The sequence below is a fragment of the Anarhichas minor genome, unplaced genomic scaffold, assembly GCF_050575085.1.
Source record: "Anarhichas minor isolate MPS153535 unplaced genomic scaffold, ASM5057508v1 ptg000017l, whole genome shotgun sequence".
NCBI classification, from domain to species: domain Eukaryota; kingdom Metazoa; phylum Chordata; class Actinopteri; order Perciformes; family Anarhichadidae; genus Anarhichas; species Anarhichas minor.
The window spans coordinates 16011114-16253274 of NW_027466463.1; the positions used below are offsets into that span (position 1 = coordinate 16011114).

General features: G+C 43.1%; 4 protein-coding genes across 4 annotated transcripts; 2 read left to right on the plus strand and 2 right to left on the minus strand.

Annotated features, from left to right (window-relative positions):
- Window positions 1–19646: 19646 nt before the first annotated feature.
- Window positions 19647–169530, plus strand: dock1 (dedicator of cytokinesis 1). Its single transcript, XM_076093943.1, has 52 exons — window positions 19647–19825; window positions 33490–33573; window positions 33891–33931; window positions 34067–34122; window positions 34329–34425; window positions 35082–35230; window positions 35751–35886; window positions 36706–36863; window positions 38145–38226; window positions 38772–38907; window positions 40204–40276; window positions 41984–42063; window positions 44578–44703; window positions 45058–45182; window positions 48837–48935; window positions 49800–49872; window positions 52713–52816; window positions 53164–53347; window positions 58510–58607; window positions 60403–60492; window positions 61527–61627; window positions 61737–61865; window positions 64324–64432; window positions 67283–67353; window positions 70111–70217; window positions 75664–75791; window positions 77950–78045; window positions 118540–118641; window positions 120146–120240; window positions 132056–132134; window positions 132877–132977; window positions 137973–138031; window positions 138623–138771; window positions 139855–139940; window positions 140250–140406; window positions 141105–141145; window positions 141539–141629; window positions 143699–143818; window positions 145167–145256; window positions 145989–146093; window positions 150854–150995; window positions 151360–151441; window positions 153305–153389; window positions 154638–154724; window positions 156392–156568; window positions 157908–157991; window positions 163286–163423; window positions 164847–164989; window positions 165364–165562; window positions 167278–167458; window positions 167713–167864; window positions 168668–169530. Exons 1-52 carry the CDS (start codon window positions 19783–19785, stop codon window positions 168761–168763), a joined length of 5616 nt encoding a protein of 1871 aa, XP_075950058.1. The 5' UTR covers window positions 19647–19782; the 3' UTR covers window positions 168764–169530.
- On the minus strand, window positions 84727–99198 carry insyn2a (inhibitory synaptic factor 2A). The gene is made up of 3 exons (XM_076093493.1): window positions 97970–99198; window positions 92393–92464; window positions 84727–84927 (listed from the first exon to the last, which is right to left on the minus strand). The coding sequence occupies exons 1-3, from the start codon at window positions 99196–99198 to the stop codon at window positions 84744–84746; spliced, it is 1485 nt and encodes a 494-aa protein (XP_075949608.1). The 3' UTR covers window positions 84727–84743.
- An 11584-nt stretch (window positions 169531–181114) lies between the features above and the next one.
- On the plus strand, window positions 181115–182549 carry foxi1 (forkhead box i1). Its single transcript, XM_076093731.1, has 2 exons — window positions 181115–181712; window positions 182017–182549. The coding sequence occupies exons 1-2, from the start codon at window positions 181115–181117 to the stop codon at window positions 182547–182549; spliced, it is 1131 nt and encodes a 376-aa protein (XP_075949846.1).
- Window positions 182550–203574: 21025 nt separating this feature from the next.
- clrn3 (clarin 3) lies at window positions 203575–205153 on the minus strand. The gene is made up of 3 exons (XM_076092730.1): window positions 204922–205153; window positions 203999–204184; window positions 203575–203852 (listed from the first exon to the last, which is right to left on the minus strand). Exons 1-3 carry the CDS (start codon window positions 205151–205153, stop codon window positions 203575–203577), a joined length of 696 nt encoding a protein of 231 aa, XP_075948845.1.
- Window positions 205154–242161: the final 37008 nt, after the last annotated feature.

Here is a 242161-nt window from a genome sequence, read left to right on the forward strand (position 1 = left end):
CCACAAGTGGACATCCCGAAGAAGCTATTATTTAGACCTTGACATAAGATTATTGATGTCAAATTACAGAAGTTCTGTACAAAGCAGAGACATGTAAACCATATGACACAAAAAACAAACAATTCCTGGAAGGTGCAGGACGCAGAGCGCGAATCTAGCGTTTTATTTTGAAGGCAAACTTCTCCATTTCCGGCCTTCCTCTTATCCGTTTCTCAACTTGACTCAAAGGGGTTCGGTAGGCGCACACATACCGTATATTTGAATATTTCAGCCTACGCGGCCCTCACTCAGATGTTATTATGCATGCAAGGTGTTATTCAGTCAGAGCAAGCTGAAAGCATTTGTGTGTGGGAAAAAATGCCGACTTGCAAATTTAGGTGAATATGTCAATTTAAAAGAATATTTTTCAAATTTCTCTTCTTAATGCATACAGATATGCAATGTTGATTGCTGGGTAATATGTGTTTTGATATTGTCCAATGTCAAATCTGTGTGTGTGTGTGTGTGTGTGTGTGTGTGTGCGTGTGTGTGTGTGTGTGTGTGTGTGTGTGTGTGTGTGCTTCTGGTATCTAGCACAGGGGCTCATCGTGATGGTGGATAGTCTGTTGTCTGTGTACAGAACAGGGTGGCATGAGTTTGAAACCATGAATATTTCAAGATATCTGAATCAATATATGAGACTCACAAGCAGCTATACTCAACTTGTCATTGAAGCACCGGTGAGATGCACTAAATAATGACTGTGCATGGACCCATATGTGGACATGGCCCATTCCAACACTGTGGCTCAGCTCAATAATGCTCTTCAGCGTGTGCCCTCTGCACTGCACCACATGGCTATCCACTTTAGGAGGGAATGCAGGCAGACAGCAGGTAGGTGTCCTGTTTTCTGAAAGCTGTTTCTCCCCTGACAGGAGAAAATGAAAGAGCAGCGTTAAAGGTGTAGTGTGCTCGCAGCATGAAGACTTCGGGTAAAGTCACAGCAGCACATCCAATTGTTGCCTAACGCCGTTTGAAATAGGAACTATAGGGTGTCATAAAACCCCATTTCCTCAAAAGTCTTCTTTCAAGTTCAAATATGAAAGGAAATAAAAGACTACCGAGGAGTATTGCTCTGCATGCTGATTTCAGTGGAACCAAACATTCAGCTATAGGACGTTGCAAAGAGCTGATCTTTTGCTCTTTCTAAGAACCAGGATGCTTGAAGGAAGATAAGGTGCAGAGAAGAGCAGGCAGTAAAATAGGAATTTGTGTTGGTGTGCTCGGACAGATAACACTCAATAATAAATCCCAACTTCTGGGAAATTATTCCATCCAACCTCTGTTATTATGTCAATGCAGTTAGGGGGAAAAAACACAACTTTTCACCAGTGTCTGAAGACAAACATTTTACTGTCACATTTGGAAGAAACCAGAACAAAATATGTTTAAACAAGTCAAATATAAAATACACATGATTCAATTTAAATACAAAATAAAGTTGAAGAATTGTATTGATAGTGAAACAACACACACAGTAAATAACCTTCTTCAAGCAGCAGACATGGTTCCCAGTTGTCTTTAAGTTACTCATTTTAGAAAGACAGACACAATTATGATCCATTATTTATGATCTCCTGTCGTCCAAAAACACCCACACGTGCATTGTGCTCTGTCAAGAAATAAGGTTTACAAAAACAGTCAGGCGTAATCATCTGGCGTAATCTTCTCCAAGACATCGGGGCAAATTTAGATGGATGAAACAGCTGGACTATGAAGAAACTTCAACTTAAAAGGCTAATGAGTAAAATAACAATTAAGAATAATGAAGAGCGTCTGCTCTGTTGCCTGTTATTTCAAAAATAAATATTCACTTTTGATTTATGTCCCGCTCCATCGTGTCGTGGAGAGCCACTCTGAGCACGCTCACTTTGGAGCCCACACATCTAAATCTGCAATGGCAGGCCACCGTCCATCATGAGACAAAGACGGGGACAAAGACTCCATTCAAATGGGCACTGTCCATTGACGTGGGCATTCCCAGTGAGAAGAGGTCACATTCCTCCATTTTACAGCTAATCTCTGGCCCTGAATGGTGGCAGAGCCCACTTCAGTTATAATGAGGAAGACGACGGTTGAAGACTGTCCCGGAAGGGACTGTGAAGCATAATGAATGATTCTGTCTGACATCACATGAGATCATGTGAAAGTGGCTGCGTGAGAGGAGCTCACTCTGCATCCCATTACACCAAGCATTCTGGAAACAAAGGCAATTTGCAATCAAGTGAGAAGAAGATAACACAGATTTTTAAAAAGCATACGTTACTGGTTTATATCGTATACATCAAAAGGGTATCAGTCATGCGATATCTGGTTTGTGACCAAAACAGAATTTTGAGACATGATTTCATCCGTTCATTTTGGTCCATCTTGCATTTGTAATTGCATAGCACAAGGGCAGCTGGGACAGCTGCGCCACGGAGACAAGCATCTGTTTTTCTCAAAAGACAAATCTGTGGCAATCTTTCAAAAAAAAACAGCAGAAGGTCATTTAACAAAACCAAGAGCTGTTTTGAAGGTATTTCATCAAATATGTTCTGTCCTCCAAGTCCACCAATCAGTCCTAAACTGATCATCTGTTTCTTTATCCACACAAAGATGGACACATCGTTACAATTAAACTGTTTTATCAGCAGGTCATTGGTGAACCAGGTTAAAGGTGTTTTTTTTATTTTATAATTCTGCATCAAAATATTGTATTTTTTATCCAGATGGGCAGAAGAGTCTTTGATGGTTCTGAAAAAACTTCCGAAACAGAAGGTACAGTAAGCGATGTTATTAAATGACCTTGTGGGCTTTTGAAAGATTACCACAGATTTATCTCTCAGGAAAACAGATGTTAAGCTCGGTAACTTGGATAATAAGTAATGGAAATACACGAGACAAACAAGACACTGGCTGAAGGACCGGTAGAGCCGTGCCGTGGCCTACACTGATAGTTTAACTCATATTCAGCACAGCCAGAGGGTCACAGGTCACTTCATCAGTCTGTTATACAATGCGACAGGCCTTGTCACGTCATCGTCTTCATCTGTCATCGGCCGTTCAGCTGTTGCTCCTTTGGAGAATCTGATCCAACAGTTTCTGCAATAAGAGAGCAAAACACTCAGATTACTAAAACACTTGGCAGCTGTAGATCATCAGTCTGGTCCTCACAAAACCCACGAGGCCTTTTTTTCCAATCCAGGCGAACGCACAAAAAACGTCACATGGAAATCAAGCAGTCCTGCACAGACGGAGGAGCGAAACCTCGTCCCTTCCGTCCTCTCACCCACACGTTCAGGTTTCCAGCTCCTCTTTCCAGGATCCTGCTTGATCAACTGGCATCGCATCCTCTTCCCTGTGTTATCTGCCACAGCAGCAGTGTGGCTGGAGCAGCCGTGTGTGTTTTGCACCCACACTGTCTGCAGCTCGGCTGAATGGTGGCACTGCACTGTGGCTCTCTCTGCCACTGAAGGGCATTTTGTTTCACCGGGAACACAGGCCTCACACACTCTGAGCACAATGAGACCGTTCACGGTTTCGCTCCATTATGAGAGCGCAGCGGAGAAGAGAACGAACATAGGATTCCTCCAGCAAATCAAACTCTGTCCTGGGTAATAATTATTGATCATGCAGTAAAAAAAAAAAAAAAAAAAGTAATAACCACTTCATGTGCAGAAAATGCATCTTTAAGATCAGCTTTTCTAGTCAAACTCCTGGGAGACGTGCAAGAAAATAGCAAAAGTTTGGCAGCAGCGACATCTAGTGGAACAATAAGCTCATTGCTCTTAAAGAGAAGGCAAGCTCAATAAATCCTTTCACAGATTTCCTGTGAATCCTATTCAACAATCAGCATAAATCACATTTACATCCATTTTTCTTTTCATTGCTGCATCTCATTCCTTTGATGTTTCTTTACAGAGTTACTTACGATCAGTTCAGCAGAACTAAATCAAAGTTCACCTCAATGACAAGTTACCAAAGGTAAAAGTGCTTCATTGGAGCACAATATGAAAGGGAATAAATCACTGTCAGACTACCATGTACAGTATATTATTTATTGTAATATGTTATCCAGCCCGTAACTTGTCTACCTCAACAGGAGAGTACCCAGAAATACACTGTGCGTCCCATCCACCCCCTTGTTATTGTCTTCCTAAGGTCGGTTTATAGATATCCTTCATCCTTCGCGTGTTCCACTCAAAGTCGTCTCAGTGAACCGTGATGGACTTGGTGGGCGATTTAAAGACTTTACTTTTCCACAGTTGCACTGCCGTGAAGAGAGAAGAAGCCATTGTTGGCCATTACTGAAAAACGTTTCACCGTTTGCGAGGTTTAATTGAGCCTATCGAGGAAGGTTGTGTTATCACTTGCTTAATTGCCTGTGGGTCATATACACGATTAATGTTCTGTTCAATGTCTCAGGCAAGTTGTTAACACTGTGGCGGGCTGGTTGGAGGTTATTTGCTTTGTTCCATATTTTCAGGGATTTGATGATTCAGCTCATCATTTCTGAATATATATCTATATAACTTCCGGGAGATCAAAATAGGCAGGTGTGGTGCTTAAACAACACAAGGACCAGTTTGTTTGCGCTAAGGTTCATCTTATCCTATTCAGCACCTTAATATCAATATTTTTCTCCCTTACGTATGAAAGAAGGAAATCATGTTATTCCACGCTCCCTGTCAGTATCATGTGCTGTATGTGTAACAGGTTGCTTTAGATCTTCTCTCACTCTTTATGCTCTGCACCACTCCCTTAAAAGGAAAAGAAATTCGAAATGTCTTTTGCATCGTTCTAAACCCAAATTCAGCCTGGTTCTATTCATCTGTGTTTTGGCAAATAAAGATTTAGAGATTACCTTTTTGAAAAGTTCCACTCGCTGCCTGTTGCTCAAACACACCTCCCTCTTCTTCTCCTCCTCTTTCTTCCTCTTCACCTCTGCATGCGGCCTGTAACAATATGATCAGTTTGTGCCTATTGTGAGTTGCTGGTAAAGAAAAAAATGGCAGTTTAGGGTTGATTTTGCACCACTACTCAACTACATGGAACACTATATTCTGTATAAATCCACAGTCTAACACCTTGTGAGGCCAGGACGTGAAAGAAAGAAAATTAGATTAGAGCAAAAGTCTTGGCAGAGGAACAAAAGCAGCATCATTTGTTTGGAGATATCACTGATACAGACTCTGCCTTCACACATGAAAGCAATACAAGAGATAAGGATGCATCTGATTGCAAAGAAAAGGCATCTGACAGTGGGCCAAGGTAGAGATTGAGATGTAACTCACCGCTTAGATCTCGACTGCATCTCTTTCCCAGTAATGGCTCTATCTCTGGGTTTGAAAAAGTTATCTGGAAACACACACACACACACACACACACATATATATATATACATAATTGCTGATTGAGTTGAAGGCTCTAAAGCATGGCAGTGGATCACTCGAGCTTTTCCAGGTGTTTGAGGAAACTGAAAGACTCCGCTCTTACAGAAAAGAAAGGATCGTGTTGCAATCTCCCGAAAGAACAGACAAGATCATTTTCAACAAGAGCACGAAATTCCACCGCCTCCACTCGCTTCTAAGATATTAAATCTCTCCCTTTCCAGGCTGTCATTGACTCGCTGGTGTATGTTTTGTTGTTGTTGCAGCCAGCAGAGGGCAGAGAGAGCTACGAATTTACTGTCACAAATCTTTAAATTCTTTATTGTTTACTGTGAAGCCTGGCACTGAAAGGAAATCTCATCAGACAGAACATTGTGTCGAGAGCTTAATGCCATTTGAAGGTGACAGAAATATCTTTGCTGTAATCCAATGCTTGCAATCATTCTGAAACCCTATCATTCAATAGAGGAGCACTTGCATACATATATAAAGTATAAGCAATAAAGCCATTTGTTTCATACTTCAAGTGGCTTTTATTGTATTTAGTCACAGCTTAGCCTCTCTCTCTCCTCTGTGCTTCTTTCCCCTCACAGTTGGCCTGAAGATAGTTAAGATGAAAATGTATTTTTATTACATTTCAGATTCCGGCCTGTTATGTAATCCATCCTAAATATAATTTTTCTCTGTACATTTTAGTTATGTTACATTTATTCCTTTAGCTTTTCTATGCAATATCTGTAGCTTCATGGAAGTATAGAATCTGAATGATGTGTCATAGTTTGTCTAAAACTACTGCTAACTGAGAATATTGGGTTTCAGCAGAGGCTTTTAGTGGATTAGCATGCCTTCGAGCTAAAAAAATAAATGTGAATATTATGTATAATTGAACAAAATGTTACCTATCAGTAGCTTAGATCCAGAAATATTGGTCTGAGCATTGAAAAACAACACGCACTGGCTGAAAACGACCCCCCTCGCTCTTTGTTCTGTGTCTGTATGTGTGTGATTATGATGTGGCAAACGGCCACTGCAGCTGCAACAGAACAATGGGCAGTACGAGAGAGGTGAGGGTGGCTGCTGGCACCGTACCGTTCAGAGAGGTTCCCCGTCCACTGCGGGCTCTTCTCTGCCTAACAGCGGCATCCGACCGCGGGCCTACCCAATCCGCCTGATCCCTCCTCTCCTGTGCCCTTCGCTCCAGCTCTCGCAGCCTGCCCTGGGAACGACTGATGAAGTCTGGCCTGGACCTCTGCAGTGCGTCCTGCCAAAACCAGAAAAAACAGAAACATATTGCTCTTCTTGACAAAACACTTAAGCCCAACGTCCCATTTCCAACTCCCACCGCTCTAGAATATAGCTCTGGAAAACTCAAAAGCAAGTCAAAATGTGTCATTCCCTTTTGCTTGACGTTGTAGTGTACTTTAACGGTTGCAAACCTGGGGGTGAAAATCTCCACAAGGGGTTAAGATGAACCTGAGTTGTTAGATAATTAACAACATAGGGATTTAAAAAAGAATTTCGGCTGCAAAAGAAAGGAATACACTGGCTGCAATACACAAAAAATGTGCAACAAATAGACATTTGGAGAATCAGATCCTAATTGTTTCATTGTTATATTGGCAAAAAGAAAATACCTCTGAACTCACCTGTAAAGAAATAGTTTTAGGTGAGCTTTCAGTTTCAAGAGTGCCATTAGGTTGGTTGTGGTGCTGGATTGTTCTTTCATCCGGATGTGAGTTCACACGTTTCCCCTCATCTGTCACAACCACGGCAGAAAAAAGAAATTTTTTTTTGCATCTCATTTTCGCCTGCCCTGGCTTCACGTGCCCGGGCACAATGCAACATAGCCCTCTGGGCTTGCTATGATGACATATAACTTCTTGGCATGAATCAAAACAGGCACAGTATGTAAGAGCTGTGGAATTTCACTGGATCTGTATTGATCCAATCAAAGATGTAGCTCCGGAAACAAAGTGTTGAGCTCGCAACACTGTCAGTTAAAGATCAATGTTTTAGAAGGTGAGAAATTATGATTACATGGGAGGGGACGCGAGAAGTAATAATACCAGTATTTCCCTCAGGTGATGCAGCGGAGTCCTTCTCAGATTTGCCATTTGGTGTTTTCTTCTTGCTAAGTTGCCTTTGGAGTTTGATATTTGCGATGATGGCAGCTGCATTGAGGGCGAGCACTTCCTCTTGAGACTGATGTGAGTTGGGATCTGAAAGGCAAGAGGGCTTTGATGTGAGTGAGAAGTGAGTGAAACAGTGACACCGGCTGTTGCCGAGCTGCCATTCGGCGGTCGAGGGGTTTAAAATCATTTTATAATGTCCCGCCTAATTCGCAGGTTGACTGTATCAAACGTAGAATTTAAATTAGGCCGCCTCGGGCCTCCTAATTAATTGATGACGGTCTTAATGAAAGCGATTAAGGAATAATGAATAATTTCACACGGAGAAAAGACATCACGAACGAAGAACAACTCGCTCAGCAGAAAACTCCCTCTCAATGTTACAATAAGTAACATTGAGTGACAGGATGGCTCTACAGCGGGTGATTAAAACCACCTAGAACATCATTGGCATATACTGAGCATCAGTGATATTAGTGAGAAAAGGAGCCTGCGAAGAGCTGAGGGGATATTAAAAGAAAACCCACCCCCGCCACAACCTGTTCACCCTGCTGCCGTCTGGAAAGAGATGCAGTGTCAGCTGCCGAAGCACCGGACTAGTTTTTTGTTGTTGTTGTTGTTTGTTTTCTTTCCTACGTGGTAAGTTGGGCCTACACTCTAAATTTCGTTGTGCAACCCTGCCGTACAAGGACAAATAAAAGCCCTTGTAACCTAATATTCAGCATTACTAAACAACAGCTTCAAACTGACTGTTTCAGCCCTTTTACATAATCACATGGCATTTTTGTCACATGTGAGGACGTTGCAAAAACGTCCATTCAGAACTGTGGACGGACTTGAAACTTTGACCAAATGAGTGCTTGAGACTTGGAAGACGAAAGACTATGTATCCAAAGCATTGAAAGAACTTGCATCTTGATGTGCAATTTACTTATGACGACACGAGATAGGACTTGAACTTGCCCTCAAAACACTTAAAAACTGCTCTGCATTCAAATCATGGAGGCTAACCTCAACAGTAAAGAAATAAGATTCGACATTTTGGGTAATATGTCCCTTCACTTTCTTGCCAAAAGTTAGATCGATACCACTTTTGGATATGAGAGTATTGATCCTCTAATCTAATTCTCGATAAGAAAGCAACATAAGTCCATTTACCAAAATGTTGAACACAATTTATTAACCTTTACCTCACTTTCCTGAGTTAAACCACAGCCAGAAACCAAGCCTCGATCCCAATAGGTAGTAGGAGTCGACCTATTACTCGGAGGACGTTATCGGTGGACATCTAATCGGTAGATCTGGATTTTGGGCCTCAGGTAATCAATGAGTCCCCACAGTGAGACTGTGTGAACAGATATTTGTCCCCATAAGATGATTACAACGAAAGAAAGAAACAATATAACAGCTACATTGCAGGATCTGGATGCCAAAATGGATTCTAACACATCCCAATGCTTTATTTTCACCATGTTTAGCAGCTTGTGATTTCTCTTCCTCCCCTGTGCTGTTGGTGAGAAGGGGGACTAGAATAGCTCATAAATGCAAAGAGAGGCGTAGCAAAATGAAGGAAGGGGAAGGCAATAAAGCGCCTGTAGGTACCAACGGGGCCTCTAAATCCGGGTAGTGCTATTTGACATTGGCACAGACAAGCATGAGTGTCAGTTGCACTCAAGGCAACAGATAATGGAGTCATCTGAATACAATCTCATAACGCCTATCAATAAGACATCTAAGTTGAAGGACAGTATCAAACCGGAGAGTTTGGCTCCAGAGTGCTGCGGTGTGTGTAATAACTTCAAGCTAGGACACGCAAATGGCACAAAGGAGGTGTATATTTAGACATCGCCATCCTTTGAAAACGGAGATCAGAGACAAATGGAGCCTGCGTGCTGACAGGAAGACAGTCAGAGTGGGACAGAGAAGACCTACCCGGGGCCTTGATGAGAGTTAGACATGAGGACGCTCTCCTCAACGCATTCTCTGGCGGCAACCTTTCTTGCTGGCCTCCGTTTGGCTTAGGGGTGTCTGCCACTAGGTGACCCGCTTCTTCCACTGCTGTTTGACGGCTGACAAAACTACTGCTGGAGTTCGCCGGGTTGATATTGGCCCCCTGTGGGAGCCCAAAGCTCCATTTCCTGGCCGCTGGTTGTGTCACATTCTCCCTGCTTGGCTCTGTGTGTCCAAACATATTGCCATAGCAGCTCAGCGGTCTGTGCGGCCTGTCTGATCTCTGTCCAACCGCCTTTGGAGAAACCTCCGAGGGTTTGGGCGCTGCTATAGCGGGGGGGCTGCTCACAGAAAGACTCAGCGTGGATCGGTGCAGTGTACCATCGTTTTTTCCAGGATCCAAAGTGGGTGTGTGTGGTGCTACAGCAGAGTTTGGCCTCTTTGTGGAATCCAGATGGAGATGTGAAGGTGCTGCACTGTGTTGTGAATGTTTTCCCTCACTCCACGTGCTGTTTTCGTTGTACACCCCCTCTGTGTAGCTGTGTCTGTACTCTGGGTGCCTCGTCCCAGACCTTTCCTTGGCTGGGCTGTAGCTCTCCCTGTGCTCTGTCACTTTGATGATGGTAGCCTTTCTTCTGTGGACCACTGTGTCCAAAGCATGGCTGGCCGGCGGGGTCCCCGCGTTTTTTGTGCTCTTGAAAGGGCTGGACAATGTCCTTTGCTCTGTCACTTTGAGGATAGTGGCCTTCCTCTGCACCGTCACCTGCCTGGAGTTTGGGTCCATGGACGGAGAACGGGATTCACCGGAGTGGTTGCAGGCGCCGGAGCCAGGCAAACTGGCCGATCTGCTCACTTTCCTGGAGGAGATGGTGATGGAGGAGAAGCCGGCTTTGTTCTGAGGGATGAGCGTAGTCACGGCAGAGTTTGTCTGTATGTGTGAAGGCTGTGAGCCGCTGTTTGTTCTACACAGCGGGACTGTTGCCCTTATAGGCTGAACACCGCCTGTCCTGTGCAAAGGCATTTGTGACTTGTTCGTATCTGTGCTGTTTGTCAGGCACAGCAGAGCGTGCGGTTTGCAGGGATCAGCACAAGTTGTTTGATGAGCAGGAGCTTGCTTGAGGGGGACCGTGCTGGTTGTTTTCATCAGAGAGGACCTGTTGGGGACTGAGCTGGTCCCGGTGGGGAGCACATTGGATTGACTGCCTCCAGGGAAAACTGGCACCCTGTTGGTATTCCAGCGTCTCCTCAGAGCTTGAAAGCCTCCAGGTCGGTCCTCTTCGTTAGCAGGAAAGCTCCGTTTTTCTGGCACCTACAGCATGTGGATGAAAGAGATTCTCTGTGATAAAGATCCTTAATTACACATCGAAACCCCATCCCACCCTTCTGTTGTTGCTAATGTCTCCTGCTAAATGTTTTGTCATTAATCAACACAATAAAACATATGCTGTGGGTTCATCTGGCCAATTTGAGCCCCCGTGTTCAAGTGGCAAATACAGAAAATGAAGCATAACACATATATCAACAATACGACATCTCTCTAATATTACATTTCAACAGCGGGATCAGCTGTCTTGTATTCCTTCAGGGCTTTGCTGTTTGTTCTTTAGTCAGATGACTCTCCCCATGCTTGACACAGCCCCAGCAGCAATGGAAGCAGCAGCAGGAAGAGGCAGCACACAGCGTGACTTATCCCTCACACATTCACAATGAGACTCTATCCTCAATAGGAACTGAGAGGCAAGAAAAAGCAAAGATTCTGGTCCTTGGCCCAGAGGAGTCTGGTGGTTTTTTATGGAGCATGGAGAAATGCTGATATGACCCTGTTGTTGTACTCCCCAGCAGGGTTCATGAGGTGACATACCGCCCTGATCCCTCGTTTATTAATGCTGCATAAACCTAATTTCTAAACAAAGTATGCGATTTAGCCATTTGCACTTCTGTAACACCTTGTGGCTGTCGACAATATACTTTTCATCAAAGAGAGTTAAACTGTGACGAAGAAAGTAGTACAGTAGTGAATAATTATATAGATACCTACTGTATAGTCATTCCTCATATGATGATAAAATGCACATTAAATAACTTATGGCAATTAGACAGGGTTGATTATGGCTGCAGACAATCTGGTCCACTTAAATCTTGTAAAAAGACATTTTTTGTCTAATGATGTCTAATATGTCTAATGTCTAATTTGGCAATGCTTTGGATAAATGCTGCAGCACACAGACAGCACACAGACACTGACATCTGTGCTGATAATGGTCCATAAAGCAAAGATGTCATCAGCAAGTTGCCTTTGTGTTGATCATAAGTCATTTATTTTTTAGTTTTTTCTATTTCAGTGACTGTCCTGCATTCTGATGAGGCACCGAAGCTTTGAGCTGCTATATTGTTCTCTAAATTGTTGAGCCACTTTTTCAAGTTCCATGGAGGATCTTTAATTTTGTTTTCTAAAGTTAAATTCCACCAGTACGTTTTTAATCTTTGATCCCATGAACTGCGTATGAACTGTCGCGAATGAGTGTCGGTTCCCTCATCTTTTAAAGGGATGGATTGCAGCTCTACATTTATCATATTTAGAAATAAGCGACGGTGGCCTAAGCATCAGAAAGCACAACAGTAGCATAACACTAGGATTAGAAGACCCCAGGCAGACATAGAATTCACTCCCAGACACAAAGGCCCACTGACATCCAACATCTCCTGAGCTCAAGTGAAAAACAATCCTACGAGAGGTGTTATCAGTTACCTGATTAATATGGGTAGAGTCTTGATCAGGTGTCTGCCACGTCTTCACACCCAAAGCATTCGGACTGGTGTGACTTTTCTCCACCTCTCCATCTATGTGTAAAGGCAAAACAAATGATCCACTGTCACACTCGTCACAAGACTTTCTCTTCTACACACACACACACACACACACACACAACTCAGGCGTTCCTTTGAGTGTGTGGCAATGTTGACACTGTCAATAATTGACGTTGGCACAGTAAAGTGAATCTAGCACCACCCCAGAGCCACTTCTCTGCTTCCTCAGGGAGGCGTATAGCAGCTCGACTGGTCTGCCTCTCAGCCCTGACTGATACTCTATATTGCCATCCTGACTGCCTGCCTGGCTGCATTTCCACCTGCTGCTGTTACCATGGCGACCGGCTCTCACATTGGGATAACCCCTTGAATGCTGTGTGGATAATCCGCCGGTGTTTTCTATTTTTTTCCCTCTCACTTTGACGGAGAAAGCGAGGGACAGGGTGAAAATTGCACCACTTTGCAAATGTGATTACGCCTGAAAAAACAAAGAATTGCCTTCAGAGGTGCCACAACGGCTGTTTCTGACACCTGCTGCCATCACTATATGTGTCATTTCTTTCTCTTTAAAGGGCCCCAACACCAACTTGTGACCCCCCCCCCCCCCCCCCCCCCCCCCCCCCCCCCACACCCCACACCCCACCCCCCTGGAAGAGCTTCTCTCATTACCTCCACTACCTCAGCTCAAATGACCATTTTGTTCCGAATCGACAGCAGCTTAATATCCAGGAGGAAAATAAAGAAGCATGGCCATATGGCAAATACCCCCCACCCCCCCAATTCATTCCTCATCCTCATGAGTTTTATCTAGTAGTTGTGTGAGCCGGGTGGAAAGTGGCCAGTCTGTCTCAACACGAAGGCCCTTGGAGCACAAGATCCAATTTTATTATCATTTTCTCATTAACATCAGGCCGTTTCATGTTTGCTCAATGTGACGTGTGTGGTGGGAGAGGGCACTAAGTGTCTGCAATAAGACCATCGGGTCGGATTAAAAGTACTTCTGCAAGGGTTGTCAGCAACAACCAGAAGGAGAAAGAGAGAGAGAAAAAGAATGAGGAAGAGGTGGGATGATTTGCCAGCCGGAGTGTAAACGAGTCAGTTCTTGTTGGAATAATTGCAGATGGAATATCTGATAGTTTCATTTGGTTTTGGATGTGGACTCGTGGATTTAAATGTTGTGACAGCTGAGCAAAAGCAACCGGCATCGAAAAACAAGACACATTTGGATGCAGTCCCGCATAACGATTCTTGTTTCTTGTTCTTCATCTTCACCTCGTTGCTGGGATTGCAGCCGTGGCCAATTTGTTGTGTGCATGCACCTGCATATAATTATTATTCACTGTGAAGTAACTAAAAATATGAATATTTATGGCTATATTTGATTGACTACTAACCCATTTATGATCTAAGAGCATTCACTGGAGAAATATTCATTGTGTCAACACAGCCTGTGCATGTGGCTTTTAACTAACTAGTGTGTATGACGTTAATAAGGTTTACGGTGCTTAAAACACCTGCACTTTCTGCCAAAGTTCCCTGCTGCCATGGATGGATTGCTTTGATTTCTGCGAGCAGCCCGAGCCTTGCCAATGTAATCTATGCATAAACAAGGACGGGGCTGAAAGATCAAACCTCAGATCAAACCCAGTGAGTGTGGGGCTGCCATGTTCAAAGATTAACAGGGCTGCTTCTCCAATCATTCTGCCTCCTCCTCATCTTCTCTTTTCAACACCTTTTTTTTTAAACAGTGCCTGTTTCCTTAACCTCCAATCCTGCCAGGACACTGTGGCACAACAGCCGGGACCAGCTGTACATGAACTTGACTTTGTTTCGGGGGGGGGGGGGGGTCTAAAGTGTTCGTACAGTCAGTCAGTGTGGAGCGTTTGAAAGAGGACAGGAGCAGCACTGCTGCAAGGAGCTGATTAGAGGCAGGTAAACTGTGTGGCAACTCAGCCCTGAAATAAGCTTTTGTTCTCTCTCCGGCTAACCCGGCCCCTGCAGTTACCCCGTGGCCATATTTGTTCTGGCAGTGATCAGGCACTAAACATCACTTGAAACGGAACCTTTGTGTGTTTTCGGGGAATTTTCTGTTGTGCAAGAGAGTTACTTCGTGTTTTAAAATTTGGTTTGGTCTCGCTTTTAAGGTGCAACTCTCGGATATTTTGAAGTTAGTGACGTTTGTGGCGGGTTTTCCAGTTATTTTGAGCCCAATCACAATGTTACTCCTCAACTTAAGTGGTTTTGTTGCCTAAACCTCGGCCCGTGTTTCTGTTTGAATTCACAGCGATGTTAACAGTGCTGTGCTAACCATTGCGTTAGACAGGGCTCTGACAAAGAGCATGTGACCGGTTGAAATGAGAACGTGTTGAAGACTACATACCCTGGTGCCTGTTGGCTGTTGCTCGATTCTTCTGAAATGTTGGAGTGATGGCTTGTTTCAGTTTCACCTGTAAACAAAAAAGAGCCCATTATAGATTACACAAAAAGTACCTTTGGCATCAGCACAATCCTGGCATCTGATACATTTAAAAGAACAGTTTCACATTTTGGGAAAAGGCTTATTTGTTTTCTTGCTTACAGTAAGATGAGATAACACTCTCATGTTTGTGTGGTAAGTATGAAGCTAACGCTGCCTCCAGCTGCCGGTTAGCTTAGCCTCTCACAAAGACCGAAAACGAGGAAAAGGCTTGCCTGGCTCTGTCCAATGGTAACAAAACGCATGTTTAAAAATCAAAATGATGCATTGTCTTATCAAAGAGGTGCTTATTTGCATGCATTTCCAAAACAGGAATCTGAACATTGGATAATGCCAGGTTCAAAATGTTTCATTTCAGTTCATTCTGTAGACATATGAGAGTCAACGGTTTTTACGGAGGGAAGTTTGGATATCTGTTTGTAACACTCCGTTAGTAAGAAAATACTATCAACATGTTTTTAGGAATAAAATATTCTATCAGAAAGGCTATGAAAGAAATATGAACCATCCTCCAGAATATAAATAGGAATGAAAGCGGAAAAAGTTTGATGTATGTAAGTGCTACTGAAGTGGAGATTTCTGGCTCAGGGTTTGAGAAAAAGCTCATTTTCTTTCCACTCGTCTAAAAGAACACAAATTATGGAAGCTAATGCTAGCCCAAAATTGACCAATGCATGAACTGTGTCTCCCCTTAAACCCTTATGAAACTAGCTAACTAGCCATTTCCCTTGTTTACAGTGTTCGTGCTAAGCTAAGCTAGCCTAGCGTAGAGCCATGCGTGGTTTCTATCACCTACCTCTCGGCACAGAAAGCGATAGCCTATCCCCAGAATTTCAAAATATTCCTTTCGGCATAATCCCTCAGAAAGGTCTCATTAAATATCCTTTTTGTATTTAAGTTACTGTGGTGAAAATACACCAAAAATCTCAACACTGACTTCACATAATATTCTTTTTTCACTGATTCATTTTGCATCAGTTCAGTCTGATGCACAAAGCACATCAGTCAGACCAGAATCTCTGGTACAGCACAGCAACTTATCGATTTTTGAAGTCAAATCATCAGTTCAGTTGACAATACTCCCATTGAATTGTCTCTGTACATTGACTTGCATCCTCTCAGGGCACAATGCTCAATCTCTGCCGTCACAGCTCCAAATGAGTCGTAAACCTTTCGAGAATGCGTGGAGTTCCTGCCGAGTAAGCTGTTTTCAAAGGATGCCGGAGCTCTGCCTTCTCCCTGGGTAACTGAGACTCGACTGCAAATGACTCTCTGTGGCCCTATGCGTTTCAGTCTGCCTTGCCTTGCCTGGCACTACGCACCATCGCCTCCATTACACAGCACTTTACCTTCAGACTTGCGGGGCTTACACTGTCTCACTAACATCTCAGAATAGCAGCCTGAGAGACAGCCAGTGCCAAATCCAGGGTAAATCAGTGCAGCATCTTTCCAAAGGTTGATACCCTAAATACAAAATGTTTTTCTATGGGGTTTCTGTGAGAGAAGAATTATCACTGCTCCAAAGTAAATCTCCTCTAAGTGTACGGAGGCCTGCCAAAATGAACTGGGTAGCTTTGTTTCAGCAGGTAAAGAATGTAACCGTTTCTCTAAGTTCTTGAAATATTGCTCATCTAAATGTAGAGAAATCCAGAAACGTCTTTAGCATCAGAAAAAAACTTTCTGATATGCTTGAGGCTTTTTGAGGTGTTATGTGTTTTACCTGGCCAGCAGAGTGGTCCGAAGACTGGTTTTGGTTACAAGCATCGCCCACCATCATGACTCTTCTTTGGATTGGCAGCCAGCCGATTTTGACTGGAGGCATACTACTGAGTTGAGCCTGCTCCTTCCTTGGGGCCTGCATTATTTGAACTCTCTCCCAGCTTCCTCTACGCTCTGGAGGAGAAAAAAATCCCGTTTGGAGGGACTCCTGGCTGCCCAGCGAGCTCTCACACAGGCTGGGACTCCCACACGAAGACGAGGCCTTGCTGTAGGAGGGGACCTCCGGCTGTCTCCAGACAGGTCCGCTTGGCTCTTTGTCGAGAGCAGGCATGGACGTTGTCCAATCACTGAAAGCCGGAGCCTGACCGTGAACCGGGGCTCTGAGAAGTTCGCTCTCTATCCTCTGCAGGTGCTCAAGCCATCCGTCCAGCTGGCGTCCTCCTTCGATGGCACTCTGGGGCCGAGGTGCACGTTGGGGGCCAGAAACGCGGGGCAAAACCTCCCCTTCTGGTATCAAGCTCTTCCAGTAGGACTCATCTCCCGATGTCCTCCAGCTCGGGGCTCTCCGTAGGTGGGCAGCTGGCCTGCGGAGAGTCATCCCTCTGGAGCTCAGGTAAACACTCACTGCTCTCGGGTTTCAGGCCACAATAGAAGCCCTTTACAGAGGAGGTATCAATGAGACTCCCCTGGCTCGACTGGACTTCTTACCATGAGGCATGCCAGAGATGCACTGCAAGGAATTAGTAGCTACAAGAATGCTGGAGGCTGTGGATATCACAGATCTGTCACGAGAAGGTATCAGAATACAGATGAGAATTAGAAATAGGTGCAAATGATTCCAGATTATAAGTACATTACTTCAATTTCCATGCTTTTATTACACCACTGTTACTTACTGAAACACCCCTTTTCACTTGCATCCAACTCCTCACTCCTTGGAAGTAAACCCTGTGTTGATATGAACTAGGTCCTGGTGAGTACCGTCTCCAGTGAGGCCTGTAGCAATGTGAAGGATGCTTTGCCCAACAAAAGAGTTACTGAGGGCTGAACATCCAATGCAGAGAGGGAGATGGAAAGAGACAGAGGGGTGGGCGGGCCGAAAGAAAAACAAACAAACACTTGTTGATGCAATGCTTGACGTAACAGGATCTCCATTTAAACAAAGAGCACCATTAACATTCAGCATCGTAATCAACAAACTGTCTAATTCAGGGTTTATGCGTGTCAGACACACCACCCGATGTTTAAAATTGCGAATCAAACTTCTTGACATTCAGGCGTCCTCACAAATGATAGAGCATCACTAATGAGCAGATTATCCACGTTATTCCACGAGTCACTTACTGCTTCAGAAATCCTCCTCGGTGAATTCCCCCCTGTCTCTGCTCTTCCTTGTGATCTCGTGGTTAACGGCTGATGATGAGGCGCTGCTGTCCTCAAGCCTCTAACCGAGCCATGTGACATCTGCAAGACTGTCTTCAAAATGGACCAGTGTCCTCTTGGATAAGTAGCCGTGACCCACGTGATGTCCCACAATGCATGAGTGAAGGGTGTTTCTAAAGACAAGGCAGGATTCTGTTTTTAGCTTTTATTTAGAGGCAGTTGAACACAGATGTTCAAAGATACAACTTCTTCCAAAAAAAAAAGAATTGCCAGCTGCTTGGATGTTTAATGAATTTCTCAGTGGATTAGCAGTCCCCAGATGTCCTTCAAAGCAGCTTAACGTCCCTCTCGGTGGTATAACATTTTCCAATCGTCTTTCAAAGACAGAGATAACACAGAGATATCATAAATTACTGTGACCTGCTCCAACACACCTTTTCAAGCTGATAAGCTACACGCAGAAGGAATATGCAATGGTGTAAAGCTGTTTGTAATTTTTTGTCTGATAACCCAATTGAGTTAGGACCGATTTAAAGAAGGTTCAAAAGATGTAGGTTATTGGCTGTGAGAATAAGTGTGAAAGCGGCCTTGCCCTCTGCTGGGGACACTCCAACATGACAAGTGGAGAGCAAAGGAGAGAGAGGTCATGGGTTTTGAGAGACTTCTCTAAAATATGTGATGCAACCATAGAAAGGATGCAACATTTGTGCAAACATGAGGAATTAAGATGAGCGGATTGAAATGCGTGCACCAGGTGCATCCCCCCTGATGTCTTTCATTTAGCACCTGCAGCTCTGAGGAACAGCTCTTATTAGTTCAACACATCACAGCTCAGGATAACAGGCTGGCTTTGGCTCCTGTAGCTTCACCATTAAGCACAGAGAAGGAAGGACATGGACAAAGACCGAATACATTCTCATTCTGTGGTTGAACCAATCAGAGGAACAATCTCTGTGTGTTTTATCACCATATCAAAGATCACAGTAGGAATACTGTAATATGCTTTTATTATTGATAGGATTGAAGTTAAAACTGTGTGAGGGGTTAGTTACTGTGTATTTATTTCAAGCTGAGTAAAGCAGGGACATTATACTTTTGACAACCACAACAGTTATATTATGCATGTGAATACATAAAAAGTAATTTTGTCCGAATGATAACTAATTGTAGGCGAAGTTAATGCACCACATTCAAACACCAACTTACTTTTTACTTATTTTACTTATTCATGTGCTGTCTCTTCTTTGTGTGTGTTTACCATTGCTATAGTAGTATTAGTGTGTATATATATTTATTTTTAATCGTCATATATATTAATCCCACACACTATTGAATCTGTGTTCTTTGTTTTGGATCTGTGTTTTGTGTATTGTTTATATACCAACTCATTTTTAAGTTTTTTTCAACTGAACAGTACCCTAAAACGTTTCGTAAGCTTATTCTAAAAGTGATGTAACTATATGAATTAAAAAAAACATATAAGAGCATAAATAATTCTCTGGGAAACATATGTCTTAGTGGATAATGACCGGTCGAAGGTCTCAAAGTGTATCCACCGTTTTATTTCCCCCCATGTCATTTTTACAATAATACGCTCCTGCAGATTAAAAACCAACAACTCATTCTAAACTTTTCCTCAGCCATGTGGCAGTTTGCGTCTCAGCACAACACAGCAGTGAAAGTTTAGCGGGACTCCTGCAGCATGAACGCCTACAGGCTGAAAAAGTTGTGTTCCCTTCCTCCCCCTTGCGGAGCGTCCTGTCACTGGTGGAAAATGGCTGCTCGGAGTGGCTCCCCAAAGCTCAGAGAAAACTGAAAAAAAAAAAAGAAAGTCTCGGTTCACTACAAGAGGCCACACCTGGACCGTTTTCTACGCGGCAACTGCGGGGAAGCCTCGACGCGGAGAATGTCTCGCTGGGTGCCCACCAAAAGGGAAAAGTACGGCGTTGGTACGTAAAACAAAAAATAAACTTGCACGCTCCATCGCTAGCTCGTCCTAGCTCTCTGCTCTCTGGCTGCACAAGTTTGGAAAAGGGTTGTGAGTAGAAGGGAAAAAAAAAAAGAAGCTACCCCGGCTGTGTTTCTCGTGCAACATTTGTTTTGCTACAAAGTTGCCTGTTGCTGTGTGAAATCTCACGTGTCGGGGGGGAGAAATTGGTTTGCTGGGATTTGCATGAGACGCCAAAACAAGGAATGTCTGTCTATTGTGTGTGTGTGTGTGTGGATTGGGAATTGATAGAGGCGCGCCTAGTTGTAGCGCTGTTTCCTGTGTTACGGGGGCCTCCGCTGCTCGCTACTTTACGGACTTCTCCGCATAACTTGTATCTTTTTAGTTTGCTGGTTGTTCGTGTTAACTCCTCCCGTCTTCTACGCGGGGAAAGCCTTTCGTCCTTTGTGGTTGTTGTATTTTGTCACTTCCTCAACTGCTCCGAAACCAGGAACCCTGTCCTGAGACCACTGTTTCCGTTTAGCTTCCAGTATCTCCTGTAGCTCTCCGAATAAACCATCACACACAAGTATCTGCAGCTTTCATTGTGGCTTCAATTAGAACAACACCACAGGGCCAACATTTAATCTGTCTGCCACTGCAAAACAGACATGAATATTTATTGTGTTTTAATCACTCACTTTACTGACAGCTGGTTAAATAGGCTACAGTTATAGCATACAGTGTAGCACTTTCCTGCTGATGAACCATTTCATCTCAAGGACTGGATGTAAATTGACAAATCAAACCGCAGGGTTTGATTTGCCTAGATTGTGGTCTGTTAGTTCACTTGGAGCGTTATATGTAATGTTTTGAATACATTTCCATAACTGTTTACACAGCAGATAATACAGATGTTGGTGATTGAGAGAGTTGAGAGTTGATGGATCGTCCATAAAGGAGCTGGAGTCTGCCTCATAAACCACTCTGATGGAGGCGAGATAGCCAGAAACCGTTTTAAAGCATGGTGTATTGGAGAGGATTTGCATGATTTGTTTACCTTATAGACGGACTTGTGAATGGGTAGTGTGAAATACGAGAGTAACACGGTTAAGCATGCACTGTGCTTGAGTAGGCCCCTACCTGAAATAATGATGGGATGGATATTACCCTGATTTCTTTTTAATTTTTTCCCCCCGGGGATCCCCTACAACATCCTGGTCCCGCACTTTAGCTAATCACAGGTTTTATTTATTTTTTTACCACAATGGATTGTTATTTTTAAACGTGTGCAAATGTACCCTGCCGCATGCATGCTGCTACCATTCGCGGCAGTGAGACGGATGCTGATGCTGATTGCTGGACGAGTTCAGCAGGTTACACCAAAGCCCCGATTGTCATCTCGGACTACATCTTCCAAATGAGCGCTGTTGTTTGCGGTCCACTCCGCTGTATGAGCCAGTGGTGTCTTGAGCAGGTGTGTGTGTGTGTGTGTGTGTGTGTGTGTGTGTGTGTGTGTGTGTGTGTGTGTGTGTGTGTGTGTGTGTGTGTGTGTGTGTGTGAGTGTGAGAGAACAGTATGCCACTCTGATGCTAATGATTGCCTGGGTATATTCTCAAATATCCATGAGGTTTTTGAAAGTGGAAGGTCTTCAAGAATTCTCACCGAATGCAAGACTGGACGAGTCATTAGTAGAAAGAAGAGCTGCTGCAGAGGACTGATGGGGTGCACGGCCATTGCACTTTTAATACTGTATGTTTTGACCAAGTAGCACTAATGAGCGCTCTGTGAGACCTCTTATGCTCACTGTGGACCTATTCCTCTTCCAGCAAAACTTTTGTCATACCATTTACTGCTCTCATAATGGCCCCATGGCTTTATTAGTGTATGTAGGAAAACCGTCTCCTTTTAGTCTTTTCACAGCAGTATTAATAATAAATGTCTTCTGACATAGAGCAAAGCAGTGATAATAAAGGGCTTTGTTATCATCCCGGCAGATCCACACGACAGTGGATGAGTGTGGAAGCAAGGCTTTGCCCAGCATTGCTCGCTCCCAACAACCAATATTGGAAATTGAACCTTATTAGATTTGTGTCGCAGTATCCATGAAACACAAATCCATGAAATATTCATGGTTTTGGTTGTCTCCTCTTTTTTGCTGCATTTTGTAGCTCTGCTGGTCATTATTATCATATATAATGTTATCATCTTTGATTTTATCGTAACCTCTTGATTATGGCTGTCCTTCTACTTACACTAAATTATACTCTCAGATGGTTTCATTGTTATTTTCTGAATGATTCTTCCATCACTGGTATGCAAACATCTGTGAAAGACTGAACAAGGTTTGCTATGTGAGCGAGCACCTTGACTTGAGGCTCCACTCTTTATTGCTTTATTACATTGTTTCTCCGGATCATTGTAACCCCTGAGGCTGTAGCTCAGGGTCCCTTCTCCAAACAATGTCTTCACTTCCACCGGCATGTTCAGAATGCTGCCCAATCAGCCCAGATTTAAATCAGCTGATCTGGTGAATTGGCGTTCATCGTCATTCGTGAGGCACAGAAAGGATTATCGACCAACTTTGAATGGAAGTCGAAGGTTTTGGGATCAGGGCCCAACTTCGGTCTTTGACGCGTCGCGTGAAAGAGGAGTAAGGCGATCCATTCCTCAAACACTAAATATTAAAATCATCTCTCTCTCTTGACCTTAAGTTAATTTCACAACACAGTTCTTTTCTTGTCAAATGCCAGCCAGCTCGGCGTTCTTTTAAAGCCTAGTTATTCTTGTGGCGTCTCGAAAGGGATTTAACAGGCCCTCTGGGAAATGTTTCCTGGCTGTCTCTCGGTTGAGTGATGACTTAACCAGAAATACGTTTTGATGCGAATTTCAAGTGTTTGTCTCATTAATGCTGTTTCATCAGGATGTTGCTGTTCCTTAAGAGAGACTTCAGAGGGGTTGTGGCTCTGGAAAGAAACGCAGGGAACACTAAGCAACATGACTGTTTACTGTATCTACACGCCGCTGTGTTGAGACTCAAACAGTGAGCGCTGGCCGTCAGAAGATATGTCTTCCGCCTCTCAATGCGTTTCCCTTTTGTAATCTAAATTTTTTTTCAGTAATCTAGCATAGCTCAGAACATAGATAAAGCTATGATTGTACAAAATACATGCAGTTGCAGATTTGGACAGTATGGAAATACAGCTTCCTGTGGGTCAGATCACAGACTGGCAGCTTATCGAAGAGGACAATTGGACACCCACATGTACACACTGAGCCCCTAACATTACACGCTCCGCTGTGGCTATGATTTATATCTTTAAACTGGTGTGTGTGTGTGTGTGTGTGTGTGTGGCAGACCCCAGACAGCTCTCATTTGGAACAGGTTAGCGGTGAGTGACACATTGGGAGCAGAAAATAGAGACGCAGTGACTTCGTCTCTTGACTGAGGCCGTCAGTAATTTGTGAAAGCGCCCGCCCTGCACCCCAAAAAAAAAAAAAAAAGCCATCTCCCACCTACAAGTGCAGCAAGCTCACAAACGTGGTTGCAATTAAAACGCCGTCTCGGTTACTACATAAACCATGCGTGTTTAACTCCCTGCCTCATATTTAACGCTTCTCTCTCGGCCTGGGCTGAAGCTATTTGCTGTAAAATATGGGAGAGGGACATTTGTGTCAGTCCCTTTCTTATCAGTTTACTTCTTGGTTTTATATGCAGGGAGTTATTTTCATTACTTTTTAATCAGAAAAAGCTTTTTATATATGAACAGCGGTTTAAAAAAAAAATGCGGCTTTTGTCACCGCTGCCAAATATCACAGCTATTAATTCTGACACAACAAGCCATTCAACAATATTAACTACACAGTTGGAGAAGAAGCCGCCTGATTTCTCTCTCCCGACACTTAGACTTTGTCCAAGAAAAAAAGCCGAGCTGACAAAAATCGGAGACGGAGTGAAATAAAGCAGCTGATTAATAGGAAGGCGCCAGGAGATGCCGTGGAGACAATCAGAACAGGGGTGATTTTCGTCTTGTCGGGAGGGATAACAAACAGTTTCATCTTTGTTTGGTGTGTGTTGCAGCCAGCTGGTGTTTATGATCAGCCACCTTTGCTCATAAATAAAACCGCACAAAACAGAAATTGCTTGTCCTTTGCAGCAGAGGGAGGTGATAAAATTACAGGATGCACCGAGCCACAGTGTGCTATTTCTTTTGTCTCGCACACACCAATATGCTGTGGTTGTGTGTGTGTGTGTGTGTGTGTGTGTGGCCATGTTTGACAACGAAAACGTGTTTTTATTAAGCGCCGACCGTGAGAAGTGTGTGTGCGACCCTCCTGAGCGATCTCCCACAGCCTTAAAGCTAAGCTAACAACATTAACTTCCAACTCTATGCGTTTGTGCATCATGGCGTGGGATTCTTTGTGTACGCCCTCCACCTGGGAACTCATCCTGCTCTAGTTTTCCTCCCCCAGTGAACACAACCGTGCTGCACTTAATCGAGCTGATCTGTAAACAAAACATCTTCCTCTTTCTGTTTGCCAACTCTGCATAAACATCTGTAAAATCTGACTTATTTCATGTGCACAGTTACATGTCTGGTGCCAATTAGGTCACAATTTGAGCTAGCTGTGCGCTAAACCGTATGATTCATACCCAGTTTGGGGTGAAATTTCCCCTCATGGGTTACGTTTGGTATTTGATATGTTCTGAGTATTTAGGCGACTAAGCTGTCTCAGCCAACACATCGGCCACCATCCTCCTCTTCTCTCTTTGGAGGTCAGTATGACTTTACTATTATTCATTCTGAAAGGGAATCGTATATTAGCTATGGGCCGCGCTGCTTGGTGAGGCAGTTCTAATAGTGCAGCTCCCAATGGCTTGCTGTGAGATGGCGGCGAAGACAAATGACAGCTGGCCTATTTAATCGGCGCATAGCTAAGTGGTCCCACACTTTTCCTCTTTGTGCTCACCACTCGGGCAAAGCCGGAACACTTCTACATCTTGTTTTTAAGCGTCTGTGTTGAGGTGAGAGGGGAGAGGGGGGGGGGGGAGAGAGAGAATGAATCGATCGTGAACGAGTTGACCTCGGACATATTTGATTTTTCAACCAGTATTTGTAACATTGTTTAACCGGTTCACAACATGTGCAGCTGCTTTGGTGACGAAGAAGAATTAAATCTGAATAGTGCTGAAAATTCAATGTCATGAATTTAGAAGTGAGTCGACATCCTGTGAAATCACAGTCTGTGTCCTTTTTTTAAGGACATCTAGTCCTCGTTGGTGATCTCAACTGTTTTTTGTTTTTTTACTGTAACTTCTGGAGAGGCCGGTTGGTGCGGAGAAATGTCATCAGTATGCAGCCCACATGTTTTTTTACAAGATGTTAGTCGACAGAAATATGTTGTAGAGATGCCGATCATCGCTCGAGTTTAGACCCGTAGTTCTCTTAACAGCAAACCTCTCCTTACTTTCAGTAAATATCTGCCGCCTCATTGAGAGGATACCAAGAAAACCGATTTCCCCTCGTTAAGCTGAACTATTAAAAGACTCCTAGTTGGTTGATTGGTTGCCTTAAAAGAGCAAACTGACTTCGTAGTGAAAGGTGACACATCGAGGGGCGACGGAACCTCCGTGACAGCTACGATGTACCGCGACGGTCCTTCTTGGCAGTTTGTCAAAGGCAGCGAGTCACGAAGGAGAGAGAGGACACACACACACACAAACACATCTGGGTTGATCGTGAAGGATGACGCCGTATGAGCGAGTGACTGGTGTGTGGGTCCTTCCTACTGCTCGGCTACACTAGGCGGGAGGTCTCCAGTACCCCCGAGTATTGATTGTGGACACTCCAAGCAGCTTGAGCATTGTCTGAGAAGAGTCCTGCTGCGCTGCTTTTTGCTCGCCTGACAGATGGCTAATGGTGTGCAACACGTCAATGTGAAACAAAGGTCACCGATGTAGACTTTTGTTGTTGCATAATTTATATTCAGCTGGATGAAGATAATCTATAGGAACTGCCAACTGCCGTATTGTATCAGGCAGCCACTTAGCAGGGTTGCATGAAGTCGATGGTTCATATTCATGAACTTCAGCTTAGTTTAGCGTCTGAAGACTTTCCTCTACAATAATAGTCTCCAGAAATCCCTGCGCAATCCCTTAATGGAAAGAAAGTTGAATGTCTTGGGATATAAAGCGAGAGGAAAGAGTTGGCAGTGAATACAAGGCTGTGAACTCCATGTTTAGTATTCCTAACAACATCTAGCTGATCGCTCTGGCCGAGGCTTTATTCTACCGGAGTGATGAGCTCGCAGCTGAGCCGAGGTTGTGCCAGGCTGCCGGTTGGGTGTGCTGACACCGGGCGACCTGTCTCTTTCTGTGGGTCAAGCGTGAGCCAAAAGGACCGGCTCCCTGGGAAAACTCACTTCCCAAGTACCTCAGAAGACGGAGTGGAGGCGACTCGGTGTGCATGCGTACAGCTTAAAAGACGAGTGCAGACGGCATCGACGTGCAAGCCGTTATTAAAGTCCCTTAAGCTGGGAGACAGTCTCAGTTGAACGTATTTGTTTTGCCCTAAGTAAACGTCCCCAGAGTTAAGTTTTCCAGGCATTATACTAGATCGGGTTTTGAGTCTTGTAATCCCACATGCTGAGACTGAAATTCATGAACAGCAGAAATCATAGGGCTCAGCAACCATGAGGCTATTCAGGTTATACAAAATGTCAACATTAATATCAGCCGCAGCCCATATTAATGTTGCATCTGTCACCTTTTTAAAATGTCCCCTGGGTTGTTTTTGGGGACTTGTAATGGAGATGTCAGTCATTGATTCTGGCTGCAGACGGGCCTGGGATTGCCACGTGCAGCTAGAGTCAGCCTTTCAGTGTGGCTGGCATTTGATGAAATGCCCTTTTGTGTGTGTGTGTGTGTGTGTGTGTGTGTGTGTGTGTGTGTGTGTGTGTGTGTGTGTGTGTGTGTGTGTGTGTGTGTGTGTGTGTGTGTGTGTGTGTGTGTGTGTGTGTGTGTGTGTGTGTGTGTGTGTGTGTGTTGGCGCTTGTGTCTGGCTAAATACTTGATAAAGTCAGAGCGCTGCAGCTCAGATGTTGGTGGGCTCATGGAGGCAGTTTTATATTTTTTTGAGTGGCAGCTCTATTCTGTGATCAACCTTTCGGGATTTAGATGAAGCCTTCTCACCGCGGTAGCTGACACCTCGGTCTACCTTTTTGTTTAAAAAAAAAAAAAAAAAGACGAGACGAGATTCTGCAGACATGAAATGAATTTTCATGTGGCCATCACATTGTCTACCTGAACTGTAAAACTTAAACCCTGTTCTGTATATTTGCATACAGCTAGGTCAATTAAAGTAATACACATATCCAGCTATGTTTATTCTTATTATCGGTTAGTCAATTACTTTCTTTATTCATTTCGATCTGTAAAACGTCTGAAAATAGTGCAAAATGGCCACAACACCTTCCTAAAGCCATGACTTAAATGATAAATCAATTAGCTAAATAGTTTCGGCTCTACTGAACAGGCATACAATTCAACATAGGTTGAAATCATCTGTCAACACCAGCCTGTGCACATTGAAGTGTACAGTTCAGCTGATGAAGACCAATAAGTGTTTGCTGCAGTAGTAATATTTGTGACTATTTGCAGACTTACTTTGCGCTTCATGCAAATTGATAATTCTCAGAACAGTATAGTCATGCTGTGCACATTTCAGAACAGTCATTTGTGAAACCACAACTGCTACATTGCCGTGTAACCTCTGAGGTACTGAAAGTAAACAAATGACTAAGGCTCCGCAAACACGAGCCTATAAATACACCATCAGATGCATACTGGCTGCTTTTTCTGCAGGATGCAAATTGTTTTCGAGAGCGCACGTCTGGCACGGGTGCGACTCCAATTAAGTTAGACTATTAAATGAAACAAGTGATGGGGTGTAGTACTTTAAAACAAACAAAAAATTAATTAGGAAATTATTATCCTACAAATGCAGTTTTATCTTTTTTATGTCTGTGCTTCTGCCATCTGAACCGAGGAAACTGTTGCTTTGTTTGCAAAAGGTTTTGCAGTTGATATTCAGAAAGGGCTCACGCTGTCGTAAGCCAGAGTCCGGTCGTCGTCAATGTATTTCTTAGAAAACGGTATTAACCGGATAAAGGGGAACCCTGGGTACAGTATGCAGGCAACTTTTTCATTATCACTGATTTTTCCGACATTCTTATTTCTTTCTTCTGTAGGCCATTTGAAAGAAGTGGTGTAATGCTGCTCTCTCATCACTGCCGCTGTGTCTTCTGCTTCAGTAGAAGACACAGCCTCAGCCTTTACGACTATAAATAACAGCATGAAGAACAGGTCCGGGGCATTTCCTGTTGCACACGGCTGCTTTTTGCTCGACTTGCACTACTAGATGCATCTGATGAAGGTCAAGCACCGTGTCGTACGCTTGTCGGTCAGCGAAGACAAATATTTTTAGGCAAAGTGCCAGCAGAGATGTTTCAAAGTGAACTTGCTGAGTCAATCGCAGAGTTTTCTTCAAATATTTGAAGGTAATTATGCTCTCATTAGGATGCGCATCACAAGAGATGTAACACAGGGCAGGAAATAATTAGCTACTTCTTGCTGCGCAAAAAGGCTAATCTGTGTGGATTCTGCCAAATGACTTCTCCATGCTGTGTGTCGAGAGTATGAGGAATAAATAAGACCTCGTGATCTGTTCCCATTGTTTAACAAAAGTTGCATAACCGTGCAAAGAGCCAGTGCAGATAGTCTGGTACCACCGCAAATATCACCAGCGTGTGAGCATTTTTGGATGGAAAGCCTTGCTCAGCGCACCGTAACGAGCTACGTTCTGCTCTCTCTCTCCCTGTTGTATTGGGGAGAGGATTTTATTTAATTTTTTTTCAATTAAAGCCTCTGCAGAAGCAAGGGAAGCGGAGTTATCGGCCCTGCGTTAGATTGCGTCCCGGGGCCTGTGTTGGAGCTGGGCGCATGCCGGGAAGTTCTTGCCAAATGGTATTACTGCAGTTGGAATCCAGATCTGGCACATAGTTTTCTCCACCTGCTCCTCCCTTTACCTCTTTCTCTCTCTGTATGCCGTTATATTTTTACACCCTTCCGTTTACCATATCCGTTTCTTTAAATGAGGTATTGTTAATCTTCCTGTGGCCATAAAAAGCATCAGTGTTTCCTTCTGGCCTACTGGAAAGGCCCCATCTATTGTGATACAGTAACAATCTCAGAGTGGCATTTCCTGCTTGTTTCCAGTCAGAGGGAGAGGGGGAGAGAGAGGGAGGGAGAGAGACCTGGGGCTTTCCTCTCTTCCAGTTCGGCTGCTGTCGTATTAATTTCAGGTTAATTACAGTAGCATTATCTCCACTTTACGACTGAAGATAACGCTAAAAGGCTGTTGTGTATAATGGGTTTAAGAGGCAACGTGGTGATTTTGTTGGTATTTCACAGCCCCGGGGTTCACTGTCTGCATTTGCCACACAATTGGAACCATCAGGCTTCCGTCTGAACGCCTAAACCTCTCATTAAACCCTATTAGAGGGGGGCTTGAAATTAATTATCATGCGTTCCCTGCCTCGTACGTCACTGAGAAAGCTCTTTCTCCAGAATGTACCTCGGCCGAACCCCAGCGCACTACGTCGTCGTGTATTTTAACAGCGTACTTGGAGGCTTTCATTTCCTGTACTGTGTTTTGAAATGATCTCCTTAAGAGTTGAAAATAATTAAGATAATTAGGAAAATAATTCACCAGTCCTTGGAATATCCTTAGACTCCCTTCGATGATTAGATTAGTACGAGTTCCCACAGAAACACATACAGTACAAGCCTGTGTGTGCAGGTATCACAGGGCTCAACTCTTTTAAAAACATCTGGCCTGTAAATGTTCTGACACACCAGAACAAAATCCAGCCCCGTACAGGAAGTCATAGCTTCTAAAATCTAGATAATTGTGACACAGAAAAAAAAGGTGGCTTCTTCACCATTGCAGCGCACGTCTCAAAAGACATAAATTAGGGAACATTTTTTAACATTGAGTCCTACATAATGTGCCGTCTGTATGCTACCATATTCCTGTTGAATTGCATCCACTGTGTCCTGCAGTGAGGTGATGCTTTAAAATGAAGAGGCTCTCTGTTGAATCCATAAAGAGAGATGCATTAGAGTTCTATGGTCAGATGTATAATATAATCATGTAATCTCATTCTCTTAAGAGGTATGTCACTTTAGATCTCTTCAGCCAGTCATCTACAGTCAGATAGGGCCTTTAGAGAATACTAGAGATCATCCTCTGTTTAGTCCTGCTGCCAGGAAAAGGGCCTTCTCAGTCCGCTGTGTGCTGATCAAACTCCTCCTCGTTCAGGTTGAGCACTGTATTACATTCATATTGAACTGTTTGCTGTGATTTAAAAAAAGAAAATGGGGATTGTTTTGTAGCTGTTATGGAGACAACACATGCGAGTGGGGCCCATACAGTGTGTCACTCACTACAACTCTATTGTGGCCTACTGTCCACACTAAACCGGCTTTTTTTTTTTTTTTTTTTTTTTTTTGTCTCTTGTTGATGCTCGTCATGTAGCGATCCTCGATTCCTCTCCGGCAGCAAGGCAACGGGGATGCTGCACAAAAGACTCTCCATGCTTCGAATACTGATCGCGTAGTTCCCAGTGATGATGATCAAATAGTGTTTGCTTCAGATGTCCACCCCGAGTCGTCACTGCACAACCTCACTGAGCCTGCGACTCGCCGTTAGTCGGTTCACTGAAGTTACATAAAAATGGCTGCCGCTCTGACCATCCTGCCTCCTTTATCTGAATGGGAATGTCCTTTCTGCTGCTATTCTATTTCAAATGTATTTATTTGCACATGGTGTCAAGGAACTAATCCACAAAATGTGAATCTTGGAGTATATTGTGGAGTCACTGCAGAGATGTGACGTCGTGGCCACACGGGGGCCCCTTTGGCGTCATCTTGACGTGGCAGAATCTTCTGCCCGTTTGGATCTTCAAAAGGCCCAACCAGACTGAGAGTTGCCTTTTGCTCCGCTCTGCCTTTTTCCTCCCGGAGAATCCTCCTTGTCTGGGATTTCCTGGCTGGCTCTCTCTGTGGGCTCACAGCCCAAGGGGACTTCATACAAAACATCAAGAGGCTCAGTCTCTTTTCCGATGAGCCCTTCTCTATGCACTTCTCTTTCCTCTCCCTTTTCCCCACCCCTCCTTCATCAGAACTGTATTTTCTGCCGAGTGTAATGATATGTTATACTCTGCGTGGATTAGTGCAGGTTATTAGCGAGCACAAAGTGTAGAATTACAATCAGTCCGGTGTTTATATGAGTCTGCTTATAATTGTGGAGAGGGCGTAGACGTGTGCCGGCTAAGTGGATCGGTCTGTAATCTGATTCCTCACTCGTTTCCTCTGATGATAATTCTTTCTGAGTTTGCACGGCCTCATGCGAGGGGTTATGTATGGTAATGAGTCCCCGGCAAATTATGCCGCTGTTTATCACGTTTCCAAAAAAAAAAAAAAAAAAATTGCATGCCGTACACCGGGGAGAATATGGTCCACTTCCTCATCCTTTTCGTCTTTTCTCTCTGATGGATTTTTCTCTTCTTCACTGCCTCCAAATTGACATCAGTTTACTCTCGGGTATGCAAATACAGGTTTATGAGTAATCAGAGCTGTCATTCAACCCCCACGCGACAATAATCACTCCGGTGCCCTGCGTTAAAATGCACCATCATTGCCTCGCACGTCAGGATTGTGTTTGATGGTTGTCATTTACTCAGCATCTTCCCAGGGTGTCATTTGTGTTCATTTTGTGATTGCACCTCACGCCCGCTGAGGATCTCCAGAGTTCCCTGAGCTCCCATTTGTTTGATATGAGACCTCGTCTCATTTGCGGTGGTCACAGCGGCGCCTTTTCATTTTCTGATGAATTATGATGCCTCGCGTCTCCGTATCGGAGCCGTTCGTTTCGGCTGCTCCCTCTCGGCACCTGCCGATCGGATAACGTGCCGCGTCAGCCGGACCCGTGACCCAGTTCGTGCAGCAGTTGATGGCTTTACAGGCTTTTCTGGCCGCTCTTAATAACGGTTTAATTGAGCGCACCCCGCTGCACGGTGACTAGGCTGCTCTCTGATGGCTGCTCACAGATTAATCCCACCTCTCTTTTGATTGTTTTGTTGCTCCACCTCCCCCCTGGAGGTACCTTTTTGTATCAAAGCGTGGTACCACTGAATTCATTTCCCGGGGTCTTTGTTCCCTTGTCAGCCCGTGGCTCGTGTTCTGGTGGATTCGCTGGGCTCGTTGGATTGTTCTGGGGATTGCAAAGTGCATTGCAGACATGCACATGCACTTTGATAACAAAACAACACAGCCAGGGCCGAATGAAACGGGCTTCACATGCCATTTTATGGCCTCCACTTAACGGTGAAGCGGTTGGCTGCCTGACTGATGCTTACATACATGCTGAGCATCAGATACAGGCTGTCAGAGGTATTATGTAACTGTCATTTTTGAGGCTGTGCTTTATGATGCTGTTGAGTAGCTTTTTCCTTCCCGATACCGATACCTGAGCTTTGGGTATCGGCCATATACGGAGTACTGATCCCGGGGGTTGATTAATAAGCTGTATGCCTCACTGTGTGGAAGAGACTGGGTTCTTTAATGTGTAGGCAACATCAGGCCTGACTTAAACATTGATTTCCTAAAAATAAATTTAACAGGAATTACAATTCAAGTGTAAACCTTTTTAATACAAACTGCCAAAAAATTAAAAAGGAATTAAAATTCCAGTATACAAGGTATATAAAACCAGCTATTTGGGTCAGTATCATAGGATCAGTATATATATCTGTGCATCCCTAGTGTTGAGCATTTTCCTCTTGAAAAAAAAAAAAAGAGCAAAATATCCGTCCCATGTGTCACATTTATCTCTAGGTATTAACATATTCCCATTTATATGACATGCTATATATATATAAATCTTTTCAGATGGGGCTCTGGTCTTTACGTGAAGTCCAAAACGGTTGGTCTGTAGCTGCTGAGTTGTATTCAATCATTACACTTCCTTTAATTGCTATTCTGTAGATGTCGACACACTTTCCCTTTTGGCTACTTCGCTTAACTTCGCCAGAACATGCCGGCGGTTTACCAACCAAACTTTAGGGAGCAGCCTGTGATGTGCTCTAGTGATTCCTCTTCATTTAGCAAACAAAACAACACCGAGACAAACAAAATATGCGTTTGTCGTGTTGACTAGAGAACCAGAGAAGTGTCTTCATGTCCCCCGTTTGTTTTGTCTATGAACACCTCAGAAAATCATGAACACCGCAGTATTTTATTATCCTCCTGTAATCCTCAGCAAAATCTGTTTTCCACCGGCATTATTGTTGTTTTGGCGCTCTCCATCGTTATTGGTTTCTCTGCAGTGGGCGGTAGTAGTTTGTTGATATTGCAGCATCGACGGTGCCAGACCCGGCCACCACTGTGTCAGAATGTGTGGGTGGACATCCTGTGGACGTGTGATGCCTCTACGACACATTGCAATGGCACACAATTAGCGCCACAAGGGAGCCAAACGCTTTATTGCCTTTTTTTTTTTTTTTTCTCCCCTCCTCCTGTAATATCTGCTCCTCTTATATTGTCCTCTCCCATCTTTTCTCCAGCAATCTATAACTACGATGCCCGGGGAGAGGAGGAGCTGTCGCTGCAGATTGGAGACACAGTGCACATACTTGAGACACATGAAGGTGAGCGCAGGGGTGACACGCGTGATCAGAGCTGACGCGCCAATGTCGGACATTATTTCCATCACTAGTTCCTCTTTTGTTTTGTCGAGATTTTTCTACTTGTGTTCAATAGGATGATATAGATATATATCTATATATAATATAGATATATATCAAGAACGGTTATGATGGTGTGATCCTGTAAATTAAACCTCTCAGTATATTCAGTGTTGTTTTTAACTGTAATGTCATTGTTTATTGTGGATTGATTAATTGTAGTTTACTTTAGCTTTATGGAGAAAGCAGCTTACATGTAACATAACTCTGTTCTCCATTAGACTGGTACAGAGGGCATAGGCTGAGGAGAAAATCCAAAAAGGTGAGTGGCCAGCAAACACCGTTTTCACACACACACTCATGTCCGTTTGCTCTTTACGGCTTCAGTTTTTAGTGTTCAACTTCTGTCCCGGTTCTGCTATAATGCCGTTTGCGTTGTGATCTCTTCCTCTTCTAGGGCGTATTTCCTGCTTGTTATATCCACCTGAAAGAGGCCACAGTCGAGGGCAGTGGGTTAGTACTTCTCCACTTTCACTTCTCAGATTTATTTTTCAACTTCAAAGTCCTTGATTCAGCTGATAACCTTGAGGAACACATATTTGTTGATAACTAAACCAGTTACAACTAAAGGATTTCAACAAACAGGCAACACGTTTGATACAGACGGTGTCTCCATGTGGAGAGGAAAAGTGTTTGAAATGTATTCACCGTCACCGCAGGCAAAAGGAGACGGTCATTCCCACTGAGCTGCCCCTGGTTCAGGAGGTTACCACCACGCTGCGGGAGTGGGCGACAATATGGAGGGACTTATATGTGGTAAGCATGGCTGTCCAAACCCAAGTGGAAACACACACACACACACGCACACACACACACACACACACACACACACACTCTCATGTGAAAAGATGAGTGTGTGTGATAAGGCATCGTATACAGAAATATACTGTTTATTAAAAATAAAGTTATATATTCATGTTTATAGGCTTAAATGCTATGTATTTGACTCCTGTTTTCTTAATTTGAGTTAATTAATACATTTTATTTAAAGTGGTTATTTGTAATGATTCATTTTATTTAAAGTAGTTTTTTATCGAGATTGAATTATTAGTATTTAAAAAAAATACTTTATAAATTGAAACAAATGTGTTATGCATATCTTAACACAACAACACTAAAAATGATTTATAAGTGTTTTCACACATTTTACAGTCAAAAGTATTGGCCTTAAAAATTGCAGTATTGGTCAGGCTCTGACCGGCAAATTATTTTGGTTGAATCTTTCCCGAGGTAATTCCACCGGCTCTTAATAATTAAGAGCTTTGTTCACCTACATTGGCCTGTACCTGCTGCTGATGAGATGCCTGACCTACCGGCGTCAACATGTCCTCTTGCCAGTCAACAGTTCAGACACACGAGCACATGGATGTTCAAAGCTGCGCACATGTTCACCCGTCTGTCTCCGCTTTCAGGGGGACAAACGTGAGATGTTCAACTCTGTCCGTGACATGATCTACAGCCTCATCGAATGGCGTTCCCAGATCCTGTCCGGCACCCTACCGCAGGACGAGCTCGCCGAGCTCAAACAGAAAGTCACCTCCAAGATAGACTACGGCAACAAGTGAGGATCTAGTCTTCAGAGGCTTTGAGCCGTGTCCTCGCCTCCCCACAGCTTATATCCCTTTATCACCAGATCTATCCGGGAAAATGACTCTTGTTGGAATAGGTCAGCAGTGTCAGTCAATAGAAAATGACAGCTCATCACTTAGCTTGAGGACAACCTGGAGGGGTTTTGCTTCAGCAAACCGAACTGTATTCCATCATGAAATGACAGCTCTTGCTGTGACTGCAGTGTGCCTAGAAAATCTGTTGGAGATGAAAATCGTGAAGCTCCATTCTCCTCCTGTGATGAAACTTTAAACCTTTGGCCAGGTAGAGAAATGGGATTGCCTCTGCAGAAGCAGGAAGTCATGAGTTGATGAAATATATTGACTAGATCTTGGCAGCATGCTGTTGTCTGCGTTTACACCCTCCATAGAAGAAAGAGTTGCGCAAAGTAGGGGAACTTTTCTTTAGGTATTCTGCCGTATGTTTTCATATTGGTTCTGGTGCTCGTTAACCCTCCGCCATTTCTATGCTAGGTACTTGGATCTCGATCTGGTGGTCAGAGACAAAGATGGAAACATACTGGACCCAGAGCTCACCAGCACCGTCAGCCTGTTCAGAGCACACGAGGCGGCCTCCAAACAAATCGAGGACCGGATTGAAGAAGAGAAGGTAGAGATAGAAAGGACCTGGTCCTGCTTCTTGCACGCCATCTTTACACCTGCAACTAAACGCCGGTCTTTATCTAAGCTATCCAGTGTAACAAAAATAAGTAAAAGCACATTAGCACACAGTGTGAATGGACATGATGGAGTTTTGACCCAACTTCAGTTTAACAGTGGGGGAAATGGGGCCACTGCTGCTACAAAACGACGCTTGACTGCTTCATCAGAAAGTCAGGAACTCCGCCAAACTCCCCGTCTATTTTACTTGGCGTATCGGTGGCATCCCTCGCCTGAATGTCAGTTGGCAGTATGTGGGAGTGTCAGACGCCAAGTGGCCTGCAGTTATGTGGTCTCATCTTATGTGACCTTGTCATCCAGAGGTCCTTATTGCATATGCATGGCCAATAAGAGAGTGTCCAGGTCAACGTGATAAATATTAATGACGTGGCCCCAGCTTATTTCTGAAGGGCGTCCAAGGAGTCCCACCGTTTACTGCAGATGCATTTCTGGAGATCAAGCGGATTTTTATGAACAGGTTTTATTTTTTTTTTTTTTTTTTTTTTTTAAAGAGTTAAATTTAGCTTTTTGAAATTTCATTAAAGCACAGAGGCAGTGGCTGACATTCAATTATTCGGTGTGCAGTTGCTCACCCCACCTGCACACAGAATCTCCTTCTTTATACGCTGATGTTGTCCCAGGGATCCTTGGGTCTTTCCCCCCGGGCTCATTGTTTAAACTCCACAGGCCCAAAGTCTACCCGCATGTGACAGAAAGCTGTGGAAGAGTGCCAGATATTGAATGCAATATTTCTGTTTCCCTCCGACAGTCTCAGAAGCAGAATATCGATCTGACCAGGCAAGCAAAGTTTGCCTCCACACCATCGTTTGCCCTCTTCGTGACTCTGAAGAATGTGGTGTGTAAGATCGGCGAGGACGCGGAGGTGCTCATGTCACTCTACGACCCGGTGGAGTCCAAGTTCATCAGGTGAACCCATGTGTGCTTATTCACTCACCGCTCTCTCTTCCCCCCCCCCCTTTTTTCACTCAATTACATTCACATACAAAGTTCCGACTAAGCATCGGGTTTTTATGGCCTGTGCTATATTTCGGTTTTAACCTTTTACCTCTGTTATTGCACTGACAATTGAATTCCAAGTTTCTGTGTTGCCAGGGGAACATTTGAAAGATGATGCACGTTGTGACTTGAACCACGGTCTGAACTATGCACCCGTGTTCTGTATTTGACGTCGCTCACGCAGTCGAGATTCTATTCATAGCAATCGTGACACAAACTCGAACACAGCTGGTATTTTTACATTGAGGGATGGTTTAGATGTTCCCTTCATGTACACAAGACTGAAACGAATGCCCCGTATGGACCAGATGATGTCGAGATTGTTTTTGATGTACTTACTCAGTACAGACCAGGGCTGTGTCGAATGTCATTTTTTTCTTACATTCAAAGCTTCTATTGAGTTTTGCTTCCAATATCTGTTATTTTATGATCTCCTCATCCTAAAAACAAATAAAAATAGATTTTTTGTTATTGTTGTATAAATGTAATTCATGGTGCCATTGGATTGCTGTCAGCCCTCCTCGTTAATACTGGTGTGTGTGGAGGAGCAAACGGTTTTAGAAAGGCTAAACGCCAACAAATATGGATTGAAGCAGAATATTTTCCTCAGATAAATACATGCTGGGAATTTTGAAAATGATTACATTCATCATCCTTTTTCTTTGAAGTTGTTGGAAATATTTGGATCATACCCAGCCACCACTGGAATGTAATCATACAGTAGTATCCTACTTATAATAGTGATAATATTAGTTTAACCTAATCTTTAACTGCAACTGTGCAGAAATACTGGGTTTAAACTGAATGAATAGACATGCAAAAAAATAAATAAAAGAATCGGCAAAGGATTCGATACAGCCCCAGTACAAACACTGACAGACACTTGGAAACTCACTCACACACACACACACACACACACACACACACACACACACACACACACACACACGACCAGAACAAGTGCAGTCTGCTTCCCAGGGATTTGCTATTGTTTATAGGATTGTGTCAGCAAATTATCACAAGTAGAGCAGCTCGGCTGCGGAATGTTTCTCTTCGTCTGGATTCAAATTCAAGCTTCCTTAGCTTTTGAAGGAAGATGTAGTTGTTAATTCACCGCATCATAGGTGTTTCAACGCTGGGACAGATTGTAATGACAATCCATGCTTCGTTTCTGTGATCTCTCCCTCACAGTGAAAACTACCTGGTGAAATGGTCAAGTTCAGGTCTGGTGAAAGACATAGACCAGCTTCATAACCTGCGGGCCGTCTTCACGGTGAGTGCGTTTGCTTGTATGTGTGTCATCTCTGTGTGTGTGTGTATGTGCACGCTCGCATGTGGTAGCCCACTGTTTATTCAGCCATGTCATGAGGCATGTGGGAGCCTGTTTGCAGAGCCTGTATTTGTTAAGCTCTCTCAGAAAGAGCTTGGCTCGCCATATGTATTTACCAAGGCAGTCACCTCTGTCTAATGGAAGCCCAAGGGCGGAAGGGTCAGCGTGCACCCACTGGGAGCACTTTGCTAGTTTTGGAATGTATCGCCCACAGGAAATGAATCTGTGGACACAATCCCAGATGTTTCTGAAGCAATTTGTGATGAAAAGTTTCCCCTTTTATACAAACTCATCTCCACCCAAGAAGGTGCCATTAATCGATCAGTTGTGCACCCTAGCGTTGCTGTAGCCTGAACAAAAGGGCAAATATACAACCGGGTTGTAATAGTTTTTGATTCGTCTGCCTAAAGTAGGAGTCCATGTTATTGACTCTAAAGGCAACCGCATCAGCAGTATTGTCCTAACTTTTCTTCTTTTCCCCGCCTCAGGACTTGGGCAGTGAAGACCTGAAGAGAGAGAAGATCAGCTTTGTGTGTCAGATTGTCAGAGTGGGGCGCATGGAGCTAAAAGACAACAACACCAAGAAGCTGACGGCAGGACTCAGAAGACCCTTCGGAGTGGCAGGTAAAGCGGTCGACACAGAGTCACAGCGATGACCTGTTCTTCCAAAAAGAGCTGCAAAGTACGAGTTGTGTTGCTGTTGTCGGAGGTCACCTTTTTAAAAACACTGATAATCTTAAAACTTCGTAGTTGTGACTCTGCACAAATATGCCTTTGTGCATGAGATCGGATAAGAGAGGTACTAGGATACTTCAAAGTATTGTAAGTCTTTGCCCAGATGAGTAAATGTATTTGGGCAAAAATTCACCGATATCTAGCTAAAGTGGAAAAAATAATTAGTTTGATTTATCTCCTGTTGGCAAGCTGCCAGACGTAAACTAATTAAATTGGCGTTTTGCCCACAGTTGTCCAGCAGAGAACACGATACCCCTCTTTCAGTGTCTTTTTCCCACTGCCACTAGAGAGAAGGTAAACGACAGCCTGATTTATGACGGCTTATCTTTAGGCATCATCATCATTGCCACAGTACACAGCATGACGGAAAGCCTGATTTTTGAGATTTACTCTTTTTAAGACACCGTTATCACGGGCTTTATATGGCTGACATCTGGCCTGTAGGGTAATAGAGTGAAGGTGCTGTCAAATCAGCTCCAGTCACTGTGAGTATTTGCTCCGCCTCTCAGCCAATTCAGTTGGAGCCGATTCAAGAATGCGTTTCCTGTTTTGGTGTCCGGCTTCGCTGGTCAAAGTTCATTTTTGGGTAAATTCAATCCCTGAATTTGCATGCCTGGCAAATATCAAAAGTGTTTATGCATCTTGTGTTCGGTGTAACATCACCCCACTTCAATGGGAATAGCTGGTCCACTCTGGGCCGAAGTTGTTGCTACCTTTGGGGCTAAACTTCTTTACCAGAACTTTAAGACACGGCGACTTGGCTTGGGTCTTGAGAAGTAGAAGCATTTCGTCCACAGACAAATAAACTGTACACACACTGTACTGCTACATTCAGCGCTATAACGTAACCCGTAACTTCATACTCACCGTCGCACACGAGGCGGGTCGCCAGGCTTGCGTTAGACCAGCGTACCAGTACACACGTACTGCAGCAAGGTCAGAAGTTCAAACACCGGAGGTCAACAAAACAAGGTTGTCTGGGCATGTTAAGTTACTCTTTAAACTGTTCTTCACAATTGCACATTAAATGTGTCTCGTAGCCTTGCATCTGCCTTAATTAGTGCTCGTGAAGAAGAGCCAACATTGGCTGCTTTCACCCCCTGATGCGTCTCTATCTCTTTCACAGCCATGCTACGCTCTACATGCCTCAGAATGTTTTAACCCTCTCTCCTTGTTCTTCCACAGTAATGGATGTCACTGACATCATAACGGGCAAAATGGACGATGAAGACAAGCAGCACTTTATCCCATTTCAGCCGTAAGTGGATTATTCAGCAGCAAAAAATAAATCATTCACACATAGAGTTCCTTTAAGCTTGGGATGATGTTGCATAAAAGCGGAAATAGTTCTGCTTTTACACTTATTTACATTATTATGAGTATGTACAGTATGTCAGAGACGTAGTTGTTAACTCATTTTTTTTATGTCTTAAATTCTTGACACCTGATTAGCAAACGTTTTAAGACGGTGCACGCTCGCCTATTCTCTGCTGACTCAATTAAGGCAATCTCATTAACTGCTGCCATTCTCGTAGGACTGCGCACAGAGCCAGAGTAACCTTTTCCTTAACGTGATTTCCTGCATAATTGGAAAGGCTTCAGATTCAGGCAGTTTAGCTGGCAGATCACCTCGCTTAACAGTTTTATCTGTGAGCATAAATCATGGGAATTAGAGCCTTCCAGCGTGAGGAGAAGAACAGGTTCTACAAGTGTGAATATATATACCACTACATTTTGACTGATGGAGTTTTGAAATGGCAGTTCCACCGCCCATTACAGTGTGTGTTTTCAAGGCCAGCAGAGGCAGGAAGTGTTGGAGCCATTTAGCAGCGGTATGACGCAGTGATGTCATTTGGATAGACTCCTGGCATCCAAACAGAAATGGAAATGGCTGTCAGTATTGGACTAGATGGGTCGAAATCTTGCTGAAATAGTTTGTTGTTCTCGTTTGTCCCGGACACTCCATCTTAAGTCTGAGTTGAGCTCTTCTCCGGCATGTTGTCTGGAATCAAACCAACTTTCATTTAGATAATGCATTTGTAGCAAAAGTTCCCATTGTGCTGAAATGATCAATTAGCTGATTGACAGAAATCAATTGGCTAACAATTGACTAATGATTTCAACCATTCAATGCAAACATCCTCTGATTGAAGCTTCTCGAATGTGAGGATTTTGTACAAACCTCTCCTGTCCGTCAGTCTACTTCCGTGCTTGGATCGGTTTTGGATTCGAGTTTGGAGGCACTGAAGACAGCCTGATTGACAGAGATCCTTTACGGCTTCCTCCATGCTGCCATCACCGCTGTCTTCTCCTCCATCCTCTACTTCTTCTGCTTGTTTAGAGTCCTCCTCTCTACTGCAGATGGCGTCCCCGCCCACTGCACACAGTCCTCTCACAGCTGCCACACACGTGTTCCCAGATCACACCTGCTACTTCCTTATGCTCTGTACTTCACTCTGCTCAATCAGTTTGGTGTTATCTACACCTGAAGCCCCCTGGAGGACAAAACATGATGTCATATTTTACATTTGCTCTCTCACTGAAGCAGCGTGGGAATGTTAGTTTCGGATGGGGTACAGCTCAAGCTTCCCACCGCTCCAGTGGCACTATAAACGCTGACAGGGCATCATTTCCTAAATGATGATTTCTCTGTGTGTTTCTTCCATCACCCATCCTGCCTCCCTGCTAACTGTTAAGAAGCGGCTTTGTGTCTGTCACGGTATTCGCATCACTCTTCGTTGTGTCTCTCTCTCTCTCTGTCTCCCCGTATATCTTTCATCCCACTCTCCCTCCTCAACTCCATCACTTTGTGGCTCTTTTGCCCCGCTCTTCCTCCTTGTCGTCCTCCTCTCTCTCTCTCTCTCCTTCTTCTCTGCGTTGTTTGCCTGTCGTGTGCATACTGCAGGCTAGCGTTGGATGACGCCATTCGCCACAAGCAGCTGAACATCTCCCGTTTTTCACCCAGGGTGGCGGGGGAGAACGACTTCCTCCAGACGGTCATCAACAAAGTTATCACCGCCAAAGAAGTCAATCACAAGGGCCAAGGTACAGTGTAAGGTTCAGACACGAGAACCAGGGCCAAGGAGGAAACTGTTACTACGATCAGACTTTTAGCAATAAAATGTGTGTCCTACTCAGGCCACAACAGATCACAACAGCCAACCGGGCTGCAGTGTAATCGCTGGGAGCAACTTCTCACCGTCGGTGTACGTCCACTAAAGCGCTTGTTTCTGCCACTGACCGGCTCAGATTGTTATATTAAGTGTCTGACAACATTACGGGAATAACCCTAAAGAGAAATGAGAATTTGTTTTTACCTTTCCTCGTTTGTTATTGTGTCCAAACAAGTCTCGCTCGGAGACGTCTTGCATCCACATTGTCGAAATCAGCTAAATATCAGTCACACCCTTAAAGATCTTTTTAGATAAACTTAGCTACGCTTTCTGTACCGACACTCCTCCCCCACCCCCCAACTCTCACTCACTTTTCCACCGTTGTCTTCTGGCAACAAGTCACATGACACGATAATAACCAAGAGACCGGATCAAGCGAAAGGTAAAGAAAAATGTTTTATTTCTCTGAAGGGTCCTTGTCGTAATCTTGTAATAACAATCGGAGCTCGTCGGAGGCAAAAACAAGCACTTTTATTGGATGTAAATTGATGATGAGAAGTTGCCCCGAGTACTCGACCAATATTATTAATTGTTGTCCCCGTCTCTTAGGGTCCAAGTTGAAAAATACCAAAGATTCCCTTTAAGAAGGGGGAAGCCACACACTCATAACGATGATGCAAGCTCCCTGTTTTTAATTCTATAAATCTGTGTTTTGGCATATTTCTTTTTTAGAAAACACGTTTGTAATTGTGAGTGCGCTCTTTCCTCCGGCTTTTCTCTGGTTACTCTCGACATTGACATTCATTTTAACAGCATTGCACCTATTATCTATGTAGAAAAAAAAGTTGTCATCTCTTCAAAATATTTCCCAATCCTTACAAGGAGGGATTCTAATTAAGCTTAGAGGTTAATTTTATATTTAACCTACATGACCATCGTACTGTACTGCTCATTATCTGTAATGCTTCATTTTAGACATGTCCATACAACGTACCATTAACCCCAATTTACTGGCAGGGAGTTGAAAGTGTTCATTGTGCTAATAAGAACATAATTCTTCGTTGAGAGCTCACACCATACATAACTGCTCGTACTATAAATAGTTGCCCCCATCACCATGACTACAAGATGTAAGTAATCCAGCTGTTAATTAAGCCGGTGAGTCTTCTGCAAAGACTGGATCTTAAGTTATCCGTGGTTAGAAGAAGAACAACATTTAGCCAGCTAAGGGATTTGTGCTGTGGGGGGGGGGGGGGGGGCAACAACATCACAGCCTCCACAGTATTGTCATGCCCCATGAAGATGTACTTGGATAAATGTCAGATCTGCTCCGACCCCCACTGGGAAGAGCAGCCGAGCAGCTGTTTCGGCCGCGCTCGCGTATCAAAAGGCTTCCAGCTCGGCTAGTGAGGGATGTGTCACTCATAACAATGTGGGTCCTGTAAAGCGAAAGTGAATAAAGCCTCAGGGTTCACAGACACCACTCACTTTGGTGGCCTGTGAAGGGGCACACTACAGGATGACTTCTTTAATTGGACCCCCCACCCCCCCACACACCCTACGCTGCCTACGCTGCTTTGTTTATCCTGAGAGAATATTAAGAGTGAGTGTGGTTACAGAGCTGAAGCTGGCACACCGTGCAGTGTCTGCAGAAAAGAAGCTTTACTCTCAACCGGGAGAAAAGCGGGGCTGCCACTGGTGTTAAATTGTTAGGAAATATGACCCATGAAAGCTCCCCGAAGGCCCTTTGTTTCAGAATTATTCAGAGCCAAAGAGGTTTCTTCTCAAGCTTTGCACTGTCAGGTCTTTCCAAGACCAATTATATAAGTCTGGGAATAACTGCACGATTTATATATTCTACAATAAGTGTCATTTAATCTCATATTAAAATAGAAAAGGGCCGAAAGACGAAGTCTGAGGCATTGCAGACATTATTATAAATTTGGCAGTAGAAAAAGAAAATTTATTTATTTATTTAAATTTGGGCACAAAGGGTCTGTTTGTTTTGGGAAAAACATGTACTTGTTTTTCCCCTTCCAGTGTTGGTGCTCAGAATTTGCACTTTTATTTGATCCAAGGTCTGTGTGGCTGTCTGATCAGAACAAAAAGAGTCGTCCACAAAGGAGATACAATGTGCTCGTATATACAGGTGGTATTGTAGATGTCAAACCAGCATCAAGGCTCAACACATGAATTAAATATTTTGTTGTGATTTTTTCATAACTCCTTGATGTCCCCAGGTATGGATTTTGTAGATGTGGTCATGCTTTCCTAATCACATCCCCGAAGGTAGCTGTTATTTAGTGTCTTGCCCTCGAGCCGTTAGATGTCACTCTGACGGAGGATAAATCTCTTTTCAGTATTTTCCCGGGGCGGTTTGCTCTCACATTGTCTTCTCCTGACGTTATCTCGGCCCCTCACCTCTTTACGTTGAATTCATCACCAGGCCTGTGGGTGACTCTGAAGCTGCTTCCTGGAGACATCCATCAGATAAGGAAGGACTTCCCTCACCTGGTGGACCGATCAACGGCTGTGGCTCGCAAGATGGGCTTTCCTGAGATCATCATGCCAGGTGCTTTTAAAAAGCTCTACCATTGCTGCCTGTCTCTGAACGTTTTGTATTACTTATTTGATTTGCTGAATCATTCATTCAGAAAGTGAATTAGAATTAATAGCTGCTATTTTAGAAAATGTGAGTTGGAGAGAAAAGGACATATACTTCATCAAGGTTTGATGAAGACATTAGTTATTTAATGGACTGAACTCACCCAAGAAGTATATGGTGCCAGACATCCCACCTACGATGTAATGAGTTATGCAGCAATATTATTATATGTATTCAGAAGGGTGTGAACCATGAGCGCTGGAAAACCTTTAAAAGTGAGGATTTCCTCCCATCTGACCTGCTTGTCTCTGTTTCTTAAAGGTGATGTGCGAAACGACATCTACGTGACTCTGGCTCTCGGGGATTTTGACAAGGGGAGCAAGACCAAGCCCAAAAATATCGAGGTGATCATGTCCGTTTACGACGAGGACGGCAAGAAACTGGAGGTACGGCTGAGGAATGTTAACTTATACCCATTTGGTATTTCACCTGGGGTTCAGCTCATTCTCTACATTCTGGACACAGAAGTGCTCTAGCCGATCGCTCTCTCAGACAGTCTGTGATTTAACGGGCTTTCTTTAATCTCACACAGCTCAGCACGCTGCTTAACTGACCAGGACTCCTATAAAGCAGTGTGATACACAGGCCAGACTGTACCCCTTTGCCACCCGTCAAAAATGACAGAATGCAATATTGGTGCTTTGTGGTTGATTGACTGGCATTACATTCGGCTCACCACCGCAGGAATCTACTTAATTCACTGTCGGAGTCGGTTCCAGACCCAAGCATGCGGACAGGAAATATAGGCAGCATAGTTTAAAAGCTTAAAGTGATGAGAGAGAAATCAGCTTTTCCCTTCTGGTGAAATAATGACTTTTGGAAGGATCATTGTCTCCCCTGTCTATTCGTTTGTTAAATATTTATGTGGATGAAAGTTTAAGCAGCACAGCAATCATTTAATTATGTTTATTTTTGTGGTCAGCAATTAATTATTCAAATTTCAGTCATACCTTGTAGGCATTGATAGGAAAGTCTGGCGTCTAGGTTTGCAGCTTAATACCATTAATTGCATTGAACGTCTCTAGAAAATCAACAAAAGATTTGAACATTAATCATTGTGGCGACTGCCAATTTGCAACTTGGGGCATGTTTCATGGACCTTTTAACTCCGAGTACGGTTTCCTTTTGAATCTTGTGCCAGCCCATCAGTGTCATAATGTACTGATAAAGCCTTTGTCTTATCTAGAGTCTCGAACCAGTGACCCCCTTTCTCTGATGCTTAATTATAATCACCCCCTGCTGGACTTGAGCTCGTGTTCTGCTGAGGGCATCAGTTAATGGGGGATATGAGAGCTTTAGAGGAGTCGGACATGAGGAGTTTGTAGGAGGGAGTGAGTGTGTGCTCACGTGTCTGTGAATGTACCGTTTTTGATTTTGAGACTTTTGATTCAACTCTTGTCTTGATTTTGGGGCCACAGTTTGTAGAGATCTTGTAATAGTTTGCATTAAGTTAAAATTAATGCAAATGGAACTTTGAACTGGTTATGAAACCGTCTCAATTTCAAACTGATGCCTCTATATGACCAACATAAGCAAACGAGTATTGGCTATTTCCATGTAGTTATTCTAAATGCCTTACATCAAGTCTGAAACGATTTACGTCGTGCTGGTTCCCCAGAAACTCCTTCAGCTCAAACTCCAGTTGGGCCTCCGGCAGCGACCAGCTAACCGCCGACAGACCCAAATCTTTGCTGCCTCTTTAGCCCTGTATAGGTGGAGCTCCGGTGGGAGGAGGAGAGCACCACACCCGGCAGCTGGGAGCCAACACAGACACCACGCTGCTGGAGGCCCAGGCCGTATTGCTGGACTTAATGGATGGAAGGGGGGCACGGGGAAACCAGAACAAGGACTGCATAGGGTAGACTGTCAGACCCTGCTGCAGTAAAATGAGAGGTTTTCTCAAGGGAGTCTGGCATCTTTGAAACACTACTGCTTTTGTCCACAGGGACTGACAAAATTGACACAACATGAAAGTTCCTCGTTGTAGCTTTACGGTATACCTGATATTTTCTTGCAAGGCTCGCTAAGGGTCCTATTGCTGTTATGGCACTCAGCAGGCCTGTGTACTTGGAGTGAGAGGGTAAGTTACAAGGACTGATGATGGAGAAGTGAATTGAGATGAGACATCGGTGGTTATGGGGAGGCCTCCCGCAAATAGCCAATCAGAGGAGAGCGCTATTACCCCGTAGCTGCCTCAATTATACACATTAGTCTTAAATTGAGAGGCTGCGTGTGTGATTTGGCCCGGCAGGCATGGGAAGTGTAAGGATCAGTGGTGATTATAATGTAAATATAGTTCTGAAGTAGCAAATAGCAGTGATGACCCGGGCTTCTGTCAGATGGTACAGGAAATATATGACAATAGAGACACAGCTTGGTTTTGTCATTGCTAGATAAGTAGTCTCATTGTGATTATTTTTGGATGTTTAGTTTGTGCTATCATTTTTACTACATTACATGGACAAATCTTTTAGAAATGTTTCACAAACGCAGATAAAAAACACTTTTCAGTCGGTGTCAATGGAACATATTGACTGTGTATTTAAAGACTGTCGGGGCCTTTGCGAAGCAACGATTTGAGTTAGTGACAGCCGTCAACAGTGATGACGGGACATTGATCACATCTACTGGTATCATGGCCATGTGTCCCTGCAGCTCCCGTCAGTCAACATCTTGTCTTGCAGCTTCTCACAGAGATGCTCAGTGTCATCTGTTTGGTTCTCCGGGGATCAGGGCTAATTGGTCTAATTCTTCCTCTTCCTTCCTGGAGTTTAATTGGCATGCAGGAAATTCTGTTTCTGAGATGAGAGACAACTTTCACATTTTAACGTCTGAAGCTCTTTCAGTGCGATCTTTGATAAGAGAAACTTTCTCTTGAATTCACCTTAAACTTAGGTCGGTTTTGTTTTCATCCAGCCTCTTAAAGACGCCTCCATACACGAGGCACTTGTTAATAGCAAAATGAAATTCCTCTCATTGAGGCAAGGTTTACCCTTTTGTGTCTTTCTCTCTGGATGTTTCCGTCTCGGTCTCAGCCCTCTTATCTCAACCATTCTTCTCTGGTCTCTTTCTGCCTCTGAATTTAGTCATCCTTCCTCTGTCTCGAAAAGGATTTGTGATGCTGTGTAAAGAGAGGCTGGACAGTGACTTATCACCCCGACATATTAGCACCCACCTCCACGAAAACCCCGCTCACCTGCGGCTAGACCTCGACCACTTTCCCCTCTTCGTCTCTCCAAAATCTGAGGCTGTCATGAATCCTGGCCTTTTAGTTAAGGGGAAGTGTTACAAGAGCTAGCACCTGCCCCCCCCCCCCCCCCCCCCCCCTAGATCTGCTCGGCGTGACTGGGGGAGACGGGGCCTGTTATTCCTCATAATTGCTGGTTGTCAGAAGCGATTAGTGTTGGAGTATTTTAGCAGCACCATGGCCAGGGAGTCAGCTGGAGTAGTGGGAGGAAAGAGGTAGGCTGGCTGAGTGCGGATTGATAGAAAACGAGGCATGCGTGCCCTCTGCTGTCACTCCAGCCCTCGTGCCAAATCCCCCATGGGACGCGTAGTATTTTACATACGCACCCTGACCCGTTGTAGAAACTCAGGGGAGACCCACTAGGAAGACCAATTTACATGGCTGGTTCCATCCGCACCAGCTGGTCTGCTTCCCTTCGCCTGGCTTCCCTCCACTTCTCACCGCATGAGAGCCACAGCGCCTCCTTAAATAATTTATTTCTAATTTATTTCTTATTTCCACAATGCTGTCATGAGATTGGCAGCCAACAGGCAGGTTGTGCATGCATTAACTACATCCAGACTTTTAAAGGCCACTACTAGATAAGCTCTGTGCCCCAGGGACTATATTTTATGAAATAAGTGCTTGCCATTCTTCCACATGCTGCAGGTGTGCTAATGGTTTGACAGTTCTAATAACTCAACCATCATGATTTTGCCACTTAGAACAAACTTACAGCCATGCCAGTATAACCGTATAAATCAGTGGTATTGTTTGATAACTTGCTTTGTGTCTTTTCTTTCTCGCTATCTAGAGTGTGATCTTCCCTGGAGCTGGAGATGAGGGCATCAATGAGTACAAGTCTGTCATCTACTACCAAGTGAAGCAGTCACGCTGGTTTGAAACAATAAAGGTGTGTCACTCTCTGCAGTGGTGAATATTAATCCAAACAATAGATTAGATGGTTAATGTGGTGGCAAAATAAATGTATAGAACAAAAAGTTATTGATTCATGTGTTTTATATTTTTAGCTCATTTACTACAAATCACATGTACTTTACATCACAAGTAACCATTTTGCAAACCAGTTCTCCAGAACCGTCCTGAAAAACAATGTTAGCCGTCCCGCGAAAACCATCCCAAATCAAAATGTTGTTTCTTTACTTTGTTGCTATCACCTATAGTTGCTGGTGGCATAATAAGAACATTAAAATGTTGAGGAAATAAATAAATATATTAGTTTTGCTAGCGCTATAGAGAAAAGTCACGCTGAAAGATACAGGATTACCAGGATGGGTTTAAAAATAGTCATATCTGAGTGAACTGCTGTGTCTTATTGTTGTATATTTAGTTTATGTAAATCACTTATAAACATTTTGTTATCAAAGTGCAAATGACCTCCGCAGTGTATTTCATTACAGAACAGGAGTAAATGCTGCAGTTCACTGCTTAACGCCTCGTGTTCCCCCGAACAGAAACTCTCAGTCCTGCTGTGTGTTTCGCTCCATTAGCTGTTAGCTCCTTTTTGTCCCAGAGGCGGGAAGATCTGTTTGTCCCAATATGCATTTTCTATCGACAACGGGACGACGTTAGTCTCACTCTGTTGCAAACCATCCTACTTTCCATTGGTTCTAAATAGTTTCTATATAGTATGAAAGTCTAGAATTTGAGGCGCATTCTGCTCCCGTGTCCCGGCGTGTCCTGAAACATCTGCTTTGTGAGTGCGGCTTCATGGGTGTAGATGTCTCACACGGTCCCTTTCTGTCCTTCAACTCAGGTTGCTATCCCTATAGAGGACGTGAACCGGAGCCACTTGCGGTTCACCTTTCGCCACCGCTCATCGCAGGACTGTGAGTACAAATGTCAGCGTCTGAGTAATCAGTTTTGCCGATGAACAGCTGCACAATTGGCTGCTAATTGGCTGCAAAAAATAGTGGAAGATATCCAATCCGAGCAGATGTGTTACCCGGTGATAAATACTCCGAAGCTCACCCTTTGTCACATTCATCAGAGGTATTAGCTTGCCCCTGCACAAAGCAGCATCATGAAGCGGCTTGTCAGAGGCTACAGCTGGGATGTGAAAAATGCCCGAGGGGACCCGGTTGTTTGTTGGGACCAGTGTCGGGCTGAACGCAGCCAGTGTTGTATCTCCTTCTGTTTTTGAACACCCTTTCTAATCCTGGGGGTGTGGAGGGCAGGGAAGCCTGGTACTGGCAGCCCTGCCGTCCCATCTGCCGGCTACATGGCGAGGCCATCCCTCCAGCAGCAGGAGCGTGTGCAGGGAAAAGGATTTCAGTGGGGTAAAGGGAGCCATGACAGGTGTATTAAACAATCGGCTCATAGCGCACGGAAGGCAAAGCAGAACTGGGAGGATGTCAGCATGCGAAGGTATACCTTTCCCTTAGTAAAGCAATCTGCAGCTGCCGTCATCCTCCAGTTCCAAAATCCTTCAGCTCTGTTTGCCTCTCGCCGACATGCAGGTGGTTTGGAGGAAATGGCCAGGTCTCAGAGCTCAGTGCTGGCTTATAATCCACTTGGAGAGCCTTCTTGTCATGCTTGGCACCTTGCTTCTACGGGGACTAATGCTGTTACGAGGCATGCCTTTGAAACTCTGTGACTTGCTGTTATCCTGCTGTAATGGTTGCTTTAGAAACTGGCTCACCTCAAGTGACTCTGGGACTGGGGGGGGGGGGGGCATGCTCATGCTGCCGAACTTTAACTTGTCCCTGACAATTGACAAGAAGAGGGATGAGTTGGAAACGTGTATTGGCTGGATTAGATATATTTGAACATGGTGTATGCCTTTTATTTCCCTGTCGGTGAGAGTGTTGACACTTGTATCCCATCATAGGACATGGAACACCTGGTCATTCATATCCCTGTACACATGAATCTAGCTTCCAAGTTTCTGATTGGCTGCATCTGTGCAGGCATCAAGCCACTTGGTTTTTCCTGCACAGAGTTGCCTTTTGGATTTCTGCTCTAGAATCTGTTGCATATACCACTCCGCTGGATTTTAGCTTCTCCTCTCCATCACCACGTGTCAGACTTTCATATCGATGTGTAAAATGAATGTTACCAAAACCGGAGAATTAAGTCAAATGTAGGTTCCTGAAGCTAGGATGTTTACATGTGCAAACCCTGACCCATTACCTATTGTGTAATTACATCCTCCGTGATATTAATCTTTGAATGCAGATTTCACAGTACCTTAAAATATATTGCCTGCATACTCCCGGCAAAGTACTTTTCCAGGAAATAGGGGGGTATTAATCTCTCTCCATATGAAGAGCGTTTGCAGCAGAGCAGAGATGGTCTGTTAAAGAAGTCCTTTCAGTTGTCCGCCTCTGCCGCCATCTGCTTGTGTCCTTCCTGCTTCCTCCGCAGCTACTAGCTTTGCACTGGACTTCGTAGAGTGACAGAGCTGCTCATCGAGGCCACAACTAGAGCCTGTGTGCTCGGTACCCCTCAAACCCCCCCTGGTTCAAAATCAGGCCGGTGTTTATCAGACTACCACTCAAGCATTGTCATGGCCTCATCAGGCTGATGACTGATATCACAGATGCCGCCGTGGCTGGAAGAGATCACCGCCGTCTTTTCACTTCTGTTTCATCCGTCATTGTGTGCTAAACTGCCTGGTGAGCGGGGTAGAGGGGAGTCTTTAAAATGTGGCACAGTACACACACACAACATAAATCTGAACTGACAGGCCACCTTAGAGGTGTTCTTCACCGGCGAGGCTGCAGGCAGCAAACCAATGAGGGGATTTATGCAGATAGAATGCGTGAGATACTTCGATGAGTCACGTCTCCCTGCACGTAAATCTGAGCTGGTTGATCCACAATGATGATATATGTTGGCCTCTCCAGACGCTTGGTTACAGGACAAAGTCATAACTCTCGAGGCTCGTTTATGCAGCGCTTCCCCTCAACAGTTCCAAACACCGTCGTACACGTGTGTGTGCAAGCACACGTGAGCAATGAGCATCTTTTTCTTCGCCCTAGATGGATTACACAAACAGCCCTGAGATCAGGTGCAAGTGTTTATTCATATGCAAAGAGGAAGTGGACACACAGGGAATCTTAATCCAAACCTTGTGGCTTCAATGTCAGCAAAGAGCTGTCTAGAGAGAAGTGTTCCTTTCTTTTACAAATCACATGTTTATGATCGAATCAATCGTTGTTATGATCGCTCAGATGCTGCATTTATCGCCTTGTAATTTAATAATTTCTATCATTGCACCTCCCACTTGCTCTCTTCGCCTTGCACAATTCATTCGCACCCAGTGCTCTTAAGGCAGTCAAAATAGATAACTTATGTACAGATACAGTCGCAGCGTTAACACAGAGATCAGAAGGGGACAGTATGTTGTTGGGCTCGGGAGCCCTCTCAGGAGCTGACTCAGAGCCTGTTATCCTGAGATTTACATTTGGGATTATCTGTTTTTTATTTGTCTGCTAGCTTCTTAATGATTTGTTGTAAAGTCCACCTCGCAGCACGGTTCACTGCAATAGACTCTAAGAGGCACACTTTTGATGTGAACACATGACATGATTTGGAGTATTTGCAAATATTTACAAAAAGCAAAAGTACACTTTTTTTAAATAAACAGGAAAGGAATGTATCATCTCCTCCAAAACGGCTGTTTTTTTTAGTCTTCCTCATGCGTTTTCTTTTCTTCCTCCCGCAGCCAAAGACAAATCGGAGAAGATATTCGCTCTGTCTTTCGTGAAGTTGATGAGGTATGATGGGACGACTCTGAGGGACGGCGAGCATGATCTCATCGTGTACAAGGTAAATGTGAAGTAGCCCATAACAACACCGTTAGATGTCCGCCTGTGGTGTTCTGGTATGTTTGTTACTGGCTGCCTACTGTGTCTGTCGAGCCGGCCCTCGTGACCACAGATATGAGTCCGAGTTGAAAAAGTCTCATTAGTAGTTGCCGTAATAATAGCTTCTTTGCCTTCGATGGAGAATTGTGTGGTTGGTACGCATCCACCCCCGCAAATTAACAACTTTCCAATTAAAATTCCTTGTATAACGATACCTTTAGCAGTAAAACATCCTTTAAAGTATAGAAAAAAACATAAAAGAGATGGGGGATAGATATGGATTTCACTTGTCTTTTCCTGGAAAACCAGGCAGAAGCAAAGAAGTTGGAGGACTCCTCTCTGTACTTGAGCCTTCCCGCCACAAAGATGGAGATGGAGGAGAAGGGCTACTCCACCACGGGGAAAAACTCCCAGAACCTGGGCAACTGTTCCATCAGCAAGGACTCCTTCCAGATCTCCACGCTGGTCTGCTCCACCAAGCTCACACAGAACGGTAACAGCTTCTATGCTTCACACTTTGCATTTGCCTAGTTTTCTCTTTCTTTTGTCTTTTCTTTTTGTCTCTACAAAGTGCCTTTCTGAAGACACACTCCTAATCTGTACAGGTGTACAAGAAACACAACGCTAACTTGTCCTAACACCTGTAAACGTATGCTTATTGGCAGACAGAGAAACTAGTATTCCAGCAGTTATCATTTTCAATTGTACTTAAGAAAAACATATTTTTTCAATGTATTTTAGCCGAGTAGACCCTGGATATTTGAAACCAGCTCTGGGCCACAGCTTCTGACTTTGAAGGATGGATTATCTGTGCGCACTAACCATATATCACTTAAAGTAGGACTCGGGACCCCTGCTGTCCGAAGCTCCTTCCACCCTGTCTTTACGCGTGTGCACATGTTGGACGTTTGCCCTCGCCCAAGGGTTGTCTCTATCTTCTTCTCCTCCTGACCTACTTTCTCTTACATAACTCCCTTCTATGAGTCAGTGCCAGTCAGTCCATCTCTGCTCTGTTTACTGTTTTGTCAGTCTGGCAGAGTAATTTCCCAGGGTGCTGCGAAGATCGACACTTATTAAGCTAAGGAAATACCCATCTCTGCCCTGTGGTAAATGGATTAAGGATTTTGGCCTCTTTTGTTCCCCCAGCCTTTATACATGTTTACAAATCCCAACAGACATTACTGTAAACCCTCTTGGACGTGTTGGTATTTGCACACTGTGTTAACATTGCGGTTGTCTCGGTGCGCATTGTGTGTAAAGCTGCGTGTGAGCGGTCAAATGCTCCTAGCTGTGATTTCACAGTTACTCTAAACAGAGCCATCCTAAATGTCTGCGTGGCTTTCCTCTGCGCTTGCTTCTTTGTTCTTTTTTGGTACGCAGGACTGAGTCAACATTTTAATTGGAGCGTAAATGAAAGCTTCCTCTTTCCTCTCTGTGCTTTTTAGCCACAGCCTGAGAGAGGGCGAGAACGAAGAAGGGACAGATTCACCGCAGGCCAACTTTGACTGGAAATTAATTGTTTTGCTTTGGGCAAGCAAAACAATTAATTTCCAGTCAAAGTTGGCCTGCGGTTGGCCTGTTGACCTGTTTGAATACAAAGTTCCTCGTGCCCTTATGCTTTTGTTCGTGGTAACACAAAGATCATTTTAATTAGTCTGACAAGGGCACCATGAAAGGATACGCTTGAACTTTGAAGCAAATTGATGTTTTGTGTGGCCGAGGTCTTTGCGGTCCGTTTGTAGTATCAGAGCGCTCTCTGAATAATCCTTGTATATCCCTGTAAAAAGAAGCACTACAAACCTGTTCACTTTATTCATGTGCAAAATATGATATAATCCTTTTGAATATTTAGATTTTCCCTTCAGGAACAGGTGGTATTGCAAAGTAAAGTAAGGCCAGAGAAGATCGGCAACTTGTGGTCTGTTAAATACACTAAAGTCCTCTTAAAGTTTTAAATTGTACTAAAGGATAATTACATCTTATTACAACTTGACACCAAAATGAACTAGCAACATGAAAACATCGCTTTAACGTTCAGCCAGACTATCCAAACCACTCTATCTGAAAGCAAGCACACTCTCTCACTGCACGGAAAACTATGCATCCACATTACAGCAAATACAATAGGTCAAAGTTAATCCAGTAGTTTTAATGTGTTAACCACAATTCATGTTTACAACAGGGGTTCCAGAAAGGTTTGGCCCACCTGGAGGTTTGTTTAAAAGCTCTGTGATCGTGTGTGTCAGCTTGTGTTTGTTGCTCCCTTTTACTTTGTTTTATCAATGTGTTTTCTGCTTTCCTAGATCTAAGCAAATAACTGTACAAGCGAGTACATCCGTTAACAGAGGCGAGCCATTGTTGCTTTTCTAATGTGAATATGAGAGACAAAGTATATGAGGTTATAAACTCCATAATCGGGAGTTGCAAAAAACGTGCCTCTTGCATTTATGGAACCATCTCAGCACCTCTTGTAATATTGAAATACATACACGGTTGTTGATCTTGATGCGCCGCAGATATTCTAGAAACGCTGGATTTTCATCGGTGGCTTTGAGCAAAGAGGGAACAGCTGTCTGCATCAATCTTCTTCCGTAACAAATCTTCTCTCTACCAGCCACATACTCATGTGACCTCGTGGAAAATCGTTGCTGTCCAATAGAGACTTGAATTCGGAGGAAAAAGTAGATTTTTCATTGTTTCATTCCTAGATGTGGCCCAGATAACGTGCACGATAAACGCTCATAAAGCCACAGAAATGAGGTCACTGCAGAACCCCGAACAGGCCTTGGTTAGATCGATTCGAGGGGAGACTTTTGTTGCAGCGTATATTACATTCTACTGCGTGAAAGAGGAGGACGTTGTGTGTTGTTACCGTTTTTGTGATTAAGTTTAGTCTGCGGTGTAAATTGTCATTTAAATGGAGTCGTGTGTGGCCTCCTACTCGGCTCAGTGGGTGGTGATGTCGGCAGCTTCAGTTACAGAAGCAGAACCCGCCCAATCCGATTACAGTAGATGGGGAAGTCGTGTCAGTAGCTCAAACCCTTGTCTCAACTGTAGATGTACAGTATTTAACATCAACAAGACAATCAATCACCATTTCCTCTCCCCATTGTCCACTTCGCATATCCTTTCTACACTTTCCCTTTTTCCCTGCGTGCGAGCGACTGGCAGCAGCGTGTGTCCTGGTGAGAAGATTCAGTCCGGTAGAGCGGCTCCTCTGCTGATATTTACCTGGCACTATGCGGTGCTAATTTGCAAGGCCCCAGTAGGCGCTTGGGGATCAGGACGCTTCGTCGGCACTGCACACTGAGTTTGATTAAACAGTGAGGTGCGTGCATGCGTGCATGTATGTCTCCCATGGGTTGTCATCCCACGCCAAAGCTCTAGGAAAAGGTTTGAGTTCTTTTAATTAATCAATGCAGAGCCAATCTCTCTCTCCGACTGTGTCTGCCTGCGTTATTAAAACCTGGAGGCTCTTTTAAAACCTTCACTCACTCACTCACTCACTTCCTTTTTCCTTCTATTCTGATTCATCGTCTTCAATTTTAGACGCCCCTTCTCGGCGATTGGAGCATATATCGACGACCGAAGGGATGATTGACGATCGGTTTTTATTACGCGGATATAAAGGCGATTTTGAATCACTTTAACAGACTTAGGAATCCTTAATTACAAACCAGTTTGATCTTTGTTCTCCATAAGCCTGCTCACCATAAGCCTGTGCTGGTAAAGAGTAGTTCATGTTATTATGGCTTTGATTTGGATTGTGATATTAAAGATAATATAACAATACCAAACTGAACATGAGGCTGTGATAGTCTGTAAATGAACCAGGTTGTTTTTGGGGTGTTGATCAGACAATGGTAAATGGACTGTTAAGTTATAGAGGCCTGACCATTGAGACCATTGCTACCCTAACCCCTAACCCTTTAGTCCAAAGCACCCAGCTATTAGTTTGACAGCCCTGTCTTTCTCCTGAGCCACTGCCACCTCAAAATTAGCTTTTTGGGTTCTGTGGAATTTCAGATGTTTTGCTGTTTATAGAACAAATAATGGATTGATTCATTGTAAAAAAAATAATCAACATATTCATCAATAATAAACATTAATTGCAGCCCTTACGTTTGTCTATAACTAAATTCATGTTCACCTCAGGCTAACTGGTTGCCCACATGACATTTCACAAGACTTACTCAGGCAGGACGTTTTGGGGGTGGGGGGGAGAGAACAGTACTTTGAATGCCCCTTGCAACAGACTGCTTGCTTCGTACACATGACACCTCATCCCTGATCCCCACATCTGAGATGAGACACTCTTCTTTTTTTATTAATTAAGATAGATTTATGCATGCGGTCTCCCAGCGCTGGGAGCTCGTGTGAAGTGGCTGCTGGCTCGTCCCTGGGTATTTGCAGTGTGCTTCACTAAACGAATGCTGGAGGAGCAGCACAGATCTAATGGCAGCAAAGCTGGGAAAATATTTTAATAAAAGATAGTTTTAGGATAGAGAAGTAATGTTTATACTGTGTAAAATCGCTGTGTTTAAAAACCCTGCACTTTTAAACTTGTAACCAAATACAAGGCTGTAACTGTTAAAGAAAAAAAGAACACGCTATTATGACCACTTAGTGGTTGTGTTTGCTTGTTAAAAATGAGCAAAAATGCTCTTGTCAGGCAGTTGCACCGAAAACAAACATTTGAATGCTAATACTAAGGTTTTTTTGCATTATGATGTAACCTACTTTCCCGGAATTGATTATTCCACCACTCTCCATCTGCCAGTTTTGTAGCTTTTGAATTCGGCCTACGAAGACATCCATCCGTTCCCAAGCAAGATATTGTTTGTCGCAGGCACTTCCACGCAAACCACATCTCGCGCACACCCTGCCTCACTGTCCCACGTGTTGCAGACGGCGTGACCTCTAACAGCATTGATGATTTATTCTCATTTCATTACATTTGTCTCTCTGAGCGGCTACGCCTACAGTTTTCAAACGCGTATATCCTTGGGGAGGGGGATCCCTGCTTATTTTAGACGGGGTCTTGTGACTGAGCCCTCAGGTTTGCAGGTGATAGACGTACATCACTGTCTCGCCATGCTTGATCGGCGAGCAGAAAGAGGGAGACGTTCAGCTGCTTTTTCTACGTAGGCTTGGCTAATAAACACCATGAATCCGCTATATCTGCACTGGTCTATAGCTGGGTCGATTAGTTGATTCATTCATTATTAATCCAATGTGTTTTAACTTTAGAAAAGATCTGACTTGGTTTAGCGCGCTGGCGCTAACCATCCCTTAACAAATGGACATTTTGAGACTCCCAATTTGATAATCTGCCAAAGGTGGTCTGATCGAGCGCTCCCTTGAGCGTGATTAATCGCGCCATGACTCATCCTCTCATGACTAAATTAATTTTCCATGATTAAAGTAAGAGATCTGATAGAATGACTTACGCCACGTTTAGGAAATTCACTAACTGACTTGTGACATCTCAAACAAATGGCCCCACAACACTCATTAAATTCAAATGTTCAACCTTAATTGTCATTTCTCGCTGCCTCTCAATCTCTCTTCACGCTGTATTACCATTGGCAGGATGAGCATCGCGCTGCGCTTTGTGGTAATGGCTTTTTTTGTTTGCTTGTTTGTTTGTTTCAGTGGACTTACTTGGCCTGCTGAAGTGGCGCTCCAACACCAGCCTGCTGCAGCAGAACCTTCGTCAGCTGATGAAGGTGGAAGGCGGCGAGGTCGTCAAGGTCAGAGGGCGAAAGTCATCCTGCAATGCGCCGACTACGCTGTCGTCTTTGTTTTAACGTTGAGTCAGTGCCTTCAAAGCAGGAGCCAAAAAAACTAACTATCTTAACTCACAATCTGTTTTTAACTGTTGTATCCTTGGAAATGGACTTCCTCCCACCAGGTCAACAAAACAAATACAAAATATATACCTCAACAGCTGGCGACATTAAAACAAAGGCAGTCACAATCCTCAGTGTTTCCTGAAGGTTACAGCTTCTTGGCAGCAGTTTCACAAATGATTTCACTGTCGGAGGGAACAGGTTTGCTAAGGAGGGAGGCACAGAGCACCACACACGGTGTAGTGAAGGGCAGGAGATGACCTGCTGTCACACGTGTACGCAGGCCCTTGAAGTGCTCAGCGTGGGGCAGACGAATAAATCAAGTCTCCAGATAAAGTTTAGCATGGGCTGGTAGGGGGGGGGCCCTGTCAGATTGCAGCGTATATATCTTAGGAAGTCCTTCACCCAAACAGTTTTGATCAGGCCAGATAGATGCGTCAACCACAGCTGGAGCAGTTCATTAAACCACAGGGCTGTGATTATTATTACCAGCACATTAGCACTCAATCGCTCCGAAGCTCTCCGAGGCTGCAATTACATAACTCTTTCAGCGTGGCAGTTAAGAGACAATTTATCAACAGGGTATACACATTGCTATGGGCGTATGCTGTTTACTAGATATTATGCATACAGATTACATCATAGATAAATGATGGGCGGTTTAGATGGCTATCAGTTGTGTTTTTTTATCACCATGATGTGTACTGTTATTGAGTGAACAGGTCACTCCTCCATGTCTCTGTCACTCAGTCTGGCCTTCGTGAGATTGCTTCGTGCTTTAACCTCCTGACAACGCGTTCTATGTTTGTCTCTCGTTGAGAGCGCCATGAATCTCACCCACATCCAGATGACGGACCGTTCACAGTATACAGTGAAGGCTCCGTGTCTGACACTTTTGCGTCTGTTTTCACATTGCCTCACAATTGGCTGTGTAAATGGAGCATGCTTCCCCAGAGAAGGACGGCGTGTATAGTTGGTGTTTCTGGAGGCACTGCCGACAGGGAAATGATTACTGTCTTCATAACGCTATAGTGGCTCATGTTAGCAGCTGTAAAGGGCAGCGAATAGCCCTGTCGGAGCAGGAGTTCACCTGCCATCTAGTTATAGTTAGCTTTTATGGGCTCACATTAAACATGTTCATGATAAAGAATAATAAATTACTTGGTTAAGATTAACAATTTATTGCACTGAACATCTGTTTTGTTCTAACTTGATGTGATTTTGCATATTTTTTGCCATGTACAGTGTATCAGCATTGGAGCAATATTATTAGCAATAGTAGGATGAGGATTTGAACCGAATCGCCCAGCTCTAGAAGGATGTATTTGTTCACCAAGTGTTAGTGTTAAAGCCCCTGCTGCAGATTTTCTGCTTCCACTCTCTGCCCAAAATAGTGCACACCTTCCGCAGAGGTCCTTGGTTTGACTGTTCTCATGTATTTCCGTGTCTCTTACTCTGTTGTTAGGGGTTTTATGTCTTGTTCCTCTTGACACGACAGGTAATTTACTGGGCCTAAGGTCGTTTATCACTTTAAATGTACTCCCTGAAAGAGGGAAGAGATTTCCAAATTGACTCAGTCTGATCTGAAAGAGCAGTGAAAGCTCTTCTGGCATTTTGCCAGTGAGACTGCGACTTCCATGTCCGTGTTTTATCGTTGTGCCTGCCGTAACATGCTTTGTGCCTCTTGTCATTCTAGTTTCTGCAAGACACTCTGGATGCTCTCTTCAACATCATGATGGAGAACTCTGACAGTGACACTTTTGATACTTTGGTGTTCGATGCCTTGGTAAGCAAAGAAGCAGACAGAAACAGCGGAGCGGAATTCATACCGGGAGAGCTTCTTGTCAGTGGGAATAAACACTTCGACCCATTCGCAGCTCAGATGCAAATATAATATGTTGTCAAATCTTTCATATGCTAAACACCTCTCTTGACAGGCGCCTTTGCTCTGTGTTGTTGGCCCTTTTTGATTTACCAACAAAACCTCTTTGTGCGCTACTGTCTGTTTCCTGTTTTAAGCTGTAGCTCCAAACCACCAGGGTAAAGAATCCATTTGTTTTTGTTTTCGGGAGAGAGCAGAAAAACAAAGTATGATAGGAGCAATGTAATAGCCTTTTCTATATGCTGTGTGTTTGAGCATGATTTACCTGTGCCACGGCACATGGCAGTGCAGTCCACAAGTATTTGTACATTCACATACTTTTGTTGTTCTGGCTCTGTACCTCAATATATAGTCAATATAGTTGCAGTTCCTACAGTTTTGTCTTATTTTACATCCCATGTGCTACGTTACAGAGCTAAAACAATAGAACGTGTGTATATTGTAGCTCACAAATTATTCCCTCATCAGCTACAGACACATTGCATCTTATGTGGTTTCACTGCTGCATTAATCTGCATGAATTTGTAGGGCCAGGGTAGCATTTTGTTCATGTTGCTTGTTAAAAACAGGTCTCATTTTACTGCAGAATCGAGCACGAAGAACGACAAAATATATGAGAGTATGAGCCACAAGTGTTTGTGGTCAAATAGTTGACACGGTATCTGGCAGAATCCTCTCTACAATGCTATCGCCTTAACGTCGTGGGGTACATCTCAAAGGAACAGTTTTGATTGTCCGAGAAAGCATGTCGAGATTGTGTTGTCTGTGGTCCCAGATTATCTGCAGGCTCATGAATAGAGAGAAAATGTCTTTCTGCTCGAATGCAATCTGGTTTAACTTCCCAATCTCTGCATATTGAGTAAGACGGGCAGTTTCCTGCTCTTTATTATAAGCAATGTGCTTTACCTTCTAACGGATATGTCTCTGTTCTCTGACAGGTGTTCATAATTGGGCTTATAGCTGACAGAAAGTTCCAACACTTTAACCCTGTCCTGGAGACCTACATTCGAAAGCATTTCAGTGCCACGCTGGCATACACGTGAGTTATTTACCCTCCGCACAAATAGACCAAAGACATTTCCAGTAATAACTTCTATCCCATTTTGTGAATAGCAGATTTAACAGACTCTATATCGTTGTGTTTGAAGGAAGCTGACCAAAGTTCTGAAGAACTATGTGGACAACGCTGAAAAGCTGACGGAGCAGCTCCTGAAGGCCATGAAGGCTCTGGAGTACATCTTCAAGTTTATCGTCCGCTCCAGAGTCCTCTTTAACCAGTAGGTCCTCTTTAACCAGTAGCTCCTCTTTAACCAGTAGGTCCTCTTTAACCAGTAGCTCCTCTTTAACCAGTAGCTCCTCTTTAACCAGTAGCTCCTCTTTAACCAGTAGGTCCTCTTTAACCAGTAGCTCCTCTTTAACCAGTAGGTCCTCTTTAACCAGTAGCTCCTCTTTAACCAGTAGGTCCTCTTTAACCAGTAGGTCCTCTTTAACCAGTAGGTCCTCTTTAACCAGTAGGTCCTCTTTAACCAGTAGCTCCTCTTTAACCAGTAGCTCCTCTTTAACCAGCAGGTCCTCTTTAACCAGCAGGTCCTCTTTAACCAGCAGGTCCTCTTTAACCAGCAGGTCCTCTTTAACCAGCAGGTCCTCTTTAACCAGCAGGTCCTCTTTAACCAGTAGGTCCTCTTTAACCAGTAGGTCTTCTTTAACCAGTAGGTCCTCTTTAACCAGCAGGTCCTCTTTAACCAGTAGGTCTTCTTTAACCAGCAGGTCCTCTTTAACCAGCAGGTCCTGATGCACTCACTAACACTCGAAGAGAATGAAATGAACTAGAAAGCCCAAAACGAAACGCACAGAGAGTAAAACGAAATAAAATGTCATAAAAAAATAAATAGAATCACAGAAAAGCGGGTTTTTAAAAAGTGATTTTTAATAAGAAACGAGGTTTGCAGCCCCGATCTCCTCAGACAGGTTGTTCCAGAGTCTAGAGAGGGATTTCATGCCAGACAGCAAGAATATACATTCACGTTATTGCCAAGTGATGAAGACGTGGGTAATGGTCTCCACGTTTTGTAGGGGACGAAATAGTCTAAAGAATATTTATACTTATCGCTGGTTGGCTTATTGCTAATAGTTTTCATTTCTATATTGCTGTAGTTGTACCACAAAATCAGCATTGTGTGCAGCGTTGATTGTGCTCTCCACAGTGTGCCACTGCTGTGGAATGAAGTTGCAACAGGTGAAAATGAATGGTGTTAATGGCGAGGTGGTGATTTATAATGGATGTGTTTATAATTGGCTGCGGAGATGTTAAACGGATGATAGTGTTGTCGAGCCGCTGAATGAGACGGAGGGGCTGATGTATGATCCTGGTCTAATTGAGTGTGCAGAGTTTGATTGGTTTTTCTGTCTGATGTCTAGAGGACGCCTCGTCCTTTGCCTCACGGATCAGACTCCAGCAACGCCGCTCTCTTGTAGGGCCGTCCGTGTTCACGCAACCTTAAAGAGGACCTCCTGTCTGTGCTTTGTCGTTGTCGAAGCGCCTCCTTTGGTTGGGTGCCAGTGTCGGCTCTGTCGGGACTTTGTTATCAAGTTAGAAATTCTTCTCAAGTCTGAAGCTGTGTTTGTTGAAGCCCGTCATGCAGCTCTGTCAAGAAGGTGCCGAGGCTACATCGGCACGTGTTTGGCTTTTCATCGCGGGCCCCGCAGAGGAGATACTCTAATCACACACTTCCCCCCCCTGTGACTTGTGAGTGGTGTGGCTGTCAGGAGCTCAACTCTGCTCCTCTGTGCTGCAGGTGAGAGGCAGCTTTAAGTAATTGTTGTTGTAGGACCCCAGGACGGATGCCTCTAATCCCATGATTTCTGTAAGCCCTCAACAGTGACTATCATGGGCCATGTAATACCTGCAGCCCCATGAGAGATTGTGGCAACACAAAAACCCACCTCTCTGGAAGCAGGCCAGTGAAATCTGGTGCAGTGGAGCAATCCAAACACTTCACACCTCTCTACCCTGCCTCCCTCTCTGCTTCAGTGTGTGTTTTTGAAAACAATTTCAATTTGTCTCTCAAAGTTTTTAATTTATTTAATCTGAGCGGTTGATGCACTAAATTGCCTTGCAATGAGCACCACGTGGCTCATTTACAGTTAATACCCAGTTTGGGGAGATTTATGGGCTCTGCAAGTGGGATGAAATGCATTTGCATTTTTTGGTGGATTATAGAGGAAGCCCTGCTTTGTGTTCCCGTGCACTATTTTCCAGCCATTGTTCTGTGATCATTGGCTTTTGGTGGCTGCAGTCTCTGGGCAGCATTTGCTCCACATAACCAAACTCGCAGGAGATTTGCTACGCATGTTTAGAAAGTAAGCTCACATGACATTTGCTTTCTGTTCCTCGCATAGTATTCGGGGAGAGTCATTAGCATAGGTCATTAATTTTTTTTCAGATTTTTGTTTCCACAACAACAACAGCAGCAGGCAGGTGCTTCAGGGTCTTGTCGTGTTGTTTTAAATGCTAATCCGGCCGGAAGAAAGAGTGACGTCTGTGGCTCCGATCCAAACTTATTAGCACTGATAATAAACACCGGCCATTCTGCTGGCTGCTTTTAATGATTTAACAGGGAAGCATCAAACTCTTGTTGTTTTCCACTGCGGGTGGGGCTGTTTACACAGGGATGAAACAAACAACAGCCTTGTGATCATCTGCCAATGTAATTCTCTACTTTTATCTCCTCCCAGGCTCTATGAGAACAAAGGAGAGGCCGACTTCATGGAGTCCTTGAGGAACCTGTTCACATCCTTCAATGACATGATGAACAGTAATTCAGAGAACACTGGCATGGTGAAGGTAGGCCGACTATCGCGCAAGTCCAACTGCATGCTGTCGCTCCAACTCTTTGCCAAGAAATAGCTGCTGCTGCGTGAATAGTAAACAACTGCTGCGGAGTGAATAATACTAATACATCTGCTGTGATTTGCTTTGGATGGCATGCTCTGTAGTTGTAGACGCATCTGTCTTGTTAGATATAAACTAATATACAGCAGCTTATGAAACATTGATGTTTGGCTTCTGCATTATCTGTTTTCTTCACCTTTGTCACGTCTCTTTGTGCAGATTTTCCCGATCTTTACTCTCATTTGCTCTCTTGTGTAAAATTATTAGGCGCATACAATAAAAGGTGTATATTAAAGAGCATCTTAAATGGGTACTTAAAGGAATCGTTCAGTATTTTGGGAAATACACTCATTCACTTCAGAGTGAGTTAGAGGAGACCGACACCACTTCCGTGAATGTAAGATATATATATTTGAAGATGCAGCCAGCTAGCTTAGCTTTGCTTAGCATGAATGCTAACCTGGCTCTGTCCAAAGGTAGCAAAATCTGCCCACAGGCCCTCTGAAGCTCACTAGTCTTTCACCTTATATCCTTGAACACGGTAGCCGTTTCCAGTCTTTATGCTAAGCTAAGCTAACTGTCTACTTTCTGTAGATTCTTACAGTGTTTACCGCATAGATCCGAGAGTGGTGTCGATCTTCTCATCCAGCTTTTGCCAGGAACGCGAGTAAATGTGTTTCCCAAAATATTAAACTATACCTTAAAGATCAGGGCTCAGTCTGGAACCTCGGTTCTTTTAAGGTATGGACCGGAATGCATCTGCTGCAACAAATATCAAAAGCTGATGAACTCTATGGTTTTTCGTGCAGCCCTAATCTTTCACATGTTTCTCGCATCCACACATTATATATGTTTGTTCTGTGGTTTTTTTCTCTTCTCTTTCTGTTCGTCTATATGTGTGTTTGTGTTTGTCCTCTCCGTCTCACTCTGACGTTGACTGTCCTGTGGTCTGGGGCTCCTCTGGCCTTCTGCTCTTTAGCTGCTCCTTAAGGTATTTATTTCCCTGCCTTGCTCCTTGAGCCTTTCAGCTCTTTCCATTGTTCTTGGATTTGTTTTTGCCCTTGACCCCAAACCCAGTGACTCCACATTTGAAACAAACCCACAAGAGTCTATATTTTTGCAGGTGCACTTGAAACCTGCTGATGTGCACACACGCCTACGCTTTCAGAGATAACATAATCGCGGTGTACATGCATATTGGCACAGCTACAGTAGATCCATGTGCACGCTCAACCATGGGAGAAGCTCAGGAGTCAATTAGGAGTCAGTTGCTGTGTAATTGGGTGAGATATTGGCTTTACTGTCAGTAAATTAAAAACTGATCTTGAGGAACGGGCGAGGAATGCTGGTTTCTTCCCAAGTCCGCCCTTGTGAAAGCACTGTGACAGGTGGAAGCTAATGAGCAGTCCCATCATACCTCAAGTCTGAATCCTGATGAACATCTGGACAGACCGACACACACTCAGACGAAAACTTTGATACACACACACACACACACACACACACACACACACACACACACACACACACACACAGACTAATGCGTGCTCCTGGTGAGTGTGAGGTGCACACAGGAAGAGGAGCAGGAGACACAACTCCTCTGAGAATAGCTGTGACACTTCACACAACACATCCCTGCACAACAGGTGGTACTTAAGTTGTTGCTGAGAACAAAGTAAAAAAAAAAGAAAAAAACTTTCTGATGAAATGGCTTCTTCAAAGTGTAAACAGATGCAGTTGAGCAGAGCCAGGATTGCTAACCGAATCAAAGTTAAGCAGCACCTTTCTGAAATCCCAAGTTTCAGCCTCCCAGACTCTTTCTGTCTGCAGAGGGAGGTGGAGGTGTTGATATGCACACGCACTAAAAATATCTATTTAGATGAGATTAGATTAAAGCTCTTTTATTCGTTTTTTTTGGGAGGTCGTGACTATATCCATGTTTGAAAAATGGAGCTTTAGAGACAGCACAGTGTTCCTCTGCGCTGCGTGCAGACATGATCAGATATATGTTCAGTAAATCTAACTACTTGAACAAAACCTCTGTTAGAAATCCGGTCTGAAGTCGGCAACAAAGCATTTGCTCGCTCACCAACTTCCTTTGAACATCGCTAATTACCTTTCACACATTTTCATTTTTTTACAACCATGCACAGTAACAAACGGGATCGTAGCTGGGCGAAGTCCAGTGTGCTACTTCTGTATAGCTAATCAACCTCTGAGTCAGAGCGGCACTGCTGCTAATTTGCACAGATGCTATATAAACACTCCAACCCACCTTGGCCGGCCTTTAGCAGCAGGCAGTTAGAGAGACGGAAGTATCAGCTTCCTTAATCATTCCCGTTATTAATGAAGGTTCTGTTATCGGCTACTGGTGGCACGCACTTCACGTTTTTATTGTAGTATTGATGGGCACATGTAGATCATATCTGGCTGCATCTATCAAGGTATCATTCCAGAGATATCAGATATGGATCCCAGTTTATTTATTACTCGTCATAACACCTCCCACAACGAGTTGATAAACGCAGAGCCGCTCAGAGTATCATACAAACACGTTCCGGCATATTGCTCATCAAAACAAGTATTATTCTCATCAACGGATTAATTGTTCTAGTTTATGGCCGACGGGAGGCGAAATGTGTACTACAGCATGTGTGCTACTGAGAGCCCCACTGTTTTCATTAGTGAAACATTTACACTTAACTGCTATGGAAAACACTGTATATACTAATGTGGGATGGAGTAGCCTACAAAATCTAAACTAATTAACTTGAAAGGTTTCTTTTCTTTTTTTTGGTTAAGGGTGCTGCACTGAAGTACATTCCCACCATCGTCAATGACGTCAAGCTGGTCTTTGATCCAAAGGAACTAAGGTAATTTCGTGTGCTCCGTCACGTTTCTAATGCTGTTGTTGTTACAATGACGCCTGCAGTACACAATTATAACTATAAAGGGAAAAGTATTCATTGATAGAGGTGAACTGCTCTCTCTGCTCACTATTTCTGTGCTTTTATTTTGTAAGACCTGACTGTAATTTGCATCTTTCTGTGAGTTTCTCAAACTGACGGGTTGTTGCTGAAGAGCACAGGAAACGTTCCAAAGACTGGAATGGAAGGAGGAATCTTAATTGCTTGTGTTTTTGGAACTGCCGCTTGAATTAAAATGTCGCGTTGAGATGAATCCCTAACAAGCTCATGGGAGGTTTTGCCGCTGTAAAGACTTCTCTCTCTACCGTAGGCTGTCTTTAGTCAACAACCCAACATTCTGTAGCTGTACTGTGATCGGGCAGCGATTTAAAATGCTATTTAAAACGGATAAAAACAGAAAAGAAAACTTTGTAATCCGTCATTAACATCTTTCATTATTGAAATGATGGACTGTAGATTTCAAATGACCAAAATCAAGTTTCATATATATATTTTTTTTTTTTCAAAAAATCAGAGGACATTGCATTTGTGATGAATGCCTCATGGGTGTGCCCTTGGTTTTCTGCTCCATTTAAATGTCTTTGATCAGTTATGCTGTAAGGACACGGCACAAAAACAAAACAGAATAGCCTCATTTGTGGAGCGTCACATTTACAAATATACGAAGAAAGCTTTTCTAATGCATTCAGCGAAAAACTTTTCAACTGCAAATGAGTCTTTAATAACATATTTCCTTTTTGTTCAAACTAATTTGTTAATTGTAAATATTTAGTCGAGACAAATATATTCATATTGGCTCATATTTAGTTCTGATTGTCTCATTAGGAAGGTTGCTTTCGACCAGGCAGAGTCTGCTTGTCTGAAAACTACTCTTTTCCTAACGATGTTCTATTTGTTCTGATGGAAGTCAGGAGAGAGGGGTTGAATTAAAAGGAAGACTGTGAAAAGTGTCACGCTGTCTGCTCTTTCATTAAAGTAATGTCATCCAAAGCTTTACATGTTAAATCCAAAAAAGGGAGCAAGCAATAGGAGAAATTAATTCACTTTCATGAAATAAAACCAAAAGTACAATTTCACGCAGCATAAGCCATATATTGGGTGATTGAGGCGGTTGTTTATACCATCATGTAGTTAGTAAATTATGATGAGACAAGATGCTGACAGGATCGGTCCACTGCCGTCCACTGAAGCGGGGGTCTTTTGTCAAAGGTGGAAGATAGTCCTCCAGCCCATCCATTCTGTCAACCAGCCGCCGTTCCTCCATTCAGCTTTCACAGAGTGTTTTTTTTTTTTTTTTCCTCACCTTCCCTCTCGATTCAATTCAGCACGTCCTTCTCAAGAGTCTGACACTGATCTCAGGCGAACACATGGTGTTCACTCTTCATTGTGTCTTTCATAATGAGGCGCACGAGCATTTGTACTGCTACCAGGAAATGTTGATTGAATTATTGGGTGACACCTGTCCTGGTTGTAGGGCTGCACAATAAATTGAATATTAATCGTGATCATGAGTACGACTGCGACTCCCACATGATGTTGTGATATTGACTTTTAAAACGACAGAGAGCAGGTGTGCAAAATGAAAGTGCACCTTATTTTAAATTAAATTTTGATGCAAAGATTTGATTATTTTAATCATAATTTTATTTCAAAAGTTTTATTTAAATGTGAAAATGCAAAACAAATATTTTGTTCCGAAAATGAATTAATTATCTTGAGAAATAATCTGATTCTCAGTATTGATCAAAAATAACCGTGATCCTTTTGGCCATAATCGTGCATCCTTACCTGGTTTTAACAAGTGCAATGCTACAAGCTCTGCCATCTTTTCTGTGGTTTTAGAGGAAACGACGAGAGAAAAATCTTTTGAGGCCAAACTGGAGGCGACTAAATTGAAACCGTGGGGGTGTGGGGGGTGTTTCATCCCCTGCCAGAACCTTTTCTTTCCTCCTCGAGCCTCAGCTTGCCAGCATAACAAGCACCTGGCCTCTTCATTGAGGAGGAAATGTCAGCTTTATGTGTCTGCGTGAATGGAGATTCATCTCTCAGGCTCTGAATAGTTGAATGCCCATAGTGTAGGATCTTGCTGAGCTATGCTGTTGGTCGTCTTACAAAAAGGAAAAACTATTCAGTTGAATAGTGTGCATTGTTTACACGGCTGTATCAAGCTAGACAGCCTTCACGACAGCAGCTTTGTGCAACAGAAGAACAACACTTACGTCTACTGGAGCTATTGGCAGTGAAGGTCCCACACACCCAGGTGTTTTCACTGATTTGGGCTGATTACAATATTGAATATAAAATGCGGTTTGTCAAACTTACATTTAATGAAGTTAATATAATACAATTATTTTAGGAATTATTTATAACTGTAATTTTTATATTGGTCCAAAGTACTTTGAGAATGGGGGTACTGATACTCTAAATACTCTGCTACTAATACAACCGGAGATATCTCCGATAGCAAGCTGTTCTCAGGTCAGTTCTTCTGGGTCAGTTGACAAATCTGTAATGTCTCACACTATATATATTGTCATATCCTCCAACCCCAGCCAGAATATCTGAAAGGTACCTGTGTGGATGTGCAGGGCCTTTTTAATTGCGTTTTTGGATGATTGCTCGTGATGGGAAGCAGTCAGCCAGCTCAAGACGCCCGATCAGTCTGACCTTTTTGTCTTTATTGTCCTCCTTCTGTCTCCGTAGCAAGCTGTTCACCGAATTCATCCTAAAGGTTCCTCTTGGTCGCCTGGTGAAACAGAAGCTAGACTGTCTGATTGACATTGTCCACAGCGATCTCTTTACTCATCACGGTGAGAGCACACACACACACACACACACACACACACACACAGACTGTACTCACAGTTCTTCAGTGCATGCACCTCCACTCACGGAGCAGTGATATAGGCAATCACAAGCACCACCTGCCTCCTCTTGCCAGCTCTGTGTGAGCCCCTAGTCCAGGTCATTGGTGAGGCGTAGTGGGAATCCCTCTTGTTATCAAAGACAGTTGAGTGATCTCATTGCTAAAATCAACAGGACTCAAGTCTCAGCCCCTCTCCTCTCTGTTTTACATCTAGAGATGTAATACTACCATACTATTTAATCCTTTTTCTTTGAAGTGTGTTTATCAGGTTATTATGTACTCGTTTCCTTTTCCTTGTTACACCCCAACAACACTCCAGTACCATACACATTCACACTTTTATAGATTTTGCTGGAGGCAGCAGTCCTCTGAGGCCATGTTAGGTTAGGCCCTGATTTAGAGACAAACACGGCCACACAAACACACACACACGCACACTGTAGAGTGATGGTAAATTAAATGCAAAGTTCTCAACCCAATGAAATACCAACTGTGATTTAATGTGGCTGGCGGGGACTGCACATGTCTCAGAGCGTTCGGCCAACGTAAAAGAAGTGGACAACAATTATCCACTTGCACGGCTGCTCTCCGCCTCCGTTATCAGCACATGTTCAGTTCAGCATGGATGTACAGGAGAGCAATATGGCGTCTGGACTGGGTGTGATGGCACATTTGTCCTAATGAATAACCTAGTTTGATGTTGAATATAACAGTGTAAGATTCTCTGCCTTAACTACTCTGGCATCTTAAGATTGTCTGATTGGTGGTTTGGCCATTTTAGTGAGAAACTATTGAAGGGAAATAATAATAATAATAATAATTTTTATTTGTATAGCGCGTCCCAAGCTGGGAGCACAAAGTGCTCAGTGTGTCATGCTCCGGTCATTACTATTGATCTGTTGCTGGTGTGACTGTGGAAAGGCGAGCCTCCCTGATGCTTGTGAATGGCCTGCTGATCAGCCGGAGGGCTCGTTGCTGTGATGCAGATGCAGGATATCCCGCCGCTCGGTTCCTTACAAACAGCTTCACGCACTGGTGCTTTGATCATCTCCAGTAGTCTATTAAGCGTATGCATGCTTTTAAACCAGTGATTGAGAAGGCTTAACTGCCAAGTAAAATTGTCCTTTTCACATCGGTATCAAGCTGAGCCTCCACTTTGGAGATGTTTTATTACAGATAATGACCAGGGCGATGAGCAAATGGATCAGCCAGACAGTTCTTAAAGGTGGTCTAATCAGCTGTGGTTGTTAGATGCATCCCGATCCCCAGGAGGGCCCTGAAAGGTTCCCTTGCCAGACAATCCCGAAGTGAAATGAAGTGGAATACTTGGAGCAAATGAACAACCAGCAAAGAGGCATCTACCTTAGATGCTCAGCTTGGACTTTCTTAGCTCATCACACGCTCAGCAATATGCGTTGAATGTCTTTTTTTCTTCTTCCTGTAGGCTGCACAGTGATTAACATATTAACTGTTTCTGGGTTAAAGCACATCCTAAATGAGTATTTTTCAGTCCCCGATGGTCTTATTTCTGTTCAAAATGACGGCTTTTAGACAATAAGACGGCATCCTTTTCTCCAAGGGCTTCCTGTATACGTTTGAAATTGAAATGCTGCGTGTTGAGTGTGATTTGGTATGCAGACGCAATTCACTGCTGCAGATGGAAACTTAATGAACTCTGAAAAGAGGGAAGTTTTTCGTGTCTTTTTTTTTTTTCTTTTCTATTTTGGAGGCACATCGTCACGTCACCTTCACTGTTTATGATGTGAAAGGAGAGAGCGGCACGGGCGCATAAATCACTCGCAAATGGGCTCATTGGAAGCAAACAAATATGTCAGCTGCTCTCCCGGTCTGTGTTAAAGGGGAAAATCACTGTGGCGCCTAAAATCTGTTTGCGCTGGAAGTTTGAGGAGTGCGCTCATGGCCTAGCTCGATAGTTCCAATCTGTGCACACATGCATGTGCACGCTCACATGTGTCCATTTATGTGTCACAGTGTGTTACTACCTGTGTGTATTTTGAGTTGGAAGGAGGCATGAAGGGAAAGGGGGCCCCGTAAAAACAAGTTATTAAACTCTACTCTACTCCTCAGATAGGAGATTTATATTATTATAGCTCCACTGTAGAGCAGCCTATCCATAACCCTGCCATCAGACATCAGAAACAAGTCACTTATTTGTTATTTTTGAGATTTACAGTCAACGCTGTAAACTCTGTCGAAGCATTTTCCTGCCACTGACCAGTGGCTATAGGGTTATTGCTCATGAGGCTCCAGGGGCGGCGGCAGAGTGGACAGGTCCAATACTTTGGTCCAAAGTGAAATATCTTGACGACCATTTTATAGTTCGGGCTAAGACCTGCTGACTTTGGTGATCCTTTTGAGCTTTTATCCAGCGTCACCAACAGCACTACATTTACACTGCGAGAAGTGATCGTTGGATTTCCATGTAGGTAGTGGTGGATAATTACGATAATTAAGACATGAGGATGCATATTCTTGATTTTGATGTCCCCCTTGCCTGTAGCAACAAACTCGAGGCAGGTTGTCAACTTCTTACACAAGATGTCCCAAAATGTACAGGAAAGATTGCCATGACATTTGCTGAGCAAGATCACGCTCCCCGAAGAGTGAGCTCCTTTTTCTGTTTAATTGAGAGACCGATTTAAGGATCCTCAGCTGGAAAGCATTATATATTTTGGTCACTGTTGCCTAATCATTGCCCCAGCCTTGGGTTCAAAAATGAGGAAAAATGACATGCAAATGTTGGTAACTTTCATGCTCTTCAGAGGATAAACCTTTCCTTTGGTGCCACCTTCAGCTCAAACTTGACATGTTTCTCTCCACAACTTTAAAGGATATAAAAATTTAAATTTTCTATCTATTATTTTTTTTATTTCTACATAAACAACACTCTCACTGTTCAACACACAAAGTTGATGCGTGTTTTTTTTTTTTGTATAATTGCAAAATGATGGTTCATCATTTGGACCCCATATTTAGTTCACACACTGTCTTCAAGTAGGAGCTTCCCTGTAATTATTTTTGAATAAGGATTATACGAAGGCATTCATTATGTAAGATTTCCTAGATTGCTACAGGAGAATCATCTTGTAATTGATGCACTAATCAATGCCTGAGTCATTAAAGTGTAATTTCAAATTCTGCAGAATCCTTTTATTTGTTAAATTGCTAAATACAAGGCCATGCATTGTCTCTGTGTGGAGCCATGTCTTAGGGTGAGTTCCAGTAATACTGACATCTGAAGACATGAAGACATTCCCCTCAGTCAAAAGCATGGTGGGATGAAAACATCGGCATCCTTTCTTCATCTTCACCTCTACTGTGTCAATCCATACTGTTCAATTGTACATGTAGTTCCTTTAGAAAGAGGTCATAGAACACATAACACTGGATGGATTCATGTTTAATACCTCTGGGTATCGTTTACGAAGAGGTCGCCGAAGTTGACGCTGTTCATTACGCGTTACACTTCGCTGTTAATCATTCGGCCTTGAGCAGTATTGACTGTTGGCAGAACTTTATGTTTGTGTGTGTGCGTGTGTGATTTCATTAGTAATGAAGTTAGGAGTTGTATCTTGTCCCAGTTGAGTGGCTTGTTGAAGCTGTAACATTTATCTGTGAAGCAGAGAGCTTGTATTGATTGTGAATGGAAATCCATTGCTGGGTAGCCCTTTTGAACAGCGGTTCCCCCCCCCACCGTGTCATTATAAAGATTGGTATTGAAGAGAACTGTTGTCCCTGTAGTCCGCCACCGCATGGGAGATGATTTCACACCATGTACTGCTTTTCAAAACTTGTCCTTTTATTTTATGTAATTTAAAGTTGTATTGAATTCTATAAAAGTAATATCCAACACCAAAAAAACAGGCAGGTAACCTAACAGACATTGATATAAAGGTAGTTATTTGGTTGCAATAATGTGGTGGACACTAGTACATGGCGACAATTCCAATAACAAGAAGAAGATTATTGCCACGGTTAGGTTGCTTCCTGCGGATATATATCCGCTGAAGTAGTCCCATTGTTCTTTAACCATATCATTTTTACAGTTTCATCTTTTTTCATGTCACAATTCCCCTCATTTGTCCCAACATACTTTCGGTGTAGGAGTTTTCAGCTCACCCTAGTATAGGGCACTGTTTATTAAACTGCATCACTACAGTTGTTTTTTTTGTCCCCAGCGAAACATAACTTCCGGTGACCTGGGCAGTTCACATTCTAACCACTCACCCATGTATCCCAGAACATTTCTCCACAAGGGAGACCCATTTTATTGAGTCCAGTAGGGGTGAACTATTTTATATTGAATACATTTGTCTCTGGCTAATCGGGTCTTTTCCCTACACCGTCCTAAGGTTTTACTGCCATCGTTACTTACCCAAGGACATGTCCCATACCACCTTGATGCTTTATGAAACTGTATTGGAAGTTTTAGGTATTATTCCATCGGGTTAATTTCTTTATGTTGTAAAGTGAACCATTTCTTTATTTTTTATTGTAAATATTTCTCGATTTGAACCCTATTCTCCTTTTCTTTTAATATGACATTCATATCAATACTCTACCTTTGTGTTTGTCAGAGCACTGCTCGGGAACATTGAGAGGTGTTTTATTTTGAACTTTCTGGCAGAGGGGTTATCAATTTATATTCTCGCCACAAATCAAAAGAATATTCACTTAACCCCGTAACTGATACTCTGCATATTTTCATTAAACCACCCTAACTCCAGTATTTGTGCCAAGGCTTTTAATATGACCCCACAGACATACACAAATGCCACTAAGATTGAAATCAGAAGGTTTAATAACAAATATGATAATTTTGTGGCAGACTGCTGTAGGTCTACCTCCCGTGAGAATACTCTCTATCTCTGCTGTCCTCCGTGTCCAATTGCCAACCAAACTCTCTTCCCTGTGCAATTGGAAATTCACTTTTTGATGTTGGCGCCTTTTCATTTGGGTTTGGTTTGTATGTTGTGTTGAATTAATTATAACTGTTACTTTGACAGTTAGCAAGAAAGGTATTGTTTTCTACGATGAGTCAATAATGTCATTTTTGTGGCAGGACTAATTGGCTGTGCTCTGAAAATATGCCTGACTCTGATTGGCGTTTATTCTGACATCATGCTGTTGCACTGTTAACTATTCCAAATGATTTTGGGAGGTTTTGCCACATTCAGTTTAATTAATAAATTCATTCTGACCATCGTTTTAATTTGAGCCTCTGAGCTGCGATGAAGCCATTAACGAGCTGCGTGCGTCTTCGTCGAGAGTGTGTCGAGAGCATATGCCGTCCTGCCTCGTGCGATCCATCATCTGCTCCATGTGTTGAGCGGGGTTGTAAATGTGTGTATTTGCTGGCGTCCCCGCAGATTGCAGAGAGATCTTCCTGCCGCTGATGACGGACCAGCTGAAGTTCCACCTGGAGAGGCGCGATGAGCCGAAGGCTTGCTGCCAGCTGCTTAGTGACATCCTGGAGGTGCTCTACAGGAAGGATGTGGTGAGGAACACCGCTCTCTAGTTTTATCTGCTTTTAGTTCCCTCTGGGATGAATAGTAGCAGATCAAGGGGGTCCAGGAGAACCTCCATACAGAAGAAAGCACGTTTCGACTGTGGCTGTTTGACAGAGTAGCTCCTAATCAGTGTGCTATTCCTCATTTATTTGTTTGCCCTGCTTGCACATTTTGCAGCACTGTTAATTTACTTACTTGTCGAGTTGGTGATGGGCTCTGCTGGTAAATCAATCACTGACCCAGTTATGTAGCCAGTCAAAGCTATCACGGGTTAATCTATTGATTGTTTATCTAATTAATTAGTTATTTGTTTAGTAGCATAAATGAACTTACCACTATACCATTACAAGTCCCAAGAGCCCAAAGTGACGTCATCAAATAGCTTGTTTTGTCCTGACCAACAGTCCGAACCCCCACAACATTCAATTTGCAATTACATACAACAGAGGAAAGCGGAACATGTTCACATCTGACAATCTTCCCTTTAGATGAAGCAATTAATCATCAAAGTTGTCAACTTTCTGTGGATCAATGAATGGATTAATCAACTACTTGTTTGTTACTGAAATCTAGCTTTCACTGAAGTCCACATTCCTCACACTCTCATGCACAGACTATAACAAACACACACACACACACCTACACACAAACACTCAGCTGCTTCCTGAGTGTGTTTCATCCTCTTCCATGCCCAGACACCTGATGTCCTCCCTCAGGCCCTCTCAGACTCCCCTCACCATTGATCACCACGGCCTGGCCTCCCACACTCTACTCTATTCGGGATTATCTCCCACTTCCTCTCCCATTCACACTCCTTCTGTCTCTCTGTGTTTTTCTTCCTCTCCCTGCCCTGCTCTGTCTGATGTGTGTCACACTTACTGCGTTGGAAGGCGATACTCCCTCCTCAGATAGTTTATTCTCCCCAGCGCTGCTCTGTGAATGTTTGTGTGTGTGTGTGTGTGTATGTGCACAGACCTGCGTGCACGAGTTCTTCAACCGCAGAAAGAGCTGTGTAAATTATTGAAAGTTGAGGTTGACGCTGCAGAGCTCGGTCCGCTTGGAAGATTCCCCCCACAGACGGGTAAAGACAGTGAGAAGCCCTGTGCTCACTCAAACTCACTAACAAGCAAGTCCATGGAAAAAAACATCCCACTTATGATGGCGGTACAACTGCTTCCCTCTCCAAAAGACAGGATTCACAATACATAAATCATTTTGGCTGCAACAGTCATGTTTTTCAGGTCTCTTAGCACAAAATATCCTCAAAGTATCTTCAGATTTTTTTGTGTTTTGAAAGGCAGTATTGGCATTTGTAATATCTATTGATTAAGACAAAAAGATGTTGTAATGACACCAACAGCAGTAAAGCAACCTGTGAACAGATTTCATTGAAATGTTGTGGAAAGTTGAGCCACGGACCAAGAAACAAGCAGTTGGAGTTGTTCGTGTCCCGTGTGAATCCAGAAGTCAACGCTGATTGTGTCCAATGCGAAAACGTGAACTAGAGCCTGTGTTTGGTTTGTCCATTCTGGGCTACTGTAGAAACATATCGGCCGGCAATGTAGAAATAAACTGCTCATTCTAAGGTATTGGAAACACAACGGTTCTTATTTTCAGGTGATTATACATGAAAGAAAACGTACTTAATAATGTTATAATCCATATCTCCAAATATATCCCTCTAAATGCTACACGCTCTCCCTTTAAGTAATGCCACTTCCTTTATTTTGACCAAAACCACAATGTCTTCTCAAATCGAATAAAATAGTAGTGTAGCCTAAACCTAACCAAGTTGTTTCCTGTGAAAACAGAAGTATATTTTGAAAAGACTGTATGCTTTTCAACGAACACAGATTGACAAGTGTTGAGGAATCACTTTGTGTATGAAAGATACATTGTCTATGGTGATGTGTTCTACTTGCAAATCTACATGACGAGCTCTACGTCCATCTGAATCACCAACAGCCTCTCAGAATCCAGGTTTGCGGGTTCTTCCGAGACTCGTCAATTTGCGGTGACATTCGAAATCTAATTTTAAAAAACGATGGAGCCACCGATTTTGAAATTAGAAGACATGTTTATAGCCATTGTGGCAAATGTAAGAAATTAATGACTGGAATTTTATTTTTATTTTTTTTTTTGCAGGGTCCCACCCAGTGGCACATGCAGATCGTCATGGAGAAGCTGCTGAGGACCGTTAACAGGACCGTCATTTCGATGGGCCGCGAGTCCCCTCACATTGTAAGTTTGCTGTGTACCCACCACCCGCTCTCTGTTTTCTTCTGGTTATCACACACATACAAACTCGTACACTTGTGCACACACACACACACATGCGCGCAGGCACACTCCAATTTAGAGGCTCCTGTATCCCAACCAGCTTAGCTCCCACAGGCCCACTGCAACTCCAATTCCATTCCAAAGCTATCATTAAAGGTAAAGTCTACCTTGGTGGAATGCTTTCACACAACCTCAATCTAAGACTTGCTTTGATCTGCTCATATCTTTCTCTGTGTGTGTGTGTGTGTGTGTGTGTGTGTGTGTGTGTGTGTGTGTGTGTGTGTGTGTGTGTGTGTGTGTGTGTGTGTGTGTGTGTGTGTGTGTGTGTGTGTGTGTGTGTCACGATGTTTTAGTAGGCATGTCTTTGCCTGTTTTTTGAAATTTGTCTTTTATTTAAACATATCTGATTCTCTGTGCTGTAATCTAGGAAACACAACCCCCGTATCCCTCCCACTGTCATTCTTCTCCCAATCACTCTCTCAGCTGGAGCTCGGAGGCAATTAAAGCACTTATCAGTCATAGTATAAATATGCTGTCTGCCTTATTTCCATCTGCAAAGCTTTCATCCATTTTCATGAGTCCAAAGAGTCCAATGAATGTCAACTTCTGTATTCGTCGAGTCATGAATATCAAGTTTGGCATTCTCTGGCTCATTGTACTGCATCCTGTTGACGCTTGTATTAATCAGAGCCGCATGTAGCTGGTGATGTGACTTTGAAAGTGAGTTTTTGTTTTATGATGGAGATCCCTCCGAGGGTACTTAAAGGTACTTTTACTGCTCACTTAAATACAACGAAGTGATGAGAGGGACATTTTCTCCAGACTTCAAACTTATATTGGAAAATGGGGAGTCGTATGATACTGACTCGTTATATCGATACTATTACTGGCTGGCGTAGCATCCTCCTGGCTCGGGTTATTTATCGTGTGTGTGTGTGTGTGCGCGTGTGCACAGCACCCTCTCCATATGGGGAGCAGAAGGAAACGGCATCACCTGTTTAAGTGGAAGCGTATTTGCTTTTATCACCAGTTACTGAGCCACACCAGCAGAGAGTGATTTAAAACAACAAAAAAAAAGTACCCCGAGTTACCGCGCACTAATTATCCAGTGTGTGTTTGTGTCACCATGCTGTAATAATCATCCTCTGTCCCCTGTGTCCTGCTCTTCATTCTTCTCAGAGCAGGGATTCTGCAGCCGTTTCTTTCATTCCATCTCTCCCTCCGTCTAAAGGCATCTCATCAGTGCACCAAGCTAATCGCGTGAACTTCTGTTGTGTAACAGATCGCCAGCGTGCCTGGCGCTGTATAATGCAAAGCTAATGAAGCTGTGATTTGAGTCGAGGTATCCCTGCTACCCCTTCTCTCCCAGACAGCTGCCTGGAGGGGGTCTAGGACTCCCACTCACTCTAGCTCTCCCATCTCATTCATTGTTATGCCGGGGGTACAGGCTCAGGCGGGACGGTGTTTGCTGGTAGATGTTTTATTAGAACTTGGACCAGCTGCCTTCGCCGCTCACATTCTGCCATTATCTTTCACTGCAGTGGGTTTTTTTTTTTTGTTGATCATTTCAGATATGGAACTTGCCTACCACTTTGTGTTAAAGGCTATCAACGTTCATGAAGGCAGCACACGCAGGCCTCCTCTCTGCTGTATTATACTAAGTGCATCCATTCCCCCCCCCCCCCCCCCCCCGTGGTGCAGATAAAATGGCATTCCGTGCTTCCAGCACCGCCTGCTGAATTGCTCAATAGCAGACCAGCCTCCTTTCTGGTTAATGACACTGCTCTACCCATGACCTCATGTGGCCCCCCCATTGAAACTATCTACTTTGTATACTGCACATGTGCTGCAGCTGCTCTCTACCTTACTTCCCTCATCTATTTACAGCATCGTCTATCGTCCCTACTGACCCCTCGCCTTTGTCAGCGCCTTTAGCCACTGAACTCAATTGCCTTGATATTTCTAAGTACCTGCATAATATTTAGCGTCAGTGTGCAGAGTGCTCCTATTAACCCAGTGGGCGTTTGAGGTCACATCAGAGCCTTGTCTTTTTTGAAAGAACTATGGATCGTTACACTGTACATCATATAGTGCTTTAGGATGGAAGCTGCATTTGAAGCGGCTCCCCACATCACTACTTGATGATCAATAAGGCTAGCGAGAATTTGAACAGCTATGAGACCCAGTTAGTGCTGCTGGAAGTGTCATAGCTTTCTAATCAGGGGACCTTTGTTGCCGCCGCTGGGCTCACTGCTGCCTAGTCTGCAGGCAGATTGCGCGCTGCTGCTCAGACAACATCGCAGCCAACTACCGACCTTGTTCCTCTGAGTGGCAGCCTCTTGCGTTTTAGATTTATGCATCAATGTTCAACTCGGTCTCCCGCCTCTCTCCGTCTCCCTCTCCTTTTCTCCTCTCTCCTGGAGGTGGTTCACACAGAATGTTGATGAGACTGATCACAATGACAGCTTGGGGGGGGGGGCGTCGGTTTTGTTGTGTGTTGTCACCGCAGTGCTACGCCTGTTAGCGACTCGCACGGCTCCGCCGCACATTTGCATCGTCGGACATCCCAGCAGGCTGTATCTTTATATTCATGTCCACCCTCACGCAGGTTGAGATGAGTCCTTGTGAATACATTTACATTCGGATAGTAGCAGAAAGATATTGGCAGTCCGTGCTGAAATGACCACGTTCTACCTTAATGCCCTTGAATTACAGTTTCCTCCTGTTTTAAGCCTCTGGATGAGCCCTGCAGATACACACGGGTAGTAAGATGCTGCTGGGACAATCCTCTGCTTTTAAAGTTCCAACCAAACCAATAAAAACAAAGCTTTGTGTTTTTCTTATCCTGTCATGTTAGCCATACTGACCTTTGCAATTTTGCTTTGCATGGTCAGCTAACAGCTAAATGTCAAAATGAATAATACCGTATACCTAACAGACCTGAGCTCTACCTGAATGTTGTGGTCAGAGTTGGCTGCAGTGCTTCCTGGTTATCCTGCCGATTTACCTGCAGTGTGCAGAAGGAATGGAGAGGAAAGCTGCAGGGGAAGGACTTGTGCTATTGATTGACAGTATGGAACTATAGGGGCTGGAGCTCGTTCTTTGCTGCATGCACTCGCTGACCAAATATCTTGCAACAAAGCCATCTCACTTCAGATCGGTCTCCGCGGCTCTGTCTTTGTATCACTCTTTATCTTTGTCTTTATATCTGTTTCCGTCCACATATTCCTCTCTTCGTGCTTCTCTCTCTCTCTCTCTCTCTTCCCCCCCCCCCCCCCCCCCCCCGCTGGCCAGACTGCTGCAGAGCTCTCACAGAAAAGAAGCATAGTGAGATATGGCACTGAATCATAATGCCTCAAACGTGCACTTATCACTCACTCTCTGCACCTCTCCTCTCCTCCTGTGCTGAAACTTTGACAGAGCATCCTCTCGAGTACATCGACCCTGTGACAACTCATGTCAGACGCGTGCTCACTGTCAAAGCTATGTGAAAACCGCCGGGAGTCGCGTGGTGACGCTCGTCACCTTCAAACCACGGAGGACTGCGGTTAAAGGGTGTAAGAATTCGAGATGTGAAGCTGGGGTTCTTGTTTGTACCCTCAGTGCTGTGCTGTTAACAACCACTCGAGGGTAGCCCTGTAAAGATGACCCTCCACTGGGTGAAAGGAGGAGAGGAGGGGGGGGGGGGGGTGGTGCAGTGTTGCCCTCGAGCAACATCAGTCCCTGCAGCTTCATGCATCCATGTGAGGGTGACTCTGCTTCTCTGGGGCATTTACTCAGAGCTTTGTCCCCAGTTTACCTCACAAGTTCACCTCGCTGCTGGTCTGCGGCAACATCAGGCAGTTGCATGCACGCACACGACCACATGGACATGTCCGAAGGTCCACCACACACAGCATTGATGTAATCATGGTGAGGGGCAAAAACTGTGCTATGAGTGCAAGCTTTGGATCAGAAGCAGGTTCTTAGGAAGGTTGACTGCCTGCACCAAAAGCCCTTCGCTGCTTATCCCTCTGTTGTATTCTGCTCCGCATTGTGCCACCCCACTACATCAAAGAGATGCAGGGCTGATTTTAGGTGGATTTTCAACCTTATCTCCTGCTTTTCGTCACATAATTGTCGAGTTGATTGTTTTGCATACTGGAATTTTCAAACTAAGCCGAAATGAAATCCTAAATTTCACGTTTGGTTCACTCCAAATACGACATGACATTTCCTCACGTACCCCACAGACGTGTTTGTCCATGCGTATAGTTTTAGTTTTGTTGGCACACGTTTAGAGATATTCGTCTCTGAGATTTCTGCTGACGCCTTAATTGCAGTTGAGGTGAATGACATTTCACTTGAGGTGCTCACGACTTTGAAATATGTCAACAGCAACATACTTTTCCGGCAACACTTGATAATCCAGACGTCACAACAATCCTGAACAAATATAATTCAAACAGATGCTAATTGCTAAATACCATCAAAGGTAAGTGATAAAATATCTTTTATTGTAAGTGCTTTTTACGCGATTGGGGACATTTATATTGCCTCGCAACACGGTGACGGCTGAGCCGCTTCTTGCCGTTAACGGTGCAAATAACGGCAAAAGAGCTAGCAGTGTTTGTTTGCTTTGATGAAAGTAGAGCTATGATGCTGACTATGCTACTATTCTCCTTTGCGAATTATAGTCGGCCTTCTCCAGACGTTCAGAGCTCTGTCTTTTAATATTTTGCATATTAAATATCTTTATTTTTTATTTATTTTTAAAAACAGTAGAAAAACACAGTATTGCACAAATTCAATCAATTGCACTTCTTTAAGGTACAGATAAACATCTAGTTCTCTCTTGATGCTACAGCATAACTACTGAAAGAAACCTACCCGGCATGTACAAGAGTGGAGGTGTGAATCACATGTAGCCAACAGAAAGCAGCATGGTGGATCTTGTGGAGGTCAAACCAGCGACGTCTAGTAGTTTGCAAGGTATATTGTGACAGTAGATGCTTCTTTTATGCCCTTGAAACCACTTTGGCGCATTTCCTGTCTTTTGGGGCAGTGTTTTTGGCTTTGAGAGTGACTTCAGTTCTACGCTCCTGCAGGCGCTGTCGACGTAGCGGTTTCTTTTGGCTGCGTCCCCACTCATTAATATGGTATTAGCCCTATTTGATGCTATACGACATGTATTGATATAGAGTAAACGCAAATATTGTTTTGGCTGTACATAGTCTGTGAACCCTGTGTAGAGCTACAACAAGAGTTTTTACTTTACAATTGAATAGACGGGAAGCGATGAGCAGGAGCTAGTAAAAAAATAAATAAAAGGGGGTGGGGCAAAACTTTTGTCATTCTCTTTTAAAAAAAAAATGGTTACTTCAAAAGCTAGAAAATCTCCTGCAAAAGTTGTAAAAAGCATGCAAGGCTACACGCCTGCCACCCTGCACTGTAGAAGCCCTGGTTGTGATCAGAAGTGGCAAATTCAGTCTCTCTGGCTTGGTTTCAGCAGCTAACGGAGTAGCTGGTGCAGGATGCTGCAGCAATACAATCACAGCTATCTTCTGTTGCCCCTCACGTGTGCTCAGAACCAACATTAGCTGTTGCACGTGGTTTCATGATTGAAACAATAAAGTATCTTTAAACTTGATTTTCTCTGTTGAAACAGAACACTACTATTCTATACTGATGAAGTTTGATTGGACTCGTTTACTTTCGGGTGTTTGGTTTCAATGACGGTGCACTTTGAGGGGAGTAGTTTGAAAAGTCCTCCTATGTTTTGTTTTTGTAACGCACAGCCCCTTCACTGCAGCTCAAATCAATATATTCCACTAAACCTTAAAGTGAATGTATATAGATAGATATATATATATATTTATATAGAAAAAAGTACATTGACGTCTAACTTTGCAAATGTTATTAAGAAAATAAGTGTTATTTATTCATTCTTTACTTCAAAGTCAGTTGATTCAAGGAGACATTTTAGAGATGGATAGAAAGTTGATCGTAGAACTCCAATAAACATGTCTGACTTCTTTGTCCTTTAGGTCTCTTCAATCTGTCGTAGTTAGTCGGCGATCTACATACGTGAGTTGATACTCAAAATAGTTCTTTTTTTAATTACTCTGGAGAAAATGTATCCTGAACGGTGTTAATTGTGCTTTAGCAGAACGGTGATATGCTGTTGATGTAGACCTCAGAGCATCGTGGTTGACTTTCCAGCCTCTCCTGGAGGCTGGCAAGAAAGTCAGAGTCCCAACAGGTGAATAGAAATGTGACGGTCACTGAACCATCATCGTAGAATAGGACCCCGTAGACGTCTGCTAGAAAAATATATGCAAATAGGCGGAGGGAAATCAAATGCGTCTTTTCACCTTGCTGACCTCCAAATATGTTGCCCTGGTGTAATTTCACACCCTGTTTGAAGAAATGAGTTCAAAAATAACTCTGAATCCGTTTTTTGGTAAGCATGAAATTCCATGGAATCCGCACCCGTGTCCCATTACACATCCTGTCGTCTCTGACGGGGGACTCTCAGTATCCAGTGGTGGCGCTCTCCATTAGTCACCAGGTCTGCAAAAAAACCGAAGAAGATGGATAAACAAAAAGAAATTTGGACGACCAGACGGACGCATAAATCCTGTGCATCAGTAGCGGGTGAGGTTGTCGGTTCCGCGTTTTCACAGGAACCAAAGTTTCCAGCGAGCGTGCTTCTTGGAGTCAGCTTTGGACTTGCGTTTTGGGGTGGAGGTGAAGGCCTCCTGGGGGTAAGGCAGGGAGGCGAAGTGGCCGTCCGGCGTAGGGCAAAGCCTCATCATCAGCGGCTGCAGCTTGTCCTCCTGCTGCTTGAAGTCCAGCTCCACACTGCAGCAAAGAAACGGAGACACACAATCAGCAAGTCAAACGCAATTCTGCACGCAGTCAATAACACCACCTCATCAGGTGCTGTAACATGCTAAATTGTATTTTATTTAGTAAAAGCCTCCCTGTTTTCTCTCTATTTTACTGCTTGCTGTGTTAAAACTACCGAAACACTCTCTTCATATGAGACGCATTAAAGCCCACCGTGCTATTATAATCCCTGGAAGAGTTTTTACTGTGAAAAGTTTTCATAGTTGATCAGAATGAATTAATTACTGAGAAATAACAGTATTTCCCTTTATATTCACCTCAATAAAATACCAGAATTCTTCTTTACGTATTTGAAAAGGCTGCAAACCCGGCTTTCATTTGATACACTTTACTCTGTATATTCTTCCTCCATAGACACTGAAACCACTCAGGTTTCTTTCCCCTTCACGCTTCTTTTAATCTTAACATGTTATGACTGTCACACCCCCCCCCTCTAATCGTATTTCCTATCTACGTTTTGGCCTGATCTCATTGACCCCTGCACTGGCATCTGTCACTGCACTGCTCAGCCTGTTAAAGCGACCTACATTTCTCGCTCACTCCATCCTTATTTCCCAGTAAAATCTCCCAATCTGGACTATATTTGATCGCATCTGGCGGCCCGCTTTGGCTGCCACCGCTGTTGTCGTTTTTTTTTTTGGTGTTTGCTTTCTCATCGTGACTTATAAAGCAAGTATTTTTCCCCAGTGAGAAGTGCTGGGTCAGTGAAGTGTTGAACCGAAGATCATTTGCTTTGCTTAAACTGAGATCCGAGCCTTTTAGTTTAGTAGATTTCAGTTCATATCATCTTGCTTTGATCCCTGCACGTTCATACACCATCAGCAAATGGTATGGACGCAGAATGAACTCATTCGTGGGGTTTTTGTACACGATCGTGAGTCTTTTCCGTCCCTGTGTACATTTACGTTTCCCTAGGGTGCGAGGGGATTTATCTGGACCGGCCATCATTGTAATCCCATGCCCGCGCACATCTGACTACTAAGTGAAACTCCGATTACAGCCTCAGCTGTGGGAAGTGTAGAGGGACTGTAATCTGCTAAACCCACCAGCCTGAGTCGGGCTGGTGGGGACTGACGGACTTACATAACGGCAGCAGGATTCACCTCGTGCCGTTTCCCTGGCTAGACGTGGAGTTTATTGTTGCGAGGGATTACGCAGTGTCACAATGAGGTGGACAGTCAGCTGTCTGCTCTGATTGGAAGACAAAGCATCTGTAATGATTGCGCGTTGCTACATGAGACATCTTTTTTTAAGAGCGACTAGTTTTTAACATTACATTCAATATAATTTCATCTCAAAGTACTGGATGTTGGTCATGATTACAGGTGAGCTGTAGGTGCAGATTAATCGGTCTGTTGCATCTCAACCCAGCCAAATATGAATTCCCAGGCTATACACATGAGTATCTGATGGTGGGACAATTTAAAATAGGGTGTCATAGTAAATACCTCAGTTTTTACTATACACGCAGATGCTCTTAGGATTGATTAAAACAGAACAGACATAAATGTGGGCGTCTGACAGTGACTCAGTGAATATTGGGTGCTGAAACAGACACTCAGCACTTTGCGTTTGTTTGACTCAGGTCTTTACAAAGGGCCAAGAACACTGCAGCTGTTAGCAATAAGTCACAGGCTGTTAATTACACTGTATGAATCCACTTCACTTTGTGTGAAGACCGTTACAGTTTGTGTGTGCGCGCGCGCGTACGTTTGTCTGCGTGGTGGAAGCGGTTGCACGCATGTATCGGTAAATTAGACCCGGGTTCAGGTCCAACCTGTTATATGCAGAGTTCGGTTTCTCGTCACATCTTGTTTTGTCTGTGAACAAAGATTTGAGACTAAAACGTAACAATGATTTTTTTTTTTTTTGTTCGAAATAACCTTGCGGTCCTTGAACCAACGTTAAGCCCGACGCACGACATGTCTGTGTTTTGTTTTCGTGTTCTGTTGGAGTCAGAGTTGGACTTTAAACATTCCTAAAAACCTTCCGCTATAAACATGCTTCATCCAGTCTATTCTGAATTGTATTATCTTTTCGCTGTCTTACATTTACTGATTGCTTTTATTGTTGCTTTCTTACTGTTTTATTTGTCCCACGATATCTAAAAAAGCACTTTGATACCATTTTTAGATTTTATTTTTTGTTGCATCCCTTTGGTCATGCCCAAGGGAGCTGAACTAAATGTGTGAACAAGGCCCTCAGCGTCATGATGTATAATAAGATCACGATGTCTTCTGAAGTCAAACTCAAGCTCACGTATTTCACGTAATTCGTGGGCTACACAATTAAAAGGCTCTTGCAGCTGAAATAACTGTAGTAAAGCAGCATCAAAGGGTTCTGTGATCAATGACTGTGTTTATCAGAGTCGAATGAGTGCCGGTGTCACACTGTAGGTGTTGCAGTATGCCGAGTATTTCAACGTGCCTTTTTCTTCTCTTGGAAAAAAAACTTCAATTAAGACTGTGTAGTGACGCATCTCTCTACCATATTTTCGGCGTCTTTGGGGGAAGTACTGTCGTTTAATGCTGGGGCAATTCTGTGGGATGTTTCTCACTAAAACACACCGATGCACTTGTAACAGTGATGGGATCTCCCCTGCTCCTCGGTGTAAGCCTAAAGCCGCTGTTCTTGCTGTGCATCCATGGCTAAATGTTATTGTCCTGCGTGTACACGCAACCATTTTACCAGATTACCAGTGTCGAGCCTTTATTATCATGTTTACATGCTTCATCTTTACAAATTGTTTACACCATTTATCCAACTTGGTACCGTGTAAGTGTTGTCAGATTATGAATCAATATTGAGCTGCAATCATTTGAATGCCCGTGCAGGTTTGCATGCTACCTAGCTGTGTTGTAATCAGACTAAATCCTTAAACACACTCTCTCAAAGATCCTCAGTGTCCATATTTGAACAACCTGTAGATTCGTGATGCTCTGAATGCAACAGTGGTCCCGGTGGCTGTTTATTTTGCCTTTGACTTGATTTATTTTTGTGGAGCTGAATCTACTCTTTAATTAAATTTGCTCAGTTTCAATCTGCCGGGAGAATCGTACAAAGAAGAGGTAAAGTGGTCTGTGGCTTTGGGACGGCATGGCCAGAAAATGTAATTGAGAAGAAAATCATAACTTAATTTGGGGAGGAAAAAAAAAGAAATCAGAATGAAAAGATAATCATCTCATCTTTGAAACACACTCCAAAGGACTTTTAATGAAAAATGTATTCATTTCTACACCCGGCCCAGTTATCAGCATCTCCTTATAAAACTGTCACGAGCCCTGCTGCGTCGCGCCACATTTTTATTTATTTATTTTTTAGCTGAAAGTGAATTTTGTTGTCATTTTACTGTCCCCCTGAGTGTGCTGTCGGAACGGAGCAAATCGAAGAAGGCTCTTTGGACCCTTGTCAGTCTTTAACCTCTCTCCCACACTTGTTCTGACTCGTCCTCTTGTGTCTCTCTCGCTCACTCCCACTCTTTCCCTGTCGTCTTCCTGCTCTCCAAAAGAAGTGTATACAGAGGAAGAAAAGAAAAAGAAACCGATGCATCGACACACACACACACACACACACACACTTTAAACGTCTGAGTCTTTATCGCTCGACGTCACCTTCATCCGCTCTCTGTCTCCCTGTTCCACATTCTCACCCTGCCTTCCTTATCTTCCCCCGGGTGTGTGTGAGTGTGCTCTTCCTGGCTGTCCTCGCCGTCCCTTCACACTGTCTTTCCCACCGAGGATCACTTTTGTAGCTATGGTAACCAGCTTGCCACCATGTTGGAAAACATCATTATGCTCTCACAAAAAAGAGATATCTCCCCACAGCAGAGTCGTGCGGCAGGACGGCCTCGCCGCTCAGTTCATTTCCATATGTTATAATGTAATCAGCTCTTCAGCCTTTAGTGACGCTTAATTGATTTGCATAGCCTCAAACAATAGATTGGGGATTTTTTTTTTTCCCTCCTTTTTAAATATCATTCCCTTTTAATATGTTATTTGCACTGCACACAATGTTATTCAAAGACTGTTTTACCATCAGATAGTGTGTTTAATGATCAGCTGTTGATTTTATCGCAAGACAAAATTGGGTCTGTGGGAAATGACCGTGGTCCACTGTGAACAATGATACCCGATGGTGGGGACCTCCTCAGTCGCCTTCCTTAATCACCACCACTTAAATCCATCTCCCTGTTTGATCAGCACATTAGCCCACATAAATGCAAAGCGAGGAAAATGAGACTACGGGGTTTCTGCGTTAAGACGCGTCACGACTTTAATGCCTGCGGTTTTAAAGTAAGCGGAATGCATTTTAAATCCCCGGCGCTTGTGCGCCGCCCTGTCTCTCATTTTCTTCCCATCCAGCCTCTGTCTGTGTTCGTCTGTGTCTCCGACTTCTCTTTCCTGCTTTTCATTCCTCCCCCGCCTTGCTCGGTAGAAGATATTGCATCACCTGGCAAAATGGAATGAATTGCAATAATCTTTTCATCCCTTTCTCACCTATTCTGTTTCAATGTTGTGCACGTTGTGTTAAGCGTCGAATCCCCAAGTTCATTTGAGCGCGCAACCGTGAGCTGCTAGGGGGGAGATAACGTATTCTGGAGAAGCCGTGAGATGGCGAGAGAAAAGTTGTCGAGGGGAGGATAAAAGAAAGATGGACTGAGTTCAGCATTGTTTAAAATGAGGAAAGTGGGACCAGACAAGGACAAGAGACTTCAGCAGCTTGTGTATTCTGTTTGAAGTCCCGGCCCATAGTCCACAGCAACGTATCGATCCGGTGCTGTTGTTATGCTAAAGATGGGTTCTGTGGTGATGCCATATACTCTCGGACAAATTGATTATGCTGAAGAGGGCATGGCTGGCTCCTCTCTGGGCTGTGTTAAAATAATTTATGGACCCATATGTCCACTCGGGTCATGAGACCAGCTACATCGTAAACACAAGAGTTAGGGATTTGGCCTCGAGCGTTGATTCCCTGCCCAAACCCGATTGGGCCCTTTTACTGTCAGTCGAGCAGGAATGCTACGCGCTATAATCATTAACCTACTGTTATACATCATTTGAATAGGGATTCGATTTTTCGTTGCTCTTCGAAAATCATGTCACTGACATCAGTTGTCACTGCACTGAAAGAACTGAAGGTGACTTTACATTGTTACCATTTTTTTTTAGATATTCCTTTTTTTGTTTTACATTGAAAATTTGAGTTTTAAATCGGGCTCAAGCCCAAAAACTGCTGCCATGGTTTGGGGGCCGGTCCTGCTTTTTGGGGGCCCGAGTATTATCGCTCGTTTGGCCACAAAGACATGAACATACAAAAACCCAAACTCATAGATATCATAGACAGCTATTCTTCCCACGTACAGTGTGTGTTCCTCCACCTCCAGAGAGGTTGTTTTCATGGAGATCTAAGTAATTAGATTTTAATCCTTCTGCCTGCGTGAATACAACTGCTATATTTGATTCTGTGTCCAATCAACATAATTTACCATGCCAAGCGAGTCTCTTAAAGGAGAACCCGGGTCAATTTAACAGATTTCAAACATCTCACTTAGAATTTTTTTGCCTTTTTATCGAGTTGGAACCTTGCCAGGCGCCGGTGAAGTTTGTCAAAAAACGTGCATTCTGTTTGGTATCGAGTTTCTGTTTTTCTACACTTCCTCCACAGAAGCGTTTGATGTTAATATAGCGATTGTTTGAAGACTGTTGTCAGTGTGTGTGCATGATCGGTGCCGACCAAGTCGGGGGACAAATCTGACCTGACTTCGTCTGTGACGTCATTAGATGATGTATCAATTTCCCTCTGGGGATTGTCAAGCGCAGGTAAGAAACAAACTAGATAAGACGGATATGTTGGACCACTCACTGGCACGTACTGTATGTATAATTGGCTCATTCAAATGGGCAGACTTAATCATAGCGTTTATTGCAGCCTGCATTTTGCATATTTTAAACCCTCATTGGGAATTCAAATCATGGTGATATATAACACCTTTCCCAACACATCAGTGATGGGAACCCTGAGCTGCCAAGATTATCTTGACAAAAAGAACCGTGGTTTGCTCATATATATTTTTGGGGGGAATTTAGGCGCGTTATCACACTGCAGTTTGTGCTCACAGATTCAGAGGGATGGTTAGTGAACATCTCTAGAGTCTGCAGAGGCTGGCACAGCAGGGCGAGCACAGTTGGTCTTTACTCAGGCAGGCAGAGATGGAGGATAGGTAGACCAGAGAGAGCAGGGCCCTCTCCCAGGGCCAAATCACACAGAGTTACTATTAGACATGGTGCTGACTAATTTATAATACCAGGCGAGCTCCCATCTCAGCAGTCTGTCCTGTGTCATCCATCCTTTTAAGCCTGTGCTCAACCCACTACCCCTTAATTCACTCATGCCATGTTGTGCTCTTCCAGTGTCCTTCACGTCATGTGCCATAATTCAGCTTCCTTCACTTCAGCTCGCGGCCATTGAATTGTTGCAAAAAAAGCGACTGTGTTCTCGTGTTCCACCCTGTGGCCGTGCGGGAGTCCAGCTGCCTTTCGAGCGCACTCCGTCTGACGACCGGATGCACCTTCCTCAGCTCATCAGAGGGAACAGAGCTGTGACCTGCTCCTTCATTTCATCAGGAGCTGATTAAAGTTTGGCCAGAGGCTTATCAGTTATTGAGAGCAGTAGATGGAAAATAATTTAAATGGCTCTTCAGAGGCGAAAGCCGACCGGGTGGAACAGGAGTGTCCACTAAAACGCGTTCTATTATTTATGGCCTCTCACCTTCCTACTCTTTCAATGTCTTTTTCTTTCTCGTCTTTTTCCCCCTCAACTTTTCCTTTTGACTTTGGGAGTCATGCTTTTTCTGAGTGCCTAACGGAAAAGCAGCCGGACACACATACACACATATGTACCTACTGGTTTGTCTCATGCAAGTAAGGGATTACATTTGCAGCAAATCCTCACATCTGAGAAGCTGGAACCAGACATTCTTTGTCATTTCTTTTCTGAATAAGCTTGGTATTTTTACATTTTACATGTTACAACATTTTACAATGTTTGAATGGTAATTCATTTAAATTTCGCGGCCCATTGCTCACTTATTCTATAGCATGTATCCTCTCTGCTTTTCAACCTTGCGCCCTTTTGTCTCTAAATCCAGCGAGCCTTACACCTGCTACACACCAGTGATTGAAGGGGTGTGAAGGGATAATGGCGGAATCAGACAAAGATGTACGCGTAGAGAGAGAGAGTGTGTGTGAATATCACACGTCCCCATGTGCAGATTAACAGCATCCACATTAGTCTTGCATCCCCTGGCCCTTCCCCCTCCTTTCCGCTGTCACTTTCCCACCTGTTCACTTTCCCTCAAGGAGAAAGGACAGGGGCACATTTGGATCACCGTGTCTTTTGAAGAGAAATGGCCACTCACCTGTAAATAATGCATGCGCTGTTCCGGCATGTGTCGCAGTTGGCCGTGTCCTGTCCTGTTCGATAGGTGAGTCTGCGGGGAAGATGGGAGTCGTGAATGAGTAATTGCAGGACTTGTTAAGCTGCTCCCTCACACCTTCCTTTCTCATCTTGTTTGTCATCCCTCGTTAGCAGGGCCCAAGTAAACGAGGGCGTTGAGGAGCCACGCTGCCCTCCTGAGTGGCCTTTGTCCGGCAGCCAGGGCCGAAAGAGCACAGTGTCGGGGCCATTAGCAGTGTGCTGACTGATTTGAGGTCAGATAAGGCAAAGTAGTACACAGGATCAAGAGCTTGTGTTCCGGGAAGAAGGGTATCACAGAACAGTCGACCATCAAAACCACTAGTTGTGAAGTAGACTAAGCGTTCGTCTGTGGCTTTAGCATGGTGCATTAACAAAGCAGTGGCAGTAGATCTGCAACAGATATGCAACAGTTATAGTTGTCGTGTCAAAAACGCTGTCTAGCAGAATTAATCAGCTAGACGACTACTTCTTCTGAGTAGACGATGACAACTAAAATGCAGCAATCGTGAATGCCCGACATCATTTATTACATTACCTTTCAATTACATTACAAATGTAACTAATGCATCTTTTTGTTGCTGATGAATCGGGGGCTAATATGACCTGCTCTGTCTGCTTTTCTTAATATCACGGCTTTTTACTCACACTAGAGAAACTCCATCATTGATTAATCCATTCTGTACATTATAGTGTTGTCAAACGCACAGTAACCGTTATCCTCAGTATGAACATTTTTCGTTATGGGGAAAAAAAACTGAAATGGAAATGAGATGGCTCCTCGAAAGAAGATACATCTTGACAGTTTTGGACAGCAGCCCTTTGGCTTCATACAGCCAGCCCGTCTTCATTTCATTGTGATATTGATTCACCAAATTCACATTCAAACCCGTCAATATCCTATTATATTATATCCTGTGTGTCCCTGTATCGTTCTATTATCAGTTTCCTCTGGGATGAAAGATGGTCATGAAGCCAGTTCTCATTATAGATTCCTATTTCTCAGGGGGCAGCTAAAGACCAGGTGACGGCTCTGAATGGAAGTATTTGGTTACATGCTTCAAAGGCTCAATGGTTTTCTTATTGGATTACAGTGTGGAAATGTGCATATTGATTGACAGCAATAGTTTCCTCTTATAATTAATGACATATTAAAATGGAAGTACTGTGGACTCACTTCCCCGATGACATGGACAAGGACGATATTGTCTGCTGGGGTTTTTTTATGGTTATGATCTGCACTGCTGCATGAACAGAACGCATTCTTGTAGATCCAGTACAACTGTTATTTACCCAGGTGTCGTCCTTCATCTATCACTTTCCTTGAGTCACACATAGCCTTCACAGATTTTGGTAGTTACTGACATCACAGCGGAAAGCACACTGTATGTCAAAAAGCATTTGTTTTGGTTTTATTTAGTTATCTGTTTTAGAGATGTATGCCTCTTTGGTGATTAGTCGACTAATCTGTCATTTTGTTCTTGATTTCTATAGTTGATTAGACGTTTTTTAATATCTCTTTTTATTTCGAAGTCATTCATTTCCTAAAGTTCTGCTTTTGTGTGATTCTTTGTGGAGAAAATCAGCTTTACAGATTGATCAATGACGATTAAATCATTTGATAGATTAGTGGACACAATTGTACGTGTGCTAGTGGACTAAGACTTTCTTTGTTCGGGGACGGCCCTAAACTCCTTTCAGGTGCTCACAGCAAGGAAAAACTACCAGCAACGTGTCTCCAGAAACAATGTTCCTGGTACTCTGGACAATCTGCAGACCTCAGTGTCACAACAGAAAAGTGAAACATTGTTCAAACACAGTGAGGTCTTTGGATTATCCGCAGTAATGAGCGTACTGTTTCTGAAGGGAGATGGACGCGGAAATGCTTTTAGAGCCACAAATGGTATTCCATTTACTTCCATTGTATTTGGGTCAAGGCAGGAATCATTGTGAGCTATTTTTTTTAATTTGTCAAATAAATCCTTTAAAACAATCACTGTCGTAAGTCAGGGTTTCTCTAAATGAACATTGCTGTGAGCACCACTGGATTCTTCTCATTGAAGTTAATGAGCTCGCGTTCACGTTTAGTTCTTGTCTCTGATTTTTGCAGTCGCAGAGACGTTTCTCAGTTCTCCCTCAAGGACTCTTGTCACACTGCCCACCAATACAAATTAAAGAGCTATCATAAATGTCCTTATCTACTCGTTTCTGTGCTATATGCTCTGACAGCTATACGAGAGGCGTTGATATCAACATCTTTTATTTAATGCCGTCGCCTAATGAGCTAATGGAGAGAGTCTGAGAAGAGGACACGGGGAAGTTTGCAGCTTCCAATCAATAAGCAGCCGATGGGATACTGGGTCACCTGGGTCACCTCCTTTGAACAGCTCGCCCTTATTCTCTCCATTGCATCGCCGTCGTGCTGTCTCGATCTGTTTCTAAATCGATCTTTTGTCCTTCCCCACCCCTCTCTCACACTGAGTTGATTAGAGAAAATAAGGCAAGCCTCCCTGGAGAGAGCGAAGCCAAAAGTGCCATTAACAGTGTATTTATCCACCCTACCCCCCTTTGTGCTACTCGGTGAGCTCTCCCAAAGGTCAGTGAGTGGGTGGGAGTCCAAAGGCACAACAACATGCACACATACAGCGTTAATAGACAACTAGCTAACAACAAGTCCCCATGAGTGTGATTAATTGGGTCCGGGCCTGCCAACATTGGCTGATGATGCAGCAAATTTATTCCTGCGCTTTGTGCGGTTAAATGCAGCCAATGATGTACTACGGGGTGTTGTACGCCCCGGGCGGGGCTGTACCTGAGGGACATATGCGAGTGCTTGCATGCATTGGTGTGTGTGGGGACATGAGGCGAGTCTAAATTCCTTTTGTTCCCCCAGCAGCAGCATGGTAAGAGCTGCTCATACAATCTATACAGTTCTAAATAATACAATAACCAAGGGAGACGTAGCCTCGGCCTTCCTTGTCACTCTCATGTACTTTCTTTCACATGCTTGATTTCTGCCCGTTTTCCTCGTCAACTGTCTCCGTTCTCGTTGAGTTGCAAAGTGGGGGAAGTCATTTTGGGTGTCAGGGGTCCGTAAGCGCTGTTTATTTTCTTTATTGACAAAGGTAGGTGACTTGCACTTTCCACTTCCAATTCTTGAATGGGAGTAAAACGATCCCAGGTGAATCATCCGCACAAAATACGAGTATGTTAGAAAATATCCAGATCCTTAATCGAATGGGGGAAAAGGTGCAACTTTTGCACATAATCATGTAAGGGCAGAAATCAACTATGAATGTGTCGGAGTATTTGAGTCCGAAACACCCAATCGCAGACCCTGAAAGTCAGACTCAGCAGTTTCGGGGGTAATTGTGCTTTTTATTAGTCTCAGCACATAAGCCATTGGATTCGTGTCAGCATGTCATGAGCACATGCATAGTGATGAATGGGCACGGGGGTTACATTTACTTTCATGAAAAATGAATGTCGTACAACATAAGCATTGTTATATATCTGATAATTTCGCTTGGTTCACCTATAGCCTGAGGGGCACTCCTATTTGTTGTGTCAGTGACATTTATGTTAAGGGCAGCATGGAGCTAATGTAGTGTGACTAAAGCAGCATTAGATTGTTTTTGCTTGACTGATTTAGAAAAAAAAGAAGTGTACAGGAAGAAGAAAAGTTTCAGATGGATTACAAGAGACTTATACTGCTCACTGACTTAAACTAAATGTAAGCTTTTGTAATTAAAATATGGAAATACAATGTGATTGTTTCTTTGTGTATGCGACCAGATGGCACCATTAAACAGTAGTCAGTCATTTTTATTTACAAGTTAAGTCTCTCCTCATTCCCCTTCTCTTCTCTCCCACCTGCCGCTTTAGACGCATCTGATGAACCAGATGTGCTTGGCAACACAGAGAAGATGGCTCCCCATGCTGCACCACATGTCCGCTTACTTTTTCACACACTACACACTTTTATGAGTTTGGTGATGAACAGATTACGGCTGCCTTGTGCAAGATTGTAAACTACTAATTTCCCATTTTTAGACGGCGTAAAGTCACACTGTCCTTATTCAAACACTGTTGATTCGGAGTCCTACACTGTCGATCAAGTGCTTTTATACACTTTGCGGCATTTGTGTTGGAGCGGATGTAAGCTTCACAGGTGTGCCTGTGGTTATTCCCGCAGGTTTTGGACTCCAGGTTGGTATGATGTAATTTTTATGGATTTTCTCACTCCATACCTCTCCACACAGTGCTGGTCAAAGCAGATAGGGATCTGAGTGCAGAGCCCCAGCAATTCACTCAACAAATTGGCCATTTTGTTTGCCTCATCCCTTTGGATAGACTATCCTCTTTTTCAGCGGTCTAGATGCTATCTACAGCCCTTTTGTATATACTCGGTATCCATTGGACAGTAAATTACTTTTTCACAGGCTATGGCTTTTTCAAAGGCCTTGGACTTACTAGATAAACACGGCGTGCCGCTGGATGAGGCCAATTGTTAAATTTCTGGTTTCGTATTTTGTGTACTTTTCCTAAAAGTGCTTTAAAGTGTCACCGTATGATATGATGTCCTCAGAATATACATTTTTTCAGCATCATAACAATTACATTCTCATATTCAGACATATTTAGTATTCCCTATTTATTCTTAAGAAAGCCCCTGGGTGATACCGGCTGCTTTAATGCAAATACTGATCTCACACACATTGTTTTGTTTTCACTGGCGGAATCTGTTCCGTTCACAAGGTACTGAGAACTTGTCTGTTTCACACGACGGGTCATCAAACCGCTTGGGCCAAATTGGGTGAGATGAATCGTCTGTGAACAAGTTCTGCTGCAGCGCCGTCATATCTGGAGGGAAATCATCACACACAAGGACACTGTGCTGTAATAGCACTGCAGGGCACATTCAGGTAAATGCCACATCATCGCCGCGACATGCAGCTGTGATCTCCTTTTCAACTATCTGGGTTCATCAGCCGCGGCTCTGCTGGACAGCTGTCACACGTACAATCTTGTCCTTAAGATCTAGAATTAATGTGACTCACCAAGAGGACACTTTTCCTGCTCATGCTGAATCATGAATGGCTCTGTGTCTCTGATGTTTCCTTGGCTTTGCCCTGTGTACACCAGGCCCTTTTTCCCCCGAATAGTATTTATAGATACACCGATGTAAAGTAGGGGGCCGCTAATCCAATTCACCGGATCAGTGACAGCCCTGATACTGACCTTATTAAGCAGATTCGGTATCAGCCATTAACACAGTTTCTTAGTGAAAGTTTGAACATTAAGTGTTTCTGCTATCAGTTTAGTCATGGTGGGCAGTTTTTAATGCTACAGCACTCTCTTGTTCAAATGTGTTCTATGCAGTGAGCTGTACAGATTTTAAGATTGTGAAAAAGAGAGCATTAATGCTCGGTATCGGCAGTGAAGTATTGGTAACAGTATCGGGAGAGGAAAAAGTCTGCATCTTTAGTGTAAAGTATTGGCTATAAGTGAGATGTCTTACCCTTCTCTGTGGGCCTCCCCCTTCTCCAGTTCCTGGATGACCCCCAGCAGCACCTTGATGGTCTCTTGGCTGGAGCTGATGAGATTTTCCATGGCCTGGAGCTGTGCTTTAACATCCCCGTCCTGATTCATAGGCACTATTTGCTTGCAGGCCTCCCGTGTGTGGTCGGGCGCTGCCCCACGAGCCTCGCCACCTCTACAGGGTGTCAGAGGCTCATCCATGCCCCGTAGAGGCCGGGCAGATAGCTGTCCTGTGTGGCACTGTGCCTGTGTTGTACAGCCTCTGCTGGAACGTGGTAGCGTCTCACTCTGCAGCCCGTTAAGCTGCAGTGCTTTCTTCCGCTTGCTACGCACAGACGGACTTTCCAGGCACTCCACCTGCGTGAGGGAGTTCCAGGCGATGGGGCCCGTAACCTTGGAGGCCCTGTCCGGCAGGGTCCGGGACGAGCCCTCCTCCAGATTATGCAGCTGCCTCTTTGCCGAGCGCTCTGTATCGGCCTCCCTGTGTTGTAATCCTGTCCTGGCTCTGGATGGGACACTGCAGAGCTGGTACTCAGCCTGCGCTCCGGCTCGGCTTCCTCGCTGTGTGCCGGCAAGGCAGTCTGTGTCTGCAGAGCAACTGAGCTGCAGAGCGTCAGAGCACAGGCCATCAGGTGCAGTGTGCTGCTCCACTGTGGCAATGCACTCATTAGTATGGAGCAGAGCCCTGGTCCTCCGGACTCCACTCCCACCGCAGGCTCCCTCCTCCTCCTCATCTAAACCCTGCTCAGCAGCCTTGGACTGCTTCACCTCCATGACAAAACCGTTATTCTGACCTCTATACGTTTCCACGGCCGCCACGTGTTTAAAGGTGTGGCCTTTTTTGCGCTCAAAGGGAAAGGTCTGATAGCGTTTCTTCAGATCAGGGGACGTCTGCACGCCTGTGCTCCTGGTGACGTTCGGGATGGACCGGCGGGCGGGGACGGTCATGTACTTGCGGTACGCCACTTTGTAGGAGATCGGCTTGCCGCCTTTCCCTGCTGCCTGCAACTCCGCTTCCCTTTGCTCGTTCTGTGCCTCGCAGATATCCTTGAAACGCACTTGCAGGGCCTTGTTTCTCTTCCTCACCTGTCGACTGGCTTCCAGGGAATACTTCACCTCCAGTGCCAGCGAGGTGGAGGGCAAGGGCGCTGCCTCCGAGTCAGACTCTGAGTTGGTGAGCATGCATTTGCCACCCTCCTTGCTCACCATGTTTCCTGAGAGGCATGGAGAGAGACGCTGTGTTAATCATCGGTAATGAATGGCCTGACTATTACATCCTACTTGACAGAACCCACCCACTCTCTAAGCTGAGGGAGAAGGGAGGAACCTGTGCAGTTATTTAATGAATATTATCAAAAAGTGCCTTTTATTAGACATTTGTCATCATGCATGTCAAAAAGCATCACAAATACAATTTTTAAAGGAGAAGATTTGTCATATATTTTAGGTTAGATCCCCTGTTAATTGATTATAACAGGGATATTTGGTTAATTAACGTTTAAGACTGAAGGTGTGGTGATGTCATGCAAGACTAAAGTTTCCTTAATCATCTACAATATATTTATCCTTGAAAGAAAACCGTCATTTCCTTTTTATTGCCAGTTGGCACAGGTCTGTTATGCTTGCCAATCCGTCTGTTTATTCACTGAAGTGATTTAAGCAAGCCCTAAAAATAATCTTAGCAGATTTCCATAATCTTCATCTCTGTGAAACCAGAAACTCCATATTAAGCATCATTTTCATTTGTTCATCATTTCCAGTTAAAGCAGCTTTTGACTACCAGTTCCTCCTCTCCCACTCTCTAAGTTGATGAGTGTTGGTGTCTCAGACGCTGGACTTACAATCACGCTCGCTCTCACACACTCGAATACACTAGAGGCTACAACAGTGGCAGTGTACTGTGGACTACTCTGTAGACCGTGCCTGAGGTCTGCTCTCGGTTTATCTCTATGGCTCATTAGGTTCAGCAGGATTCTTCACTGTCTGACCTTCCCCTCTTAATTATAAAGTAAAAACAGGGTTTGGGGCCTATTTGGGAGCCCATTTTCACTCCTCTAGTGTATGGGAGTATGGGGTGTTTTCATTTTCCATTTTCTAAATGTATGGAGACAAGAGAATATGCTGAAAAATGGTACCTGCAAACAGACAAACTTTTGACAGAGAACTGTGCAACAAATCCCCTGAGGAACAACATCCTGAGCATAAATGTGAAGACGAGATACGAATTATCTTTCCCCACTACCACAGGCATGGCGGGGGTATCGCTACTCTGCTCTCTGATGCTCTGACAGAAATATAATTCTCCTTCTGCCTGCTAATTTACAATAAGCAAACACTCCACACGCTCGTGTAGATGCTGAATCGGATAGGCTTATAATTATCATGCTCAGCTTATCTGCCGTGACTCTCTGTCAACTTCCTACTTCAAACCTTTCTGTTTACTCACCTGGGAGCTATAGAATGGACATTTTGTCTCCCTGTCTTCCCCGTCATCTTAGCGCCCTGGCTCAGTGTTTTTAAATTATAGTCTCCGCCCAGTTCCTAGCTAAGATCTAACAGGACAGTTTCATCATTCTACAAATCAGTCTACAGACATTCATAGCCTTGTAGCCACGCAGTATGATCTGTACATATAGCAATATTACATGTTGGCATAAGAATTCAGTCATTTTTACTCTGGCAATCTGCTAACAAAGGACATAGCAACATTAATAAAACATTTCTGTAAATGCGCCAGAGTTAGCCAAGAGGCTTTTTTTCATCTGTAGTCCCAGACTACCAGTGTTGGTTATTTCCAACATTGAGATACCGAAACAGTTTTTGCTGTGAATAATATCGTTTCTTGGTAGATCATACCTAACTATCACAGTAGCCTGTCTCGCGTGCCAGATGCCAAATATCTCATGGGCATTGGCACCATTTGTAAAGGTCCTGTCAAAAGAAACCCATGGTTGAAACTTGAAAAAGCCAAATGAGCCCGGCAATGTTGACTGTGCTCCCCTGAGCTGTCCAATCATTGCCCAGTAATGTCACTGGGAACACTGTCTGAGAACAGCACAGCGTATTTCACAGACAGGTTCGAGATGGCAGCTTTCTGCTGTGCAGGCAGATGTTTGTTTGATTCTCAACAGACAGGTAATTACTAATGTGTCCCTATGACCAGGGAGTACAGTGCTGTGAAATGCATGTGGAACATGACTACACGTCCAACACAGACGGCGTTAGGACAGAGTACAGGCACTTCTGCAATACAGTCCAGAAAGTATAGCCCGAGCATCATACAGTACATGTAAAATGGACAAAATATGACATATTCTCCATACTGTGCAGTCAGGCACAAAGAAATGCCCAAATCATTTTTAAAAAGCACACCGTGTTATAAGTGGGAGCAGTCTAACCAACATCTCTAGTTTGGTAAGACCCCCCCCCCCTTCCCTTCTGAATGTTTGACGATGCGCCGCTTATTCCCCGATTATTATCTATTCACCAGCTTGGCTGTGCTTTCCTGGTCCATCACTGTCGCTGTCCTTTCCATGTTTGTTCCAAGGATGACATTTTGAATAAGAGATTAAACTGTAGCCTTACCTCCCCTCTCCAAATAAGGTCAGTGAACATGTCTTTGTTATGAGCTATAGGCCAAAATTAAAAATTATATTCAATATGTGCACAATTATATCTGTTTACAATTCAAGATGCCACCCTGCTCTGAACCATCAGATATTGAGACGTGAATGTATCTTGTCAGCACAAACGGCGCCAATGTTTTCTCCGCTCTCCCTTCCCTCCACACAGCCTCCACAACGCATGCAGTTTCATGGTATTGTATCGTATCCTCGTTTAAATTGGATCCCTTTTGACATGCCAGCACTGCAGGCTGAATGATGTGTCCCCGGCTCCACTTATCTGATTTGTTACCCATTGGGTTCGGACCCAGGCGACTGCAGCATCGCTCGTACCACACCTCCGGCTAGAACAGCCCCCCCCCCCCCCTGGCCTCTTGCATAAACAGCATGACTCATCACGCAAGGCTGTGACAACTGCCTCTTTTTAGGGTGGCCCTGATCCTTTTTTTTCCCAATTTAAGGGGCAAGTAAGTGAAGTGAACTGACCCACTATTTTCTACCCAGTAGGACAGACTGAAAACAGACCTCACAGGATCATGTGCGCATGGCAAAACATATCGGACATGTTCACAACTGACCTTGTTTTAGCAGCACGGCTCACAAGGCTGTCGTACTGGCGCAACGGGTATTATTTGGGTTATTTCTAGGCACACAAGTGAATTTTGTCCATTTAGAGAGCCTGTTTCACACGGCTGGTTCTTGGGAAGATTTTCTCTGCTAATTCAGCCATTGTTTAAAGCTTTGGAGCGATGCAGGCACAATCCAGATTGCCGTAGTAATGCAATTCATTATTCTTTAATGGAAATGGTCTTTGTGCTCGGAGCATGTGCTCATCTAATGCAACACACCTTGAATTTAAAATGGTTTCCCCATTTCTTGCATTATTTTAAACTGCATATGAGTCGGCAGTTTTGTGAATGGCGGTTGCCTAATTGAACTTTTGGTCGCGGGGGGGAAATTCATAAAAAGGGGGAAATCTTAGTGTTCTGATTCCACCTGGGGATTGAATGTTTACCGTACGGTTGAACTTGACTCATTTTGTTGTATCGCTTCTGCTCCAGGGACAGGAACATTCATTAATATAGTATGCATCGCAAAACCGGGGGATTGATTAAACGCTGGAAATATGGCTATACATGTCAATTAGCGGCAGCAACCTAAACAGCCTTTCCTGTTTAAGTATTTATCTGGTTTTTTCATTCAACTTTTCCATTACTGTCATTTTTGGACATTACCTTGATTTATTCAATGTCGAACTGATAAGAATGTGGTAGTCAAAAGTCACTGTGACCTTACAAGACATGGCCATAACTCAAGAGTTCATATGTTAATTACGAGAATTTCATACAAATGTCTAATAGGATTAAAAACAATGAAGGGATGACGTGGATGTAAACTGCAACACGGCTGGTTGGTGGTGGCAGTAACTCCAGTTTACTGAAGCATCAGGATTTTTAATTACTGACAAAGTGAGCTCAAAGTCTGCCCTTGTGCTCCACGGTCACCAAAAAAAAATACAAAACCCTGCTCTCCTATTGCTGCAGTTTTACAATATTCCAGCTCAGCATGGCGTCAGATGCTGCTCGAACAAACGAGTGTGTTAGTATCATCGCAGCCACAGAAGTTACAAACTCTACTGTAATCCAGCTTTGTCTACTACGCGTTTTGTTTTCCTCTTTTCTCTCTTCTGTCAGCTTCCATTCATAATTACACGGGGCTTAGTAGTGTTTTGAGAAGTCTTTGATTTGTCTCTGAAGAGCACACTGATTATGCAGTAAGAAGACATCCAGGCTCTTCCTTTACTTTAGCTTGTGTTGGTAAGGTCATTAGACGGTGTGGGTGTATTGTGTTTTTATTTTTAAATTGTCTGTCTTGTCTCTGTGCTGCAGCATGTGAGCAAGCACGGGTGCACCCATGCTCTCAGGGTGTGATGCGAGGGTATATATAGCCGAGTGATTGACTGTACAGGCGAGTGTTGAGGGATAACTGCAGTACAGTGCATTAGGCCGATACCAAACGCAGCAAATCCTTTGTCAGTTAATGCTAGCTTAATGCCGTAAAATGGAACGGCACTGGAAATCACAGGATTTTAAGGGGATTGTCTCCCTAGTAATTGTTGCTCAGTCATCATGGACCACTGTGCAGTTGCCAAGCACCATTTTCAAGATTTCACTCTGAATAATTATGTAGCTTTGCTACTTTTAGTCGAGAGCGCGCTATGAAAGTTACTAATTATAAACCGAGGGGAAGGCAACATGTTTAAGTTAAGCTCACGTGTAGATCCATGATAACTGACATGTGTAATACCATTGTGAAGTGTCGGCATACTTCTGTGATACATATCCAATCAAATATAGATGCAGCAATAGCAACCTGGCTTTGAATGAAACCAGATGGTCCTAAACTGTGCGACAAAACCTCACGGATGATGAAGCCAAATTATTCGTCTTACAGAACTAACGCACAATAGTTGTTAAGCTTTGCTGTTCCATTTGTGGTTTAATATGGCATCATAGTGATGAATATGTACATGAACTTAGTGTTCCTTTTAATGTCAGAAGTCTGATACTGTGACGGGATAAATCCAGATTTGCTGTTAATCCACAGCACATAGAACATCCTCACACGTTTCCTCCATATGCACAGCATTTGTTGACGAGCCATGTGTGCATTACATATATTCCCACATTCATATTTTACATTCGTATTACATTTAAATCGATTTCAGTTGTATACTTGTAGCTCGTGTGTGTGTGTGTGTGTGTGTGTGTGTGTGAGAGGGACTGCATTAGATACTGCAGTTACAGTACAAGACTTGATGCAGCCTAACAGCCTCTCACTGATCCTCCTAAGCCTGAGAGTGTGTGCTGTACACGTCATTAGTATCCATCCCCGCTGTGTATGATGCTAGAAATTACCACCTTGAAAGAAGCCTGCTGCTGTTTTCATGGTGGACTTCTTATCCTCGCACTCAAGCCTGCAGACATTGTAGCCTTATTGTTTTGTACTCTCTTTGTCCCCACTGATTTGTCCTTCCCTTTGCCGTGAACTCACTCGCTGTAGTTCGTCGGCTTTTTGTGCGACGCCTGCACCCAGGTGGGTTCTTGGGAGCTTGATGAATTTACGGGTAGCCTGTAAGTCATATGTCTGCTAACATGCAGGCTAGATGGATATAAGACCTCGTGAAAGGATGCATGCTGCAGCGGCTGCCTGTTCTAATCAGAATGCATCAGATCGCTCTCTCCTTTCCTCTCTTTCTTGTCTTCCTGAAGAACATTATATATCTTCTTTCTGTCACAGGTTTTTTTTTGTTTGTTCTCCTCCTCTCATTCTCTTCCCCTTTGTTGCTTTCTGTCTCTCCCTCTCTCTTTGCCTTCTAGACACGCTGAGGGTTTCAAAGCTGATGGGTAACTACAGAACTCCCCTGCTGCTCTCAGATTCCTCCTAGCCATCCCCTAGCAAAGACAAAAAAATAGAAGAAAGAAACACACAAGGACAGACGGGAGGAAAATACTAGAAGAAACAGGTGCATGGCTGTAGATGCAGCAGGATTGAATGTGAGAGAAAATAGACGAGATAATTATGATGAAGAGGGAAGATGAAGCCAAAGAGAAGGATCCATGAACAAGAATAGAAACCCTGGGACGGGAGGAGAGAGATGGCAAAAGCCATGCTGTTTTGTCAATAAGATGTATAATTATAGTCATAATTATAGTGGAGGAAGAGGGGCAGCTGTAAATTCTATTTCAACTATTTCGTAAAGATCTTCCTCAGTACACCTGTAAGTCTTAACTGTACATAATATCCAAAAATACATGCCAGGCTTCTTGCTAAAACTCTTTCCCAGAAGGATTTGATGTGAAAGTTTGAACACTTTTTAAAGTGACTGTTTGCAGGACACATACAGGAACTATAAAAGGAACACGTCACCCACATAGTGAGCATTTGTGGGACGGTAGTGGCGGAAGTGTTTTACATAGTTTGTTTTGGCAAAGACGCACGTGTTTGGGAAGTAGTGAGCGTAGGACTGGATAAAGTGGCTCCCCGTTTTGTTCAATTTTTTTCTTTGGAAAATGGAAGGTAATAGTAAATGGACTTGTACTTGTATAGTGCCTTTTTAGTCTTCCGACTACTCGGAGCGCTTTTACACGACATGTCATTCACCCAGTCCCACCCATTCATAACTGATGGCAGGGGCTACCATGCAAGGTGCCACCTGCCCCATCAGGACTGCTTCATCATTCACACCCAATGGTTTAGTGTGTTAAGTGTGTGTTCGGCTAAGTGTCGGAGAAGATGCGTAGGGCACTTTTAATGGTTCAAATTCACATTAGGCCTACCTGCATGCTTGACAGCTCACCCCGACCTCCACCTGCTGGGATCAATCATTTCTATCAGCATCAAGCCACAGTAATGTCTGCTCGGACCTCAAGCCACACATAATTAGTGCTGGAATGAACTTATTTGACATCATTTTCGATAATCAGTGAATTATTTGACATTTATCAAGTAATTGGAAATGTAATGTGTGTGTGGGGTTTGGACTGTTTGGAAGCGATTTCAAGATGTCTCCTTGGGCATTTGTCATTATGTAAAAGACAAAAGCGTTAATTGAATTTTTTTAATCAAAAGAATTGACTGTTGCGAAGCTAGAAGTACATAAGCTGCAAATATATAAATACTTTAAATCAACTTCTTCCCTTCTATGTCTCCCTCTGCCTCTGGGCCCCGTCGGAGCCCCAGCTGACTGGGGGCCCCTGCTGCAAAGCAGTGGGGAACACATGCTTTACACACACACACACCAGCGCGCACTGACAGCAACACCCAGGTGGGATGATGTGCGAAGAGAGTGCTTCTGTATGCAACAGAAGAACCGAAGTCCCTCACACACTCTCGCACCTTCCCCTCTTCACAACAACAGACGCCCGCGATTCACCTCAACTGCTTGGCTTTGTCGGCGGCGCTCCCGGGGAAAAATCTGACTCTTAATGAATAATCCTATTAGCACATGAAAGGTAACATCTGGCTTGTTCCAAAAGCAGTCATTCTTTCATACGAGAGCAATTTGTCTCCTGGATGAATGAATGCCCCTCCTAGCGAGCAGGTTCACAGGAGGCGAATGCTCACTTCCCCCACTCGTTTGGAAACCCCCGCACACTCTCTCCCTCCCCCACTCCTCCTCTCACACGCTGTCATATTTACTTGTTTTGGGGAAGCATGGGTCGTGAAAAAGGGGGAAAAAAAGTTCACAAAACTGCTATTCGCGCAGACCAACTCCATTTCATTTCTCCCCGTCGGTTCTCTGTGTCGACGCACGACGTCTCCGTGTAAAAGCTTTGTCGTAGCTTTGTTCTACTTGCACAGACTCCTTTCATGCGAGCGCATAAGTGGCAGAACAGTCGGTCTTCGTCTCCCTGCTCTGTCGCGCAGTGCCGAGGTGCAGACTGATTCCTAAAAATAAAGATTGGCTTTGAAGCGGTGGGCCAGCGCGCCCGTCACTCCTGGACGGCCGTGCCGAGTTCTCACGGAGGTTCAAGGGAAGCCAGGCAGTGACTGACGTAGAGGGAACATCATCCCTGTCCTGTCATTTTCTTTAGTCGTTTTTACATTAGATAAATGAGTCTGCGATAGCAGGTATGTACTTTTCATGTCACTCTTGGGTGCCGGCACATAAAACCCTTCAATTGGGGAAAAAAACAAATTCAATATCCTCTCCTGTCATACTGTCTCTATTACTTCTCGCAGACAATGCTTTTTTTCTCCCTCTATATATCTCTCTCTCTTCATCTATCTTCCCTCAGTCCTCTTCTGTGTCTGGGCAAAGTGAAATAGAGCAGAGGGGAGATCGTATCGGAGCGTTGATGTGAGATATGGTTGAAGGGGAGACGGAGAGCGATGGCAGGGGGCTCGTGGTGATCAGTGGGAGTGACATGCGTTTTGTGTGACGGTGGAGACGTGAGGGTTCAAGACGACCCGTGTTCTCTCTCTCCACACACACACACACACACACACACACACACACACACACACACGCGCTCCAGTAATCTGTACAGAGATGGTGACTTCACCCAGTCCATTAATCTAGATTAGTGTTAAATGAAGGTCCTTCATCAGATGCAGCCCACTGTCTGATGTCCAGCTCTCATTACCTATTCCTCTGTGCTGCGAAACACTGCTGCCTCCGTACGTGGGACAGCCGCTTCACGCAGGAATTCTGCAATTGTTCTTTTTGATTTTGATAGCAGTGTGGTTTATGTAACGCTCCCTCAGCTGCAAGACTGAGAGGAAATGCAGCATCATGCAAGCCCTAAGCAAGCAGTTTTAGCTCTGTATGCAGAGCCAGTCGGGTTAAATCTGGATCGAAATCCTCTCGGAAACCAAAACCTGACCTGCCAGATCTGATGAATGTCAGCTAGTCAGGCAGTGAGTTCCCCCCCTCGTTTCTTTTCCTGAGATATATAAACATTTTTCATCTTTAAAGTTTTCTAAACTGACTGAATGCTCTCTTAAGCTCAGCACCAACACATTCCCCAGCCGCTGCGTGAAATCTCCCTGAACCACTTCTCCCCAGCAGAGGCAACTAAGCTGAACTCAAATCAATCTGAGATTTGCCTCCTTTCATCTGCCACAAGCATTTGATATTTGATCAGCCGACTGAAAGGGAAAATCTCCAGTGAAAACATTCCCTGTGGATAATCCCGGGCTCAGCCCCGCAGAGCGAGCAGGTGCCTCGGATTTCCCACCTCCAGAGGTTATTTGATCAGACTCGCAGTTGCAGACTGAGAGGTGAAATAGAGGAGAGGACAAGAGCAGAGAAGAGCGACTCACCTCAGACTGTGAACTACTGACGTAAAGGATGCGTTAGCCTAGATCCCTGGCTCTGCCCATGCATGCCCGTTTCCTTAGTGGATTAGAGGCGAGCTGGAAGAGGAGGCTATGCCATGGCAGAAGTTAAGAGGACAGGCAGGCAGCGGCACGCAGGCAGAGCGGCAGCGTCAGTAGTTGGAGTAGTTGTTGCACATCGGCGTCCTCTGATCCAGTGGCGCGAGGTTCCTCTGAGCCCCAGTCAGAGTCAACACTCCCCCTCTCTTTTTCCTCCTCTCCACCCGTTCCCCTTTCCCTTCTCCGCGCGGCGTCGGCAGGGGCTCACACTCACTCACTCACACACGCATGCACACACACTCACACAGGCACACACTCGCACACAGTGGCTGAACTCCGGACGCCTCAGCGACAGAGCCCACGCAGGCAGAATATCCCCATCGTGCCGCCGCAGTTCTCTCTGGCTTCCTCCTTTTTTTCTGCATGTGTGCGTCTGAGTGTGTGTAGAGAGAGAGAGAGAGAGAGAGAGAGAGCGAGAGTAAGATGGACAGAGAGAGGTAGAGAGATAAAGCGAGAGGGGGAGGGAACAGGGGGGAGAGAGAGAGAGAGAGAGAGCAGAGGGAGGAGGGAAGGTTGCAGTGGAGAAAGTACAGCTCCGATTTGGGCTATACATCTGGCAGGTTCACGCATCATCCCTTTATCTCGTCATCAGTGAGAGCGGTTCTGTCAGTGACCTCACTTCCTTGGAGACCATATGCTCATCAAAACTTCCTTCGTCAGGAGCAGAAGAATTAACTTTTAATATATCGCACTTTTCCTCAAAGCCCTGCAGCCCTTCATGCCAGCGCTTGTCAGGAGAAAGACATGGACAGATGTGTTGTTTGAGACACAGTCTACATGCATCCCTGTGTCTTTAACTCTTGTGCGCGTGTGTGTGTGTGTTGCCGTTCCATATCAATCCTGAGTGTTTCATCACAAGTCCATTCACCTCTCTTTGTGTGGAAAAGAAGACTCTATCTGCTTGTCGTCCCTCTCAAGACTTTGTTTGCCTGATCTCATCCGAGCTTTTCCTCCATCAGTCGGGGGATAGTTGGTGTTTAATGCCGTTAGTGCAGGAGAAGACATGTTTGTCATCTTGGAAGGAGCGTTTGCCTCTTGGACTTGATTGGATGTGTGGTGTATTATTGGAGTGCCTAATGAATGAAATTACGGAGGGAGGAGATGAACCCTCTTGGTGAAACCTTGATCATGTTAAAGTGGAGCTGTATTGTGTGCCTGGTTGGATGTTTTCAGAGCCTCAGCTCGCCCTCACCCTCTCACTGGGAAACTCCTGGCTCTGCTTTAAGCCTCAGGTACCATGGTAATGAGCTGCAGCTCTCCAGACAGCTGCTGCTGCTGCTGCTCCTCTGTGTGTTTTGGCATCGAAGTGCACGTGTGAGTTTCTCCTCATCCCCGATGTTAACCGGTGAACGGGCCTATAAACAACGCGCAGCCCATAACACATACAGTCAAGATAGGCTAACTTCATTCAACCTTCAGAACCTTGTTGAGTCAATATGTGTTGTTTTTTTATTGTTAGTGAGGTTTCATGAAATTTTGGGTAAAAATTAAATCCACTCATCAAATTGAAGCTTTCGTCAGTAGTTTAGTAAAATAATTAACTGAGATTGGACCACAATCAACCACATTCATCTTTTTTAGTAAAAGTATAATTTTTTATAATAACAGTTCTTAGCTATCTTATTCTTAATAGGTCACTTCTCATTATAAAATCTTATTAATGCCACTTTATTGTTGTTATTATTGTGTTTCTCATTAGTTTTATTTCCCTGTCGATTCAAAATTGTTAAGATTTTATTTCTCTATCGGATTATTCCTTATTTTTGGATAATGTTTTGTCGTTGAAATCTTTTCTCATCATCATTAAATCCTTTTATATCGTGACGTCAGTTCTTGTTAATTAAATAAATTGATGACACATTTACGATGATATGCGTCATACTGGTGAACTAAAATGATTGTACGGGTGGAAGAGAAGAATAAATGTTTCATTGTTTCGTTCTCTAAATAACATAATAGTCGGTGTGACCTGTGGGAGAAAGTGCCAAAACACTTTTAGAGAATAAAAAGGGAGATGTTGCTGAGTTATTACGGCCGGGTTCAACCCGCAAATCCATTCGACCTTCGTTCCGTTTGTTTATCGCCCTCTCACAGCTCAGCCCTTTATGACACGTGTGAATAACAGAGAGTTGTGCGATGCTTTGTTCAAGCCTTCGCCTCATCTTGTCTCTCTCTGACGTGACAAAAGAAACCTCTGTTTTCTCACTGCACCCACACTCACAACACCGTTCCACGAGACTGGCTTCTTGCTTGGAGTGACGGTAACACAGCCAATGACGGGCTGCAGGTTTGACAAAGGAGAAAGCTGAATAATGTTTGTTAAGATTTCCCCTTGGAACGTTGCGGTGCCTGGCAAGTGTTTTCGGTCTGAACCCGGGGTTAATGGCATTTGTTTAATGGGTAGAACTCCCCTGGGAGGTGATGTCTACAGTATGTGGGGTTGGAATAGGCCTCGCTGTATTTTCTTTTATTGGAATCTGCTCTGCGATGTTGCTGTGTAAGCACACTGTTTCTCAGATGGATAGACCGATGGCATTGGACAAGTCACAGGAGTGACTCCTCTATTGATTTCATTACCTCCAAGCCAAGCCCTCGGGGGACTCCTATGTGATGTCCTTGTCCCCCTGCTTAGATATGCTAAACGCAGTGCTGTGGTTAGAGGAAGACACAGACCCAATCTTCCATTTTCTTTTTACTGCCGTTCTGTCCCACAGATTTCTTATGTTACTATCAAATACAGGCTAAACAGCAGAGAAATCTTACAATATATGAAATACGGCACCTTGGCTTAGGTGGAGCAAAGAAGAAACAAACAAGACTTCCTATTGTAGACGACGCTTTTAGATCATTCTGTCATGGTTATACGCCTCCTTTAAGTCCAGTTGAGGCCCTTGTTTCATGTTACTTCCCTCAATATCACCGTAGCTTATCACCATGGATAAGAAGTGACAAATCGGTTCGTTACGAAACACAAATGTCATCGGAAGCATCAATGAAATGCGATGAGGAATCACGTCGTTATTGCGTTACTGGTGCTCGATTGAAAATGAAATCTCGTCACATCCTCTTTAATAACATTTGAATGGACTTGTACCTTCTGTGATTTTGAGTACAGAGTTGTTACCGATTCCCGGGCATCGGAGTGTTCTCTCCTCCCACTGCTTTTTCCTCAGCTCACACTGCTGTCAATTAGCGTGGCATGTGTTTTTGTGGAAAGGATACCTGACTTACCAGAATTAATTAGGGTAGATGCTAGAATGTACACGCCAAACTTGGGTAAATGCTTGGAGGGGGGGGGGGGGGTTTAGCCCTGAAGTTAGACACAACTTTAGCTCAGAATCTTAAGGTGGACTGGCTTTTAAGGTGGACCGGCTTTTCTAACTCCTCCAAACTCTGAATGTGATTACTCTGTATTTGTGCGCATACAGTAGTCAAGTGTAGCTGAAAACATATATATTTTTAAATATATAAATGCTATGCCAAGTGGTTATTTCAGATGGACTACACATTTATTGAATTTCTAGAAAACATTGTGAGCTATATATCGTTAATGGGTTATGAAATGACCTCTGGGGTTTAAGGATTTTGGCCATATCGCCAGCCTTACAATAAGTTATCTAATGCACCGAAACATCTCAAGTGTTCTTAAACTTCTTCTTAGATTCCCAGATAACATACGTATGAAACTTTCCTTCATAGCCTCACTACCAATCCGTCCCCTGAGCTCCTGAGTGCATTCAGCCACACAAAGTGAATTAGATCGTCGAGTGTCATAGCTGTATGGAGCCAAAGTACTAGACGGTGAAGAGAGCTGTCTGTTTATGGTGGCTTTGACTTTGCCAGGTGTTCGGTGGTTATTATTTGTTTCTATGTATCCAGAAGTGTTGATCTGGACGTCACCACGACCAAGACAATGAAGTGTGAACAGGTCCTCCTTCTCCTGTTGCCATTGGCTGGCCCGTCTGCCTGACACCTTGTTGGCACTGATGTTTGAGCCAAGCGGGCTCGCTGTTGAGTCCTGCAGCAGTGGCCAAGTGCCTCGCATGTGTCAGCTCTGCCTCCCTTTGACAGGCCAGTGTAAGAAAGTGCAGCCGCCTCTCCAGCCTCTCTGTTCTTTGCTTGCTTGTGTGTGTGTGTGTGGAAACAGAGGTGGGCAGATTGATTTTCCCCTCTGGTACAGAAGCAGTAAGACTGCATGAAGTCATTAGTGCTCCTATGAAACAACAACAACAGCATACAGTGTTCAAATCAAGTTACTTCTAATAAATAAAAGGTATATTATAATTGATATTGCCTGACAATGTGATTATATTGTTGTTTTATAAAAATTCTGTTTTCCAAATGAATGAAAATGAGATGTTAAGGATTTCATTCTAGTGTGTAAATGTAAGTTGATGGCTAAAGGCAGAGCACAGTTCATTGCTTTGGACACAAGTTATTAAATTAAAATGTGTACATGATTAGTTTTTTTAGATAACTCCTTTAATGACGTGAGTGTTAGTTAGAGAATATATAAATTGAGTATACATTGTGTATTCTACAGCAGCAGAAGAGACTTTTCCTCTTGACATTTTAAGGTGGTTGATCCACAGCTACTTCATTTATTTTTAGATATTTTTTGTATGTCGAGTTCTCCTGTTTTTTATTGTACAGGGACTATTGACACCATTTCACATTTTCATGTGAATTGTCCACAGGAAATCCCCTCAATGGGAATATTTCTAATCCCAGTTCCAACAATGCTTTCTGTTATTGAGGAGGCAAACTGAAGAGATCTCACCGTGTGCTGTTGACTGCCTTTGCCATCACCCAATACATGATGCAGCAGTGTGAATCACTTGTGTTTGCACTATGTCTTCATCCCGCTCGGATTAAATAGCATAGTGACGACGTGAGGGTTTTCTGTGGGCTTGTGTAATTTCCGTTTTAATGAGCCAGAAAATTCATATTTCATCAGGCCTGAAGCTAATGGAGAGAAAGAGGGAGTCATTTTTGTCCCTTTAGGTCATCCCCCCCCCTCCTCCTCCTCCTCCTCCTCCTCCTCCTCATCTTTCTCTATACGTCTGTGTTTTCTCTCCTCCAGAGACGGGACAAGGCTCTCCATCTACATCTCTCTAGAGACCGACATGCCATTTCCCTACTGGCTTAAATAGAGGCTTAAGACAATGCTCTGTTTATGGGGCAACCCTTCACTACTAGAGCAAACATCATTTCTTTTTGCTTCTCCGCTGTCAGGCACTAAAGTGAGATGAATTATCAGAGAGATGCGAGCTACACAGCGGCGTATGATGGATCTGGCCCTGCTCTCTAATCACTGCTTTTTCATTTCCGCTAAGATTCTGCCTCATTTGCCCTCACGCCTAAGATGGATATTGGAGGCAGGGTTTTGGAAATCTGCAACTTCTGGCCACTGTGATAGATATGAATAGTAAAGTATCCGTTTGTTGTTTAGCCTGAGGAATAGATAAATGCTTGAGATTGATGACAGCTCAAGTGGTGGACGTTAAATGATTTACTTCCTTCAACATATTGATCATTTTTTTTTTTTGTCCTGTCCTTCAGGTGCTTCGTCATCTCCAAGTGTAAGCTCAATGATCAATCTAAAAATGATGCTTTCTGGCTTTGCGCATATCTTCTGTAGCCTATTTGAGGTCATGAGCTTTGTCTCAAATCGCTCCCTTTCATGACAAACACTTAATAAGGCCACTCTTGTATTTAGAGAATTGAGATTTCAGACACTTACCAATCATCATTTTGCATCATCGCTGACAAGTGTAGTGTTTTATAACTGCAATTTATCCGTCTGTCTGAAAGAATTGTGTACACGCTCTGGACACTACAATGTTGTCCGTGCAAGACTTTGCTTCGGTGTACGGCTGATTTTCATATCGGTAACATGTGCCATTGAAAGAATTTTTAATCAAAAATGTGATTTAATTCAAATAAATGTAGCCGTCGAGCTGGAATACAAACAAGGCATGACATGCAGGTGGCATCACACAATCATAATGAAAGCAAGCTGGCAAGCTGGCAATAAAAGGAGTTGTGTCAGGACGTCTTAACTGTTCTGGTTCTCCTGGTCTTCTCTTGTGCTTTGGTCATTAGTCATTAATGTTAGGTAGGCGGCTGAAGAAGTGTTTTCTCGTTCCCTCGCTGTACCAACACCCCTCTGTGCAGCTCCTCAGTGTGTCACATCACAAAATCAGAATTGATTGGCCCGTTTGTAACTACTGAGGCAGAGACGGCTTCTTTTCTTCGCCTGCTTTATTTGATTTCCCACCTTCCTTTCTCTGTGCTTGAAAAAATATATATATAATGGATAAAAAGGCATTGTCATGGTAACACCGCAGGAATTATCAAGACCATAAAAGTGGAGAGATGAGCCATGAAAGGACTTTGCTGGCCTTTGAGATCTTCTGGTTCACTCCAAAACGCAGCTGGACACTGTGAAAGACCTGTGCAGTCAGCTGTATGACAGTGACTTTGTGCTTATCAACTTAGAGCTGGAGACCTGAGAGCAGCATATCTGAACTTTCCCATTCCTCCCGTCATACCCATCTCTATTTCCTCACGTTAGCCCTGAACAGCTGGTGTGGCATGTGTTCCTGTTCCGCATTTAGATCTTAATCGCTGCACAGTGAAATGTCTGAATCCCTTTTCTGGGTGGGTTTTTCTCTCTGTGTCTTCCACTCTGAGACCAAGTCAAGCTGGGAATATGGCAGCTAGATCCCTTACCTGTATTTAATGTGCCATCAGGATTTGCCAGCTGACCCTACTGCGTCTATCAGCAATATCATTTGTCGGGCAGCTTAAAGGGTTTTTAGGTTTTTATGTCATTGTATGGATTTACAGTGGTGTTCCTCATGTATTCAAATCCAAACATTCAAGTTTTGGTCAAAGTACGTACGTCCAAGGAGCATGGAACAATATGACATGGGTTTCTGCATGATGAGGTTATCCTTACCCATAGTCGTTGTATATTACCTACAGGAACTCAGATGGCCTGCAAGGAATGAGAAATGAGAAATGTACTGCTGTGGACGCCAAGTTAGTCCGAAAGTCGCTCAATAACACAAACAGACTAACCAGTTAACGTGGCGGTAAACCAGCAACTCCCGTGTTCTGGGAGGTAAAATGACAAAAAACTTTGTCAAAGGAGTCTTGTGGCTTTAAAGACAGAGATGTAACCGCTTCAGTTCCACGTCCGATAGGGCTGTCTGTCGGCAACCTTCCAGCTTATTTTAATTCAAGTGGCACTCCAGGGTGGGCATTTTTCTGAACAAGGCAGGAAATACGAATTTGAAATGCAAAAGAGGCGGAACGCATTGGCCAAAATGCAATCTCAAAACCCTCAGGCTACAGTCCGACGATGACTTAGTCGGCTACTTGTGAAACAATCCGATTGTACATGCCGTCTCTCAACTCCACCTCAGAGTACTTGTCATTTCATTTCAGATATCATCCCGATCACGATTGTGATCCCCATGCCATCGCCGGCGTTCCATTCGGAAAAAAACGGAGTCGACCTGATTCATTCATAATTCATTCATGAGTAACACGTTACAGCGATGAAATCAATAGTGGTTTTGGCGTATGTATGCCTGTGTTGTTGGCAGTCTCGTTTGAACATTTGGAGTACCTTAAGGGTTATGTAAGCAGCGCTGGAGCCTTATGGCAAGTCCCACACTGAGGCTTACAGCATGTAAGATTTGCTCTGAATGCTCGACTTCTAAAGACCGCCGCCTGCTTTGAAGCCCTTGCTCCTTTTTATTAATAAAGTGACTGCCCAATGTTAGGGGAATTGCAGCAGCCAGTGCCCCATCCCATCACGCCAGTTAGACTTGTGGATCTGGGAAATTAGAGTTTGAATGGAGAAAGATGGGTTTCAACATCTTCAAACAAGTCTTTAAATATTGCAGTCTTTGCCAGCGAACTATTCATTGAATCTTCCCCAACAAGACCAATGCCACGAACCGACCTTTAAGTCAGAACCAGAGGTTATCCATACGCTTGTGATCAAGTCATTTCATCCTTTGTTCTCCACTGAAGACGTGTGACAGAAATGTCCTTTTACACACCTAACACACACCGTTTCTAATCAGGCTCTGTCTAAATGCGTTCCCCGTCTTTAATGCTGAAGAACCGAGGCTTGCATGCCTCCACGGATGAAAGAGTCCTGCCCTCTGTGCTTTAGAAAAACATATCCATATTAATATAACATGAGTCACACTGCTTTCTGTGGAGCAGTCATCAGCCCCACGTAGCATAACAAAGAAAAAGTGAGGGAAACATGAATAATAGACGTGTGCATTAGTGATTGTTTTTGGCGTCTTATGCATGATGGTCTTATTGTGTGGTAATTGCCATACATTCAAACAATTATAATTCACTTTTGTCTAAAGATATCACAATGTGCTGTACTGAAAACGAAGCAAATGCAGGAACATCAGAAAAAAAAAAAAGCAGAATTCGGAGCGAGGGGTCAGGTGAGGGAAGAGTGTGTGTGTGTGAGTGTGTGTGTGTGAGTGTTCAGCATTGTTTCTGCTCTGCTGTGTTTTGGTGGGTCAGGCCTAATTACAGCTCAAGGAGAGGTTGTCCAGCAGAAACGGAGAACGCCTTGCGAGGATTAACTACCATGAAGCAGCCGAGCTATATCCGTCGCATGAGTCTTCACTTCACCGAGGTAGTCCCCCGTCCAGCTTATGGTTCCGACTTGTGGTTTGTTCAGGTGTTCAGCTACGGAAAGATTCACGCTTGTGGAAAATGGCTTGGCGTTGTTGTAACGAAATCTTGTTGTAACTCAAAATACACATCGGCCTTGCTCAAATTCACTCTCGTCTTACGACATGAATCGATACAAACCTTTCACGTCTTCAAAGAGTGCATTAAAGCTGCTTTGTGCATCTGTCGTTGGGAAAGAGGCTTTCAGTCAAAGATTGAAATAAATCGGTTGATGAAGAGATATCAAATTGGAAAACAATCTTTTTGGCCTGACATTCTCGTTTCCAGTTAAAGATGTTTGTGGAAAAGGTCAGTCTTAATCCTGCCATACTTCAGTAGTTTTGAGATAGGCAGTCGCCTCTTAATGCTTATCAGACCTCAGACTTATTAATCTGGAGGTGCTGTCATGCATTCTGTGACGGAGCCGTTTTTAATTGCTTTCTCTTATCTTTGGCGCATTTTCTTTGATCAGCTCGTTGAGGTAAAGCTTTCAGGGAGTATTCCAACAATACTACTGCATGTTCTTCAAAAGTACTTGTGCAAATTCTGTAATGTATTGTTTCGATTTGTTTTTCATTAGCAGTACGTCTTTTGTTAGCCCAATATATGCATTTACAACATCATCTCTTCATCATCTGTGTCTTTTAACTTTTCTGTTGTTCTCCTATGAGTCTCTTGGTAGTTTATTACCAGGATTCTCTGTATAAATCCTGTGCTTGATTCATCTATTCCTGTGATATTCTCTGTCGACCTTAAAAAGTCAATCCAGTCCAGACAAAACAGTCAAGCAGGGCCCCTCCAAAAAAAAGACCCAGTTCTCCTCACATTTATTTTTTCTCTGCCTCCAGTATGTCTCTGCTTTTGTTCAAACACATAACTGGCATGACACCTGATGGCAGCGGCAAGTCTCCACACAGCCTTCCACACATTTGTCTTCCCTTATCTGCTCTGAGCAGCGCACGTCCAGCGGGCTAACCAGAGCCAGGCTAGCGGACTGTAAAGTAAAGACAGCCCTTTGGGGACCTCGCAGGCATTGTAATCAGTGGAGACAAAGAGATGGGGAGTGGAGGTCAGCCGGTTAATGAGATCAGCCACTGAGTGAGGGCGCCTACCTTTTTCAAACCTGGGAGGCCAGGTCTGCTTCAGTATTCAGATCCAATCAACTCAGTATCCATCAAAATCACCTGCACCGAGTCATTCCATCCTCAGCCTTTTGAACTTTGAACTTGATTGTGAATTGAACGCGCTTCTTTTTCTTCTCCAGGGGAGCTTCGTGGCCAGCATGACCGCCACGCTGAGGCAGATGGACGACTATCATTACACTCATCTGATCAACACCTTTGGCAAGATAAGGAGCGATGTGGTGGTGAGTACACCTTACCGGTGCGTCCGCGTCTACTCGATGAGACACTTCGGGCTACATTGTCAAGTAATACCTTAAATTGCAGGCCCCAAAGTTTGTTGGTATTAAATGAATGCATTCCTTGTAAGAATATATTAACTTAGTAAGATTATCACTTAATTGTCCTTGAGCTTGTTTTTGCTGACATCCTGTTCCGCCTGAAAAGCAGTATTTATAAAGCTGCGTGTTTTTATTGAGGCATTTATGGTATTTTTTCAGGTGTCTGAAAAAAAGAAATCAACAGGAATAGAACTCTCTGACCTTCATGATTGTATACCGGGCTTGTTTGAGGCTGCCTGTCTAGTTCCCATGGCAGGATAAACAATCGCTGTGATAAAGCTGGATCTTCACACAAATGTATTGTTCATGAAGCTGGCGTGGGCCATATCCACATTTCAGAACTGGCTGCAGCCCAAAGGACCTTGTTGTTTTGCAGTTGTTCTCTGAACACGCCCAGCACAGGGATTCATCCAGGAGCGAGACATCTACAGACCGAAATAGTTTTTTTCATGCATATTTATGTTTTCGGTGTTTGGCGGCAACTCATATTAAGAGAAAGCCATTGTAGGTGAGACGGTAAAATACAAATATTGAAATTAGAAAAAAGATGATGACTTTGTCGCCCTGACGGGGCATGTGGTTAAAGGCGCATTAAGTAGGATTTGACAGTTGCGGTTCATAAACATTCAAAGCTCCTTCTCCCTGGCTCAACGAGGGTAACGGTGTTCGCTGGCGAGTGAATGTTTTGGAAGGAGCTTTTTCCGCCTGGCATGTCGCCGACCCATGTTTGCAGTTTTTTCTGTGCCGTGTTCGCTATTTTCACAGCTTCCTTTCAGATGCGTGCTTCCAATCTGGCACCTGGTCGTCATTTTTAAAGAGGTCGACGCCCACGAGCACAGCAAAGGGAGAAGAGAGAATCAGTATTTGTATTGTTTTGCGCACAACCAATCGCCGATCAGTGTTTAAAGGATACCAAGCCCAAATTATAAGTGATGATTGAGGGGGGCTATCTTTGTATGTGTTTATACATGTTTTTCTTTTCGAAAAATCCTACTCATTGTGCTTTTTAGGAGGGAGTATTTGAAGTCATGCTGCTACAGAGAAAGATGAGCTGAACATCTATTAGCAGTATAACTGAACCTACTCATCAAGTTGTCATGTTATGCTTTAATAGCTGACAATTATGTATCCGGTTCGTTAACTTAATATCCCAAGAACAGTTTTCCTGCGAGAAATAAGACGGCTGTAATCTCATTGTACTACAACATGTGAGGATTAAGAACACGCCGGATTATTGGTGCCACCTGCAAAGGGAAAATATATGTGCCACCTTGACCTTAAAAGCTAATCGAATAGCTGTTTCTGCCTGAACGCCACAAACTCCCAACAGTTCATTTCAGATTGCCCTTATCTTGGAGGTGGAAAGAATTACAGTTTTTATTTTGAAAACTTTCTCTCTCTCTTGCAGGATTTCCTAATGGAAACATTTATCATGTTTAAAGATCTCATTGGGAAAAACGTCTACCCCTCAGACTGGGTCATAATGAACATGATGCAAAACAAGTAAGTACGACACAGCTGGACACATGCAAACGAACATAAAACATGCTGCTTTAAACTCCCGACACTGTTATTGCTGTGTAACGGCAGGCAGAGGTGGGTAAGTCTATTTCCTAATTTGTTTCTCTCCATGCAAATATCGGCACAAGGCCTCAGCAGTGTAGCAATCAGATGAGCAGTCAGCGCAGCCGCAAACAATGGCATGAATTATAGATGCTCGGGTGTTATGCTGCCTTCTAATCTCCAAACTTAGTCTCGGCATCTCTTTACTTTGTTGCTTGTTGTGCTGCCACAGCCTTCTGTTTTATTAATGTGAACACTGCCTGATTCCATTTTTGCTGAAAATATAAAGGGATGAAATGTGCTTTGCAGTTTTCTGAGTTTAGTCGAGAGCCGTGCTTTTATGCACTTGTCAGATGAAGTCGGCGCTAGAAAAGTATTTAAAGGCGCTTTTGTGTTGTTTTTATTTGTATTTTTTGTTTTTTTTCCTTACTTCCATTTGTATCTTACCAGAGGAGACTTGGACCAGAATGAGTTGTTGTGCTCGGTTATGCAATGGCAGAGCAACAGCTGTCAGATGAAAACTTTAAGTCAGTTTTTCGATTACAAAGAAAGTCAATTTCTTCGTCCCCAACAGCCACTGTGCATTTTTGAAGCTGCCAGATTTGTTTTGAACAGTGGTCAAAGATCCATGGTCACTGTGAAATATCATCTATTTTATTTCATATATTCTACCTCCTTATCAAACCCTGGTGCCTACCTTACCCACAATGCAACTCAACTGCCGAAAGTTCAGACAACGATTAAAGTGTTATTGTGTTTTTAACGGCTAATGTAGCCTCGAGCCGCCATTGTAAAGCAGAGATGAGGAGCTGGCGACAGGTCTGGTTAGCTCACTTATTGTCTAACTACACATTTAACTACGATTTCTTTTCGTTTCACTTGTAGTCTTCAGTCCCGAATGATACTGACTCATGTAATAGTTGAGGCAATTTATCAGATTTCATGCAGCTGCCTCCGGAGTCACAAAAGACTTACTACAACTTTATTCACAAATGTAGTACTACTCCCCAAGACAGACTTTGATATGTAAAATCAGTGGAGTTGCCCATCAATAGAGCACGCATCAGACAAAGAACAGTGAACACACAATAAGTGAAATAACAAGGCGCATTAAAGCAGACTACCTGGAGCAGCATCTGTTGGAGCTCAGCTTCAAAGTGTCCATTCACTGCAGGTGCAGAGCTCACAGAGGCAGAGCTCACAGAGGCCAAGTTGACTGTGAACTGTCTGACTCCCTGCCCACTCCTTCCAAAACCATTTCAACATCATCACCAGCTAGCGTATTTGACTATAGAGATTGCGCTGCTTCTCAATTTTGGTTCTATTGCTTTTATCAGTCCATTTGATTGCTACAAGCCAGAGTTATTTTGGAATTTACCCCCCCCCCCCCCTCCTAAAAACACCATCAGCCACCTGGGTCACCATGCAGAAGACATCCCCAGTGCCCTGAAGGTGTGCAAATCACATCTGTTCTGCTGTAGTCCGTGCTGCAGTGTTAGGGTCTAAAAACATGCAGTCCTGACCCTCTTAAGCCGCACACACACACACACACACACACACACACACGCACACACGTTAACAATGCATGATCCAATGTGCATTCACCAGCCCAAAAAGCTTGTTCAAACACTCCACAATGTGATCCTGTACATTCTGAAGCTGCTTTAGGGATGTGATGAGCATCACTCAGATGCCAGCAGCACTTCCTCAGATCATGCTTTGTACTGTTGCGTGTGAAATGTTTTATTTTTGACTGGAGGACAATGTGTCCTTTCCCATGCCTCAGCAAAATCGTCTCCAATTTCACCTTTTATTCTATTCGCACCTTGTTTGTGAAACCCGTTAGATTAATTTCGCGTTCTAGTGAGTGCATTCAGCCACTTGCTGAAGTTAAATCATTGTTCAGCTCAATGAAAAATAAGCCTGTCAAAGTCTGACTCATCTTGCAGTCTTTATACTCGAGCCTGTTTGAATTCTGCAGGTGTCGGCTTTGTGGCCAATTAGCAAAACTTCCATTTTTTTCGCCTTCCGTCAGAGTGTGTTTGATGGCTTGTTTCCCGGAAACCCAAGGTGACACGTCCTATGAGATAGGTATAAATATTTCTTTATTGACTGCATAAGTGCGTAGAAGCTGTGTGTGTGTGTGTGTGCATCATGCTCTATTGCTGTGTACTCTGTGATTGCCAGGGCACCGGAGACTGATCGACATCACAGCAGTCAAACTTGAAAGCGTCACGTCTCAGAGGCTGTAGCAGTAAACTATTACCACCAATTCATTCTGAAGTTCATTTAGATTTCTCGAGCTGTGTCAATTTTTCTTTAACAGAAGTCAAATATTTACTCTCCTTTTAGCCCTGTTTTGATCCCCACCAACTCCTGAGAAAAATATCTCTTTGGCTTCAGATGTTGGACTGTCGTCACCAGCTTGTTGTTAACTCTGTCCGTCCCATTAGTGCTGGACGGATGGTCAGTTGGGTAAAACAGCTGCCTGCTTCGGCTGGGGAAAAAGATTAATGAGAGCAGTGGGACTGAACCATGGAGGAGAACAATTAGCTAAAAGATGTTAAAATAGCGAAGGGTAGCTAAGGAGTTGGGTGAGATTTTTCTGTAGGTTCACCACTATAAGCGACATCATCATTTCATCAATTGTTAATATAAAAATCTTGTTTAGTAGACTTTTAAAATATAAGCTTGTTGCTGTTTTGCCTTTTAAAAAAAATGCACTTCTTTTTAGCATAGTCATAACTCAGTTGACACATTATAGAACTTTTTGTAATACATTTGGAATGTTTGAATATCCCTCGTTCCTTCCTCACTCCTGTTTCTGTGGCAAGGCGATCCACACTTGCCACATTCAGCACACAGCCACCCACGGCACCCGCAGACTTTTCTTTCATGTCCGCACATTATGATCGCACCACTAATGAGACGGGCATCCGCAGTCGCAGAAGTCCTTTCTTCCCACTCCGTCTTCTCCACCCGTCGCCTCACACTTCCTCCAGGTTTTAAACTGATTTATGGGCTCTAATCGCCCCGGGGACAGCAGCATCCTGCGGGTTAGCCATTGGATGCCATTTCCCCCATGCCAACTGACCATGGCTTAATGGTGACAGCTAACCGGCAGTAAGAGATGGACTCACACTTGTCTTCCAAAGACACAAGCATTCTCACTTAGGTTACTCGGGTCGTTACACACAGAATTGACTGTGACGATCCTGACCTCGAGGCCCCACTCTTGGCTTGTCTGCCGTTATCCAAGAGACCTAGATGTTGCTCACATTTTAAAGCATGTTGGCCATCTTTGTTTCAGATTTACAGTAAAATGAAACAATGGGATTAAACATGAATGCTCCTTGTAAGAAAATAATTAGCATTTAAAGCTCCTCTTCAGCTTCAGGAAAGTGGATATGACACTCAATGGGAATTCCTTCTTGCCTTTTTAGAGGTACTAGTGCCCTGTAGGTAAACCTTGATTTTTGTTAAAGAGCGCTTACTGAATTAGCACAAGTTGGAATTTGCTTAAGCGCTATAGTTACTGTCGGTTTTCTCCCAGAGACGAAAAACATTGCATCACAGTTTTAACCAGACAACAGCTGCTGGCTGCTCTGTACAGTCAGCTAAATGTGCTTCCTTGCAGATCTGCATAGTAAACTCTTCGAGAGCCCTGTGTTCCTCAACCTTATATCCCGAGATGTGCTGAATCACTGCATACTCAGTGCTGTCATCATCATCAATCTGAATGGAGTTCATTGCCAATGTTTTTCTTCCTTCCAGTCGTAAGGCGAAGCATTTGAACAGCTGTTGCAGCTACCAAATTACTTTTATTAACAGATTGAGTCAAAATTCTGTTAATGATCAATTGCAATTTGTGGTATTTAGTGATTGAGTGTTGAGTATTTAATTCTCCCAGTCCAAAGCTTAACACTAACGGCTTAAATTACTCAACAACAACAAAAGGGCAGTTAACAGATCCAGTAAAATATTGCTATATATATATATATATATATACTTTTATCTTTAAAATCAAGTAATAAAACAAGTTATAATTCACTGTGTTATTCAGACATTATTTGCAGATAAACTGAACAGCTGTTTTCTTGCAGTGATTGTATTACTTTCGTCTTTGATCGGCATGCAAAAGAATACATAACACGTGTTTTTCGTGCCTTGCAGGATCATTAGGACATGTGATCAACTCTTCATGCATTAGACTTGAGTTAACGTCAGATGACCTTCTCGAAGTCAGCTCATTTCCCCAAATGACGCCAAAAGTTTCTCACCGAGATGTTAATTACGTGTAAGAATGGGAGATCGAGAGATGAATGGGGGAGTTCTCAGAGAGCCCAGTGTGGCAGATGAAAAGATGAAAGCCCAGACGAGCTGAAGAAGCAGCTCTTTAACTCGATAACCCATGCCATCAGTCCCTCACAGACTCATTAGGAGAGGGTTTCTGAGGCTGGCTGGCTGCCGTTTGGTGTTCTCACCATGACTAATCCATGACCTGGAGGGCAGCTCTGGAAGGCAGGAAGGAAGTAGGACTCGCGGAGAGTGAAAAAACTGCCAATGATGTTGTGATCCTGTTTGCCCCCGTACAACCCACCACCCACCAAGATTTAAAGAAATAGCGCCTGTGGGGCTTTGTGGGTATCTGATTTGACATACTGTTGCTGTATGACATACTACTTACTGTGCTGTTGAGGAGGAATGCCAGTTGAGAGCCTCGCAACTCTACTTATAGTTGCTTTCAGACAAGTTGCATGGTGCTGTGGGTCCCAAAAAATTGCAAGATTCTTGAAATCCTTTCAAGCTCCATTAGGGAACTTCAACGAGGCGTCACATAAAAATAAAGCATGAAACATGTTTTAGTCAGTAGTGTCATATAAACTGATTCGTCTGCACGAATAAGACAAAAATAAAACGTTTAATTCTCAAAGCACCCGCAAAGGGTGAAATGCACCCCTAGATGTGCTTCCAGGCAAATAGCATCGCGGTACTCCTGTGGTATTAGCACCTATTTGAAATAGGTAACATACATCAATTTGCTGCAAAGAAAACCCCACCTTTCTATCCAAATGAGCCCAATAGCCAAAACAGTCCAATACACAAAGATCAGTGCTAATAGCCACACGCAGTTACAGTCAAATGATTAGCATCGGAGAGTTGGCGGTAACTAAAGCGCATCGTGTCACGCTAAGACTTTTTAGTGATCGTGGAAGCGGTGATTGTAGTCAGGCGAAGGCATCGCCGTGCTCTGCTCAAACTCATTTATTTTGGGAATGCAGTGACAGAGATGACAGTTGTGTCATGAAAAATAAATGAATAACGCTCCCCTCCATCATTTTTTAAAATTGCATGAGAAGAAAATGAATAAAAAATAAATAAGTGGAAAACTTTTTGGCCGTGTTTGCGCTGTAATATCATCAGCGTAATGTCTTTAGTGAATTGGACCTTTAAAATGGGGCAGGTAGCGGTCCAGTAAAGATTAAAGAGGACATACTCTATGCAGCTGTTTGACAATAAGCCTCCCAAATGATCTGTGCACACTCATTTAATGCACACTGCCAGTGTTCATCAAAAGCCTTTTTTTTTTGGCATTGTGAGCTACAAAGAACAGCCTGGCCTTTTAAATGGCTCTCCTACGATGCTGGTTTGTTGATGCGGTGACAGTTCTAGTCCCTCTCTGTCTCTCTGTGTGCTTTGAGTGGTAATTCTGCAATAATGAGATTAAGACGGCGCTTTACAGAGGAACCATGGGAGGGTCGTGAAACATGGTTTGTGACGTATTGCTGCATGCTGCGCTGATCACCAGCTGCTGCTGTATCTATGGGTATTTGTTCACCAGCATGCCAGTGTAGGTTAACCTCAACAGGGCTTTGATTTAAATGCCAAACACACCTACCTTCACAGACTACTCACTGTGGACTACCTGGAGCATGTGTCCATGTCTGTCACTATATGTGTGTGTGCGTATCTGCTTGACGATAAGTGAGTAATATTGTTTTGCCCATGGAGTGCAGTGCACCGGAGCAGCAGCAAGGGTGGCTTACTGTGTTGGGAAACTATCCGTCAACTGGAAGTGTTCAGTGTGCATCACAGTTTATATGATGATTGTGTTGTATGTAAAGTCAAATCTCAATCTGCAAAGTAGCCAATAACTATGGATGACGAAGGACAGTTTCTCTATAAAATGCAGAGAACTAGTAGCATAAAAGATCAAAATGTAAGTTACGTACCTCAAATTTGTGCAGTAATTTACTCTCTTCACCTCTCTTCTACCTTTTTTAAGATGACCCTGACTTTTTTTTTCTTTCTTTTTTTTGTGCTGGTGAAATTACATTTTTCTTTTCATTTGAGACCCAGTGAATATGCTTTTAGCTCATTTCTGTCCCTCCTCTCCGAACATAACGGACATGTTTGCTGTAAAACTCACTGAATGCTCCTTTTACTTTGATAGCCCAATTACTTCTGTCTTTAGATCAACAGTTTGTCGAAACCAAATGCCCCCATTTCAGGACTGATGTGTGTTTAATTTAAATAAAAATCAACATCGAGGCACACTTCAATGTATGAATGAATATGTATGAATTATGGCTATGTATCCTCATTCAAGTATGAAGTTATTTTGTTATTTTTTTGTGCTTTTTCCTACGAATGTCCGGCAACAAGATCGATCAGTGCGCCTGCGTAAGCCTGCGGTGTTCAGGCAACAAAACTACCTGGTTAGGTTAAGGAAAAGATTGTGGTTTGGGTTAAAAGAACTACAGAAATAGCGTAAGGTATGTAAGAAATCAATGTTGATTTCTGGTTTCACACGGGACACGAACAGTGATCTCCTGGAAGGAAGTCCGGTGTTTTTGGACCCACCCATCCACCGCGACCTCCTCCCTACATGGACCTTATTTTTCTTCATACTACGTCGCCTTTCCTGGCTCACATTTGCATAGATTACATAGGAATTTATTGCGTGGGTTACAAACAAATAATAATGCATTTATTTTCATAGCAATAGCTACAGTGTAGCCTGAGCTTGGTTATGTCAAAAGAATGTTAGTGTGAACATTTTTCCTCTTAAATGTCTTGTGTGGAAAAAAAAGTCCAAATGCTTTTATCCTTCGATGTAGTTTTTCTCCAGGCACATCAAGGAAATCGTTAGATTCTGTTTTAATTGCTTTGTGATTCATCCGTTCCTCAATGTGAACTTTGTCAACACTGTGACTCCGGGGCAAAAAGTGGGAGTTTTCTTGCTCACCTAGTATTTGGAGTATTCTGTCTGAATCAGCCCGTGTTGCCTCATTAGTAATCCGGTCACCTCGTCAGAAACTTTTGGCCTAGATGAAAAGCAGCCTTTTGCTGTCATTGTTACATCTCTGTGTTTGTAGGCTGGCGGAAGCTAGCGCTCTTCAGCTCTGACACTGACATCACACAGCCTGGTGCTGCCAAGTCAAAGTGATAGCGGCTGTTTTTTTTTTTTTTCAGAGCAGGCTCATGACAGATGGGCCCTCACTGGGCTGTGGGGGTCGGTCAGAAATCATATCTTTTCCACTGTCATTTTTTATACAGTCCCACATACACATTCTACCCCAACCCACAAAAATGGTATCTAAAGTTATCTTTTACTTGGCATCTGTCATCAGTTCAGTTTTCTCCACAAAAAAATGCAGCAAAATTCTTCTGAGGGTGTTCTGGGTCTGTCGGTAACTTAGTCATTAAGTGCACTGATAATAAACTGTATCAATAGTTTGATTGAATTGGCTTGAAAATACAGTATGTTGCCAGATAAATCAATTAGATTTTAGGGCAGGTGTCTGAAATGAAGGTAAACTAATTCAATAAATTGGTCTGATAATGCAGGTTTTTGACCTTGCCTTATCTGTGAGCACAGGCAGATACGCCAGCTATTACAGCAATAGTATGCAAATAGATGGTGATCATTATCGGGGATGCTCTCTGAACTCAATTAGCAAGTATGATCTGCTGATAACTTCTCATTAGCATATATGCTAGGTGTGTGTGTGTGGTGCACATCATCCGACAGAGTTCTGTGTGTGCCTCAGCTGCAGGAAGGATGAGCTGACTTAAGTCGAATGTAAAAGCAACACGGGGTATGAAAAGCAAATCCTCTCTTGTCTGTGCCCAAATGTAAATGTGCAGCCATCAATCAGCGGTAACGGGGTGATTTTTCTGACAGTGACAGTTTGATGGGACATATTCATCATAATGATGCCATGTGTATACGGCACCAGAACGGCTCTAATGTGGAGGAGCTGCTCTTGCACTGCCTAATTAAAAAAAGCTAAAGGATCTCCAAGTCGTGTTTTTGTCTCCTTTAGCAGAAAACAGGGAAGCCTGTGATTTCCGGCGATGATTAGAACTACTTTGATTTCCCTGCTGAACTTCAGGTGAAAAAAAACGGAAGTATCGGGGCAGGCTGTTTTCAGGAATCACACATTTCTAGACTGCACTTGATGTCTTAGCTGAAGGTGTAAAGCAAACACTCAACTCGTTGGATAAGTCTTTGATTACATTTATAGTAGCAGCTAACATTTCCCAGTCATTAGCATTTTGCTTGTAGTTGTAATGGAGTTATAAAGAAGTGTTTTGTCATCGCCTCTCCCTCTGCATCTTATGTTCCCTCCCCTCCCCGTCTCTGCAGCATCATGACCAGCCGTCACAGATGTTGCAAGGCAGCCGAGCATCTTCCTTTTTGTCATTTGGCTTTGTTAATAATGCAAGCTTAAAAGAGCAGTGGCACCGCAGACTGTATTACATGCAGTTAATGTGAACTATGCAGACAGTCCTGATTCACACTCCTCTCGCTCTGTCTGTGCAAAGAACACTCCCTGAAATCAATATGGCAATTAATTATAGACTGTACATGTAATTACATCTTTTTCTGAATAATCCCTCCTGGAGTGGACTAACTCAAATACAGACGGAGCAGAGCTTTTGTTAGTTAAATCGCGTTTATTTAAGGGCCACAACTTTAAAATGTTACACTTTTTAGCCCACATTGAAAAGATATATTCCAAAGTTTCGGAACATGATCCTTGGATGCCTTTAATCTTGTTTGAAATGGCCTTTTTTGGAGTCTCTTAGTCGGAGCCCACTGTGAGGGAGAGTATATTCTATTTTCATCCGCCTCATTAAGTTTTTCACTTTAATTAATGGCAGGATGTGCTCACAGAGGAACTGTCCTGTCTGTTCGTTAAAGCCCATTTTAATGTCTTCTAATAGGCTTCCAGGTAACGCAGTTCACATTGTCGTGTGAACTGCAACGTCACAGAGACGCACTCGTAAAACATGTTTATGGAAAGCATCTCGCGTCAGTGTAAAGATACTGCAGAGCAGCGATCTACCCGCATCATCAACCAATTGTAGTGGAACCTTGAAGGAGTGCCGCTGCTGTAAAAGGGTGATCGAGCAGAAGTGGTTGATTACAGATGCTTTTTGCCTGTTGAGTCATATTCAGCCAGAAGCTGTGAATTGATCTCGCTCTTTTCTCTACTGTGTGAGCCAGCAGTGAGAGCTGTGTGCTACCTTGGTAATGTCAGATATTCGGGGATTATAAATGAGTTCAGTTAGACCCATCTCACCCTTAACCTATAAAGTAGCCTCTGGCAATTGAATGGATTATTGTATTGTTGATTTTTTTTTTTAATCAAATATTTTGTATTTCTTAATTTTGTTTTATAGTTTATGTGACGGAGGCAATGCACAATACATTTTTTTTTGCACCAGATATACTGTAGCCAATAGCAGTGTTGATCAGTGGTCCTGCAGCGGAGGTTGTAAAAGCAAAACAATTGTAACAGACAAATGCTGTTAACTTTAAAAGAAAAATTGCAGACTAAAGCTAAAATCCAAATTAAACAATTCGTAAGAACCTGAATCTCCACTTCGTATCAATGCGGCCTTTAACACTGGCCAATGTAACTGAGCATCTGTTCTGAGCATCCCTAAGCAAATAGTACCTGTTTTTTTGTTTTTTTTAAATATTCCAAACAAACAATTAATTGCCCTTTTTTAAAAAAATTATTTTGCAATTCAAAAACTGAAAATAATGAGCCGCACATATTGAGCAGTAATATTTCTCAGCCCACAGGTGCAGCAGATGGAAACACATTTTAGCATTAGTCCAGTGTTGGGCGTATCAACTTTATTGACATGTTCACAGCTGCAGAAAATTGAGTGAGGTGTGCGGAGGGGGAGCCTGTGCTCATGCAGACAGGATGGTGGTAATAGGCTGTCTGAGTGCTTAGGAAACAGGGGGTGGGGGTGGGGTCTCCCCCACTCTGAGGTCAGAGAGCCAGAGAAATGGACTTCTAATGGCTTATCCAAAGGTGTTCGACGACAGTTAACCTTTCCAGCTAATAATTAAGATGACTCTTAAAATGTATCACACATCGGTCCCAGGTAGCATTTAGTCAGCAATAGAGATAAATGTGGTGCATGAATATTGCATAGCTTTAAAAATACCGCAGATCCCACAGTGTTGCCATCTCAACAGTGGTGGTTATTCCTGTTCAAGGTCAGTTGGACGTGTCGCTGAGGGAAACCCCATCGCTCTCTCTCTCTGCGCCAATGACATTTAAACCTCCCAGTGAGCTCAGGTGGCTTATTGCCATGCTGAAACATAAAGTAAGAGACTCCAAGATGATGTTTGAGGATTTGCTGATTTCCCACAGCGAGGCCCAGTTGGAGTGACGCTTTACCTTGAGTCATGACACCTGCCAGTGTCCATTACATGCAGCGTAACATCTTCATGTCGCGGCATTGTCCGCTTATGAAACCCTGATGCGATCCACTCAAGTGGCATAACAAAATGTCCTTGTTTCACCTTGCCATTTCTGGGTTTATGGCACATCCTGATGTATCTTAGTGTGCTGCCTTGGTCAATCATTTGTTGCAGTTTGTTTATTGATTAGCAGTTGTGTGGAAAATGCTCACACCAACTGAAATAGGAGCTACGACTGAGAGACCACAAGACCCCGGAGTGTTCCTTAAATAAAGAATACGCTGTGCTTAACATTTATTCTCCTCCACTCATGATAAGGCTGTTTTTTTTTCCCTCTGTGGGTAATTCTTGGAGATTAGTACACACATGGTTGTATGGCTGGTTCCGCCAGGGAATGAAGTTAAATAGCGGATGGGCCTCTGACTCTGTAAGTAGCAATCATAATTCCCCTCTAAAAGCTTCATGCCACTTAAGTTATTAACATTTAATTCTGCAACATCAGAGTGGATTAACCCATCAGACAGTGTTCTCATTAAGATCTGCTCATTGCATCTTTTTCGGGAGTGCTTTTGAGCCCCTTCTGTACCTCCGTGTTTCACCTCTGTTCTCACAGCGCTGAAACACTCTCGTCATGTCTGGCTACAGCTTTAAAACTACTGTGCAGTCTACCAATTAATGAGTTCATATTGGGAGTTTCTGAAGTATACCATGTAAACACAATGCAGGAAGTAGCATCATTTATTTGGTGTGGTATAGCGTGCAATCATAATCTTTCCCCAACCTTAACCAAGTCGTTTTTGTTGCCTCTCCCTCGAAAAAATGTTTCTCTCCGTATTTTATCAAGAGCATTGTGTTCCACAGCGCTGAGAAATTATACATGAGCAGCGATTCATGATTAACAAGACCAAAGATCAAAAACTCAATGAAAGAATGCTTTAATAAACTTCACATTTAAGGTGGAAAAAATGTGTTTAATTATTATGAAGACTAGATCCAAACACTTTCCTCTTATCTTTCCAGAGTGTTCCTGCGGGCCATTAATCAGTATGCAGCAGTGTTGAACAAGAAATTTCTGGATCAAACCAACTTTGAGCTACAGGTAAGAGCTGAACCTTTTCAAAGTCCTTGATAGCAACCCTCCCCGTCTCCCGGAGACAATGTCCTCTTAGTCATGTTAAGTACTATTACCAGCAGCTTTGCAAAAGGTTTGGATGGCATTTTTCACGTCATCGCTTCACTGCCGTTTCCCACAGAGGCTGCTTTTAATGTTCCAGATGCAGCATTGTTGGATCCTCTGAAAAGAGGAAAAAAATAAATAAATCTGAAGGCAGTAGACATAAAAATTGTGGCGCAGGAACATCAATTACTGTGTAATGGCCGGCAATTTGACGTGCATTTCAGAATATCTTAACCTGCTCCCCCTAGAAAAGAGCAACTTTTTCTGCTTGCTTTTTCCAACGTCTGACACATGGAAGAAAGTTAATGTTGTCCCCAACTACACTGCTGTTAAAACCTTCAAGGATTATTAATGGGACTTATAGCACCTGGATCTCTCCTTATGGTGTATGAATAATGTGTTTGGTGTTCTTTACTTAAAACTACATCTCTGTAAAAGATGGATTTATTCACACGTTTACTATTGTAGCTTAAACAGTCATGTATTTATCTATATGCTCTGAAAACTCATCCTGAAGAGACTTATTCTACATGCATGAATGGACTTTTTGCAGTGAGAACAGGTGGCTATTATAGCACTCCCTTTTGCTGCTGTGATTGTCTGATAGAGTGTGTGCTAATTCTTTTAACACCGCGCTCTCTCCGCCTGTCTTTGTGCGGGTCAGCTGTGGAACAACTACTTTCACCTGGCTGTAGCCTTCCTCACCCAGGAGTCACTGCAGCTGGAGAACTTCTCAAGCGACAAAAGAGCCAAGATCTTCCACAAGTGAGTACGAGTCCACAGGGCCTCCGCATCGCACACCAACACAGCCCAAGCTCCCTCTGCAGCTTGGGCTGGCTTTATATAATTCATCCACGCGGAGGCTCACAGGGATACCCAACGCACCATGGCTCCGGTGGAGGCTGCTCTACTTGTTCGCCCTTCTGAACAAAGCAGAACAGCCTCATAGTAACTCCAGGGGTTATCGAGAGCGCGTCAAAGTTGGGAATCACTTGAAATGTAGGATACAGGTATTTGGTTCTTTATCAAAGCATCTCCTCCGTGCTTTGTATTCCTTGTTATACCAGCAACAGATAAAGTAGAGAGCATTTGATGTCCCAGCGCACAGTTTCAAATGGTGGAAGTTTTCAATCCTCAAAGTTTTACATCCTAAAATCGCTTCTGAAAACCTAACCCTTCAGTGAGCGGTTTCGTTTCCCGCTGCCTGCATCTACAAATAGCCATTCATCTACATTAGTATTTCTCATAGAGTCTGGTAATGCAGCCAAACGTGTAAAATGCTTTCTGGGCAGACGTGGACCATATTGGCTCTCATCTTCATTTGGAGGAGCTGTTGTCACTAAAGCATTCATCACACTGCGCCTGAGCCTGACAGAGAGGCTCCTCGTTGGCCAGTGCTTTATTATCGGACCTGATAAGCTCCCACACAAACAGCCGAACACAGCAAACAAGACGTTCCCAACCACCCCCACCCTGCCTTTCTCCACTTGTCAGCCTTCCTTGGAAAGAAACAGCTATTTGCAGCTATTTCGCATACAAAAAAAACTGCCATTCCTGGCGGAAGCACAGAAAAAGGGATAATGTCTGCCATCGCTATTTCCAGGCTGTTTATTTGACATTCCCAAATATGTCATTCAAGTACAACCAGGTAGCTCCCAGAGAAACCCAAGAGGGTATTATAAAGGGTTTGCCAATTTCTCTCTCTCTTTCTACCTCTACCCACCCCCTCTCCTTCTCTGTGTTTGTCTCCCTCCACCTACTACCCACCTTCTCTCTTTTACCTCTTCGTCGCTACATCCCGTCTTCCTGTGTGCTGGTGCATGAGCTGTCAGTCCTGCCTCCAATGCCAATTATTATGCCTTGCTGTGGGAGCAGAGAACAGAGGGGTGAAATCAGAGTTGTGTGGAGCGTGGCTCTTTAGCTCTTTTAGCATCGGCTTTGCTCCTGCGTCATACATGTCTCCCAGTGCTGTTTGTGAAGTTCTGGTCCATTACTGGAGTCTGCGTGATCCTCGTTTCCTCTACTGACAGGCTAACATGTCTTTACAGACATGTACTGCATGGCCCGAATAGATGGATAAATGCATCTGTGTGCCGCCATGTTGCTGTCTTCCCAGGAGGGCTTTGTATCACGATACAGCGGTTAAGATTCAGCATACTGCGACACCGTAAGCAACAAAACTGTCATAGTATAAAGAACACAACACTATATTTCTTAAAAGTTTTCTTTTTTTCAAAACAATGGCATTTGCATTTATCCCAGCCGCTGTAACATCCAACATCTTTGAGAGATCACGTTCCACTGGGAGGGCCCGTGTCTTTGCAAATGCAATAATGCATTGACTGAGTTCATCTTTGCACGTAAACTATTATAAAAAAATCAAGTGTTTTTAAGAATCGATATCGCAAAACATAATATTGCGACACTTGATATTTCTGGTATTCACAAAGGAGACAAAATCAACCACAACAATGAGATCAAAATTTTGATAACGGTAATTTTCCTTTATCAGTTCATGTACATAAAAAGGCTCTGGCCAGTGAATGCAGCCACACATACACATAGGGAGCTGGATAAATGAGCATGCAGCAATGTCATTGTCGTGATATGAGTGATGAGTAGAGGGAGTGTCACATTGTCAGCTTTTGTGACTGTCTCACACTTGCTTTGCTTCAGGCTTTGATCTCATCTGTTTTTCCAGGCCACTGCTTGTCAATCACTTTTCTTCTCTCTTGCTCTACCTGCCACGTCTGTCTCTATTTTCTGTCCTCTATCTCTTGTGTTTCACATCACCTCTTGCCTCCATGAAGATTTCCTCTTTACTCCTCACAATCTCGCTCTTGCCCTCTGACCCGGTGGCATTATGCAGCGCCAGCCCGCCGAGAACCCCGGATCCCCTCACTGCTCACCTCTATTCTCCCTCTGCTATTGCTAGTCAATCTCTCCGAGAGCTTTTCCTCCCCGTAGCTGACAGGTATGTGTTGTAGGTCCTGACAGACGACAGTCATAGCAGCCTGTCTCGCCGCCTGCAGAGGTGTGACAGAACAGGCACCCTGCGTCTGCCTCGGCTCAGATGAGGCCACGATGTCTCCTGAGCACGCCCGTATGTAGCGACACAAAGCTGCCCGCTTCCGCTGGCTCGCATGCGTGCTATGAGATCAATCATATACACAGGGGTGCGCAGGAATAAATGAGAAGACACTCTCGAATTGCAAAGTGTGGATGAGTCTAAGACAGTCTAAGATGTAATACATAATTCAGCTGTACAGTCATTTCTAGAGGTGGGCGTCTTTTTTTATACTTCATCATCTTGCAAACACTCCGCTTGAAGATCAATCCTTGGGCAACACTCCTCCCTTTGACGGCTAAATGCTGTAAAGTGTTTTGACTCAGCCAGAGTCTTTGTTAAGGATTCTTTGAATGCTCTTCTCCCCTCTGTCAAAATACATTGCTGTGTCTTTGTATAGTATTGGCAAAAAACAATCAATTGGGTTTCAGAATTCCATCAGGGCCATGGGGTGCTCCGAAATGTCACAATGTGTGATTCGAGGCTTTGGACGTATATTCACTGGAGGTCAGGAGAAGCGTCACGCTTAGACCTCAAACTCTCATCTTTCTGCTTCGCTGCAATGTCATGCCACGGTGTCATGCCATCAGCGTGCTAGTACGAGGAGACAGAGGGGCCTCCATCAGTCACTCAGTGGGATGTCAATGCAGGCGCCTGCAGCCCCACCAGCTGGACAGGACACGGGACGCGAGGGAAGAAAAAGCTATCGATGATTCGGACACCAAATCTTGCTTTAAATGCCACTCGGAGTGCTGTCAGATAATTGATTTATTGTGTTGCAGATGCATTACGATAAGACTTTCACTTATGTTATATTTTTACCATACTCTTGTATTCATGCACACCTGAAAGCTGCTATTGGTAGCTTTTATAAAAAATACTTTTTGTCATATTTGCTCAGTAAATTGTGACAGTAGTACATGAGACATATATATAGTCTGTGATGAAGTCAGGTTCCTCTGCCTCCTCCTAGTGCCCCTAATGGGATTTGTGAGATTCCACCGTGCCTGAAGACGACAACAAATCGGAGCCGAGGAGTCTCTTAACACAGCTGTCAATCACAGTTCATAAAGCTAGTGAACTCCTGTCAAACTGTCAATTTAGGCAGCGCTGATCAAATATACATCAAGACTCTGTTACTGCATCGCCCATTGCGGGCCTCAAATGTTTTCAGAAACATAGAGTACAGTTTAGCTGTAAGATAAGAAGGCATGCTCCGGTCGGTGGACGGTACTTAGTTTTAGCTTTCGACTGTTTTCAACATTGGGTTGCACTTTTTTTTTTTTTAAATACAAAGTTCTCTAGAACTGCACAAAGAGAGGCTGTTTAATCTGAAACCAGTTGGCTAACTTTTGAGATAGTTTCAACCAACTAAAAACATCAATTTTTCCACATTACCCTGCATTAAATGGGGATCTGTAATTCTCTGTCAGGCTCTGTTTGACATTTTAATCTCAATGTTTAAACATATTGTAGAACAGTGGGTAACACGCCAGCTGTCTGATCAGCCACACCACCACGTGGCTCGGGTTGAGGACAGACACTGCGATGGTCGGGCACGGCTTCAAAACAGAACCACAATATCGCGGTTCAGTGCAGTTATTCCCCAACGGTGAGCCAGCAGTGAAAATGCATCTGATTACTTCTCAGCATGCAATGGTGCGGCTAAAGCGTGCTACACCAGACCAGTGGAATCACGGTATGAACAGTCAGAAATAGCTCTCTCACGACTGTTATCGCCATTGTGTCCCCTATATTCTTGATCTTAAAACAATTTCAGGCTTGATCTTACTCCCTTTTCTTATCCATTGTCCAATCTGTTTTCAAAGAACTAAATCCATTACTTTAGTTTCATATATGTGATCGTTTTCACAGAACTGGTCTCACTTTCTGCCTCACTGCTCGTTGTTTCCACTCCCGTTAAGTCTCTCCATTATTCCCTGTCTGTCTTTCCCCCGTCTGTCCTTTCTGTGACCTGGGCCTGTGTGTGGCAGGCACGGAGACGGGCTGCCATGGAGAGATAGGTTCATGACCTAGACATGGCTGATCAGCTTATCGGCCCTGGTTTGCAAAAGCTAGACAAGACGTCAGGACGGGAGCTATCCTTCCAACTTCTTTTGCAAATCTTTGTTTTTATATATAAGGGCTGTCGACACTTCGAGTCGACCTCAAAGATCTTTACAAACAAAGACTGTCTGATCAAACAGTTTGCCCCATGTCTTCTGTCTTCTGTCTTCTATCCTCTGAAGACAGACCACAGTTGACAGCCTGCTGACTGCCGTCATGTGTATGTGCAGAATACACATACTTGGCACAAATTTGGCACAAACGTTGACGTGGACTCGAGGTTAAACTGATATGTATTTGGTGGTCAAATGTCCTTTTGAACTCACAAGACACGTTTTGGCCATAACCCAATAATTAATATGCCAATTATGACGATTTAACAAATGTCTAATAGGATAAAATGATGACAGATCTTACTGGTTCTAGCAGCTGCGCCACAGCTGGACAATGACACTGCCATTCATATATATTACATTACATTAGGCAGTTAAAACTGTCAGCAAATGCTATATATTGCGTTTACTTTGCACAGTAAGCCGTTCTCTAAATTAGATGATCCCTAAGTAATCTTATCTTCCATGATTTGACCGTAGCCTGCGTAACATTTGATCCTGTTTTTGTTTCAGGTACCAGGACATGAGAAGACAAATTGGCTTTGAAATCAGGGACATGTGGTACAATCTAGGTAACTTTACCAATATTCTGTCAATATTGTTCAGTTTCATTTGTAAATGTGTTATTTTTCTGTATGAATTCACTGATAAAGATGTTTATGATTACTTGCAAAGTACTTTCGCCATCTTGCGATTCAACTCAACAGAGAACAGCAGCTAAATATAGACGAGCGTTTTAATTAGCTTCATGTTGTGTGATTAGAGAGACTCGGCAGTCAACTCTCAACGGAATAAAATGGTGGTGTTAGATTCGGGCACCTGTGCCTCCCTTACAGTCTGCTCATTGTAACCTACACCATCTGATCCCTTAATTAAAGCGTTACACCAGATTAGATTGACTCATTCACTGTTTTTTTAAATGAGCCTCTTGCTATTGTTTACCTGAGGTGTTGACGTTATTTACCGCAGGATTGTCATGGACAATTTTGATGGGAGACTTGATGGACATGGGGAGCCAGATTTTTTTTATTCGTTTGGAACCTCTAATTTCAAAACCATAGCACACTAAGGATTACTGTCATGTTAGGATCAACAGGTTGTGTTTTGAGTTGTGTATACTACACTGTGCATCTATATGTAAATGTCTTTTTTCCCTCTCTTAGGGCCCCACAAGATAAAATTTATTCCAGAGATGGTCGGTCCTATCCTGGAGATGACGCTAGTTCCTGAGATCGAGTTGCGAAAGGCCACCATCCCCATCTTCTTTGACATGATGCAGTGCGAGTTCCACTTCACATGCAGCTTCCAGCGGGTGCGTCCTCTGAAACATGACAAAACAACAGGAGTGTAATAAAATCACTTTATGAAAAGTTGTGGGAATCTGAGGAGTAAACTCTAAAACCGAAAAAAAAAAAAAAAGGTTCAATAGCCATAAGCTGCTGTTCTGCAAATCTCATTTTGTTTTGCTCCGATTATCAACAGCTATGGTAAGTGGAACTTAACGTTATGTTCCCGTTACAGTGCAAAATTAAGCCTTTCTGCTTGAGGAAATCCGTTTGGCTACAGCTGTTCAGCCATAAGATGTCTCAGGCAGTTTTCAGCTTTGTGATGTTTATGTGGGCGCCCAAAGTATGTGATGCTTATTGTACTTGTATCAAACTGAAAAACAGCACAATGGCTTCATGTCTCTGCTGGCCCTTGCAGTGTAGGCCTGTGTAAGACCGTGGTGGTTTAACCAGAGCGCTGCTAATTAAGTCAGAGTGTCACTCAGGATCTGGCACATTGGAGGTGAATGCCACTTTTCATTCTTTACCTTTACTGAAATCAATTTCACATTGGCCTCACCTTTTCTTAGGATGTAAGCCAGTAATATTTCCTTCCCTGGGTCTCCCTCCTTGTCTGCGTTTGTTGTAAATCCGGGGCTTAACACAGAGCAGCATTTATATCTTTTCTTACTTGGCTGCACTTTCCTCTTCTCTTCTGTATTTGTGGCCAACACACGAGCAAATAAAGAAGTCAGTGAAAATTGGTTTGTTTCAGCACAATAAAACCAATTTTCTTTTTTTTAATACAGCTGCTACATACAAATATCAGAGAAATGGGGTCCATGCGTCACCGTCAGAGGCTACAGCAACAAACAGAGCAAAAGCAAAGGGGATGTGTCTCATGATGCAGCAGAGTTCTGTCTTCTAACCAAATTTATACACATAATTATAAGTTAAGAGAATAATGATCAGAAGATACCGGCTCACGACCAGCTGGACGATTAAAGTGGGAGCGCAGATCCCCTCAGCCGAGCCTCGATGCAGGGAGAGAGAGTGAGACAGGGAGATGGCGTTAATGAATTGAAAAATTAGCTACACTGATTATTTACGCCTGCTCTGTCTAATTGCAGTTTGAGAACGAGATCATCACCAAGCTGGATCACGAGGTGGAGGGGGGCCGCGGAGACGAGCAGTACAAAGTTCTCTTTCAGAAAATGTAAGTGCTGATTAATGGGCAGGATTACGCCCGAGCCTCTCACAAGTTAGGTAATGCTAATTGCAACATGGCACTCCTCAAAATAATCACAGTGTGCTGATGATCACACGGCTATCACAGCTTGCCACTGTGATATTTGCTTCACAGTCGGATGCTAACTCTGCTTTAATGTGCAAAGAAAAAAAAAAAAAATTGTTTCCCTGAAAGCTGCAAAAAGTCTGACAGTTTTAATCTGTCGAACATCTTATTCATGCCTCACATTTCTTTTCCTCCCTGCCCCTGGCTTCTCTTCTTCCACAACCACGGCAGTTTACTGGAGCACTGCAGGAAGCACACGTACTTGGCCAAGACGGGCGAGAACTTCGTCACTCTGGTGGTTCGTCTGCTGGAGAGGTTGCTGGACTACAGGACCATCATGCACGACGAGAACAAAGAAAACCGCATGAGCTGCACTGTCAACGTGCTCGTAAGATGGTTTCTTTTTCTCAGTTCCTGAATACACACATTCTCAGTAATGATGTGACATGTGTGTATATATCACTATAACAATAGTTATCAACAAGATCGATGTTATCAACACCTAGGCATTGTTCATAGGTTACTATTGTCAATAACGTGACCATAATGACGTGCGACTAGCCACACAAAAGAAACAATAACGACCACATGTCACAGTTAAGATGTTATCGGAGAGCAGCTCACCTGAAACGCCTCTCCTCTGTGAAGTGACATTTCATCTTGGAGCACTGAAATGTCAATTTTGGGTCTCACGTGACTGCTGGCATTGAAAAGACTACAGGCCTATGGGCCCAGCCTGCATTTGGCTGAGTCATGTTCTCTCAGCTGTGCCAGGTCGCGTAAAAAATGTAAGTTTCCGTTTTCAGCCCGTAGAGCGGTGGGACACCGATGTCAGCCAACTCACTTGTCTTTCGTGAATACTTTGTGTCTTCCTGCTGAAAGCGAGGCCATTGTTATTTATCCATATTTTACTAAATTGAGTTGTCACATTGCCAAATTATTCTTTTAAAAAGATTAAAAAATTATCTATGGTCGAGGTATTTCAAGAGTTTTGCAATGTAAGCATGATACACTAAACCATTGTTGTAACTAGAAGTCCATGAACCCTTTTAAGCTCCATTTGAATGGTCTCTTTTCTTCCCGTAGAACTTTTACAAGGAGATAGACAGAGAAGAGATGTACATCAGGTAAGTCATATCCAGCCTTGTGCCTGTTAAGCATGTTCAAATTTCTAGGCATTTAATCCTTTTGAAGCAGTTTTTCAAACACCACTGTAGTACTTCACATACAGTACATTATGAGGCTCAGGGCTGTGACGTTCAGTTAAGTTACATTTTTACTTGCCAAAGACTTATTTCTGTACATTATGGCCCTTTTCTCCCCAGAGATCCAGAATAAAATATTAGTTTTTGTTAAAATGCATGGCCATCTCCACAACCTCACCTGTTGTAGTTTTCCATCTTTCTGTCGAGCTTTATTTGAGGTAAATCAGGCTGTCAAGCGGAGTTAACTTCCTATCGTTTGAGTGTGTGAGGCCCGCTCAGACATGACCCATAAATCATTGCTTTTTTCCCTGCCAGGTACCTGTACAAGCTGTGTGACCTCCACAAAGAGTGCGACAACTACACCGAGGCTGCCTACACTCTGCTGCTACACGCCAAACTGCTCAAGGTACACAGGCACAATATCAACAGCAAATGATTGCAGAAGCACGCTCTCGTAAAAAAAAGAAAATTCAAACAAAACCCAAGCACACTGCTAAGCTATCAGGCGTTTAACCTCAGGCATTAAACAGGTGTGTATTTGTGAATTTGAATGTGTACAGGATTTAGAGAGATAAGGCCACATCCCTTTAATCCCACCATGGCATGAGATGGCTACTAAGAGGGCAGACTTGCCGAGCAGCGTCTTTTTCACCTTGCGTCGTCGATGCAAATCACGGCTAGTATCTGATCTTTCCTGTAGAAAAAGCTACGACATAGTTTAAAGCAGAGGATAACACAGCAGCCGCCTGAGGTGCTTGAAGATAACGGTGTGCTTTTACTGTCCTCTTTGTCATCTGAAAACAGAATCCTCAACTATAAATCACGTTTAAGGTGGAAACTGGGGCAGGTTTCCACCACACGTCTTAGTGCAATGATATCTTAAATTAGATGCATACATATTTACAAGCTATCACCAAGCATTTCTTTTTAAGATCACACCTTTTTGTCTATGTAGGCCTGCTTTAGGCCTCTGAAAGGTTTTATCTTTGCCAAAAATATATCACATCCGCACACAGTCTTTTCCCAGTTGGGGTTTGGTATACCCTGAATTTTGAGTTGTTCCTCTCTGCCTTTTATCCAAAATGGTTGCACATCTCATCTGTATTTGCATAAATAGCTGGCTGCATCAGCCTTTGTACGGGTCCCGACAGGGGAGAGCAGGCTGTGACTGAATCGCATTTTCCTCGCTGAGCAGTCACAGTAGCATGCAGGAGTTGTTTTTGTTATTATCATTTTAATTCTGCTCATCTCTCAGCAGCTGTGGCATTCCTGATCATACCTTTCAGAGGAGGGGCTCGCTATTATATTGTTGGAAATTGGTTAATTTTGTTCCAACGAAGTCTGGATAAATCCTTTCTTCTCCAATAAGCTGTCCTGTGTCATCTTTGTCCTCCCTTTGTGTTAACGAGCTCAAATGAGAATGGATGAATAATTGTGCATCCACCAGCGGTTGTATAGTAAAACTGGCTCCTGTAGTATTAATTAGACCTCCAGTAGAGTCCCTGCAGCAGTATCGTATAATAATGGTTGATGAATTTATGGCCCTTTGTGTTTTGTCAGAGATGCATCAGCAGTTTAGTTCAGTCGATGCAGGGTCACCAGCCATCCATGAATAAACTCAGATCCTTCCTTCCCTGTAAATGCCGCAGTTCAGCTGTAAAAGAATCAATAACCTGATCCAAAGCCTCCCAGCATCCCCGTTCATGCCACAGCAACAATGTGCAGAGCAATTACTTTTTCACCCATCTCCAGCACCGGCTATGCAAATTCCTTGGCTTTGCTATTCAAATTTGGCCCTGCTTACAAAACTTTGGTCCGGTTTTCACAGAGATCTTAACTCCTCAGGTTACTCACGACACCAATTAAAACTGGCTGGTAATGAATCGGTCCTGGCAGCACACACAGGATTATGGTTCCTCGACACGAAGGCCAATCAGATTGTCCATCTCCCTGTTAGCCAAGCTTGTTCTAGCTTGTCAGAAAGCTCATTATTCTCCATGCTGATGCATGATGGAGTACACGGTCAGCACAAAAGGATACCCCGCAATCTTGTTTTTTCCTAGCATCACTCTTCCTTGTCCACCATTCTTTACAAAAATCAAGCAAAATTTGTAATGAATAAGATTACACTGCGGCATGACTCAATTGTATCTGATGTTTATTGTAAACAAAAGCATAAGTGATGCTCTTCTCTGCTGGCTTCCAGTAGGCTTACCTACAGGTGGACTATTTGGGGTTGTAATAAATACTATTACAGCGATTATTAGCCACAGAGAGCAATGTGTTGCACTTATGCTCTCTCTGAGCCGCCGACACACGTTTCATTGCCCATGTCTCAAGTTTCCCTTTTGCCCCGTCAAGAGTGCAATCTCACCCATTTGCATTGGCTATAACTCAGTGATTGATTTATTGTTCTCCTTTTGCTCTGAATTGTATTGCCCAGTGTTAACCCCGGCGCTAACTTGTCCTCTGTAGTGGTCAGACGAGCAATGCGCAGCCCACCTGACCCAGAGAGATGGCCACCAGGCCAGCACGCAAGGACAACTTAAGGACCAGCTCTACCAGCAGATTATCAATTACTTTGACAAGGGCAAGGTGAGACACACACACACACACACACACACGTGCAGAAGAGTGGTCATAATCATGATAAATCGTGGACTCTGAGTATGCTATTTTTAGATGCTGTCATCTCTGTTAAATACCTCTTCTGGCATAAGAAGGCAGGTTTTGAAAAAGAGTCGCTGAATGGAGGTTTCGTATTCCTTTTCTACAGAACGGGGATTGCAAATAATCCTCTTCTTTTAGCTGATGCTCTTGTGGACGAAGGCGCATATCAGACCACACAAGCATTAATGTGGCTCTTTTGTGTTGTCCCCTACTCTACCTTTCATGAAACCTTTTTTTTTTTCCTTTTTTTTTGTTTTTCCTACTCTTCCCGCCCGCTTTCTCATTTTCCGTCATTCCACATCAGTGAGGTACTTGAGTACCATCTCTGCGATACCACTGTATTGTGACTAAAGAGAGCAGGCCGTTCATATGTACCTCAGATTGAGAATGTGTCCTGCTTGTGTACTGTGCTATACTTCTGCATTCTTCATATTTGGCTCCAGAGGAGAGAAAACGTTTTTTTGTTTTCAGCCTGTAAGCTAAGCCTGAAATGGGTCTGCAGGACTGCAGCCAGAGCTTCTCAGAGATGATGTCAAGAGGCTGTCCGTGTGGCATCAGTGCTGGCGGTGCAGCCGCCACTCAGGGTTCACTAGCCAACTGTCACTCAGCAGGATACTGCCAGGGAGACAACATATTGAAAAAAAGCGTTGGCTAAACACACACACAAACACACCAGAGTGATCAGGAAGTGTTACAGTGGCTGTAGGAATACATCAACGGGAGTCATCCAGAAAGCAGTCCCAGATGGTGACGCCACCACTCTCACTGATGGCAGGCTGATCTGAGCAGCAGTCTGGACTCGGTCCGCCTCCAGCCTGGCCCAGATCAGTTCAGCCTCATCTAGTCGGGAAGCCAGTTAGAAGCCCTTCAACATGTTTGAGTGGCGCCCATCTATCTGTGACACCACTCCACTGCATTGGATGAGTCTCAATGGGAAATGCATCACTGTGGGAATTTTGCTTCCCCGAAGAGGATGGCATTTGAGTTTTAGATCAAAGAAAGTGAACAATATTGACATAATTCATGAAATCAAATAATTCACATTTATTTATTTTCAAAAAAATTTTTTTGAATACCATTGCCTGGAAGAGATAATTAGTTTTATTCAGCTTGAATCTTGATAATGAATTAATTTACTAACTGTCTCTCTCTCTGTGTGTGTGTGTGTGTGTGTGTGTGTGTGTGTGTGTGTGTGTGTGTGTGTGTGTGTGTGTGTGTGTGTGTGTGTGTGTGTGTGTGTGTGTGTGTGTGTGTGTGTGTGTGTGTCCAATAGATGTGGGAGGAGGCAATCATTTTGGGAAAGGAGCTGGCTGAACAGTACGAGAATGAAATGTTTGACTTTGAGCAGCTCAGTGCATCCTTGGTAAGAAATATTATTTTTTGTTTAACTTTAAAACAATTAATAGTCCCTATACATTTCAGTATAGGGACTATTCACACTCAAAAGTGATACATTTGGAGCACATTGAGCTGTGCTTTTAAGAGGGAGAAAGAGGACTGTGATGTGCTTTTATTTAACCAGGAAAGCCTCATTGAGACTAACATCTCTTTTCCAGGAGTGTTCGTGTCCTGATAGGCAGCAACAACATAAAAGAGAGATGACACACAATTCATCACCAATTTGTAAAATTTGTAACACTTGACGTCCTGTCAATAAATCATTTTAGTTATGTTACTCGCTTATAGCATTATGATCAGTGTTACGATGCATTTTAATCAGTGTTGTAATGCATGATAATGTGAAGAGATCTTGTTTGCTTCAAGGTTTTTTGTGTTCTAGCGTAATGACATTTTTTCACGACCACTTAAAGTCGTATCATCCTTAAACAGTCAGAAACCAGCAATTATGAAGTATCATGATACTCAACCTCATGAAATGTGTTATAGTTATTGTTATAAAGCATTATGAATATTTATGGGTACCTACAACTATAATTATAGAGCAGATGATTACGCATATAAGTATGTTTATAATGCATTCTAGACATGGGCGTCATAGAAAGTGTACCATGAGAATCGCCGATAAGGATCAAAGAGAAGTGAAAGCCTCAGTGTTTTCATGACAGTAAAATCTTTCCATTGTATCTCCCAACAGCGGAAGCAAGCCCAGTTCTATGAGAACATAGTGAAGGTCATCCGGCCCAAATCGGACTACTTTGCCGTCGGCTATTGCGGCATGGGCTTCCCCTCCTTCCTACGCGTGAGTACTCGCAAAACACACGTCCCCCGCAGCTCTCAGCACCCGGCACATGGCTCGTAGCACGCCGTGAGGGAGCCACTTGTCAGAACAGATGATCAATAGGTTTACCAGGGCTTGCTTAGTTCTCAGCCTCAGCCGTCAATACGTTTGTGTTTCACACGTCTCGCTCCCACAGGTCTTTGGTGGTTTTGGCGGGGACTCGCTTGTTAAACATCCCACCTAGTCTGCTTTTCACTTACGGTTCACTTACTCACTCGCAGAAAACAAACTGAATCGTAAGCAGCTGTTGCATGTGTGGACTATAGAGAGGATCCAGAATAATGTGCTGGACGGATGAGGAAAAGCGGGGTCTATTGGGAAAAAGGCTGAGAGCTGTGAATTAAGAATTAAGAATCTGTTTCTCTCTCCTAGTCTCGTCCTCTCTCGTTCATAGTCTCTGTCTCCTACCTCTTTTAGCCTGTCTTCTTCATACGTATCTAATATCTACCTGTTTCTAGCATGTGCTATATGAGTCACTCTGTTTCTTGGTCAGTTGGTCAATCCTAAAAACTCCCCCATCATCCACCAGTGCAGGACATAGCTATTAAGACTGTTGAGGTCAGACCACAAGAAACACCCCTGCCTTCGTTTGCCCGATCAAAAGGCTGATCACGCTGCAAACGCTGCCTTTAATTCCGTCACCTGAACAGCCTTTTCTCCGCACCGTGAGCGTGGCCTGCATCACAAGTTCCCCCATCACGGCCTGCACAACAAAAGCCTTGCGCGCGCTACAAGGTGAAAGGAAGTGAAATGGTCACATTGTAAATTGCTTTAGGGGGGGCGCTGCTGCCGCATCATGGGCTGTAAGCCCAAATCATTCAGACCTGCGCCAGTTGGAGCTTTACTTTGAAACTTCTTGGAAGTGGTGAGTCTGTTCAGTGGAAGCCATCCTGATCTCTCAAATGACCACCATTAGTTGGCCATTAATCATTATGAATATGAACACTGGAACTGAATATTTAGAACCCCTTCTAAGTATACTTGGCCGCTAAACCTGAACTGATGTGTATTTCCTCTTTAAACGTCCTGGCTGGCCTTGCGCCAATGTGATCACAACTTATCACAAATTTAGTATGCGTTCAACAGGTGTTTGATAACTCCTCACCGGCTCTTTCCGGTGTCTAAGGTGCTACTGTGTGCATATCGGACCTCTTTGCTCTCTGTTGGTGAAGGGTGTCCTGCTCTGTCCACAGATCCGTTTTTTATTTGAACAGCAAATTAAATTGATGTAGGCATTTCTCTGTGTGTCGCTGAGTCGCAGTGTGTTTCATGTGCTTTTTTTCCCCCACATCTTGTCTATAAGAAATAAATGGCAGTGGTGAGGGTTTGTTCGCTTTTAATATATCCCGTTACAGCTGTGTTCAGGCTGTCGTCTTGCCACCGAATGTGTTGTTTTACACAAAAGCGACGCACAAAGTGGCACAAAAAGTCCTCACAGAATACGATATCGGTAAAGTCGAGTCTCGAGAACGACCCTGATCATATGCCCTTTTCATTCTATTACGAACAACAGCCATTTCACAACGGTCGTTCGTGTGCTCTCCGATCTCCTAACCCCTTTCATCTGGCAGGGCAGAAACTCCATTACAGACGGGGCAAGCTGCACTGCTCTAATCTAACTGGCTATTTAGACAGCCGTCAAAGGACAGCTTTGAGCTCTCTTTTCGCTCTGCTTTTTTATTTATTTTGGAGGCAGTTGGATCTTACCTGAAACAACCAGGGCCGGGTTGTCTTTGCCAAAAGGAGTCTGCGATTAATTTACCTGCGCATTGTTTTCTTCTTTTTAAATTGTAGCATTCTTTATGCTACAGTGGAATCAAGGTAGTGCACAAGCTGGTCTCAGATACCCAAGCTGGTTAATATTACACATCACATGTTCTCCCGACACAGAGCGAATCAGTGCTCTTGCATTATGGCTCTTACGTTGTCCTGCTGTAAGGGCTCTATGTGTGCATGCCCTTCTCGATATGTTTCATAATGATGTTGAAATATTTCTGCGTGAGTACTTAGGCTTAAAGGGTTCAAGTGAGGGTTACTTATTAAGATGAATATAGTGTGGAGGGTTCTCGTTTCACCCCCCCATATTGGTGTTTGTGTTGCAGCGTCGCGGTGTCCTTAGGGAAAAGTCAATTATGTGAGAGAATCAATACTCTGATAAAGGCATTTTGTATTCACCCCTCTTAAGAATTGATTATATGCAAGGGTGCTTGATTCAGCGGCTTATGATTTATTAGTTGTTAACGCGTTTAGACACAAGGGTATTTGCTAATTATAAAATGATCATGTCATTTGTTTAGATCTGCAGCCATTGATCCCACTTATCTACTTTCTTCTCATGCAGTTCTGTATTAAAACCCAGTGTTTGTTTTGTTTCCGTTGACCGGTACAATTAATTTAAAGTTTATATTCTTCTGCTACTTACAAAACAAACATTGTAAAGACATGCACTTATCTTATTTATCGTAAGTCGTCATTTCAACCTTGAAAGTACGATACCTTTAAAACAACGACTGAAAAGCTTCTCTTGTATTTGTGTTATAAAAACCCTCAGTTTCCGTCAGCTTTCAGACACATTAAAGGTGTTCTCAGTATTTCAAAGACTCGACAATTAATCCTCTCATTTTACATCCAGTCTGCGTGTTTCCCCACCTCTCCCTTCTCTTCCTATCAATCCTAAACTTTACTTGTTCCCTGAATTTAGTTTCCTGTGAGCGCTCTGCTTAAAAAGCAGTTGAGGGTGTTTGAACGTTGGTTTGAAATATGTATCCTAACGCACCACATTCAGAGCAACTCGGCGATGAGCTGTCATATTCTATCATTCAAAATGTTCCTCAGACAGACCCCAGAGCACACTCAGGGAGATGAAGAAGCATTCCTGGCTCATACCTTTTCAGCAGCACTCAGTGTGTTCTTTTCAAATGACTTGTATTCATTTTGGAAGAACACAAGATGATCTCTTTAATCAGCCTTTGTGTCTGTTAAAAAGAAAGTGTCCACCCATTTTAAGGTGTTTTTTCTGGGAATGATCTGGTTGTTTTCTGTGTGGTCGTTCTCCACATACGTCACAAATGGTCCAGACCTGCTTCAAGTATATCCAAGGAGCTTAAATGCTAAGCGTACGTGTTTCATTTCCATTTTGAACTTGATAACATCGCAGCTGTATGAACTAATACTGCTTTGTCACTTGACTTTATGAAATTGCCTTTCTACCCACCAGCCAAGAAATAAAAGACCATTTGAGCTTGAATTATTATCTCAATGACAGTGATTTTCTTTGCCAGAACTAGCCGGTGTAGGTTTGAGGGTAATGAAAATGAGAGTCGTGACATTGAGGTTACTGTATGCACGATGCGAATCCTGCTGTCCTGCTTATGAATAAGCATACAATATACAGTGATGCGAAAAGGTTGGATGTCCTCCAACGGGTTTGAGTGATTAAGAGAAAATATTGAAAGCAAATCCCGCCGTTGTTCGCCATTAGAAAGTTGCAGTCGGGCAGATTTGTCGGATTCTCCCGCAGCTAGAAGGAATGACTTTGGAAATCGGCGTGCTTTTGTCAACTTATTTGTCAAAGCAAACTTGAAGAAACGGCTGCAGGCAATATAGTTCACGGCTGCAATTCCTTTTAATTCATTTGGGAATTGAGATGCGTGCCGTGCATGAGCACAGGGCTCGCTGTGCGTGAGTGATACGCAGTTATGGTTTATGAAAGGAGAAAGGAGTTTAAAGAAAGAAGGAAATGGTTTAAGATCCCTACGAGATCAAGCTGTTAAAATCTCAAGAGGGCCCATCTCTCAAGTGCAAAGATCTTACCACACTGATATGAAATTCAACCATTACGGTGGTTTGAAGGCAACCTCCTCAGTAGCTGTAGTTAGCAGCAGCTGCTTGTGAAAGAGCCCCCAGCTAAATTGTAGTAGCCATTTGTCTGTCAGTATGCTGAAACAGAAGTCGTCCCCCGTCCCAAAGCCAGCCCACTCTGAACTCAGCTGGGATTGACTAATCACTGAATCAATGCCAAGAACTTCCTGTCACCCTCATTTCCAAGTATTTAATATGATAATGTTTTTGAACCCATCCACAGCATCGGGCCAAGCAGATTTACAAATTAAAGCCCCTCTCATCCATGTGACTTTCTTTAAATATTACAATTTTTTCTCATTGTTTTTTAAGCCACATGCATAGATATTCAGGGATCTGATTTACGACTGCACCAACAATGTACAAAGCAAGAAACCATTTTATTCCCGGCAATATACAGAAAGATATTCCTGGAAAGAGAGGAGGGTTATAACTGAAGAGGAAATCTCTATCTGTGTTCGCATTAATCTTAGTAGTATGCGCATGTCATTTGTAGAATGAGTTTGTGGAATGGACTGAAGGAAGAAATCAAACAAAGATGTCCTCTTTTTCACATCTTTTAATTCGGTAGTTTGTCAGTGTTGCTGATCAAGTATGGATGGATTTGTATCTTAGACGAGATAAGCGTTCCTCCGACTCTATTTCTGACCTCAAATGTTGAAGCATGTTGCTTATTGAAAGTCTGTTTTCTATTATTTATTGGTTATTTTTGTTTAGGTTTTTTCAGTGTACATATTATTTATATGTATTAAGAACTGTTCGGAATAAAGTATATTAAATTAAAGTAAAAAAAAAAAAAAATGGCGCTTTGCCTACATGTACATGTCCGAAGTCTCACTGTATTCTATGTTGTGTTTCAGAACAAAATGTTCATCTACCGCGGGAAGGAGTACGAGCGCAGAGAGGATTTCGAAGCCCGTCTTCTCACACAGTTTCCCAACGCAGAGAAGATGAAGACGACCACGCCGCCCAGCGAGGACACAAAGTCTTCTTCTGGACAATGTATCCTCAGCACGAGTCATTCGTTCAATTTCAACTGTCGATGTTTTGTTTTGCTTTTTATTTCACTTTCATGAAGAGAAATATTTTTTATAATCAATTAAACTGCCTTTCCCTGTTATTTATTACATCAGACAAAATGCTTCACGTGTATAAATCAAAGCCTCATTAACTTATTTTGTATAAGTTGCCACAAGGAACTTTGAACTGATTATAAAACTGTCTTCATTTAAAATGCATGGCTCTATAGGACCTACATAAGCCAACTTTGTAATTTGGCACCAGAATTTTGTGAAATGATAAGATTGTAATTCATAATTTGATTCGATTGCATGTTGAAATTATTTCCTTGATGTTTCTGCTGAAGACATCCAGTGTTTCACGGTTAAACCCATCCTCGACCTGCCTGCCAAGTTCCAAAACAAACCCGTCTCTGAACAAATAGTGAGGTAAGCAGGACACCACCCCCCCCCCCCCCCCCCCCCCCCCCCCTCTCCGCTCACATTCACTTCTTTACATTTTCAGAGTGCGTTATTGAAAGTCACGCAGCATGCATTCGATTTTTTAGTGATGTGTGTTGAGGGCCGCTGTGGATGAAAGCCAATAAATCTGGAGGTAAATGTGTGTCTGTGTGGAACAAACAGCGGTTGACCTTCTTGTCGTTCTCCTGGTTATTAACTTGCGCCAGCCATCTGCTGTTAGTCGCCGCGCCAAGTACAACATTGTTTCTCTGACATCATTAATACCTTTGTGTCGCGCACCGGGGCCACAGGCAAACAGTTGGGCCCCATACCCCTCCCCACTTGTTTGCCCAATCTGTACGCCAGCCATGCACTGCATCAGTCAGCTGTGCAAATTCACTTCGATATGCCACCCAACGCATCAATGGACGTAATTAAAAGAAGAAATTTACTCTGAAAACCTTTAGGCAAAAATACCTGCGCTCTGATCTTATCGCAAGCCTGCACCGTTGATCACATCCCCCCCCCCCCCCCCCCCCCCCCCCTCCCCTGCAGCAGCCTGTTGGCTTGTTTGCGAACTGTGTCTGATTGGAATATGTAACTCTGTTAATAGCCCAGATCAGACAACCACGTTTAGAGAGGACGGCTCCACACCAGCTGTCTGTCCGTCTCTCCTTCTCTGCCGACTCTCCAGCTCTCACTGTGCTTTCCCTTGTTGTCTCTCTCCGTCCCCATCTCTCTGTTTTCTCTCATTTATTCTCTCATTCAGTGGAAAAGATCAGCGGCGCATAGCAATGAGACTGTTTGAGCCAAAGGGTCACAGCAGCAGGCAGAGCACCCCCTTCTGACCTTACTTTGTCCCGACCATGCTACTGCATCATCTCCAGCCCGCCAGCTTAATAACGTGTAAAAGGCTTCATTGGGGGAACGCAGCTGATTTAAAGCTGCTTTATAAATCGGTTTATTAGATCAGAATCTCAGAGGCTCCTTTTTTGATGTTAATGCTTCGCTTCCTCCGCTAATCTGGGACTGGCTCTCATCATGTTTATCATTAGATAGCGTGTTGCCCTTTGTGACCAAGAATAAATGGCTCAAGTACCTGTAGGACCTGAGCCCAGTCTCTCTGTGGTGATTGCATGTCACAAAAGCTTTGTGTGGTCCGTTCATTAGCAACACATGAACAGTCCTTAGCAGAAACAGTTTAAAACATTGCAGCATCCCATCGGCACACACTTATTGCTGCCACTACAAACATTAAAGGGCAGCGGTTTTTGGAGGGGCACTGATTCCTTTTATATTTTATTCATAATTGTTTGCTGGTAAAGGCAAAGCATCCTCTTTGAAACATGATATTGTTTAAGGGATGCAATATGCTTTATGGGGATCATTTCCCAGGAGAGCGTGAATGTGGACGTCTGTAGAGAAATATGGAAAAAGAGCGAGTGCGTGGGGGACCATGTACTGTATGCGCCCAGACAGCTGCTCCCACAGCCACTAAGCAGCACCATCATTTTCCTAGTGTGAAATGTCTATTAACCTGATTTGGCAAAGTTCATCCCCACTAGTCGTGTGCCTCTGTCACGTATGCTGCAGCTTCTCTACGTGTCCGACATGTCAGACCAACCTCCGGTGCTGCGAGTGACGTGTGTGACCCAAAAATGAATTTATTAACATGGATATGAGGCCGTGTCGTAGACAGCTAGTCAAAACCAGCATGCTAAATGCCACGGCTTCTGGCAGAGCTACCTGTCCTGTGTTTGACCTGCAGCAAAGCAATCAACCTTTGAATCAGGCCGTAGATTGCCCATAACAGTTTTAATTCACTCAGGCGCTGATTTTCTCCCTCCCCAGCTTCTACACCGTAAATGAAGTCCATAAATTCCAGTATTCCAGGCCAGTGAGGAAGGGGGAGAAGGACCCCGACAACGAGTTTGCGGTAATTGTTTTTTTTTTTGCTATGACTTGAATTCTCTATTTCTATTTTTTATATAATGGGATTTATGAAGTATTTGTTAACATTAAATGATCATCAGCATACTTTTCATGCTCTTTTAAATTTAAAAAGTGTTTGTGCCAGTTTGAATGTCTAAAAATAAGATTGAAGGCTACTTAGTATTGAACTATAATATAGAACATTTTAGCTACTTTTGTTTGCCAAAGTTGACAAAATAGTAAATTTGAATAATTTATGGTTTGAGTGATAATAGTCCTGTGTAGTTATATCCCATATTTCAGTTTCGAAAAAAATAAACATATAAGATTTATTTTGTTTTGTCTCAAATATTTCTTGTTTGTCTCTCACTCACTCCCGGATAAACCACAGACACTAGCGGTTATATACACAACATATTCGGCTAGAAACAAGTGCCTTAGCTCCACTAACGGGGCAAAAGATTGCGCATCTGTAAGATAATGTACTTAGTAGGATAAGTAGGCAGACTAATGATCTCTAAGCCTGATCAAATAGTTTGTCAGTCTTCTCTGATGTTAAGATGCAGCAAACGCAGTAAAACTGAAATGGGTTTTTCATTTTTGTCTTTCTTTGACTGCTGTTTATTACAGGATGCTGATCGATTATTGTTTGAGATTTGTGTTTGAGGTTATAACACATCTTTTTTTTATCGTTTCAAGCGGAGTAAATCAATAGCAAAGCAGAACTCTCATTAAACACAGACAACTGGCTGCCAACAAGAAGATCTAGGATAAATAAAATTGTTGATGGTGATCCAAATCTGTTTGCCCCGTGCAACTATTACTGTCGATTCCTCATTTTTGGTACATTTTATGAATTATGTTTTGTGCACACTGATCATCCAGGTGGCAGATGACAATGGTAATGAGAAAATGATCCCCTTCACACTGTTCTGTGTGTTTACTGTGGCATCACATCATCTCAGGCAGGATGATGTATTTAACTCCTCTCAGACTCACTCTGACTGACAGTGAGGTGATGGATCTTTATAAGATTTACAGACATTTGAGCTCCATGTGCACACCTCCACCCGACCGCCTCCCCCTACAATGGCTTTTGATTGAACAACCATGACATCGTCTTACTCTCATTCATGCAACAGTCTAAAAGCTTGTTTCAATGTAGTTTGGCACACAAAAAAACCCGCCTTGTCATATCAGTTGATTTCCGCGCTGTGTTCTGATTGTGTGTCTTTTGTCATTCTGTCAACAGAACATGTGGATTGAGAGGACCACGTACACGACGGCGTACAAGCTTCCTGGCATCCTGCGCTGGTTTGAAGTCAAGTCAGTCTCCACAGTGAGTATGAAGGGCATGTGTGCCAGGCAGGCCCCCTAATCAGACAAGGATCCACAGCCTTGCTCAGAGGCAATCGATATGATTTGTCCCCTTAATCTGTATAGGCAGCCGCGTGGACGCAGGCATGCCATTCCCCGGACTAACGACGGGGCACGTTCTCTCTCTGCCAGAGGGCCCACTTTGATTCACCAAGCGCTCCTTAAAGGCCGTCTCCACTGACAATAGCTTCACAGCACAAAATGCAACTAGAGGACAGTTCTGGAAACTCACTCGCTGTTGATCTTCCTGTAATAGAAATGCCTAGATTGCTGTATTGAAAACCTGTTGATGAGAGGATGGTCCAACAGCTCAAGTATTCACTGTAATACTTGGAATGTACACAATTCCCCTCCATCCGGCTGAAACTGCATAAAAGTTTCATTATTTTTAGCTCTGTTGTTTTGACTAATTAAAATGCTGGTCTGGCGTCCCCATCTTGGGCTGGGGGTGTTGTCTGGTGGACGAGAGAGTGCGGAGAAATGAGTGCAGCAAATAGAAGTTGGAGCATAAGAGCCGGTTACAGGATCACTTAGAGCCAAAAACACACCGCCTCATCCTTTTAATGTGTCATTAGTTTGTTCCAAAACAAATGTGCTACTTAGAGTAATTAGCCCGGCTAAGTATTATGCATTCAATTACTCTTTATGTGTGGCTTTAACTCATCGCTGTCATATCTGTGCTGGTGAAAGCACTTCTCAGAGGTTATCCTTGGCCAAGGCGTTACATTACCTGCCGTCACATGACACCCACACACCAGGCAGCTTGGACATTTAGCTCACCACACAACGGTCCTGCTGGTCGTTACATCCTAAGCACAACCATTTCTTCACAAAAATTCAATCCCTGCCTAACTCCTGTAGTGAGGTGCTCCATTGGCACATTAATTCAAAGGCCTCCTCCTTCAGGCTGCGTTGGAACATACTGTCAGGAGCAGCTTGCCCTCCAGATGAGCCGGGGAGAGGCCAGCTCCCCGAGGTTACACTCTCTATTTAAAGCTTAACGACTAGGCTGAGATTCACCAAGCTAAAGCCTTCCATCTGACAATGCTTTTTATCAAGCTGGCCGGTGACATAGCTGCACAGATTGGAGATTTGTCTCCCTGGCACGTCTTTATTCTTTTGGGCTGGGGGTCTAATTCTAACATTTATACAACAGCCCACTCATGTTTCTCCCTATATTCTTACTAGCGAGGAGGCAATTTTTTTTTTTTTGTTCATCTAAAGTAATTAGATTGCCTCCATGTGGATTTACACGTATCGAGTTGGAATCTTTTATTTTTTCAGCGTTTCCAAGCATTTTATCCATCGTTTCTCAGAATAGCCAATCATGTTTTGTTGACATGGGAACTGAAGTTCCCCTACACCAAAGTGCTATCCATCTTCATTTGACAGTTGCAGGTTCATGTATGTGCGCAGTGGGAAATGATTCATTGCTCCTCCATCCTTCATGATGTATGCACGTAGTTAAGGGTTTCTCAGCCAATCCTCGAATAACCTCAGGCTAGCTCCCTAGCCGGTGAACACAAAATGTTTCCACTTGATTGTTGGGATTACAGAGACACTCGTGACGTATGTGTGTGTATATAAACTGAATATTTGACGACACCTTCCTTCTACTTTGCTGCACAGGAAGAGATCAGTCCACTGGAGAACGCCATGGAAACGATGCAGCTGACCAATGAGAAGATCAGCAGCATGGTGCAGCGGCATCTCAACGATCCCAACCTTCCCATCAACCCCCTCTCCATGCTGCTGAATGGGATTGTGGACCCAGCTGTTATGGGAGGTTTTACCAACTATGAGAAGGTAGTCGACGTGAAAACAGTCCTGCATGTATTCCTATATTGTCTCAACCTGAGCACATTCAGGTGACAGTTTGACATTTTGGGAAATACGCTTTTTTGTTTGAGTAATATGAGAAGATTAATGAAACTCTTGTGTCTGTCCACTGAAGCTAGAGCCAGGAAACGTTAGCTTAGCATACAGACTGGACAAAGGGGAGAGCAGCTAGCTTGTTTCTACTCTACGGTAACAAAATGTGCCTACCAGCACCTCTAAAGCTCATTACACACCTTGCACAACTTCCTGGAGTCTTGTTGTCACAGTGAGGTCGCCAGGCAATCAGCAGAGACTTCAACACATAAACCCCGTGACACACAACGTCGTCTTTGCACTTCAAGAGACAGAATGTGTTAATTAGTGAGCTTTAGAGGTCCTGATGCGCAGATGTTGTCATCCTTGGAAAGTGCCAATCTAGCTGTTTTCCCCCTGTTTCCATTCTTTATGCTAAGCTAACCGCCTGCTGCTCCAGCTTCATATCCAGCATACAGACATGCGAGTGATATTAATTTCCTCATCTGACTCTCAAAGAGAAAGTGAATAAGCGGAATAAGGTCTTCTGACATTTTATATTCCTGAACATTTTGGTGAATTTCTAATATGTCAAGCTATATTCAGAGCTAATTCAAATGAACCGACTTCTTCCCCCAGGTCTGATATCACGCTGTGAAATAAAATCATAATCTCATGCATATTTCAACTCCTAGAAGCTCTCATTCCACCAGCATTTAACATTTTTATCATCACACTTGTGACTGCTGACATATTTTTTTGTCATCATGAATCAGTTTTTGTTCTGGGCCTTTTTTTCCTCATGAAAAAGTCAATCTTCATCACATTTCTAGTGTTCCCACTGGTTTGTGAGCTGCACACTCCATTCACCATAACACGATGGCGACTCATGTGGAAAGGAAAACTGTTTTTTGATGATAAAAAAAAGTGATAGCCTGTTGGTTCCCAGCTAATATCACAACCTGGAATAGATTCATATTGGTCTTGTGAAACAGTGCAGTGTGAGTCAGAGGAGGAACGACGTGAATTCTTTGCCCTCAGGGCGCTCCTTCATCGCAGTGAAATAGTGCAGGTGATGGAGGAGAGACGGATGTCTCGACTACATTTTTCTCATTTTAACAGCGCCTCCCAATGCTGTCCCCTTTGACTTGTCAGTATTTTTCTCCCCGGTTTCTCATTTTATTTATATTACAAACTTTTCCACATTTCAGATCGCTCCTTCAGTCTTCACTCCTCCTTTTTCTCCCTTCATATAAACAGACTTACTCCAGTAACTCCTCTCCCTCTTCCCCAGGCCTTCTTCAATGATAAGTACATCCAGGAACACCCAGAGGACCTGGAGAAGATAGAGAAACTAAAGGACTTCATCGCCTGGCAGGTGAGCTTAAACTGCATATTGCTGATCTGTGTCTATGTTGAGTGCATGTGATCATGGTAAAGCCTCAGTCTGTCTCGCCCAAGATGTCAGGCTTCAAGGAAAAGTTTCACGGTCTGCTCATCACGAATGACGATCTTGTTTACTTTAAAAGATGACATTTACTCATTACATGGTATTTCTTTTTCCATGGCACATGTTAAAAGCAGAGGACGGCATAGCCTACAGGCAAAGAACATGATTAGATGGTACGAAGTAGCATGTGATGCATGAAGTAGTGAATTCATGCCACTTTGCTTTTACGCTTTCTTAATTTGCCTGGATTTGCTTTGGGCTATTCACTTGGCTATTCAGGTGCTGAAAACATATTGGCCTTATACAGTATGTAACTTACTAAGTTATTAAAAGTGCATAATTCAAAATAACTATCTGCTATGAAAGAGGAGAATGAAGTCACTCTCTTTCTGTGTGTGTTGTAATGCGAGCTTCTCTGTGCTTTATTTACGTAGCCGGTCTAGCGTAGCGTGCACGTTAGTGTATGTGTGTCCCAGTGTGGAGTTGTTTACTTGTGGATTCAGCACCAGCAATTTGGGAGCCATCCAGCACCCCAACAAGGGCCCCGTTGACACCGAGCAGTGGAGGGCTTGAATGCCGAAGGATACTTTTGTTCTGTTCTGCATAATACGACATTTCTACCTGCAATGTTGTCCCCTTACTAAAGCACTGCTGCCACAGCAGAACTCTGAAAGGTTACAGCTGAAAATATTATATATCGTTTGAAGAGCCAGCGAGTGCACTGCCAAGAGTGTCCTACGACAGTAACTGAAGTGGGTTGGGGGAAAAGTGTGTTAAAGAGTTCATTTGGAGATGATAGCGAGGCAGAGAGTGCTGAAGCAAACATTCTGAAGTTAGGGGGGGGAAGCTCCACAGCGTGAAGAGACAGAGGGGAGATCAGCATTGGCGTGTTTTTTGCGAGCTCTGCACCCTCACTGAGCCTGCAGGAAGTGCACACGCAGCAGACAAGAACTGCACATACACACTTGATGTTGTGGCACGTGCTGTTTAACAGCTTACTATGAAACTCCACAGATCTGTAGCTCATTTGTGGCTCATCTTTGATTAATAAGCTCCTGCTTTCTAGTGGAATACCAAAGACTTCCTCCCTTCGGGATTTTATAAGGCTGTTTTGCTTTTTTTATTACTCACTCTGGACTTTTTAGCTCTGAACTAAAGGGTCACTTTAATAATCGGGAAGTCGAGGTTTCCTGCCTTATGGGTTCACCCAGGAAATGAGCACAGACAGAAGAAGTTTCTCTGCCTGCTTCCTATAGCTAGTTGCAAGGAAAAAGGAACTTAATTGAATTTGCAATAGTTGTTCTCCTCTCCGTTGTTGTAAAATAGGTCAACTTTGTGCTCTGCCTCTCTGGCGGAACTCCTCCAAATCTCGATGAAGGCACGATGATTCACACAGGAATATATCGACTTCTTATTTGATGCCATGTGTGATGCTTAGAGGCTGTCGTTTTTTTATGATTACTATTTCCATATTAGTTGTGCGCTTAGTTATTCCATATACATTTTTTGAAGACATTCAGATTGTGTAAACATGCGGAAATGTAGGATATCGCTGACTGAATTAGAAGGTGACAAAGCAGGTGGTGGTAGCCTAAAAATAAACATGTCGCTACTTCATCGCTCCTGGAAAGAAGTGAATAACACGAGTACATTCTATTTAACAAGGTTGGAGTATTCAACTAGGTCTTACATTTCAAGCAAAGGCAATAAACAACGTCTGTTTTGTTCAAAGCTTTGTGTTGGTTCCAGTGCAATGCTAGAATGTGAAAGAGCCAACACCATTTCAGCATCAATTTGAGATTTCAGCTCGACTAGAATGGTGTTAGAAATGATCCTCCGAACACAATCCACAGTACTAATTAGCAGGAGCTCTGTTGTACGTTCCAGTAATTCCAGTATGAGAATGACCGGCCGCTGTGCCCAGTTAAAAATGTCCTTCACACCAAGCTAACCAAGTGTTTGAAATGATGGTGGTATGTATCTTCCATACACACAAAAAAACCACGCGATTGAAGTTGTTTGGTGTGATCGTCACAGAGAGACGTGTCTTGGAGAAAGCAGAAATACGTTTGCGGAAGCCCACGGCAAACATGCACACAAGGAACCTCTTAAGAGATGACGAAGGCAGAGTTGTTGATTTGAAACGGTATCGGCTGTCTCCTTGCCAGAACCAGCATTCTTGTTTATCTCCCGCCTCGAATCTTTCTAAATGAGACAAATGAAGGCGAGCCTGGTCCAATGAACAAACTAAACGGTTCAAAATAAGCCGGTGAGCACTGTTATTCTGCAGCATCCATTGTCTTCCTCTAGTAATTGGGGAGGAAATGAGCAACTGGAAATCAGGAAATGAAGTATTGTAAAAAGCTCCCTGGCAAAATACAAAGTGTGTGTTTTCATGCGATGTTTCTGGTTATAATTAGCAAACGCTCTCGACAGATGCCTAAATTAGCGCCTTAGTCTTCCCACTGCAGCATGATCCATGCTATTTAAAGTTGTTAAGGGTAGCTGAGTGATCAATACATGGAGTCACAGACCCAAGGAGGCAAATTGCACCTGTGCATTATCAACATAAACATAATCTTTCAGTGACAATTAGTTTAGTGTGTTTTTTTAGTTTTTGCTTGTCCCTTCACCTCCTGTATAGTAGAACCTGCCTGCTCACCACTGGCCGTGTATGTGTCTAAGACCTATGTGGTCTGAATATGTTATCATGGCCTTAATACCCAGCATCTGGCTGTCCCAGCACCCAAGGGTATGGCTCAGAAGTGTGCTCGCTGTGCAATAAAGAAGACTAGAGGTACAGGGGTCAGCTAGGAACACTGGGCTCTGAGAAGACACTGATATTAGGCAGCAGTGCCATTTCTTTCATATAGTTGTTGTGACATGTGGCCTTCATGCCTGCTAAGATGACCAAAACCAAATCTCTGGCCTTGCTCTCATTTTCCCAGCTAGCGTTTCAGCGCCACACACACACACATGTCCTTATGGCACTCCAACTTTGTCCTTTATTGCTATCAAATGACTCTTTGTAACCTTTAGAGTGGAATATATCCAGTTTTTTTTTTTTTTTTTTTTTTTTTTTTTTTATAAATGCAGCCTCTGGTCTCCAGTGCCTAGTTATCCGATATTGACATTAGCCTTACTGGAGGTAATATCACTGACGGATATCCCGAATCATAAACCCGCTGTCTCTATTTGAGTGCTGGAGCAGAATATATAAGCTGTATGTAATTAAACTACTGAATGTATATATTTCTGTGTGTTAGCAGCCTTGAGCCAAAGTGTGTTCCACAATGAGCTTATCGCTGTGCAGCCACCAAGCAGATTTCTGTTGCCATGCCGCCACTCAGTCGCACTCAATCATCCTAAGGTCTATAAAAAGATGTGGGTATCCTGAGAGACGTGAATCTTGCCTCAGCTTTCACTCTCGCTGTTTCTTTCTCCCCATTTCATCTCACAACACTTGGTTCTTCCCGACTCCTCGCCCTCTCCCTTTTTCTCTCTCACTCCTAACCCTCTTCCCCTCTGCCTCTCTTTGCTTTCACCCTTTCCTCTCCTCTCAGCCTCCTCCTCTCCTCTCCTCTCTCCTCTCTCCTCCAAGAGGTCCCAGCGGTGATCATGAAGGTGTCGATAGCAGGGGAAATCCTCGCAGGGGTGTCTGTAGCCTTCTCTCATTGATCTTTCTGTGCTTTGGTTTTGTGGAGCACAGCACAGCAACATTCCAGAGAGTGAAATATCCTGTTATTTATGTATGTTAGTATTTCTTTTCAAGCCATTCTGCTCAAAATGTGCTCCTCCCATCATAGGATGCTGTTTAACGTATTAATGCAGCGTATTACATGGTTGACAACCTGAAGCCAACATTATAGATGTGTTTCCCTGCATTAGTCATTTTTTTCTTTTAAGCCCACCATGTGTTGAAACACGTGTAAATAAAACATGCATCGTTTTGAGATTATTACAAAAGGTTGCATCACCAAACTGAATTGGTGTTGCGTGCCAGCTGAGTGAAGTCGGTGCTCGCTGTAGCCCGCTGCGGAGGGGCAGTTTGCCCTCCGAGAAAAGGAAGAAAGGCGAGCAGTCTCTGGGGAATCACAGGTTAGCACACACACACACACACACTTCTTCTCTTTACTGGCCCACCTGTTCCAGATACTTCACACTTCTTTGCACTCTATTTGCTCAAGGCTTCGGTGAGTTTGTTAGCAGTAAAAGCTCTACTGTAGTGAAGATGAAGCACAAGATGCACTCTGCGGTTAAGTGTTGCCTTGTTTTTCGAGTGTGCAAATACACCACTCTGACTGCGACCGATTAATATCAACGTTTGAATTTAAAAAAAAAATGTTTTTGTTGTTTTTACTTATTCATAAGCATAAAAGCATAAGCTGCTTTCCTTTTAACCTTTAACACTATTTCTCACTTATGGCAGTGAGACAGCCGGAGAATATTTTTACAGTTCTCATGGGAAAGAAAAAGTCTGTTATTACATATTTGCTGGTTTCTGGTGAGTTATTGTACAATTCTCCCCTGCCAGCCTTACCATAGCCAAAGATGGCGTGTAGTGCTAAAGTACCATGTTCCAAAAAAAATTCAAATTTAACCTGTGATTTCATCCAGAAGAGAGGGGGGGGGATCACTCAAATGCTCTCTTCCCAAGGGATGACGCTTCCTCCTCTCGTCAGAGCTTGCTGACTCTGACTGTGGAACTGGGGTTTCCTAATGACTAGTTTTCAGCAGTTACAGTGTCTCTCTCGCTCTCTCTCCCTCTCTCTCTACCTGATATGCTTGTGTTATGTGTTTTAGACTTTGCTATTCACCACCTGCCTCGCACAATCATGTGAGAGGCTGCAGTGTGCCGGAAAAGGGGGCATTATTTCTGTGCGCCAGAGGTTCGGAGGAAAACATCCATCACGTGTAGTTCATGCCTTCTCATCGCCTTGTTTAATATACCTGTGTTATGATGTGGTTGAGGTGGGAGGGAGGAGGCAGTGGGGGAGGAGGGAGTGTCATGGCAACAGCCTTCCGCTTCCACCTGGATGAGGTTGTAGTGACACTTCCTCTGATGTGCTGAGTATGCACAGCCAAGGGGCCAAAGGTCCCGTCACTTAAATTGGCTGAATTTATTCCTCCGACGAATGGAGAAGCGGCATGTAGCTAACCGCTCATCTCTCCAGGGTTTCTTCAGGGTGAATGTTTCTTACACTACCGTTTCGCCCCGGCAGATCCCGCACCTCTCCGAAGGTGTTCGCATCCACGGAGAGAAGGTCACAGAGGCGCTGAGGCCTTTCCACGACCGCTTGGAGGCCTGCTTCAAGCAACTGCGGGAGAAGGTGGAGAAGCAGTACGGGGTAAAAGCCCTGGTAAGAGCTTTTGCTTGTTTTCTGTTACATGATAAGTGCTTTGTAGCTCAGTGTGGTCCTTCCTACCAGGAACAAATGGAATCTGAAGCTGTTACTGTTATTTCTTCTGTTGTGTTTGGCTGAAGGACTTCGAGGAAATGGATGATTTTGTTATACCTCTCAGACATCCTCTCTTCCTCCTGTTCCTTTGTTCTTGTTTTTTCCACATCTCATTTTTTACTTTTTCAGATACAAGATAGATGCAACTGCTTTGTTCATGGTTCAAACGGGTCCTTGAAATGTAAGGGGGGGTAAAGGCCTTGAAACTTTTTGAAAGTGGACATGAACTGACGTCGTTTGTGAGAAGGCAAGGGCCCACGTGGTCTGTCATCCCTGTATCACAGCACAGTTGGGAAGCGTTCACATCTTCAAGCTTCTCTCTCTGTTTAATTGTTGTCTGTGAGCTTCTGTAAAGCCTGCTAGTTCTCATTATAAAAGTTCTCAGTGTTGTAACACTAATTAACCTTGATCCGTGTCTCAAACTATGCCGTGTTGGGTCTGTGAATTTGAGGGAATTGGGCCGGGAAAGTCCTTGGATTTGATGTTGAAGGTGGTGTGGAAGCCCTGTTTATCTGAAAATGTTCAGCCTTTTGTATTTCATATGGTTGAAAATAATGAAGTGTAAGTCTTACCAAGGAGAAATGTGTTCCCTATTTTGATCTCACTTCCTGTGGTAATAAGAGTATGAACCAGGACATAAAGATGATACAATAAGTAAACAATCAACATAAATAAGAGATAAATCAACAGCATTTGATGTCATTTCAAAGAGCAGATGTCAAGACCATAGTCATAATTAACACGTACTTTATTAAGCTACTAATTCATTCCCGTACAGTAAGTCCTCCAAATGAACTTAGACGTGTATGTCATACTTGCTTTTACTTTTAGCTGAAGTCAGCTTGTTTGCAGTGGGATGCTGCCGGGGACCACATCCCATCTCTCTCCTCCTCTACAGATTTAATTGTTGCTCGGCCAAGCTTTTTCCCGTAATCTTGCCTGGGGTAAAGGCGCCCTCGCTCAATTTACAGGGAGCGGGCGGTGACCTCTCCAACGAGAGAAAGGCCATCACTTTCTAGGCTGTTATAATACGTTTATCCCATCAGATGAGTGACGGACCCTTTCTCCACTCGAAAAGACTCTTTAAAATACAGATGTGTTCATTGTTAAAGATACTTTTTCTTTCCCCATGAAATGATGTGTGATTGTGTTGCTGCATTTGGAGCTGTAGGATTAGGAATGACCTTCACCCGTCACAGTTTCCCTGTCCCTCCCCATATCTCCAGTACCGTACACAGAAACAAAAATGCACAGATGACTTCGAAGCAGTCAGGGACTTTTAAGCTACATTCTTCTCTGTCTTTCTTTTCCTCTGCGGTGTCAGCCGGCAGCAGACGAACGGAGGGGGCTTCGTCCTCACTCCATGGTGCGCTCCTTCACCATGCCCTCCTCCCAGAGGCCGCTGTCAGTGGCTTCAGTCAACTCCATCTCCTCCGACAACTCCCCCTCCAGGCCCGGCTCAGATGGGTAACACCGAGTTTACAGTTCTTCCGGGCATAAAATACCTCACATCCTCCTTGGCTTTTGGTCATCCCATTCGAGCAGTTTAAGAAATTGTTTTTGGATTACCGTCTTATTATAATCCCTGTCGTCGTTATCTCGATAAGTCTCAGGCCCCATATTTAACATCGTAGAAAGATTCATTTAATTTCAAACCTAAGAGGATTCCTGAGGATGTGCTTATGCAGTTTTTCATTAATTAACTATGCCTTTTTTGTGAAGTTCATGTGGACTGTGTACCTGACACAGACAACCCAAATCCATACCAACTTCATGAACCAAACATTTATGCTGTTAACTATTTCAGTTATTCCTGTTTGGCTGTTTGATCTTTACTTCAGGTTTGCCCTGGAGCCTCTCCTGCCAAAGAAGCTGCACACCAAGTCTCAGGACAAGCTGGACCGCGATGAGTCCGAGAGGGAGCGCAAAGAGAAGAAGAAGGAGAAGAGGAACAGTAAGCACCAGGAGATCTTTGACAAAGAGATGAAGACCACCGAGATCCCTCTGCAGCACGCTGAAGCTGTCATACTGTCAGAGACGGTACTGAAATATGTGACCTGTACAAGGAATTCACCAATGTGTTACTTTCTCTCTCTTCCTTTTTGTTTGTCCACTTTGTATTCTCCTGCTCCTCTCTTGTACTCTATCCGACGCCAGTGCAATGACTAGTTACTGTTGGTGTTCATGGTTCACAAAAGAAGAAAGCTGGGGTGATGTGAAATGCAGGGAAGTGGGAGAATTTGATACGTGCACAACTACAGGCACTTATTGGCACCAAGAGCACAAAGTGGTCTGGACTGGCAGCTGCTCTGCATTGCAATGCGTTTTAAGCCTTGTGCTCTCCCTTAAGCAGCATCATTATTCTCCTACTTCTTCTTTGTGTTATTATGTACTGGTTTGTGATGCCCTTTTCCCACTGTTTCTTATTGATTCCTGTTTATTTGTGGTTTCTAAGTGTCAGGAAAGTTGAACCTTAACCTTGAAACAAAACTGTGTGCATGTAACCAGTGGAAACTCTACATTTCCTGACAACGTGGAAGTTTATTTTGAAAAGACACCGTGTAATGAATGGAAACTGGCACGCCGTTCTTGACACTTCCAAAGCTGGCGCTAGAAGGGTAACTAGAGTGTCATAGTTTGAAACATAAGGGCCCCTGACCAAGCATCTGTAATTGAGGAGTTGGTAGTGAGAATATGTTTGTTTAGTGCCGCCATCAGGCCACGACCGTTCTTGTACACAAGAATAATCCAAATCTAACGGGCAGTTTACGATATGCTGAGCACAATCATGCTGCCATAAATAAGTAGTGCATCACCATACAATTTGCTCTGCATATTCATGTCCTCTTTGCACTCTACATATCACTATCTCCCCCCTCTCTCTACTGTGCTCATGTCCCTCTTCAACCGCTGTGTCCATTACAGCAGAGAGGTATAACTGTGCTCTGCATGGCCAGTGGGAATTCTCACCGGCTAACGGCCTTAAGATAAGGGTACGAATGGGATCCAAAAGAGGCCCCTGGCAGTGGTGGAGCCGTCTGCCTTGTGATAGCAGCCTCTTGCCTCAGGGGTAAAGAGTAGAGCACCTAGGGGTCTCTGGTGGTTAACAAGCAGTTGTAGCACATAGTTTTAGTTGAAGTTATCATCTGGAACGCACAAATCAAGAAAATTGCTTTTTCACCCTGAATGTCAGTTTTGTGTTTTAGTGTTCAGGGGGGAGGGGGGAAGCATTGCATCCCTGTGTGAAGTGTGTTAACATTTCCAGCGTCTCCCTTGTGGCTGAGTTTGAGTTTGGCCAATTACAAAGATGTTTGTTAATGTAGCCCACAGTGTGGAGTAGCCCTGAGGACACATCTTTTCATATTCAAATTCCTGCCGTAATAAAGCTGGGACAATGCGGTCTTGCATGCAAACAACGATTTGTAACCATAAATAAGATATTGCAACCCAATGAGCACGTTTATCCAAATGGTTTCTCCTTTAGGAACACAAATAGTCGACTCAATATGCGTGTGGATTCACACACAACAGTCCCAGAGGAGGTGTGAAAGTAATTTTCTCCCGAAAAGGATATTTTATTGATCTTCTGTTATATTTCGCCATGGACTCGACTCATTTGCCAGAAAATACATTTTGTTCTCAGTTCTGTTTTTATTGACTTGTGTAATTTAAGTTGTTTCACTTTGAGCACTCTGTTTGCGACTCGTTCCCTGATAGTCTCTACGTCTTGCTTTTGTTTGTGCCTGATCACACAGATCAGCCCCCTGCGGCCTCAGAGACCAAGGAGTCAAGTTCTCAGCCAGATTGGGGGAGACCGGCGCCTCTCCGTGTCCCCTGGACCCCCTTCTTCTTCTTCCTCAAACTCCTCCTCCTCGCCGGGACCCCCGCCCATCACACCCAGGAACAAACTCTCCTTTAGCCTGCACACTGTTTCCAGTATGAGCAATCCTACTTTATTCTCACTCCCAGTCACACACACACAACACACACACACTAAACATCTCAGTAGGTCCTTTCTGCCTCCCTCTGACTTTGTTTTACATCTTGCATCACCACATGCTGTAGTACACGATGATTCTCAGTTTGATTTAAAACATGGCACTATGACGCATGTTAGCATGCATCATAGTGCATGCCCATGCACTGTAGTTTGATGATGAATGTGAGCTGATGAGCGCCCTCTTGCACAGGTCTGGAGCTGAACGGGATGGGCTGTTCTGACAAAGGTGAAACCCCGCCTCCGCTGCCAGTGAAAGGCAGCAATGCTGATTACGGCAACCTGCTAGATAATCAAGACTTGACGAGTCCCTCGACGCCTCCTCCTCCCCCGCCACATCAAAGGGTAGGTGTTTTAATTAGCTCTGAGACGAGCTCCTTAATGATGCATGGCACTTATAATGAAGCAAGAGGCCGCTACACACACTTGACGTCCGGGTCAATCTCCTCCACTGTCCCCTGCCCCTCTGCCCCAGTACTTCCTGTGCTGATGTGCGTGCGTTCATGTCTGTGTGTGTGTTTATGCATGTTTCACACTCTCATGTGTGCGTCTTTGAGTGTAGGCATCGGTCAGTTATCAGCAAGGGCCCACGCAGGCCTGTCCATCCCGCTGTTATTTATACGTGTCCCCCCCCAAGCCTGTCCGGTGCTCAGAAGTGAATGATTGGATGATTACTTTACCTCTCGCATCCATCAGAGGCTCTCCAGCTGTTAATCAGCGGCTCGTATCTCCACGTTTACCGACGTCTACGCCAGCCATCCTCTCGCCCCGCCACCGCGTTAACTAATCTTATTTATCCACTGTTCCGGCCCGCGGACAGGTAGTCAAACGAAGCCTCTGCAGACAGTGTGGCAGCGGGCGGACAGTAGTGTAGGGAGAGCAGATGTTCAGCTCCTCATTTACAGTCCTCGGTGGAAGCAGAGGTGATGTCATCGAGGAGCATTAATCCTGGTCTGTTGTTTCTGATGTGAACTCAGGTGTCTTAGGAAGGGCATATACTGTAAGTGGGCAGAAAAGCCCCAATCTGTAATTTGACTACATAAATATGGGAGCGATGGCAGCTTTAAGTCCAAAGAGTTTTGAATTGGTGAAATTGTCTTTATATGAGAAAGTGGTAAATTCAAGGTTACTGTTTTGTCTATTTGCAGCACATTCCACCTCCTCTGCCCAGCAAGACTCCTCCTCCACCTCCTCCTAAGACCACCAGGAAACAGGCCTCCATCGATTCAGGAATTGTACAGTGAACAAAGGACCAAACAACACACTGACAACGCATCAAAAACGACAGTTACCGCTCCCACCAAAAAGCAGCTGTTTTTACCCACACATTCCTCGCTCCCTGTCCCAGCTTGACAAGATGAATACCTCACTGCAGCACGCCCCTTCTTATCATGTTTTTTTTTTTTCCCCTTCCATTTCTTCCTATCTTGTTTTGCCTACAGTTTGGCAGCAGGGAGCATGTTGCATAGATGACTAGTCACTGAATTCATTGATGCCGTCTACGCCCGACACTTCAAAACTTTATCGCGACATTGTGTTCAGACAGATAAGCTTGGACCAACAGCTTTCCAATACTGACCCCACTCTCAAGTCTATGGGAGCACATAGCTCATTAAATAATCTCTTTTACTCATATTCCCACTATGTACAGAGGTTTGTATATATGATTTTATTTTATTTCAGGTTTTTGTTTTGTATGTGATTTGATCGTGCTTATTTTGTATTAACGTATCATTATATTAAGTGGCATTTATATCAAACAAAAAAAAAAAGGGCTTGTAGGTTTTGAATTGACGGGGACTTTACCGAGTTGGTATATGACAACCTATCATGGATTTTATTGGTTACATTTTGGAGTGCACATACAACTAACTCCTATCGCATTATCATTGTTCAGACCGTGTCCTAGATTGCTGTAACCTTGGTTTTCAATAATATTGACTTTTCTCAATTCACTACTGACATGACTTCCGAATAAAACTTTCAATTGTATGTATTTTTAAAAGAAAAATGTCCGCCTCATTATTTCTGTCTACAGCGAGAGATGCTGGAAATAGATGCCAGTGTGTTTCTATATTTCTCAAATCCAAGACAATCCGTACACGTTTCCTCGCTGCGACACTCGGTAACAAAGCTTTCTGCCTGCTTGATTGACAGCCATCACACGCATGCAAGCTGCATCGTTATCAACACGGGCGTTTCATGCCGGGACGTGTTACGCCACGGAATGACTTCTATCTAGTCTAGTGCAATCTCATCTACATAATGTGTCCGCTCGCCATGCCATCGTTTCTCTATTTCAAAGCTGGAAGTGCGAATCTGGAATGTGGCCCATATTTGAAATATAGTTTAGTAGCGTCGATGAGCCAACAACAGCCACAGGTACCAGCTTTGTCCTTCCTTTATTCTGTTTTTATAGAGACTGCTGAAGTTCATACTTAAATGTCTTTATTAAATATGGTGGTTTCTTCACTCTGGAGTGTAAAAACACGTCGTGTGAATAAATTCAACATTATTTATGGTTTCGTTTAATTTCGTTGTTTGAAGATTATAGATTGGGTGTCATGGCGTTCCCTTCGGAGACGCACAGGCTGACAAGTTTGTCCTCAGCTTTCTATGCTTGATGGGATTAATGTATTTTGACTGCAAATGAATGATTGGAGTTTGAACCACTAACTCAGTGTATAATTATCTGTTGTGCAGCAGCTTTAAATTGAATTACTCTTTAATTAGTTTCGTAATATGTGCGTCACTTTGGGTGTCGGTGGAATAACTTGACTAATATAAAGTTCAGTGACGGTGATCACTTTGGCTGGGACGACGTTTTTTTATATAGTCTTTATTCATGTCTTTCTATACTGTATGTCTAAGTGAGGTGTTTTACATACTTTAAACTATCCACACAATCAATTTGAATAATTGTAAGGAAACCCTTTGATTCTCACCCTTCCCATATTCAGAAAACTAAATGGACATATATAGTGAATATATAGTGAGGGTTGGGGGGAAATTCATACAGCATCGTATCGCAATATTTTCCATGGAAAGTATTGATCTCTATTATCTAAACTATTAATTTAGCTTTTTTTGTTCATGGGTGAAGTCAGGACTTTGTAGGCTGTAATACAAACGGTCCGGTTTGTCGGGTGCATGATGCAACATTAATGACGAGCTTCTGTGACAGTGTTGGTAAGTCTGTCTGCTTGACGGAAAAAAACATTTTGCTGCAATGGAAATGTGGGCGAGATGAACCGAGTGACAACTTGATCTTATTGGATGAAATAGATGTTGACAGACATAATATATTTAAAATAGCAATAACATCGCATTGTGGCTTCAGTATTGTAATAATATGGTATGGTGGGGCCTCTGGTGATTCCCATCCCTTAATACTTTTCCAGCTGTTATTCATGCTCCAGCGGCTAAAAACTGTTATAAAATGATTCTGTTGAACCTTAAATTTCTGATTCCTCATTTTGTATTTGTGTGCGTCGTAAAACCAGTTTGTGGGACACTTTTGAAGTGTGTTTGAAGGTGGTTCATATTCCTCTGCTCTCTTATTCTGCTGACACTTTGTGAGTGGGTGTCCGCCTGAGGAGAAATGCTCAAACTGTAGCATCTGTTGTTTGAAGGTGTTTTTTTTTTTAACCTTCGAAAAAGTCGGGGTTTATAAAGCTCTCTTTTCCTAATTAGGAACACTGAATGACATCTTTTCCCTTGGAGTTTTATTTGGGAGAAGCAGTCATAAGAGACTACTTGTAATACTGTGGCTCATGGGTGTTATCTTGTCCGCTTATAAAATGTCTCATTGCTATGTTGGTAATCAAGACATAGGTTTCTTAATTGTTCATCAATAAAACAAATAATAATGTAACTGATGTATATAATTCTCCACAGAACCAGTCTTCTAAGTGGCTTGAATGATTAAGGAAGGTGGTAAAGCTTATGATACCATTATGATACTCATTTTGTTTCCGGTCATGCAACCAGTACCAATCACCGGAGCTCCATCCGTAAACTCCATCTAATCCTGATGAGGACGCATCATTGTTGTGTAGATGCTGCCACTGCTGAATGCGAGGTACAGTATGTGCTCTATAGGACCTCCATTTGACCATGTACTATCTGTCCAGATGATAAATTGCTCTGCAAACACAGAAAGAAATTGAGTAAGTAATATTCAATAAAAATGCAAGTTTTACTATCGTACCGATGTTATTTTCTCTCACGGTTTCCCTCTTTCGTTTTCGACTACCTGACTCTCTCTAAGGACCATTACCCTTGCTTCTGTGCAGTACCATACTCTGGTTACAATAACAAAAACATGATGTTGTTCATTAAAGCCTTTTTCCTCGGTGCTAATGCGCTTTCAACCCACTACATGGTAACTTCAACATCGAACTGTTAGGATTCACGGTTTCAATTGATTCCATGTAAAAAGCCACGGGAGTGTAAAAGGTGCCACGTGAGCAGAGTGAATGACCATTAATGGCCACTAACGTAACAACCACTCCTAATTGCCGATCAATGGCTACAAGCCAAAGCGTAGAATGTTGGCCACTCCACTGCTAAACAACATGAAGACAGCAGGCAGCCCATTTATACGGCTCACACACTGATGATTAAAGCAAACATGTTCTGCATACAGTGCCTATAAAAAGCATTCACCTTCTCCTTTTGACTTTTTTTTTCCAGGACCCTGAAACTGAAGCAGCTAAACTGAATCCAGCCATCATTAGCTGTATTATTTACACTGGTTCTATTGTGAATTGTCGAATGTCTTCTGTTAAAAAGGCCTATTGGCTCTTTTTTACAGCAGCCATTTTCCCAAGCTGCTCAGTCAATGTGCTGGCAAAAACTACACCATGACTACAAAGTAAACAAATCTGGAACAAGATTACTGAACTGCAACAAAGCCCAGTGAGGTCGGTCATAATAAATGTCACAGCTGTAAATCTGCGTTGAGCAGGCCTGTGGAGCGACAGGGTTCTGAACTGCTGCCACAATGGTTTTACCAAAAGAGCAGTTTTATGAAACTGGCAAAGAGGAAAAAAAAAAAGACATGGCCCGTGGGGATGCCTGGTAGTGGCAGGGTCTTGCAGTGGGGATATTTGTGAAGGTACACGGAACTTAAATGTGCAGAAAACCTGCTGCAACCTGCAAGAGAAGTGTGATTTGGAAGATTTATTTTCCTGCAAGAAAATGGCTGCAAACTCAAAGACAAAGCTACGACTACAGGACAACAGTTCTAATGTCCTGAAGTAACAAAGTCAAAGCCCAGACCTCAGTCCAATATATCTTTGGCAATAATAAACCTTATAGAAAACTTAACAGTTTGACCAGTTTTGCAAAGAAAATGGAGGAAAAGTGCAGTGTCCAGGTGTACAAAGCTAATGCAGATCTATCTGCATAAACTAAAGGATGCAATTCCTGCCAAAAGCCGTCGCTCTACTAAACATTGATTTGAGGCGAGTGAATCCGTATGCAATCGATCCCCTAGTATTTATGTTTGAACATAATTTCGATCAATTTCACGAATTAGTTTTCACTCGGGCATTAAAAAGTTTCAGGATAATGAGTGTCAAAGCAGTTACATCCACAGAGATGTAAAGTTGTAAAACATTAAAACTTTCAAAAGTCCAAAGGGGTGTCCAATCATTTTTTTTTTATAGTCACTATTAACTTGTTATTGTATCTCAATGATATGCACGTGAGGTGAGGTGGGAATAAAACGTCTCACCCGTGGCATAATTCACTTATCAAGAATACCCAGTGCACACTCAATATGTTGCCTTGCAATTGAAAAGGGATAAAGGGTGAGGCATTTCAGCAGTGGTGATATCACATAGTTAACTGGCAGCTATTTCAATCGGCTCTCAGTGATTTGTGCTCAGGCATTATGCTTCACCCTCTCTCTCCTCAAAGCATAGGGAAATGCAGTGCTTAATTGAGAGGATTTCCAGAGGCTTTGTGGGGGGGGGGGAGCTGTGAGCAAGCTTCTCTCTAGGAGAAATGTATTTACAGCGCTTTCTATCCCCATCTCATTTGTCATTTCAGCCTGGAATAATGTGTATGTTTTCCTTCCTTCTTGACACACTTTAATTTGCTGGGAGCCCTGCAAATGTGCATGCTTCTCTGTAAATGTCTCTTTCGCATAATGAAAGAGGACAATATTAACATAAATCGACAGTCTTGCATATATATCCAATCACGGCTGTCAAGAGGATTTTCATTGGCTATTTTCCAAATTCAGACTCACTACTACTAGTAGCAGACATGGTTAGTGGTTGCTATCGTACTGTTAATTGGACATACATTAATAGTTGTATTTTAGGAGTTAGCGGTTCTGCTACACGTTTTTATTTGGGCTGTTGCTTCAATGCCAACAGAAAAGTATGAAAAATACTAATATAGGTTATATGAGTTTCATATGAATTTATCTTCAAAACCTTTGGCAGTGAACATTTTCATGCTTAAGAGTCTAAAGTCATGCTAGCAGATCTGAGACGCTGCTGGGCACAACTGTGCTTTCAGCTGAATGCTAATGTCAGCGCGCTACCATGCTCACAATGGAAATGCTAACAAGCTGTTGTTAAGCAGGTATAATGTTTACCGTGTCCACATCTTAGTTTAGTGTGTTAGCATGCTAAAATGTCTCATTTAGCAGTCAACACAAAGTATAGATGAGGCTGAAGCAAATATTGAAAGTATTTAGTCATAAATAAAATAACAGGTCTGCACAATAGACTGCATATTGAGCGGTGCAGGAAACCTGAAACCCAGAAATGAGTCAGCATGTTGGCACCTCCGGTTCTCTCGTCTCAAAGTCAATGTGTTAATGATTTGGGTTTTTTGTTAGATGCCTGAAATAAGGTCTGTGATTAGAACAAGCTTAAGAGACTTTAATGTTTTTGTTCTAAGATATAATTTATGTCCTCTCGTGAATTTTTGAGTTTCTATGTGTCTTCAAAAAGGCGGTTGCTAACAAGTGGCTTAATGAGAATACAAAACATCACTTCGTCTAACAGTCCTCTATTACCTAGTTGTGTGTTGTTTGTTTTCTGGTGGCTTAGGTTACATACTATGTAAATATGTGTAAAAAAAATTGTATACTTGCACCTTTTATTGATCATTTATATTTGCACTCTGTATATTTCTACTCCTTCCTACTTTGCACTGATCCCGCCGCACAACACGCTCCCTCGGGATACATGCAGTTCTATCTCATTATCATATGCCATCCTCCTCTTTCTCCTTGAATTTACCGATACTATTTACTGTCTAATAAAGAAGAACATGCCATCAAATTAATCTTAAAAGCAACGTGTTAGTTGTCATTCTAAATGTCACCCTGGATGGAAATGAAAAAGATTTGCATTAAATCTAGAGCTGCCCGTTATAGCTCCTTGTAAGCAAACATGTAGCTCCACCATCAGTCAATAGACGTCAATGTGACAGTGTAGTGTTGTGGGTAGCTGTCACGGATAATGTCGTGCGGGAACCATAAGGCCCCTTTCTGTCCCGCTAGAGTTGTCAAAGCGGTTCAGTCAACTGACTGAATGGATTGTGTTCAATGACAGTGCAAACATCACTTGGATGTCGACAGATAGTCTTGTGTTGTTATACTCTATTGTGTGAACATCTGCGTTGCTCTCCAGAAATATGGAAGTCACGTGGTCATTGAGTCAATGTTTACTGAAGATTACATTCTTTATAACAAACATAATAAGAGATGAATCATTGAGGACATCATATCGTGGAATTATTTATATCGTGGTCCTCGTGTTGAAGCAAGGCAGGCTTAGTGATTTGATGGTACAGTTTACGTTGCTCTAAATTAGTGCTCCAGCAATTTGCCGTTTATTGAAGTTATATTGAAGTTAGCAGTTTTTGCTTGATTAAATAAAAGCAAATATGTTCTCTTTGAATTTCAGACTGTTTGTTAGTCAAAAAAAGACGTTGGATCAAGGCCGGATCAACGTGCTTTGCTCCCTGATGCAAAGATTTGTTGTTGGACCCCAGTGGAGACGGTGCTCTCTAAAACTCAAATGATTGATTTGATAATTGGGCCCCTGGATAGTTGGTGATCCAGCCTTGCATTTGCTCTCAGAAATGTCCCTTTTCTGGTGAAATGAAACATCCAATGCAGCCCTACTCTAAACGAGCTGCAGTAATTACTGATAGAAACCGATTTGAGCTACTTTTAGCGGCGTTTCAAACGTCTTCATGTGTGAGATTTTGCAGATAGCAAACTGTCCTCTGAGCACGTTTCTAATCCCTTGAAAGAGCTTAAAGTAAACACCTGCGCTGGTAGCAGTGAGCCAAGCCTTTGATTGAACACTTTAATGCTGTTTTTCTGTACTGCCTCCAACTTTACCCACTCCAGACAGACACTCCATCACTCTCTTATCAGGAGCGGCTGTCACAAGCACAGAGAGACCAGTCCACACTAGACTATAAAGCTCAGGAGCACCGTTGGCATTTTCAATCTGAGCTTGTTACTTTGTGCTGCATTCAGCACTAAATACAAAATGTACATTCTGTACACAGGCTTATTATCTTGGGTTGAAGGAGAGAGCGAGCCAAGTGGTGGTGATCTATATTAGCTGAGGCTATTATGAAGCACTGGGTTTTCCCAGGCAGTCGGTTCGACGTGTTGCTAGGAGACATACCTAGAGATCGGGGGTGGAGAGCTGGTTTTGATGAGGAGGCATAGTTCCCAGCTAGTATCGGCTTCACACGGAGATACCTTGGAAGAGCCACAGGCAGGCTGTCCCAATAGCAGAATAGTGATTTGAGCCGGTGAATTCAATCTTTGCAATTTGGTCTTTTAGATCTCATGTCTATACTTTTAAGCTTATTCAGAAGTATTTTAAGTGGCAGATGGCTGTTCGTGTCTAAGACTGTACTAAGAGCAAGGGACTATCTTCATTATAGTTTGGACAGATGGTAAAATGTGAATTGTGATTATACACATATTTGTTTACATCTGACATTATAATTCACTGGCATCTTGCCAACCTCTTCATGTCTTTTTTTTGGTAAAATCATACATAATTCTAAAGCAGCCAGGTAAACAATGGGCCCAATTAGTATCAGGAGACTTGTAAAAAACAAAATCCTGTGAAACTTCCAGACAGTGGAACATGTTTCATCACTTTCACTTTAAGCTCCACACTCTGCATTTCATAAATTCTGTGTGATTAAAATCAATACACTGATCAGATTCTGGTTTTTGATATATGTTGCCTCCCAGGATGCAGTGCACCGGCGCTGATAGATGGGCGTTGTAAAGTTTTTTGGTTTATTGAGGGAAACCTGAAGGAATCATGTTTGAAGCAATGCTGCCCTCATCTGGGTGATACTGCCAGTGCATCCTGCCTAGATGAGTTATTACCAACGGGACATAAACCTCTGGCTTGTGGAGATATAATTTTAAGGTCAAATTAATAATCTTGACGCCCACCAGCACCATACATCAAATCATGCCCACGGTATCTTTGCACTGGTGAATTGAAGCAGCAGTAATTTAATGGCTGGAGGAATTTAGAGTTGAAATATCTATGCTTACAAAATGTAATTTCATGGCTCTGTCTTTGACAAGGGTCTGTATTTGCAAGTCCACGCTAGGAGACAGTGGGTACGGTATATTTAACCTCTCTGCAACTGATGGTGAGACCAGCAGAGTGTGATTGTTGGCTCTAACAGACCAGTAACATCTGATCTCCAAGGATGTAATCTGCCCAGCGGAGGAGAGTATTAAGCTAATGCAACCAGCAGCAGGTTGGGCTGGTTGTATTTCTCCCTCAGTCAGCGTGCTGTCTGCAGGGCTGCCTCCTTAGCTGCTGGAGACTGTCAGGGCCAAACAGTAATTGGTCAGAGGGGACTACACAGGGAGGAATGTCTAATTACTAAAAACATATTCCCTCCCTTGGGTCTGGCAGGTAGACGAATACCGTGAGATATTAATGTGCTAACGATAATACAAAATGTAGTTGAGGCCGTTGACCCAAATGCCTTCGAGGCAAACTCCCCTTCCACTGAAAAAACATGTTGTGCTTTATGTTATTTCACTTGGATGTTTCATGATGCAGACCGACGGCTGTACCTTCATCTGCTGAAGAGGAAAGTGTCTCTGTGCTAATGTACGAGATGATTTTGTGACATCACAACTAGTTCAGAAGCCAATTGTGGTTCAATATGTGGCCGTGTGACGCGGGAACTTGAAGTCTCAAGTGCAATTGACTTCTCAGGGACATTTTGTATTCCTATAGGGTTTTTCCATAAGGAAGAAAGAGTAGATGTCATTTTTTTAATGTTTAACTGTTGTTGTTTTTGTCTAAAAAAAAAACAGACATGAATTGTCATTCCAAGCTAAATGTGTGTATATCTCGAAACATGTCTGGAGATGCTCTTCAACTTAATCGGTGCTTGTATTATTGTTATATTTCTGACCACAACAGCTACATGTGGGTTTAAAATACTAATTTGCAACATTGCATAAGAAACGCAATGATTGTTCTTAAATAAATAACTGTTATTCGCCCCTTTAGACTCTTCAAGTGGGTTGAGGAAAAGTGCAAAGCTCTGCTAGAGATCCTATTATAAATGTGTCTTGCAGTGCATATGTCTTATCTTAAAGAATAACGACCCTTGAGTTTAGAAGTGAAGGATGCTCTGAGGCCAGACAGTTTCTCCGCCTGCCAAGTTCCCCACCACAACACTCCAAGTGTCTTTAATCTCCAGTGCAGTGGGAGCTGCTGAGGAGTGAACTCCTATTCAGCAGGACCAGTTTTTATTGTCACGTGTCACTCTGCATCCAGGCTGTAGCATAAATTAGCCCTCAGACTGTGTTGTCTGTTGTGCTTTGTTCCTCCACTGGGGGGAGACTCTGAGAAGGACCTGGCTACATCAAGGGATCATTTGGTTTACACAGTCAGAATTAATGACTTTATCTGGGCCCTCTCGTGATTTCATTGGCCTTAAGTGCATCTAATAGTCTGGTAATTACTCCAAAGCAATGAGCAGTTAGCAGATGTCAAACTCATACGGCCACATGGTTACGGCCAAGGTTGTACGCAGAAAACCAACCGTATTAGCCCTGAGGGTCTTTGTTGATTCCAGCGAGTGTTTTGCTGTCATCCCAGCAGTAAAATGTGCTGCTACATACTAAATGGAGAAGTAGCAGACATGTTGGGTGATTCGTCCATCACCTGCAGCAGTGGGTTTCTCTAGTCTCAGCCTGAAGGGGCCTGTGGTGCTCAGCGCTGCCTCTCTGACCCCAACCGTGATTGACTTGATCTCCCCGAGAAAAGCTCCCATGACCTGAGAAAGCTTGAGGAAACAGGGGATGAAGACAGACATGGCAAAGCAACAATAGACCCCCCCCCCCCCCCCCTCCTCCAGCCCCTCCCTCCCCCACTCTCACACATACACACAGTCAGCATGTTTGAATTATTACTTTACAATGACACGGGGGCTTGAGGTTGCCATGTTGAGCCACATTTGACATCTCTAAACTTAATCTGAGAGGAAAGATAGGAGAGGAAAGCTGTGATTGATGGCTGCTATACTCAACCCCATAACCATATTAGAAATAATTTAAAAAGACGTTTTTAGCACTTAAATTAAATTATTTTTGGCTGACGGTAATAAATAATATATTAGATTTAAAAAGTCCCTTAATTCACATTCAAGTGTCAAGCTCAGAAGGCTCATCATTTCAGATTCAGGTGTCCAGTCAGCAGTAATTAGCTGTACCGGGTGTGACACCTAACAGGTTGTGCTGTTTTCATATGGGGGTTAAATGCCACATCTCCCCCATGGAGTCCACTGCCTGCCTCTGCTGTACAGCCTGTGGTCGGGACAACACCTTGGAGCCAAACAATTACATCAAGGTCATGGAGAGGAGGAATGTTGTGCCGATTAGTGCAAGAGTGCGGCAGCAACCTGCAGAGCCAACAACTCTACACAGGGATGACCACCGAGACGACTGGTCATAGATTCCAAATGGACTCGTTGAGTTCACTTATGAGTGTAAACTTCAGTTGTGTGAGGGTCCTAACCACCACACAGCGATGGCCTGTTAGTGGAGACTATATTTCATGGCCTTTATAACAGCAGCATATTTCAAAATACTTTATCCCATACAGTTGTTCACAGTCATGCTGTAATAAGTCTTAGACGAGTAATAATAATAATCTGGTGGGAGACAACGTGTTAAAGGATTAGAAATCAAACGTTTATAAGGAGACTGAAGTATCGGTGCTATTATCGTCTATTCTACTTTCCTCTCATTCGAAACTCGGACCATTTGCCTGCCAGAGGTCGGCACTGCCATCAGAGTTGCTGTTGTTCCTCTGACTGCAATGTTATCAAACACTGTATATTGGCCTGCATGGTGTTTATTTGATTTTAATTCTAACGTTGAAGTAACACGTTTTAATAAGGGATGCAGTAATTATATTTTTCATATCATTTTTTTTATTTTACGTTACACAGTTGTTAAAAGTTTCTCATTTTACTTCCAATTTGAATGATCCAGACAATTAAAATCCCCATCTGTCCAGCCTTTATTAGCTAAAATATATAAAAATAAAGTGCGAATTATTTTTCTAAATTGTCGTATGCAGTAAAATTCGTACCGACGAGGCAGATATAATCTGTTATATTTGGGAGCCTTCTGGGCTGTTTTTTCCACGAGTCACTTGTTGACACTAAACTTTCGGCGCTTGTGAAGTGTTTATTGCAAACGAATTCCTTTCAAGAGAAGGTGGCTTTATACAAACACACGCAGGTCTTCGCTGTTTAGGTTTGACACGGTCCTGCTGAAAAGTCAACAAGTTCAGACATGGTGACAATCAGTGCGCAGCAACTTGTGGATCATAGTTGATTCTATATGTACCAAGCTGTTACAACCCTTATTCTGTATTGATCCGCAGAGCTGGTAAAATGTATTTTAGACTTGCATTTCTATTAGATTGATGGTGATCTGTATGTGCCAGATATACTTGAAGTTTGTCAAAGAAAATCTGATTCATAGGAGCTCCGCTACTTGAGTTCAAAACGGACCTTGTAGTTTGACTCATTATATCCTAAAAACTAAGATCACGCAAAATAATCATCCAACATATATATATATTGGACCCATAGGAGTTATGGATAAATATTTACTCGGTCGACTTTTTATGATATTTATTAAATCGTATAGTGCCATGCTCCACTTTGTACCTTGGTTTTGTTTAAAACCAATTTTGTTTAAAAACAATTCTAAATATATCCTTTGCCTTATCCAACACAAGCTCCAGTGCGTATTTACGCACGGACAGAAGTTCTAAGTCACTAACGCGCCTTAATGAGACAAGTAAAATAACACGAAGCTTAGCATGAGAGTTAAAGGGAGTATCGGTGCTCATTGATATGGAGATCTGGGTCAATACAGATAGAAAGGAGGGGTGTGACCATCCCAAAAGTTTTCAATAGGCTACCTGTAGCGCGGCGCATAAATACTCCTCCCTCCGAGGATGAGTTCAGTCCTGAGGGAGAGACACAGAACAGACGAAATTAGGTTTTGGGAATACTGGTTAGGGCGGATTATGAACGCTTTTGGACACCAACCATCTAACCAGCAGACCAGCCCTATTCAGCACCACAGCGCTCAGGAGCTCCTGGACATGGCCGTGTACTGCGATAACTACGGAGTGTACCAACAGAACCTCCACCACCATCACCCGCAGAGGCCGCCGACGCACCCCACCAGCTACGGCCTCGGAGAGTACACCTCCCCGTCCGCGAACCCGTACCTATGGCTGAACGGACCCAGCATCAACTCCTCTCCTTACCTCCCCGGGAACAACGGCACGTCCTACATTCAGTCGGGATACGGCTCGAACCAGAGGCAGTTCTTACCGCCTCCCACCGGGTTTGGTGGGGCAGATCTGGGGTGGCTGTCCATATCCAGCCAGCAGGAACTCTTCAAGATGGTCAGACCACCTTACTCCTACTCAGCGCTGATAGCGATGGCCATACAGAACGCCCAAGACAAAAAGTTGACTCTCAGCCAGATCTATCAGTATGTCGCTGAAAACTTCCCGTTCTACAAGAAGAGCAAAGCTGGATGGCAGAATTCAATCCGCCACAACCTGTCACTGAACGACTGTTTCAAAAAAATGGCACGGGACGAGGATGACCCCGGTGAGTCACAATGAAGTATTTCTGTGTGAGATATGATTATTAAACATGCGTCAATACTTGGCTTGAATAAACTGCATGTTGATGCAGATTATTTTTTTTGTGATAAAACTCTTAAAATTGCTTTTTTTTATTTTTTTTTTTTTATAAATCTATTGAAACTAATAAAGAAATTCCAGATCGCTGACAGTTAAGTTAGATTTTAAAGATGAAAACCCAGATTAACAATGTATTTGTGTGCAGGTGAATGTGAACTAAAAGTGTTGTCAGCCATATTTAACCCTTCATTTGTTTTACTCTCATCCAGGTAAGGGGAACTACTGGACGCTGGACCCCAACTGCGAGAAGATGTTCGACAACGGGAACTTCAGGAGGAAGAGAAAAAGGAGAGCCGACATAAACGGGGCTGACACCACCGCTCTCCCCGTCAAGTCAGAAGACGGCCCGCACAAGCTTTCCGACACCACCAGCCTCCTGAGTTCCTCCCCGCCCAGCCTGCACGGATCCCCGGCCTCCACGGAGCCCAAGTCGTCCCCGTCTCCGTCCGCGGAGCACAGCCCGTGTTACAGCAATTTCGTGTCCAGCGTGAACTCGCTGCTGGCGGGCAGCAGCAGTAGCAGCACCGAGGGCTCCCGGGGCGCGGAGCGGGGCTCCGGGCACCTCGGGGGACTGTCTCAGACCAGAGAGGGCATGTCCGGACTGGGCTCCTACTCGCCCACTTTAATCTCTCCTCTGAACTCTGACAACAACAGAATGAACTATTACACATCAGTACAGAGCCTCTCCAACCATTTTAGTGTTAACAACCTCATATACAGCCGGGAAGGAACAGAGGTGTAGCGACTGTCTCTGTCAGTGCTGTGCTGCTTACCGAGAAGTCATTTATCACTCAATGTTAGCCTTTACAGTTCTTTAGTAACCTACTGTTGTTCATTACTACTCGTGTTGTGGTCTAGTAGGCCTCTTTGTAGCACTGGAAATTAACTGGTATTTTTTTTCACAACCCTTCCTAACTGGGAAAATATATTTCAGTGTAAAGGGAATAACAAACTGCCAATTCTCTATTATGGTTTGTCCATACAAGTGCAACAAACATGTTTTATTTGTAAAAAAAAATTCACGAATGAGCCCACGGAAATCTATCCGTGAGCTGATGGACGCCTATCTTTTTTTAAATACCTGTCTTAAAGAAGAAGAAGACACATATGTACAGAAATTATTTTCATAAGATGTGACATGTATTTTAGACTGAATTTTGTTCCGTGTTTTATCTTAAAACACTTGTCGATGTTTGAATAAAAGTCATTTATTTTAACTCTCGACTTATGTGTCATTTCTTATCGGAGTGTTAGACGAAAAAAAAAAAATCTGAGATAAAAGTCGAGGCCGCTTTGAGACTGTGTGACATGCACTGATATCTACTTTAAATAGTCAAAAGACATTTTATTACATGTGTCTGGAAGTCATTTAAGGTATTTCTTCCTGTTAAAAGTCCATTTCTTGTTCCTATAATATTCCTACTGAGTCGATAGTGGAGTCATTTTATCATCACTGAATGATAACTGTGTAACTAACCCATCTGACGGGCAATTATTTATATATTAATCACATATATTTACAATATTTTGGAGACAATGCTGTGCTTTCTGTCTCTCATAGAGCCTATAGTCAGGCCCAAAAAAAGGCAAATACTCTGATTAAGTTCTCAATAGTTTTCAAGAAAGGGCTAAAAAGCTTTATAAATGCTTTAGAGCCTGTCAGGAAATCTAAAGTCAAGTGGCTGTGAGCAGTAAAGTGTGTAAGACAGAGACATTTTCCGCTTGTCACTTCTAATAGCCCCTTTTCATCAAGCAATCAGACCTTTAACTTACTTCCACAAGGTTCAAAAGTTCAGCTTTTTGTCTGGGGCTGGATTTGATCACTGTGCCTGTTTGATGTTAACCTGTTTGCTGAATATTCCACCTGTCTCCATCTATTCACAAAGTCTTGTCACGCAAAACGCTGGCTGTTCCGTGCGTGTGTGTCTGTGTGAATCCCGGTAATGGGATTTGTGGGTTCTTTTTTCATGTTTTGTTGTACTTCTGGAAGAGCATCCGCTGAACAATTGTCGAGAGAGTTCAATAATGCTCTTTTGTTGTGCTTGTGACCCCGGGGACACAACAGAAAGCCTGCTATTGGGGAGAAAATATGAAGCAGTCCATGCAGAGGAAATGTTCAAGTGATTTAACACCCCGCTCCCGTTTTTATTTTCAGACAATATGGATACGCACGGAATCAAAGTCTGTAAATAAAAGGAAACACCTCTTAATTGGTTGATAATTGAATTCACTCAGGCGCTCTGTGGTCTGGAATAAAAGAAAAATTAATTGACAAGACTTTCATGCCCCTTGTTGGAACATAATGGAAGCTGGCAATTGAAGAGATCCCCTCCTGGGCTCAAATGAAAATATTACCATCTGAAGATCTGGGAACAAATTATCTCCCTCAGGCCACATTTTGCTCTATTATCTGTGGAGCAGGGCCACGGAGCAGACAAAGAGGATTTTTGTCATACAGCAGCGGGTTCTCACAGTAACAAGTTTTCTGTTGAAATCCTCATCACGTCCAGTGAATGGAGTTTAAAGCCTTTCACATTCGGAGGCCTTTTAGTCGTTATTACTGTCATTCCTTGATCCTTCAATTACACTATTTTTTTTCACTCAAAGTGGAATTGTCAGGACACAATAATTCAGTGTTATATAAAACTATCAAACAGTTGTGAAATGTTACTGAGTTCATTTAATTCCTTATTGGTGTACTTGTACTTTACTTGAGTATTTCCATTTTATGCTGCTTTTTACTTTATACATTTTGGTGGCAGCCTTTTACTCCGCTACATGTATGTGACAGCTTTAGTTACTACTTTGTCGATTCAGATTATTAATTAAAAATAGAATCAATTAATACATTATCAAGTATTATTATATGTTAAGTGACCCTGCAGCATATGACGTACAAATAAGGCCCACGTTTACCAACTGCAACATTAGTGATGCTTATATTAATGCATCTATAGTTATAATCCAATAATATATATTGTTCTGTAATGGTCCATTCTGTATAAAGTGTACTTTTACTCTTGGTGCTTTAAGTATAGTTTGATTATTATGTACTTTTGCTTAAGTAAAATGTTTAATGCTCATACTTGTGTGAGTATTTCTACTTGTACTTTACTTTACTTAAGTAAAAGATCTGAATACTTTATAAAATTGAAGACCGCATGCAGAGCAAATAGCAAAGAACATCCACTTGCTTTCCAAGTTCGATTCAGCCCTCTCAGTTCTCAGAGACGTGACGCTCCAGTGCCCCGTGCCTGAAGGGCACATTTAGCCGGGCCCTCATGAATATCAGTCAGGCCACCTTGTCTCTGCTCCACCTGCTCCAGGGCCCCTGGCTCCAGGGCTGAAGGCCCAGGCCCAGCAGAATACCTCAGCATAAGGGTGGCCCCGGTCCCCACACATGCCTAGTGGGCTAAACCCATAATGATGGGTTTCAACCTCAAAGGGTCATCCCTCCAAAGGCGAGGTTGACTCATAATAGAGGGAGCTGGTGTTTCAGAACTGGATTATTTCATTCCTTTTTCTCTTTACGGAGACTAGATGCACCAGCGACTCATCCGATGCCAACTCTGGAGAGCAGGGATGGCTTTACCTGCAGTGAGTTTTAGTGAGAGAGAACAAATCTAATCGCTACAGACAGAGTACAAAAACACAAATAGGACTGATGTTGTTTAGATTAAGGTGTATTTTTAATTGACGATATGAGAGTTTAGTGTAGATTTCACAACCGGAGAGACGTGAAGAGGAATTGTCTGCAGCTTGGGACCCGGAGGCTTGTCCACGTTGTCTAGTGAGTGACACGAGCTGGAGTGATGAATCACTGGATAAAGTTGCACTCAGCAAAGTGAGAAACTTAACTCCCATTAGCTGTAAGCGAGATCTCCTCGACTGATAAAACGAGCAACTAGACTTGCAACCGTCTTTCGCTCCAAAAACCTGCTTCTGAATATGTGCTGTCCAGGCTTTTTGCTGAGCCATGTGCTGTAGTCTTTTTTTTTTTTTTTCTGATGATGTGGAGTGACTTTAAGATGAGCTTTGTAAGGCAATTTGTGGACGTGTAAAACATTCCGGATTTCAAATATAAAGATGTGTCCAGGGCCTAATAATTCTCCACAGCCCATATAACACTACCTTACAGACAAATCTGTCGACTGTGCGTCTGACCCCGGTGAAGAACATGATATCTTGGCCTTTACAGTCTGGCCTTTACCCTGAAATTTCACATCTGTTTGTAGCAGTCAGTGGGCATTATAGGGATCATTTCTTATATTACAGCTCAATCTCTTGAGGAAGTTAAATATTTTTGGGAACAATATGATGACAGCTTCTGGGGAAGCCACTATACGGCTGCAAGGGGGGGGGGGGGGGGGACAGCTCTCTTCACTGCACTTTAAAAGGATTGTGTGTGCAAATGATAGCTGAGGAGAATGTCTATCAATTGGCATGACCTGATTCGGTTTCATCACTCCCCATGCAAAGGCCCATAAAAAGCCTAATGTATGGGCCGGTAACGGCATGGGATCCCCGCTCCGGACCAGCAGCCATATGGATTATTTTATACAGAACAAGAGCCATTTAAGCGCAAACTGCTCGGTTGTTGAGATCATGTGAAAAATGAGGAGACACCTCTCACTACATCACTTGTCATTCTCTTCAATTTGCTTTGTTCTTTTTTAATTGTATTTACGTTTTATTTAAATTCGGGGAAAGATTCAGATTTGTGTGTTAACTGTCGGTTACTCAGCATTAAATAATCAACACTGAATCTAAAAAATAGTAAAAAAAACGTTCACAGTTGAATCGTCACGTTTTTCCCCATGCAATTTGTTGTTTTAGTCGTCCATATCATTTTCTTTTTATCGTGTCAACCGCACATGCTTGCCTCCATTCTAGCAGTGGAAACCAAGACCTAGAATTATTGGTGAGCACAGGAAGGGCAGCCACTTGAGAGCCAGTAAGGCTTGCCAGCAGAGGAACCTGCTGAAAGAGTCAAAGAGATACAAGGATTAACGGACTATAACGAGTCCCAGTAAATCCACAGCCAGGGCCTGTCTTCACATCGCTCTGTCTGGAAAACCTATCCCCAAAACAGTGTAACTTATCCCCCGTCTCACTCTATTGCAGGAATATATTTTGACAAAGTCTTTGTTCTCACATTAGGGAACTGTAGGCAGATCATCCGTTATCCGTGACCTTTGTCATAACAAACCATGGCAGTGGTTTTACACACCGCTGAGAAGCCAGAAAATAGAGTTCACATCAACCAGGCTGATGTTTTAAACACGTTATGGGTCATTCTGACTTACTTGAAGCCAAAAAAAAGAAAGAATACGTAAAGAAAAAACTCAAACCAAATTCTTCATCACGTTATTATTTTCACAACTATATTCTCTGATAATCTCAATACAGTGAACATCTTTCTCAGAAGATCCTCAATAAATCAGCAGCCATTCATCACCTACATGAAATTCCAAACCATGACCTTATGAGAACAATATCCAGGGTTCATGGAACATCAATTTCTATGTGCAGCGCAGCAGAACAAATATCTGAGTAACGGCCGATATGTAATCATTTTAGCTCGGTTCAGGGACCACTTTAAGTTTTGCACATGATGATGGTGCATTTGACCTGTATGCGAACAGGAAAATCCACCATGTTGACTGCTGCAGTGTGAGTTGAAGTCAAAAAAACGCAACTGAAAATTAAAGCAACTGATCCGAACAGTGTTAATGTTTCTGGGGAAAATAGCATGCTTTCATGCTGCTGACGCCTTGCAGTGATACCACCCGGCTAGCAACACCTGCGTGCTGTCATTACCTGCTCTTCACAGACAGGAAGTGGTGACAGATGACCGAGGAAGTAGCTACCCAGAGGGAATCCATTTTACCCCCTCGCAGCTTGGACTTCTGGTAGAAAGACGGAAGTGAGGAGATCATTTGGTACTCAGGGGGATCCTCAAAATAGCTACCTCTCTAGTGCTTGTCAGTCGTTGTTGGTAGTTCTAAAGGAAGCTATCTCTCAGTGCGAATCTTACATCGGATGAAGTTCCTGTTGTTAAAAGACGCAGTCCATCTGGAGCACTTTTGTACTTGGAGACACATCGTGATGCACCTCATTCGGAGACGGATATGGTGCTATGAAGAATTGACCTTGTGTGTTTCACCTGCTGCCATTATGCATTATTCAGCTTCAATCCTGTGTGATGCTGGTGCATCTGCCCCAAGGAATTCATTGCCTGCTCCCCCCCCCCCACCCCCCCCCACCCCCCCCACCCCCCAAACAACACTCCCCCCGGCCCCTAATGAGACCCCCTACCTCCCGCCTCTATTATGAGGGATGCATACCAATAGAGAGACAGGAGAAGGGAGACAGACTGAACCTCAGAGACCTCTGGAGCCCTCCCTAGCATAAACCATCAAACGCACCCCTCACAGAGAGTCAAATAATGGGCCCGATCAACATTCAACCAAGTTTTCCCCATGTAAGCCGCAGATGATCTATGGCTGACGGCTTTAAATGATAGCCTTTCAAAAGGGACAGGCATGCCCCCTCCAAATGCTCCTTTTGTGTTTGCCACTAATCCCAGCCTGCACTTCAAGGGCCAGGCTCACTTCTGAGGCAGCTGCTCTCATCTTAAAGAGGAGGGAAAAAAAGGCAGCACTTTTAAACCGCTTTAATCACGGAGATGTAATACCATGATAAATTGATCACCCCCTTAAGCATGTAATTATACCACAATCAGCTATTCATGTTATTACCACACACGTTCACTCTTTTATTGCCTTGAATAAAGATAAGTGTAAAAATATGCTCCTTGTTCCACCTTTTGTAATACTTTAAAAAAAATGAGTGTTTAATTCACGTGTTCAAGCGAATACAGACACATGAAAACCAGCCTGGCTTGTGCGGCAGCATCCCAGGAAACAGAGAGGAGAGGCTTATTTGCCAGACAAGTGTTCAAACAAACTCAGCGCACAGCAAGTGCTATGTGTTGACTCTGGTATTGGAGTCTATCTACCCCAAACAGCTTGTGTGTCAACTATAAACACAAGATGTGCACCCTGTCTGGGGAAAAAGGCTTCCAGGCTCACTGCTGCCGCAAAAGCTCCTCTGTTAACACTGCGAGTTGCACTCAGTCTGCCATTGTTGTCCATGCTGCGTCTCCTGATCGAAACAACCATGTGTTGTGTCGCTCTAACTCATTTAACGCAGTCTGTTCCCCTCGTCATGTGATGGCATTCCAGTGCTGTGACATAATCCAGGATGCACACGCACACGTGCATGTTTTCATGTGCGCGTGGATCCACTCCACACTGATGCTGACAGCACCGCTGAGAGGCCGACATCACCCACAGAAGTGTGTTGACGTGCCCCCACTTGACAAAGAGGCCTTTATTTTATTCACTGTGAGGGAAAATAAGTTTTTACAGGCCCACGGATAATCTGAGGCACACAAAGGCATAATTAATACAGCGAGAGGGAAGGACTGTATTTAGCCTGTGAAATAGAGATGGTGCTGATTACTGTGTGAATCACTGGGTCACTCTCATGCCCCTGTGTTGATTTGGGCTACATTTAAAGGAGAAGCAGAAAGACGGGCTCACTGAAAAAGCAGAACAGTGTATGTTTTCCTCAATTTGAGAACCAATGTAAAATATTTAGCATATTTCTGAATTACACGAGTGAAAAATCACTGTATGCGTCCTAATCATGCTAGTCTAGATAGCTAAATTAGTATATTACAATATATGAAATACCAATAAAGAGTGGTGGTTCTGATGATATCTCACGGTGTCTCTCTCAGCTGTCTTCTGTTGCAAACCAGGCCGTGATTGAAAGAGCCTTGTTTTTCTGACCCCTACTGTTCTCAGCATGGAGCAGCTTTTTAAACCCTCGTCACTACGACCAGAAAGCAGTTAATAGCTTCTTGTAAAAGGTCGGAAATAATCCAGTTTTCTTTTTCACGAAACCTTTCTATATTCATCCACTCGATGAGCCTAAATTGGCCACGAAAATAAGTGTTGGAAGACACACTTTTCTATTTACTTTAAACTGTCGGGGACCAACTCACTGACAGGGACATCAAGCTTGATGGGACACTGTCTTAATTGGGTGGGTCAGGCTATGACCAGATATCTTTGTGCAACTGTCAGTGCCCCTCCCTATATAAATTGTGTAATTATCCCTTTCATTACACTCAGCTTTCAGGCTACCTGATAGAATTCAATGGGAGGTGTCACTATCTCTTATCATTATGCTAATGGAGCTTGTGACCAGCAGTTAAATCACAATGGAAGGGGGGTGAACAGTAGCTATCAAGCTAGTCTGCCAGTCTAGCGGACGACCCCAGTCAGGGACCTGTCTGTCTGTCTGTAGGGTGATGGGCCATGACATGTCTGCAGGCCCACAGGGGATTCAAACCAGGAGGGGAGAGCCGCCTTGGGACAAGTCCTGGAGGGCACGCCCCCCTGACCCCCATCTGCATACTGGTGGGCTGCTCAGACACTGCCTCAAGAGCCATTTGAATACGATTAGACATTAATGACCTGCACAAATGTGTAGACAGAAGACGCTTTGTTTGGGTCTGTCTCAGGGCTCTGGTGTCTGGGCAGAGTTGTTGGGTCATACGAATCCCCCCCTTTTGTCTCGTACCTGTGCTAAGAAGCTGTTTGCAGTTAGCATTCGACAATGCCAAATGTGGACCCGTAGCACCGTAGGAAGAATTTGATGAAGGGGGAGTGACAAGTAGTTAATTTCCATTCTGTTAAATAAGCCAGGCACACTGCCCTCTGCGTACATGTCAACACTGGGGGCTTGTATGGGTCACACACTAATGGCTGAGTTTACAGTTTAGAACTTTTCTCTCTCTGAATGAACAGAAGCAACACTGTAAATCATCTTATGTCAATACTTTTCACTCATGAGAAAATACTCAAAAAACCTGGTACATGACGTGTGGCTTCATTTCAAACATACAGAATTCATCAGTCCCTCATTAAGTCAATAAAGGAGAGTGCCTGCAGAGGGGCTACAAAATGATGACACATGTTGAACTATGCAAGGCTTGGACTGCTTCTACAATTATATCAGGCCATCTATCCAATAAATATAATGAGGATGAATCAGAGAGTTGTGCTGGTTTTAATGGTGTGTAATGGTACGAACGCTGACAGCATAATAGCCCTGGCTCTAACGACTTTTCTCATTACGGGGCAGTAGAGGTCCTTGTCCAATCACTATATTTAACCACCGCAGGGACAATCATCTCATGCCCATATTACTGGACAGCCTTTAATGAAGAGCACAATCATCAGGCATCTAGGTTTAATGAAAAGAGCCACCTGCTAAAGTGCACAGACAGACCTCGGAGACAAGCGGCCGTTTAATATGATCCTCTGATGAATCATGCTACTCATGCAGGGGCGTGAATATAGACAGTGCAGCTGCACTGGCGTTGATATGGGTGGAGGGTGGAGGGTGGGGGCATAGATGGAGCAGGCCCTCCAATAAAGTATTAATTGAAAAACAAGTTTATTTAAATTGTCACCCCAGAGCCTATTATTATTATATTATTATAAAATGATATGCTTATTCTACATAACTAAAACTACAGATAAACTATTAAAAAAAACATTAAATTTAATTAATAACTTTTTATTTTCATTGCTATTTTTGTCACATATAGATATGCAATGATGATTGCTGGCTAATACGTATGTTGATATTGTTGAAAGTGAAATCTGTATTTGATCATGTGATGAGACGATACAATGGTGTGTGTGTGTGTGTGTGTGTGTGCGTGCGAGCTTCATAACTGGCATAACTAGAATGCACTATAGGGCCCGTGATAATAGTGTGCACGGGGGCACATCGTATCTACCTTACGCCACTGTACCTATGGACGCAATAATCAAGCTTTTAACTGCAGAGGCATGAAAGCTCCTAAAAAGTGTGTTTTTAGTCGTGAAAATGACATCGCTCATCCTCAGATTTACAGTCGCAAATCAATCAAATGCCTGCAGACCAGAAACAAAGCAGCGATGAGGTATTTCATGTAAGAAAATAGATGTTCCTGAGATAATGGTGCCATTGTAACAGCGCAAAGCTGCTCTGGCTCTGGTGTGAACAGACTGATCAGGTATACAGTGTTGTTTCTGATTAAAAGCCAAGCTCGTGCCAGAGCTGGAGAAGCTGTCAGCAGTTTTGTAAGACAGAAAAAAAGCCCTGCTCTCACAGACAATGCATCCGTCATTAAACCACTCTGCCAAAGTCCATATCATATAACTCAAGTTTTTCCAACAACGCCCAATCTACTCACTGCTTTCAAAGCAAAAGGCTGCTTAATAAGCTGATATGAATGAGGAAGTAAATGCCTGATGTAAGTAGGAGAGAGGCTCCTCGGGATGAATTGAAGCGTTGGCACTGGCTTTGTGCATTAACTTATTATCCACATTTACCCAAAATTGGTCTCAGATATATCTTGAAGTAGGAAATGAAAACGTCCCACTGTCAGTCAAGTTGTTCTTGTCTCACTTCTCCTCAGGTTGGACTATTTATTTACAGTCAACAGCACTGGAGATCCACATGTCGGATGGATCAAGAGATTTGAACAGTCCTTCTATCACCTTCCTGGGCTGATGGTAACCTTTGCTGTATTAAAATCACCCTTAAAGAAATAGTTCATCTACAAAATGACTTATTGTGTATCAATTACTCGGCCATGTTAACTTGAATTCCTGAAAGAAAACATTGTGTCTCTCCCATGCCTCCATAGCAAATTGAGAATGAAAAAAGAGGAAGGTCTTGGGGAACTGATGTGAACGGGGCGCATAAAAAAAAATCACTTCCGCATACTCTTCATTTGGCAAGTCAGGACAAGTCCAAGATGTTTAAATGGTGATGTTTTTAGATAAATCCATGTGTGTCTTTTATCAAACACAAAATATGAAATTGTATATTATTATTTTAATATTATTAATAGTGTTAGTAGTATAATAAAAAAATACAAAGTTGAAAAAAGAATGATAAGATTTATAATAAAATAAAAAAAAAAAGTAAACCTAAATCTATTAATTTCTCTATCAATCTATTAATTGTTTGGTCTTTGACTTTAACGATTGATTATAGTTGCCGAATTTGTTTCTGTTGACAGACTAATCGATTAATCGAGTTATTGTTTTCGCTCATATCATGCTGATGTAAGCAGAGGTGAGGGTTGTCAGACTCTATTCTTGTTTATTTCATATTTCAGCCTTCATCAGTCTTGCCTTTTCTGTATTAACTCAATGGAGACACCGTAGATGAATGAGAATAAACCCAGAATATGTCAAAATGAATATGACTATATTTTGACTCGGGATGCTGAGGATTGCCAACAAGAGGTTAGAGCCCACTAACCTTTATATGTAAAGCTACTGAATATCACTGTCGGTCCACTACACTCACAGACACAGTGTTGTTTTCCACTGTGTCCCCCTGGTTGCAGAGTCTGGCTTTGTCATAAATGATGGCCGACCCTTTGAGGCCGTGCCAGCTCCTGAAAACTCTGAGCTGATTATTTTGACATCTTATGGCAAGGAGAACTCTCCTCTCAGCGGGTTGTTCTTAAGCACAGCGAAGAAGCATTCCTTTGTTAAGTGTTTGTGTCACACTTAAAGGATTAGAAAGCAGTTGAAAAGCACAAGGAATAATGTTTGGAATCACCTACTGAATAGTTTTACCGCTCAGAGTCTCCAGGCAATGAACCGCACATGTATTTACGGGGTTACAACAGCAGCTTCGCTAATAGTGTGAACGAGTATAGAAACCAGGTTTGGGCACTGTTCCAAGAGCTGGCAGGGGTTCACCGTATGGAAGAGTTTGTGTTACCCCCTATGATATTTTACCCATTTGACAGAATGTACATTTATGTTCCCATATTTCATAGTTTCTGCCAGGGTCATTTCAAATCCCCTCACCTGTATCTCACATTTAAATCTTCACGTGTAGGCATGTCTGAGTCTAAACTGGGAAAGGCGTGCTGGGATAAATCACGGCAGACATCTCTACCTAGATGGTTCCCATACATCTCCGATTTTATTGTGTCTTCGGATCCTCTGTCTTGATGTGGCTTTGCTATGGTGACAGAGGTTTTTGGTTTCTGACTGGAGGAAGGAGAGGGAATGAGGGCCTCTGCTGGGCAGGTTGTGGCACTGGTTACTTCAGCACAAATACTCTACACTAAAAGACTAGAGAGTCAAATATATAAATCTGACCTTTATTTTCCCACATAAGATTCTTTTCATGACACTTTCTAGATTTACGGATAATGCTCATGTGATAGTGAATTCTTTAAAGTTTGGTTTATTCATTTACTACCAGTGAGCCTTAAAGATCGTCTCACAAGCCACTGACTGTGAAGCTGTGGCTCGTTAAACAATTAAACATGTCATCATTAGGGTGCTGTAGTTGTCTTGTCTGCCATCTTTTTCTCTGTCTGGTCCGTCTTTCTTTACATGTTTTTTTCTTATTAATTCATGGATTGTTCTCGCGATATCAGATTGTCTCTACATGATTATATCAGCCAAAATAATTCATGACAACAATATTATTGCCATATCTTTAGAGAATTTTAAAGAATGAAATTACAATAATGCTGTCAGTCAAATTCATTTGTTTATTATGTCTCTTTTTCTGGCAAATTGATTACACTCAAAACACAAGCGTAGGGAAGAGGACAGAGAGTATCTAACCATTACTGTATATATAAAATGATTTAAGACGCGCTGGATTATTTACAATATATTAAAATATGTATATTTTAACATGACACCAATATTTAATTTTTAAATATCATGGTTTTCCTCAATACCACTATATCGTGAGTCACGACACTCCTAATTGTCTTTGGTATTATTTATTATTGGATGTATACTTCCCTGTTTTGTGCATGTTCAATAAGTTGTGTATATGACCTTTATAAGATATTTATTTGTATTTAATTTTTAAGGTGCCTTTTTAACATCTGGCCATTGACAGCAGACGAAAATGAGCAAACTCAGCTAATTTTTTATCTGCCTCTTACATTTCTTATATTTCTGCCATTCCACCACAATGGAGGTGAATGGAATTTCATTTGAAAAGCTTTCAAAAAATTGGATTCTCGCTGTTGAAATTGTAAAATTGTCATTTTTCAATACTTTGAGAACCATGAAAGGAAATTGAATGAATCTCTATCTTATTGGTAGAAAGCTGAGCGACAGATGTGTCAAAACTAAGGCCAGTAAATAAACTATATCTGCATGGCTAAATACAGCTTCGGGTAACAGAAATTCTGTGGTGGTGAACCAACCCTTTAACTCACTACTTCAGATAAATAGATTGCTTAAAAGATCCTGAGTGAGAGAACTCAAAGTGTCAGTCACGTTCTCCAGTTTCAGCCGTCTGAATGACTGAGGGGAGATGGACATCACTTAGGGATCCCCAGGGGAAGAAATTCCTCCGAGACTTAGTGTTTCTCTCGCTGCTCCTCACAAATAAGTTCCAAAGCCATTTCCATTAAGAGACTTCACAAAATGTATAACCAGCCAAAGGGCAGGGTCTTGTCAGACAAACCTCTGAAGGCGTAATCCATAGTGTTAGAAGCAGAGCGGCTGACCTTTGGTTTGAACTATCTGATGTGTGTATCCTCTTCACTGTGAACTATACGTTCATATAAAAGTTAAAACAAATGTCTCTGCTCTGCTGCAGCTTTTGAGTCAGATTTGCACACATGGCTGCTGGCAGGCAGAGTGTCCAGGTTGGTTATAAATGACCGCAGGAGAAATGAGTGACATGTCTCAAATGTTTACATGCGGCCCCTATTCTTCTGCTCAGGATCTGAGAGGCTGTTTGGCAGCGCAGCGTTTCCCCCCCTATGCCTTCTCAGAGGTTGTGTTACGGTGTCCATACATCACCCTGACATGGGTGCACTCAATGAAACGGCCCGGCTAGACCCTGTCTCTGGATGATGACATATTTGCCATTCCACTCAGTGAGGTGTGTGAGCATCTTATCACTTATCACTGTCAGAGATCCACCAGCTCAAGCCATACCCACCTCAGTCCAACTTAATTCAAAAAATATATATGAGGGGATTAAACTTCTTTTTGTCTTATAGTGCTTTATGGATGATCTAATTAGTGGCAAGGCCCCAACGTTTAGGCTCCGACATCGATACTGCCAGGGAGTCCCCTTCGACACAACTTCCCCTGCTCCTCCTGGGGGTAATGGAGGGAGGAAGAATGCGGAGGGAGGAAGTAAGTTTCCTCCAGGCAGATTGCTGGATGGAGAGGCTGAGAGACGGACAGATGACAATGGCAGGGAGGCCGGGGCCTGAGTGTCGCCTCAGGGAGACCTAGACCCCGCTACGTGTTGGCTCCGGCCGCTACGCTAAGTGCACCGAGCTGAGGCCTTCACAGCGGATTTGGCAAGGTGATCCCTTCACCCACCCCCCATCCATCTCCTGCCAGCCGCTCCCCTTCTCCCTCCTTCCCGCCTCACCCCTCTCTCTTCTTCCTCCCTTCATTGACACCCAACCAGGAGGTGATGAGTTGACACAGAGGGTGAAGACGGGTGTGGAAGTGTTATCTCCACCGTTACTGCTTTTGTATCCTTTTTCTGGTCATCTATTTATGTGTGCATTTTTCTTTTTTGCAACAGAACAATTTAATTCAGATTTAGATTTTATTTGTGTGTTCATGTTTTCCATGTCTGTTTTATTCCTTTAAATTCTTTACGTTGTATATATGTAAGAATCTGTGCGTGTGTGTGTGTGTGTGTATTATAGCCCAATTATTACTACATTTTTTAGGCCGATACTGCTTTTATTTACAAAAGAAATATGATTACGACTTATCAGTAGATACGATTTTTTTCTTTTTATAAAAATACATATGAAAAACAATAATCGATTTTTGTTTTTTAATTTCATGAATTGTGACTAAGACACATACTAAGCAGAACATTTTACATTTGCAAAATCAGCTTGTCACTGCTCTCTACTGGACACACTATGTTATGGAGACACTGTTTCTAAATGACCTCAAACCTAATTAGCCATCTCTGCTGCAATGTCTTGTCAGGCAACATATGCGTGCCAATATATCTGCAATAAGCTAATATTGGTCTTTAAAAGCATGATTTCGGTTTATTGCTGTAATTGGGTTCATGCCCCAATGAACTTTGCTGTGTTCAATGTCGCCGTGTTCCCAAATCTCAGCGATTGCTGTAGTGAGTATGATGTTATCATAATCGATAGAAATGATGGCCAAAACTACAACATAAGAGCCAAGTTTTAGGAAATCACACTTCTCCTCTAATGGAAGGAGGCCAGGTTTGTGGTGAGCGAGGGGTCAGCTGGTTATACAGGCTGACAAATTGTTTCATGCACATGCAAACAGGCCTGAGGCACTTCTGATCCCTCCGGCAGTCAGACACCGTGTCTCCACCTCTATGGTGAATGACACTGAACATTGCCTCCTGTAGAGAGGCTGCATTGTTTCTCATGCAGGGTTTAGAAAGTCGATATCAAATTCTGCTCTATTCAAAGAACCTCTGTTTTATTAGGACAGACAGGTGATTGCAGCTTTTAAGACTTTACGTCACGGGCTAAAATGCCACAGCTCAGAAGGGAGGTGGAAAACTTGATGATGAAAGATGTGGAGGTGTACAAGTATTGAATTACAACAACATTCCTTGAAGTAAAATTCAGGGTATTGAGATGCTGTGGTAATTTGTAGTGTCTTGTGTCATGGTTCCCGTCTATGTCTCTTTCTTTTTTATTTCCCATCGCTCAAGGTGTTGATGTTGAGGTGAATGACTTGACAGATGAAGTTATACTCTTTATGTCAACAGCCCCGAGGTTTTTTCTGCGGTCAGCGCCGTAAATTTCAAGGCGGGTGCGACAATGATTGACGGCCTTATGACAGAGCTTTGCAAATCCTCTAATCCGTTCATGAAGCTCAATAGGGGGTACTTGATGCACTTTATCCTAGCACCTCTCCCCATCTGGCTTCTGTAGAAGACACTCAGCGCCGTCAGGTGCTTGACGGGAGCTGATGACATGCAGCGTTGAGAGCTTTTGTGAGGCACGACTTCTCATCACGGAAATTCGCAGTAATAATGAAGCATGTAGATAGAAGGAGGCCCTTAACACACACACTTTTTTGTAATACACCTCCGTTCTTTGCCCAGACAAGGGCAAACAGGGGTGAGGAAATACTGTACAAGCCAGACTAGAATTTATATGTGCCGTCCATGGGTGCAGATTGCTGGAATCTCTGTAGTTTTATGGCCATATGGATTGGAGAACTGCTTGCGGTCTGTGACTGAGGGTCTTGGTTACAGTCTGTGATCTATGGATGTGTGTCCCGCTCCAGTGACAGTCTGAGCGCCTCCTTCTCACAGAAGCCTTTAATCTCATGGAGACAGATGAACCGGAAAACCGCTAAGACATATAAACTCACATATAGAGTAAGATTAAGATAAGAGTAATATTTTACTTAAACTGAGCGGGATTTTATGTTGTTGTCTACAACACATAGCTAGAGGAGTAGCAGCCCTAATTTATAACAAAAAGCACATCCAGTAATTGTGTTACAGTAAATTCAACTTTTACTGAAGTACATACAAGTAAGTTTCAGACAGGGATTTGTTTGATTCAGATATTGAACGCTGCCACCTGGTGCAAAGCTTGAGTAACCAATCTCCTGGTAAGAAATTGATTTGAATGCAGGTCTGATGCAGTTTGTGTTGCAGAGGATTTAGTTGTGACTGTAAATGTTTTCATATGAAAAAAGAGAATACCCTCACGTGCAGTGCTTTATCGAGTAGTTTTGTACTGAACTGAACGTAACTAGCAACTGACTGAACGTCTGAACTGAACTGAAGACAGTCAGAATCAATGATGACCATCGAGGCCACAGTGATGCGTTTACCTCCTCTCAGACGCCCTCCTGCAGTGCACACAGCCGAGGACCATTAGATCCGTGGAGTTTCAATAAATCACTGTGTGCCTCATTTACAAGCACGCCGCACTGTTCTCTGCCATCTTAAATCCTGAAAGGCAAAAATAAAACTATACATTTTAAATTATTTTAGATTTTCACTGTTGAGACACCTGAACCAAACACAGCATGAATATCTAGAAAGTAAAAAACTGTAGAAAGACAGATTTATCTGCAGGAAATCCAGAGCATCTTAGTTAATAAAGTTTGTTTACGTGTACTCGAGGATAGGGTATTTCTGCATTAAAAATCATAAAGGATGAGTTCTTATAGGCATCCTGTCTAGACTGAAATGGGTCACAGACAGCTCTGAGTTTATAAAATGATATTAAATTCTCTGCAGTATTGTTAATGTTAACTGTTTGTTTCTGTGTCCGGGTCAAATGGCTCCACTTCAGTTGAACCGTGTGCTGTGTCAGTAGGTTAACTGTGTGTCCCTTCGTGTTGCACCCACTGATGTCTATCACACCTGCCAATCAGAGGCACATTAATCAGCAATGGTGTAAAGCGAAGTGGTGCAGAGAAAGTTATCACTCCCCTTTACATCCATCACTCTGCCTGTAAACCGTCATCTGGCAGCAGACGTAAATTCCTTCTTTCTTTCTTTTAACCACACATACAGATTGTTCAGAAAGATTCTGCACAGATTAAATAGTTCAGTTTGTCTCCATCATGGCCCGTGAGACCAGGTTGGATTTCTTCTCTGTCTTTCTCTGTCTCTCTGTCCCAGCCAGGTAAAGTGGAGAATCGGCTTCAGGTGGTTTGGAGGAGATCTTATCTTCTGTTAACAGTGGAATGACACCATAATGGAGCAGCAGGGGTGCAATTACCTTTTAGCCCTCCTCCTCCTCCACCTTCACCTCAGCCTTCACTGACAAATTAAGATTAATGGCAGAGATAAGTAAGGAACTTGCCTGCCTGCCTTCCAATATCGCACAGTCAGGTTAAGCGTGAAAGTACCTAACGAGTACAGCGAGGTACAGCTGATCCCTTGGTGTTATTCTCTCATACCCGTTCCCCTTAACTCCTCCCGTACCCTTGTTTCATTACATATACACAATCATACCAGTACAATGTGCAGTGAAATAGAGGGCGGCCTTCTCCATTAAAATAGATTCAATAAAACATGACATACAAAGGAGCACACTTTGAAACACAATTTGAGTCTTTAAAGGTGCAATATGTAAGATGTAGCCGCACGATCTAAACAAATTGGGGGCAGCATTTCCCCTCTACTGCTGGGTCCATACAATCTAAATTTACAGTTAAATAAAAAAAATTTAATAAATTGTCAAATACTAACTAACAGCAGGTCAACAATAAGCAAAATTCAACCATATTGCTGAAATTCTTAGAGCCGGTCAAAATAACACTGGTATCTTATAATCTTCACGTGTGGCGTTGGCCAATATTGTGTTTGCGCTGTCACTAACAGGGGGCCGTACCGTCCGCGTGTGTTTTGATGGTTTCTTTATTGTATTAATTCCACCGCGGCATAAATGAGAAATCCTATCGCCGAAGGCCCGTCTCCCGGGCGAAGTGGTCTCCTGGTGGTGGCGAAGACGAAAGGGGAATACGAGTCGTTTTTGCCACTTTGGATTTAAACCAATAAAAAAGTAGATAGCTCGCCAACAACCCACGTCAACACTGTAACCTCTTCAAAAGCAGTCGATAAAGTTAGTTCATTTTTTGAATGTTTTAAACAAAAATTCTGACCATATCTTACACATTGCAACTTTAAGTGTGTAAGGTGCGCAAAAACATTGAGAAGTCACTAAAAACTAGAAACAGTGTTGAGAAGAAATATGTCTTATATTGAATATATCCAACCCATAACAAAGTAGGCAATAGACCGTATAGAGGAGTGAGTGTATAGCGTGTTAAATGTGTGATGTACTTTATCGCAGCTGTTGCTAAATCGGGACCGTAAATGTTCAATACCTAATATGACAATGCAACAGGGACACCTTGAGAGACACACACCCATCTTACTGGCACTGTGTCGAGAGAAGGTCACTCAGTAGTGATAAGGACATCAAATAACTAGCTTTGGGCTATGATTGGAGTTTTCAGGTTGATAGGCTCCGGTGTATATACTCTGAGGAATGTTTCTATTGTCTTGTCACCTGCGTACTCTGCTTTATTTATTTTATTTATAAGACTTTATCTATGTATTTGTAGGTGAGGGGCCTTTCAAGGTGTTTGTGAAAGTGTTAGTACAAGTGTTAAAGACACTACCCCCGCCAAACACACACATATACACTTACACCTATACCTCTTAATTCTCAAAGGTTGAAGACCAGATGAGCAGACCCCTTCCCCCAACCCGCTATGTGCCCCACCAGAGTGGACTCTACATGGCTGAATGTGTCCCCCCCCCCCCCCCCCCGCCCTGCAGCTGGAGGTGTCTGTTTCACAGGCCTCTGTAATGCGGGACCTAGGAGGATAAGGTTTCACAGGTACAAAAGTTTCCGCTTTAATCCTATCACACAGAGTGCATGGTCAGGGCTCAGGGCTTCTGCATAATCCCAGGTTTATCCATTCTGGTGAGCCGAGAGACAGAGAGTATATGCATAGAGGAAGAGATTACGGCCCATCTCTGATTTTATTCAATCAATGTTTGCACAGCAAACGGTGAGAGGGATCTCTCACTAGCAATTCAGCTATTCCACACTTCAGTGCACACGGGAGAAGATCGGTAATAGATATAGTTAAATATCTCCTCCAGCAGCTGTTAAACAGGTTGACGTTCAGAATTGAGGACATACATCAATCTAAAATGCCTTCATTCTATGAGGAGCCTTTTATTTCTTATCACGGCTAAAGAGGAATAGCTGAAGATACTTACTGCCTATATGTGACAATTATTGACCTTAAGTAAAGTCATGTTTTAGAAATTTGTTCTATTTTGTTCTGTCAGATTGGGTCAATGATGACTTTCAAAGGGTGAAGAATAAAATAAGAGGGTCTCTAATGGCTAACAGTTCTGTGCTTTGTTGTGAAGAGCTTATCAATTTCACAGCAGGCGATTTTGCACTGAAACAGGCTTTGACGTGGCCTCCTCTGGAGAATACAACCTGCCCCGGCTTCACACTGAGTCCCGGTCACATGCAGCTGAAGGGTTACATCAGGCTGCAACATAAATATTTTGGCAAGAGTAATTCGTTGACAGGTGGGAAAATAAATGTTAAAATTTTTGATATTGATCGCTTTAACTCAATCTCCTAAAAAAAACAGATGTGTAAGACTAATTAATAAAACTAGACTTTGAATAAGCAGATGGTTCTCCTAACCTGAAAAAAATAACATTTGCACCTCAGAAGGCATGCTGGATTATCAACTCTGCCTGAAATGCTTTTGATTCATTGTAGAAAGCACGCATCCTCAGAAATTGAATACATATTCACACTGAGGACCACAAAGCAGATTGCTGCATCCTTCCACAGGTCCCTTGAAGTGTGAGACTTGAAGGAAGAGTGGTTCTTTTGAAGGCAGGTAGAAGGCGTTGCGGGGCTGAGAGGTGCTGGAAAGGGCATGTCCAAACAGACTTTAGGCCCTGAGTGATGGGACACGGGAAACGGTAAGAGGACACTTCGCCCCTGCTCGCATGTCAACACAGTCATGTGAATCACAGCTGTGAGAGCGTCTGAAGATGCAGGAGACAATAGACGCCGACTCTCAGCAAGATCTATCTCAGCTTCTACAGATTCAGCAAGCTTTGTCAGCATTGCTTGTTTTTTCTGTAGTTGTTTTTTTTTCTTTTGAAATGACTGGAGTTTAAAGGGCTCAAGTTAAGCACTGCTTCTATCATGAGGCATGAATTAATGAAGGTAAGTAAAGTAGTCAATTCATTCCATAAATTCAGAGGGTATACTCGCCCAGGAGACAGGCTACTTCTGCAGTTTCCAGGAGATACAAGTATGTGGGAAGATTGTAGATCAACTAATTATTTGGTTAAAAATATATCCACATATTTAAGTCAGCTCAGCTCCCTATTCTTCTTTCTTTACTTAGACCCTTTGACAGAAACGACCCATGATTAAAAAAAAGACAAACAAAAGAAAATCCGCTAAATCATTTTCTCTTGTAGCCTACTCGTGTTTCAGGGAAGAGGGGGTTGACTTGACATTTGCTAGGAGACGTCTTTTTACATTTATGTCTCCTCAGAGATAGAGGGCAGCAAAGATCAAATAATCCCCATTATGCCTTCTCACACTTCACTCCTCAACCTCTCTCACCCGTATTTATTTTTAACCTTTATTTAATCTTCCCTAAAAATTGGACTCATTCATTAACTACAAATGGTTTGCACTTGTTTCATTCTTTCAGTAAACCTGGAACATTAATTGACAAAAATACAAATAGAAGTTGGCTGTAATGTTTTTGAAAAAATCTTCCTCTAATCAGAATAGAATAGGGGGTTTACTGCAAAGTAAGTTATTCAGTTGTAAGGAATTTGCCTTGGTGTTTGGTGCATGCAATAAACAATAAAAATAATATATAATACACATAAGGAAATAAAAATACAAAGACAAAAGAAGGGGAACAACCTCATCTTAATTGTATATTTACATTCACTTATTTTATTAAAACTGTTGTTTCAGTTCCATAACACACACACATTTTATTATTTGGTTTATGTTGATTTCTGTTTGTACTTCTCTATTAAATCAAGTTATTCCAGAAAGTTATGATGAGCAATTTATCAATGTCACTGAAAACCTACTCCATTGCAGGCCACTAATACATCATTATCTCCTTGGGTGCGTCCTCTGTAGGCCTCTGCTGTTCCTGCCTATGTGTGTAGGCTGCGTGGTCATACAAGTAGATCAACGCAATAGCGAAGAGAGAGAGCCCTGTGTAAAGGAGGACCAGGTAGTATCCTAGCTTCATCTCTGAAGTTTTGTTCCTCGTGTCTGCTATATTATCGCCGGCGAAGCTCTGTACCAAATCCTCTGCCATGCTGGTCATGGTGAGGTTCACCGCAAATAAAATGAGGACCACAACGGACAAACATGCTGCAGGAAAAAGAGAGAAAACTGAAATGACAACCAGCACTTAAAAATCTTCATTGGTGCAATGCCAAATATATGCTGATTTGTTTCTGGCAATTCCACTTCTATCACTCCCAGATGCTCAGTGCTCTAACGTTTATCTCACTTACCGCTGAGCGAGCTGCAGACGTAGATGCCGATCGGCCCCATGTAGGTCTCATAAGGGTTGCTGACACTGTTGTAGAGGGAGATAAGGATGCTGCAGCCGGAAAACAGCAGACACAGGGCCAACAGGCACAAAACCAAACCGTGCAGCACGACATTGGTAACTCCTGTTCCTACCAACTGAGGAATCACTACACACACACAGACACACACAGTATAAAAATATTATGGTTATATACTGTAGGAGTTTACATGAATTATACGACAGACTGTGTGAGCAGGCTTTGCTATCAAGAATATTTGAAGATGTTATCCAATTGTTACAATAATGTAAATTCTGGAAATGACGTGCTGTATTTTTGTATAGTGACAGTAATTAAGGGTCAGCTCACCCAAAATAAAAAAAACACCACATTTACTCGTTTACCCACCGTTTGTGATATTGCGATACTTGCGAGAGTAGAAATAGTACCTATACACAACGATTGAAGGTGTGTTCTTTTGATTATCCAGAGTAACAGCATATAGATATATACATTAACTGAATTGTTTATGATAAAATGAACAAATCATACACCATACATTTTGATTAGTTTATCTTCAAAATGAACAGGGACTACAATTCAAGTGTAAACCCAATAAATGCAACAACAAATTAGTCAACACAGGAATAGGATTACAGTATAGCATATTAACACACGGCTCCATTGTCATTAATACCCAATCCAGCTATTTGAGTCAGTATCGGCCCTATATCGGTATTGGTGCTGCCCTACTGCAAAGACATACTGCTGTTGGTATTATTTCAATTTAAGTGCTGTTTGTTTGTCGGCAGGAATCTCAGAGACGGGGAAAACCAGGGAAATAAAACCCAAAACTATCAACATGGCTATAGATTCTCGAGGTATATAAGAGAGAAAATATCTACCTTCAAAATTGTTCTGACCTCCAAACAAGGGGCAAAAGAATCTGTTCACATTCCCAACAAAAGCGTTCAAAGTGACCACAGCAGATCCATTGGTGAAGATACTTCCACTACTTGTGCACTCCATGGTCGTCCTAGCCCATGTTGTTGACATGCAGTACCCCAGCACCCCAACAGAACAGGCAGTAACCAGCGCACTGCCCATGAAATGCAGAATCTTCTTATGGGATGGCATTATCGCTGTATTCCAGTTGCGCTAGTTAAATCTAAATCCCAGCGTCTCTTCTCTAAAGCTCAGATGAAGCCTCAGAAGCAGATTAGGACCCTCTGATCCTCTAAAGATTCTGTGTATGAGTTACCTTCCTGGGTGGAGTGGACTGCTGGTCATAAAATCTCTAGATTATGGTATTGACCTTTGGTTTGAAAGGAAAACACAGAGCTGGTTGTCATGGTAGGACACCAGTATAATAACTGTGTCTTGTCTGTTTCCTGAATGTACTTAGAGGGTTGTGAAATACTTTCTGAGGGGACAGTGGATACAAAATTAAAACTGAACAAAGCAGCTTCAGGACATGTAAAAGACGCTCATTAAGGAGACACACTTAGTTCCAGTTGTTCAGTATCTACACACGAACCTGCCGTGTACTTTGAGGAAACCACGTTCACAGTCCTTGATTAAAAGTCTTAAGTCTTGAAATTGTAGGGTCATAAAACATAACGCGGATTAATTATTTACCTGTCTGACTAAAAAAATTGTTACTGGAAGAGGGGTGAGCATCCGGTCACATGTACGTATGCGTCATCAATGATGCACTGAAGCTGTGACGACAAGAGACGTGAGAATGTTTGGCTTATTGAGGCAATAATATCATAAATAAAGAGATTAAAATACAGAGGAAACTGACCTCTGACCTCTATAATCGTGTCATTTTACACTGTAAGCCACCTGGTTGGTGCCATTGATTTATGGCAGAACATTTAAAAAGAGAACACTCTTTGTGAGTATATAAAGCTTCAGGACTTCCTGGTTCATGGTCATCATAGAGAACCTCTTTATGCGTTTGCAGAATATTTCTACCATTCCCCTTACATCTGAGTGTAATTACAATTTTTTAATTCATCAAAAGGTATTAAGTTGTCTCATACATGTTTGTAATACAGATTTAGATGTCCTTACTTATCAAACTCATTTGGTTGAAATTACATCTTCCTCAAAATCCTACAGAAAATGTTTAAAATGTATATATGTATAACACGACACATGTATACCTACATACATTATGTGCATTACATTCCAATTAACTATGTAAGTCTTATATAAAACTCATTATAATGCACTCGGCAACTCATTCAAATCATAAATATCAGTGTGTTTTATTTCAACAGGAATTAAATTTAAAAAAAAAGCTTCAAGCCCACAACGAAGCACACATGTTGTAGTAAAATAAGCGGCCAGACTGTGGCTCCCTTTCCTCGCCCAACCGGTGGAGGAGGACCCGTGTGCTCGCTGACAGCCAGTTGTGTTATGTTGGAGTAAACACAAACTCCTCCTCCCCGGTGACAGGCGGCAACACTGAAGCGTCGCCTCGCCTTTTCCAACACAATTTGCGCTCGGGACTTATTCTCGGTGCCATCAAGGTGAGTGATACGATTACTTTGTGTCGTCAAGCCGTCTTTTGCGTCTCATTCGGCGGCACCTTTTCCTGTCGTTTTTTCAGTCACACAAAACGCCGTGTTACCTGTCCGTTACGCACAGCAGCGCGCGGTTGATTTTTCACACGAGCCGTCCATTTCAGGTGCGCGTTCAGCTTTATAATGTGGCAGTGAATGCATTCCTACGAACCGGCGGTGTTTATGGTGTGATTACATACTGGGAGCTCTCTGTTTGACACCCTGCAGCGACTTCAGTCAAACCGGTGTGTCAATGTGGGTTAATGGAACACGCGTTTGGAGTTTGTGACCTCAAGTCATGGTCTTTTTCTTTCCTCTTGTGTATGTTCTTGTGCATTGTCTTTTGGATTCTTCGCAATGAAGATGAACAATCTTGTTTTTGAGGAATCTTGTGGGTCTATGTGGGCTGCAGTTGAGCCAGTTTCAACACGTCGGTGATCAGAGGCTATTGGTACTTCATATCATGCTAATTCACGTCATGGATGGATCTGCTAAGACTTGTAGGAGGACTCTTCGAGGTTTTTGAGTTATGTCTTTAGATGTTGACTTTTTGTAGGCTAAATGTGGAGTTGGCTGCACAGATTTTAATTTCGAAGTGGTTTGTGACTCAATAGTCATTGGACACGCAGGATATTAATCTCCACGGGGAAGGTCTCTCCCCTGGGGAGGTCAGAGGTCACGGTCAGCAACACATCAGCATCCTTGGAGCAGATTGTAACAGGGTGCCAGTTAAAGAGAAGGGGACATGAACCGAGTCTGACATTTGTCTTATCAGACCATGGAAATGAAAAGTTAAATGAACCAAGACACCATCAAGATTGTGCTCCACTGACCATTAACAAGAGAACTTTGGGACTTTGATATATTCCTGAAAAGACTTTCGTCATAATGAAATGATATTTTTACATACTTTTATCATGTTTTTAGCATTTGGTGCTTATAGGACCTGTATGGACAGATTTGCTGTAACTGTATTTTGGGCCATAACATGACAGCATGGCTGGACAATAAGCTGAGTTCATCAATGTCAGAGAGACGCTGCTAAATTACTTCTAATAAATCGTGTAGTCTATCTGACAGGGACAGGTACTGCAGACCGAGCAAGGCCGCCTCTGGGATCAACGGAAGAGAAAAAGATGGCAAATTTGAACGTGGGAAGTTTAACTGTTGTCCCTCGTGACGATAAGAAATGTCTCTCTCAAACAAGGGGTTGCGAGATCAGCCCCTCGCCGTCCATGTCGATGAACTGCGTCACAGGTTTCTGTGACTTCCAGTTTTTGCTCGACAATGATCAATTCTGCTGCTTTCCGTTAATAAGGCAACATTCTCAGAGACACCTGACTTCCATGTCATCAAAAACTCAAACCGAACATGCCGAACATGCCCAAGTGAGCACAGGCCGCCCTCTTAAAACACACGGAGGTTTTATTCAGTGGAACCAGCCACCAGACTTTAGCTGACAATCAACTACAGACCTTTTCACAGCCTCTGTTGCTAGGGCAACAGCTTTGGTCCAAGTTTACTTCATGTCAGCTATTGATAAACATAAACCCATTGAGAACGTTTACGTTGTCGAGTTTAAAAAGGTCTATATTTACACATTTTTTAAAGAGAGATGCATCATTAAACTAGTGATTTAGTTTCATATTCATGCCATTCACCTTGATTTTAACTGTCTTTAGGGACAAACACAAACGGGTCTGTCTTGCCTGTGAGATTTCAGTGTGCATACCATTTCAATTATACAGTATAGGCCTCGGGAAGAATGGTAATTGTTGTGGCAGAAGCTAATGAGGATGCATTGAAATAAACAAATAGTCAAGCCGAGACAAATGAGACTGTGTAAAGACGCAGGAAGGAATAACATTAAACTGCTGAGTGCTGTCGGCAGATTGATTCGGCTTTCATCTCTTTACAATTCATATTCGACTCCAGTTAAATTGTACTCTCTTTGTGGGCTCTCAGGAGTCGGAATATCAAATGCGTATCATGTGCAGTGATGTATTTCCCTGGGACGAGGTAGGTTCTGTGCACTGTGTCTAGGTCTCTAAATGAAATGGTGCGAAAACTCAACAGGATTGTAATTGCAGTAGCTATTTTCAACCTGCATTTATTTGCCGTTTAACACACTGCCAAGATGTTCTCCTCTATTTTTCAGCTATATATAGAGCTGTAAGAAGGCCTGTTGCAATGCTTGTGAAGTCCATGTTATTTGAATGTGGGTGCATTGTGCGAAACGAACAGATGTGGTGATTAATGAAATCCACAGCGAGTTGGAGAGGAGCGAGTTGCGCATATACCTGGGGTTTCTAACAGCTTGCTGGGTATCAACCTCAAATTGCCAGCCCCGGAGTAAATCCCGCAGCTCGCCCACCCTCTATCTACGCGCCACCTCTCTTTAAGTCTTGGAAACACTCCGATTCTAACTTGGAGGTGCACTTTCCTCCTCAAATAGGCAGAGAAGGAACTAATTGGTATAAAGTCACGACAATTAGGGATGAGCCCGGTCTGGCCCAGAACGTGTCGGATATTTGCCGGCAGAAATGGTTTCAGCACGCCTCGCAGAGGGGCTCATGCTTTATGCATTAAGTAGTAGTCATACGATCGTACTTTTAATACAAACAGCATCTGCATCCAACCTGTTATTTTTCTGCCTGTCTTAGTAGAAGCTTGTTAGAGCACATTAAGCTGCAGCATGTTGCAATCGTGGGCTTGTTTGTGCTTGCGGCTAGTTCTAGAGAATGCAAACCCTGCAGTCATCCTTTCGTATTTGGCATCATGCTTAAATTATTTAGTAATGATAAAACATACCCATGCAGAGTGAGGAGAATTTAACCCACACTTAACCAGGCGAAGCAAAGTAATGATTAATGGGAGGGGATGTTGGGGCCGGTTGAAAAGCTTGTGAGAGATGTGACGTTGTAGTTTACCAGAAACAACGAACTATGATTGGAAATGGTGCCAGAATAGCAACAGTGACGGGAAAAACCAAGGAAAGCAGAAACGGAGCATGTGTGCAGGGTATTGCTTCCTGTTTGGAGGATAGGATCCGGAAAGCCCCACAGCCTCATGGAGAGCTGGGACCTCACTGACACTAAGAAGGTGTGTCTCTGTCGGAGGAGGCCCTATTAAACACTTTGTCTTTCTATGGCTGTTCAAACAGCTACCTGCAGCCCACGCACATCTGATCTGTGGCCGGCACTGCTGCTGCTGCTGGCTGCTGGGGAAGGCAGAGTGAGACACCGCTTAGGCTTTGTGATTGATACATGTACAAACTCAAGCTGTGCGTATTTGTTTTTGTTTACCATCGGCTGCGTTTAAAACTTGGCTGGGCCACTGCAGCACTGAAACAGCTGCACTGAGATCAAGGTTTCTCCCTTTTCCGATGCGTCAGAACTCACCCACCATCTGCTCAAAGGAGGCATTGTAAGTTGCTCTGAGATAACAGTGAGGCCGAGCACATGAGACCCAAAAGAGAGATCATCTTTTGAGGAGGTGCTAAATTAAACCCATCTGTCTTCCCAAAAATAGTGCAACAAACCATTCAAAACCGTTCTGTACTGACGAGGAGTCAACTAGAGCTGCAACAATTAGTCCATTAATTGATTAGTCGATTAAAAGAACTGTAATCTTAAACTATTTTGATGATTGATTAAAATCACTTTTCAAAATAAAAGGCCAAACATTTGATGACTCCAGGTCTGATGTGAGGATTTGCACTGACAGAACAACACATTTGACTGCAATATTTGAATTGGAAACGGAGTATTTTCTGTTGTACTCATTGTTTGACACTGTGGTAAAATTAAATCCAGAGGATGACGAGGAAAGGAAATGCTTGTGACCATGTTATGGCCTCAGCGTGGCCCTGGATTGTGAACAGATCGGTCAGAGAGAGATTTCCATCTCCACCTGTTTCACCAGAGGCCTAAAGAGGGGAAAGTGTCCAGTATTTTGCAAATGCAGAACCAGAGGGAAGTCAGGACAATTAAACACAACTAAGGGCAACAGACATATGTCTTAAGCATCTTGTAAACCCTCAGATTTATCGTAGGACCCCTCAGGGGGATCCTGAACCCCAGGTTGAGAACCACTAGGTCAAGCCCTTCTGGTTTGAATAAGAGAATATGGCCCAGGGAAGTACTGCATGATGTCACTCCACCACAGCTGCCCAGTAGTAATGTGGGTGTATTCTCGCCTCCAGGCAACACATAGTTTCTCTATTGTATTCTGTCAGTTGCTACATGAGCGAATTATAAAGTACACCACAAAGCTCTTAAAAGACGCGCTTTGGGAGATTGAGCTGGTGACCTTGCAGTTGTTTTAGGAGTCTCCGAGGGGAAGAAAAACATTGTTGAAAACATTTAAGATGTATGTTTTTGTCTGCTTGTAGAAATGGCAAAAAAAAAAAAAGGCAGCAGCCTGCCAAAAGTTATTTGTTGTAATCACACAGTCACATAATCCCTTAACATCAGCTGCTGGTGGGGGGCAGCACATTGACAGATGTGATTTTAACTTGATAACTCTTATTCAATTGAGCTCAGACTTTCTTTTAAAAAAAAAAAAAATGTTTTCAGGCCACAATATGGCAACCTAACCTAATTTGGTGACCTGCTCAGGGAAAGCAGGGTGGAGCCCAGAAGAGATTAAGTCCCTGCGCTATGTGGCCTGATTTCAACTGAACTGAAAGCAAACATCTCCAGCTCTCGCTCAAAACATATCTCAGTCCACTTTACTTTATCTGAATGAACAACTTGGAAAAACAAATATTAGGTTTTCTGTGGAAAACAAAGGGCGTCCCACAGGCTGAGAACATGCTTACTATCAGCCAGGAAGAACAGAATATTCAGCTATTGCGGATTTTCCTTGAATGCAGTTTGTTTGATCCTGAATTTGAGACGCAGTCATCTTATATGCACATAAGAAGTCCCACCCACACATTCTTAGATAGCTTGATGTTTATGATAGTGTCTCTGGGGTTAAAAGATGATGCAAACAGCGTGAAGCTGAGGCTTTCTGTTGTACATGTGTTCATGCATGGAATCGCTGATGTTTCTTAATAGTCTTTTTGTTTATTTTGTTGTTTAATGTCCCTCTAAAATGTCCCCCTCAAACAAAGAATAAAGAGGGATTATCTCCCCTCATTTCTGAAGCACCATAAACTATAAAGCTCAGCTGGGGATGCATCAAGGCCCCACACAGTCTTGTGACTTATGTTATCAGTCTCTGCATGTAATGTCAGAGGTTTCTTTTGTGCAATATATCAGCACATGCAATCATTTTTCTCTTGCACCTCCATAAGATGCTACGACGAGCAGCTGCAGCTTTGGCTCGTGTTTTTGCTGAAACGTCGGTGTCGGGTCACTGTTCTTTTCTCAATCAAGTACAGTTGGATTGTAACATATTTTGGGCGATGTTTTAGAGTTTACAGGCTCTTAAGGAACTGGCATCCAATCATACATGAGATTAAAAAAAGAGGGTGTGACTAGATGAGACAGAAAGAGTGAAGTAAAGAGGAAATAATGGTTTGGCTGTATCACTACAGAGTTTGTTGACATGGAGGAGTACAGTGCCTAATGAATAATGGATGCTTACTAAAGCAGCCCATTTCGTATTCATTCTTTCAAGGCTGCACAGGGAGTTGTGTGTGTGTGATCATCATGTCAGCCCTTCTATATTTTCATTGTGTTTTCGGTAACGTGACGCAGCTTGAAGGCACTGGAGTAACTCCAATAAACACACGAGCACAATGGGCTTATTCAAAACGACGGCTTATTTTATGTGATCGTTGTGTCAAATAGATTCAGAGCAACAGTTTTAACGCACCGCACAGAGAAGAGTAGTCAGTTCTAACTCCTATTTTATTCATTCAAAGTCTTATCTGCTCCGAGGTTCCTTCTTAACATCAGTATTCCCGAGGCTTGTAATAATTAAAAGTGTGCTGATCGAATCGCAAAGGCCTGCAGTGACGGGGACAAGCATTAATTTAATGTTTGAGTTATCACTTTTTGTGTTGCGCTGAAAAGGATGTGGCGTGGCGAGCGAGTTAAGATCTATTTAAATGTCTTATAGCACCTTTTAACTTCTGACTCTTTGGTGGAGCTCCATAGTGTTGAGGCCTTTTTTTTGACTGTGATGAATGTGTCCTAAATGAGTGTAGTTAGATGCGGCGGTGAGTCGGGTGTTAGCTGACACGCCCTGCATGCTGATAGGCTTGTACGGCTCAGGCCAGCACCAGAGAAAGCGTTAATATATAGGATAATTATCGGAGCTGTCCTGGGTGATATAAATGACCAAGGTTAAAGGCAGCCGGGGTCATGCAGCATGTTGGAATGAAATGAGGGCATGGACCTTGAACATGCCTCATCTTATTGAATTCCTGTCGGTGTTTAAGGATGTAGCTTCAGCTGCGGTTATGTGATGGTTTCTGCCTCTGTGTGGCGAAAGAGAGATGATATGGTTTAAGATAAAACAAAACAAAAACACCAAGAGACGGAAGGACATGATTGCAAGCCCACAGTGATGCAAGCCGTGTCAACTATTAGATAGTAGTTATTTAGCTTCCTCAGATTTCTGACAGGCAGCTGATTAAAAAGAATTAATATGATGAAGAAAGATATTGGATAGTAGAGCTCAGCAGATCCGAGCCAAGTCTGGTTTTGATATGAGAGAGAAATCTGATGATGATAATAGCCCCAATATTAGTTTTTATTAGCCACATTAACTTTAGGGATGTTTGTTTGTTGTCAGTTATCCAATTCTAATGTTGACAATGTCACATCTTTATGCATGAAGACTTTAATTGGCTGGCATTACGCATTCAGTTTGTAGAGGGTAGATTTTTTACATCTGCTGTAATGACACTGTCTGATTAATAGTGAGTTACATTTTTATAAAACTGATCAAAGATGCTCCAGATGTCAACTCTCCAATGAAATCCTCATATCTCATCACTGAAAAGTGCTTCGCATTTGATTAACGTCGTTATGCTCCCCAAACAAATTACACGGCCGCTTCTGCCTTGTTTATGGTGTCGTCACGTAAGATGTTTTCCATCAGAAAATACATCACCCATAGTTAGCACTAATCATTTTGAGTAGATAATAAGCCTGGTCCTCTTGGGGAGATTCAATTGACTCATCCAATGTAAGAAAACAAATGCCACACTATGACTTTGTCACACTGACCGTCAGCTCTGTGGATGTAATCTATTAGTTCTGTTTGGTGTTACGTATGAAAAAAAAGTCTACTCCACATATATGCTTTCTTTGTTTGTTTACAAAACTAGAAAACTAAGCGATGCTGCAGCATTTGGTCATGCAATATGTTCTCCCACTGGGAAAGCACGCTGTTGACAATCGCACTCATCCAAACCCTGCCAAAGCCTTTTTCTGTGCTCAGCCAGAGACGATGCCAGATCCACACCATTCACTTACAATGATGGGATATGTGTTTATCATGATTAGCGTCTGCTTTGATGCCAGCACAGATTCAACCACGAGGAGCTGTTTGGTGTTTTCACAGAAGTGAGGAATAGTAATTGGATGACAATGCCATATATGTAGGGTTTGTTTTCAGCTTTCATTAGCCCCCCAAGAAAGTGTTAATTGAGTGTTAAAAAGTGAAATTTGTGTGTAGTTTTATAATTCTCGTGTTTCTTAGAGGTTCCATAATCATCAGCTCATATGCATTGTCCTTTTCATTGACTTGTGGTAAGCGAGACATTGCTTACTGTAAATGATGGTGGTCCATAACATCATGGTCATCAGTGTCTTTTTCGTGCAGCAGTAAACACAGCAACTTTTGGCTCCTTGGGCACATTTTTTGGGGAAATGTTTTGTCAATTTGCTTTGTTTATAAAAAGCTGGACATGAACTGAAAATGCCCGGTTCCTCAGAGTGTAAGGAGTTGTCTTCAGATACCTTGTTTATTCTGACCAACAAAAAGATATTCAGTTTACAGTGATGGAGAAGCTAGATCATGCACGTTTGTCATTTTTGTTCAGGAAATAAATGACTCAAATGATTAATATTATTAAAATAGTTGCCATCGATTGACTTATCAACTAAGAGATTACTCAGCTGTAGTTAAAACCAATCTCCATTTAACAGATCCAGGTTTTTCACATTAGAAATCGCTAAACAATGAAACAATGAGGCTTGTGGAGTTTTATGAGCTGTTGATGTGACGTTTTTTGGGATTATAGTGTATCACACTAAAGCTCACATCGACAGTAGTATTATTACCCAAGAAAGCTCAATGGCTAGTTGTCATCTGCAGTCGTGCCTAATATTTTTAGGCATTTCGATTCCAAAGCCTCAGACTTTGATGTTGAGCTGTTAATACGCTCTTTCATTAATGCACCACAAGTGTTGGAGATACAGTGCTAGCTACACATGGTGCTGATAATTGAGCAATGTGTGCTAGCAGCCTAGTTCCTCCCATATCCGCCCACTCATCCTCTGGGCCTCCCTGTTTCATGGCACCTTGTGAGACAGTTGTGTGTTGGCTAAGACGGAGCAGGGATCACAGGCAGCAATCGACGAACCCTGAGTGTTTTCTCTGCTGCTCCTAGAGAACCAAGACATGGAGACAAATGAGGTTAGAGATCACGGTAATCAGAAAAATGATTTGTCCCAAGGCTGAATATCACACAGTGCTTCTCTTTGTAGGCCCACGCTGGACGGTGGGTGGCTCTTCACACAAACGTCCATTTTACTGCTAGTGAACTACGAATTGTTCAAACCCTTCTTCCTCCCCGCTGTCGCTCGCTCTCTGCATCTGGAGCTTAAACAGAAAACAAATATACATTACGGGATATGTATTTTTTTTAAAACTGTGAGTCTGAGTCCCCTGTGGGTTTCCTCCATGTGCTGTGTCTTTGCACAATGACAAATTTGTTATCCTACTTGCAATTACACGGGCGCTTTAGAAAACAACCACACGGTATGGCCTCATTGGTGTATCTGTTTATTTATTTATTAATAAAACACACCGCTTCCCGCTCTGCTGTCTTTGTAGTGTAAGGAACGTGTTCAAAGTGCGTTTATTATAATTTATTCACCATTACCTGCTTATACTACTGTATCAGTTGAATGGCATTGCCGCACAGAATGAGGTTTCCCAAAGTGTGTGGCGAGGATTGTACATTATGGAGTTTGTCTGTAATTAGTTCCACATTTCCTTGTTTACCTTTTGCAAGTGCAATCTTACTTGGCTGTACATATTTCAGCCTTTTATCAAAACTGGCGGGCAGCGGAGTGCGACACATGAGAGACCCTCTGTTTGCTGCGGAGAGGGGCTCAACATGGAGACAGGAAAGGATTTGATCATCAGATCCATCCTCCCCGGAGAGGGAAAAAGCCTCGCTCTCTGAAGACACTCCCTCATTTGCAGTCTTTTATGACTTGTGTTAGATGTAAAGGCAGGCAGCAGGACTGCCGGCTTTGTTGGAAGCCCAGCATGCTGGGATCTGTTTTGTATTGCAGTGTTTAGTTGCTGTGTTTGATTTGATTTGAGAGAAATGTTGAGTCTGTTGTGCAGTATTTTAAACCAAATCCGACACATGGACACAGCTGTGATGCCTGTCCAACTTACCTGAACTACAACAGGAAATGAGTAAAAGGCTCTGCTTTCAATTCATTACTGTACTATCACATCCAGCAGCTGGGCCCCAGCAGGGGACTAGTTAGCCGCCGCTTAGTTAGCCAGAGAGATGCCTTCAGTCTCCTGGTAAAAACTAATTAGTGCAGACTAGTTTGAGTCCATTTTCATTATTTTCATTAGCTCGAGCTGCAAACTGCTTCCCATGTGTGGCTGCACCAGCGAGCAGTCGGTCCTTCAACGCTGTGCACCTTTGTCCTGAAAACAGCCAGAACTCCCGCGGCTCTGCGTGATTGTTTTCATTAGTCTGCCGGCGGTAGCTTGATACTACCAGCCGCCACTATGGCTGTCATTTTCCACAAGCTCCAAAAATATGAGGCAGAGGGTTGTTTTTATAGCGTCCCCACCATGTTGTTACTATCATATCAGTGTGGAGTCTGATATAAAACCTACATGCTCCAGGGCACACATTTCACCCTGCATTCCTGTGACTGTAATTGGTTATTGTCAAAATACATAAGGAGTGGGGGCTGGGTGTGAGCTGTGGAGGGGAAGTGAAGGGAAAGAGGGGGAGAAAATTGGGGGTGGGTGTGATTTATTTATTTATTTTTTTTACTACAAGCACAACTGGGGAAGATGAAACACAGGGAGCTGTGGTTGCTGGTGCCAAAATGCATCCCCCTCCATGATGAAGAGGAATTTTTAACACATCTTTCATTTGCCTGCATTTAATTAGGCTTCCTTCAGATCCTGCTGGGGTGACGGTGGCACTGGCTGCTTCTGGGATCTCCTCTCTTAAAGCACACGGTGGTTGCCAGACATGGCATGGGTGTGTGCCAGTATTTGGATTATGAACCAATCTGTTTGGGTGTATTTTTGGGAGGAATGATGTATGTTTTTATGTGCAAAATTGACCCTTAAATAAAATCATAACAGAGAATATTGTATTGCTGAAATAATGAGTTAATTGAAAGAAGCTTAGCCGTGGTTTAAGGTTTAGGTGGGTTTACACCTTTTGTTGTCGGGGTCAAAGTCACATGATAAACCCCGCTGTTCCTCCTCAGAAGCTGCGGTTTAAACTTTACCTGTGGTTTAGTCTGAACCTGGTTGCTGTGTCCTGTAGTGAGGTTCAGCTTAAACCTTCAACTTAAGGTCATAAAGTTCGGTTTAAGGACAGTTTCATACAGCTCCGATCATTTTATTAACTTCTAGACTTTTGAATCTTTTATTATGTTTGTTTTGAAGGCAACACTTTAATCAAGTGTCAACATCCAGTTGGAAATCAATGCACAGCCACAAGTCCAGTGCCTGCAGGGAGGGCGTGTGGTCAGTGTGCCAGTAATGTTTAAGTCACAGAAATAAATAATCCTTCATGTATTGTAGACAACCGCAGTTTTAATGTCCGCTAATATTGTTTCTTTTAAACATTATTGATACAGCAGTAGATGTAGCAAATGGGCTAGCATATAATCATTGACATACTTTAATTAATGGTTGTCGGCTCTCACAAGTGCAAGCAGACTATGAATAGTAAAACGTGTTTGGTCAAGGGAAGGTTTTCAGTAAGGAGATAACTCGGAAGCGACACCGTTTCTCACTTAATGCGATCCAATCGTGGAACTGAATTCAGCATCCAATGATAAATCCACATCATTTTGCTTTGTTCTTTCAGCTCTTTTTTTTTAATCTTGCTGCCTCGCAGACAGACCTGGAATTCTCCAAAAGTGATCCAGTGCATTACAATGTTGCACATTTGTATGTGTGTGTGTGTGTATGTTCCTGGTTAATATGTAGCAGCTTAGCATTTCATTGTGTGGGCCCTCGTAGCTGGTAATCTTCTAAAAAAACATATCTTTCTAAAAACACACTGGCCGTCATTAGAGAATGCTACTCGCTCACCGTCCAGGTCTGGTGCAAAACCTGCTGATTTGACTGTTTTCAGTTAGAAATCAGTAAAAAGAGAAGTGCTTTGCATTGAATAATAATGTTATATTTCATTTCTAGTGCAGGACTTTTGATATTGTAATGATGAATCAGAGAAAGGCATCTTTAACAGCCTATTTCAGTGCCATAGGATTGGCACAGTATCACTGAAGGTCCCCGTCAATATGTTTATCATTAAAATCTGTCTACTTTGCTTCATAGATACAGCCAATTAAGTAAGGTGTTCAAATTGTGAGTTTGGAACAGTAGTTGGGTTGATTAGCAGGTGTACACTCTGCTTTTGACCTTTGGATGAGCACCAGATTTGAAATGATTTTCTGTCACTAGCTCCAGTGTATGATACCCTGAGAAGAAGAACCTCTCCTGTTTTCAAGAACAATAGAATTCAAAACTCTCATTTCAGGCTGAAATGGCTGAAGCCTTTGCTTGCAGATTTCCTGTCTAGTTAATGAGGCTAACTTTAGTACTTCCTACTAGTGCTAAACTCTTGACCTTTAGAGGTAACACCAGGTTTGGTTTATACTGTATAAAATCTTGTGAGCAAATAGATTAATGATGTTGTTTGCTCTAATGAGAAGCAGTGATTCAACTCAATAAGGGCGTGATGAGATTGTTGACTTTGAAATGGCAGTCGATGGCAGCGCCTGTAGCACTGCAGTTTGTAATGGTTCATGCCTCGTCACCAAGATGCGTCTAATTAAGTTCAGTAGAGCCAGACGCATTAACCACTGTAATTGCGTTTAAATTTTTCCCTCTAAACTGATTCCCTCTAATATGTCTGGTATTAAATTACTACTGAGGTGTCTAGAATCATTTTTTTTTTTTTTTTACATGAAGAATAACAGGCTTGTTTACTCGCTAAAACCACCGGCATCAGTCATCACTGAAGGTTACAATAAAGAATGTTTATTCTTTATTAAAACGTGAGATTTCGTTAATCCAAGGGGACATTTCAGTGATCAGTTTCTCTCCTTTTTGAAAGGGTTATGTCGGACTAGATTGTCAAAAAAGAGCTGGAGTGAATTCCAACAGCCTCTCTCTGAGGCACGTCAGCTGATTGGCAGCTACTCTGATGACATTTGTCTTTGTGGAGCAAGGACAGGTCACACTTGCTGATGTGTATTTCTCTCTCCTCTCCTCTCTCCTCTCCTCTCCTCTCCTCCCCTCCACCCCCCTAGTCTTCAGATGTTCCTGTCTTCACTTCTTGTTTACAGTAACTCCCACTGATCCCCTCTCTCTACTTTGTGTCTTTCCTTTGAGTTTCTTCCTTTGAAATATCGATGACACGTTGTATTGTGAATAAAGGACTGCTAAGGAAACCCGAGATATTAGAATATATTTTTCTTTAATGTCATGAAATGACTGTTAATGCCTGAAATAATACTACTCCCTACTGCTCAGATTTCTCTTTGAAGCCACAAGAAAGGAACATTGGTAATGTTTCTTTCAGAATAACGTAATACTGCAATTTTTTATAAATCACTGTATTGGAGTTCCTTAAAATTAGCTGTGACAGCGGGAGTCAATCATGCCATTTAGCATATTTCTGAGCTTTGGCTTGAAGTTGCAGCGTAATAAATCGGGATGTTATAAATGACACTGATACCAATACAACTCTAGTCTGCTTTATATGTGATTTGAGGGTCTAAGACTCAATATAAAATGTACTAATAAATTATGCATCAACATTACAACGGCGCTCACATCATCTGTAATGAATAAGATGCCATTACAAGATGTTAAGATGTCTAGACAGACACTTGGGTCTCATTTGTTTATCACAGTAAAGTGCGGCTCGTAACTCTGACTTATCCTGCAAAAAGATATATTGTGTTAAAGTTGAGTCTGTTCTTTTTCTACGAGGCCATGTTGTAATGAAACATCTTTGCAACCTAGAAGCTAAATTTATCCATTTTACCCAGTTTTACAACATCTAACTTAACTAATGGGCTAATTTAAATTGTTAGTCGTAATCTGACAAATCCAGTCTGATTCCGGGGGATTCTGGGGGATTCTGGGGGATCTTTGGCCTCTATATGGGCTGCCAGGGCTGCCGCTTGTCTAATCACTCCTGACCCTATTAGAAATGAGTCCTCCTTTGTTACTGTGCGGTACTGTCAGTTCTGGGGGAACAAAAAGTGCCATTGTCTTTCATTGCTGCGGCGCTGGGATAGAAGTAATCTGTAGCTGTAGAGCTGCCTCAGGATTGCCATAATCCAGATTCAGTATTAATGACAGTCTAATCCGCACATTTCTGACCCTCTGGAGAGGCTGACATGGCATCTCTGTTGTTCGTTGCTTGTGTAATGTCACTGATTATAAAACTGAAGGGGGCTGCTCACAGCTTATGTCATGAGGGATGCAATATCCTGTTCAGATTTTGTCTGCTGTGTACGCCAAGATGCTGCACTTGTCTGATACCAGAACAGATAATGCAGCTCTGTCATGTTGCTGGACTTGTCAGATATATTAATTTTGAATTCAACCAGCTTTCCTGACCGCAAATTGTTTTTTTGTGCATTAGTTTTCCCTCTGAGATCAGTGTGGCTGACGAACACAATAATTGCATGCCTGTGTTCAGCGCGCCATAGGACCATGGGGGGCGTGTTTACTCACCCATGCGCGACATGCCGCGAGGGCAATGACATGAATGGCAAAATGGTGAACCTCTACTGCGCGCACTCAGAAGGGGCTGATTTGCTCTTTGTTCGACACAAAGTGATGCAGTGGTAGATGTGTGTGTGAAATCCATCACACAGCTGCTAGCTTGGCACAATGATCAGTAACACCCCCCCCCTCTCCACCCGAACCCCTCCTCCTACACCTTCTTATCTCCACTCCTCAGAGCTCTGCATGTTGGCCTTTTGTTTACAGCTCTTTCGAATGATCCACACCAGTAATCCCCATGACAGGTAGCATGACTCTCTGACAAGCCCCCAACCTTTCATCCCTTTGGTGATGGCCAAGGCGGATACTAGCTGGACTAGAGCTAGCACTGAGACTGTGTTCTCGCTAAGTCAGCTGTAAAAAACAAAACGCTTTCGACAATTGTGTTTTCAAGTTAATTTCATTAAGATTAAGATCTCCTTCTACATTTAACCACGAAAACGACAGGAAATTACTAAATCTCTTCTTCCATCTCCTCTTTTACTCAACAAATACCAAAAATGTTGTTGTAACTGTGGTAGTCAAGCTTCCTTTTTTCGTTCTTTATGCAGCTACTTCAAACTTTCATGTGTGTACAATTTGCCCTTCTATCACAGTATACTTGCCATAGAGGCCCCGATCTTGTTTTCCCATCATCACTAAAGCCCCAGGCCGGCTTTTTCAGATGTGTCCGGTCTTTAAAAATAAAATCAATTCAAGTTTTTTTGAAAGGCTTGTGCTTGGCTGTAAAAAGTTGCTACTTATTGTGGATTGACTGCTAAAACGGAGAGGAAAAAGACGTGTCTCGAGCTGAATTGGTGAGAGCTTGGCCCACAGTAATGTGGATATTTAAAAGATAAAGGGTTAGGGAATATCACTTGAGCTGAGCACAGGGATATTTACTGTAACTCTAGTCTGATTTACAGACAAGGGTAAGAAGGGCATTGATGTGTCGGATCAATGGAGGCTAACAACAAAATCACTTAGACCCCAGTTTATATCATCGTGATGAAGTGTGGTGTGGTAAATATTGTGAAATGTCATTAAAGGACACCGTGGTTCACTGGATGTACAGTATTTGACAGTTCTGGGTATGTTTATTACAACAGAGGACAGCATTTCATTTCCCTCACAGGAAAACCAGTCTTACATGATGAATGAAGCCTTGCAGCCCTCTCAATAATCTATTTGTCTCTAAAAGCCTGATACTGCACCAGAAACAGAGGCACACATTTAACGATACATTATAAATATTGTGCATCATCCAGACATATAAATCAATGACCTGGAAGCAAATCTCAGCCGTCAATGTTTCCTGAACTCATTTATCAGTTTCATGGGCTGAATTTATCACCACAGTATCACAGCAAAGCCTTTTCAAAATGTAACATTATCTCGAATCAGCAGTCTTGGAGTTGTATGTGAAGAAAATCAATGGTGTCACAGCTTGAGTGGGACTTGCCATCCATCAGACTGTTGGGCTGACTGGAGCGGCGACTGTAGATGATATGCTGAATGGCCAATTTCCTGTTACCTGTAATAGATAGAGCAGGGCTTCCCCTGCAGCTCACCAAATTGTGATTTCCTTCTTGGTCGCTGTAACTGCTATGAAATAGATAAAAGTAACACACCTGGGTATTTGCATCTGTAATCGGAGCCCCTGGATCATTTGTGATCCAAGAAGAAATCCTGTTTTTCGTATTGTTTGAAGTGTAGCACGCAGTAACACTATGCTCTGAAGATGCCGTCTCAATTCTTTCGGGCCTGTTCGTGAAATGCACAGCATGTCTGCGGCAAGAGATGTAATTCCATTGTAACGTTCTTTTTTAGAAATATTGAAATTGTGGTCAACGCATCTGCCATCAGCCCTGCAAATATGATCCTTTTGCCCTCCAGGCTGCAGCCAGTGGCCTTCAGCATGTTTCACGTTACATGTCAGCAGAGCATTTACAGAGTATTTACATGACTACTTCCTGGAAGGAGGGTCTTGTGGGGGGGGGGTGCAAGTTCCACTCTGTCTGATGACTAGATTACTGTATTTATTCGAGCGCACGGCCCTGCCTGTAGATCAGCTGGAGTGATGCCTTTGAAGAAAAAGATACAAAGAGTTTTGAGAACTTTATTTCAGCTGTGTTTGGTTGCGGCTCCTGAGTGCAGTGGATGTTGCCATGTAAATGATCCATATCCTGTTGATTTAAGTTTACAGGGCGTTCTTCCTATGAGCTCCTACTTCCTGTCGCAGGCATACTTTCTTCAGGACAGTATGGGGGTGTCCGGCTGTAGTAGTGAGATCACAGTTCACTTGACTTTTGTGATACGTCAGTGATTTGCCCCACTAAGGAACTAAGAAAAGTTGTCTCTCCATATTTCATCCATCTAATGCTTTGCTTCGGTGTAATAGCTTCTGATTTTTTTTTTTTTTACCACGAAGCCATTGGTCAGCTGTGGTCTGGTATTTTTCAATATTTATTACAGAATGAGTCATTTTAGCCAACTAATAGTTGGCTCATGAGTGTAAGACACACCCACAATAAATGTTCTAGGTCATAGCTCAGTCATGTCCAGTTTTAGTGTTCTGTTTCCTCTCTAATCTGGCTTAATATGCCACACAACGGAGCCGACGTTGAGCAAACGGTGACATCGGTGTTAGTTTAGTTTTCACACTGGACAGAAAGAAGACGCATGCAAAGCTGTTCCAAGTTTGGCTCAAACTCTTTCCCTCTCCTGTAAGTCTCTGTAGTCTTTCTTTTTTTTATGTGAGTGGGGGGTTGAGTCGGTCCCTTTGCTCTCTATCTCTGCCCTCTCTCTTTCTAGTTCTCACAGTCCAGCTAATTTTATACCTACAGTGTTTGTCTGTAAACCACAGTTCGCACACAGGATATGATCTAAACTGTGTCTCTTCCTGCTTGTGGAGAGAGAGGCTTCTGACTCAGCTTCATACAACCACACAGATGTGAAGCAGAGAGAAAGAGGTCCTCTGACCAGTAGCCAAAGATGTTAGATTTACAGACAGGAGGCCCATTGGGGTTGAGGTTACTTACAGCAAGAGAGTATCTTCCATAGCCAAGCTTAAAACAATTCGTATCCATTTATTTATATATATATATATATATATATATATATGTGTGTTAATCATCCAATAGACAGCCTGACCTTTCTGTCGTAATGATCTCAAGCGAATAAATAAAACAAATTCCTGAAAAAGAGCATTGTTTCATATTAATTCACAGCTAGATTTGTGTTTTGATTTCTCATTCTGTTTTTTTTACTTTTCGTCAGATCTCTGTGAAAGAAGTGGAGGCGTTATTGGCTCTCTCACCAACGTGCGAAACATCTCTGTTCCCAGACAAGGTTGTGCAGACAGACAAGACATGTAGCCTTGGGCTGTAGCCAGATATACGCACACAAAGCTCGAGAAATCCACAAGGCATTTTGTTCCCTCCTTTGTGTGGGTGTACATGTTTCTTGCATGTCCATTAATGTCAGTGTTAGTGTGTGTGTGTGTGTGTGTGTGTGTGTGTGTGTGTGTGTGTGTGTTAGGCAGCTACAACCCTTCTCTATGTGTGGAGATGGGTTTGTCCCCCCCTCTGTCGTGTAATACCACCGTTTCTCTGTAATAAATATTCACAAGGTCGGGTTCATGGAGTTTAAGTGTTGCAGGGAATCTTGGGTTGGGGACTTGTTTAATCCTAACCCCATTCTGTCTGAGCTGCTCCCAGGTGCCTGGGAGTATAGAATTTGGGAGAGGATGTGAGTGGAAGAAGGAAAGAGAGACACCACCACTGAGGGGATGCATATCGGATTTTGGGATTTTGGGATGGAAGGCTGAATAATTTCTGTTTTTACATAAATTAATATTAACTGAGGATTTTTTAAGGCATGTCTGGGTCTAGTGATTTAGAACTTGAACTTTTTTATTGTCGTTAAACCAAAATAGTGACGTAGCAGAATGGAATATAATGAAAACCTGGTGGACTCTCTCTTTTGTGCTTAGTTATGTCCTAGTGTGCTTTGATTGGCCAGTACTCGTTTGGCTCATTTCGCACGGTAGACGTTTACCTTGAGGGTTTTCTGCCTTAAAGGTTTTGTTTTAGCCCAAACCATAATCTTTTCCTAAACCCTAAACAAGTAGGTTTGTTGCCTAAACCTGAGGAGACTTTTGGCAGAAAACCTCTCCTATGTGCGCTCAATTTCTCTAACCAGTGTAGCATGAAGGCATGGGGGAAATCAGCAAGCTAGCTAGTTAAATAGTCAGCGGCTAAATGAGTAACAGCTTAGTGCTTCATCCACGCACTCTTGTCACAACGCCACATGAGTGACAACTCTGTTTGCCTCATTTTCTGTAACCAGTGTAGCATTGAAGCATGGTGCTAAGCAAGCGAGCTAAGTAGCCAGCTGCTAAATGGATACAATTTAACAACTTCATCCTAATGTCAGCATGCCAACATGCTCACAGTGACAATGCTAGCGTGCTGATGTGTTTCTTGATCTGAGAGAGCCACAGGTTAGTGTTAAATCAGGGTTTTCATTTAGCTACCCACTGAATGAATGACACTATTGATGTAGGCTGTCCCATACACAGTCTGTCAATAAATGATCCGGTCCTGCCTGGGCCCTTTTAGGCAATTTCCAGATATTTGATTATAACAGTGATTGCCAAGTTTATAAGAGCTGCTATATGATATTATCACATTCACATCCTGCTTGCTTTGGCGAAGGGCCACTCGGTGGTGCTCAGCAAACCTGGATGCCAAGATACACCGGTGAGGCGGACAGGCGAGGGAGCCTCGGCTAACAAAATCAGGGTCCTTGTTGCCGTCTGTCCTCTCGCTCTGGAACATTAAGCCCACAATGTGTGGACAGCTCATCGAGCACACTGCTCTATTCACATCTGATCATAGAGGCACATAGTCCACGCTCAGCGTTTCTCTCCTGCAGTACCATTTATTATAATTTCCTGCTGCTGCAGTTTTCATCTTGAGGCTGATTTTGTCCCTTTCAGGTTTGCCTGTAAACACCATAAATCACAATGAGCCTCGCCACTTCTGTCACTTTTACATCTCTCTCCTACTGACTCGGTCCAGCAAGTGCTAGACTGCGGCTGCTGCTCAATTATAATTACAGCCTTATCATTAAAAATGTACCCCGCCTCATTACTGTATAGCTTAGCTTATTTGTTTTCATCACGCAGCATTTAGAAAATAGTCACGCTCTCATATTTTATATTGCCTAAGAAAGACTTTCTATATTAGTGGCTCTCAACCTTTTTCATCTTGCTACACCTTAAAACAGAGCAGTATAAGTGCAGCTTGTTCTCAAGACAGATTGCACTCGCAATTTCCCTCCTCAGATTGATTTATTTCAATAATTGTTAGAGGCCTGAGAAAGTAAAATGATGCAGTAATTCATAAAAAAAAAAAAAAAGCAAAGATTGTGAGAAATATATTTTGTCTGCTCTCCTATCCTGTTAATCATTTCATGACCTTTTGAGATTTATCTTGGGATCCATGGGGGGCCTTGTGATTTTGGAAGTGACACACAATGGCAGGTCAGAGAGGACTTCTGTAAACATAGTCTTGTGCTGGACTGATGCTGGAGCCCGATAGCAACTCAGATGGATCCTCAGTGAGTGAAGTAAAATCTCTCTCTTTCTCTCTTTCTCTCTCTCTCTCTTTCTCTGGCTGTGTGTTTGGCAGCAGTTGCCCTCAAAGCTTATCTCTATAAATGGATTTGTGTTGGTGCACTCGGAGATCTCAGTGTGATGTTCTAATCTGATTGACCACAACCCCAGAGAGCTGGACGAGTCAAAGAGCCAAGTGTGTGTGTGTGTGTGTCTCTCTGTGTGTATGCATATAGGTGTGTGAGGTGTCCATCTTGTGTCTTTGAGCTGGTATTTGTCCCCTCCGCTCTACATATTTTCAACTGAGCTTAGGGTCTTGTCGGGGGGGAAAAAACAGCTCCATGAATGTTTTGGTGCAACTGTGTTTTTGAATCTGCAGCTGTATATCTTACACATGCAGAGGTCCACATGATGGACAGTCCATTACATCCTCAGATGAAGCAGAGAGAGGTGATATACAGAAAACACACACACAGACACACAGACCTAGCATCTGGTCTGCCAGAGAGCCAGTGCAGTGCCAGAGATGATTTGTCATAGCTGTGTGTTATGTTGCGGTGAAAACTCTTCGTGGTTTGTTCACTTTGAAGGTGAAGCAAATGTTCACCTCATGTTCTTAATGCTAATTTGAATGCAAGAGTGTTTTTGCAGTCCATGTTAACCACAAACAGCGAGTGCTCTGACTACAAATATTAGTAGCTGTTATGGACTTAATCTTAAGAAGCACTAGGAACTCTCTCTTGCCTCTGGAGGTGCATGGAGTCATCAAACTTTGAGATAACCACAAATGAGTTACGCAGAGTTTAACTGCCATTTGACATTTCACAAGCCAAATGTAGCATGCATCTTTTTAACTGAGTAACACTCATATCTATATTGTGTTTATCGCTTGCACCGTGGTAATCGCTCAGTGCGTGACTATGAGGAAGTGATACACTGGTAGCTGTAGACAGTCACCACGGTCACCACATTGTCAGTGAATGCGGTCCTGCTTTCCCTCACATGAACTCTGAAATGAACACGCGATTGTGTTATTGTAGCTCAGAAAAGATAAGGAAATGTAATTATTTATAAAAAAAAGTATGTAAGAAAACGGTGTTGAGGCGGGCGTTGTTGTTTGAATGAATCATTTCACCTTCAGGGCACAACCTGGTGACACTCGGTGGACGGGTAAAAACATATTACAGCTGTTACATTTTTCTGCCTCTCGGCTATCTTTTCTTACCTTTTTTTAAGGGTCCAGTACCCGCTGGCTGTTTAGGACTGTCTCTGCAGCAGCACTGCCCAGACGCTGAGAAAAAGCACAAATGGTGACCCTTAGATAGGCTACAGCTTGTTCCACACACAAAAGGAAGGGACTTCCCTAACAGTTAGACTTTATATACACAACTCGTATTCTGCATTCGGCAGCTTTTATGTTTTACTGTGTTTTTCCTAGAGCCTGATGCTCTGCATCCGATTGCATTACAGGAAGGTTCTTCTATTATTCAGCAGTTTGCTTGATCTGATTCCACACTATCAGACCTTGTATTATTTATTCATGATTTCTGAGATGATATGTGATTTTGAAATACTCCCTCACACTGCTTTCTAGGAACTGGGAGGCGTAAATTGAAAACTAAATTATACGCAGGATTACAGATATGATCTGTTTTGTCTCTCTTCTCCACTCTATTCGGACTTCTGAGCACAGACTCTTTCGCTCGTGCCATTATTTGGCTGTCATGGCAATCCTCGAGCATGACAACTCATTTTCCAGGATGTCACAGAGCAAATGTTGACTGCCTGTTTTCATCGAGCTCCAGAAGGAAAAGGGGTGTATATGGGGAGGGCTGTAGGGGATGTGTCCATGCATTTGTCGTTACAGCTTAGAAAAAGAGAGAAACGGGGAGAGAGAACCCCCCCCCCCCCCCCCCCTCCTCCTCCTCCTCCTCCACACCTCCCTTTTGCTCGGCTAGACAAGAAGGTCGCCATAGCAACCACTCGGCATGCTGGTGAAAACCTCGTATCTCCAAAAATGTCAAAGTTGCAAGAGCAGAGAAAAGAAAACTTGTGAGCATGTAGTTTTTAGTTGTTTTTTTTGGTTTTGGGAAATGGTTTCATATTCTCAAGAATGTAATCGACCCATTTTAAGTTTTCACCTTTCAGTTGAAGGTAAAACTGTGCTTACGAGGTTTCCTCATGAAAATGCTGCCTCTGGATTCTTTGGCTGCTCAGCGTTCCTAGGTAGATAAATTGTGCTCCTAGTCCCCCCCCCCCCCCCACCCCCTCCATTCCCCCCTTACAGGCCTCCCGTCGGTAATAGCAGGGATTATATATTAGATGGCACCAACCTGCAATCTCTACTACAGTTTATGCACAGTATGTATTAGTAAAAAAAATAAAAATAGATTGAAAGAGTAAAAAAACCCATCCAGTGACATATAATCTATTTCTCTCTGGGATCAAAATAAATGTGTTTGAAATGAGACAGAAAGAGGCATTATGTAAAACTCGCCTCTAAATCTGGGCTGCATATGCAAATTTTTGCCGTCAGTAGATTTACAAATCAGGGGAACCTTTTTGTTTTCGAATGAAGTTGGCCTGGATAAAACGTGATGCGCAGTAGGAGATGGTGTCTGCTGGATTTGGAAGACTAATTTGCATTGTAGGTGCTCTGTAAAATGTTACCCCCCCCGCCCCCCCCCCCCATTTCTTCATTTCATTTCTTCACCATTTCTTCACCATGGTTATATTTTGTGACCATCTGCGTATCACCCTTGGGCACCTTCTTAGACTTTGTGCCATCTTCACTATTCCTCTGCTGATGAGGATGCAATGTTCATACTTTCTTCTGCATTTCCGTCAAAGCCTAATGGGATCAGTAGATTTGAAGGGTAATTTATAGAGGGTATATTTGCTGTTTCACAATGCTCTAGGGTATCCTTACTACTTCAGCTCCTCCTCATTTGAGGAAACCGTTCTGTACTCTTAACTGAACCTTTGTCATCTTGCGACATACAGTTTCTGCTCAAAACAGGAACTACATCACCTCCAGCTTCTTTTCAGCCGTGCTGTGTTGTTAATTATCTAACACGATGTCTGTCCTTCTTGCTCTCTGCTTAAATAAAGGTGGTGATCGGCATCCCTTTAAGGCCAGCAGTGCCAGGCTGGCTGCTGCTCAGTAAGCCCCTGGAGGTGAAGCACTGAGACAACTCGCCGCCGCCTGGATCCAAGGATTGTCTAAAGTCACTGGGCTGGAGAGCAGACCTCACTTCCCCACCTCCAGCTTCTGTCCAACCTCTCACTGACGACGACGACGACAATGTGACTACTGGACTCTGTCAGAAGCATGTGACCTGCCACGCGAACTATGGATCTGAGAATCAGCATACATTGAATCAACACTCATCCAGGTAATTTAGCACACTGTGGCCTGCATACACAACACTGCATCAATGTATTTAGCTACTGATATGAGCTTCTTATGAGTTCACACTTGAGGTTAGGCCTTTTTTTTTTTATCACAAGTTCCTGGCATTTTTGTGGCCATTCTGTCACTTCTTCAATCTCAATCTGGTGATTCAAGGGTAGAGCGTGTTGTCTGTGTCAGCTGGTAATAAGGACCAAGAAATGGGAAGTTGAACAGTAGTTTGAAACGGTAGTGAGAACGGAGGACTGCGCAGTAGTGTACAGTAGTAAAACCAGCATTATTTAGTCCGTGCATGCTGCAGCCGTTTTGAATATAAAATGGTATGGTTTGTATTCATGCTGCGTTAAATACACAACCTGTTGTTACAACACATGCTCAGTGGCTAATAAAAGATTTTAGAACTGCAAAAGCCTCTCAACACACATGCTTTTGACTTTTCTTGTATTTAACAATCCCCTTCATTGTTGTGCAAATCAAATATTTTGGTCTCCGCCAAGCTGTTTAATGACTGGTGGAGGTGTTTGACCATGAAAAAAATAAAGAAAAAAAGGAACATGCAGTAGATAGGAGAGTGGAAAACAAAGCCCGAAGAATAAGACGGAAGGAAAGAGAAAGGAGAGGAGACTGTGTTTGTGTTAAAATGTGTGTCTAATTCATTGTCTGTCCACATCTGTCTGCATGTGTACGTACCTTATCCAGGGTTTTTGTCAGGAGTGTGTGGCAGTCTTGTTCCCATTTCCGCTCTGGAGCAGAGCGGTACAGGAAGGCTGACTGGTTGGCTGGCTGCACAGGAAAGGAAACAGTCTCTATCAAACAGCAGATGGAGGACAGCATGTGCTTACACTGCAGAAACACACACACATGCAATATACACACAGGCACGCGTGCTTGCAGTCCTACACACATAAGGAACTATGTGCAAGTAGCTTTTATCAAGAGTGTGACCCAGATCGCACATCGCATTTGTTAGCTGAGGAGAATCTTATAGAGTTGTTGTTGAATGAGGAATATAGAGACGTTTCAAATGCACTTTTGAAATGTTTTCATAATAGCAAAGGAATTTTTTTTTTCCTGGAAGGTTGTTTTGCTCTCTAAGGCTTTTTTTCGCCCTCATTGTCTTTACTCTTTACACAGCGCTGCAGTCCCCTATAGCTCTCACAACCTTCAATTTTTATTCACCTCTGGGGAAAAAAGGGCTCACAGCTTCGTTTTGTTCACCAAACTGCAAAAAAATCAGATTATGTAAGGTTATGAAAAAGTATTTCAGATACTTTTTCAGTAAACTCAATCTATCAGCTCCTTGGGGCTCAAACTGTGTGAAGCTGTGTTTAGTTTTACTTTCTGGTCTCAGCAGAGCTGAGATTTTGACCCTTGTGGCCTTCAGGTCAAAAATATTTGTCTGCTGTTGAGATTCAGTGATACTCAACAATTCCTCCCTCTAACCTCCGAGCGGTGTGTATGCCTATGATTTTGAATAGCCTGTCATGCCTCTGTCAGGAGCTGTTAGTGGTGGGTCAAGCCTTTCCCCTGCATGCCTGCCCGTCTCGCAGAGCTTTTGTCAGCAGCGTGTGAGGACTGGATGTTGCACTTCCTTTTTCTCAAGAGGGCAGGGAGTTCTCCGAGAGGCCTTCGACATAGTCATTTGCTCTCTCCATATGGTGTGTGTGTGTGTGTCCTTTCTCATTCGTGTAACAAGGCTGCTTTAGGAGGAAGGACAATGCTGCTCACTATGGTTCCCAAGGCCTCACTGAATGACTCATATTTCTATAGAATTCAGGCAAAGACCAAAACAACAGGGTTACACAATCGTAATCAAAGTGCTGCTCAGTGATCCTGCGAAAGAGGATTGTGAAAAAATGTGTTCGGTTTGAGTTTGGGTAACATAACTACTGTGCTACCACTTCCAGTTCCTCCTAGGAGGCAGGCTGCTGCTCCAGATTCAGTTACTCTAAATCTGGACTATGCCGGGAAAATATCAGTTATTTTGTACTTGTTTGTCAAACCTATTGTCGCCGGGTTTGTGATAAGGGAGCATTAAATGGTCTTCTTATTCTGATAGATGAAGTGTGATATTGCGGTTTTGCTATAGAAACCGGAGCTGTTTTACAGTAAAACCTTGCTTCACATGCAGACAGTCTGGGGACGTGTCAAAAACCAGTCCTCACATCCCTTTTCAAAGAGTCACAGGAGGGTTTTATAGCCTGCGTCTGCACTGAGCAGACAGGTCTGCTCTATCTCTGCAGAGCAGCAGCGTGGGCTGTTCACTTATCCCTTCTGGTCCCACATCTCCTCTCCTCCTCCCCTCAGAATCAAGTGGCTTTTTGTTCTCCTGCAGCAGTGCTTATCACTCGTTTCTCCACCGCTGCCCTCCTCATCCTTCTCTCAGGGAACTAAAGGATATTTTGAGGGATGGATCTTGTCTGTCCTGCACATATCTCGAAAGGCTGCTGTTATCTCTGTGTCTGAAAATGGGGGTTCTATGCGAGATCCCCCGCTCTCGGTCTCCCTGGGGGTGGTTTTCTACGAGAGACAGATCTGTTTAGCCCCAGTCTCTGCGTCAGCACTTATGTTAAATAAATCTCACGGCAGTAGAAAAGCTTTGTGGATTGTCATCATTACAGGCACTGACACTGCAATTAATTCAGATTCATTTGAGTGAAGTAGGTTTCTTTATCCCGCAGGATTTCTCAATTGCCTGTTATTTCTATGCTTGAATAAAATGACATATGAAATGAGCCATACATTCTCAGGGGAGGCAGTGTGGTTGGTTGTAATGCGCTCTAAAACCAGCCTCCCAGACGCCATCTGAGTCAGCTGTTATGATTCTGCGTAGAACTACATTCTAATCTGTTTAATGCTTTTTATTGACCATTAAAACTGTCTAAAAAGGACCTCTCATGGATTTATGGTCAGTTGAAAGAGGTGATATGACCATAATGTGACCACCAGTCATTTTGTTTATTGTTTCAGATTTATTCTGATGTGTAAGCTTATAATCAGGAAGGATGTGGTTCCTGAATGGCTTATGTTTCTGCATTGAAGGAACCACACAGTCTAATCAAATTCATATCCATAGGATGTTATGAATTATAAAGAGTCCTGATAAAAACAAGGTCATTTAAAGTGAAATGACAGTGTCTGTGCCTCATTTTCATATCTTTGTTCATTCAATGACTGTGGGTGATGAGAACATGTCTCTATCACTGACCAGGGCAAAGAGAATGAGCCTCGAACACGAAGTTTTAACGGTATTCTGGTATCACGGTATACAGTCACGGTGTGAAGATTGGCACCGTGTACATTTACTTATCTACAATATTGAAAAGAACTGACATAAGTGAGTATGTGCGAGTGAGTTAAAGGTACAGACGGGAGCAGTCTGCCTGCATTGTCGTGTTTCTACAGTTCATGTTAGTTGTTGATAATCATAGTTTATTATTTTCTATGCTCGCAGCTGATGTTATTTAGTAGTACATTTAAGATTCTATAGCGCCGCTAACATATAAACTAACATGTTTCAGTGTACGGCTTATATTTTGTGAGACTGTAGTTCGACATTGTGGGAAATACAAATATTCGCTTTCTTGCTGAGAATTAGATGAGAAGATTGATGCCACTGTGGACTCGTTTATTTCCCCAAAAACACTTAAATTAACAAAAATAATCTACCATCTAAGTTAATGTTAGGCTGTGGCTCACTTGCGTTTTAGCTCGTGTGTGCATGCTTGAGAAGAAGTTGTGAAGACGGGAGGAGGTTTGGTGTCTCCAAATTGCACACATAAAACGAGAAGTTACACGCAATGCTCTTTTTTTCTTCTAAAAGGACACTCCAGTTGAGGCTAATTGCTCTACAGCTGCTATGCAATTTGCTACAACAGCTAAAAGGAATTTTCATGGGACTACTCTCTGTGTTAGTTAGTGGGAATTTATAGCCTCAAAGACAAGTATTTCAGATGATTTATGTTAAATTAAAGTTGTTTTTTTTAAGCTGTAGGAGTCTTGCGTCCTTGCCTCGATCATATTCATTCTTGCTTACTACAAATTTCTAATTATGACTACTAGTCATAATCAGAAAAACATGACGATAACACCCATTTTGACAAATACCAGAATTGTCCTTTAACCATTTGAAAAATGTAGGTTCAACATATACTTAGAGTAGACAAACCCAAAACGTCTCGTATTCAATTCATAAAAACTCATTAGTTTACCAGTGTACAATATGTTACACATTTGTCCTCCTCTTAATGGCCCTACAAGTTAAGCTGTAAATTCCCCATACATCAGCACACTGACAGGCTCCCAGCTTCATACACAATCCCTTCTTCTTCTTCTCTGTCCCTCCACATGTCGCTCACACTAATACCTGCTCATAGCACAGCGCCGGTAATCACAGAGTGCTGGGTGATAATGAGAAGTGTCACAGCGGCGGTTCCGTCATTTCCAGCCCAGCTGCCGTGCATTACTGCGGCTATCGACGGCTCTGGTTCCAGGCCATAATTGCTCTGCCTCTGAATAATTGACAGATGGGAGGAGGTAAATCCCAGAGGTGTCAAGGTGGGAGAAAGATGGATGCCTCTGTGTTCAATGCTGTCAGGTCTGCAGGTGTAAGGGGCCTGGAGGACATGATGAGACCCTTTAAGGGGGCGATTGTCACCACACATGATGGACCACTAGTGGAATGATTTCTGGCACGGTGGTCCGTGTGTTTCCCAAGGATCCCCCGCTGAAGCGTTTGCGTATTTGTGGGTATGCGTGTGTCTCCATGTGTGTGTATTTCAAGCCAAAAGGCTAGGCAGTGTAGCTGTGTATGCCAACTGTTAGCAGATTTGGGAAAGAAATGTATGCTTGTGCAGACGTGCAAGTCTGTGGCTCTGAAGTGATTTAAAGACCTTTTGGCTCCTTTACTGTGTGTGTGTGTGTGTGTGTGTGTGTGTGTGTGTGTGTGTGTGTGTGTGTGTGTGTGTGTGTGTGTGTGTGTGTGTGTGTGTGTGTGTGTGTGTGTGTGTGTGTGTGTGTGTGTGTGTGTGTGTGAGTGAGAGGTTTCCACGCCTCACCAGAACGTGACAGTAGCTTTCAAATACTTATAACTGCTAAAGACATTAACTTATGCACTAAATGAAAGCTGCGCTCAAATGTTGCGGCTGGAATGTTTTTAAGAGGATTATCAATAATCGCTTCTCATCTAGCGCCGTGTTATTTTTAACTAATATGCAGCAGCTAAAAGCTCTTATTTCCAGTGAGGACTACACTAATGGCAGTGCTTTCAGGGTTAGACACCGTGGCCGCGCCGCCATATCTCAGTCAACAGGATGTTATTGCCTGAACCTGGCAACCAAACCACAGCTTCTTTTTTTTCCCTCTCTGTTCTTTTATTCAGTTTCTCTCCTGCATGCAACAATAACGGCAGTATTCACACACACACACACATATGCATTTTCTCCCACGTTCAGCTAAGATCTCCGTGGTGGGATGGCCCGTTTTGTTCCCATAGAGGTGGAGGGCTGACACTGCAGAGCGGAGCCAGCGGGTCTCCAAGGTCATTACCACTGCTACAGCGTCTGGGCGCCCTGGGAAGGAGGCAGGAATTGATTAATGGCAATGCTAGGAGGAGCGCAGGAGGGGAGGAGCCCGGATTGGCAAGAGAGCAACGCTGCAGAGTTGTTACTGTACAATGGTGCTATAGATGGTGCTAGTGTGAGATACTGCAGTGTGACACAGTACTACAACTATTCCTGATGATACTATTAATAATATTAGTATTCTTTATGAATTTTTGTTGGATCTTCAGTAGGGAGAATTAAGGTGATGGAATGATTTTGACTTGTGATTGGTAGATTTTATGGACTCATTCTTAACTTAAATGCAATCAATTACTTCTTACTAATTACATGCTGAAAAAGTTCACCCATTACAATTACCTTATGCCTGATCCGGTCTGTTTGTTATTGTGTCATGTGACTTGTTGCCGGAAGACGACGGTGGAAATGTTGGAGAGAGGATGTTGACATACTTTTTTGGACACAATAACAAACTGACTCGATCAAGCGAAAGGTAAATAAAAGGTTGAAAAATACCAAAGTTATCCTTTAAAATAAATTACATTAACATGAACAATTTACTAAAGCCTGCACCAAGGATTCACATTATGCCAAACATCCCCCTGCTCACTGTTTTTCCCAGATATCATTGTTCTTCAGCAGCTGCTAACTCAGACAAAAGATTGGATTGACATCAGGTTTTCAGTGTGTGTCGGTATGCCAGGTTTTCTTTTTTAAATTCTCGATAAAGCCGACGTGTTCAACATCCCACAGATGCCACTTTGGTGGCAGTACTGCTGGCCAGGTTACCATAGGAACACATTATGTGTATCTACATTTACAAAATCTTAGAACGGATAATGAATCGTTTGTCACAGTCTGAATTTAGATTATTGATGTAATCTACAGGACTCGGGGGATGAGTTTAGAAAGAGCAACACTGATCACCCTGTCCAACTAGGTTGCATTGCTTTGGAAGCAGTTGCACATCTGTGTGAGCAGATGGACACTGCAGCTCCATTTCCTCAGTTAAGACTGTGTATGTAGTGCACTGTCCTTTAAATAGCTAACTCGGCCGAGGTCTACACACTGCAGCTCCCCAAAGGCAGAGAGAACCGAGAGAGAGATGTGGTGATACGAGGACGACCAGCTGAAATAGAAACCAAGAACGTGTAAACTTCCTGCAGTCTTCTCGTTAAAACTGACTGATTTAAAGTTTAAACCTTTACCCTGCTCTATTTCCCTTTTTTAAAAATTTTTTTAGAGGTTTTCTTTATATCGTTAAGATTACAGTTGAAATCCAAACACATAGAGTTCTAAGAGTACTCCAGTGGTTTTGTATTGCATTTCAGTAAAGTTAGGTACATTTTTTATTGTACCAATACGTTCTTAAGCCTGTAGTACTGTGCAACATATTGGGAAATCACACATACTGTATACAACACACACAAATTCTATAAAGTCACGCTCTCCCTAACACGTCTCCCACATTTTCTACACCTTTCTGCCATGGTAACCAAATATTACAGAACAAATTTGACACCTCTTTCTGTAGACACAGAAACGAAAATAATATAGCATCCAACCACGACGTGACTCGCCATCGCACCGCTCAGCTCTTGTAGCTTTGTCCTATAAATAAGGCTTCTCTATTTTGCTCACCGGGGACATTTTGGTAGCACCTCAGCGAGCGAGCCGCTAACTAAGAGAAAGCAAGGATGAGTATGTATCTGCCTGGCCACATTAATCATAATGTTTCTATGGGCATTTAGAAGTTTGTATAAAGGAAAAGTTTGACGTTTAACAAAGTCTGCTTGTTCGTTCTCTTTTTTGATGAGAAGATTGATACCTCTCTCAGATCTGTCTGTTCAATTTGAAGCGACAGTTAGGAGACTGTTTGCTTAGCTTAGCATAAAGACTGGATGCAGGAGGAAACAGCTAGCCACACAGCTTGTCGCTTTTTACCCTTTTTATGGACTAAATAAACAAGATATAACATGTTGATTAGTCAGGTTTAGAAGTGCTGGTAGCCAGACCGATTTTTTTTGCCCTGGTTCCAGTCTTCATGCTAAGCTAAGCGTCTCCTGGCTGTAGCTTCATAATAACCTAGAGATGTGGGAGTGGTATCGATCCTCTCATCCAATTCTGTGAGGAACTGCACAGAAGGCTTTAGGTTACTGGTTTCTTTTCCTCTAATGAGCCATCTTGCAGGTTTCAGTTATAAAAATAAAAAATAAACCTTGTCGCCTAAAGGGTAAACAGTCTGGCAGCTTTTTCTTCAGAGGACACAATGTACCTACTGCCCGCTCTCCCTATCATATCGCCCCTACGCCCACCACCCATTTTCCGAATTCCCCAGCTGATGTATTTGAAGGGACAGAGCGACTGTGCCCAGAGAAACCACATCCAGTGGAACTGACAGTGCTCTGTCTAAGGGACGACACAATGCAACGGAACACCATGTTCCTGTCAGAGGCAGAGACGGACAATTTCTCTCGTCTTATCTTCTAATTGTTACGAGCTTGTCATTTTTTTTTTGATGGCTAGGTTTCTGAGGCTAATTATTGAGACAAAATTGTAGATCTGCAAGGGTATGATTATGTCACTTTTCACAACTCAGACTGAAAGAATGAGAGAGCAGGGAAGCACACCACAAAGGAAAACACAAGACCATAGGGATGTATAGCTCATCCTCACAAACAACACACTGTCAGGCAAGAACATTTATCAGCTGTCTGGATTGGGACTGAAAATAACACAAGATTCAGTTTGTTCGAGTCAGAATTCCCACTCTGCCTTCTTCATGTTTGGAGCAAGGATAAAGAAGCAGAGAGAGGCCTGCTTGTATTCTCTGTTGCTTTGTGATATTCTGATATATGTACATGTGTGTGTGTCCGCATTTTTTTGCTTGTATGCTGTCAGGATTGTAGGTGGCAGGTTGTAATCAGTGGAGACAGAGATGTGAGTCACACAGTGCATACCAGGTGCTGCAGGTCTCTATGAACACATGACAGCGGCTGAGGTGTTGTCATATACAGTATGTAAGCAGGGCTAGGTGATACTTTTCTGGTATGGCAAGAAAAAAAAAATGCATATTTGATATTGACATTTAAAGTTAAAGTTTATACATGTTAAATTTGGTCCCAGTGAAAGTTGCTGTAGTCTGTGTTTTGCTTTTAACCCACTCACTCTGTGTGCTGTTTGCTGTTTGCCACAGTGTCATATGGGTTGGTAGTTCAAATCCAACACATAGTGGACATTGTTAGCTAATGTGGGTTGTCGTTCAACGTCTGTGGCTGTTCCTGTATTTGTGTGGAAGGCTGTTGTCGTGCTCTTAATGCATCTGTGTTTGGTGAAACAGTGACGTTATTTTATGCAAATACAGTTTAATGAAGCAATATGATTGTATAAATATATTGTTGTATAAAAACAAGTTATACAAATATGCAGACGGAGAACCAACGTCATTCTGACCGGCTTATGCACAGACATGGTGTGCAATAATGCAACCTGAAAGTATAAATTTCTCCCTTTTTATGTGCTGACTTTTTCTCAAAGGAATGCACAGGACTGTAGCAAAAAGAAACATGCAATTTTAAGTACATCATACAAATGCTTTAATCATCTATGACTACATTTATGTTATATATTCTTTTAGTTTTTCACAGAACAATATTAAGTAAAAGGATAACAACTTAATAATCACAATGCAATCCACTCAATCGCTCTACTGTAGCTCAGCAAGGAAAAACAATAAGGGATGTTTTTTATTAAAAACACTACATTTGGAGGATACCTATTTGATTTGGCTAAGTCATATATCTCTTACTTTCATTGGAATCATATCAAGAAGGGATCGCCTCATGGCCAATATGGAGAGGATAAGATGAATGAGTACACTCACATATTCTGATAAGTCTGCAGTGATTTAAGTTCATAGTTCTTGTGTTCTAATTTCATTGTATTTAATTGGTGTTGGAGGGCCTGTCAATACAGTTAAGGCCTCCCATTCTGCAGCCCAGGTCGATACTGACCCAGTGTGAGACAGAGAGAACTCTATGCTTTCCAAAACACACTTGCAAATGTCTCCTATTGAAAAATAAGGACGCCTTAGAACTTCCCCAGCGCTGACATCTCCCATGACCTATTTTTATTATGGCTGATTGCTGGTGGGTAGCTACAGAGTGCTAAATGGAGAAAAGACAATACACAGATGACAGCACGCACAATGTGATGATAGCTGTGTGCCCAGAGTCTGACCCAAGCTAAATGATGACTAACGCTAATAGTCTAATTTGAGACCCGTGGTCTTGACTGGTTTATGCTGAGTGAGGAGAAATGGAGAAGTCGAGATAAGATATCCCGAGGAATGGGAAGCAGTGTTATTTATAGTTATTCTAGGGACATTTCCCCTTAAAGACGGAAGAAAGGAAGTTGGCGTTCTCCTCAGAGATGCTGAAGAGATGCAGACTGGAGACCACTGCAAAGACAAGCTGGGAAAAGCTGGAGAGCAGTGGGGGGAACGGGCTTTGGTCCCCCAGGGACAGGGTGACATCTCTAGAGGTGATGGAGGGGAAAGAGGAAGCAGGGAACTTTACCACAAGACACAGCCTTAGGACTAGCTATGAGCAGTCTGCTGGCTGTCCCCATTGAGCCATCGAACACACAAATAAACAAACAGACTCAGCATACATACATTTCATTGCAGCATTTGTAGCGGAAAGTCCCAAACGGCACCATGAGTGAATTTCCACATCACAAAACCTCAAGTCCTATACACAAAGTCCTGCCCTAAGGAATCACATACACACTAACTCGGCTCAATAACCTCCCCCTCATCCAAGCTTGTGACATTTGCAGAGAGAGTTAAAGAGGGAGGAGAGCTGGAGAAGCGGGTAGGACGCTGCTCCTCTCCTCCTCTCATTAGAATTCTCTCATCAGTCTCCCCCATGGAACGGAGGGACATGTCGGGGTTTATTAATCGCTCCAGGAAATATTATTGACCTGGACCTTCTGCTCCCTCTCTCCCTGCTGCAGTCAGTGTCTCTGCTCTGCTGCCTCCACATTCCTCCGGTGTCCTGTCTGGACACATTATAGGACACTGCGGCACAGCGTGGAGGCTTCAACACACAGTGTCTTCATTGACTATGCACTTGGCTTGGGCTTTCTTTTCACCGCAGCTGCAAAGCACCACACACACATACACAGACACACACACACACACACACCTGCAGCCTTGGGGAGACAAAGCACACTCTGCTGTGCTTCATTATGGAGTGATACCAGCTCTGTGCTGGCGTTCATTGCTTGGATTCCAACTTTTGTGGAAAAAATAAATAAAACAACACCTTTTAAAACTGCAAAAATCTCAAGGATTATTGGTTGTCAAACCTTACCAGCAGATTTCAAAAGAAAAAGCGGTGTATAAATCAATGTGATGTGAAACCCATTCTGAATGCTCAAACGCTAGAGTCGATCAGAGATGCTCCTTTATCCTCCCTCCTCTGCATTCTTCTACCGGGAGAAAATGAAGGAATGATCAGAGTCATTCAGCTGAGACTCCTCGATGTCACTGTGTGCAGGGGCTCTGGACAGAGCTCATGGCGCTGTGTGTGTGTGTGTGTGTGTGTGTGTGTGTGTGTGTGTGTGTGTGTGTGTGTGTGTGTGTGTGTGTGTGTGTGTGTGTGTGTGTGTGTGTGTGTGTGTGTGTGTGTGTGTGTGTGTGTGTGTGTGTGTGTGTGTGTGTGTGTGTGTGTGTTGTGATTTCACTAAGACCCTGCACATGCTAGATCCTGGAAATCACACGTGGCAAATCACACATTGCCACGGAGGAAACGGCTGAAAGAAAACAGCTGTTGTCAGATCAAGTTCTCTTTGCTCAATCTGATAATGCACCGATTAAAGCATGAGCATATTCCTTATTACAGTAGTAAGGAGCATTGAATTAGGTAAGCATGGAATGGTTACAATAATGGTATTTGTGGACATGTGTTTTTTTCTTTAATATAAATTTAAATTGGAAACATAATGATGTTTCCTTGGCCTGGATGTTATCTTTTGAATTTTTTTTCTCAATGGGTTGGTGCGAGTGTTATCGGGGCCAGGCTTGTTCTTCAAATATTGAAGTATTGTGCCCCCATGTGGACATGTTAGGCATTACATTGTGGGCTTTATGACAGGGCTAATGAATGACCAGGATGTGAGAGTGTTGTTCCATTGTGTCTCCATGAACTTTGCACCGATGAGCACATTCCTGAAAGCAACCGTCATAATTAAAGAAATATGCCTCAGATCTGTCAATAGCTTTTGTGTTCCCTAAATGGCGAAATTATCCAGCGTCCATGTTCGCGTGAGTCTTTACTTTGCAGACATGTCCGGCACTAAATTCAATATCCTCCATCATTTTGTTTTTCTGCAGCCACAATGGTCCCACTTCTGTTTTTGGTGGCAACCACAACAACATCCAATTCCACCGGCAATGGCAACCATACACAAGGTAAGCGTAATAACAAGGGCGATGCACCTCGACATGTGGGACTAAACAACATTGAACGATTTGAGCTAGCAATAAAATCCCATTGCCAACCACTGCAGTCATCACTTTTCCCTAAGATATGATTATTATGTGTCTTCCAGCTTGGTAACAGCCTTTTCTACAGCCTCGTTATTACCGGATCACAATTACCTTCAGCAGCTCTGGACTGTAATTTACGGCTCATTGTGCGTCTTTATAAACACAGCTAACAGTTGGCTGTGTGGCCGTGACTCTTGGCTGAGTCGCCACTCTTTGAGCCTCTCATTTTCTGT

Excerpts from the sequence above, each read along its gene's own strand:
- insyn2a (XM_076093493.1), bottom strand. The coding sequence starts at position 99,198 with ATGGTGAGCAAGGAGGGTGGCAAATGCATGCTCACCAACTCAGAGTCT. Across the intron at positions 92,465-97,969 it reads GGGGAGGCCCACAGAGAAGG|ACTCACCTATCGAACAGGAC; the intron begins GTAAGACATCTC and ends TCTTCCCCGCAG. Across the intron at positions 84,928-92,392 it reads AGCGCATGCATTATTTACAG|TGTGGAGCTGGACTTCAAGC; the intron begins GTGAGTGGCCAT and ends TCTTTGCTGCAG.
- foxi1 (XM_076093731.1), top strand. The coding sequence starts at position 181,115 with ATGAACGCTTTTGGACACCAACCATCTAACCAGCAGACCAGCCCTATT. Across the intron at positions 181,713-182,016 it reads ACGGGACGAGGATGACCCCG|GTAAGGGGAACTACTGGACG; the intron begins GTGAGTCACAAT and ends ACTCTCATCCAG.
- dock1 (XM_076093943.1), top strand. The coding sequence starts at position 19,783 with ATGTCTCGCTGGGTGCCCACCAAAAGGGAAAAGTACGGCGTTG. Across the intron at positions 33,574-33,890 it reads CATACTTGAGACACATGAAG|ACTGGTACAGAGGGCATAGG; the intron begins GTGAGCGCAGGG and ends GTTCTCCATTAG. Across the intron at positions 151,442-153,304 it reads GTCTCTGAACAAATAGTGAG|CTTCTACACCGTAAATGAAG; the intron begins GTAAGCAGGACA and ends CTCCCTCCCCAG.
- clrn3 (XM_076092730.1), bottom strand. The coding sequence starts at position 205,153 with ATGCCATCCCATAAGAAGATTCTGCATTTCATGGGCAGTGCGCTGGTT. Across the intron at positions 204,185-204,921 it reads AGGTCAGAACAATTTTGAAG|TGATTCCTCAGTTGGTAGGA; the intron begins GTAGATATTTTC and ends GTGTGTGTGTAG. Across the intron at positions 203,853-203,998 it reads CGTCTGCAGCTCGCTCAGCG|CATGTTTGTCCGTTGTGGTC; the intron begins GTAAGTGAGATA and ends TTTTTCCTGCAG.